Genomic DNA, 243,793 nt, shown 5'->3' with positions numbered 1-243,793 from the left:
GGAGCCAAAAAAAAGGCTAAAATGTGTCTGTTAATGTGGTGAGACAATCTGCTGGGGTCCCTGAAACGAAGATGAGTGACAGCTCTCGTGTGGAAAGACAGTTGAGATTTTCTCCTCCTGCAGAGGAAAAATTGCTGGAGTTATGTGAGACCTGCCCCCCACTCCATCAGCACTTCGAGTTTTTACAAACTTATAAAAGCTGTTAACACCTCCTGCCATTTCAGACTTCCATAGGGGGAAAGAAAAATAGGATGAAGTCGTTCAACTTCCTCACGCTCCTGCTTGGTGCTCCTGAAATTTAAAATGCTTTCCTTTTCAGGGAGAGATACCCAGAGGAGACACAATCTGCTACCTGAGCTGCAAAGGTTTGCCTGGAGGCAGGACAGTGTAACACTGCAGGGTGAGGATCCTGAGGCTGGATGAAGAACTCGGTCATTCTGTTACGGGATATCCTCAGCCTTACTGCAAGGCTGAGGCTAAGCAGAAACTTAGAACAAGGCCTATAGTGATATGGGTATGGCACAGCATCCCTGCTGTGAGCCCTGTCAGAGCTCCCTCCTGTAAAAATCCCTGCAACAAAATGCTCACTGGAGATATTTAAGTTTGGATTTTGTTGTTTTGTTTTTTTGGTTTTGGGTTTTTTTTTTCTATGTGGCTTTTAGATTAGATTCTGTTTTGTGCTAGTGTGTATTTCTACAGCTGAATGGTGGTAAATCCCTACCCTCAAAAATCTATCTTTCCCCTTAGAAAAACACCCCAAAAAAATCTTTCCTTCTAATATATTTATTCCCTTATATTTACTTATAAATGGAAATTAATAGCATCACATAGCCAAGGTGCAACTTTTCCATCAGAAGCAGGAGCATCAGTAGTAGGTCCTGTGCATTTATAATGATTAAATATCAGTGGTGTCTGTCACACATGAATGAAGCTGTACCAGGAGCTGACTGTCTTTTACAGAAAGAACTTGGCTGACAATTTTTTCTGTGTTTTTTTTAAACCTGTTACCTATCCTCAAGCTATCCTCTGGTTTATACCAAGGTATCACTATTGTCCATGAGACGTACTTGCTTCAGTTTCTAATATGATGCATAGTCAGCAAGCCTGTATGAAATTTATACCTTCATCAGAACTATCAAGGAATTATTTTCAATAGGACAACTGAGAGCAATCACACTACTTAATATCATAATGTCAAATGACAGATTATTGTAATATTGCCAAAATATTTATCAAATAAAGTAGGGAGAGGATATTTTCAGTTCAGCTGTGGAATGACCACATCTGAACAACTGGGATCCTGTGAGTATTTTTGACCTGAATGACCTTCAGGCTGTGATGACTCTGCATATGATATGTGCATGTAAAGAAGGGTGTTACTTCTCCTGCTGCTGCTTCAAAGAGCATCATGTGGAGGAAGGAAACATATTTAAATGCAGAATTACAATTGGGTCATCTGAAATAGTTCTCTGTGCTTTGCAGTTGCTTTCTTGAAAATATCAAGTACCAGACTCTTTTTGCAAATTTTTCTTCAACAGTTTTTTTGATTTAAAGTATCCTGTTTACTTTGAAGTGTCGATTTAGCTGTGTCATGCTATGTATTATCATCAAGGCAAGCTGCTTTAGTTAACCCAGGAAATTATTTTTTTCTGGGAATACAAACACTAATAAAGCTATTGGTGCAATAAATTATTTTCTTTTGTATGGAGATCAAGTAATTCAGTGCTTACTTCAGGAAAGACAATACAACATATATAGTGAGTCCATTAACAGCAACAACAAATCTTTTCTGGCTCTAGAGGAAGAATTAATTATTTATAAGTTTCTCATTAACTTTTTACCTACTGTTAACAGTAGGTTTTTAAAAGAATTCCTTTCTGTCTGTGATCAAAGTTTTCAACGAGCCCATTTACAAGCAGCATATTTAGCCATTTTTAATTATTTGCAGTCTGTCACAAAATGACATTAGCAATTTGTAAGCACTGCTGAAATGCTGCAGGTTTTCCAGAAATTCCTGACAAGTCTTTTTGAGAGGCCAATGTTTTCATTCGCTGCCCTTGGATCTTGTCTTCACCTTACAAAATGATAGCAAATCTCCTGAGAGACCTGAAGATGACTATTCACTCAGTCATGGATCTGGTGGCCATGAACTTCCCTGGAGTTGTATCTCTGCCTTAACACACCTTGGTAGCACTACTATTGGGATCTAGGCCAACAGAAAATGGGTTCATATTGCTATTTTAGGGGGGAAAAAAAATCACAATATTTTTTCCAGCTAAACCTGGACTCAGTTTTGGTAGGACAGTCTCAGAAAACTTGATATAAAATGGTCTTCATATTTTGTCTGAAGATCTTATAGAATCAGTAAAATTCTCAATAATTTCAACAGGAATATGTTAAAAACTGGATTATCTTCTGGTAACACTTTGACTAAACGAGATCTTAAAACACAGAGAAAGTCAGAACTTATCCAAAGATATTTCTATTTATTCTTTGACTGACTGAACTACTTAGACTTTATGTCTCTGTGAGCTTGTGAAACCAAGTTTTTACTAATTTATTGACCTTCCAAGCAATTTAAATAAATTTAAAAAAACCCAAACAAGCAAGCAAACAAACAAAAACCACCCCAAAAAACAATAGAGAAGGTCAATATAATGGGAATTAGATTCTCAGATTTCTTGATTCACACTACAAAATGGACCATGCTTTCCCAAACTGGCTGTTGAGATACCTTTGCATCACTGATGTGCCTTATTCCCCATTTGCTCATCCCCAGCACCTGGCACCTGGCTCTCTAGGGCCACGATCCTCAGTCAGGGGCAGTAATGTGGGGTTTTATCCAAAGGCTGAAAATGTGGCTCATGCAGCAGTTCCTGCACCATGAAACAGTTGATTTCTGCTCTGTGACCCACTCTGAACTTGAGAGACGGATTTGTGATGTGACAAGCCAGGCTGTTCATTTCATCAGGCATTGCCCAGCACCAGCTGCTTCTGAGGAAAGTTCAGCAAACTTGATAATGAGCACTGGGGGAATAACAGAAGTTTCATCTTCAGCTGAACAGTAGCTGGCTCACATCTTAAATATTTCATGTCCATTTTACATTCAAAAACGCCGTAAGAGGTTTGTGTAAGCCCTTGGTTTTCAGATTGGTATTTAGCCTGCATTAAACACACATAGCAAATTCAACGCTGTGTAATGTTATTGAATATCACAGATTTAAGATTTATTACCAAAGGAAATTACACTGAAAGAATTTATTGGAAACAAAACAAAACCCGTGACTTGGTGATGGATGACTTTGTTCTCCAGTCTTAGACCAATTATTTAACAAAGCATTTGGTACATTTGACTTTAGGCCAAACAACGATGTAAGTTTGACATTTTCTAGAATATTTTAAAAAATGGACAATTTGCAATACATAAGTGAGCCTACGAAAGAGCAAAACACATTTAGACAGAGTTATAAAATCAGATACCTTGATAACTTAGCCAGTGGTATTTAGTCATAATTTAACCATTGGTATTGAGTCAGTTCTACTAAGTGTATAACAAAATACTGTAACAAAATGAATCATAAATTCCATGTCCCTTAATGCTACTTATTGAGTTAACTCTTCAGCGAGATGCCATTACCTGCAGTGATTACATACTCAGAGCATGGAAGTCAGAAGCAAATCTGGCAGGTGCAAACATCTGCTTCTTTATTTATAGCTGCAGAGAAAAAGTGTCCAGTAACGCAGCGTGCTTCAACTTGGACCAGAATTTTATAAAGCTCTGGGCATGTGGGGGGAAAAAAGCTTCCCTTCTTCCTGTGCCATTTTCTGAGAACTTATTGAACTTCATCCAGATTTTCTACCTGGCTAGATAAAGGGTTTGGCCAAGTTTTTGAAAGCATTGTGAATGCTGAAAAGAGATTTGCAGACCATCATTTTAGGTTATTAAATAATATTAGTCTAATAGTATGTGCTAATAGAAAACACTGGTCTGAGTGTTTTATTGTGGGTAACATACACAGAGCAGGTCTGTCTTATTGGCATTGTGAGATAATTCTGAAAATGTGCTTTGTGCTGTTCTGGCACCAAACTTGAACTGAAAGGGTCTGGGCAGCCCCATCAGACCACTCAGACAAAGATGAGGGGAAGAGTTAGTAGGGATAAACCAACAAATATCACCTTTTCCACATGGCTATTAGAGAAATAGCTGCTTTAATGGGCTTTCAACCATTAAAAGGTAGAATTAGAAGCTGAATTAGACTATTCAATTAACAGGCAGTCAGCTGTGTAAAACCTATCATGTGACACTGATGCTCTGAAATCCAAACAGGTAAATGTTATTAAAGTCCCTAATAATAGAGTAAAAATGTTTTTTTCTTGGGTTTATATAAATAAATAACATAACACTTTTTGCTGTAATAGACCACTAATTTCATGCACCTGCACTGTAGTGGTTTGAGCCACAATAAAAATTAAACTATAACCAGAAATGCTATCTCTGCAGCATTTGTATTATTTTCATGAACTTTCAGAAGCAGCAACTGCAGAATTTTTTGGCGGTTAATAGCAAATCTCATGTTACCAGTAAAACTGAAAGGGTAAAAAAGCAACTGGAGAAGAGAACAGTGGGAATAACTGGCTGTAGGCAAGATCTGAATTTTATGAATATTAGAAGCTCAGGGCCATTGTACTGAAGGTGAAATGACCCTTAAAAAGGTGGTTATAAACAGCTAATCCAGAATGAGGTCATAAAAATGTCAAAATGGACAACAACAGAAAAGTTGGGCAAAAATAAAGGAATAATTCAAAATATTGCTTGAGGGAGGTCTGTGTATAGTGTGAGACAGCAGCACAATTATTTAAGAGCAGCCCATTATCTACTGCCCAGAAAGTCACAGGGGTTTGTTGTAATGTAGAGTTATGATTCCAATTTATGTGACATTTGGAATGATTACTTACCTTGGTGAAAAAAACCCTCATGAAATAAAATCTATTCTAGAACCTTCATTCCCTCTAAATTGTTACTGGTCTATAACAATAAATATTATTCCATTAATTTTACATTACTATGGTTTCCAAGACAGTGGAATTAGATGAGATCTCTTCACAAGAGATGAATTTAAGAGACAACTGTTATTTATAAGAGCTGAAATAATGTGTTTGGAGTGCTTCTGTTTTTATTTAACACCTGCTTTTCCCTCCACACAATTTTCTTCAGAAAAATTCAGTAATGAATTGATTTTTACCCATTTCAAAAGATGAAAACCTGGAATTTGCAGGATGTGTGGTTGAGAATACTGAACAGAGGAAACTCGGTGGAAAATAAATTATTGGGCTGGCTATAAATTGACCCTTAGCTCCCATGAGGCCTTTCTGAGCTCTGTTGGAAACTTGCTTTTCCTGTGGGGAGATGTGTATAAATCAGATTAACTTCACTGAGAGCAATGGAGTAAACATATCTGAGGGAACACAGCACTGTACTATCAACATTTCTCTAGTTTCTGGTATTTTCAAGATGGCCACTTAGAGGTTTATGACAGTATTAGCAGTAAAAAAGCAGAGATTCTGAAAATGGTATCTGTAAGAGGTGGAGGAGAGTCTTCCATCCATGGCTGGATTATGCTGCTTATGACCTGTATTTCAGCAGCTCCTGTTCTACCTTCCAAGGCAACACTAACCACCAACTCATATATTCCCCACACATCTTTTCTAATATGAAGAGTTTATAATTGTTGGTGAATATAGGAAATGAAAGCTTATGAGACATACCACTGCCCTTTTCTTCTTAAAATTAATATATTCTGTAAAATCCCTAAAGGAGCTTTAGAAAAAAGCAAAAGAGAAAAGCAGGGAGTAGCATGTCCCTGTGGATGATACTTGAGGTGCCTTGACTGATTTATAGGCCTGGAAAATATTTGCAATGCCCATATTATACTAGTTCTGGGGATAAAGAGAGGATTTAATTCACTAGTGCTATCAATCTGTTACCTTTCAACGCAGTAAATTCACTAAATTCAGTAAAAAAAGCAATTCAGCTTCATGTAGTTGTTGTTATAATATATCATTTATCATTTACTGTATGTAAGTACCAATAGCACAAACATTTAAAATCATCAAAAGAACTATAAAGAGATGAAAGAAAAATGTTTCAGAATAAATCTGTCTTTCCCAAAGCAATCTACTCTCTGATAAGGTTATAGACTGAAATGTATGTCGCTGTGAGCTTGACATAAAATTCTTATTTGTAATTGCAAATGTTTTAACAAAATTGTTAAACCCCATTTCCTATTTGTGTATGACACAAGCAGGAAGATAAGGGGGAATCTTAAAACTACATTTATATGCCCTGGTCTCCGCTACAGTGATGCAGTAAGGTTTCTCCAGGAGATTTCTCAGAGATCCCAAGGTTATATATTATGGTGAGCATCCTGTGGAGGAATCTAACTGTCCTAAATGTGCTTAGATGTCTGTCTCTTAAAGTGAGCTAATCTGATAGTGATGAATATTCCCATTTGTACTTAGATTAACCTGTCATCTCTGAAAAGAAATACTATTTGCAATATTTTTCTTTCTTGAATGAATGTAGAAAGGTAATTGAATCAAATTAAGGGAATGATCTACATTGTAATAATCACATTTTGCTGCCACTTATTTTCATACACACACTAGTTACCCATATATCTTTAATATTTTTATACCATTTATATCGTATGTTCAGTACAGCTCTGATACTTTTATTTACCCCTAGCACCCCTTGCCTGTTCAGCAGTCTAAAAGCCTTGAAGGGGCAACATCTGTGTTGAAGAAGTAGAGGCAAATACCAGGTCTGCTTGAGAGGAGCCCTGCCAAGGCCACTTGCAGAAATCAAGCTCTCTTTGAACACAACATCTGCTTTCACAGACTCCCTTACCAGATCAAATTGTAACGGCCAAGATGGAAAAGGAGGATGAAAGAAGAGATGACAGATATGTGCATAATCATTTTTAATGCTGGTTGTAGGCTGGTTTTAATCCAAGCCAAATTCACACCTTTTGTTTACTAAACCTCGTGGTTCTGCTCTGATTCTCATTATTACTCCTGGCTGGGACATCTAGGAGGGGATTGACACTTCTGGATTCCCTTTATGGTTTTGATTTCTTCAAAAAGAAAGGCTTCTGGAAAAGGCTGAGTGAAATGGTTCAAGGTAGGAGCAACACCTTTCCACTTCATGCCTTTCCACTGCTAATACTGATGAAAAACTCCTGTGGAATGCCTTTCTGCTGCCATTTCAAAGGAAACTCTTTCCTAAATGGAAAATTCACTCAATGAGAAAATTCAGTCTGCAAATTTCCTGAGTAATAGCGATTTTTTGTATTGCTGTTATTTGTCCATTATCAAGGCTATGAGTAGCCATTTCTCTTACTATACATTTTTAGTATTGAGCCAAGATAAGTCAAGACTTAGGGAGAAGAGACAAAGAAGTGTTTAAAAAATACTTCCATAGTTATTAATATTAATTTTGCAGAAGAACAATCAAAATGTAGTTTGTTTGTTTAATTGTGTATCCATTTCACTTAAGTTGCACAATAAATGACATTTGAAGAGGATGAAGCAATTCTTTGTAGAAGGAACTCAGGCAATCAGAGCAGCTCACAAAAGTGAAATAAATACTGAGCTGATCTAGGAACACACATTAAAAAAAAATAAAGAAAGATTTCTAAAATATGTATCTTTTACTGATTTTGTGGAAACCATACAATTTTCTGCAAATGGATTCTGATGAGAACTCCCCAGTCAGTTCCAATATTCACAGTTTATACATGGGTGTCCTCTTTTTATGAATATTTGGTAATTGCAAATCTCTTCGCATAGAATAATCATTTTTGGTTTTGAGCTGTTGAGCAACAACCATTCACTTAGATTTGTCTTGGAGCACTCTGGAGCAGAGGTGAATTGCAATGTGATTTACTTCAACATCTCCGCAATAATTTGGTGCTTTCCAGTAAATAAGGAACTCATATGAAGAATTCACACATCTCACATGACTGTGCCCTCGCACACACGAGTTCACAGGGTGCTTGGCTCACATATAACTCACCTGCCCTGGCAGAAGATTCCATCCAAGAAGGGCACTGATGGTGCACGATGCACATTTAATAAGGGAATGTTGTGCCCAGTTAAAGGTCAGGTGGTCAGAGCAGCATTCACGGCAAAACAGTGAAGAAACAAAACAGAGGTTCATGGCCCTGCACACCCAGAGCTGTGGGTGCACCATGTCAGGTCAGGGGTCACATCCAGCCTTGATCCATGCCAAGGGGCAGTGTGGTTACAGAGAGCTTATTTAATGCCTTTAATAGGTTCACTTATGCTGTGTTAGAGTCCAAGCACTAGTGCTCTTGCTAGCCTTAAAAAACGGTGATGATCATTAGGTTTCGTCATTTTATCTCTGGTTTAGAGTTTGAAATCCCATAGTTTGGCTCACTGGGTAATGAGGAATAACGCTCTGAAAGCCATCAGAGTTCTCCCTTCCACAAAGGAGTTAGAAACTAAAAGATCAACACACCAAATGAACTAATGTAGAAATCATTCTCTATACTCCCCAAGCTCTGAAAAGGGGATATATTTATGAGTAATGAATTATTACTCTAAAAACCATAACTAGTCCTCTCTTAAATGAAGAGCTTGGTCCAGTAAATTATATGTACAACTTGTCTTATTTTCTGAAGAGCCAGAAATGCTGTGTTCTGTACATGAGAACACAAAAGAGAGGAAACACAATTTCCAGTTGCTGCGTGACCACTGATTATTTCCCTAAAGTGGGCATAAGCTGAGATGAAGTTCTTTCTGTCCAATGTAACTCACCTGGGCAGTCTTGAAATAAGTAAAGACCAATTTTTTGGACTAACAGGGTGTGTGAATACCGTACTTTTGTTATGCCAAATGTGTTTGGCATCTCTCTAAAATATATTGACAGAGATGACAAAAAGAAATAAAAGCCAACAGTAGAGAGAGAGGACCCCAGACCTGAACCCCTTCTCATTCTTTTTGGGAAAACACTTTGGTGTGAGGAGTTCTTACTGGATGTTGCTGGGTCTCAGTTAAATCCAAGCAACTTTTCACTTGCTTGGCAGTTGCAGAAAGGATTGGAAGTCAGTGGACACAGCTAGTCCATACCAACAGAGAAGGGACTGCCCTAGGAGCACAGTGAGTTCATTTCTTGTCACTGGGCTTGGCAGGTATTTTCAGTCAGATAAAAAAAAGCAAACAAAAATAGATAGAGGAGGGATTTAGCATGTGAAAATATGTGAATTCAGACTTGTGAAAAAAAATAATTTATACTATTCAGTGAAGATATCTTTTCCCTCTGAAGGACTCTGTCCTATCAGGAAAGTGTATGTACAGGCAGGGTCATGCTCTCCCTGTCACCCATGAATAACAAATCTCTGCCTAGAAAGCCATCCCAGGGGACAGCCTCATACTAAGGGTATTCCTCATAGGAAGCAGAAGGAAATGCTGGCTCAAGTGCAAAAGCAAAGTGCCAGCCACACTCAATTTTTGAGAAGCAAAACATGGAATGCCCCTCTCCTTTCTTTCCTGGGGTGCTCAGGTAGACAGACACTTCCACATGACCTTCAGAAATACATGAGTGGTGGGATTCATCTTTCAAAATTCCACTATAACCCAGGCCTTCTGTGTGCAACTCTCCTACACTGACTTGGGAGCCTGAGAATTTTTCATGCTTGGAACAAAGTCCCATCTTTGGGGACCTTTAAGGTATTTGCAATTTTATCATTATGTTTTTATTCAGTCCCATCCTGAGGTTTAGTTCTGCATCTGAAGGAAAAAGCAAATATTATTGTTCTTAATACTCTTCCTACAGCCTTCCTCCTGCCTCTGCTTATCTCCCTGTGCTGCCCTGTCCCCTCCATCTGAGCCAGCCCAGCTCCTCCAGCCCATCCCCAGCACCAACTCTCCCAGTGGGATATTTCAGGCAAACTGTGTGTCTTTCTCATAAAGTGAAGACAACTGAATATCTACATGTGTATCCATCAGACAATTTATGGTCAAGCCTGAAATGCTGCTGCCAGCTTCCAGCTGTGACTTTTGGCTTGTTTTAACTCCCTGTCTCCATCCCTACCACTGAAAATTAATTTAATACTAGAAGGACTTGGTGCTGGGGCCTCAGTGCTGTGCTGGGTTTTTGTACAGACAGTAAAGGGAATCGTTTCAAGTGTTCACTCCCCACATTTGACTACACCCATTTTCTGAGGAGTTTCAGGTTCTCCTCTTCTTCGGGTTAATGGTGTGGAAATTGTGACAGTATTTTCCAATATTTTTATGCAGGTTCTCCATGAGTTTAGTTTCACACTATTTTTTAGAACGATGTTTGGGAGGAGGGAGAAGGTGGGGTTCACTATTTTTTCTGACTTCTGTGAGGGCTTTCCTTGGGGTGGGAGAATGGGAATTAGAGAGTTGTCTGACCTCATTGTCTGACCTGGCACTGTTTGTCTTCCCAAAATGAAAGGAGTCATATCCAACCGAGAGAAATTTCTTAGTTGAGACAATGGGAAGCTTCATTTCATCTTTAGCATGTCCAAAGGCTCTCCCTGATTAAAACCTGCTTAAGGAGAAAACAGGTAAGGGGATAAACAGTTCTACAAAACTGTCCCTTTTCTCCTTTTGCCCTGAATACCTACTATTTACATTTTTTTGCCTGAATACTTTTGCTTTCTATATACAAAAGACCCCCAAAGACTGAATTGTTTGTGGAAAGCTCTCTTTGCTGTAAATTGGTTTTGGCTGACAATATTTTGGCAAGGACAAATCTCAATCCTCAACAGATTTCAGAGCTATGCCTTTTAGGCGAAAATTTAGTGTCAAAAGAAGTTGGACCCCTATCACTGTGTAGAAACTACCACAAATACATTCAAGCATTAGCTGAGAAAGCCATAGAAAAATAGAAATTGGGTGCTGATAAAAACAAAATTATTTTTTTCATTGGATATGCTTGTACTCAAGAAATGGACAGGCATGTCTTATGAAAAAAAAGTCAGAAACATTGGATTCTTAATGATCTTGAGAGAATACAGTCTAAACATCAGTAAAATCAGTGGAAGGACTCACAGAGGCTCCCAAAGGGCTACAAGTCAGGCCTATGAGGTGGCTGATCCAATGAGACTGACTGATTACAGATTTTGCAACTCCAAAATCTATAATCAAAACTAAGAAAAAAGTTTTAGAAGTTTCTTCTTAAATAGCCTATATTTCCCTCAAGGAATCCAGTGGTAAAACTCCTCGAGGGATGTAGTTAAGCCAAATGAACAGCATTTTAAACTCCTTGGCTGTACTGCAAAATCATTTTAATGGCTTTGTGCATGCTTTTCCATGAAATGGCTCCTCACAGTGATTTGTGTGGAATGTTTACAGTCTTGGGTATTACTCTTATCAGATAATTCACAATATCCTCACTTAAACAAGCAGACACAATCAAACTTGACAAGTCAAAGAAAGGAGTGCTGGCAGATGTGGAAAACACTGAACAGTGGGTGGAGATGTAAAATTTTCTAAATAAAACACCATGAATATCAGAGTATAGGATGTGATTTGATAGCAGATTCCTCAGGTTGGGCATTAAGATGGTATTATGCATTGTCGTACAATAAACTGTTCACACTGACTGGAAGAAGCACAAAGGACCCATGTGGCAGTAACAGAGCATTTTGCAATGAGACCAAACTTTAGAAAAATGTGGTTGGGCAACACGAGTGATGGAATTCTTCCCCTGCATTTTGCTTTTGTGTTTTGTTCTGTTACTATCTCTGGTGAGACGACGCTCTGAAATGCACATCTCGTTTTTCGGGATCCTCGCACATAAACATGATGCCAGATATGACTGCAATAATCTGGAGTTAGTGCTGCCTGCTTTAAGATCCTGGCAAGCAAGCACGTTCTACAACCCTAATTTCTGCAGGATCCCCTCCCACCCCTGAGGTACAGGCTGTCCTCACCCCCCGTGTGTGCGGGTGTGTTACCGGGTGCGTAAATCCCGGCAGCTGCAGCCGGAGCAGCTGCAGGGACACATGGGCTCTGTTTGTGTGTGGGAGGGGGTGAGTGTGGTTTCTGTGTGGCTGGAGGGCTTCCCTCTTGGAAATTCTGGGATTAATGACACATTAAACCCTCTCCAAGAGAGTGGATTGAACAGAGCAAAAGAAAGAAAAAAAAAAAAAGAATTGAAACAGGCAGGCAGGCTGATGGGCTTTTCCTGCAAAGTTGAAAGTTAACTTACAAGCAACTGCAGATGCATGGATAAAACCTACCTTGGACACTATGCAGCAGCACTTTCCTTTCCATCAGCATCTCCAACTTGTTGCTTACCTCTGTTGGATTCCCTTGCTGGCCATTAGTGCTGAGTCAGCCACGTTAGGTAAGGATTTTGTACTTTTTAATTATTTGACAGTCATTCAAGTGATGAGCTCATGTGTATTTTAAACTGAGATGCTCTTACTTAGATTTATTTTTGAATGTGGTTTGGAGTGACAGAGGGCTATTATTAGAAAGAGTCTCCAAAATAGAATGGAAGTAAGGTTAAAATAAACAACCAAGGTAATGAAGAAGGTCACAGTGATAGCCAAGCATGCTTGCAGCACATGATGTATTTGGATCATTACAGGACTTTCACTTTACTTTTTTACTTCTTTTTTATTTTTAAAGAAATTAAAGACCTATGAAAATTCTTACTTACTATTAGAAAAAAAATCAAACTACTTAAAAAGTGTATAAAATATTTTCCCATAAATGGAGTATGTGAAATAAACCATAAAAGAAAAAACACTTTAAAATAACAATCTATTCCTCTGGGAAAGAATTATATATACCATATATCAGAGCAACATTACAGATTAGTTAATTACACATATAATAATACACAGCTATACGGCCTCTGGCAATAAAAAATTCATGAGTAATTTCTCTACTACTGTACACAACAAATGTGAGGCTTGTTACGCTCTAGCACAGAGTTCGAAGAGGACACAGATTTTACATATGTGGCTTGTTTATACAGCTTTATTAGTTACCTGTAGGAATACATTGAGAATCATGTTAGACATTAGTTAACTAGTGAAAACAGAGTTAATAAAAGAAACTGAGAAAATCAGTCAGACAAATGCGCAGTGCTGTGAGTGATTATGGATTCAGCTTTGGCAAACTCCAGGGAGGCACTCCCCCTTAATGGAAAAATGTTGCAATATTTTACAAAATTTAATTCTAACAGAGTTCCAACTAGTCTTAACACTGATTGTCAGCCAGCACTCATTAGCTCTATGAAGATAAAACAATTTAAAGCCCTCTTCACTTGGATATCAGAGGGTCACCCAGAAAGTTCTGCAGGACTAAACACAAAGCAAATGACCTTATCGCCTTTGTTTTCAAACAATGCCTTTAATTTCTGAAACCTTTTGAAGGGTTGCCAGTTTTATGGAGGGTAGCAGCTATTTATCTATAGAACAAGCTTTTCATCAAGGGGAAACGACCTTTTAACTCGTAACTAAGTAACTGTATTTGCTACTGTATTTTTGTAACTGAAGGTAATATGTATAGACATTCTTATGAAACTGGGAATACAAAACAAGAATTAAGGAGTGCTGTCTCTTAGGTGATGCAGAAGGATTCATAAGGCTTGTTGTTGTGGGGGTTTTTTTGTAGTGTGAACTTGAAATAAATGAACCTGCTCAAAAAGTTTACATTCTGACAGATTGTGTTGTGACGTTATGAGGATATTAACTGTTTACTTTATGCTGTTTACTTTTGTACTCTAACAAACCTATTAATCCCATAAGAATTGAGTGGTGAATAAGGAATATCTGACCAAAGAGGTTTTTGCAGGTGCCTTGTTAAGAGGGAGAAGATGAAAAAGTCCTTTAAAGACCAAGAAAGAGCTTTATCATCTTCTGCAGTCTTATTTTCGGTAATGAACCTCCCTGTGACTGAGGACATTCTGAATATTTGGGCTTTTTACATGATTTCCTATGACTGAGAAACATGTTACCAACAACAACATCCGTAGCTGCTCTCTGGTAGAAGATTAAATAAAGCATCAGGGACAAAAGCAACTCAGTGAATCATAGATGTGGGAGGGCTGACACAAAACAGAGCTTGTCAGACTTTTCTCAGATGAAATTCTGTAAATAAGTCAATCAAAAGAAAAAGACAATAGATTTTTACAGGGGTATTTTAAACAAAAACATTTATCTTAGAATAGATAGTTGCTTGTAGCATCACCAGTGAGATGGAATTGCTTCCCATCCCCTCTGGAACCTTTTCATAATGTACAATTGAAAAAGTTTTTAATTTAGATATGAGTTTCCTGCAAAGGCATCCTTGAAGCTCACAAAATCCACTGGAGCTGAACTACAAGATGAAGCTACTACTGTATGTAGTAAAATCAGATACAATTAATTGTTTCTAAGTTCAGTCCTATGTGTTTCCCTCAACTCTGAAACACACAAGAAAATATTCAAGCATATACAGAGGTGAAGAAAGAGAAGAGAGAACATGGTGTCAGGGGAAGGTGAAGTGCCTACAGCCAGCATGGAAAGATAGTGTGTTCTCCAATGATCTGAATAGTTTAATTTGATTTAAGTAAGTAAATGAGAATGGTCTAGCATGGCAAAAATCACTCAGTATGTCTTGCAATTTTATAAGCCCTGGTCTTGCTTTCCATAGAAGAATGAAACGAAAATCAGAGTGTGTAATTTGCTTTGTATGCTACCCACAATCAACCCATGATCTCACTGAGAGCTTCTGCTGTAAAACTTGAGTACCAGGGACTGTCCAGGCTGAAAGCTGGACCTAGGGAAACATTTCCTCATAAGTATTTCAAAAGGAATAATTCAAACTATTCAGGACTTCTTCCACCTGCTTCAAGATGACAAACTCTCCCATCCCTTGGTCATACCTCAAACATGTCACTCAGGTCCTCAGCAACCCCCAGAGCCCCAGGGCTTCTTCCACCCTCAGGGTCCCCGAGAACAGTAGGAATGTGAGCAATCACAGGGAATCCCCAGCATCTGGCCTGGAAACAGCTTGCAGGGATCAAGCCCTCATGTCATGAGTGGGTTTGGTCAGGGACATTCCCATGCCTTTGGAAATGACACTGGGATTGCTCTGGTTCTGTGTCTTCACTCTGTGGAAAGCACAACAGACATAAACAAACAAAGAATACTCGGCTGAATGCTTTCCTATGGAAGTAACCCCAAGACTCTGTGGCCATGGCAAACAACTCCTAAAGAGAGAGGAACAACCTTTACAGTTTGCCTTCCAACATTATTTTTAATTATAAAAACTTGTTTATAGGTTAATATTCTATTTTCTCTTCTTTAAATTGTGTCAATATCAAATACTCCAATGACCCCATTGTCTGGAATTGTCACAGAATCACAGAACAGTTTTGGTTGGAAGGGACCTTAAAGATCACCTAGTTCCAACACCTCTCCCATGGGCAGGGATGCCACCCACTAGATCAGGTAACTGGCCCAAATTAAGCTAGTTTTTATTTTTTAAACTAAGATTGAAATCTGAATTTATTTGATTTTTTGATCTCAAAGTGAAGCAGACATTTTACAATGACTTCTGTTTGCTGGTAACTTTTTTGTTCCACTCTTTTTTTCACACGAAAAAGCACAACAGGGTTGTGCTTAATGCAGGGACAGTTCATTCATAAAGAAGTAAAAAACAGGAGCCGTTGCAGTCTGGGGGTGAGGGAACATCTTTCACCTTACAGTGAATGTGTTTGTGACTCTCCTGAGCTGTATCAGTCCATCACTGTCGGATTTTAGGGCTTTGAAATTTGTCAGAGAAGCATTTTTTCAGTCAAGCATTTGCCTTTTAATTTCTGATGAAAATTAATGATAGTTTTCAAAGTTATACCTGCTTAAAAAATAAGATTGGTGAAAGAGGGCTGCCTTTCACCTGCCTCTCTCAGGGATTTGCCTATTTCCTATTGACCTGACAAACATGTAAGCTGTTTGAACTTAACAGCTATTTATTACTCTGTGCTGTGCTAAAATTGAGGATCAATTTGTTAGACACTGCTCATAAGAGTATAGGACATTCATGGCCAAAATGTTTCCTTCAGTGTTCCGGTTCCTCAAAGTTATTTTGTCTCCAAATGCCAAATCTCAAGAAGTATTGTGCACATCCAAGTTCCTTCGCAATCGATAGGAACTGCGAGCAGTCAAGACAAATCAGTGTTTGTTCCTAAGGTGACAAGACAGATTTCTGCAGAGAGGAAGCATCATCATTTTGTTTTACAGATGGGATGGGGACGTGAAGAGGCTCAAGGTCATCCACAAAATCCTTTGGTGAAGCTGAGATCTGTGCCGAGGCCTCGTTAGTCACAACCCAGTCCCATTAACTGCAGCACAACTCATAACTGGAACAAAAGCCAATATAGAAAATTGAGTGTAATAAAAATCCTCAACCTCTCTCCATCTTCCTCATAAACTCTGAAGTCAAATGGCTACACACAAACTCAAGGGGACACAAAGTGGTTTTGGTGGATTTTAGACTGCTTAACATGTGGCCAATACTTGAAATTCCCCCCAGCTCCCCTTTGATTTCAATGGGAAATGATCCATTCACTTTCCAAAATGCTATGTCTTTATCATACAAATACAGAAGAAGAAAAGAAGGAAAAGCCAATCCTGCACTAGTTTCATTAGAGACAGAATTTCTTTTCTGATTGTTCCTACTTCTTCCTCAACCACTTCTGTAGCCTAATAAATTAATTCTGGTTTTGGAAATATCTTTCCTCCATCTTCTTTTTTTGTGATCTGGGCTGGCTCCTCCAAAAGGCTGGGAATATTGTGGAAGTACCATTTTGTTGGTATTTCACTGTGTTTGTGCTGTACTTCTTTGAAAAGTTTGTTTGAAAAAGCTCACAAGGCAGTCAGATTACTGCCTTGTCTGATTTTGTCTACAAGTTTGTTCCCTTGGATGGTTTGTTCTGACTTTTTGGCTACTTTCTCCCTGGGTCAAGTGTCTTTCTTGTCACCTCAGAGGCTGAAGTTTAGTGTTGGACATTGCTGATGCCCAATCCACTGTAGAAATGGATTTTGTCTTTAACAGTGTTGGCAGCATGTGTTATTTGCTTAATGACTGTTAAGTTTTCTTCAGAGATTATATTTTACCTTCAGTTATGACCTTTATTAATGTCATTGTGGCAGCTACACTATGTGTTTTGCCTTAGGTAGAGATTATTTATGGTGAAATTTGAAAAACATGGATTAGATTGAAGAATATTTTTATCTGACTTTGAAACACCAATAAACCCATGTGTTAGTGCATTCAGTTGTTTGTACAGCTTCTCTGGGAAGAGTTTTGTGTGTTAAGCTCTTAGGAGATTTACTTAATGAGAGTATGTACTCATTTGCTTCTTTCTGACACATCTTATTTTGATTACTCTGACGTCTATTACTTTGATTGCTGTGTTCACACTGCATGGCATCCACGGGGAGCCGCAAGGGAATATTCTACATATTGAAAGGAAAAAAAAAATTGATTGCCTAATATAGCTGAGGGATTGTAGCAGTCTGCTCTGCTCCTTTTGCAGGTTTTATATTAATTCATCGATTGAAACAGAGTTTACTTATTCCCCTACTTTTTTCACAAAGCAGCTTCCATGAGCTGGGTAGCAATTTATCTGCATACCACAGTAATGTAATGCATCTCCTGTGGTAGCTGGAGCATTTTACAACTCAACTGTCTCTTGACAGCTTTGTGTGTTGACTGTTTCAGTAAAGGCCCCCTCATATGGTGTCTCACTAATGCCTCATCAGCTCAGTAGCTCTTGAATTTTCCATGAACTGGTGGATACCCCAAATTTCCTCCTCCCTATGCTATTAAGAAAAAGCATAACATTTCCCATCCTGGACTCACAGTTTTACTTTCTCTCGGTTTTTTAAATGGCTGATCAAGTTATGTTCAATTTGCCTCAGAAGGCAGAAGTCTTGCAGAAAAAAAATTTAGGGGATGATACGAAGACAATAGTGTTCTCAGAAGTTCCTGAATAGCTCTATAATGACTTTAATGGTGAATGTGGAAGACTATTTTGGATCAGAACTAGACAATTCCTTTACAGAGAGGAACATATTTTATGTCAACACCTGCTTCCTTCTGATCTCCATTTAAAATTGTATTTTGCTGATGTTTGACTGTCATGTAAAGTTTTCATGAAATTTTATCTCACTGATTTTCTACAGACCTGTATGAAAAGCAAGAGAAGATAAAATTCAGCCAGTAGCTTATTTAATAGCTAAGCTAATGTTTTGTTATTCATAACTTCGTAATTAAAAATCTATTTAGAATTAACATTATTAAACTTCATTCATCAGATGTGTTATTTGTTGATCTGGCCCAGCTACCAGAACAGAGAGATCCACAAACATCTTTCAGAGATTACTTTAATCACCTTCTCTGTCCCTTTCCTCCAATTATTTACTTTACAATCAACTATGGGCATGCTATAAAACTAGTTGACTGTGACTCAGCCTCCCTCAATAACAGAGCATAGATACTTTGATTCACTCAGGCTACCTTTTCATCAGCTCTCTTCTTTTCTTAATGGACTAGAGAAAAAATATATATAAAAATTCCCTGAGCCATTTGCTCTGTTCTTCTATTAGATGTTAAGATTAGAGCTAGCAACAAAGACATAAACAGGGTGAAATCTAATTAATTCCTAGTTTCTCTTTTGCAAGAAATACAAGGAAAATTAAGAGAAGGCTATTTCCTACCCCATTGTACTTACAACTCATTCTTCAAGTGCTAAAATATGTGGACATTCCATTTTCTGAATGTGTATAAAGCAGAATAAAAACAAAGATAAAAGAAATCTATCCTTTTCCCTCAGCTACCCCATAATGACCCCAGAAGTTTTTGGCTCCAACAGAGTCTTCTAAGTGCCAGTGGGACTCAGACATCCACACCCCACAATATTCCTGAAGTATTTGGGCTTCTTTTCTCCTATAATATCCTTTAAAAGTCTCACTCATAATTATTGGATATATCAAACCTCCCATTTCAAATGATTTTCAGTCTTTTGTCTAGTCTTGTTGTTTCAGTTGATTTTGTAAAAGATTATTGTGAACAGGTATACTGAGAAAGCTGAAGTAGCTCACAGCATTCTCAGACTGGAGCAAAGTTGCATTTTGTTCATCCTGCCCTCCTTGCATGGAAGTACCAGTCATGACCTGGGGGTCAAAATCTGCCCAAACAGCAGCAGACAGGACTCATTTGTGCCCACACCCCATGTATCTCCCTGCAGAGCACCAGGGGTGTCCTGCCTACTGCAACATACCTCAGAGGAAGGAAGGTTTGGTATACCCTTAATGTATAATTGGCAAAGACTGTGACCACGTGGAAGCTCTCAGGCTTGGATTTGGAGGGATGAGGTTTAATCCCTGTCCCTGGCATGTGCTTGTGTGAGGGTATTAGGATTAAAGATACTGGTGTGCTTCAGGACACTGGATCCAGGTTGCAGACTATGATCCCAGCACAAGCTATACATCTTCCAGAAGAATTTTATAACTATTTTCTCCTCTTGGCATGATTCTTACCTTGCAATACAAATAGTTTTGACATAAATCATAAATTTACTGCCCACCCCCAGTCCTTTGCTTCTGCTTCACATTTTCCCAATAACTGATACCTTAGCCAGGAAAATCACCCACAGTCGTTCCTGCTGCCTCCTAATGTTTGCTATCCACTAATATTCATTTTTCTGTTTGCTATTACCTGTACTCTGCATGGGTGTGGAGACACTTTCTCTCATTAAAATGCCTCTGACAATATTATTCATCTGCTGTTTCCAAACAACTTCATCTTCTGTCTTAGGTCTGAGCTTGCAGCTTGTCTCCCGAGAATACCAAGCATCCTCATTAGGTGCTGGAAGGATGTGAGGGGAGCTGTACTTGGTCAGCCCCATGCTGCTGCCAAGGACTCTGGCACAGAAACACTCACAAGGACAAAAAACCTCTGGAATGAGGAAAAAGCATCTTTACTGCTCAGAAAAACTGGTGGCAGAGACTCTAAATACTACTTGTATACACAATGATTAGCTGGAAAAGGAGCTGTCTCCCAAAGTTTGGGGTTTGTGCTGGCATCAGATTATTTTTTTTATGACCCTTAAACAGATAACTTCATGTTTCTTTCAATGTGGCTAAATGGAGTATAAAACTAAAACGTTGCAATCCTGTAAAGGGCAGCACAGGTGGCCACGTGTGTACGTAAGCACAGGAAGCATCACTTTGGCCACCACAGTTATCACTGCTTCATGTAATTATTCCTGCAATTAGTGCTGCAGAAAAGCTGTGAGAAAAATTAGGGTGGTACCAAAAAATTCACCACACAAATCCACCCAGTGCACTGGATTTTTGCCTCTGAATTCCATCACTGCTGTTACAACCCATCTCCTCACTCTGATTATCCACATAACAGTTTATAGATTATATGACTTCCCAAAGATATCCTACTCCACGTTGAGTAACTGCTGTTGATCCACACAGGAAGGTTTTCTTCTCTCTGATTGCTTTAACAATTGAAAACAATTAAAAATTTACTTTTCCACTGAGATATAACCAGAAAAAAACCCAAAGTGCTAACTGATATTCTGGTATTTTGTTAATCACTACTGACAGGAAAGATGTTGTGCTTTAGGACAGTGGAGCCAGATCAATCTCTTCTGTCACAGACAAGTGCCCTCAGAACTGGTCTATCGATTATGCCAGGTAGAATATCTTTAGATCTCTTATTTGAACTGTTTCACTTTCTATTAGCAATTAAATACATCTTGAAATGAGGGGTTCAGTGTCAGTGCCATGCATTCATCCCCTGTAAAGGTATAAATACCTGTGATGGACAGCAGCTTCATTCACTCTATGGCATAATGTATACATGTTATTTATAAAAAATAAAAATAAAGGAATTCCAGTACAGTTAGATGAGTAGATGATCATTCAATTGGTCAATACACATTATTTTGGTCAAAACCTTATGTTCCAGAGCACAAGCCTCCAAATTTCTCCCCTCCTAATACAAAACCTGCACCAACAAAGGAATACAGGTCTTCTCAAAACTTTCAAATTTCTGTGAAAAGTTTCATTTACAGCATATAAAATAATCAACACTCAAAATTCCTGACCAGCTCTAACCCCAGTATACATTTTTTAGAAGCACAAACAAGCTGAATAAAGGGGGCAGTAAATTCCAGTATCAGTAATGATGCTTGTTTATGAGTCCCCAACAATGTGTAAGGGAGTGATTTATGTTAATTTGTGCTTGGGAAACAATGTCCTAATACACTGATTTTCAAGTGTTCTTTTAATCAAAGATCCTTTTCTTTCAAAAGAAAGCCATGGAGTGTCCTGTATCCCTTATTGTTTTATTCTTAAGGGAGGCCATTAGGGATATTTTGCATAAAGAAAAGAGGATAAAGTGAAATTAGTTTTTTATTTACAAAAATCATCGTTTTACTAAAGGCAAGGGACTCCTTAATTTTTGAGATACTGATAAAGGCCCTGGAGCCTGGGTAGGAGGTAGCCATAGGCACACAGCCAAACAGGGCTATATGGTTATCATTGAGTAAATTCTGTGTGAAGAGCTGGATGCTCTTTGCTTCATGAACTGAAATCTGACATCTTAAGAGCCCTCACAAGTTAAATAATATTTCAGCCTCTAAGATATGCTTGAAAACACCCATTCTCTATTATCAGATGGTTTGAGCAAGGTACTGGCAATATATTCCCTACATACAGTGCAGGCAACTGGTGGTGAGAAAGGCTGTTCTGGATCTTACTCTGTACTCATATCCAATAACTTCCTCAAGGCCACGAGCTTATTTCTGCTCTTTAAAGCCACCTTCATTTCTTAAAGTGTTGCCTAGCACTAAAGTGCTCTGTTAAGCTGCTGCCATGTTTTTCCATTCTGGTAGAAATTATTGTTCTATATAGTTTGATTTTAAGAGTGCCTTTTGGCATCCATTTGGGGAAAAGGCACTACATAAAAGCAAAATCAATACGAGAGACAGTTATATTTCCTGGGTTTTTTCATTAGCTATAAAATATATACATTCAAGAAGGGAGGGGGGAAGAATATCAGTTCTACCCAAACTGAAAGAGGACAAGACAAAGCAAGACTATGCATAAATGTGCACTGGCAGGAGCATGGACTGTGCAGGTTGCTGGGCACAGGCAGGTCTCTGATCTCACTATGCACAAACAACCCCACAAGAAATTGGCCTGTGCCTGTGACAGGCATCAAGCAACTGCCAAAATGCAGAAATATATGTATTTTAGTAAGTGATGTGTTTCTTGACTTGTTCTCACTTTTTGTTAAAGCCAAACTGACTATTAGCTAAACACAGGAAAATTTGCCTTTGCTCAGTACTAAGAATGAATAAAAGAATAAAACAGTGCTGAGCCAAATTCTTCCTCAAATCCCCACTGAACTCCACCTATGCTACCTTTGCTCTTTTTTCCCAAAGTATACCAAAATATTCTTCTTTGTATCTGAGAAAACCATCCTTTCAAGCATCCTTGGATAAATTCCTCATCACCTCATGTGATATATTTTCTAGGATTTGCAAGCATAGAACTGGAACAAATTCTGAAAAAGCTGTAACTGATATCTCTACAATTATGAGCTTAAAGATATAGCACTAAATTTTTACCCAAACCAAGTTATTATACTGCTTTTTTTAAAGCCCAGCTGAAAAATTAAAATTCAGACTGCTATATTAGCTGGTATTCTGACACAGGTTACCAAACCAGAAAGGCAAGCACCTTATTTTAACTTGGAGTAAAATTTCAAATCACAGTGTCTATTCAGTATCAGCATGCAATTATGGGAGTGAGAAATTGCACATAAGCTTTTTTTTTTTTTTCTTTTTAACATGGGCCTTCTATAATGACATTTTCATTAGCAGGAAATACCTGTTGTCTGTAGAAAAATAATTTGTCCTGGTTTTTGAAAACTAAATTATCCCCTCTAAAAGATTAGCTGAAAAGCACTATATAAATTCATAAGCATTCCAGATTAAATAACAAAGTTTTGCTTCTTTCTGGTGACCCCTAGTGATGCATTTTGTGAGAGAGTTCAAGAGTAAACCCAACAACTTATTTATTTCTGAAACGCAGATAAGGCATCTGGAAGATTTTATCTATGTGATTTTTTTTTCCACTAGCCCATAATTCAGAGATCTGGGAAATAAAGGCCCAGAAAACTTATCAGCGTGCAGTTGTTGATTTGAAACCCAAGTGAAGCTGTGGAGAAAAACTTGCAAGCCAGCAGTGACAGTACCAAGTAGAAGAGCCTTTGTAGGACAGTCACTGCCTAAAATCAGCCTCTTGGGCTTAAGGTACCACTTACATGACGTGCTTACCATCCAGAAGCTTTACACACATCTCTTCACGTTTGCCCTTTTGCCTCATACTCTCAGTTTTGTTATTCACAGTAACTCCCTTCCTGTTTTGGCTTCTCTTTGGCCTCTCAGTGAGGTAAGACGGAGAAACAAACCAGAACTGGGAGTCAAAACGACAGAAAAAGCAGCCATTAAGAAGAATTTAATTTTTATCATCATGGTTGTGTGGCATACAGATCAAAACTCATTTCAAACTCGCTTCATGAAGGTGCATCAGAAGGGTGTCTCTCTCCCTGTCGGCCAGACCATTCTATCCTATGACTGTGAGGTGTAGCTTGTTGAACATGTTATCCCATCATGAGAGAGTGCTCCTTGCTGTTCACACCCTGCTGCATTACAGGAAAGGTTTGAATTAAAACAAACAAGCCTCCAGCTATCACTGCCCAGCCTCTGCCATCGCACACTACATCTCATACAAACAAGAGACATTTGTCTGCCTGATTCATTCCGCTTGAGTCAGGAATTGTAACAGGATGTTTTGGTGCTGTCGTGCCATCTATACCCATCCTAGGACCCTGCTTCCCTCTCACCCTGCCCGGAGCCCACCCCATCTCAACATCTGCTGTTCCCCATACCCAGCTCCTGATCAGTCTTTTCTGGGCATCGACTGGAGCTTGGATGTTTTGTCTTCCCCAGAACCCTTGTTCCAGAGGAAAAGGGTGGGAAAGCATTTCTTATTCATCTCTCTACTTGTTGTAGCATGGCAGAAGTTGATGATTTTATCAGTCCTTTTACATGCTTCAGTATTCTGCTCAAACAGTTGAGTTCATTTATACTAAATAAAATGGAAGAGTGTGTCTAATTTTTAACACAGGGATCTCATGTTATGAACATTGTTATACCATGTTAAATTCAAGACCCTTGGTCCTGTCCAGCTCCTCTGATTTTCACTGGGGATAGAACAGAGAGCAGCTTGGCTCATTTGTGCATTGTAACAGCTGTCCTCAAACCCATTTTCCTTAAAAAAACCCATTGTGACCAGCATTACATATCACAGACTCCCCTTTGCATACTTTTTCATTTTTTCCTCCTAAATTAAACTATTGAGAAAATAACATTCACCATCCTAATATTTGTATTACTAATGTGAGGATAGGCAAGAAAATTTCCCTTCTGTTTTTATAGCAGAAAGATTTATTGCAGGTTGCTAAACAGTGGAGTGATTAAGTCATATTAAAGACGTATTTAAGAAAAGTGATTTCTGTCTTCTGAAGTTTTAAACTTGGTTCAAGAACACATCTTGATTTTGAAAGCGACAATATTTCTTCACAGTAGTGCAAATATTTCTGTCCTTCATCAGTGGGTCACAATGAAGTCAATAAAATATGCACACAAGAAATGCAAGCAGCATTTGGCTCAATATAAAGATTGATAATGTAACCACCTAAAAAACCTGCTTTTTATTATCATAAGACTCTCCTCATTTTTTTATAGCTTTCATTGAGCAAAACAATCCATCATACTTGAACTTCATCCACGTTCCTGAAGCCAACAGTTTGCACGAGTCAATTTTTAATTATGATATTTTTATAAAACCTACAATTTATTTCCTGATTTTGTAAAACACTTTAAACAGCAAGTCATCGATATAAATTATGTAAATCTCAAGTGACCCCAAAGCCATTAATCTGACTGGATTTCACAGCAAAGCATAATACAGCATAACTTACTGGCTCTCCATCTGATACCCCAGAGCAGCAAAGATGGGGCCAGCAGTGAGGAACAGTGGGAAATCTCCATTTTGCTCTAGATTATGGTGATTTTTAACCTTTTAAATAAAATGCCTATTGTGCTTAGAATCCCTGTTGCACTCTCACATTTAGGGCCAAAGGAAAATGGGTCTTTTAACTCTGAAAAAGAGAATAAAAGGTTCTCATCCATGGTATTGTACAAAGAGCAGTGAACCCCTACTCCAAAATATTGAGCTTTACACTCAGCCTGATGGTGAACTTGTCCCTATCCCATTCCTACAGCAAATCACAGCAAATCCTATTAGCAACAGAAGGGAATCTGTCCAGGAGGGTTGAGAGCAGAAATGGCCCATTGGTAGCAGCTGGTTTCCAAAATGGCTTTCTGCTTTGAAGGGGAAAAAAAAAAATCCATTGTGCCAAACCCCTTCCTCGTGGCTTTTTAGTGCTACAGGCCAAAGGCTGCAGAGCTGCTAGAAAGGTGACTCCCCCAACCTGTGTGAAGCACAAACTCCCCCTTCTCCTTCCTATCTCCTGTTACTGCTCCTTTCCCAGGGTCCGCCCTTGCCGAGGGCTCCTGCAGCCTGCCAGGCAATCTCACCTCTCCAGACCCAACACCTGCTTCTCTCATTTAAGACAGTTTTTGTGTGTGCCTCCTTTTAAAACCTCTTTTTTGGTTTTCCAGCTGTTCTCCCTTTTGGTGGCCACCTCAGTCCTTTCCAGCTGCTATCTCTCTCGGCACAGCTGTGCTGGCTTCATCCTCCTCTGCTGGCAGCAGCCCCCTGCCTTCCCTTCCTTTGTGTTCATGGACATCACTTGCATCCTTGTGGACTTAATGCTATTAAAATAGCAGTGAAGTATGTAAAGGATAAGAACACAGCACAGGGATGAATGAGGATTACTTTTTGCTCATGCACAGGAGAGAGAAACACAGGATTTAGCCTGTATTTTTCAATTAACAGAGTATTTTTCTGTGTATCAATTTTTAGTTCTTTTAAAAGTAGGATGCAGTTATTGTCTCAGTCTACATGAACTAGCATCACCCAGGTTCCTGTAGACAAAGAGAAGAGGAACTATTGGAAGGCAAAGTATCCTGGCTGTTACACCTTTCCAGCTTCTCTTGCTTTCAGTGCCTTTCCTTTCACTTTATGAAAGTCTTTGCAGGAGACCAGCAGGTGAGAGGGAACAACTGCAGCACTTTAGGATGTTTGCTAAAATGTAGTGACAGAGTAGAGCACGATGGGTTAAGAAAAAAAAAGAAAAATCCAATGGCTTTTTTACTTTTCCTAGGGGACAATTCCCACACACTCCATTCTTTTTTCAACCACTTGAAATGGTTTCTCTTCCTATTTACAGAGTAAGATATACAGCCTGTACTTCAGTTCATATTTTTTGAAGTTCAGATGCTCTTCTCCATATTAAAACATCTCACTGGCAAATGCATATCCTTATTTATACTTCTTATATTAACCCAGTTACATGGTGGCTATAAAATTCCATAATAAGAAATAAGAGCTCTCATTGCACATTCACAAAACCCTCCAAAGAACAGAGGAAGAACAGGTCATAAGTCTCGTAAATCTAACTCAATTTATTCCCAGCAAGAGTCTACAAATCAAACATTTTTATAATCCAGGATATTTATGATAAAATGGTGAATGTATAAACCTCCCCCAATGGTAATTCAATAATTAATGAGAAAATAACAAAATAGATAACAAGTTTCAAAATTTTTGCATCAAAAAAGTGAAATATTATAAACAATAATGTGGCCTATAAGCATTCAATCAAATCTGCAGTGAGAGAGGGCAAGAATAATATTTCAAAACTTTCAGAGGTCTCTCATCCCCCGATCCAGAACATTCCAGTTTTGCTGCTGCAGCAGCTGCAGTAATATGCAGATATTTTCCTTTCATCAAATATTCCCAAGTAAGTTGGGGGGTAGATTCCAGGCATCATGTGCATTTTCGGTCTCTGGGAGGATTTTCAGGTATTATATCCACAAGAGAAAGGGGGTGGTATGACAGACCTCTCCGTTCCAGTCCGTCTGAGAAGATGGACTGGAAAGAGGATTTGGCAAATGCCACCATGCAGAGCTCTCTCAGTCACATGATAAAAGCCCCTCCTGTACAAATTGTACAATTGCTCTTGCTCATTCTAAGTTCCTTGCTACAGAGGCAGCTATCTAATCCATCTCGTAAAAAGAGCTATTTTGCTTTAATCACCTAGGTCTTTACCTTTCAAAAAGTAGAAATTCCCTATTTTCCACCCCAAATATGTTCGTAGATGTTGCTTTTAAGCAGATGTTATCACAACATTCTCCCTTAGCCTGGAGTTCCCTTCCCTGCTTTGTGCATATCAGCTACACAAAGTGCATCCTCATCTCCGTTTTGCTAGGCTAAGCAAATTAGTTTTAATCTGTACTTTAAAAGCAAACTCTTTACTCTCCTGATTATCCTAATAGTCATTCCTTCTGCTTGCTCAAATCAGAACACGTACACAGGGATCCAAAAGAGCTCTGTACAGTGGCACTAATTTATCGGCTGCTCTACTGTATTTTCAGCACTGAAAGCAGCTTTTCATATTGCAGTGGAAACAGTCACCTTGTGATCAGATAGTATATCCTTCTTTTATTGACCCAATTCTATTGTTAAATCTTGGGCTTGCTAATGTACTGCTCTGCCCTGGAAGTGCTCAAGTCTCATTTGTATGTGAACAGGACTTAAAAGGGTTTTTGGAGATAATTCTAGATAACAGTATATAAGACCTATGCATACTCAATTCAATGGTATTTGTGAGAAAAAGGAGGGAAACGAATGTGCAGCAACAAAGGAAATTCTGTGACTCAGCTAGAAAAGTAAAAAGCAGGAACCCAGTAAATATCAGTCTTTAGGGATAATAGCTTTCAGCATTCAGCTATTCTTCACCAGCTCCTTATCTAAAGCCTCTGTGACACAAGCTGAGGAGAGAGAATTCAACCCACCAGAGCCTCACAGGAGAAAGGGATGTACACTCTGCACCCACTTTTCAGCCATTTAGGAATAATACATGCTTTTTGTTGATAATTTAGATTAGAAATCAAGCTATCAGGACTTTCCTGCCTGGAAGGAAAGTTCTGGTTTACAGTATTTCTGCTCATGGAACCTCTTTCTCCTGTTTAAAATTGTTAAAGTGCATGTCAAGGTCAATTTTCTGTCAGTGGCCAACAATGCAAAATTTGTGCTTGCGTGACTTTGTGTGATTACAAAATCCTCTTGTTGGTCTCAGGAATTCCGACAGAAACGATTATTTCTGCCTTGCTCTTTCCCATTTAAGTTGTGAAACACTCCACAAAATGTAAATGTAAATGCAGATCCTCCTGCTTCCTGCCTGACAGCAACTGGTAAAACTGATGGGGAATCTCTTCACAGCTCTGCCTTTTTTTTTTTGTCTCAGGCATCCTGGTGAGTCTATCTTCCTCTAGGAAAGATAAGACATCCAGCCTGTCTTGTTAAAAATCAGCTTAGGGAGTAACACTCAGCAGTGCCAAAGCTCATGAGAATTTTCTGCCACAGCCTACCAGAAGAACATGCCATCTACACATCTAGAAGGGACAAATCCTACCTCATTCTTCACTATTCAGGAGGGATTTTATTAAAAAAGAAGGTGCTTCATGGGGCTTGAAGCAGCAGGACAGAAATCCCATAGCCTGGGTGGCCTTGGCGGCCACCGCAGCCCCCTACAATTTGCTGTGCATGAAATTGGACAAAACATAAACATGTTGGAATCAAACAGCCTTTTTCTAGAGTGAATTAGATAACAATTTTATTCAAGACTTGTAGGAGAAGATTACTTACTGCTGTCTGGTGTCTGCAGAGAGCCACAGTCTCATCTCAGACTAATGATGCTCTGGCATTCACGCTTTATTTCAGTCCTCAGCAAGCACTCACAATTAACATAAAAAGGGTACTACTTACGCATTAGTTTCTGTATTTGACTTGAAGATGCAGATGAATAATACTAAATAAACATTAACTGTTAGACTGTGGGACTTAATATGTTTTTGGAAACAGGCGATGGAAGTTTTAATTGCACACAGAAAGATTTCGAGATCATTGAGATCACTTCCATCTGACACTAATGACTATGGTTTCCCAAATCAAAGCCCAGAATTTACAGCCAGGCTCAGCACCCATTTTGCTTAGATCCTCTCTTACGAGCAGTAATGGCCGCTAATGAAACAGCCAAAAGCCCAGGTGGCTCTCCTGAAAATGTACATTTTAGAGCCTTGAGACCTGATCCCGCAGCTGCCAGCTTCACCCTGGGAAAGCCATTAGCATCTGGCTTCACGTCTAGAAAAAGAAAACGAAATATGTTGCATTTTCACAGCCATCAATCAGCAGATGCATTGCCAGGAAAGCTTCATAATGATGTAGATATTGCCAATTGACTTTGCAAAAAAACCGTACTTTTCAGGGGGAAAACATGTAGGCAAAGCCCAACAGAAGATCTCAGCATACACTTGTGTGCATGTGATAGACTTTTGTTTCTTATTCAGAGGGGAGGGGACTGATATGAGAAAGCACCTCCCTTGACAGAGGTTCCACCGTTCACCCTTGTCCCAAAGGGTGGCAGCAAGAGGGCACATTCCCTGCACCCCCCAGCACCACCTCCCAGGACCTGTGGCAGGGGGCTTGTCCCCAGCCTTACCTCATTAGATGAGCGGCTGTGCTTGCCCTGCTGAGCTTTCTGTTACTCTTTGGAGAAGAAAGTTGTAAGAGCAGAAGACCTTGAAATGAAAAAAAAAAAAACAAAAAAAAGTTGGAATCCTCAGAGTTACATAATGATGCAAGCAAATGTGGTGGAGAGAAATACAAAAGCACTAACGAACTAATGTTACTTTTGGGGTTTGGTTGGTTTCTTCCTTAATGTTCCGCAAAATGGCTGAAAATTATCAGCAGCATCACTGCTCTTAAATGTTGTATTTCCAAAGATTTTGCTGCTTTTAGACCTTTTTATTATCTTTACCGTCTTCCTGAGAGAGATACTGAAATGTCTGGCATGACTCACGCTGTGAGCAATCCCTCTGTGAGAACTGAATGAAAACAGGCTGATAACAAGGGTGATTTCATTAAAAGAGCCCAGCCAGGTGACTGGTTACATGGGACGTTATTGAAATTATGCATGCAGAACTCTAACACTGTCATATTGTTTTAGATCATGTTTTCCATGGTGCAGGAGAAAGTACCTTTGTCAGTTCAGTGGAGAAAGGTTGGAGATGATTGAAGTAAAACAGCAGGAGGAGGCTGATATGATTAAGTCACATAGCCAACTGCCCATGTATAACACAGTAATGGAGGTGAAAGTAGAGGGCAAACTAAAATTAAGTCAAAAGGACACAGGAGACAAAAGGCTACACATACAGGACATGGAGAAGATGTACAATGAGCTGACTTGTACAGCAGGCAGAGTGCAAAATTTTCATGCCCCAAATTCAGATAATTCCTGTTAATATTGATGTGAACACTGTACTAACCAGTGCTGGAATGGACAGTCTGTTTTATGAGCATGCATGAAGAAAAGCATGTTTAATTAATTTTACAGTAGTGGGCAGAAAGGTCAGATGACAGCCTGTGAGTCAAATCCCCAGCAGCCAGACTGGACAACAGAACAAAAAAAAAAAAAAGTATCTGGGACAAAACCAAGGTCAAACCTGGACTCACTATGGTGATTGTTCACACCTCTTCAGCAGAAAATAAGGTCTTAATTTTGCTGCAAGCCACAAGGTAAGTATACCCTTATTGAAGAAAATCTCAGTTGCTACAAAGACAACATAGCCTACTTTAATTTGTTGCCTCTGAGTAGAACAAGACACAAATCACAAAACAGATGGTCATATGAGCTATGGGGTAGCCAGGGTATCAGCACTGTAGTGCTCTCCAAGGAAGAAACAATCCATAAAGAGTCATTACAAACTTCTGCAGTTTGGTGCAGAGACTGCTGGGGTTCACATCACATCAGGGTGTCGTTTGGTCCCCAGCAAACTCAAGGAAATATGTTGAGTGAACAGAAAGCTGGCAAAGATGACTTGCTGGTCACCTTTATAAGGTGCCATTCAGAGTTTCATGGTGCTGTTTTGGCCTGAGGCCTGACTTCATTGCAGAATGAACTCCATTTACAATTCACATCGTTGCACATGCTCACAAAGAGTTGTGCAAGTCACATGTACCACTTCCAAATGTTCCCAGAAGACAGCAGGACTGCCTGGTACAATCATACAATCATCAGACACTACAGCAGTAGAAATTTCTATAAATGTATGTAATCACTAAGAGAGTATTGTTCTGTCCCCCTATGGATAAGGAACTGCAAAAGCAGAGAACAGTAACAGTGCAAGTTACAATCCCAGACAGAAGTGAAAGATCTAACTTCTTCCAAGGCAAGGAAGCATTCAGTGCCTTGAAGAACCTGACAGGACACTACCCAGCACTGGGGCCAGAGCAAATATTTCACTTTCCATCTATCAGCACACAAAGGTATGATGGGAAGCTCACTGATTTCCTCAAGGAGTGGTGCTTCCTTCAGTGCCCAGAATAGATGGCACTCCGTGACAGAGCAGTGAGCCACTATTTCATGTCATTCTTACTTGTGAGCGTGTGGCTTTAATGCATGTATTGCTCAAAGTAGCAAATCCCATCTTGGAAGTGCCATTTGTTTCCTGATAGGCTTTTTCCTTCTTTATTATACTAACTGGGTGCTTAATTTGCAGTCATTAATTTACTTTCACAGCCTTTGTGGGGTATAGGGCAAATAATATCAATGTTATCAAGGCAAAGGAAAGTAGAGCAGGTAAAATGACATAGGAATACAGATGCAGTTGCTTCTTTGTTGCTTCTTTCTTCTCAGAGACATTTCATTACAATCAGATATTTAGCACAGCTAATTTCAAAATGGTAATAGGAACACAAGGTACAAAAAAAGGAAAGAGCTAAAAATGGATATATCCAGGTTGTCAGTAACTGCTGAATCCACCTTGAGTAACAGGCAAGTCATTATTTGAATCATTAAAAGTTGCCTTCAAAAACTGAGGAAGAACCTCTGAGATCCAAAGGGCAAAAACAGAGGCAAAAATCTGGTGGTTAACAAAAAAAAAAAAAAAAAAAAAAGGATGTTAGGATGTTTTGAGAACCCACAAACCAACCAGACTGCCTTCCATGCAGGTTCCTAATGATCTGCAACTTGCAGAATTATTAGGAAAAATTAAGAATGAAATTTGTTACTGAGGGTAGTGCACATAAAGCACAGCAACTCATTAGACCTGTGCACATGGAACTGAGAGGCCACAGCTGGAGTACTGTGAATAATTTTGATCATCCTCCTGAAATAAAGCTGGATGAATTATAGGCAGTTCAGAAACGGAGCAGAAATGCTAACTAGGAGCTTGGAAACATGACCTAAAAGGAAAGTAAAAAAAGGTATAGGCTTACCTTAGAGAAGAGAGCATTGAAAGGGGATGTATTTAGTCTTCTATTATGGGGAGCAGAGAAGGCAGCAGTTGCCTATTCTCCATATCCACAGATAGTAGAGAAAGAAGAATTTAGCCATGAGTTAAGTGGTGAAACACCACTGGGGAAATCAGTGTCAACAAAACTCCCTTGACCTGGAGCTAGAAAGAGACAGGTAAACCCCCCAGGTGCATAGCTTAGCAAGATTAAATCCTATCTCAGAAAAGGTGAAAATTAGGTGATTGTAAAAAGCTAGTGTGGATTATTATGAGCCAATTGCACCACATGAGTCAATTTTCTTCTCTTACACCATTACTTGTCTAGCGAGTAAGAGGCAACTGTGAGGTTTGGTATATCCTGTCTTCAACAACATTTCCAGGACAACAAGTTAATGGTTGCAGAGACAGGGAAATGGGGCTGAAAGTGTCCCAGCTGCTGAGGTGTCTGAACTCTGAACCCAAAGCAGAGCCAGGCACGGAGCTGCTCTTCCCTTTCATGAAAAGTACAGAGAGTTTTTTTCCATTCTTTCATACTGCAATGAAACAAAATTCCTTTGAAATGTTTAGTAAAAGCACTTAGAAAAAGAGTGAAAGGAGAAAGATCCCCTTTTCCTTCCCCTCTCTCCCCACCCCAACCCCCTAATAGCTATCAGCCCAGGAGACAGTGACATTAATTTGGGAAATTTTGCTCGGGAAGACCCAGAGCAGAGCCCAAGCCTCTCATTTTGTGGTTTCTCATGTGCTTTGATTATTCCAAAGTGCAGAGTTTTCTCCCTTTTCTTTTCTCCCTTTCTTCCCTCCAGCAATTCTGCACTAAGAAATCACACAATGAAAACTTCAATGGAAAAATACACACTGTGAAAATCTCAGCTGTGGTGAGTCAACATTTTCCAACGGAGGAATTTTTCATCAGAAAGCTCACAGCCGGCTCCAACATCGAGATTTCAGGAGCAGCTGAGCTTTAAGTGCCTCATATTTCTGCATATCGGGGTCGTCAGTCAGGCACCCAGAAAACAAGGAGCATAGAAGTAATGATCACCTCTGACATGGCTGGAGTGACTTATCCAGCACGACACAGGCCCCTGTGGCAGCCGTATCAATCACCTCCTTGGGGCAGCGTTCTCAGAGAACTTTTTTTTCTCCAAAACATCAATACCAGCTAACATTTTTTAAACACTGTCATCCATTTCAGTCAATCTTTTTCTTCATAATTTCAGTTTTGCTCTGTTGGGAAATTGGAGTGTATTTCATTGTGTGAAGTGTCAGGAGAACAACTGTGTCAAGGAATGACATCCTTTCCTTTGCCACCTATATTTGTTTGCTGGAGAAATATGTGGAGTAGCAAAGTGTTCACATACATCCCAGCAAGAGATTAACTGTTCTGATGCACCACCACAGCCTAAGCATCTCTTAGACATACTAGATAGTTTAACATTCAAAATCTCTGCGTGACCAGAGATCAGATTTTTAGGTAGCTTCATCTTCCTATCCAGCCTTCTACTTCTTTTTCCTTTCTTCATAATATTGGATTATTTAGATAAAATCTTAATGGGTGAAGCTACTTCTTGGCTAACTTCTCCATGCAATTGCCTTAGCCCACTTATATGCAATAATCTTGCAAAGAGCTTGTACTTTTCACTTTTATCAGCCAAAAAGCATACTGGAATTAACATATGGTATCTCACTCTATTTGCTTTCTACTGAATCCAAATACTCAGGGGCAAGTTGTTAGCAGGGAGAGAGTAAAACAAGCATGTAAAATCCATGCCAAGCACTAAATAAACAAGGGTGTGAACAAGCCCCTCTTGTTAGCAACAGGGGACTGCCTGGAGCCCTCTCCTCAGAGGGACCTGCAGATATTCCCCCAGGGCAGCACCTGAGGCCCAGAGAAAATTAATTTGCAAAGTTTTTAGGGAATTTCTGGGAGCTGCTCAGAGAGATAAGTTCTGCTTCAAAGCAATGCACTCTGCTAAGAGTGCAGACCAAGCCACTGTAGCATCTCTAGAGTTCACAAATGTTATCCCATGTGTGACAAATAGGACTGTATAATCCATGGTGTGTGTTGTTGAATGCAGGTGTATTACATGACTTTCCCCAGTCTTTCCTGCTCTATTTGCTTTGACCTTCTGTTGCACTGCCCAAATGTCCTGTAGTTCCTTGCTGCTGGCTCAGGTTAGATCTCAGGACAGCAGGGACAGACAGTCTGTTTTCCCCAGTGTGTTTCTCTTTTTATCCTTCTAGCAAGGTTTTGCCTTGTAGACTGGGATTTTTTTCCACCTGTCAGTGTAAGAGGGGACAACTCAGCTATAGTGTCAACTTTACTTGGGCCAGAAGAAGTGATTAATTGGTTTGTTTATTCTCTTTAATCTTGACACTGATTGTTAACAGGTTCAAATCCTGCTTGATCTGGCAGAAAAACATCAACTTTTGTTTTAGTTATTATACATACATATAGAGCTATCTTATAAAAGGGCTGAAAAACAGACTCTTCCTTATATATTGTGTGCACAAACATATGATCACATCTCAATTTTTTACGTCCCACTCTCATGGAAAAGGACATTTAGCTTAAAGACTATTTGCAGAGCCTTTTTCAAAGAGTTGGACTGCCATTTTGCATAGAATCACAGTCAAAATAACCTGGTGTTGTAAGAAATCTTTGAAAGGATTTTGGTGATGTGAAAATACTGCAAATTACTATTGCAAATGAGATTCAATCTGTATAAAAATCTATGTCATTCTTGGCATATACCCATGAAGTCTATGGACTATCCTGAGAAAAACTTTGCCTTGAAAGAGAAAAGGTCATTTTTCCTGTCTTAGAAGAGGATTTTAAACAGTGGGACACATTCCAAGAATAGGTCTGAAAAGAAAATATGAAAGCTGTAATCCTATGATCAGAGTGATAATGTTTTTTGGTCCCTGATTAAAGAGAAATATTCAGCTTTGATGTACTCCCTGTAGTCAAGGAGTCATAATGAATAAGTAACAAATATCAAGAAATTAGTTTGAGAGAAATACAGAAATTGACTGGTTCAGATGGCCACCTTGAGTCAGACCTACCCTGTATTATCCATATCAGTGACTGAGACTCTAATGGCAGATCAGATTTGCTGGCAACATGCACAAATCTGCTTTGTGGAGAAGAAGAATTGTAGCCTAAAAGGGTGCAAAATTGTAGGAAGGGCAGTTGTCTCTCAGGATGGATGAAGACTATGTCTTGTTGAGGAAATACGGAAAAATATTGCAGGAGACATGGACACAGAGTGCTTTGGAAGAGTATCTAGGGGAGTCATTCATTTATGTGGCTGTACATTACAGTATGGGAGATAAATCAGAATTAGACATCCTTGCTTGAGGTAGAAGGCAGGGAAATACTTCTGTTGTAGGACTGTCAAGAGACTGAAGCAGTCTCCTCGCCTCATCTTCCCATGCAGATGCTGCAGGAAGAGTTTAGAGATAAGAAGGATTATCACAAAAAACAGTAGTCTGACCCTCTTTTCAGCACAACTCATGCCAGCATGCCTTTGTGCTCCTCACACTGGATAATCAGGGTTGGGATGAGTGCCATGCCAAGGCATACTTCATTCTTCTGTACATTTATACCGTGTGCAGACACCACTTCCCTGATGCCAGAGCAGTCACAGCTATGCAACTTCCACCTTGTAACGTGATGGGGGTCTTGCAGGAAACCTTTGTTTTGGATTTGGCTGTGCCAAGGTCAGAATAAAAAGAATAAAACCTAAGAGCTCATCATACAAAGCAGTGCATGTGAATTGAAGCCTGTGGAGGCAGGGAAAACCCAATGCAGTGAGCACCCTGGGGAGCATGTTTCAGGTTAACAGAGGGTTAAAATGGCATTGGCAACACTTTTCTCCACATCAGCAAGATCCACCATCATTTCATTTGGAATCCGACAAACTATTTAGCCTGGAGAAAAGGAGGCATATTTTTCTGAAAGCTGAAATTTTTCCTTTCGATGTCTTTGCAAATGAAATGGCTCGATGCCTCCTGTTTCCAAGATATTTAATTTTAGGTTGAAGAGGAGTTTAGTCTGAATGTCAATATTATCAATCATTCTTTGTGATTTTAAAGATTCTATTTCTCTGGAAAAAATGGGAAGATTTCATTTTAGACTGAAATGAGTCACTTTTCCTCACTGGACCATCAAATTGGAAATCATCTACTTACTAAATTTTCCATGTGCCGGTAACATCTGTTCAACAGTGGCCTTTTTCAAAATTTACAGCAGCACAGCATTATAGCCATGTCTTTTTGTCCCTCCTACATGCAATCGTTTCCTTTCTGCTTTGCTCTGGGTGCTGTCTGTACTTATATTATTGCAGTAGAAAAATGTAGAACATTAGCATCTGTTAATCCTTTTATACCTCAGGTCTTCACATGTTTGTCCAACTCTGCTTTTCATTGTGCCTGCATGTCTCTGGAATAACCTCAAAATTCCAGATACAGCAAAATAACCCAAAGTGTATCCTGGCCCTGTGGTGCTGCTGGAAGGCTATTTTAGAATTAAGATAATTCAGTGGTTTAAGTATGTTTGCTGGATCCCTAGGAGCAAACTTTTACCCCACTTTGCAGGGATTTAGCCATTCAGTTGTTATTAATATCGAGCCATGCTGCTGAATCTACATGTTCTATAAGGAATAACCTAGTTTTGAGTGTCTTCCTTTACACTAGACAACTTTAAGCAATTAATAGAAAGGATGAAAGGAGACTTGACTTTAGCCTACAATTTTACAGTGGCATGACAGAGGAGGAATGAGAAGCTAAAGAATAGCTAGCAAAGATCTTCACAGTAAATTTGGACTCTGGCTTTTCTTTCACACCATGTTTGAAAGTATATGTTGGCTAAAAAAAGAGTCCTAAAATATTCTGATTTGGAAGGGAACCCAAAGGATCATTGAGAGAATTGAGAGATCATTGTAGAGTAGCCAAAAGGGTAAGTTTGTTTAAATAACATGGGGTGAGAGTCCAGTAAGGACATTTACCCATAATGTAGTGCAGAATAAAGTACCTGGCCAATCTCTAAAACAAAAAAATGCCTTATCCAAAGCAGTTCAGGTTTTATAGCCCATGAGGAGCAATTTCCTTTGCTGCACATGAGGACCAGACAGGCAGGAGGGCAGCAGCACCACAACCAGGAGGATGAGCAGGGAGATGCCTGAATTCCCTCAGTGAGACTGAAGCAGGGACAGCAGGTAAACCTTGCCCTTCTGAAACTTTGAGTCTATCTCACCCACTTCAGAAATCTCATCTGTGAAACCCTCTCCCACAGCTAAGTGCTTCCAACAGAAATTTTAGAGCTGAGGAAAAAAAAATAAAAAGAAATATTTTCCATCTCATTGCAGCTAATAAACAGAGCTTGGGCAAAGAAACTGGTTTTAATATCTCATTCCCTGGTTTCTACCCCACAGGTGTATCATGAGGCAGCAGAACATTTTGCTATCGGATTTGTAGGTTTTCTTGATGAAATCATGCATTGTATAAAACAGAATTGAATATGCATCAGTGCAAAGAAAAATTAAAGGAAGGAAAACATAATTGGAAGATGTTAAAGTTAGCATATTCTTATTTATAGTGAATAGTTAACAAAAGTACAAAAAGAGTGGTTTCAGTGGGAGGGGATCTGCCATGGAATAGCCAAGTGCTCAGGCCATTGCCCCAGCACATGGCAGTCGTGGTTTCAAGTCAGGGAGAATCAGCCAGCTCCAAACCTGCCCAGGAGGCTCAACCCCAGCAGATGATGCCCTCTAGTCACCCCCCTCCTCTCACCTGTTTTTTTGCTTTTTGTTATTCTTTTTCTGGGTCTATTCTGTGGACTGTGCTCCAAAGACATCCAGCGCCTCTCTGAGCATATCCACTGCTTGCAAACAATATTTATACAACTCAATTCAACATCAAGACTAAAAAAGGTTAATGTGATCCTCATTTCCAAATGCAGAAAGATGAACATTATGGGGGATAAAAAAAGACAAAGTGCTCTTGAGGTCACTTATGAATAAATGTGAACAGGTGTGGCACAGCAGCTTGTGGCACCACCACTTCTCAGTCTATCACAGGCAAACATCTTTTTATTAATGGGCTGATAGACATGTTATCCAAACCACGGGGTTAAAAACATCATTTCATTTCTATACTATTCCACCCACACAGTGGGTACTCTAAAAGAGGCGACAGTCACCCTTGCACATGGGACCATAGTGACTCATGCTCTATTTGGAGATGTAGGTCCACAGGGTGTCTTTTAAAGTGGCATTTGAAGTTTTAGTGGTAACTAAACCTTCTCTGAACTGGGTTAACAGTGGGGAAAAAAAACAAACAAAAAAACCCCTAAAAAACAGAAATAGAGCTGCCAGGCTTCCATGCTAAATTTTAGCTATTAGTGTGCTTGGCAGATGCCAGACAGATCTACCTGTACAAATCCTCTGTTCTCTAAACAACTCCTAGAATAGAATCACAGAATCATTAAGATTGGAAAAGATGTCCAAAATCATCAAGTCCAAACTTTGACCAATCACCATCTTGTCAACTAGACCGCGGCACTGAGTACCACGTCCAGTCAATTGCTGGACACCTCCAGCTATGGTGACTCCACCACCTCCCTGGGCAGTCCATTCCAATGCTTAACAACCCTTTCAGTGAATGAATTTTTCCTATGTCCAACCTGAACCTCCCCTGGCACAGCTTGAGGTTATGTCCTTTTACCATAAAACAACTCATAAAACACACCACAGAAGTGACCAAAGCCTGACATTCACCAGGTTTCTCCTAATCAAATTTTACAAGTTTAAAAAGCAACTCAGCAATGACTGAAAATTGCTAAATAATAAAGTAGCAAATGATAAATTGATTGCCTGCTGTTTCTTTGTGCACTAATTTGTGTTATGGCTTTCCAATCTGAAATTGCTTGACTAGATTTTTGCCGATTGTTTTTTCTTAGCTCAAATTACAAATGAAATGACTGTTATAAACTGAACATATCAAGTCTAATGAAGAATTGATCAGTTGTCATATTGTAGGGTTTTTTTGAATACTGGTTTCTAGTCTATTTTCCTAAGATGAAAATTACCGTTGTTAGCCAATTACCAACTAAGAATGCAAAATTGAGTCTGGTTTTGATAACAGAAAGATGGAAGAAAGCCTGAAATAGTGCATGTCTGCCTATAATCACCTTGTTTTACCTATGAATGGGGATACACAGATAACATTTTCTATTGAATTATTCCCTAACAAAAGCATTAAGATCTGGTTGCTTCCTCCTTCAGTAATGTTATTTTTTAAACCATGTTTTTCATTAAATGGTAGAACTTTATTTTATAATCTAAAAGTATACTCTCACTGTTATCAGGTAAGAAGGAGTTGGAAAAGTAGAATTGAAAGCTCAGCATGGAAATGGCTCTATGGAAATAAAAAATTTCTAGGATTCATCTCATCTGGTGAGAGGAAACTATACTGAGCTACCAGCGTCTAAGGAGAGTGGTTCCCATTGAAAAATACTCCATCTGCAAATCTGATTTTCTTTTACTTTTTTTTCTAAAGAACTAGAAAGTGTCAGTGCTGTACCTCCTGTAAAAAGCACTGGCACCACGTCAACCGTGGTGGAGGAAATCCCCATCCCAACCCATTCCTGTATGGGAAGCCGTCCCACAGCCTGACTAGCCACTGAGGGACAGAGCTTATTTCTGGCTCAGAAGACCTTCTGAGCACACAGATCTCCCCAGCACATTTTTTAAGCAATCAGAAGCTTTAAAACATACAAACCTACACTGTGATTAAAGTTAATTCAGTGTAAATGAGAAAAAAATCAGTCAGTTTACCTTGTGCACGGCTGATCCTGATCAAAACACATCTGCCTATAATATGCACCATATGGGGCAACAATTGTCTCCTGTTTATTCCTGTGCCTTCCTAATCCCCTGTGTTCCCTGTGAACATGCATATCTGTACCTGCAGCTTTAGCTGGATGGTCACAGAAAGGCATTTTGCTTTACATATACATAATTATGGAGACTTTTTTTTCTTTTTACAGTAATTACATCCTAAAAGGTTGTGCAGATAGCAGCTGCAAATATGATGAAGACTTAGCTGATACCAGCTGAGCTGAATTTTGTTTTACATCAAAAAGCAGCTTATAACTGAAGGCCTTATAGGTTCCTGAAGCTTTGCTATTTTTATGGATGCTTCCACTACTACTGGTAAATAACCAGAGATCTGTGGAGCAAGCAAAGCAGAGACAACCCTAAACAAAAAGGAAAATAACTACCTGTTAGAACAGTGAGTTGGGAGCTGAATTCCACTAAATTAAAATAGCAAATGCATTTATCTGAAGGTTTTGTATACAGAAACTGAAAGCCTTGTTCTTACATGGCATGAATAGGCTTCAACAGATCTCTATCAGGTGCTAGACACACAACCAGATTCCCCTGGAATATTATCATGGCTGAGGGAAACTGCTGGCTGGAACTGGAACCATCCTGTTTCTATAGGAGAAAGATAATGACGTATTTTAAATTTGAAGATATTATGACTATGTGTACAGAAACCATGTCTTTCGAATTTTGAAGAAACAAACAGTGAGGATTGCTGATAAATTTGGATTTTAGAAATCTATTAGGCTTAATGTCGCACTTCCACGGTTGGGAGTACACAGCTTTATCTTATCACACTGGCCAGGCAGGCTGCCGGCTATTTCTAGCTCATGACCTTTTATTTCAATATTTTTTAAATCCATCCAAAGCGCTATAATGCATGAGAAGAGGTTTTTGCATCCACAGCAGGAGTTGTTATGAGCCTGAGCCTGTTTTGTATCAACTCTGTCCGAGTTTCAAAGGGTGCACAGTCTACGAGGGGATGAAGGACAGGGTCAAAGAAGACCTAAATTTTAGTAGGAAGGTGGCAAGATCCTTGCAGGTTTGTGCAGTAGCTGGGAAGTGGAGCATGTCCATGTGCATTACTGCAGAGCAGTAATGAATAAAGCCTTATTCCAAAGGCAAGAGCAAACCCAACCATTCATCCTAAATGTCAAACCCCTGACAGAAAAGCCCATTATAAACACGTGAAGAGTGTGCGGCTGCCGAAACCACTGTTGTGCCAGTGAATGGAATGAATAATAGCCATGAATAATAGCAAAACAATAGCAGGAAAAATTGCCTCGTCACCCTGAATACATTAGGAACTAAATCACACCCAGGACACACGCAAACGGATCTGGCATTTGGCAGCACTAAGCTGCTCACAGTCAGAGTCCCCTTAGCTGTTCTCCAGTCTCTGCTGCATCCTGGATGCACTGACAGCGAGTTAGTGGTGACACTTTCCCCAACATAATGTCATCCATACACAGAATTACATCGAAGAAGTGGAGGAAAATGTAGCCAAAATTCAGCATTAGCCATGGGAGCAGTCTGGAAAAATGTGTGGCTTGCAAATTGTAATTAGCCCGTGTCATGGTTGAGGTATAGAAACAGCTCCAGCTCTCAGAGGGGTAAGCCATGGAAATCAAATTTCCGTTTGAATAGAGTCCAGTGAGTTCTAAAATCAAAATATGTGAGAGGTTTTTTTGCTGCTGCTATTTAGTAAAGGTACATTTGTGACTGTATGCACAACTGAGATTAGAGAGGTAAGAAAGAACCTTTTCATTTGGTTTCACTTTTTCATTCTGAGGGATGAGAGCAAAACAGATCAATCAATAACAATAATTATAATTTTCTTTTTATTGATTGCTGAGAAGTCCTTAGAGGAATCATCATTAACTCAGAGATAACTTGAGGAAATTTATGAGTTTTTTAATTCTGTTCTGACACAGAAATAATAAGTGATTTCTATATTCAGATTCTCAGCCTGCTTGGCTGTGAGGCTGAGCCAGAATGAGCAAGGAGGAGACTTGGTAAAATGTAATAGAGCTATTGACACAATTTGGCTTTGTTGCTTTTTCTAAGCGGTACATTCAATAGATGAGTCTGTATTTCACAAAGCAGGGTATCTACCAAATTCACCTGTCCTGTACAGCTTTTTATCCATATGATGTGTGCCGTCCCTCTTGTGTCCACCACAGTATTCGTGAACAATTTTCACATTGATGAGATATACCAGATAGTGAATCCTGGAGACCGAAATATTTTAAAGGACAACAGTCCTGCTGGAAACTTCTTGGCTCATTCACATCAGTTGGCCACACAGGCCTTGTCCCTGAAAATAAACACTCAATGCCTTCATCCTTTCTATCTGTGGAGAACTGAAGAAAGTGCTTTCCATCCCATCTCCTGTGATAGTGTTCCAAACTCCACAGTAAGCTGCCTAGAAGTTCCTTAGACTTTGCTCACACTTCTCCCAGGGACCCCTTATTGTCACCTATTTTTTCAGCCCCTCTTGACACCTCTTCTGGCCCCATGCAAAATGCTTGTCTGCCTGTCTCTGCATCCTCTTGCATGAGCTATATGCAGCTTATTATTCTGCAAAGTATTCAGGGGATACAAAGACTAGAAGAAAAGTTTCACATAATCAATTCCTCATTTCTAAACCACAAGTTAAAAATAGAAATGCAAGCAAAGATAAGAGATACAAGTATGAATAAATATATGTTTGCTCTGGCACTGAATGTTGGCCTTTGATTTGTCAATAGTATATTCCTTTACTTCATAGAAGACCAGGATGATAAGTGACCTTGTTCCCAGACAAATGAAATTCAGATGCATCATAAAGGCAACACCTTCAGATTGTAGGAGGGTTTTTTTCAACTGTGCTTTCCATCAGGGAAAGTGTTGTTATCTTTGTGCAGAAGAACAGAATTCCCTAAGAATTAAGCAATAAACTAATTCTGCCTGATGGGAGAAAACTCTAGTAAGAGTTTCAGTTCTATATATCATAAGTATAAAATATCAAAGATGTAGCATAGAACATCCTTGGGTCTGAGGGAATAAGGAAAGGGATCTCTTCCCGTATCATTGCCACTGTCTTTGGTGCTTGGACCACACTCAGGCACTGCAGAAGGATGTATACAGGCTGTGTTTTGTTTCCAAACACAGCAGATCCCTAGAGCAGAACAGTCTAAGTGTGCTTGCTCTAAGACATACATGTTAGAGAGTCTTTAACTGCACGTTGAGATCCTTGGGTTCCAAGAAGAGGTTTATTTTTAAAAACTTCTAAGGGGAAGTCTTAAGCAGCAGAATCCTAGAAAACCATGTTCCTACTTGGCTTGGTTTTCCTTCTTCTCAATTCTGTCTGTTATTCAGTACAAATAACATGTCTCAAACATGTCTTATTCTTTTCAGCAGGTGCTAAAGCCTCTTCCTGGGTCAATTTTTCTATAATTACATTCATTTTGCACAATGGTTCATTTATCTCTATCAATTTTGCCTTATGAATGTTTTATGACTTGTTCAAGACCTGGCTATTATGAGTATGTGGCATTTATACAATGGGCTTTCTTATCATTTCAGTTCAGTAGGAGGTTTTCTGCTTCTGAATTCTCTGAAAATAGTTTTATTTATTAACTATCAAGGCCTTTTTATAAAATTATTATGTTTTATCTACCAGAGGAGCATGCATGGTTCAAGCATCTTAATTTAGTGATCACTGTCATATTCACAAAAAATTTCTGCTTCTAAATATTGCTAGGAATAAATTTTTTGTCATCAGCAGGCAGAATAATTGCATTAAAGTCTTAATAAGTATTGGTGAAATAAGGCAGCAACTTTTGTCTTTAATAAACTGTCAGGTATTCCTTAGCTACAAGTGCCTTGTCTATTAATAAATAATTGTTCAGCTGGAACTTGCATCCACCAAAAGGAATTTTTAAATGCTGTCAGATCATTGGCTTCTACTGTTCTTTTTAACATATCCGTTAAGACCTTGGAAAGAATTTCTCTTTCTCAACATCTGCTTTCCTTTTCTACCCAAACTCTACTTCAATGGATGGTGAATCATATTATGGAGAAGTGATGGCACTGACATGCTGAAAGCTTCAGGAGCTTTCATCTGAGCTCTGCTGCATCAGTGAAATGCAGCCCCTGGGCATGGAAGTGGCTGGAGATTAAAAGGTTTCCTTCTGTCTCTAAAGCAGAAAGAAAGTAAAGCAAACACATCCTTTGTCTGCAGTTAATTGGAGTTATGGTTTAACAGCCTCGGCATTTCGGACTGATTTTTCCAGATGAAAATCTTCCATAATTTTCCTGTGAAGAGACAGTCAAACACTCTGGAAAACATTTTGTTCCACTGTGGATTGTAAGAAACAAAAAGCGGAAATCTGAAAATCTGCCAGGGAGGGAGAGACTTCAAAAATTCACTGTATGTCATACAAATGTCAAAAATACGAGCACTCTTATACATCATTTGAAACATATATATATATTAATATACAGATATGCATACTGACATATACCTACATGTATATTGTCAAATGTCATACTTAAAATCTCCCCAGCACCTCCCTGCTCTGCCTTAGAGCAAAGCCATGTGAAAGCTGTTGGACAGCCCCACTTCCCAGTCCTCACTGTAGTTTTAGGGGAAACCTCCAGGTGGGTTCCCATGATATGGGAGATGATGGCAAGAAAGAAATCTGGATTTGGTAACCCAGCTTTCCTCATCAGAGAATAATTACATCCCATCTCCAAATGGTGCTGCTGGTTAGTTTACTATGTTTTCATTCACTCTCCACACAAAAATTATTTTTTGATCTGCCAGTTATTTCAAAAGGCTTTAGAATGCCCTTTAGATATATTGTGTGGCTGGCACCACTTTGCCCAAAGCAAACATGCACCTCAGGCTTGTGGACTATATTTCTTTCAGGGTTCTCTAGCTGCCATCACCTATTGATATTATTTGGTTTGCAGCTGCTATTCAAAGCAAACAAACAAAATCTCACAGCTTCTTAAACCTTCTTCCACGTAAGCCACTGATATTTACCGGGAGCAAAAGTGACAGGTAAAGCTCTATCACCTGCCTGTAGAAACAAAAGCAAAGGTTTAGCAAATTGTTTTCTTCCAGTTTTTCAGCCTGCCACTCCAATTTTCCTAGCTTTCTCCCTGATATTTCTGATGCTTCCTCCCATGGCCATGAGCATGAGCCAGGGTGGACAGACTTTCAGCAAATGCCTGGTGCTCCCACAGCGGCACCTTTTCCACGAACACCTCTGCCCAAGAATTGTACAGGTGGCTCAGCTGCTTCCAGACCATAGAGTTACCAACCTGCTTGAAATAAGCTGCAGCCAGCAGATGTTTAAGGTGTTAAATGTGTGGGTCTGTGCTGGGGGCATCCCAGAGCAATGCCCTAAAAACATCTTTCTGGATTCTTGTTTGGCTGGTCGCTGATGGAGCCTCAGTGCCATCTCATACAATATTGATCACCACACCAAGAGTGGGCTTCCAGGCTGCTGCTCCCAGAACCAGAACACATATATCCTCCTCCAGCTGTGGTCACATCAATGTTTCCTTTAGCTGAGAGCCAACCCCCATGCCCAGAGCAGTGTTTCAATGGGAAACAAGAGTTCAGACATTCACTTCCTGCTCATTTTCCTTTGGGTATTTCTGGATGCTTCCGCCTTCCTCAGGAGACTCTCCCCTTCACAGCAAGCCCATAGGCAGCCCCTCCTTTCCCACATATTAACTTTGTGTGAATCTCAACCTCCAGGCATTAACAGCAAGATTCCTTAGGGCTTCAATGAAGACAGGCTTTTCCCCACAGGACTTGCTTTATCATGTCACCAGAGTTACTCAGATGCCATTTTCACTTAGCAGCTACAATAGGTATTATTATTTGTTTGCTTTTTGTGTCAGAAAAGAGCTACTCAGTGTCTCTTTACCACAAGTTGCCACTGCAAAATTGTTATATTTTAAAAAGAAATAAGCTTTTAAGTCTAGTAAAGCAAAACATCCTTTTGCCTTAGCAACAGTTCCTTGCCTTTATAGAGGGTGGTGGTGGTTGAAGAAGCAGCTCTTAGCAGGAGACTAAAGCACCAGCTACCACCCAGCATTTAATTCCAACAGCTCTGGACTGAGAGCCACAGTTTAATTCCTTCCTGAAGGAAACATGGATGGTCATCATGACCAGGTCCCTGAAAAGCCATAATTTATTTCATAAGCCTTTTTAATACAATTATAGGAGCAGAGCTGGATTAAATTAAACTTCTAAGTTTCTCTTACATAAGGAAATAAATATTTCCTTTTAAAGACAACCTTGTCTGCATACCACAGAGTAGTGACTCCATACGAGACACGAATGTGGACTTTTATTCTTCCCCAAAACAGGGGGGATGATTGGGATACTGGGCACTTCATCATTGTACACAAGCTTGACATCTGTACCTGACTTTGCTGTGAATTAAAAATTAACAGGAAGGCTTCCTCTGATTAGTGAAGCTGCAGCCACCATAAGGCACAGGTGGGCATCTCTCAGGTGACCAACCAAAAGAGCTCAGCTGTGTCCTCTTGTTGTTTTTAAATAACATTTTTATAATGTAGTCTGATTACAGCAATTCATTTATTTCTGCAGGAAAGCCAGTGGTAATTAACTTGTACCATGGCCTGCAATTTGCATGTTAAAGTTTACAATCATTTTGTCATAGGGCCATAACAAGCACTGCTTAACAAGGAAAACTCAGTAACTGAGGGGTTGTTTTGCTCATGGCTTTCTGCAAAACCTGGGTGAGCTTTTGCAATGCCATCAGCTCCACGTGCTCTGGTCTGATCTGCATCAGGGAGGGAGCAAAATCCATCAGGCTGACTCCAAGGGAGCTGACATCAGATCAATTTGCCTTGCTACCTCCTGGATGACAGCCTCCAAGCATAACTAAACCCAGTCACAGGTATATAAACACACTCTGACAGCTAATAGAGGGTAAAATGGGCCTTTAGAGGTGGTGGCTGCTTGAGCCAGGGCTTCATATGTATATTCCTTAGGGAGTGAACACATGGCTCTAGTCTCAATTTCTGCTAAATGTAATGGGTGACCACCCCGCTCCTTTAGGGACCTTGCATGCCTGTCCTGTGTGCTCCTCCAAGTCCCTCCCTGCCCCTTGTCAGTCCTGTGTGTGGTGTTCAGTTAACATGAGAAACAGCGTTTTCTGAACAACTCCAAACAAAACTGTGCAAAGGATGAAAAATAATTATCTGTGTGTCAGAGTCTAATATATTTGCATTGTTTAGACAGAGTAGTTAATCACTGGTAAGACCACAACATGTGGTGTGAATTTGAATTATAACTAATATGTATTGAGCAGAAGGCTATTAATTAAAGGCACTATTTGATATTATTATTATTATTATTATTATTATTGAGAAAGTGAATGCAATTAATTATATTACAAAGTTTTTGCAGGATTCCTGTGGCAATACTGTATAAAGAGCTGTTTGCTTTCAGACTCCTTTGTCTTTTGTTCAGAAAGAAGCTAATTCAGGCAAGCAAAAGGCATCACAAGCCAAGATTCTGTTCCCATTAACACTCCCGACGCACTGAGTGATATTGAAGGGGTCAGCAAGGGTCTGCATTTTTTTAAGGGTTTTTAAATATGGGTAAACTTTTCATTTGTATAAAATTGTTGGTCTGCTGAAATGTCACTTCTTCCCTTGGGTTGGAATTAGCAAAGGACAGTCTCCATGTGGTCCCCAGAAAGGACTTCTGAGAAAGGGAATCAGATCCCAGATTTAATTAGAGGAGCAATATTTCCCAGTGTTCCCTCTCTAAAATGGCCCTTACCTGTAGAAAAGAAAAGCTTAGGGCGCTTCTTTTTTATTTAAAAAGGCAATTGTATTAATTCAGCTGAATTTTGCATTGAAATTGCAATGGCTTTGACAGTTTAGTTCCCTGAAAATTGCAATAAAGGCTCTGTTACGCTACATTTTGTCCCCATTTGTCTTGTATACCATTGCCTTGCCTTTGGCACAATCAAAATAATCTTTAAAAATAGTTCCATAAATGGATTGACTTTGACCTTCTGAGTATCTTGTCAATAAAATAAAAATGATAAATGTGTTTCAGAGTGCCACTGGCATAATATTAAAGCAGAGTCACAATCTGAAAAGTGACATTTGAAAAATTATGTTATGGGGAGGGGTCTTATTCTCTGTCAATGCTGTCACATAAATAAGCCCTTTTTACAACGAAAAGGGGATTTTGCTTGCTGCCAGGTTGTGCAATTCCTGCAATGTGGCCTCTGCCTCTTACATCATCATTAGCAATTAAAGATTACTGCAGCAAGAAATTAGCTGAGCCTTCTGTTGCTGATGCAGAGCAGCTCCACCTTGGTCTGCTCCTGTGACCCTCTATCACTGCTGACACAGTGAAAACAGACTTAGCCTCATCAAGAAATGCCTCAGATAACCAAGAAAAGACCCTTTTTTCTACACGATCAGCTCTTTGAACTTCTAAAAGAATCATTACAAGGCTTCTTTTTATTAGGTGATAAGTAAAGAACCAAATATTCTGTAAAAAAATCAAGAGTTGTATGAAAATAAACAGGGCAAATGAGTAAACAAACATATGCCAAAGGGCAGCAGGTTTGATTCGGACTTTGAGGTGCACACAGAGAAGCTCTGATGTGCTTGGCTTTATGCTTCAGGTGAGTCTTACCTGTAGCTTGAATATTTGCAGGTCTAACTTGAGCTGATTTCTAAAAAATCTGTACCATTGTTTTAACATCATTTATTTCCCCCCTTTTAGCATTTCTTGTTCTCATTCTTCTAAAAGCATATTTAAAAGTATGTGAAGTGCACCTTTATGCTTGACCATCAATTTATACCATGTTTAAAATGCTCATGCATATAGTAAACTAAATTAAAAATTAAATTAAAATTAAACTTGCATATATTTTCAAAAGTCACAGGTCTTTGGAACCTCAAAACATTACCTAATTTCTGAGTAGGAGTGACTCTGCTAATCACTAAAAGTAGGCTGAAATCATGTTAAAAGGATAAGGTTTCTGGTCTTGATTCAGGTATGATGAAAATCTAGACAACGAATATCTTTATGTTACCAACCTTACAATTCTACATATTTAATTCCAGATTTGATCTTTTCCTGGTGTTTGCCTCGAAAATTAGCCCAATCCTGAACTGCATCTAAACAGAAAAGGACATAGCCCTCTTTAAGCATCTACTAACAGTACCCAGTTGACTTAACTTGTTTAATCATTGCCCTGTCCAGCTCCCGAGTGCTCACCAGAAGGACACCGGATCCTCCGCAATCCCTACCGGAGCACCAGGTTCGACTCCCTGGAGCTGCAGAGAACAGCAATCGAGGACCTGGTGTGTGACCACTCCCTGCCACCAGCATGGTACCGCTTCCTGATCCACGGCAGGCCCGCGGAGATGCCAACCAGGTGCATCGAAGTCAGTAAAACTTGAGCACTAACCCTGGGGAACTTGAATAAACCCTTTGGTGTAGTTTTCCTCTCTATCCATCCCAGTAGACTGCAATGAGCGAGTGGTAGTGGGAAAACCACTCTAATAACGATAATGATGATAATAATGACAGTGATAACAGTGACAGCAACAACCACAACAATAAAATCAACAACAATAGTAGCACTGTCACATCCAAGTCAGAGATTAGGACCTCTGTGCAGTAGGAAATATTCAAATATAAAACCAGGTGTTTACCAGCTCTTAAGGGAGATATTTATTAATCCACATATGTCACTGGAAGTTGTTTTTTTTTCCAAGCAACTCTATTGCTTTAAGAATGGATTCTGCGACCTGGCTCTTTCCCCACATAATTTATTGTGAGTTAGGAATATGTTCTTACAAAATCAGAAGGGAAAAATCAGAAAAGGTGATTAGTTAAAGAGAGCTGTAGTGATACAGAAGGATAAGCTAAATTTGAGTCTCTTTCTGCTGTTACCATTTCTTGTATTCTTTATTCTCATAATGGCTAATGGCTTTCCAGAGCCAAAAACCCTCCACCACATAAGACTACTCTCTAAGAGACAAACCAATAAGATAATTATTGGTTTTATGCGTGTTTAATCTGTATGACAATAACATTTAACTTGCAATCGTTGTTTCCAGATCAACTTGAGCCCCCAACTACAGTCATTGCCACCTCAGATAGCTCAGCTGCAGGAGGTTAGAATAATTTCAACACATAGTTAAATAACATTATTCTGAAAATAATAAACTAATTACCCTAAATTACTTTAGAAATTAAATATTCAAACTAGAGTGCCAGGAGGTTTGGTATCAGGTAATGCTACCCAAGCTGGAGAAACCTCTCAAAATTATCAAAATATGATTTATATCCATTCAAAATGGACCTGTGAGCTCATCACAATAGAAGTATATCTTAATAATCTAACATTTAATGAAATGCTAAGAGAGAGCTGTTATTTCTGTGGGATTTCTAACTCGCTCCACACACAGACCATAAATCTAATTAACATGAATAAATTGGTAGGATTACTATTGAAATATTAATTTCATGGCAGGTCATCCTTGCATATACCAACCCATTATGAAGTATATTTTTACAAATTGCTCTATAAGTTTATATGTGCTCTATAATATTATTTAATTTGTCATTTTATTTCAGAAATTTTGAGCTTGTGGCAATGCTCAACTGTATCAGATTTCTTTTCAACAATACATGCTTTGTTTCTTTTAACCTCTTCTCTGGAGTTTTTTATTCAAGTTTGTGGAGCTATATTCATTAGTTTAGTTTCTTATCTTGTAACATAATGCTTGCCATTGGTTTCTTCATTATCCTCTGAATGACAGTAAATCTCTGCTTCGCCATGCTGATGAAGGATTACATCTGTTAGATGTCACAACTGGAAGAATACGCTTCTTTTAGATCTTCACCTTCTAAATCTGCCTCTACATTCTATCTCTTCCACTTAATTAAATCATTGTTTAATTTGGTTTTCCATTTAATTTGAGCAAAACCTCTGGAACAAAATAATTTAAATTAATAACTGCACAGCTTTCACTCCTTAATAAGCTGTTATTATTGGACATTCCAGTCTGGCTGGAGTGAGCTGATTTTAATTAAACAAGTCAAAGACAAAGCCCTGAACAGATAGGAGAGAAAAGAGACCACATAAAGCCTGACAATGTGGGTGGAGAATTAAAAAGTACATTACTCCAGCATCTTGTAAAATATATGCCTGGTGATACCCTGTTGATACCAGCCCGATACAATTAGCTGCTTATCAGTGGATAAGATTAACTTCTTAAGTCAAAGTGCTAGTAAGTAAAGGCTCTTGTCACCCAATTGAGCTTCGGGATTTAAATCCTAATGGAACTTTAGACGTCCTGCCCAGTGTGGCAGAGAGTTGCAGGAGGACAAGTGGCACCTCCTGGGGGTACACAAGGGAGGTGAGCACCCAGAACAGGCTGTGCGTCCTAGGCAGGGCTAGCTGACTCCTCCAGACAGGCTCTCAATGCCTGTGTTCTGAATCTTGCCGTAAAAAACCCTCCACAATAAAAATATGGCCCTGTCAGCATGTAGTTTCATAGGCATAGGAAGTATTATATTCAACAGAGAGGAGAACCAGGTCATATAAAGATGTGAGAGCCCCAGACTACAACCTTGTCACAGCTAAGAGCTACAGCAAACTTCACAATGAAAAACGAGTAACAGCTATTAAGGAGCTGCTTCTCATGTACTAATTTAATAAAAAGTGGAAAACAAAGGGGAAAAAGACAGAAGAAAAACCCAAAAGCTTCTGTGTCAAAGAAAGTGAAAACGTTAATTGTATTCCTGAACTCTCTACCCCTTGAATCCAACTGCTGTATGTAAACTCATTCCTCCGGTGGCAAAATGGTTTTGACTGAAACAGCTTTCCAACTTAGGCTTTGCCTGCTGAATTTCTCAGGGGGATGGAGGGGGTAACAAATGATCCTGACCTTCCTCCCTCTATTTCTTCCTCATCTTTCCTCCTGTTCTCCCAAAAGAGGCACAGCAACTACCAGATTCTGGGCATGCTCTCTTGGCCACAGCCACTTCCCCATCTAAAACCATATCCTAGCAGAAAAGCAACACAAAGTTGTAAATTTTGGATCCCCAGGTATTGAGGTTGCTGCCTACAGACCACAAACAACAGTTTGTTCTTCAAGAACTGCCCAATTCTCTGTGAAAGGCAGAAACATTAAAGGAAGAAAACATAGGGAAGCTTTTACTAAGATTAAGGCAGTGTTCTAAGAAGCAAGAAAGAATGCACAGGCATGGCCAGACCTAGTAGTAAAATGACCTTCAGAGGAAGAACAATAGTGATAGAAAAATTAGAGCTCAACAGAGAAACTATTAAAAATACAGAGGAGTATTTAACAGCCAATATGGGAAAAACATACAAACATACATCAATTACAGAAATTCCAGCTTCTGAATTAAAATTACACAGGTTATATGCATACATCTGTATACATGTACATATGGGCAAGCCCCATGAGAGGCATAAACACTAAAAGGAAGTGTGACAGAACATAACACACCACTGTTATTGAAGATCTGCTCCACAGTCAGTTAAAAGATCAATCTGTGGATTACAGCGGAGCAGTGCACGCTGCTGCCTGTAAAGCAAATGCCACACCACACTCACAACAAAGCCAGAAACAGGGCTGCAAATGCACTCCTTCCCCTCATTTACGTGGGGGTAAAAAAGCATGAGTCATACTCTGCAATTTTAAGGAAAAGTATCAATTAAGAACTTGATTATGCAAAGAGTAATTGATTCTGGAGCCAGCAATGATATTCCTGATACCACACACACGAGTTGGCTTCATTCGTTCTCAAACAAAGCTCATATTTTCAGCTTTGAGTAGTCAATTGCACACAGAAAATAATAAGCTAAAAAGAAAGGGATTAAAAACAGGATCACTACTGGAACAACTGCCATTATCAAAAACTTGTGCTCTGAAACAGAGGATTCCTGGTACCATGTTTCTTGAGAGGAGAGATTAATGCAAATGTTAAGTCACCGCTAACAAAAATCACTGCACACCCACTGCTGGGGTGGCAAAAACATTCAGGCACAGCACCAGGTCCTGTCAGCTCAAATTCAACCTCTCAGAGCAGCCATCGCTCTACTCTTGGTTTCGTCCCAGTCTTAAGGCAGCCCTTTGGTTCACTCCATTTCCTGCAGTCCTGTTGACAGGCATGGCAGAAGCCTTCAGTCACCTTCAGTCACCTCTTGCCTTACCATGGAGGTCCACTGGTCCCAGGTACTTGTCCTCACCAGCAGCTGAATGTGTTTTTCTAGAGGGAACTGTAGGAATGGGAGAATAATTTCACCTTTGCACATTAACAATCCCCAGCAACCCTTGGCTCAGGGGCTTCTGGATTCAGATATGGGTTGTATAACACTTCAAAGTAATTTCTCCCCCATGAGCCAGTCCTGTGGCTGTAATTTTTGGCATACACAGTTCTGTAACAAGCTTTCCTACAGGTTAGTTATGGCTACAACGCTCTGTTTGGGAAATGCCCAGTAATACCTGCCTGTGATGGTGTACCAATATTGCTTCCAATACCCTTCTTCAGAAATTTGATCCTCTAAATCAGCAAAACCATCTCCAAATCTTTATATGCTCTAAATACAGGTACCACTGTATAAGTGTAACCACAGGGACATGTTACGCAGTAAGGGCTGGCGTTTTCTCAACAGTTGCATTTTCAACAATACAAATTTACTTTTATATATATGTACTAGGCTCAAACATAGGTTTAAATGCTAATCCTTAGTGTATAAAACAAGGTCATGTTAAAGCTCTCCAGATCTAACCTGCCTATGATGCTTAATATTTCAGCCTATGGAGAAGGAGAAGGTTTATTTTTCCCATACTCAGTTTAATTCCCTCCTCTTTAACCTGCTGTAGCGTATTTTATACTCACAATAAAAACACAATATCTCAGCTGCATACCATTAATTTAGCATTTTGTTTCAATTTTTGCTTTGCTCTGGATCCAACCCTACTTTGCTTTGCAATTGTTCTACAAATTTAAAAGAAAGTGACACTTTCAAGGTATTATTTCATCCGAAATTCTCTTTCTCACACATATATGTGAATATTCCAAATCATAATGGTAGGTATGAAGAGGCTTTGTTTTCCTTGTTTGTTTTTCAGACATACAAAAAGCCACCTGTAGAAATTACAATTACAGCCTCTATTGTTCAGAGGCATGTGCTTAAAAGAAAACACGAGACAGGCACCAGTTTAATTGCTACTACATATATTCCTGACGTAAACTGTGGCGTTCGGGCTCAGATTGAAATAAAAAAAATTTTATTTACTTTAACTTGCTACAAAGAAATTAAAAAAAAAAAAAGGCAAAATAAAGTTTTGAGTGGATAACAGATGCAAAATCACAATGCTTTAACTGCCAACCAGCAGCACACCAAAAAGCCTTCCATCTCCATCCAACTAAAACAATGCATTTCTCACATATGGTGCTACTTATTTTTAACAGCATAATTTCAGCAATACCCAAGTGACGAGAACAATCAAGCTTGATTTCTTTGTGCAATTATGAAGAACTGTAGTGTTCAATCAATCAAACTTGTTGATACTCCCAACTCCAACCTAATGGAAGGAGACATCATTGGATTAAACAATAATGGTTTGTCTCCTTGTTTTGGCAGAGGGAACAAATTTTATTTATTTTTTTTTATTTAGGTTTGCTAAACTGGAGTATTTAAATGATTAGCTGGTGACTAATTATGAATCAAAAATACTTAATGAACGCCTACCTGCCACATAGAGGTGTTGTGAAGACTAATTAGGTAAGGTTTACAAAATGCTTTGAATATTAAAAACACCACTTAACAATAATTGGATAAAGTATGCAAGGATACTAAAGAAACTTGGCAACAGCCTAAAATCTCCCTTTTGTGTTAGAGAAGTTCTCCTTTGTGCAAGCTGTGTCACTGGATGCCTAAACTTGTGCAGTTTGCTCCTCTGTGAAGGCAGCTGTGTAATTCCTCTTCCTTTTGGAAATGCTGCTGAATTATGGTGTGAGATTCCCACAGCTTTACAACATCCTTAGAGCATCAGTAACTGTAGGTATTGCAGATAAATGCTCTATCCTAAATGCCAATCATTTGCTACCTCTATATTTAATTTTCTGGTTACTTTGCCCTATGACAGCTGCAAAATTTAATGCTAATTATACCACAGCTGGGACTCAAAAATTTTGGCTCTTTGAAACCTCTTCTCCTAGACTTTGTTTTTATAACTGTCTTCTAATTCACAGAGGTCTCATGCAGAAAATCCTTTCAGCTTGTGTGGGGCAACTTGCCTGACTCAGAGGGACAGCATGCAGCTTGCAGAAGAAAATAAATTCATGTATGTCACAGAGCTGCCAGGAAAATAGAAATACCCGATCTATAACAACATTCCTCCTTGGCCAGCCTGTAATACTGCATTATAGCTTGTTACAATAACTTTCTGTCTCACAGTCTGACTTTTCCTGGGCGCAAAATCTGTCAGAAGGGTTGGTTATTGCTTGTAATTTGTGCACATTACACAAGGAACTGTCTGGCTCATGTGATTTCAGTGCAGGATTTGCCAGGACAAATCCAGGGTGCCGGAGATGCCAGTGGGGGGTTATCAGGAAGCCTGCACAGTGCTGGGGCTGACGTCAGTGATGCTAATCCATACTTTCTCGAGCACTGAAATGGCTCACAGACTTGTGGCGAGGATAAATACAGAGGGAGAAAATCACCCTCCTCTTATTTCAGCATTTTATTTTTTTTCCTCTCTGCGTTAACAAGGGATACAGACCCACTTTTATGTTTGGAACGCTTTTTGTCTTTTTTCACAGCCAGAATGAACTCACATCTGTCTATTTATCTACATGGCCCACAGCACAGCAGATAGGTGGGTATCTCACTAAGGAATTATCTTCTCAGTACTGCTTCAAGGCAGGGAAGTGCTGTTACCATCTCAGCCACCTCCACCTCTGGCTGAGAGATAAGGAAGCCAGGTACACAGAGAGTAAGTGATTTATTTGCCCAAGGTCAGGCAGCAACCAGAGAAACTGAGGCACTGCCTGTGCCTGGCCAGAGGAAGCCCAACAGTCACATCCACAATGGATCAGCACTGACATGTTGGCTCCAGTGACATTGGTAAAGGCAGCATCAGATGGACACAATAGCTTATTTTCAGCAGCAAAAGGTCAGTTACAGAAAATCCTAAGAGTATTTTTTCGGTTTGCTGAGGCACAGGTGCGAATGTGTCTTGACACCACAGGTAGTTTCAGGAGATCGAGTCACCTCAAAATGATGAAAATCACTATTCAGCAGCCAAATATCAGTAGATGGTGGCAATAGCCTTTTGCAGGGATGTTAGGAGCACTGGGAATGCTTGCCATAGCAAGTGTGATGCCAGTATCCCTTCTCCTCCTCCTCAGACAGTGAGTTCCAGTGCAGCCGTGGGATCAGTGGGAGCAGAGGAATGCCGTGGGAGGAATGGGTGGGCTCTGCTGTGTCTCCTTTCCAGACCATTTCCTTCAAGGATCTGTGAGCTTGCACACACCTATTGAGCTCCAGCACTCCCTCCTCCCTGCTGTTCTGCTGCCACAACTCTTATTTTTCCTGTCTTGTGTGGTTCAAAACACCATCAGGGTGCACCAGCTAATACCTGCATTTTAGTGTAATTTCAAAAATAATGTTCCAATCCAGCAATCTTTACTCATACATGCAGAGACACTGCAGTTTGCAGTTTCCTTGTGTCAGAGGAAATTCCAGGTGTAAACATCTCATCAAGAAGAGCATTAAGCAGAGACCACTGAGCTCTCGTTCCCATCCTTCTGTCTGCTCCCATACATCTCCACTGGATATCGTTTTTTTCGTTCTCCTGGGTCCTTTCAGTACAAGTGTATGCTCATAAATGTGCTTTGGAAACATGCTACTTCACCAGATCTCACACTCTAGGTCAAAAGTTCATCAGTATGCAACAAATTCCTATCATCTGTATATTTCCCAGCTCAGAGAACACCTGTGTCCCTTAAAGCTGTAAATAAATAAATAGAACAAACCTCTTAAAAAGTTACACACAAAGTGACTTTTAAAGAAAGAAAGGGAAGGGATTGCCCTAAAATTCCACCTAAAAGCATTTTCATGTCGACCCCCTCTTCTCCTTTGTTAGCACAATGACAGCACGCTGCTCCTCCCCAGGGACCAGCTGCACTGTGTGAGCTCTGGTGCCTTCTGCAAGAGCACCAGGACACCAAACAGGAGGGCAGGCTCAGCCCCTCTGCTCGGCTGCTGCCACATTTCAGGGGGGGAAAAACTTTGGGCAATTTCAGTGGTGTCTCTCAGGAGTCCTTGGTTTTAGAAGCCTGAAAATAATTAGATCCAAATGGAAATCAGACCATGTCATGCCATAAGCTTGATCTTCTTCAAACACCCTTCATTTTCTGGGTATGCACCCCCAGTCCCCTGACCCTGCAGTCTGGCTCATGTGACTCTCAGATACAATTCAAACTGCAGGAGGGCACTGGTGCATGACTCAATAAATTTACCCTTTAACTTTCAGTGCTTCCTCTGCTGCCACAAACAACTTTGGATCTTAAAAGTGAAGCAGCAAACCTGGACCAACAGGAAAAAATGGTGGGGTTGTTTTGGGGTTTTTTTCAATGTGATTTATAGCCAAACATTCACACTGGGAGGAAGCTGTTCCCCAGTTCAGACTGGTAGAGATAGTTCACTATCTCTGGTTGAAGAAATGCAAAATGAATGCAGCAGTCACACTCTGCTGATGTCTGAGACTTAAATTATTGTCAGTATTTGGTAATAATTTTCGAACTTTAGCTCAAATACGTCTGTGCTTTGCATATCGGCAAATGCTAGGTAATGATGCAGAATAACGAGTCACCATTGTAATTGGCTTTGTATATTTAATAAGGCTCTGATTATACCTAATCTCCTCACTGAGGTACTTAAAGACAGCCTTGGAGAATCATGTTCCTTTAGTCAGTGGGAAGTGCAGGTACAGAGGGCAGCTGAGATTTGAGATGCCTGAACATCCCTCTGTAAGTTGGGAGAGGGAAATCAGTCTTAAACCACTTAGGACCAACTCCTTCTGCTTTGGGATTTCTTGCGTTCAGAGTATTCAGGGAATTTGGTAATAGATAAAAGCCTGAAAAACAAAAAAAGATAAATTATTGTCGTGCATATGCTGCACATGTGTTCTGTACATCCTGTATATTTGTCTCTCCTCAAGAATGAGTTAGAGGTTCAGGCCCCAAAGATGTGTCTAGTACCTGCTGGAGGGGTAGGGCAGGAGCTGCCAGGACCATGACAGCTGAAACTGTAGCTGTTTTGAAGCCAGGAGATGAGATGTGATGCTCTGAGCATCACCTGCTTCTTCAGGATGGTCCTAACACCTTCTTATCCCTCATGCTCTGTCAGCCTTTGCTTTCCTCTGCCACAGATGAAGCATGGATGTGTCCAGCCAGCTGATGTGACCCAAAGGTTCTGCCCAGGGAAGGGATCTGACCTGTTTATATGCTTTCATTTTTTTCATACAAACCAACCAAAACCAGAGGAAAATACTTTGAAATCCAGATATTGTGTTCTTTGAGAGTTTTATCTGTGTAAAGTCACCTCTCTAAACTGAGGAAGACATTTTCATCCCCACCTACACATCCTTTTCTCTGACCCTCCAGGTTCACCACACTCAGATTCTTGGGTTTTAGTGATTCTCCGCGGAGTCTTACGACACTTGCTCCAAATGGTTTCTTTTGTGTGCATCCTCAGATGAACAAATGTGGGACACAAGCTCCGGTGTGGCTGTCACTGAAGTCTGAATCCCTGCCAGTTCCTGGAGAGAGCAAGAGGCTCACGGCCTGTGCCACCTGGCAGGTCCTCTTTGGGGGCACCAGGGACTGCTGCTTGTTTCGGATACCTGTCGCCGTCAGGAACTGCGGGGAATTCTTTGTGTACCTCCTGCAGCCCACTCAAGGATGCATGGGCTACTGTGCAGAAGGTGAGGGCTGGTGAGGTATTTATCAATAAGATTACTTATGCCTCTCAGGCTGGGTGTTCAAAGGTCCTGGTGCTGCAGTGCATGTCTCGGTGACCTTGTGAGTCAAGCATCACTCCCGGTAAGACGCAGACCGTGTAGGAAATAAATCAGTGGCAGTCCAAGGTGTTCCTGAAGAATAGCTCTTATTACCAGTGCAAAATGTAATCTGGTGTGTATTACTGAAGCGCTCTTTGCTTGGTTACAGCTCACATGTAACCTTTCCTGCTGTCTTTGGCTCCACTTTGGCTTGAAGTTGCAAAGCTAGAGAGTGGAAACATCTCAGCTGTAGTGAAGCACTGTATCCAGGATACTGTCTCTAAGGTCTGTTCTTATCTTTAATAATCTAGTACCACCACCGCCCCCCCCCAAAAAAAAAAGATAATAGATAATTCTGAAACTCTGTAAGAAAAAAAAAAAAAAACCAACAAAAAAAACCCCAAAAAACCCCCAAAACCCCACAAACTGATAACATCTTTTTCAAGACATTTAAATAATTGTTCTCATCAGAAATAATTTTCAGCCTACTACAACAGATGCATCCCCTGTTTGGTAGCTAGGAAACAAAGGAAAAGCAGAAAGGAATTGCTCATTCAGTTAAACCTTCTGAACTTTAGAGCATGTTCAGGTGCATATAGATTTCATCAGAAAAGACACTTCTTTCTAAAAATGAAATAAATTACCTTTATACTTTCCTTTCAGTGTTTTGGACAGAGATATGACACATTGAGAAACTAGAGTTATCAGCTTTCAATCAGGCAAAATCCAAGCTTAAGTAAATTTTAAAGAGAAAGATAACTATTTTCTTATCTTTATAATATTTTAACATTCCCACATGAAGAAGAGGAAGGAAGAAAGGCTCAAAGAATATGAGATTAATTCACTATTTGAAATAAAAAAAATCCATTAAAATAAATGAAACTGATTCTTTCTCAGAAATTACTTTTTAACTGAATAGAGTCATTTTTCAGTTTAAGCTTGGCTTTTTTATAAACTATAAGATTTCCACAAGCCTTGTTCAAAGAACTTTTTTGCCAGTACCTTTTGGGTGGTTAATTTTGCCCTTTCTGTTGATTCATACCTGTTTGGTGATGCAAATCTGGCTGCATTTTTCATAAAAGAAAACTTATCCCTTCCCATCTATCCCAAACCACCGAATTCCTGCCTTTTCCTTACCACTGCTGTTGAAACTTTCACCTTTTTCCTCGACATTTCAGTGAGGGTCAGTCCTCCCGAGACTTTTCTTGTAATTAGAATGTTTTTCCAGTATTATGCATTGCATGGAAAGCACCCAAAATTTTTTGCTGGGGGGGGTTTTACCTCAGTGTCTTAAATTCAGCTGTAAACTTTGCACCACAGGAGCCCCACACAGCCCCAGAGCCGGGTCCAGCTGGCATCGTCACGGCTCCGTGCAGGGGTCAATTCCCCAGCCCCTTCTGCTGGAGGCTCGGGAGCAGGACACTGGTCAGCGCTCCTGACCTGCAAAACAAAATGAATTTAAAGCTTCACAACTTGTCAGAAAAGACACAGCTGGGAAAAGCAGCATTTGGGCTTGCAATTCCGCTCACATCCTCCCATGAGCTGATCACCTAAGTCTGTCCTTCTGGGATAATTTCCTGCAGAAAGTCATGGTGTGAGCCACAGCTTGAGGCAGCTTTTCTTAGAAACAAAATAGAAAAGGATATAAACAACAGGTCTTTACTCATATTTAAAGTAACTTCTTTCTTTTACTTTCTTCTTGTTATCTGCCCTGGACAGATGTTAACACATTGGTTCTCCATTCTGTTCATAACTTATTCTCTTGGGCTCCCATAATATTTTCTCCTCCAAAAAAGTTACTTAATTTGTCCTTTCAAGGTATCTGAACCAGCTTCGTGTTCTGTTTGAGTCCTTGTCTCCAGAGATGAAAGAACATCCCCTTATGCTATTATACATCTTTTTGTTTCTACTTTCTAGGTGAGTTTAACAGGAAGAAAGGTTTCAGACTTCATTACCTGTTGAAGCCTGCAGAAAGCAGGCTGTATTTTTAGAGCAGTGACATTATTCTGGGCAGAGGGAAACTAAACTGAGTAGACCTGGCCTAGATACATCCCAAAACAGCCTGGAAAGGATCTTCACAGCATGGCAATATGGGCTGGATGCTCTCTGAGAGTCAGTTTACCTCTGCAACATAACGATTTTTCATATCTCTTCTGTGCTTATTGCAAAACTTGGATCAAAAGTCTGTGCTTCAGGGAAATGCAAAGCTGATGGCCTTTGCCAGACTAATTAATTTGTATTAATCTGAGTGCTTCATTTCCATAAAATTTCTCTTACTGCAAAAAAAAACCTACAACACACACATAAAAAAAAACCCAGGTCAAATATTACAGCAACAGTGGGTAGTCAGTACACAATTAGCAATTTTTGCATTTCACATGAAACGCATTTTCTCTCTCGCATGGTTCATAAATCACAGGAATATAAAATGTAACATTTCTCCCACCTTTAGTTTTATTGACACCTTCTCGTGAGGTGAACAATTGTAACGTTAAAATAACATTTTGTGTTGCATCCTTCATTTGTTTCCCTCTTCCAGACAGACTCACAAACCTGTCTTTGCAACCAGTGATAAATCCCGAGCTCGTGCAAGGTCGTGCCCACCTGAAGTGCACCTACAGCCACCCTCCCTCCAAGCCCCCCCTGCAGTACGTGGTGCTCTGGTCACGCCTCTCCAGCCCTGGCAAGAGAGAGCAGATCCACCGGGAGACCACCCTGGAGTCGTTTTCCTACGTAGAGATGGACGGCACAAATCTCAGACTGGGAGACACGGTAATGCCACCCTGCCTTCAGCAAAAAGAGGTCAAACACCTGGGGGGGATCAGATCCCTTTCTTAAATCTTTCCTGTGTTTTTATTAATGCTGCTCCTCACTCCTCATACTTGTAATTGCTGCACTAGAAAGTACTGAAACTGTTCCATAACAGGATTATTAAATAGCATTAACCAGATTCAGGACCTGTAACGTTTCTTTGAATTGCAGTAAATTCATGGAAGGTATTTTAGTACTTTCCAAAGGCAACTTGAATATTTGCACTTACAGTACAGCTTTAATGCTATGAAGTTTGTATAAGTGATAGCTACATGTGCCTGAGCCAATTTTTGTTTGTTACTTTTCATATCTTGCAAGAGTGAGAATTTGCAGTAGAGGCAGGCTCAGCTATATGCACTCAGTAATTTTTATATCCATGGATCAAAGACACAATCACATCTTTTCACAGAAAAAAAGGATAGCACATTTTAAAATAGAGGGAGGTTTACTTTATGGTCTTTTTCATGGTGTTCTGCCTCTCTGATTCCAAATTCTTGGTTCAATAGCACACTGAAAGATAGAGTTCATTACAAAACAATCTTTAAGAAGTATATTTGATGGCTTACACAGCAACACAGATCTAGTTTCAACAACAACAACAAAACAGAAACCAATACAAGATGTGAAAAAAATTGACTTGTGTATGAATTCATGGCCTTTGATGCTACAGAAACAAGACTTTTAAAGTTAAATTAGGTTCATAACTTTTATAGGCAGAGGGCCATTAGTGATGCTACAACAAACTGAAGGAATAAACAGGGATAATGGTCTTGTGTTAAAAATAGGTTGGAAATAGTCTTGGCATTTTGCAGCTCTTCTTTGAGATCATGGAATCATAGAATACCAGGCTGAAAGAGACCTCAAGCTTTATCTGGTCCAAACTTTCTTGGTAAAAGCACAGTCTAGACAAGGTAAAAGCACTTCTCCTTGCTGAACTTCATGGGGGTCTTATTAGCCCTCTCTTCTAGCCTACCTGGGTCTTTCTGCATGTTGCTCTCCTTTTCAAAATGTCAATTTCCCCACTCACTTTGGTATCCTTGGCAAACTCTGTCAGGATATTCTTGATCCCACCTTCCAGACCACTTATGAACACATTAAACAGCACTGGGCCCAGTATCTCACTGCTCTGGTTGGCCTGGCTTATTCCCCAGTTGGTTTCAAGGGTGGGAGTGTTGCCACTTCAGACCCCATCCCTGAGTCCTTCAGTTCAATGTCCACCTCACTAAGTTGTCCAGACTGGTGCCAAAGATTCCCTTGCTTCTTCTAGACAGGTGGATCCCATCCTTCCCTAGATAGATGTTGAAGAAATTATTCTAAACTTTTTTCCAGTTCTTGAAAGGATAAGTCATTTATAACAGTAGCACAATCTAGATAGGATTGTTTTTGTCATTTCTCCACATAATTATGCCTCCTGAGTTCAGAATCTGACTGATGATGCCCTCACATATTATGAGACAGATAATTCTGCCAGTTTAAGACAAGTTTGTTTTATGAAGAGATATTTTCATCAAAATAATTTCACTTGCAATCACTTCAAATCTAGTTTTAACAATCCTGAGGGATTCAGAGAAAATATGGTTCTGTTAACTAGTAGCATTGCCAAATCTTTATAAGACCATTTTTATTATATTAAGTTTTCAGTAAGCCCTTCTTTGTCCTCTGCTGAAACTACGTGTTTAATTTAGTGGATTTAGTGAGACTAAAATGTTCTCTTCCTTGTTAGATTTCTTTAAAGGTCTTCATGGCCTATTTGACTAATTATAATTATTCATAAATCATCATGGGTAAAAACCAAGTGATGAAGCTTCAGCTGTAACTGAGAATTTGCTTTTACAGAATAAAGATTAAAAAAAAACATTTCACTCTGTTTTCCATCCTAGTCTGGATGTCTAATAGGAGTCACAAAGGAGACGACTCTCCCCTCCAGTGGTGTAAATCTGAAGAAATTTAGCACTGCTACGGCTACCCCAGAGGAAAGGTGATGGCACTAAAAGGAGAATCAAACCCTGAGTACCCAAACTCCACTGCAGAGAGGCAGCTGGCAGCTTCCACCTGCCCATGAAAGATGCAGGTGGAAGACTATTCTCTCAGGCAGCATGAAAGGGAGGTCAGATTCCCCTGATAGAAGCTATACAAGAGAGGAGACAATGAACTGGGGACACTTTCCAGTTCTGTTTCCCCTTCTCCATGCACAGCCCAGTGATATCATCCCCATGGCTGTGCACTCCCAGGGTGCACTGCAATCAGTGCAGAATTTGTTCGCCAGGACACAGAATTTGCCCCCAAGGATGCAGAATTTGTAGTGTTTGAAAACTGCTTCCTTTTTTTAACCTTTTTAGCTCTTCACCTCTACCTGCACGATAGCCTGCATTTGGTCTCAACTCATTCATGGCCTGAAATCGGCATCTTTTTTCATTTCTTGATAAAAAAAACTACAGCGAAGCACGAAGATTTTTTTTAATCACCTAAAAGGTGATTGATATCTATGCTATTTTTTATCTGTTAAAAATCTCCAGGTAATAGGTCAGTCCCATAATAGAATAGCTATTGATATATTTTAATACACAGTCAAACCCTCGAAAAGAGCTGAGATTTACCGGCCGACATTCCTGAACTTGTATTGACTAAACAGCCAGTTATTTTTTAATAGCCATCATGTGTCCTTTTTTTCCTCCCATCTTTGGGCTCCAATTTAGTTATTTCAGACAGTAATGTTGGCAACATAATGTTCACGAAACTATTGCAGCCTTAAATAAATCTATAACATGCCACTATTTCTATATAAACTGTGAAAGAAGCCTACTGCATCTGATATGAAAATCCAGGCACTCCTAAGCCTTATTTATGTGATAGTGACAGAGGTCATTTCATTCCTTGAGGCACAGCCATCTATAAATTATAGTGGTGCACTGTGAGTAATGAGTTATGGTAAGAAAGAAAGGTGTTTAGAAGACAACTGTGCAGATTTTGCTCAGCCCAGCAATCCAAAAGTTCACACAGTGAGGAGCAATTGTCACTGTACATAAACCATGATGCGCATTGTAAAATAAGAATGTTTAAGCAAAACCAGCCTTTCTGAGCTCTGTGATAGAAGTGGCTGCTTTGCATGGAACTCTGCATAACTGAAGATAATGCCCCAGACAAAAAAAACATTGTAAATTACTGCTTCAATCTATAAAATAACTATTTTTCCCCTCACAAGGGAAAGGGTGTGAAATTTCATAGAATGGTTTGGATTGGAAGAGACCGCAAAGATCTTCCAGTTCCAACTCCCCTGTCATGGGCAGAGACACCTTCCACTAGACCACACTGCTACAAGCCCCATCCAAAGTGGCCTTGAACACCTCCAGTCATGGGGAAAGAGATCCTACTATCCTATTGTTCTTGGTGCTAAAGCCAGATCTTGCAGAGCACTTACTCTTCATGTCTCAGGGAAGTAGGATCTTTGTCTCATTACCAGCACTTCTAATAGAAGAGGTCCCAGTTCAGCTCATGAGAGAGAAGCTGCTGATCTCCTGCAGAAGCCCATACCAGATGAGGGATCCAGTACATTTATTGCACTTAGCTTAGATGGAGAATCCCTGGCATATGGGCTCATAAATGTTAAAACATATTAAGTCTATATCTATGTATATCCTCAAGCGCTTAGAAGGCCATATTTAGGATTTGCCCCTTCTCCTTTCCCAAAAATAATAAAGTCCAAGCTTACAAACCCCCAGCCAGCACCAACACCCAGCATCTCTCCTCTTCAATTACTTCATGCTCTTGGCACAGCTCTCAAACTGACTCAGACTTTTCCACTTCACAGCTCATTCTGCACTGGCATCTGAACTGCTAAGTGCCAAAGTGGCATTTCCCCCCACTTAAATGCTAATCCCCTCCCAGCCACTGGACTTGTCAAAATCAACAGCAGAAGTAGGAAGACCTGCTTGTTTGTAGGTCACACCTGAGTTTACAATTTCTTTCTCAGCCTTCAGGTAGAAAATGAGGAGCCTCCCCACAGAAACAGAACTCTGGGTGAACTTTGACAGAGCTTTTAAAGCAGAAAGGGTCAGAGAGTTGATGAGCAAAACTCTGCAGATGATAAAACACCTTACTACTACCCTGGGAAAATTTCCTTCCTTAGCAGAATAATGACCTACAGTCAGCTTCCACACACTGTTTGGCCATTTGACAACTGGGAAGAGCTGCCTTCTTTATATACAGTGAGTAACAGAGTGAGCAGAGCTGGACTCCCTGCAGTGTCAGGTCACGCTGCTGCACCAGCTCCCTCCCTTCTGCAGCCAACAGCCCCTCACAGGGAGCAATTTGTGTTCTAAAGCTTTAAGGTCTAGTTCATTAATTAAATCAAAGTCAGATTCTCCCTACTTTCCCCTTCCTGCTAACCCTTCTGGAAAGCCTTTCCAGAAACTTTGTTCCTACACCTTTCTGCAAATACCTACAGCCAGATCATTTCCTCAAGCTAATGAGAACTATTTTTCTTTTCCTCTGGCTTCCCTAGAAATGTCATCCTTCAGTTCTGCTCATCCCTTCTCTTTTCATCAAGGCTGTAAACCACAGCTCCCTCCCACATACACCCCCAGCTCCCAGCAGACTGGAGACTCCAGGTTTTTCTAACCCCAGCCCATTAGTGTTTAATGGAGCAGGCAATGGCAGCGCCTGTGCCTTGACAGCCATCGGGAGACACCTTTCACCCGGTGTGATGATTCTCTGCCCAACCCTCCAGCTGCAAGCCATGAGTGCTACTGAGTGACTCTCACCCCTGCAGCCCCAGCCTGCCTTCTGATATGGGTGATGTAGCTATAGGAGGGTAGATCCAATCCTGGAGTTAATAATCACCCCAGTTTGGGCATCTACATCTTCCCAGCAGCATCCAGACTTTCCTTCCCAGTGAACAGGAAGAAGTAGGTAACCCTAAATGGTACCTGGTGTTGAGAAAGGAGCTTCCCACAAGTGGAGGACATAAATTACTAACTGGGTCAGCATCCCTGAATTCCCACACCTCTAAGGAGATTGTATGTCCTGATTAGGAAAGTGCCTCCATCTACCTCTTCATCCAGACTTTCCACTCCTACTGAGGTGTACCTGGCTTTGTATCACACTGAGGTTTGTGGGCTTTGAATGACCACTACCAGTAAAAGCAAATATTTCAGCTTTGTTGCTGTTGTCACTGTCTGGCCTCTGTCATCACAATGTAGCTCAAGCACTTGTTGGGGGGATGATAAATGGGTATCTGGCCCACCTGGCTATGAGCTGCACATGTCCTGCCCTTCCCAAGGGAGTGTCCCACCCCCAGGACACAGGTTGCACTAGGAGAGGAAGCAGGGACTGCAGCCAGGGACTGGCACTTGCATTTGCTTGTTTTCTCTGGTGGCTGTTTAGGTAAAACTTTCAAGCCATCATGACAGGCAGATACAAACTTCCATCTGCCAGCTCTTCCCATTTTGGGGACAAGTGGCATTGCCCTTGAGACAACTGTGGAGATGGGTGGTGGCACCATTTCTGCCAGTGCTTTGAGAAACATGTGCCTGAGCTTGGCATCTTTCTGAGAGATCCTGACATTATTTTTGGCAAATCCAGGAGCCTTCACAGGTACTGATGAGCAGGGATGGGTTTTGAGCACACAAGCAACTCCTCTTTGGCCTTTAGGAACCCAACCCCTTGGATGAGCACAGCAGGAGAGGCTGATGAAAGAGGAGCCATGGTAATGTTGGATGTGCTGGCAAACATCCCCCTCTGTGCCCCAGCCTGCACTCCCCACAGTAGATTCAGAATTAATTAGGGGCACAGGAAAAGGTGAAATTCGAGGCATTTTTTATGGTCAAAATAAGTATAAATAACTGATTTTGATGAGTTTTGAACTCTGAAAGCTATGGGGGAAAACACCCATGTTTTAACATGCAGGTTTTGCTAGGGAGAAATTTGCTGGAGGCGGTGACAAGTCCTAGGATTAAAATATTCTCCCAAATTGCTTCTCAGAGCTACCTGACCCTCTTCAAATTAATAACTGAATTATTCTGCTTTTGGCTAAATAAACTGCTCATCGGGTTCATGTCAAAATGGGAGGGAATCTGTTTGAGTCCATGGAAAGGGGGAAATCTGCTCCAACATACAGGAAAGGAGACACTTCTTAGATAAAAAGGGCCTTTTTAATCAGAATTTTCTGCCTAGAAATAGTTTTCTGCCCTATGGAAAGTTCTGCCAGCACAAGGGGAAAAGGGAGTAGCCCATGTTGAGAAGAAATCCAGCCATCCTGTCTGAGAGTACACTTACATTTCTGTCCCTTTAAAAGGGATGATGAAAAATAATAATTTGATTTTTTTAAGAGATCCTGTGAGTTTGTGGAAAAATACTGCCTAACTTGTCATGGCCATCAGCATACTGATATCAGCGATGCTTTTATCTCTATATTTTAAAAAGGCTGCATCCTGAGATGGGTGGAGGGCGGGGAGGGGGAGAAAAAGAGAAAGAAAAAGTTGATTACTGAACTGGAGAAAAAAGAGCTAGTATTTAGCTGAAGGCAAAAAAAAAAAAAAAAACAACCCTCCTTAGAATGACTATCATCATAATTATATGACAAACTGTCAACCTGTAGCTTGGTAGCCAACGAACATATCTGCTGCTTGTGAAGCATGCACCTAACAAGGTAAAGGTACTACAAGGGGAGGAATGATATAAAAGACAGAAATAAAATGTAACTTGTGACAGCTGTCAATACATATCGAATTTGCAAAGTTTGTGCTAATCTCCAAAAGCACTGAAGATCTCTAAGGGTGCTGAAGACAGAGCTGGGATGGACTGATAGTCTAAGAGTATTTCGGTGTATCATCACAAAGTAAATTTTTCTTTGAGTGCTTTATCAATAAAATATATCTCTAAAATATATATGAGAGGAAATACAACAGAGCTGGGTTCTGATATGCCCCAGAATGTCACTTTGGGGAAGATCACCAGGCCGATGTCTTCATCAGTGCTGGGCATCCTTGTGCGTGTCTCTGGTGCCTGTCATTACAGCTTCCTGCCTGGCACGAGTGCTCCACATGGAATGCTCAGAGGGAAGCTTTAGTGTGAACATTTTTGGTTAAAAGCACTGAAGCCAAAAGTGCAAAGAGCTCAGTGAGACCAAATATAGTGTCTGCAATGCAGATGCATATAATCTGCTCGATGAGCTCTGCAAGGGGATCAGTATTAGTTATTTTTTGGTAGGGGGAGTATACGCTATCTGATCTCTTTCTCTGTTGTCACCACCTTGTCAGAGCCTGATTTTGCAGCCTCTCCCTGTGGCAGCTGCAGCAGAAGCTGCATGAGGATGATCAACACTTGCTGTTTGCCTTCCCAGCAGAAGAACTGTTTTGAAAAGTCTGTAAGCTGAACACGAGCCTTTAGGGAATGACTGGAGATAATAAATATCTAATGATAACAGAGGCTTATTACCTTGAGGAGACAACAACTTGCTCTACTTTGGAGGCAAACCGACTATGAAATATCTGAGGAATTTTAACTGTAAAGTACCTCTGTGAGGTGAGGTCTGACTGTGTTTTTCCCCAGTATACCCAGTGTGACCTCAAGGCTTCCATCTCGTTAATGTAACAAATGACACCATTTTCACTGGGCCAAACTGGCTGGAGCTGTCTGCAAGAGAGTGAGAAAAATGGTGAAGGTAAAAATATTCCCAAAGGGCACATAAGCCTGGGACTGACCTGGACTGGAAATAATCCACTTGAACAGCCCAGAAAACACTTGTCTTTCCCCACAGCCCTGCAAACGACTCTGTATTGCTGGTGGGCAATTTTTGTTGTGCATAAATGAGTGTGGGAAGGTTCTTCAGTTTGATGGTAATGAAGAGGGATTTTTAGGGTGGTAAAAGAACTATTCCAGGCTGCTGTGCAACTCATGCCCATATGATCACAGGACTCAGCGAATATCCTGGATTTGAGCCTGTTTTGTAGCTGGTGATCATGAGGGTCATGCCTGAGCCAGCATGTGAGAGCTACCAAGATCAACATGGTCAGTGAATGATGATGGAAAATCCATCCAAAGGAGTTTAGCACAATGGAGAAAAAAAGTGGATCGGTCCAGTTCTTCCTCATGGGTTACTTGAGGACTGAAAAAGGCAGTAGCTATAAATATGTCTTCTGACTATTTGTAATTTGATTTCATATGTCACAATCTGTTAGTCCATTTCCAAGAACAGGCCCAAAAAAATATTTAGAACTACAGTCTCAGAGTCTATTGTCATATGCTTTAAGGAAAATTTCTGTATTTTAATCTTATGATCCTCGAAATGATTTTAGCAATTTGGTTTCTCTGAAACCAATGAAACATTAAGATGGCAGATGGTGTGCGGGCTCAACAGAGATAAAGGTTGTGTGACTGTGCTAGGAATAAAACATAAGTGTCCTGGTACATTGTGTTTGGGGGAGTTTTTTGTTTGGGGGAATTTTCTTTTTCCTTTTTTTTCTTTCATGATATAAACCTTTTAGGCACATCTGCATCATATTTATAATGCAATAAGGGGAAAAAAAGGAACTTCTTATGTTGCTAACACAATTTCTGAGACTGGATAACTGTCAAAACAATTTAAATTTTAAAATAAACTGCTTACAAACAAGGTACAGAGAGAGGATATTTGATTCAGTGGACAGACTGAAGTCTGGAATCCCAAGGGAAAGTGTCTTAATCCTGACAGTAACATCTGTGAACAATGTAATTCTCCCTAAGTAAAATGAGTTAAAATCACAAACCAAGGTACTTGAAGAACTGCAGAAGAAAACCCATTGTAAACATTCAGTGTTATTAATTGTTGAGACAAAATCTATGTTTCTTCCCTTATTAAGCGAATCAAAAGATCTTCCAAATCTCAAAATTTATGCATAAACATTCCTAAAGCCTAAATCCCCGAAACATATTTCAACAGTAGAAAGAAATCTTAACAACTCTGAGTGACAGAGAGAGGCATAATTACACGAATGTTATTCAAGAAATGCTACATAGTGTGTGCTGTTTATTTATTTATTACAGGTCTTTTGCACTGTCACAGCTTTTACAAGGGACACTCCTGAGCAGCAGTCATTGCCTGAGGACAGCAAAGGTTTCTATGCTGGGATTAAGGTAATGCTGATGGCCCTGATTTAGTGACTAGGGAACATTTGTGCAGCCTCTGAAAATCAGGATGCAGAAATGTAAGTCTGATCATCATAACCAGTGCTGCTTTTATGTTCACTTTGAGAAAATGACTTTTAGTTTGTTGGTAAAACATCCTAAAACACCCATCAGCACCATGTGCACATTAATGTATCCCAAAGATGAGCAAAATTACACGTTATAGTGAGTGTGCCCCAAAGTTCTCTGATGGTTTAATGGGAAGACACACCTACAAACCTGCAAGGATGCAGAATTTTTTTGTAACTAAACCAGAACAAACGAAGAAAAAAAATTATATTCTATCCATCATCTTCTTATGGTCGCATTACAAAATAGAAACTGCTGAAGATAAATTCGTACTGAGTGCAAGAACCAGGTCTAATCCCATTCAAGGATTAGGCTGTCAGCCTGGCAGTCCAGGAGGTTTGGAGATCTGAGTATCTAACCTTCATGCCTCCGTGAATGGCGTTTGAAAAATCTGACTGCCCATTCTGTGTGATATTTGAAGAACAGTTTCTGAAGGGTTTTTTTTGAAATGTCAGAATTTCCCAGGGAAATTCCCATTTCTGACTAGCCCTGAGTGCTGTTTCTGCTCTTTCTCTGGGAGAACAAACAGATAGACATGACAAAACCTGAGCTCTCTCACTGGCACACAGGTCCCTGAATCTGTAATATATTACATGTGGAGAAATCCCTCTGCCTGCCATAGTAAGGAAAGGGAGTGGTCAAAGATTGCACTTTTTTTGCACCTCTTGCAGATTACGAAGATAGAGTCCATGACCATGAGGTTATGCCATACTTTATACCATGGTATTTCTCCCAGTAAATTGGAATAGAAGGTCCTTTAAACCATGGATATTAAAAATTAATTAAATTCTACAGTATCATGATATTTTCAAGCTAATAAAAGCCTGGTTTGAGATTTGGAGATGAGAAGCAGTTACACTATATATGGAAACTGCAAACATTTTCTTAATTGCCAAGAATTTTAAAGTATATTAACAACAAGTTTACCTTAGAATGTTGAAGATCATTACTACAAAATTATTATTATTATTAAGAGGATTATGATAAAGATTATTATTATTTTGCAAGCAATTATACATCTTCGTAATTGATTAAAACCACTTAAAATTTCATAGATATCAAGTGTTGTCTAATTAATCTGTCATCTGTCTTGCCTGTCAAAATTATCTTAAAATTGTTTACTTCTTTCCAGTTTTTACCAGAATCACTACAAATTGCAGAGGATGGCAAAGAGCATATTTTGACTGTTCTGAGCACAGTACCCATTGCCTGTCCTGGGCAGGATGAGTCCTGTAAAATTACTTTGCAGCTAAGTACTGAGGATTTGGGTAAGAGTTTTACATATTGGCATCAAATCAATGGGATTACTTTTTCCAGAATTAAATTACAATGGATTCTAATAGAAAACATGATATGTAAATAATAACAGAGGGCAGAAGCCATAAAATCAACACACTGGGACATATATTTATCTGCAAAATAAAACAGCTGATAATATCAGACAGGTTTTTGAGGAAAAAAACCTCAAAAACATAAATCTGACTAGCAATAACGTGAACAGTAGTCTGTAGAGATTTATGGATGAAATAACTGTGACTAGAAGAACTTATTTTAAATTCTAGGAGTGTAAAATTCCATTTTTAAGTTTTTTGCAGCAGCAATGTTCTTAGGTAGAACAATTTCATTAATTATCAATAAAAAGCTCCTGTGCTGATTTATTATTCACTAAATGTATACTGAAGCCTTTTTCTGGCTTGCAGTTTTTTCTAACTTAATACAGAATGAAAAAAAAAATTCTTATGCTTATATATTTTTTGCTTTCTAAACTTTTTTTTTTTTTTTAATTGAAAACCTTGACAAAGTCACTTAGAAAACTCTTGCCCTTTTATTCAGTAAATGATTTCTTCAGGTCAGTCTGGTGGAATACCATTGCTATTTACTTTCCATTTGCACTAAATAAAATATGCACGCCTTTTTCTAACAAGGCACTTATTTCTCTTCCATAAGTGACTCAATGAGAGAAACGTTCAGAGATAGGATTACAGCTGCAGTTTCTCTACCCACAAAAACCCAGCTCTAAAAAATGTTGGCAAAACCCAGATAGTTCCTGATATTTTTCTCTGTTTAAATCCCTCTCCTAACTCTCCTCCTCATCAGCCAAGTGCTTAGACAGAAGGAAAAAAAAGTCATTCAAATGGTATCATAACACAATGATCTTAAACTGAGCAGCACCTTATGGTTCCAGCAGCTGTGTTGGCTCTGGTACATGGAGTGCTTTGCATTTCTCCATGGCTCTGTTCTGCATATTGCTCTTGGCTTAGAGTCTGTGCTGGCCCATCAGGAAAACATCCACTGAGCTCATGGGAACAGATTTTCTTAGATATTGAGGCAGCAAAGATCCTCCTCGTATTGAGGGATTGAGGATGCCAAAGCTGGTGGGTGGTGCAACGTCCCCACAGAGTCCAAGTAACTTAGGCACTGACTGCTAGGAGAATCAAATAAGAATTAGTCCAAGTCAAGGTCATTGCTTTTAACTCACAGTTTCTTAGGCATCAATAAAGCCTTTTAAAATCTCACTGACACTGAAAGCAGGGTCCAGGAGCTCTCAAATGGGAGAGGCTGAGCTTGATAGATTGGACTGAGCCCGACCTCTTGCCACGGGCTCCTCCAATCCCACAGTGTGCACTGGACTGGAAGAAAGAGAGGATACAAGACTTGCAGAAGCAGCTCTATTTTCAAGCTGTCAATGGGCTTGATGTGTCGGTGCCAAGAGGTGTCAGGATGGAGGCACAACTCATCCAATTAACTAATCTTTGAAGGAAGTTGTTGCTGAAGTGGAAAATTTCTGTTAGTTTCAATTAACTCATTTCTGCAGCTTAAACTAAACCCAGCTTTAGCCCCTGGTTGCTCCGTCCTGAGGCTGTTTCCTTGGATGACACTCGGGCTGTTTATGATCAGTTGAGCTATCTATATACACTTAAGATTGAGTATCTGCTACTGGGTGTTTGCATAACCACATGTTTGTTTTGAGCCTTTATTGTCTTTAGGGTCCATTAGTTTATCTGAAGGAACACCGCGGGCTTCTGAAAAATATGTCGGCCACAGTGCTGTAAATTAAAAATAAACCTCATTTTAGTTAAGCTTCATTTATACCAAATAAAATAACTGACAAGCTCCTTTTCTGACTGAATCCATATAACAACACAGTTGTGTTAATTATGTAGGAATAAGTGATAAGAAAGCTAATTACAAGCACAGAAATATCTCTCCGTGTTCAGACAATATCATAATGAATGCCAAGGCATAGCAGAGCCACAGGAGTTTGGCTTCTCTTAACTTTATCATTACTATTTTGACAAGATGATTTTCTTTGATTTTAAGCTTTCGCTCTGGATTGTGAGCACAGCTCATGGGGCTGTAATGGCAATAACTATTCCTCACGGAAACCTCCAATTTAATTGAATCAAGAGCCTTGAATATGAGCCATGACTTTTCTATAAAATGTGAGGTGAGGTAGCCTTTAAGGATTTGATATGAGAGATAATATGTTATTAATATCTGTAGGTTTTAGTTCAGTTCCTATAGTACTCTACATGGTTAATTTAAATTATATTTCATAAGACTTTTCCATAAGGAATAAAACATTGATTATTTGAATGTGTTAGAAATGTCATCTTAAAATACCTTAATGCCACCTCTATAAATTATTTAGCAATTCTACAAATGGGAGAAATTATACGAAAATCACTTTTTTTAATATCAGAAAATCACTTATTTTCATCTCAGTTTAATTGCATTGCCACCATTTCTAGAACCTTATCAGATGATAATTAATGGTCTGAGACAGCAAACTAAATATTCCTCAAAAAATGCTGTAAGTCCTGAAATCAGCAGTGAGATTCTGACTGGCTTCAATAGGAATCATAATTTCATTTTTGTCAACCAAAGGATTAATGAAAGGTTGGGTAGTTTCTTATATGCAGTGCAGACCAGGTGGCTTAGAACTAAATGCTATCATAATTTAGTGTTTGTAAGGAAAAACACATCTGTGGAAATAAAAAGTTCAGGTTTGCCCTTACCTGAGACCTCATCAGGGTCAGCACCCATGAGAGGTGGACATTATCATTCTTGCTGCTTGTAGAGATCCCTTTAGGAAAGACATGATGTGCAGAGGTAGAGCTGCATGAGTGACTTGGGCTGCCATTGTCATACTGATTTTGCCACCACCCATCATTTTCCTACCCATCACAGACACTTATATAGCCAATACCTCCATAGCTTCTTATTTTTCCTCATTCTTTTAGTGAATCTATCCTCACAATACCTCTGTGAAGGATACAAAACTATCATCATTTTACAGACTGGAAAGTAAAATGCTGCAACCTAACTAAGCCAAAAATACAAATACAGATCTGCTGCACTTGCCTTTCTGTTGTGGATCCATAGTTCACTAAAAACTAACTCAAGAATTCTCCCCTTCCACACAAAAAAATCTGTTTATTTTAAAATAAATAACTCCCAGTATATACCTCCTTATCCTCAAGTTACTGAACGAAAAATGTGTTTCAGAAATACAGACTCATCTCTTGCTTTGTCATGAGAACGACTTGTCTTCATTCACTGGGCATGGACCCGTAAAGATAACACTGTCAGTCCAGAAATATCATCTGTGCAAAAATAGGCACCGTGGAGTTGTAGTAAACTTTGTAACACATGGGGGAAAAAACCCCAGCACAGCAGTGTGTGCAGAGGGATGCCAGATTCAGTCAGTCACAACTGTCTTCATGCAAACCCCATCTGGTTTCAAGGCATGTGTGTCCTGGAACGTGAGGCATTTCTGTTGAATGGTAAACAGGGTATGGTTAACTGTTTGGAGAACTCTTGTCAGACGCTGTGTTTGTGTTCCTTTTAGACAGCCGCTTACCAGGGCCCCCAAACATCGCCCTTTCAGCGTGCCAGGTGGATCTGCTGCAGGCTCCCTGCTCGGAAAGCAGCTGTGCAGCAGCCACGGTGACAGTGACAGCCGTGACAGACTTCGCTCAGGACGGGAACCGCGTCAGCCACGTCAGAGCTGAGCCAGTCGGACGGAGGGATTTGCTTTGGAGGGCTCACACGCCCAAAGATGTGAAGGTCAGGTCCTAAAATAAGCTGGAAAATGTGTCAAATTTAAATGAGAGGCTTTTTTTTTTTTCCTCCCTCAAAGAAAGTGCGATGCTGATAACCCTTAACCACATAACATGTTTGGGATGGCATCAAAAAATCACAGAATGGTCTCCATTGGAAGGGAACTTAAAGATCATCTCATTCCAACCCCACTGCCCTGGCCAGGGACACCTTCCACTAGACCAGGTTGCTCCAAGCCCCGTCCATCCTGGCCTTGAACACTTCCAGGGATGGGGCAGCCACAGCCTCTTTGGAAAATCTCTGCCAGTGTCTCACCACCCTCGCAGTGAAGAATTTCTTCCCAATATCTAATCTAACCCTGCCCTCTGTCAGCAGAGTAAACCAAAACAGTTTCTTTATACACCAAGAAAATTAACTGGTGCTTTAGCAGATTTAGGTTTGATTATTAGCCAACACATCAGTAAGGCAAAGAGCTGGAACATAGATGTAAGCAGGCGTGTTTCTGTACGCTGGAAGAGGAGAGAGGGGCAGTGTGGGTTAGGGAATTAGCACCTTTTCAAGAAGGAAGGAGGGGGGAAAATGAGGGTTTGGAGGAAATTTTCTGAAAAAGTAGAGGAAATACAGTGCCTCAGAAATGAGAGAGGAGAAAAGGGCTCGGCAGTGCCATGTTCAGTGTGTCCCTCTGCTAGGAATCACTGTGACACCTTCGACAACGCATGTGGCTGCTCCATCTTTTCATTTATCCCTGTGCAAAATGGGCAAAATAAAAATAATAAGAAGCAATCAGGGAGGCAAGCCACATTTTCCCTGCAGAAAGCCTGGCTAAAGAAACATGGTGAGCAGGGACCAGCCCCTTGTCTGTGAAGCTGTTTCAGGGCCTCAGCTGGGTGGTTTGAGAGCTGTAATCCCACCACCCCAGAGGAATAACCAGAGCACAGATTTGACTAAGCTAAATTTCTCAGAGCAGCGGCACATCCAAGTTGGCACATTTTAAGTAACTGAAAACAAACCCCAAGTGAAATCCACAATTTCCCTGCCCTAATTTTTGTGGATTTGCTCAGGAGAGAATGACATTAAACTGGACCAAAAGAATTTTTGTCTTTAAAGGTAAAATGTCAAGTGTGGGACTATAACCTTTCCTCTCCAGCACAGGCTTCTTTTGAACATTTTAAGATTCTTAAATCAGAAACTGCAGCTAATTCAGTGTAATGCACTCAAATACCCATACTTTTTTCTTGAAGTTACAAATTCTTTCATTAAAATATGAAAATGTAGCAAGTGTGAAATTGAATTAACCAATTTTAATAATAAATTCCATTTATCTCAGTTAAAACTTGATTTATGGAAACATAATAGACATTACCTTCCCTCCCCCCCATTTTCCTGTTGCTGTTTTGCAGTTAATTAGAGGCCTTAATGTAACACAGTTCCTGCAACAAAGCAAGAAAAAACCCATGTATTAAAAGTCACATAATCTTTAGTCCTTCTGGCTTGTTCAAATATTTTTGATTTATCTGAAAATTGAATGGAAATGGTGGGCAGAACATCCTGACACATCCAGGCACCCAGTAAAGAGGATTTCCTCAGCAAACTACAGCTGCCTACAACCAGGACTTGCATCTTCTGCTGATATCATGCATGAAAGAGCAGAGTAGAATGGACCACATGGATTTCTTTGTGCTAAAGTTTTGCTTAGGAAGTGTGAGGCCATGGAGAAAATGGGAAAATTCTCAGACACTTCTTCACTGTAGATCTGATACAAATTACCTCAGATCAAAAAGCTGTTCAAAGAGGTGTTCAGTTTTTCTTTTCTCAAGACCATCACTCTAATAGTTTGGTGTGCCAGACGCTGAGGGGGTGTCTAAGAAGTGTTTCTGTGCCAAGGTTAAGGGGTATTTTGAAACACAGATGATGTATTGCACAGGTGAGGAATGTTGTCAGAAACCATCGTTCTATCTTCACCCTCTTATTCATGTATTTAATTTCACCTCTGTTCCCAAAAGTTAAGTTCTGCTTTGTCACTGAAAGACTGCACAGGGATAGAGCAGCCATTCCTCTTCTCCGCTCTGTGGATCCTGGTAGAACTAACTGAAGTTCACCTCTGGACTTCTCACGGACAAAGAGAGAGCAAAGAATTAACAGCCCTGCCCAAAAAATCAGCCTGACAGGATGGATAAGGGAAAACCATAGCACTTCATCACTCCCACCAGTAATGACTGGGGGCTCTTCATATTACAAATCACTACACAACCCAAAATTACATTTCTGAGAAATGGACAGCTGAGCATTCAGCCATGGGAAAACACCTCCTTGAGCAGATGTGACAATGTGGGTCCAGCACTGCCTGAGAGTCAGGTATTACAGCTTCAAAGTCCTGTTTCTGACTTTTGCAGGCTACCTGCAGAGTACCAAGACTCTCATACCTCATCTGTGACCCAGCTAGTGCCCAAGGAACCAAGAGCTGATGCAGATGATCTCTGTTGCTATAGTAGATCCTTTCCTCTCTTTTTACATGTGCCTAATGCAGGCAGCTCCAACAGCCTGATGTGGGGCCTCATCACCAGTTTCTGATCAACAACCACATCAAATATATAACTCATCCAATCAGACACTGTAACTGGAAATCTAAGGTCAAATTAGAGACAGGTAGCTACGACTAAAACATGCTAATGCTACTTAATTACAGCACACCTTTTACCATACTTCAGGCATTAAAAGTTGTACAATTTAATGAGCACTCTCCTGATAATTTCAGTGAATGATCTACTTCTTAGCAAAAAGTTTTAGTAAAAAACCTTCACATTGTACCAGAAAAAGAAAGACATTACATCAGGTGAATAGGAGCACTTTGAACTCCCTTTATTGCATGTGATTAAACTCCGCTGCTTGAAAGTGAAGCCTATTTTGTACCCATCCACAATCATGTTTGAGAAGTCAGACTGTAGTTTGTACCTAACCCATGAATCCTGTCCCTTATGTTTTGTGAGAAACAGTAATGAAGAAAAACTGCTGTGTAGACTGTATTCATTACACATTTCATTTTAACTAGGTCACAGTTCGAGACCTCCCAACAGGGAACTGCTACTCTTTCACTGATCCACACATTATCACATTTGATGGATGGTGAGTATTCGACTTTGAAATAATTTGGCTCAATTACTGCAGTTACCAGTTTCTGGATGTGACATGCATTTGGTTTTACATGCATTAGAATATCAAAAGAGCATTGTACTAGTTTGCTTACAGTGAGGAATGTCGTGCTTCAATAACATACATGGTTTCCTTCCAGCTGTTTTTACTCCTTTTAAGAAAAGGATTAAAAATGGATCAATCTTGGAGAAGTAATGGGTTTGAGTCTGAATAATTTTTACAAGACAAAAGTCAGATTCCAAAATGTTCTTCAAACAGAACCACCACTAATGACTTTGAGAAGGTGCCTACACCACATGCTACCATGTTAGTGACACCCCAGTGCCACACAAGTGAGCCATTGCATCCCTGGAGCAGCACAGCACAGAGGGACAGCCTGGTCCTTCCCATCACTTTACTAACAACAGACGTAAAGTCACTCATCACCAGGATGTTCTTGATTTCTTCTATTTCTACAGCTGGTTTATGCACAGCTGGAGTTGACAGTCACAAACCTAACCAAAAAAACATACAGATGGCCACACTGTCTTGGCTGAAAGATGCCCAGAAATGATAAATGACAAATATCAAGGGAAGAGTGCAAAAATAAAAGTTGTACATCCTGCTGTAGTGTCCAAATGTCCTTCTATATTATCCAGCAATAAGCTACTTAAAGACTTACAAAGTGGTACTTTTGTATTTGACAGCCTGAACTGTACAGAACTTTTCCTTGTTGAACTTCCCTAATCATTCATGGATCTATTTATCCCAGCTAATTGACAACATAGAAAGTTTTTTAAAGTTTGCATCTGGCAGGTTTGATCCAAAGTTGGTAATATTTCAGATCACATTCCAGGTTTGTCATTCCACTGTTAACCTCCTAATGGCACATATAATGACTTTTAAATGCACAGGGTCCACAGGGGCTCAGCAGGCTTGATATTTTAATCCTGATATCCTAATGTCCCAATTTCAGTCCAGCAGGCTCTGGAGGTGCATCTGAAGAAGTCTGTTGATGAAACATGAGCAAGAAAGGCAGTGATCCCATTAAAAATCATACATCTGCCTCAAATAAAGATTTCACTTAAACTGGGTAGTCTGAGCTCAGAGATTATCTCCGCACATCTACGGCTTCCCAGTTTCCCTCCTGCTTTGCTGAACAGAATTTATAATGTGGTCAAGAACTTGTTTCATGCAAGTTTAGTTGCTTGAAATGTAGAAGCTGCAGAAGAATTATAAGAGATTCAAAGACATTCCCATGCCTCATGTATCTGCAATTATTTCAACTCTGGGATATTAAATTAGGTTGGAATATTATTTCAAATCTCTCTATACATTTATATTGTAAAATATTCCCTTTTGATTTAGGGCTAAGAATGGACAGTGATCTGCCAGATTGTTGTGTTTAGGGAGTAATAAATTACTGAAAAGTGCTTCTTGGAATGGAGACGCCCTCTCAGCCATATAGTACATTTTTATATCACTTCCATGGGAAAAAAAGGTCTAAAGTGAAATAAAGTAATTTTACTTGAATAACTCATTTTTTAATCTTGTTATTGATAGCATACAAAAATGCTTCTAAGCAATTTATATTCTCTTTGAGCACTGGGAGTTTGGAAAAGCCCGTCCCTTTGTGTCATCCTGACTCAGTCACACAAGCTTGAAAGAGAAAAATCCCAGGATTAACTTGACCCCTTGATAACTGCAGGTCTCTTCCTTGTGGGTAGACCTTCATTACTGCTCTGTCCAGTGCAGCTTTAAATGTGCCAAGCTGATGGGGCTTCTGCCATCTCAATAACTAGGTTATTTCACTAAGATATATTACATCTTGATATTCAGCCAAGTTTCTTACCCATCATTTCACAGTTCCATTACTCCTACTTATATTCCCATTTATTATTGTAAATAATTTCTCTTTCAATTATTATAATGATTATGCTACCTTATTACACATCAGTTAAGCAACTTCTCTGTCTGCCTATCCAAAAAAAATGTTAACACATTAGAAATGATTTTATAGCTCTCTATTTAAGGAGTAGGGAATGCTGTTCCTGCTTCTGTCCTGGTATAAAACCATAACCTGAAGGCAAAGGCTGACACAGAGGTCTGGAACTGAAGCATTTCCCTTTGGTCATGAAAGGGAATGTGGTGGGAAAATGTGTTTGAAACTTTGTGTGCGTTAGGCGTTGCGAATGGAAGAATTGCAGAAAAAGCTTGTGGGCTCAAGTAAGAAGCTATGTGAGTGTTCCTCAGGAATAAAAAAAATTATTAGAAAGAGACTGATCTGCAGGATGTAAATGGTGAAGGAAGAGAAGAGAAATAGGTAAAAGAAATTTTAGGGACAAAGAAGCATTAGGCTGAGAGGATGAGTGGAGCATCAGCTCTTGGGCATCTGGAACTATGTCAACTATGAGTGATATTTAGACAGGCTCGGGTGAGAGTGTTACACAGGAAAGAAAAGAAACATTCAAAATTAGTCAAAGGGAAGGGAAGGAAATAACAGCCTTTACCCACCCCTGTATGAATACAAAGTTGTAAGCAAACAAAGCTTGATAAGCTATCAAAACTGCTTCTGAGATCCATAGCAGAACACCCATCATATAAAATCCAAGGAAATCCATTTGTCTGATCCCAAAGCCTGTGGAGGAGGCAGCAGACTCTAAGATCACAGTGTAGTAGCAGAATTGCTGTGGGTGTGTGGTGATCAGTTGTCTCTCTGGCACCCTTGCCACCCACTCGAGCCCTGGGGATGGGTTCCTGCCACAGGAAAAGCAAGGGAAAGCCTGAAGATGGGGAACATTGCCAAGAGAAAAAAGTAGGAGTGTTTTCTATGCAAACAGGCATTTATATAAACATTGTCCTGCCTTCCACAGTAAGAGTTCCTTCTCTTCTTTGACTTTCCCATTAGCAGTGGTGAAGAGAAGGGAAAATGCACAATGGGGAAATGTAAGGATGAAAGAAAAACTATGAAAATAGAAAACTGAAAACTTTACTTTTTCAAAGTTTAAATTTAAAGCATTAAAAACTAAAATTTTAACTTATTTAAAAATATTTTTTCGAATATTTTCTTTATCAGGTTTGTTGGAAAATTGATAAAATTGAAAAATCAAAAGGCTGCTCTTTTTGGTAGTAAAATTTTCCTGCTGAGATAGTCACTTCCACTGTATTTTGTAACTTCTATAGTGATGTTTTCAATGGCTCACATTACATCTGAGGCAGTTAGCTACTCATTAGACAACTGAAATACCTAACTCCCACTTCTTAATGACAACACTCCCCTTTGGTATTCCTCCTGCTAATATATGTCTGTAGAAATATTTATCTTGTAATCTTTTCATTCTTTTCACCAAAGGCAGTGACTGAAAATCAAAGAAGAATGTGTCATATTTTACAGCATAAGCACAATCAATTTGTGTATATTGGAGCGTAGATGTGAAATAGCGTTAATTATACAGGCTAAAATCCAGAGAGAGCACTTCCTTTTATAGCAAAGTACCTTCTAAATTAAACAAATGTGAAAGCCTGGTAAAGCAAAAGTATAGCCCTCATTACTAGTTATGGCACATTATAAATATAAAAGCTTTTCATGCCATAAATTGCAGATTCTTAAATATGAAGTACTAGCTTAAAACTAAACATGCAAAAAATCCTTTTAAGGCAAAGTAAAAAGGGAAATATGTCTTGATTGGTGAACTATATACATCATCCAGGTTATCTTGCATTTTACCCTTAAAAAAAAAAAAAAGGTAAGAAGATTTCTCAGATTTCTCAAGCATTTGCACTAATCCATCCATCAATATTATCTTTGGGGTAACGGTGCCATTTCCTGCACTATGGAAAAATTTCTCAGCTTAGTGCTGATTGGCTTTAGTGGCTTTCGTCATACTAGCCCACAACTAAGTCCTGGCAGGTGCTGGGGTTTTTGATAGTCTGTAGAAGTTTAGATGTCCCCAAGCATCCAGTGACTACTCAAAGTAATCCAACAGCTTTGCTCCCTGAGAACAACGTGATGAGTGCTCTGAAACCAGAGAACATCCTTCACCATTACCCAGACCTTCACAGGGTTAGAACCTGAATCAAAGGCGGCTGAAAGGTTTAATTTAGACACAGAGCAGGTTCCTCATGTGCTGTGCAATCTATGCCATGGCCTAATTGAAGAGACTTCCAGGAGGGTTGGATTGGGTCCACTGTCAGTGCTTAGCAAGCAGAGAACAGCTCCCATAATGCAATGGCATATATATGCATATGCAAATACAGTCTTATTTACCAGATGGAGATGATTAATCTGGGTGCAGCCATTGTGGTGCCTTATTTTCCATCGGTCTCCCTAAACACCTTTCCTTCTAAGCTGATCCCATAGGAGGAAACTCTAGAAAGTGCTCTCATAAAATGCCCTCTCCGTTCTCACTCTCCTCTGAAGATGTCCAAATGTAATAAATAAATGATGTTAAAAGAGAGTATCTATTTTTTTTATGTTGTCCTTGGTTCTGATCAATCTTAGCAGCAACATCTCTGCCATGTGCTTAGGATTTCTGAACCTGATTAGAAAATAAGATGAGACAGAACCATTCAAAATCTTATCTCTTTATGGTGAACTTGACTAAGTTTTTCAAGATGAAAGATAAAATCAGATGTCTTTTCTAGCATAGAAAAGCCATTGAAGTTTAAATTCTTACTGTGTTTCAAGTTACATAGTTTTCTATGTCTTTTATTCTGAAGAGAAATAAAATATAGAAATATGCATGCTAAAAAAATCCCTGTTCTCAAGCTGTTTTTTCCTCTGTATATGAAACAATGATGGCCTGGAAAATATTGATGTTCATATGGCAGTGCTTAAAAATAATCCTGTTATTTAGGAGGGATATTTTATACATTCCTTTTTACATCTTTTTTATTCCAGAAAGGAATAATGCTTATTATTATAAGCTTATAGCTCAGTTTCCATATTACTTAATTTCATAAAAATCGTGTTTAAAACTAATTACAGTGCCTTTAAGGAAAGGAGATTAATCCATTGTTTTTAAGATGGAAGTTGTTGGCTTGTAGAGAGAAAACTCCAGACACATATATAAAGTATATGGCTACTGTTTTCTTTTGTACAACATATTAGAATAAAATAGAGTAAGAATAAGACAAGTTTATGCAGTGAGAGCACAAACAGAAGAGGATCCTCTCCCATCTCCTGTTGTGAAAATCCCAGGGACTGAAGGTGGTTCATACAAAGGGGAAGCACTTGCAAAATTGTTAAGTTATTCTGTTCCTGGCCCTACTCAGATGGAACAAGGATGTTCCTTGCAAAAAAGAATGAAAGTCCTATATTGTTCACCATGTTGCCTTGTGCTGATTGTCAGTGCATTTAGTGGGAAAGTTGTGCTTACAAGGAAGCTGTTGAGGGGGAGATATCAACTTCATTTTAGCAGGTTTTCAGTAGAATCCCAGATTTTCACAGGAAGCCTTTACCTAGCCACAGCCAGACTTGTAAAAATTGGTGATTGGTCACAGAAGAGGTTATTTCAGCACTGATTTCCCTTTCTTTGAGGAAGATCGTGCTCTAAAGCATCTGGTTAGAACCAAAACATATTTATTAAGACCTGGAGGCAGGGACTTCTTCCCATTTGCTTTATATCAAATGTTTATCCTTTTTATCCATGCCCATTGCCATGGCAGCAGCTGGGAGACAGCTCCCACTTTTCACGGGAATTCTCATGCACTTCCAGCTAATAACTGCGGCGGTGTTTCCCTTGGATACAGCGCTGGAGAAACGCTTCCCAGCGTGTGTGGATTTTTCCCTCCTCCAAGGCCAGCCACCACCAACAAATAATCAATGCAGGTGGATGCTCAGGGTCTCCAAATCCTCCTTGTTTCTGTTTCTTTGTGGCTGTTTAGGCGTTATGACAACTACAAAATCGGGACCTTCCTTCTGTGCCAGAGTGTGTCGCGGGTGTTTGAGGTGCACGTCCGGCAATGGGATTGTGGAGGTCACCGCTCTGCCACCGCCTGCAACTGTGGCATAGCTGCCCAGGAAGGGGGTGACACCGTGGTTCTGGACACTTGCAATGGCCACTTTCGGGAGAGCAGACCCCAGCTGACCATCAAAAGCACCGAGGCACCACCGCGCGTCAAAATCCTAAAGTCCTACGGAGGCAGAAAAATAACAGTACGTGGATGGTTGGGCACTCTTGTAAAAATAACACTACATGGATTGCTGAGCACTCTTGTTATTGCCGTGCTTTGAAAACACAGGTTAAATATTTCTGAATTATTAATAAATTTGCTGCAAAAACATCTACCTGACGCCATAAGAGCGCCCGCAGCAAAATGCACCGCGAAACAAGGTGCAGGGAAGTAGCTGGTTAAAGTGTTAGTTTAACAAACTGTAAAACAAAACAAAACAAGCATCTCTGGAAATTTCTTAGAGACATAGCAGAGCACTAATATTGTTGCTTACTCTCTGTAGCGCTGCAGCCAGCTCCCTGTTTGTTTATGCCAGGCACTACCCAACCACATCACATAAAGCAAATTTCTTTGCAGAGCTCACAATATAAATATTCAAGGAAACATCACAGGTAGCAGAATAATGGAGTTTTAGAGTGGAGCAGTAAGGCACTATTAGTCAGATCCAGATAGCCCCCAAAAGCTATGAAAATGAGCTGCAAATGTGCAGCATTTGGTGTAATGTAAAGCATTTGCCTAAAAAATATATGGCCGCAACATACTTTGCATAAGTATCGCTTGTCCACACTAATCCAGTGAAATCACCGGAAGAATAAGAGCAGGCTGCACCAGGGGGTTGGTGAGGAGAAGAGCCACAAATTATGGCCAAGAAGATAATTTTGTCCTAGAGTTGTATCATCAAGATTTATTGCCATGAAATGTTTTGGATGAAGACTGGTCCACATTAGAGCCAGAATGATGCAGGAAGCGCCTGTGCTTGGCTCTCCTTGTGATCTCGCTTGGAATAGATCTCAGGAAGGTAGCAATTGAGAGGATGTTAATTATAGAATAGAGAAAAAGCAGGAATCAAGCTGTCATTTCATTTTGCAACTCAATGCAATATAATAACTGTTTTATTACTAGAATATTCTTAGCAAGGAAACCCGATTCTCATTTACACCTGAGGTAAATCTCAGGGAAACAAATCAGGACACAAATATGAATCCTGCTCTTATCTTAGCAGGAATCTATAGGAACTGTGCAGCAGTGATCCCTGATCACACCCCAGAGCATCCTGGTTTGCTCAGCAGTTGCCCATCATCAGCCTCGTGCAGCACAGGAGCCGGCTCTCCCCTGGGTCCCACAACATTCAAGGAGGCTTAGAGTGGGGTTAAGTCATGTTTTTCTGTGCAAGGTGACAGCTTTCAGGAGCCAGTCACTATATATCTCTCAAAAAAGCTTCTTTGAAGCCTCAATCAGCCGCGTTAAATCCAGGTGGGATATGTTGCCTGGGGCAGCAGGAAAGGAAAGAGTTACAGCCCTTCAAACTGCTGAAATAAATCCACACCTGGAAATATTAATCCAGACAGCATGGAAGACTGAACAGCTCATGCAATTCTGACTGCAAGGATTTTACACACAGCCTTGTAGGAAATACTCCTTCCTGCAGTAAAGCATGTAATTAGAAGACACATGTTTATGTGAAGAAGGAAATCAAATCCTACCCAGCACTGTGTCAGCTGCAGTTCTCCCCCTCTACCTATTAAACCACCGGAAAAAAAAGTTAAACCCATCAGGCCATTTGAGTTTTATGTTGGGGGATTACTGGGATTTTATTTATACTTACCTTGGGAAGTGAAACATAGGTACAGCCAAAGTGGAGGGACAGCCAAGAACATCTGAGGTGTTCAAAGCACTGGTTTTATATGAAGCCTTACATTATTCCCCAAGGCAAATATTTTTTGAAGAAAAGGAGGCTTTAAATGCTCTGATCAAAACACAGAGAGGTTGAATTCAAAACTGTGTCCCAAGCTGCCATTGCGCTCGGTGGCACTTTGCTGCTCTGCTCATGGGGAGCTCCTCAAAAAAGTATTTGCATGCCTGAAATGATGGCTGGGAAGCTAAAAGGGGCAGCATTATTATTTAGTGGAGCTAATATGTAAACTCTAGATTCCAGCACAGGAATAAAAATATAAGCTTGTTGTTCCTTCACAGATATGAATAGATTTGGTGGGGAGGAACTTAGAAGGGACCCAAAAATCCCCACAAAGACAGAAAAGCAAAGGATATTATTTGCCTGAATAAATTATATTTAGGCAGAGGCCTCTTAAAAAAGGTAAATAATTATTTTGAAATTATTATAATGAGATGTTTACAAGTCTTTAATGTATTTTTTAAGATTAACTGAAAACTTTTAATTTTGGATAAAAAGAAAATACTAAGGCTACTTATCAGGATAGTATACTCCTGCTCCTGGCCCAGATAATTTTCAAATAATTTTCTTTTTACCAGTAAAAATAAAGCAAACAAACAAGAATACATTTCAGTTGAGAGGATATTTTCTTTTTGCTTTTTTTCCTTTTATTTCTTGGTTAGTAAACCAATCTGAAAAATCCATTATCCACACACTTACTTCTGGTTTTGAACCTTGCCATTTTTTTTCTTTTAAAGGTCAGTGTAAGCCTACCACTAGTTCTTTAATGAGAAAATTGTTTTATCTACTTTAAAACACAATCATTTGCTGGGTAATCCGGCCTTGGAAAATGAAAAAATTTTTCAGAGGAAAGAAAGCTGTTTTTCAAACTTGGCAGTTTATCTAAAAGAAATTATTTCCCAGGCAAAGACACAAGGGTGACCTTATTGTCATGGAAGTCACTTCAAAAATTAGCCGGTAACTTACCAGTGGGAAAACTTCAATGGGTGCAATTATTAATTTAAAAAGAAAGTACTTGTGCAGTTTCATATTTATGTAATGCTATCAGATATTAATACCATGGAATCTGAAAGCAAGATAAATAATAGTACAAATAAATATTTATAGTGTGTCTAAGTGATCTTAAATTACCTCCGCCGTCTCTAACGTCCTGCTTCGATATTTTCATTTATGGAAAGAGACATTTCTTATTGCATAAAAAGCTTGGCAAGAGCTTCAATTCACTGGGGGGTTTTTTTCTGCCTCTTCAGATCCTGTTTCCATCGGGAGCGTTTGTTCGAGCCGACCTGAGCGAGTGGGGAATGGGTGTGACAGTGAGGACACCAGGCAGGGACTTCAACAGCACCAGGGGTTTGTGTGGCCTCTTTGACGGGGTCAGCCACAACGACCTGAGCAATGTTCCTGAGGAAGACTTCATAGAGGAGTGGAGGTACAAAGCCAGAGAGGATCCTACCCGTGAGACACTCTGAGCCGTGTTACAAATGGTCTTGATAGGTTTATTTCATTACCCACTCCCCTAACGACCCGACAGAGAGATCTGCTTAACCTAGAGGGGAAGCCCGGAGATCCATTTTCATCCCAACAGCACAGGGGCTTAATTTTCAGTCAGCACAATACACATCAGCACTTACTGAGAGAGAAGTTACATTCACAAGTGATTTCATGTTAACAGCTGTGTTAAGATCCCTCTTAGCTGTTTAAAAAAAAAAAAAAAAGGCAGTTCTCACCCGCACTTGAAAATGTAGATAACTGACAATAGGGATTAATTAAGGGTTTGGTATTTCCTGTGTTCATTACTGAACACTAATTACAATATGTGAGTATAGATTAAATGTTACATTTTGACAAAGTGTGGTAGTATATGTTCCATGTTAAAACTTAATATCTCCTCGACTAACGATGATAGGGAGCTCTGAAAACTTGCACTTTCTGAGACAGATGGTCTGGAACCAGAACCAGGAATCTGGCTTTCTGACATATCCTTGTCATTGTCCCTTTCCCTGTCCGTAACCATATCCCTATCCCACATTTTTATTCCTGTTGCTGAACTTTAAACATACCTAATAGGTGTTCCTAAAACCCAAATGGGTTTGATTGTGTAGTCTTAAAGTATGTTTTGAAAATAAGGAAAAATAAGGCAAAACACTGTAACATACTATTTACTCTGTACATGGAAACTCAGCACAATCCTAGATGAACAATGAATTTTTAGAACTGTTGTATTTCAGAAAATAATCACTTCTACCATATTCTAGTTCTCTTCAATGGGCCTAAGCAGTGGCTATCTAATGTCTGTTTTGACCTGCCATTGCAAATCGTAATATTTAGAATTCAACAGCCATCATTAATATCCTAATAACGTGACAATCAGTCAGAGCTTTCTCCTCGGAAGGCAGATGGGCAAATAGCTTGGTGCAAGAACCAACCAACCTCCTTAGGAGGACCTATTCTAATCAAGTTTGTTGGAAGATCTGAAGCCAAAGCACAATATAAAGGAATATACCTGTAAAGCACTGAGGAATTTTCTAGGGCTCAGTACATATGATGGAGATACTTCAGGGAAAGCAGGAGAAACTCCTGCTAAGTGAGAAGGGCAAGTGGGTGATGAGTTTCATCTTGCAGTCCTCCCAAGGATGGATTCTCAAGTACCCTTCAGAACTTGGTTAAAAAAACAAGCCAATGGAGAAACTAAGGTCATCTCCTGAAGAGACTGGATCGTTCTCTGATCCACCCACAGAGAAATGATGCAGAAAAACCCAAAAGCTAGAGGGTGATTTTTCTGCTGCTGTTTTTAATTTCATTTTAAATAACCCTGAAAGTGTGTTAGGCTTTCTCCAGCACCTGAAGCTACTCTGAGTGCTCACCATCTGGTGGTTTCCCTGGCTCCCACCTCTCTCAAGCAGCTGCAGGGCTCTGAATGACACAGATCTGGTTTACACATCAGCTTTCCAACACAAGTTTTAAAAAATAAAACAACATTAGAGCTTCCCAGCCCTTAAATTTTGATCAGGCAAAGAAGAACTGAGTTTTAAAGCATGTGTTTTAAGCAGATTAAATAATTTTTCAAACCATTTTTAAAATATACCAAGAAAGAAGCAGAAACACTAATAATTTTGGACTTTATAATATTATCCAGCTCAGTTTGAAAAACTTATCTTTAGTTTTTCCTTGATTGTAGTGGGAAGCTCAGAGGAATGAGAGTGTGGTCATCTTATGCAGGGCACAGAAGGCCTATCCCAGCTCACTGAGGTGTTGTTGGTTACGTTCATGACTGTGAGGAATGATGGGGTTTCCAGTGGCTCCATCCTTTCCACACCTTCCATTCCATCCTGTTGACCAGGGTTGACCAAAAGAAGGCAGTTAGTTTCACAGAGGTTTAAGAAAGGATTTTATCTCAACAGAATCTCAAGGCAAAATTGTACTGAAATTTTCATTTCTGTGTTAAGTTTCTGCCCTGATTCTGGAACAGTTATTTTTTTATTTAATTATTTGATTATTTATTAAGTAAATTATATTTACCCCAGCCTTTAGTTTATGCAGTATTATACCAAAGGAAGAGCTAATTCTGCTGCCTTGGTTTAGGTTTGCCATTAAGAAGCTGCAGGTAACCCCTCTATTTTAGAGCCGGAGGAATGGTGTGTGTAGGACATCCACTCAGACACTAAAATGTGTTGTCCAAACACATTTTTTAATTTTCTGCATTTTCTGCACAGGGCTAATACCACCTCAATATCTAATATGTTTTATTTTCCTCCATTGATTTAAAGTGCAAAATAGCTTGTGCATTTCCATGAGCCTGAAAACCAACCCATTCTGCTGTGCCCAAACACTGGGATAAAGGGTTTCATAAATGTTTGTGCTCATGTTTCAGGAGGAGAAATTGGTTCATTTTGCCAGTGTCACCGAGAGGTTTTATTTAAAAGTTAGGGTTATGTCAATGACTAAAATAGTAATATTACATATGCCATCTTCAATATATTTTGGAAAAATTGGATAAAGGAAATTACAGTTTCCAAAAACAATATCCAGCGTCTGGCTCCAATATGTTGACAACTGCTTTCACTTTCCTGAAACCTCAACATTCTGGCTGCAAGACAAAATTAATGCCAAAATAATTTAAATTTTTGGTGCTATTTCAAATTTTTCTGGAAAGGATGCACTGCCAACTACTGGGGCAGGAAACACATCCTTTTCTATGAAGCTCTAGGATTCCTCTTGTGCTGCACAAATAAGATCAATAAGAGATATGAAATTTCTGAAGAATCTTTAATCATGGCTGTTTATTCAAGTTGAACTCTCTAGAAGTTCATCCATCATTAAAGAGGGACTAAATTAAAAAGGGGGGGGAATATCACCTCACCTTATATGACAGCCTAGCCCTATGATCAATAGAAAATTGCTTTGTGTTGAAAGAAAAACTCAAAGAAAAATCCATTAGAAGACAAGAATGAAATTGAGTATGCAGAAAATTAAAAAATAAAGAAAAACAAAACATTTAAAAGAAAAAAGTGATCCACATGTTAGAGGACACACGTGGTAAGCAAAGCACAGGTAGATAAAGGTGGTTTTCGTTATACAGCATTTGAAACAAATATGACTTTTTTGTGATTCTCCAAGAGTTATCTGGGTCACACCAGGGACAAATCTAAGGCCTTATTTCAGGTGTAATACACAAAGGGTAACCTGCACCTCAAAGAAAATTCTGCAAAGAGAAGTCAAGCAGTTAGGCAGTGCTCCAGAAAAACACCTAAGCATCTGTTATTAAAAAGTCCCCATGTAGTGCTAAAAAACATACAGGAGAAGTCAGGAAGGGCAGTGCAAAAGTGACTAAAGAAAACAGAGATCAAACTTAAGTATTTTCTTAAGTATTTTGTAGATTGGGAATTTGTACATACCCCAGCCTCAGGGAAAGAAAGTTTACTTGGTATTATAGACCAATTTGTTGAAAGTTTTCTCCCTCTAATCTCTTTCTATTTTTAAATTAGAATACCTCCAGGGAAGAGTTTATTTGACAGGACTCCAGCACCTTCTGAGGGGAAGCAAAGGAGAAATTACTGCAGATGTCAGAAGGGGAGCACTAAGTCTGTGCCTGTGGCAAACACTCTGAATGCCTTTCAGACTCCTTTCCCTCAGTCCTCTGGTTGCCATTATGATCATGTGGATTACACCTCTGCAATCCCGTGTCTGGATGTTACATCTGAGTTTGTCACTCGCTCAGAAACAGAGTCTGCTTTAAGAAAAGGTGAGAAACCATTGACCAAGCGTTTTGAGCAAAGATATCTGCCTAAATCAGTCCAAAAGAGAGGTAGCCCCAAGGTCCAATTAAAGCCCCTCACAAACGTTTCCATGAATAACAACAGTTCCACTAACTCTACCAAACCAACAGGAGACCTAAGGAAAGTGAGAAGGCAAGATGACTATTATGAACACTCATCCTTTCACCCATTGCATGGCCCAACCCAGAGGGACTCGGAGAGATTTGCCTATTTTTTCCCTGAGGATTACTTTGAAGGGGTTCGGATGAAATTTCCACTGACATGGCCCACTCCCAGTGGCCTGACTGCCGCCAGAGCTCGGGACATTTGCCACCAGATTCTTGCAAATTCCACCATTGGCTTGGCCTGTAAAGACCTCCTCGGAAAACAGCTGGATGAGGCAATTGAAATATGCCTTTTGGACCTGCAGCTCAAAGATGACGTGGCTTGGGTGAGGGCACTGATAGCCCTTTTGGAAAATGAATGTGAAAGGAGAGTGCTTGGAAGCAGAAACACAGTGTTTCGTGTTGGGAACCAACCATCTGTTCCCCCGAAGGAAATCCTCGCCGCCCTCCGGTGTCCTGCTCTCTGTAACAGCAAGGGCCGCTGCACGGAACTGGGCTGCCAGTGTTTTGAAGGCCACAGCTCCTACGACTGTAGCATTGCCAAAAGTAAGTAAAAAATTCTTTCCATGATACTGGAATTATTAGGTAGAACATCTGCACAGAGTTGTTTGCTCTTCAAACAGTGCTACCAGTAAGGTATTTGATGAATTAGTAATCACGTTCTGACCTTGAAGAGCCAATCAAAATGTCTGGTTGGCTGGTCCTTCACTTTTTTTGCCTCAGTAACTTTTTAAAAATGGATTTTACAGGCCCCTTAGCAAATTGGTTTTGCAGAAGTGATTTTCTTTACATCTGATCTATCACCAGCGTGCTGACAAGCAAGCTTCTGACAAAAAAAAGTGTCCTGCTCATCTTGTGGTCAATATTCATGCTAACAGTGCATAGATACTTTTTTTTCCTGATCAACAGGGAATAAAGTTTGAACATTAGTTTCAAACACTGTACTAGTATCAAAATAAAATTAAAAGTGGCAAGATGAGCAGGTAACCCTGCCTAAGCCATAAAATAGCTACAGGACATACTCAAACCTGCAGACCTGATTCTGCAAATATTTATGAATTACACAGGAGACTATCCCACTGGGTTTGTTTCTTCCTTATAGCTCAGATTCTCAATGGATAAATGCAAGTCCAATGTGAGTACTGACAGTGCTTTAAACTAAGCACAGGCATAAATGTGAGCCTTGATTTCAAAATGTGAACCCTGCCTCAGCAAACCACACAAGCTTATGCTTGAAGTTACAAAGAGGTGCTTAAGGCTCAACCATACAGCTTAGTTCCTGCAGCTTAAGGAGTCACAGTACTTCAGCTAAACTGAGATGACAAGGTGTGCTTTTTTAACCCATCCCAAATGTGGGGGAAACGTTTTTTTCTACACTGTTCTGTATTTAAGGCAAGTAAAGCTCGTATCTGGTGTCAGTCACTTAGCTGAGACATCCAAGTATCCATCCAGTCCCAGGAGCTCAGTGGCACATTTGATACCCCAATGCATTTATTAGCTGGGATGGGATTACCCACTTACTTCACAGTAAACATGTCTTCAGTGTTGAGGTTTTAAAGTAGCCAAAATATATCTTAATATTTGGGTTTTGTTAATGGCAGGCTAAAATTTTGCAGAATAATTTCCTAAATATGGAGGAATTCATTGTCTTTCACACAGAGAACAATTGACACCAGGGACTGAAAAGCAAACTAAGCAATTTTGAAGTAATTTTCCAACACACAATTCAATGTTTAACTTCATTTCTCTGTGATATGGACAGGTTAGGGGGCTTGCTTGGGCCAGATTTTGAAATTTTATTTTCCTATGGCTGAAATCTCTCAGATTAGAGGAAAATAGCTTCAATATAACCTTTCAAGTAAAAGCTAATGGCACCTTGTCTTCTTGTTGTGACATCAAATATAAATCAGGACAGAATACAGAGCACGGCCTGGGATTGCACAGGGAGGTGAGAACTGAAAAACAAACACACATCAACTCTGGTAAACACCCTGTAAGCCATTACTATCCCCTGTTCTGACTGCTTTATCCTTCTCTTGCTGTCTCAGCATTGCACACTTTTAAGATTCAGCAGGAGAGGGTGCTGGGCCATGTTGTCCAGACCATGCTTTTTCCAGGAGAGGTTGGGGCAGATGGTCCTTGGGATGCCTTCCAACCTGGTACAGCATGATCCTATGATTCACTTTTCTCCAGTTGAGGTAAATGTGGTAGTTGGTCTTTGCTTCAAATCACTTCTCTTTTTTAAGTTTGGCTTATTAGAGCTCCCAGTACATCAACTTATTCCTTCTGGTTTTCCAGTAACTAACATCCTACCTCTCCCTGGCAGTCTACTGATCCCTCCAGAGCCACTGACCTGGAAATTTGCTCCAGTGCTCCTGCACTCCCACAGGGTCTCCACTGGGTGAGAGCTGCTCAGAGGGGCTGAGTTTTTTAGCACAAGCATCTTCTTACTTAGTCTGGCCCCTGGGGAAAGGAAGCTTGGTGTTGGACCTGCAAAGGAGATGCACTGCTGCAATTAGGAAAGGATAAATTCCCCTTGCTGTTTGTGTTGCTCCGTTTGCTGGGGGTGAGTGTGTTAGTGTCATGGCAAAACTAACATGGAACAGTTCCAGCAGTTTTCCAGTACAAACTTACACTAGACTGGTGAAAGACCAGTCTGGGGGGGTAATAGTTCAGACAGCCACACTGAGTGGCTCCATACCAAATCCCAGCAGAGAGCAGGACCTGGCCACCAAGGACATCCTTGTAACACTGTCACGGAGACAACAGGATGGAAAAGCACCTGAAGTTCAAGCTGACTCTGAGCAAAATTGAGAACAAAAAACCAGAAAAGTTAAAACAAATCCAAGGTAACTCTTGTCATGCTTAATTTTCAGGATATTCTCCCTTGTCTTCAGTATAAATGCAGGTAAATTAAGATAACAGATATATATAAATGCAGATAACTTATTCACATAATAAGTTTGTTTCAGCATTAACTATGGAGAGGGAAAAGTACTGCCACAGTCTAAAGTGAATTGATATGATGAACTGCAATGAGCTCCATGTATTACAGACTACTTATTAATTCATTTATGAGTTATTTTGAATATTTTTTCTCTATATACAAAAACCCAGAAGCTGTATATATATAAAGTTACCCGATCTTGTAAGTGCAATGTAAAGTAGACCTATACATCCAGCCACAGGTCAGACTCCCTACAAGGAGAAATAACATCTTAGTTCTGGCACGCCAATCTCTCTGACATTATAATACTTAGAAAAGGTCATCTAGATAATTTGGTCCAGACGAGCAAGATAAGCATTAGTGTGATCTTCACCTTGATTTTTGAATTTTGTTCACATTATATCTAAAGATATTTGCTTGTTTTCACATTTCGTAGGCAGAAATGTTCTACACAGACAGCCCAGAACAATATAATCATTCAGTTTGGGAAAGACCTGGGAGACAAAATCGAGTCCAACCACTAATACAGCCCTGCCTTCTTCACCACTAAACCAAATCCCCAAGTGCCACATTTAGATGGTTTTGAACACTTACAGGGATGGTGACTCAGTCACTTCCCTGAACAGCCTGTGCCAGGTCTTGACCACACTTTTGGAGAAGAAATTTTTCCTAACATCCAATTTAAACCTCTCGTGGCGCCACCAGAGGCTGTTTCTTCTCGTCCTATTGCTTGTTACTTGGGAGAAGAGACCAGTCTCCACCTAGTTACAATCTCCTTTCAGGTAGTTTTAGAGAGGGATAAACAGGGGCTAAACACCCCCAGAGCTGTTTACATACCTACCGCAAGGTGTGTGTGGGATGTGACACCTCTTTTCAGGGAAATGTGGAGCAGTATCACACAGCAACAATGCACCTCCTAAATGGCAGTTCAAAAGATTGGAAGCCCTCAGAACTGAAATCCTGTTGACGTCACTAAAACCAGGATTTCACACCAGAAAAGGCTGTTAGAGATGAAGAATTAAGATCAATCTCAGAAATAAAGCTGCATGTTCCAGCCAGAACAGCTTGAGCCCCCCTCCCTGGCAGCTCAGGCGTCCTGACCTGGCTGGCAGCACCAGGCAATCAGCACTGTGCAAGCACAGGAGGGATAAACCTTTGGGCTTTGTGACTAATAAGCAGGGAAGGGAAGAAAATGAGGAGAAATTAAGAATTGAATTAGGTTTCCATAGGACATAGAAAACTGCTGCCTCTTCACTTTCTTTTAAAAAGGCAGGACCAAAGAAACAGAGGAATATACGTTGATTTTGGAAATGCTGAAAGTTTTAAGTGCCATTGTTAGGAAAAAGTTATTTTCCAGGAGAAGTTACATGAGTAATGAAGGAGAAGGCAACTCCTTTTGCTGGCTATATATTTTCCCATCAGTTCCAAAACAAATCTCCGTCTAATTTTCTCAGGTTGGAATTATAGATGTGAATTAAAACTCCCACAAGATCGAGGAGGCCATCAACATAATTCAAATACCTTTCCCAAGGTCACCCAATCTCAGCTATGCTGCCAATGCATAACAATATATTCTGCCACTGGTTTTGACCAGCAAAAACACACACAAAAAGATGGCCATGCAGTGTTATTAGCGGTTGGAATACAAGCCATAACATATTTGGAATAATTGAAAATGAAAACATGCATAAATAGAGAAGATACAGAGTGTGGTTTGCAGACAGGCTTTCTCTTCTGCTCTGCCTGACTCCAACAGGAGCAGTCCAGGTGGCCAGAGCTATAATTACCCTCACATGAAAATCGCAATTTGGAGTTGAAAGGCACCTCTGAAATTTGGCAATGCTCCAGAAGCTTAGACTTTCTTAATGTTGCTTAACATTTCATAACCCCCACCTCCCCAACACCTGTATAAGGTGCTTAAAATGTCATTACCACCTGTAATTAAAAGCAGAATCCAATTACACCAGATAGCAAATCAGGTTGGTGCTTACCATTTGTATATATTGACCATGTTGCTTATAAAAAAATAAATCAGGACTAGTAAAACACATAGAGCAATGTAATATGCAGATTGTATGAAGCTCTAAAGAGCAGTTACAAGATAAAAGGTAATGAGGAATAATAGGGACAAATTAGTTTCAGTGAAGTAATGACACTTGAAGTTTAAATTTCTGCACAGAAAGTTCTGGGGGGAAAAAATAGCCAGCACAGAAATTAAAGTGAGCAAAAATGACAGCGAGAAGGTGAGAAGTTAACACTTACCTACCTCACTTATGGATATCCCATTTTGGTATCAATACATTTCAGTAACATTATTAAGGAGTCCTGTGAACCCAACTGCATTTTCAGAGCTGTGAACCACAACCACACAGGTCCCTCAGATCCATCTGCCACAGCAGTTATATTGACTACACCCTGGTATTTTTAGTTATTACATAGACCTGCCTGAATTCATCAGACTTCTTTGGGTTGAGTCTTGTTCATGTGTTCTAATTACATAACATATATTAAAGCACTAAATATTTAAAAAAAAAAATATAATGAGCAAAAGTACGGGGTCAGCTATCACAGTTCCTCAGGTGGGGTCTTCTGATGGAAAATGTCTCTCCCTCATGGAGGAATAAGCTTAATGCTTTAATCAGACCAGGAATGAAGGTGAGGATAAAGTACATATTATTAAAATCTCACCATTTATATAATTGCTTTATTTTTAAGCATAATTCCCATTCTCAAGGAAAACAACATGAGGAAAACATTTAAAGAAAAGACTTGTTTTGAGATCTTCAGGTGAAAGAGGACAGAGCATTTCAGTCGGTTCTCTATGTCAAACTCCAATCTGCTTTGCAGACTTTGTATGGGAACACATAGATTGAACTAAACACTTTTCTCCCACTTCTATCAATTTGTTGATCTTTAAATTCCAGATCATAGTGATTATTTAAGGGCTGTTAGTCTGGCAAGTAAATGTATGCTTTTTGGCCTTTGCAATATGTGTTTTAATGACATGATGCATCACAGTGCTGCAGACAGAGCCATCAGGGTATATTGGGTCAATAGATGCCCTCCACAAATAAATTAGACTATACAAAGTAAAAGAGTGCATATTAGACTTTTCAAAGAAAAATCAGTTCATTTCCTAAATCGCCAGGATATCTAAAATGAAACATAACTACTCACTGTGTGTAATGCTGGTGGCCTCTGTCTCTGGGACCAGGCTGTGGTGATGCTGTGACCAAAACTTCAAGGGAGAATCGCATTTTATAGCACCACAAGGGCCCTAGAAATAGAGTTACCTGAAAATGTGGAATTTCTGCCTGACCCTCTCCACAGGAATTGATCCTTTTTTTTAAAAGTTTCTTAAATTAGTAAACAAAGAAAAAACAGCCGAGCTTTTCATTAATATGGCAAAAGACGTTATATGGCAGTGAGGATGAAATACACTTTAGCAATTCTATTGATTTTTCAAAATTGGATTTCAAAGGAAGAGTCAAACATGCTTGTGAGAACAGCAAACACCATGCTTACTTGCTCTTAAACTTTTCTGGCCAAACAGAGTGCAATTGCTATTAAAAAAAAAATCACTAAAAAAACCAACAAAAAACCCCCAACCCCCTTTATTAAATGACATTATTCTTTAAGAAGCTTTTTTGTTTTCAATTAGTGAGACATTGGGCTGAATTCTCCTTCTCATTATAACAATTCCATTGACTTTGGCCGATGTGGCATTAACAAAGTCACAGTTACTATTACTGTGATGAAGTTACACCATCAAGAAAAAAATCAAGCCTCTATTTACAAATATTAATTTATTTTTCCTTTTTTCTCATACTAATATTGCCTTTCCCGCTCCACAATGTTGACTTTTCCTATCTACCCAGCTGAGGGTGGTTTGAAAGTTTCCAGTACCTGTCCCCACCACATTCCCTCGAGTGTGTGTGTGAGGCAGTGTTCTTCTATTGAAGTTTACAAGCTAATGTATCTGTTTCTATCAAATACATTTTTCTTCAGCAAATAATTTTATAAAGCAGGGAACACTTCAAGCAGATCTCCATGTACTGCTGCAACATAAACCACACATTAATACACAGCTTCCCTCCCACTGGGATTGCGTTCTTGACACAGAACTTAAAGATAGTAAGAATATATTCTTATTTCCTTTAAGCTGACATTAAAGAAGTTTCACTAAGATATCAATACTCTGTAAAAGAGGTTCTATATAACTTGAAAATGAAAACTTTTCTTTTGAGACCTGTTATCTCCACTTAATATCAATTTTTTTCCTCAGCTTACTGAAAAGTATTGGAAAATAGATAAAGAATAAATATGAAGATACATGTTATGCAATTCGACATTTTATTGGGTTTGGTTATTCAGCCTTTTCCTAGTTAAAACAATTTATGACTAAATACTGAAAACAACCGGGGGGGGGGGAATCTTTTAAATGTTTATATACAAAGTACACTTTCTTTCTCTCAGACACCTAAAAGTGAATGTTTCTCATCATCAGTGATGCACTGGCAGAGGTTGCCCAGAAAATCTCTGGATGTCCCATTCCTGGAAGTATCAGGGCCAGGTTGGATGGGGCTTGGAGCATCCTGTATGAAGAAATTATTCTACAGAGTGCTCAGGTCTGGGCCATAAAAATTTACACAATTGCATTCTTTTCAGGCTAAAAACAGAGTTGGTATCAGCAGTCATAATTACAAAGGCTATAATGAGTAAATATCAAGTTTTGAGATTACTTGTTAGAACATAAATTTTTCAACATAGGACTTATCCACTTTTGTGCTTTTAGAAGGAATGCACACCTCCAACCACAAAAATTTTGGTAAGAACTACAAAATTTACAAAAGAAAAACAGTTTAGAATTAAAAGAGAAAAAACCCATGAACTTTACCTACCACTGATGCGTCTTGACTGACACCCTGGTATTCTGCTTTATATTGATGGAGACTCATTTTTCTCGGTCACATAAAATATGTTTGTGGGCAATTCTCGGGGACTGACAAAGTTCATGCTAGTTTTGAAGCTTCTCTTCTTTTCATAGCGATTTTACTTTACTTTCTGATGGCACAGATGTAATAAACAAGCATCTGAAAAGGCAAACATCAATATCAGCCTTAATCTACTGGTTTAACTCCCAGTCCTTTCCATTCGAAGAGCAGACATGGCTGAGCAGGAAGAGGGCTATTAGCTTTATAGTTACAAAGTCAATAGAAACCGAATTTTAAAAGGATATCAAATCCTCATGATAAGGGACATGGAAGGTTGCATGCTCAGTGATCCATACTATTCCCTGCAAACTAGATCAGGGAGATTAGTCTTTCCTGGTGATTAGTTTATTTGCTTTAATGCAAAGCAGTGAAAGCAGTGCAATGAAACATGTAGCTAAACAAAACCATTTTCAGAAGTATATGGAATTAAATTGCTAGAAAAGTTTACAAAATTATAAGTCTGATTTAAACTGACCAAAGCCAGACACTCCAGAAGCATGCCTATAACTTCTTTACATCAGGCTGTTTACAGGCACCACAGGAAATTTCAACCTTAAATCTTGTTAAATCCAGAAGAAAACAAAAAGCCCTGAACAAACAACCTCCTTCCCCAAATACTCATACCCACGCACACAAAATAAATAACAAATTCACAATGGTTTTTGAGCTACAGAATTAAAACCTGCAAACCACTCTAAGGTGTGTTTTAAACTGGCCAAAGCCTAAAATTCAGAGCAAACTTGTAATGCCTTTATATCATGCTTTATGTTGTGTAAAGAGCCCACAATCTACCAGTAGAAAATGTTCAACCAATCATGAACAAAAACCTAAGTGTAATAACCATATTTTATTCTAATTTGGTAACTGTGAAGATGGGAAAATTACTAAAAACAACCAACTGGACACTACTGTTAACATAAGGATCAAGATGACACCCACAATGACCCAAATCCCTTTGAGTGGTATCAATGTAGTCATTCATAGGAAGCCTCAACGTGTTGCCAAGGGTTCTGCCCTGAAGTGCCTTTGAGGGACAAAAACTGAGAGCTGCTTTGGTGTGTGAGCCATGAAAGCACAACCAGAATCTTATATTATGTCACCTCTCAAGGCCATCTAGGAAAGAGGCAAATATTCTGTAGTCAACAGCACACTCCCTTTCTATTGCTGAAGTAAATTGCCAGCAAGCCTTTTAAAAATAGAAGGATTAAGTAAACCTAAAATGTCACAGTGAGATTTCTAAAGCAAAAAATAATCTACCATATTGTTGCAGCACATGGATGCTTTCAGTGTGAAATTGAGCCAGGCCATTTCTCACATGCAGGGAGTTCTTGCAAAATGCTTTTTCTCACACTCTCCCAGGTCTGGCTTATGCAATCCATACTGGATACCAGAGACCCTCAAAGAAGAAAACTAGATTCACTCCATGTCAAGAATGATCATAGGTCTACAGTTTGGTACTATGGAAACAGAGACTCATTTACATCGGAAAAGATCCCTAAGGTCATTGAATCCAACTGTTAACCCAACACTACCAGTTTCACCACTAAACCGTGTCTCCAGGTGCCACATCTACAGGTCTTTTAAATAACTCAAGGGATGGTGACACCATGGCTTCCCTGGCCAGACTGTTCCAATGCTTGATCACCCTTTTGGTGCAGAAATTTTTCATAATATTCAATCTAAACTTCCCCTGGTGCAACTCGAGCCTGTTGTCCTGTCACTTGATACTTGGAAGAAGAAACTGACCCACACCTCGCCACAACCTCCTTTCAGGTATTTGTAGAGAGTGATAAGTCTCTCCTGAGCCTCCTTTTCTCCAGGCTGAGCCCTCCCCAGCTCCTTCAGCTGCTCTGGTTCTCTGAGACCTGCTTTTGGAAGCAGGAAAAACCACAGTTTTTATTTAGAAGCCAGGGAGGTCACTGATGTGCAAAACTCCTGGCAAACAGCGTATGGCTGCTGGTACTCTTTTGTTTGGGAGGATTATCAAATGAGCTTTGGGTCATGGATAGCATGAGTTCCAGGATAATGCAATCAGTGATTGTGTCTACGATTGCTGTAATAACCCTACATACAAAAGGAACAAATACAATATCTGTGTAAGCACTTGGATAGAGGTAGATTCAGACTTACTCTGTCCAAGCTGTGAGCTAACTAAGCATCAGGCTGCTCTGATACAGAACCCTCATAGCTACAGTAGCTGGATCTTCACATCCACATCAGCAAGCTCTGGCATGGCAGCTTGTTCAATCAGCTGCATGATTTCAAGGATAAGGCAACTGGACACTATGGGCCATTTGCTTTTGCAACTCAGCAAAACTTTGACCAAACCCAGCCCTTATCATCTGGTTCTTGATTTGCTCTTCATGACTTGGATTGCTTATTTACCATCCTCTTCAAGAAAAACAGGGCAGTTCAGTTCCTTCTCTTTATTCAAACAAAATTTTTGCTGGTTTCAATTCCAGGTCTGCTGCTCCAGCCCAAAGCCACATGTGTAGCTTTCAATGTTTATTTCCACCGGGATACTTTTCTAATCAAAAGTGTAAATCCAACATGAACCATATCTATCCATCAGTAAGACTTCAACAAGTGTAGTTTTGCAAGATGCTTGATTTTGTGTTGACTGTCTCCACTTTTACATCTGTGCATATTATTTACATAATTCACTGCAAGAGAAACCTATAAAACCAACTATGTATTTGGGGGGGGGGAGGGGGGTGTTGAGGGAGGTTCAGTCTATTATATAGCCTCTGCTTCTTGTCAGGTTTGATTCATGTAAATGCTTACAGAATGAAACTGCAGTGTCAGCAGCTCTGAATTTACTGTTCTTTCCTGAAAATTCCTACCGCGGGTAAAGCAGAAGGAGGGGAAGGGTCCCTGTCTCTCAAGGAAGGCACAACACAAGTCTTGCAAATGAAACAGGGCAGATGCCTTATTTCCATCTGACCATCTGAGGTCTGGAGGCCTTTGAGATTTCCACCTTCAGAGTCCTCTCCCTTTTTTGTCTTGAGACAGTTTCATTAAAACCCAAGATTTTTTACTGTTTTCCACAATATTTCCTGCTGTTCATCAGTGTCCCACTGCGATGCTTTGCCAGGTGACAGATGCATCTTGTCTACTTACTATGTGTGCAGACCAGGCATTAGAAATGCAATGGGATGCCCATGCCTGAGCCAGAGAATGTGAACACACAGCTTCTAATTCCTCCACCATAACACAACAGTACCCTGTCACCGGTTCGAGCCTCGGGTGCCAGCAGCCTGAGCTTCAGTTTTTAATCTACTTGTAAAAGTCAAAGTACATTTTTGGCCTACAAGCCATATAGAGAAAAGAAGGAGAATGTTCAGTCCTGGATTTTGTTGTATTTTGACATTCAGACTCCCTAAACATAAATCATTAATGTTCAAATAGATCATACTTTTCCCTAACTTGTTCCCTGAACTACCCGGTTTCCTACAGATTTCTCTCCTGCCTCTAACTTGCTTTTCTACAGACATCAGACATCCATCCCAAGTCTCCATAACCTCTGGATATCTGCACTTTTGCCCTCACTCTCACCTTTATGACATTTCACAGCTCTTTTTATTGCTCCTGTCTTTCTCCCCTCCAGTCTTCTGCTGAACTACTTGCAGCAATTTTGCTGAGATTTTTCAGGCTCTCCAATATTTCCTTCTAATGTCTTCACCCCTCTGGCCTTCGAGTGTGTGCTGTGCACAGGCTTATTAACTACCCATCCACTAACACATGGAATGATGGACAACTGAGCCTTGATTCCATTACCCCCAGCAAGAGCAGGATCTGTGTGTTTGAGTGCCCAGCTACCGACCATCAGGAGACTTTTCCAAAGACAACATCATGGAGAATCGACCGGGTTGGAAAAGACCTCCGAGATCACCAAGTCCAACACTTGATCCAACACTGCTGTAGTTACCAGACCATGGCACTGATGCCACATCCAGTCTCATCTTAAAAACCTCCAGGGACAGTGAATCCACCACCTCCCTGGGCAGCCTATTCCAATATCTGATTATTTTCTCTGTAAAAATATTTTTTCCTAATATCCAACCTAAACCTCCCCTGGAACAGCTTAAGACCATGCCCTCTTGTCCTACTGCTGGTTGCCTGGGAGAAAAGACCGACATGTGATATCTCCTTTTAAAAAACAGACAAAAATAACAACCGTTGTCAATATTTAGGTGCTGCCTATACTGAGGTCTCAGGTCTGAACTAGAGTATCCATTTCTTTAAAAAAGGAGACATTATAATTTTATTTTCCATCAGAGTTAATGTTGATAAGACACTGATCTTTTTAGTTGTTGCCAAGCAGTGTTTATATTAAGTTAAGGACTTTTCATCCTCTCGTGCTGTGACAGTGAGTAGTTTGTGGGTGCACACAGAGTTGAGAGGGAACATAGCCAGGACAGCTGACCCCCACTGACCAAAGGGATACCCCATACCATGTGGCATCACTCTCAGTATGTAAACTGGGGGGAAAAGCTGGCCAGGGGCTGCTGCTCAGGTGCTGGCTGGGCATCTATTGGCAAGTAGTGAGCAAATACATTGTACATCACTTTTATATTCCAAATATTTTGTCATGATTATTATCAGTATTGTTATTTTCTTCCTTTTCTATGCCATCAAACTGTCTTTATCTCAACTCATGCATCTTCTCACACTTACCCTTTACCTCCCTGACCCTGCTGGAGGGGCAGTGAGTGAGAGGCTGTGCGGTGCTTAGTTTCTGACTGGGGTTAAGCCCTGACAAGTGTGCACAGAGAGGTTTGAGAGAAATAAATATGAAATTCTGTGCTCATACTGTAAGTCATCAAAAAAAAGATTACCCACCAAGGCTGGGTAATGTTGTCCTGACCTTGACCCAGCTGTGTGCTCACAAAGATGTCAGGAAACCCTTGGAGAAGTGCATGGGTCTCATCAACAGGCAACTGACCTGAGAGTGCTTTCGTGGAACAGGAAAGGCTGCAGGAGTACATTTCTGTGCCTCAATCCTTCCCAGGCTCTGAGATTCTACTTCAACCACAGAAGGCTGAAAATCTGCAGTGATAATGAAAACGTTAATGCAATGTGAGCTACCTCAGTACTAGTGGGGCTAACTATTAAAATCTCATGAAAAACATAATGAAGCATTTTTTTTTTTTAATTTTTATGCACTAACCACAGAAGAAGGCAATTTATCAAAACCAGCCACCACATCTGACTAATAGTTTTGTGCATTACAGGAATCCACGACTAACTGATGAAAGCTGATAAGCTGTAAATGGTTTCTCTTCTTGTAAATATTGCAAAGTGTCCAGCAGTTTTGGTAATACTGCCACAATAAAATAAATTAAAAAAAGTGAAAGAAAGGATAAAAGTATTTCAGAAGAACAGAGGGAAGAAGTATTTTCATTATTTTTCATGGTTTTGTTGCTTTCCTTCCTTCCTTTCTCTGGAAAAATGCGAGTCATACAGCTCTGTTGTTAAGGGCTGCAGTCTGGTGGGATCTCAGTGTTTAAACCACATTCTTGTAGTTACAGCCTAAATGGCAGAACCCTAAAGAACAGCAGGGTACTGGGGAAGGTTATCAACTCAGCTCAGGGTATTTTGCCCCGCAAATCAGAGCTGAACTAACGTACCACTAAAATACCAGGTGACACAAAACTTCTCTTGTTTTAGCTAAGCTGCAGCTCAGAGAAAATTGATGGGCAATATTGTTTTGCCAGAGCAGTGGTGATGGGGCAGGGAAGAGGAAGCTCAGCAGCCTCTCCCTGCCACGTAGCAGGGATAATAACCTGAACTACACCCTGCTGGTGTGCGACATCCCTCCAAGGACTCCTGGTCATTCCCCTGCCCTTAAGTGTTGTTCAGGAAACAAGAAACAAATGTTCTGCTTTGTGTTATTTGTCAACATAGTGGCTTCTCCTGACCATTAGAACTTCAAATTTTATCAACAAAAATATGAAACCATGATCCTGACTGACTGCTGTTATTGACCGAGGATATAGGAGACTTTCTGAGTGTTGTGCTACCTTAGATATCTACTAAATTATATTTTTTCTAAATTAAAGATTTTAATACTGCCATCCAGTGGGCTTGCATTTTTCCTCTGTGAAAATAACCCCAATATGAAAGCAATGAGTAATTTTAAATAGTGAATACCTAAGGTACAACAGAACCCAAATGAAACTCTCCCAGAGAATCATAAAATATTTTAAAAACAAAATGGGTGAAAGTCAGCCTTGTAAGGGGACCAGTACAGGCTGTACATCACTTAAGCCCTACTTAAGGTCTCAGAGTAGGATTTAAGTGAAACTTAACTGGTGCAAGACCTGTGTCTGACACAGTGAAGAGCTGAGAGATATCCATTAATGTTTTAAGCCTTTTATTGACTCCATAGCTTTGGAAAAAAAAGGACTCTCTTTTACACTGCTGTTTCACACCACGAGGAGCCTGGTGCCGTGGTCATCTTCAGATATTTCCACATCTTGTTCCCCTGCTTCTCTGTGTTATGGCATGAGGCCTTGTCGTCTCAGCTATGCTCCCATCAGAGGAGAAGTATTACTACTGGATACTTAAGTCAACAGATGTATTACCACTGGAGACCTTTTGGCATGAATCCACAGCTTCAGTCAATTGAATCCATGAGCCAAAAACTGCTGTTCCTCTATTCAAGAGAAACCCACACACAGGCAAGGACGACCCTAAGGAAAAGTATTAAACCAGAGCAACCAGGAACAACAACAACATCTCTGATAAAGCAGAACAGAACAGCATGTAAGTGCTACTCTCTAAAGCTTTGTATCTATCTCACCCTTTCAGAGCAAGCTCTGGAAATCACAGGCTTAGAGAACGGGGGTCTCTGCGATGTCCGTGCCTCCGACTGCACCAGGATCCGGGTGTTTGGCCTCGGCTTCGAAGACTCGCCCAACCTGCACTGTGAGGTCACCAGGTTAATTGTAAGCAGCTCCTAAAATATTGATGATACAGTCAAACTTTGGCATGTTTATATAAAACTCTTTTACTCTGAACTGTCACCACTATCTGCTACAGGTGGCTACAAATACCTTCCAACTCCATTGCCAATGTGTTTGCCATGATCGAGGGGAGCTGAAGAGGCTCAGCCTTTTCATGGGCTGGCTCCTTGGAAATGCACAGCTGGGAGTTCTTGCTTGTTTTCTCTGAGGGGTTTTGTTTAACTCTTGTCTGGTTCAGCTGCGCTGTTGTCCACTGAAGCCTGAAATCACAATATTATTTCTCATTCTGTACATCTGGAATTAGCATGCTTGGTTGTTTTCCTAAACACATTTAAATGCCAAGTTTTGTGGTTGAGCATGAGGTTTCTTCAACATAGTTACAGAGGCTGTTATTTGAATTTTCTTAGTCATAGTTCAATACCAAATCAGAAGTTTTAATGAGTATTAAACCTATCTTTTACGTTACCACTATAATTTTATCATAAACAACTATACACATGAAACGCTAGGACTGAGTTTGGTGGATCAGCACACACAGATATGAAATGTTTGATTAAACTCATAAATCCACCTCAGAAAAGACATTCAGCCTGATTCCCAGTCAGTGTTCATGAGGCACAGCTGAGATTTGCCTGCCATGCCCACTTTTGGCCACGTAGGCACTTAGCAAGTCATGATGTCTCATGCAGCTGATCTAGAGAAGTAGCTGACATCACCTTCAAGGAACAAGGAGTTGGCTGCTGAGCTCCAGGGGCAAACACAAAGTTGCTCCATCATATTACCCTTTCTCATCCCAAGTGCAGACCACCACAGCACTTCCTAAATCAATAGAGCACCTGCACACACAGACAAGCATCACTTCCCCTTTCCTGTGCCTGTAGTAACAGCATCGTTTCTTTTAAATAAACCATCTGGGAATGTCTTACATTATTAATTAGAAATAGAAACATATGTTGACAACTAGAATTCTTTTATATGAGCCTTCAGTTTCTGCACTTTCCTTCTGTTTTACTGTAGCATCTCGATGGTGAATGGATATCAAGAGAAAAAGAAACCACAAAAGCAGATTTTCTCAGCTCTCAGGCTGTTGACTGCCAGATCCCTGTCCTGAACATTACAGAGGTTGTGCACTTTGTGGCCTGGGACGAGCCGTTCGCAAGATGGCAAGTGAAAGTAGGAGTTTCTTTTGTTTCTAAGAAATGTTTTAGGAGGAGAAAATCAGTTGTCATGGTAAATTAAAATGCAAAGCACAATTTTCTCCCTTTCAGAAACGAAAATGCCGCTAGAAATACTCACGTTAATGTCATGTAGGGAAAAAAAAAACACCCCACCAACCAAAACAATATGAGCTGAACCCAGGTGTTTCTGTAGGCAACCCAAAAGTGCAAATGACAACCACTTCTCCAGGTAATCACCTGAGATTGATTCAGATATACTAATTAATTGTTAATCATTAGTATTCCATCTCTGGAAACCTCAGCTCACACTCCTGATTAGGCAAACAGTGTGAGAGAGCTTTGACTCCCTGGTTGCAGGACTGATGCTTGTGCAGCGCAGGAGGTCACTGGGTGTCTCCTGGGCAGCAGGTGAGGGCTGGCAGGGCTTGAGCTGGGATGTCATGGTCACAGTCAAGGTCTGAATGACTGCAGGAAAAAGTGTGGGCTGTGCCAGCTCATGCTGGGTTCTCTGCTGTGGTTTTAGCCCCTTTTGTTCGCAAAATGATACCAATTTTCTAAATATTTCCAGGAAATCAGTGCCTTCCTGACCCTGCACACCTGCTACCCTTGGTCTCATTCTCAGTCTGGATGGTTATTTTCTGCAGATTTGTTGTTCTTTATAAGACTGAGATCTTTTAAAGGCTCTGTGGCTGAGAAGAATATATTGCCATTGCAGGGAGACTGCAGATGTTCTTTGAAAATTGCAGCATGCAAATTGAAACACGTAAAACACTCATTTCAGCATGGTGCTACTCTCTGTCCTGCACCCCACAGCTGCTTGTACCCCCAGCTGGGGACACGTGCTGCCCTGTGGCCTGGGGGGAACAGAAAGATGCTTGGCAATGTAAATTTTCTAGTCAACCATTTGTTTTAAGTGGGTAGGGATTTGAGGGTTAAGTCATAAGGGTAAGTTCTCTGTGGGAGCAGAGCCCAACAGTTTGCTGCTGAGGTGGACCTTGGACCTTCCTTCTGGAAGAGGTGCTGTCAGAGTGAGCACACACCAAGGTGGAACCAGGAGGGAAGTTCCTCTGCTTAAGGCTCCAAAACTTCTCAAAAAAGAGATTGAACTCTGCCAATTGTGAGACAAAATGCTGCCTCGTGGTGAAAGGATCTGAGAGGGAGGCACCCTCGACTTTCCTGGCCCAGGAGGACATCCTTGTATATGCACAGGAATGTTCCCCTTGTGTTACCAGGACAGATTCCTCAAAATTCAGTTCTAGTACAATCCAGATTGTGTTCCAGTACAGCCTTTCACCCCTGCGTAGGTCTGTACAATTTTTCTCATTTTTTCCCCCTCAAAATCGGATACAGAATGCCTCTTTCCATGCATTTAAGTTCAAAAAAACCTCTGTACCTGCAGGCCTTCTGCTCTTTCCCTCTCCTTCAAACCCTGCAGAAGAGCCAGGTTGATGGCTACACAGAGAATGCACAATTAAATCATCTCAGCCTGCACACAAATCCTAGTTCTCCTGTGGATCTTTTTGATGATCAAATTGGGAAGGCAGAGCCCAGTGCTCAGTTTCAAAGGCAGCTGGCCTTACATGGCAGCACAGAGAACAAAACTGTGGAGCTTTTCAAGATAAAAAATGATTTTCAATTAATTCCACAGATGTTCTAAAATTTGTGCCCTGGAAAATCCCTGATAAGATCTAATGCAACATTGATGATCTGGGTTATGTATCTATTGGCAGTTTTCAAAATGTAGCTAAAAGATTTTTTCAGAACTAAAGATCAAAATAATTCTTTCTAGAAATATCACTGTTCAATATTTTCAGAATCTCTCCCCTTTCCCAAATCAAATTTGAAAGGAATCAGCAGAATTTCACAAAAGCTTTTTTCACTACCAGCATTTGGGGAACTGAGGTTTGACAAGCTCTTCTCAGTGTTCTTTCATTTTATCTGTTCTTGTATTCATGTTTCAGATTTTGCTCATTGTTTCCATGACATGCTGCTGAACATAGATAAGAAAGTACACAAGGCTACACCAGAGTGTTTGGTATAATTAATTGAGATATCAAAATACAAACCCCTACTTGGACAGCAGATGACTTGACCTGTCCATATAGATGCCTGGGTGAAGAGGTGAGAGAACTTGGCAGGCACTTATCTAGTTTGGGAAGCAGTCTCTTCCTTTTTGTCAAGTCTTTATAGTTGCCTGTATTTGTCAGGAACAGAAAAAGTATTTGCTAAAAAGTTAGTGAGGCAGAAACTGAATTTGAATTCAGCACAGTTTTATAGCTTTCATTATTCATTTGGAAACATTCATACAAATTCTATGTAGAGTGATGCCAATAGCCAAGATCATTTCATGATGGATGAAATACTTGAGGCAGAAGTGACAGAATTCCTGATTGTCCTTACCATTTATCCAGAATTGGCTCTTTCTTTGCAGATGATATTTATGCTCAAGCAAACAAGGCCCAGCTCTAAGTGGGGTTTTGCCTTTTAAGGGCCAACCAAATTAAAGGAAATGTTTGCTCAGCATAGGTCTCATTGAAGTATTTGTTCCACATCACTAAGGTGACTAATGGAAAAGCAATTAAAATAGCTATAAACCAACCCAATTCTAAAAAGACACCAAAATGGATGTTTATAATAGAGTGTAGAAAAAAAAACATTAAAAAAAATAATCAAATTGCAAGAGTTACATCTCACTTACAATGCTCACTTCAGACAGAACACTTAGTGCAACTTTATAGCTTTTTATATTTTTCCCTGTCTACCCATTTCTTCACCCATTATTAGTGCACCGGTATTGAGACAGCATTGGACACTCTGCTAAAAGAATGAAATTAAATGAAATGTAAATTGCATTGGGAATAATATATTCTTAATGGAAACCTTGCTGCCACTGTCTTTCAGTGAAGAGCAGGTCTGGAGGGGAGTTATCTGTTTTATTTTTTTCTCTTCTCAAACTGCAGAAAAGTTCTTTACTTCTTGTAAAAGAGTTTTTACCTTTAGTACAACACACTATAGCTAATATCTCAATTATGTTTTTCCTTAAAGCTATGCTGATGAATTTTACTGGAACAATGTATTTTAGTGAAGTTCTGGACAAATTTATATTAATCCAAAGAAGTTGTTTCCCTTCCACAATTTCAAATTGCAAATATCCATCAATATTGCCTGCTTCTCTCCTTGTGGTGGTTTCTGTAGACACAAACACGCTTAGCTCACAGTGTATTTTGAGCTGACAACTATCCCTGTGATATTGTGGGAGAATCTGCTCTATTATCTTTCACAAGCTTTCAGATCATTCTTAGTGAACTTATGATAATTGGTGCTTTTTATGAAACTTATTGAGTAATTTTTGCTCTCTGTACTTCCATTTATCTTTGTTCAATTTAACATACATTCTTTCTGTGAACTGAAAGAGTTTGTTGATTGATCAAAAACCTTTATACCCTTGATCTTGTAAACCTTCCTTTTAAAGGGAATGAGGATGTTTCAGCTTTGGGGTCACAGGAGAGATGGAGGAGGGCTGGGGGATTGTTTTCATAACAAGAAGACTCAGGGGTACCTGACAGATCCAAAGCAAAGGCCTTGTTAGATCTGCTAAACAGCTGCTTTATTTTGACTGTGAGAAGACAAAACCTGAAAAATACCTGACATAAGGGCTTTGCTTTCCTGTTGGTGTTCAACCGAGTCTACAGCATGGCTTTCCATGGGGTTTTTGTTTGCTCTTTAAGGTTCACACCTCTCAAGAGGTGTCACAATGCTTTCCCAAAAGCTAATCCCTTCCACACTTGTCTGGTATCTTTTCATTGTTATTGTTGAAAAATTAAAATATAAATTTATTTAACTTTTTTATCTTGCCTTATATAAGTTTCTTATATAAAAAATGCCATGCTCAAGGTTTCCTGAAATATCCAAATGTATGGGAAATCGTGATCTTGGACAGGAGGTGGCTGCTCTAATGTACCTTCCTATGGAAATGAGACTGTTGCTTTCTCATATTGTCCACCCTAGAACATTTTTTAAGGTTAATTTAAAATCACCTATATAATACACATTTTCTTATTTCTTTTTTTTTTACCTCAAGGATTTTACTTATTTAGTTGTCATTACTAAGAAAGTGCTCTTGAATTTCAGCCGAAAACCTTAATTTTGTATACCTCTTGTATTCAGAAAAGCTGAATGCCAGCTGAGCCAAAAGATCTTTTGGTTACTAATGAAGAGTTTCCAGTTTGGAGTATTAAGCAATTTGTTAGCTTGCAGCAGAGCCACTCACAAGTGGTTTAATTTATCTTGCTGGCAGACATCCAGTTCAAGGGGGCAACAATATACGCTCCAAAATGAGCAGACAGTCTCCATATGGAACATTATTAGTTATAAAGATGATTTTTGTATCATTTAGATCACTAACGATGGCTTCCAGTACAGTAATTCCAGAGTGCTGACCCTGTTCGACGCTGTCTGCCAGGTCTGCCAATTCCACCCAACCGGACTTTGTAAATTAAAGGTAATTTAAGGATCATAAAGGTTTAATATGGATCGTTCATCTCTTCCTTAGTCCTCTCCCTCCCTTTGATGTACTGTGTGTAATAACCGCTCTAGAAGAGGAAAATCTATTTCCCAGGTCAGCTGCACAGCCTAACACTTTTCTCTTTCACAATCTCAGGTCTGTGATATTTTATTTCTTTTTCATATTTACGTGGGGTATGAACACCTGGCAGAGCCTGCTTTATGATGGACCACTCTCACAGACACTTCTAGAAAGACCATGGTTGACAATATTTATACTTTGCAGCTGTTAGTGGAAGTAAATAAGAGTGAGGAGCGTCCCCTGAAAGGCTTAACTTCACTTTTGAAGCGTTTCTGCTATTTTCCCTCTCCCAGCCTGCTTGGTGAGGGCCCTGTAGCTGAAAGGTATATCATTTCTATACCCATTTTCTGCCTTAGCAAGAGGTATACAAAGATGCATGTTATGCGGTTTTTGTCGTGTGAGAACACCCTTGAGAGAAAATAAAACATTCTTGCTTACATTAAAAACTGCTAAGTACAAACATATAGAATTCTGACAGTTTCAAAACCGCAATCAAAAGTCTAGAGCTACATTTTAAACTGCCAACATGTTAGAAGCTGTCTGCAGAGCACTATTATCCTCTTTTTTCTTGTGGACTTATTTGTGTAACATCCCCCAAAACTTAAAAAGAGCTTCCCTGCTCTTATTTTCTAGAGACCCACATTAAGAAAATTGTCTGTTATTCAGTGGGGCTTCAAAAGTAACTTTTGAAAGGGATTAGGTGGGATATTTAAGTGTGCTGATCCTGCTTTCCTACCCTGAGGTAAGTATGAATTAATAGGAGACCACCAGTAAGTGTTTTTATAAAATGAAGATTAATCAGGTACATGTTAACTCATTTTCCTCACTGTTCTCATTAACACTAATGGGAAAATACAGTTTTAAAACCTTGCACTGATTGAAAGCACATACCAGTTATCAAAATAAAAAAGTTCACATTTTTTTCAAGTAAATCAGTTAATAGAAATTACTTTATAGGCCCCTTCACAGGGAGTTTGACCCTGACTGGATGTCAGGTGCTCACCAAAGCCGCTGTCACTGCCCTCCTCAGCTGGGCAGGGGAGAGAAAATGTGATGGGAGGGGAGAGATAAGGACAGGGAGAGATCACTCACCAGTTACTCTCATGGGCAAAACAGACTTGATTCGGAGAAATTAATTTATCACCAATCAAGACAGAGTAGGATAACAAAAAATTAAAGCAAATCTTAAAACACCCCCACCCCTCCCTTCTTCCCATCTCATCTTCACTCCCAGTTTTCTCTCCCTCTTCCCCTGCAGCGGTACAGGGGGATGGGGAATGGGGGCTGCACCAGTTCATCACACCTTCTCTCTGCTGCTCCCTCCTCCTCAGGGGTTGGACTCCTCACACTCTTTCCCCGTTCCACCGTGGGGTCCCTTCCACAGGAGACAGTTCTCCACCAGCTTCTCCAATGTGAGTCCTTCCCAAGGGCTGCAGTTCTTCATGAACTGCTCCAGTGTGGGTCCCTCGTGGGGTCACAAGTCCTGCCAGCAACCTGCTCCAACTTCCACTTCCAGCAGGTTCTCCCAGAAGGCACCCCTGTAGCTCCTCAGCTACCACACCCTTGCCACACAAACCCAGTACAGCCCAAATGAGGGCAAACCCACTTAAATTTCAGATTAAAATAATTGTGTCAGAACCGTTTCAATTAAAGATAGGGTGAGGTTTTCTTTTGTCAAAGGCTCTCCTTATTCATACATTTTTGAAACTCAGAAATATATATGGTCTCTCAATATGCTGGTGTTCTCTAGGGATTATAGTAATTTCTATCTTAAAATGCTTCAAGGGACTATTTGAACAAGGCTTCCAATTGCAGCAGACCATATTCTAATTATCCCTCCTTTAACATTACTCTGCAATACCTAAATTGCTTTCAGAAAAGGTGTTTCAATTAGGGGACATTTTATATCTGGCCATTTCACATTCTGTGTTCCTCTTTTATGGAGCCCATTCTGTACTACACTTTCACATCAGAAAAAAAAAAGCATCTTTTTTTTCATCAGAGCATCAAGGCTTTGAAAACAACAATGTAATAAAATCTAAGTAATATCCAAGTTTTAATGTTGAAGATCTATCATGTTCTATCGTGTAGGGGTGATCATGAGAGTTCTTTTTTTGTTTCTCTACTCTTAAAATATTATTTAAAATATTGACTAATACAGTTTGCAGAAGAATTTTGAGACACAAATAAAGCAGCAGAGAGAAAACACAAGGCCAGTAATGAAACACATATCAGTCCCAAAAAAACAATGTGTATTGAAAGGAAGGAAAAGGAAAAATGTCTTTAGTCCTGGTAGCTACTCCCTCCTGCTGTCCCACTGTGGCAGGGACATCCCCCTGTTCCCAACAGCACACCATGGTTTGCTGAGAGTCTGCAAGGTCAGATAAAGTCCCATCTGCCTGTGTACCCAACACAGGCTACAAGCAAAAGGCATAACTCTGCCTTAGGACCGTCCTGCGGTGTAGATGTTTAATTAGGTCTGTTAATTACATCCCTGTATTCACTTCTCAGACAACCCAACTCTCTTCACCCCATGTGGAAGTCACAGGGGCTCGCTGGCCCTGGTGGGCACCCTAACTAGGAAAGGACCAAGTCAGCCTGAAAGGCTGCTCTACTCACAGTTCATGAACTTCTTTTGGGATGTTCTGGCCTGTCTTGGCACCATGGATGTCTTCAGCTGTTATGTACAACTATCTCATGGGAGCCTAAACTCTAACACGCTTCTTTATTCTGCTTTTATAGCATTGATTTTTCATATATTTATGAAGAACCTCCAGAAATAACTTACTAGAACAGGATTCTGTTCAAATGGAACTTTTATCTAGTTTTTGTGAGTCTCATGGAGCTCACCTTTGAGTGATACCTAATATTCATTATACTACCAGTCACAGCTGGAAATAATGATCACAAACACTACATGAATGTGGAAATGGGAAAAGAGTCACATTCTTTGCATTCATCTATGACAAAGCAACACCACATGTTGCCTAGGCTAAAACATTCAAAGCTACAAAGATCTCAGATTGAAACTGGAAAACTTACAGGGCTTGATTTTTTTTTCCCTGTCAGTAGAAAGCAGCAACATTTAAATTGCTACTCTTTTATTGTTTTTAAATTGCTACTCTTTTATTGTTTCAAGAGACAAGTGAATTTCTGCTTGTCTCCAGAAATTATTAATTGCTAATTTCTTATCTTTCTTATTTCTTTTTTTCATTGCTTCCACCTCCCACCCATTTTTATTTCCTTTTTTTGGCAGGAAGATACTTGCAATATAGATGGACTTTGCTATGGTGAAGGAGAGTCAAGCCCTACCAGTCCTTGTCTTCTCTGTGAACCTCACATTTCTAAGTTCACCTGGTCTGTTAATGAAAGTAAGACAGTTTTTTTCTCTAACTAATAATTTAGAAATGCTTACCTGGGAATTTATGACTGAGTCAATGAAATACTTCATTCCTTCTTTTGGCTAACACAAATGTATCCTGTGTAATGAACATGGATGGTTTGCAGTGGGAATAATTGGGTGCACCAGAAATGCAGACTCCACTTTGTGAATTATTCATCTGGGTATGCATCTTGTTCCGTCTGAAACCTAACAAATCTCAAATTAATAAACCAAAATAAAAATTAAATTTGATACCCCAGTGCTCCATGAAGTGCCCAAGTCTGTCAGCTAAAGGGGATGGGCTCCTTTACTTGCGTCATCTTGCAAGTACAAATCTTTAAGGGTACTATTTGGGGAAAACACTGGTTTTAAAACACTAGTATGTGTTTTTGGTACCTGGAAGAATTGCTTCCTTTTCCTGAGCCAAATCCTAAGAAATGCCACACAATAGACCTTGGCTTGGCAGGGAGTCTAAGTGATAGGGATCAGTCACTCATTACCTTTGCTGCCACGGAACCTAAAGGCTCATTCTGCAGCCCCTCCAGGCAGGGGTCATGGAGAAGGCTGCCTTTTGAAGCACCTCCTGAAGGCTGAAGACTTAATCATAGTGTTTTCATGGCCACATGTCCAGTTCAAACAACAACCACTGCTTGCTGAACATTTTACAGAGAATCTGTGTTTCCAGCAGCATTACCCTCACAACCTATCTCCCCTCTTACTTGAACACATTTATATCTGGCCAATATAAAGATTATATTACTATTTTTATGTAGATCCATGTGTTGACCCTAGAAAGATTTTCTCTGCACTTTTGTGTTCTGTAAACACAAGGAAATTACAGGAAGGTGTGTGAACGACAGGACCAGTTTGCTTTGTTTGTTTGCAGTTTTATATTCCTTCAGAGTGACTAGATCAGCAGGACCTTTCTGGAGGGAGAGGAAGATTGCTCTTGTCCTTGGGGAGTAAGTAGCCAAGGATGCTCAGAGACAAAGGCTCCTAGAGAGTGCGAGGTCTGGCAGCAGAAACGGCAAGAGCTGTATCAGAGTGGTTGGAGTTCCCAGCTCCAGCTTGGGGGACATTGTTAAGGAGAGTAGTGAGGACACACACTCTGCTGAGACATAACAGAAAGGCCCCTGAGAAAGTTCAGAAAGGATCCAACAGTTTCCAGCAACACAAGAAGTCCGAAGTTTTCTGAAATAAAGTTTGGAAGCAAGAACACAGTGGGAAGGGAGAGAGTTGTTCACGAGCCCTTTTAATTCCTGTTCCAGGGTAGCCCCTTTGAATTTTCTCTATTTAAAATCATACTCCTCTAGTTTATGTCCTAAAAGTTCCAGATTTTGAAATTTAAAACTCTCTACCTGGAAAAGGTGCAGGCAGATCCATCCCAAATGTTGGCCAACTAAAAATCCCTTTGGACATCACTTGGACGAGTAGTTAAAAAGCCCAAGGGTAAGTCAGACCTGAAGAAGAGCCTGTACACTTGAAAGCTGTGTGTTTTCCCCCAGAAAAATATTTAAGTCTAATGAGAGATATTATCTCTGACTCAAAAACCTTACCTCCTTCCTGTCATAGAATCATAGAATCACAGAAAGGTTTGGGTGGGAAGGGACCTTAAAGATCACCTCATCCCAATCCCCTGCCATAGGCAGGGACACCTTCCGCTAAACCAGGTTACTCCAAGCCCCATCCAGCCCAGCCTTCCACTGTGTTGGCCAAAGCAGTAGCACCTCTAGGGATGAGCTGATGCTGATTGTCATATAGACAGTCTCACTATTAATACCAAGACAGTTCAATTTTAAAATTCAGGAAATGGTATAAAAGGGAAAAACTCTATTTGTTTTGAAATTTATAAAGCTAGAAGCGATTTGGGAAATCTGAAGCAGATCATCGTTCCCTTTTCAATGATTTCAAAACTTAAAAATATTTTTAAAAAAAGGGTTTGTCAGACTTGTTTGAAAAATATGAAAACCTTTTTAAAAGTTCTACAATAATAGGGAGTGCATATATATATATATATTCACTGGATGGCAAGGAGATCTCTGTAGAATTAGAAACACTCTTTCACAGACTCTTTTCAGAACATCTGATTTTATTTTATTTTGTGCCTATCACTTCTTCTTACCATCCATCCAGTAACACTCTTGTGTTTATCTGTAAATGCATACCCAGCATCAATATTTCATCGATTACCTCGGGCACAAATTTTATGGGCTCCATGGCTTTAGTGTTTGGGAAATAAAAGGTTTAATGAATAGATGGAAGCTTTCAACAGTTATGCCAGGACAGTCTGCTGGACAAGCATTTTAGAAAGCTTTCATAGCACAGCAGCAATAAAGGAGACACATAGTTAAATAATTGCATAATATAAGGCGGGCTATGGAAAGCAAAGTTTGATAAAAGGATATGTACCACAAAAAAACCCCTAACGATGACTTCCCATGAGCATAATGCAAGGAGTCCTTATGAGAACACATATACAGTTCACAGTTTTAGAGTGTGACTTGAAATTAATCCTTGGTATTAGAAATGTACTTTAAGTTAAAGATAACTATGGTCAAATTGCATTGTGAGAAGATTCCTTCAAATAGCAATACATGTCAATTTGTACTGCTGGTTAAAGAGGAAAGATGCCTTGAGACTGAGCAGGCTTAGGACACGGAGATGAAATTCCCGGCCCTGCAAAGAGCTGCTGTCACCTCAGGGTACTCATCTGATCTTACTTTTCCTGAGTTTCTAATTATAAAATGTAGTAATTTTCTCTACCTTGTCCTCCTTACCTATGCATATTGAAAGTATCTTCAGGTCGTGTCTGTCTTCTGTTATAAAATAACCTTGTACAATTAGACTTTTATCTCCACTAAGAAATTACTGAATGTAAACAGCAACAGCAGAAATAACAGTGCCAATAGTGACATGATGCACACTACTGTCACTGGGGATAGAGAATCTCAGCATCACTATTGTATCTCTGCTGGCACTGAAAAGACCTTTATTCCTGATGAAATGTCCAATTGAATTAATTTAAACTGCTTGGGCTTAATTACTCCTCCCGGGTAAAGCCAAAAGAGTCTACTCAATGGGAGAGTTACAATTTATTTTTCCCCCTGAGTTGCTCACCCAATTCATTTGTTGTTCGAGATTTGGTTTCCTTATATTTCAGTGGATGGATGGATAGACAGAATTGTAGATAGATCAAATATATATGTAGGTATAAGAAATATAATTAAATGAAGTTTTAGTGAGAATTGAGACTAGTGGGAGGTTATAGAAGTCATGTATTACCTCTTCCCATCTATCAGATAGCACATCAAAATAAATCAAAGTGCAGAATGGGGAAAAAATTCAGTGTTGGGCATGAGAAAAAGAGGAGGAAAAAGCTGTTCTTTTTGGTAAAACCATTTGCTGCCCCTAACACCCAAATCACTTCCTCCATCAGCCTCTGGGTATGTTGTGTACCTTTTCTTTGAGAGCACTCCTTCTAAGACCCACTCTGCGAATCTTTACATGGGAGAAACTGGAATTTATGTAATCGTGGTTTCATTTTTGCTGTTTAGACAACCTGCCTCCTGTGTTCCAGGCCCCCTCCAGCCAGCTGCTGACATTTATTGGTGAGAATTTTGTTTACCAGCTAATAGCAGTGGATCCAGAAGGGTCAGCTGTGCTATTCATCTTGGAGGCTGGGCCACGGGATGCCAGGCTCTCTCCTGCTGGTCTTCTTGTCTGGAAAGTTGATTCAGAAGAAATGCAGACCCTTGAATTCACTGTGTCAGATGAATGCAATGCACAGAGCAGATACGCTATTGAGGTAAGGAAATGAACACTTTAAAGGAAAAGACAAAACAAACCTGTTTATCGTGTCATTGCTTTGGTGCAATTGTCATTATAGCTAATAATTTGTTACTGTCTTGAAAAAACAAGGTTTCAGCTATTTCCTCATAAATGTATATTATCCTGCACAGCAATAATGATCAATTAATGGAATAAATATCTCAGAGAACATAGAAACTATATATACAGGGAACAAGAGAGAGTGCTATTGATTGCTGTTTGAAAGAACGCTCTTGCAGAGCCTTTTAATGGTTCATTAATCTGCTTTAAAATTCACATTCTGCATTTGGATTGCACAAAAAAGCATATAACATAAAAGATCAAGTTTTAGCTATAAAAGGGAGATTATAATTCATTCTCAATGATATTTTTAGAAAATGTCTTGCTCTTATGTCATTACTTCACACTCTAAGTCTCTTGGCAGAGTTGTGCATTGCTTTGTCTTTATTGTATAGGCTAACATTAATCCTGTGATGGGATGAGCTAATAAAGCAGGAAGCGGACTCCTGATATAAGAGCAGCTTTGTGAAGAAAAGATTTTTATTCCTAAAGATTCCTATTTTTACTCATTCAAACCACAAAATACCAATCTGCTGAGCCCCCACAGCAAAGGGGAAACTGAAGCCTAGGTGTGGTTTTAATGGAAACATTTCAAACCAGACCCTCTGAGATAATACAGAGCTTTGAATCTGTTGAAATGCAGTTCTTGTACATACATAAAATACAACTATGGATCTCCCTTCCCTGAAGAGAGAGACCAGCTAAGGAATGCCACAGTCATGTTCCTGCCTGGGAACCATTTGTAAAGTGAAAGAACAAGGAGGGCAGGCAAGGAAAGAAAAAAGATTTTTCATTTCTTTGAAGAATAAGGAACAAATTCTACCCTCAGACAACATGTGAAAACTGCTGTTATAGCAAATAAGGCAGGGGTTTTTTAGTTCTTATAAGACGCTAAAATGTGCCCCTAAATGTTGAAAAAAGAAATCCCTTTGAAGTTGAGCTATCGGTCAAATAAATAAGAATGCTGAGTATAAGACCATCTATCTAGACAAAGGAAATTGGTTAGAAATAAGTTTTCATAATACCAGATAACATGTTTGCAGAGCAAATCTCTCCCTTCCTAGAGGGTAACAATATACCTCCCAGCTCTGATTTTTGAGAGGAATCTTACCACAACTCCCTTTTGCCTTCCTCAGATTGGAGTGAAGCCCTGCAGCTGCCTCAATGGTGGAACGTGTGTTACTAATATCAAACATCCTCCAGGCCTTGGTGAATACCTGTGCTTGTGTCCAAATGGATTTGATGGAGAATTTTGCCAGGAGGACATTAAGGACTGCAAATCAAACCCCTGTGGCAGTGGAACCTGTGTGGACAGCGTGGAGAACTACTTCTGTAAATGTCCCCCTGGTTTGGGAGGTAACACTTCACTGTTTCCATCTCTGATTTAACTACAGACATATTGTGCTCCAGGATTTTTTGAGTGCAACATGACCACAAACATCTATCAAATGGACCACATACAGAAGCCTCCCCTTCTGCTCCTGTGGCTTAGCTTTGGACACATAGAAAATGTGCAAAAGTAGCTGTCTAATCATAACGAAAAATGACCTAAAGCTCTCTGGTCCTGAAGTGATCACTCAGGGAGCCTGTGAACCCCGCTGATCTCAGTTGATTCCTGCTTATTTCCCATGGATTTGTCCATCCATGAGATGAGGTAGGAGAACACTGAGTGGAAGAGATAAAAGTCAAAGATCCAGGACCCTTTTGCACTCCACAGGATCTGACTTAATTAAGCGGAGGAAAGAATTAGGAATGAGTGATTTTTCTGGGCCTAGGAAGGAGAAGTAGATATGGAAAACATGAAAAAATAAATTGTCCTTAGTCCCACTTGAAGCTTCATTAAATTTAAACATTAGAAAATCGTTAAGTCCATTTGGTTGTCAGACATGATAAAACAAAATCTAACCTTTCAAGTTCTTCAGGGCTCCTGCACCAGTTTCAGAACTCTATCCCAGCTGAAACTAGAAAAGCTGTCCATAGTATGATTTTAAGGGATGAAAGGAAGAGGGATGATCTCTTAACAAAAATGAAACAAAACAAAACAAAACAAACAGCAAAAAAAAAAAAAAGAAACCCAAACCAACCAACCAAACAAAAAAAACCCACAACCCCTCCAACCAAACCGAACTAAAACACAAAGAAGCAAACAAAAACAAAAACCCCGATTCTTTTCTAAAAAAAAGACTGAAAGCCACCAAGAGGAGAAATTGGAGAACAAAATACAGTGAGGCCAAAGAGGTGGATACAAGACACACAGTGCAAACAGGAATGGAGTAAAGATTTGAGGAGTGAGGAGAAAGAGAGTCATTTGATAGATAACATGGATAAGGAGAGAACATGTCTGTACCTATCATGCAGTTTATAGACACAGCCTCACTGCACTCAGGACATCTGAGAATGGTTCACAGAGATGAAAAAGCACTTGTGACAGCACACGGACAAGGACTTCCCTGTGCTCTGCAGACTGGAATTAAACCAGCCTTTGGACTCTTCATTGTAATAATCTTCTAGAACTGGGCTGAGCTGAGTCACTTCTGGGTCTCAGAGCACCCACCACCTCCTTAAGCTGGGACCATCACTCCACCTGCTCCTCACATCCCTCCCTTCCAGCACAGCTGATTTTCACATTGTCCTGAATGTGCTTCTCCTCGAGTTTCATGGAATATTTTGTCTTTTTCTTTTCAAGTTTAGTTCTTCAGGGAGTACAAGGCAAATCTGAACATACTGGACTTAAACATGGTTTCTAAATCTGGCTTAGTTTTGGAAAAGGCCAGTTATTAAACACCCACACACTCAGGTGGCTGTGCAGTCATGGAAAAGTACAGACACTATGCTATCATCCATTCTTGTCAGAGTCAAATTAGTATCTCACAAGCAAAAGAAGCCAACTGAAACTGTGTTAGAACATCTCTTGGATCAGAACCATTTCAAAAACAGAGTAAGAAAATAACACCTTAAGTTGAGCTCAGATTTCAGTCCTTGAACCAGTCAAACACCCTGCTCTGTTCACATTCATGAGACCCATAATGTTGGCTGCTGTCAGTTGTATGGGTTTGAAAAATCAAGTAGAGGTAACATCAAATGCTCATAGTTATTACTGCCTATATTGCATATATACAGAAGAAACTCAATTTTTAAAAAAAGTAGTGGACAGATTTTACCAAATGGAAGAGGTACCTTTTCTGCCTTTCAGCACTTCATGAAACCTTCTTTGTTTCGGTCATGTAGGACTGCAAGCCCAGTTTTCATTACTATAAAATTCCAGCAGAAATGAAAAATACAAGTCATTCCTAAGTGGAAGTCTAGAAAAACGGCCTAAAAGATCTGTGACACCCAGTCAGTATTGGCTCCAGGTAATGCTACAAAGCAGCCAAAGCCTGTTGTTTTCAAAAGTCTTTATGCCACCAGAGACTCCACTGATGCAAGAACACACAAGCCTAAACATGTAGAATTAAGTTATAAAATGGAAATTTGATCAAAATATTAAAATCCCTAAAAGAACCAAACACATGTAGAATGTTTTGAATTCCCATGGAGATACCATTCCTGTGAAGAAAGGGAAATTTGGGAACTTTCTATGGTTAAACGCTGGATATAAGAGTTAGATTAAATGAATAAAGAGCAATGTAATCCCATGAGTTAATAACTTCAGTGGACCTGGTGTCTTAAGAGACAAGGGCACAGGACACCTTGAGGGTCAGAGAAACATAAGATTTTCCTTCACTCTTAATTCTTGCCAGTAAAATGGTTTTGCTGTTCTTCTCTGTTCTTCCCAAAATGCTACAACACAAGCGGTAACAGGAAAAAAAAAAAAAAAGAAAAGGAAAAATATATGATTGAGTGAAAAAGGAATACATCTTAAAGTTTTAATAGCAGGTGAAAAATTATAAGCAAGTGGAGCTGAGAGCCATCTGGGAAGCAGAGGATTTTACTTCAGGGCAGGTTCTGTGACAACAATAAAAACTCATCCTTGATGCTGTGTTTATGCCTCAATTCCCCAGAAAACCATCAATAATCTAATGAGAAGGCAATGCTATACAGCTCAAGTGACAGCACCACTTCACCATCAAATCCTTAGAAATGAGAGGGAACAGATAGTAGAAACAAGAAGTTAACTCCTGTGAGATCTTCCCAAACACCCTGGCAAGGGAAGAAGCGATGCAGGAGCATTGGTGTATCTCAGGCAGTGTAAGGGTAGAAGAGGGAATGGGAACAAGGCAGGGAGAAAAGGCCTTTGTGACCCTAGAATCTTTGCTGCTTTAATTTTCTGTATCTCCGAGTGTTCAAAGCTCATTCATTTTTCATCTACATTGTTACCAAGATAACAAGAATTCCTATTGTCTATTCCTTTGGCCACAGAAAGGAAGAACATCACGCACCTGAGAACAGAACTCATCCTTGAAAACCATCTCAATAACATGATCATTCTTTCTTTCCTCAGTGATTAGTATAAAGTTGGGTGTGGGGTGGGGAGAAAGATGGAACAATAATTTCATTTTTCTTTTCAGGAAACTAAAGAAAACCCCAGGATTTTTTCATGGTTTCTGATAACCATAGAGCCCCTAAACAAGATTTTCTGTTCCTTTAGACTCAACTAAATGTGAATACAGTCCAAAAGTCTTTCTTTGCATCTGTAGGTGGTCAGCTCCTCTCTCAAGGAGTGAAAGGACTTTATCTTCTCAGACAATTTCCCATGTAGGGAGGGAGAAATAAAGCTGGCACACAATCAAATGTGTAAACCTTGCACTCTGAAGAACTTCTATTCTATTATTTTTATTTGTACTGTAACACTGCCAAAAGAATTGAGATTCTCCTGTGATATGACTGGAGGTCGTGCAAAGAGGATAATTGACACTTCTCAGTGCAGACAGTTTTCTGTCCGTTTCTGCTGCTTCTTCAGCAACATTCAGCTGAGTTTCAGAGTTTGCAAACATTTGCCATTGGACTCACCTGGATTATCATTACAGCCAAATTGATCAGACAGTCTTTAAAATAAAATCTCTCTGAGTGCAAAGGAGTGCTTGCATAGTTTCACCTTTACATCAGAAAAATCAGTCAAGTGGCTGAATTTTTAAAATTATCTTTTTACTTAAGGTGTTCCTTTGCTTTTCTGTAATTCTCTCATCTTTGAGATTTGAAGGACACCTTTTTGCAGGAAAGATACAGAATGTAGGAGGGAGGAGAAGGGACTGAGGGAGAAGTGATGGCTGTTACTGAAACTGGGAACTTCTTTCCTATTCTCATTTTTTATAGTATCATGTTTAGTCTTTATATGATATTCAGAGAAAGAAAATAATTACTAATGTAATCAGAGGGTGACTCACTCAATATTTTCCATAATGTGATGTCTAATAATTTCCCAATGCATCATCAGAAATCAGTATCAGAGAAAAGCAACCTGATGACACGAGTGTGCTAATTAATTAATAAAGTATGAATAGTCATACAAAATGTAATATGGGAGGAAAAAATGTCAGTCAAGCCCTACAACACTACACAATGTCCAGCTTCAGTGAAAGAAGCAAGAAGCATGAGAAAAAATTTAGCTTGAGACAACACAGGAAAGGGGATGTGACTTTAGTGCTGCTGTTCTTTTTTTTTCCCTCAAGACAATACCAGCATGGGAAGGTGATGTCACTGGTTTTTCTAGGCAGCTCAATCAATAAAGAGACATCAATTTGAGTTTTCTACATGGAAAGGCTATTTTAAACTGAAAGGAGTAGCGGAAGCTGTCTGAAATGCTGAAGCAATGAGCGATTATGTTGTAGGAGATGAATAACAATGTTCTGTTTTTATCATCCGATAATTCATTGCACTGTGACAAATGTCTTTTTGGAAGAAAAGAAAAAAGCAATTATTTTTTCCTTAGACCCTTCTTCATGATAAAGCTGGATATCTTATATGGAACAAAACTTTCTGTACCTAGTAGTATGTCTTGAAGCAGGTACCTGGACTCTCCTGAAGTTGTCCCAATGTCCTTGTATATTCCTTCAGGGACAAAGGACATGCCTTAATAGAAGTGATCTGGGCTAGTTTATGACCTGCTATCAGGGCTGCATGTCCTGTAACCAGTAATAGCCAAGAAAGTTTGCTCAAGTGCACAGAGACAGCAGCACGCACACGCCAAGCCTGAGGGAATTTTTATGTGATTACTCTGCATCATTTGCTGTTCAGATAGTAATTTTAACTTTTGGGTCACCTTCCCCTACAGGTATTCACTAAATCATCCAAAGTTGTGAATTTTAATATCAGTTTCTTTGAGGAATTTTTAAAACCCTATTTCCAAAATCAGCAATAGTCAAGAGATATTGTTTTGGGTTCGGGTCCTTATGGTGGTTTATCTTCTGAACACCAGTACTGTGGCTCAGTGACATTTTCAAAATGTTTGTTCAGATTTTAATTTTAAATAGAAAAACTTGGGTTTTCATTAAAAAATCCCATCATGTTTAAGGTTTACCCTCAGCCAGACTCTAGTTCACAATAATCTATTAGTTATGTGGGATTCACATAGAAATGGAAAGCTCAGTACGTCAGTACGTGGCTCTTCATATCTTAAAGCCAAAATGGTGACACTCATTGGCTTCTTTAGTATATGACAAACAAGACAACAAAAGCAGCAGAAAAGATGTGAAATGAAGGGGAAATATTAATTTTATTTATGTGCATTTTTATTTAACATGCACAGCTTTCTATGAGCAGCAGACTCCAGCTCAGCACTTCTGGTGCCAGTAACGACAGTAATAAACAGTGTGATAAAAGCAGGTTTAAGTGAGACAGTGGGGAATTTGGCTGGAACATGAGTGACATGCCCTGTAATGAGTTTACAGCTGAGAAGTGAGCCTTCATCTGCTTCAACATTTGAGCTGAAGTATAAACAGGGAATCTTTCCTGATTATTAACTTCCCCTTTGTTTTGCCACAGGGCTTACTTGTCAGGAAGACAGGAACGAGTGTGAAGAGAGTCTTTGTTTTCCTGGAGTGTCTTGTATGAATACCTTTGGATCTTATGCATGTGGAATTTGCCCCAGTGGGATGGAGGGAAATGGTAAAACTTGCAAATGTAAGTGTTTTACATGATTTATTTTAATAGACGGGGGGAAATGGGTTCAATTCTACTACTATTATCCTTAATAAAGTACTTTGCTACTCATTTCAAGTACAAACCTTCAAATATACAAAACAGACTATTGTCATGTTATATTGATATGGATAGTTGCAAATTGGAGTCTGTTACTTTCATTTTGGTTAGAATGAACCCCATAGTACACAAAAAAGCATTTTCCAGATGCCAGCTAGTTAATTTGCCAAGGACATTCCAGATGTTCTCCACTATTTCACTACTAAATATATGATTCACTAACAAGTATTTGGGGAGCACCTCTGGGATTGGTTTTGCTTTGGGTGACTTTTGGATGGAAGGTAAGAGAAAGAAGGTCCATGTGCCAGTCCTTCCCATCTTTTCACCTCTGTTTCCATGGTGTGCTTTCACTAGAGGACACAGCCCACAGATGCTTGGCATGAAGTCATTCCATAGATCCCAAGTAGTGAAGAAAATGGCCAGGAACAATTTTAGGCATGCTCCATATTTGCTTTTAGAGCAACAGACTCTGTGCTTTGTGCACAGTGACTTTGTGTTTCCCAGTGCACTTGATGTGATTTACACACTCACTGCTTATTTCAGTCATAGAGACACAAGTCTTCTCCAAAATGTAATATTTTTTTGGCCAGAAGGAGAGAAAATCACACTTGAAGTCTTTTGTATTTGTTTGTTTGTTGGTATTTCCAAAGAAATCCAAGAAGCAAGAGATAAAGATATTTACTATGGAGATATTAGCATTTCCTCAAATTGACTAAGGAAATGAAAATAAAAATATCTGTTATAAAGAGACTGATTTGTAACTACAGGACCCTGGCACCAGCAGGACTGCCTTTCCCTAATTTACCAAATTTCTCTTCAGTCACATTGCCAAACACCTGTATAGAATATTTCCTTTGGCTACATTTGTTATTTCAAAGTGATTTTGCATCTGTTTCACTAATGCATATTTTTGTGGGTAATTTGACCAGTGCAAGAAGGACACACAAAATAATGTGCTTTTGATAAATATAAAAAAAATAATAATTTCTTACTTTGTATTTTTTAATTGCAGAAATAAATTTCTTTTTCTGAAATGCACATTTATCAGAAGGAATAAACCTAAGGGCTTCCTTGTCTGCCCAAGATAGGACAGAAATTATTATTTGTAGTTCTGATACACACATTTAACATTCCTGCTCACACTTCCCTTGCCTAAGCAAATATAAAGGCTTCTGGGAGGAAGGAAGAGAAAACTGAAATAATTTTATAGCTCTTAGAGTGAGCAGCAGCTCATTGCATTGTTTAATATATGTAAAGAGTCAGAGTCTCAGGCTTTACTAAGAGTAGAGAATATTCAAGAGACCCGGGGCAATTCAACTTGCAACACTATCCGTGAAGGCTTTATCCTTAATTTATTCAAGAAATTACCTTAAGATTATGCAAAAAATAACATATTTGAGAGTCTCCACCAATCATTTTTCTCATCCCATCCACATATACTTTGTACAGGTATTTTGACACTTACAAAGTTTGCAGCTGAGCTAACTGAAGCCAACAAACACACACAATATGATTTCAGACAGAAGCTTTCAAGGAGAGGCAGGAGCCAGTCAGAGCCCAGGTCCCAGTGTGCACTGTAGCATCCTCATCCAAGCAACAGTGCTGTCAAATACTGGTTGACCTGAAGCTTTCTAAGTACCCTGAGCTCAATAAAAGATCACTGTGCATATTAAGTCTCCCAGATCAGCAAAGTTCAGTGAGCTTGGGCATAATAATTTTTCCCATATTTGTGTTGAAGCTTTGCTGTGCGTCAGCAGCTGACTCACCTGATTTACCTTTATTTGCTTGATGGTTGGCTTCTAGAGTAAACTTATGCCAGGTTACCTGATTTGCTGTTGCTTTTTATCATCAATCACAGCTAAGCCCTAACACCTTGTTTCCTTGTCTCCTTGATGTCTTTTCACAGCTGTGCTTGCTGCTGATGCTACAAAACCTTTAAGCAATGGCAAAGGTGAATTGAACAGGACTGAGGTTAAGCAGCCACTGCAATCCTTAGAGGCGAAGGATTCTCCTGTAATTAAGAATTTTAACATAAGTGATAGACGTGGTAGGTAAACAAGGATATGAAAGCAGTTTCTGTATTCAGAAATCATACATTTTGCCATCTTAACAGCAGATACAAACTAGCTGTTTATAATACAACATGGAAAATTGGAGCTAAAAATAAAAACCCTCCTACTACACCAGATTGAGGATAGCTGCTAAACAATTTTTACATGGAAGAGAGGCATTACAGCAATAACAATCAGAATGGTCAGGCTTAATTAGAAATCACATCACTTCTAAGGTAGAACAAAACCACTCCAAATTTTACTGGTCAATGGGAAGCAAGATGATAAGAGTGACAGCTTATGCCAGCTTGCCATAGCCAAGTGATGCTGATATTTCAGTATTTAGTGAGCACTTACTGAATTAATAATTTTGAGCATAAGTGAAGGTAGACTTGATGTATGAACTTGACTGTGGCAATAGCTTTTCCCGGAGGGGGAGCACTACAACACTCCCTAAATACAGGTGTGCACCTGCACAATGTTTATGTTGGCCCTGTTCTAATGAGTGTTGCAGGTTTAATTGATTTTCTAGTGAAAGCAGGCAGCAAAAAAATTGAAACTGGGTATATCTGTTGTGTAGAGGCATATGTAAAATTAAAGATTTTTTTTCTTACCTTCTTTTTTTTTTGTTTTTAATATCTGTACCAGGCCAGTCAACACCTAACCAGACCTTGCCTCTTACAGGTATCCTATATCATAGTGCTGCAGGTAAGGTGCAAGAATAATGCAGAAAATACCTGAGAATCATGATGGAGACCTCACTGGAGGCAATTAAAAAAGATCTACAACCATCATTAAGATTATATTCATCATCTGTTCTATGTCTTGTCACTGTTAAATACCTCACAGTCAGTTCATATACACTTGCTATTCAGTGGCATCTTAAGTGATAAAATATTATATATACTACCAGAGTGTTAAATTTTGCACATAGTTCTAAGATAAAGCAGTTTCCTGTAATACAAGGTTTGATGCATGAGGGATGATTTCTAGATCAGAAACATATGTACTTGACAGTGTAATTTTAAAAGTAGGGTGTAGGTGCTGTAAAGTTTGATAATTACCTTCCAATTATAGAAGACCAAAAAGATGTCAAATAATACAGATTCTCACTCAGTTAATCTTTCACTTATGCTGAAAATTACACTTTCTATATTGTACATGATAAATGCCAAACAACTTTGAGTAATAAACTTGAAAACATGTAATTAGAGGACTAATAAATCTTGCTTTAATGAGAAACAGCTGTTCCAATACACTGTGCCCACAGGACATTCTCATGTTTGGCTCAAGGTTTGGGAACATTTTGCATTAATTAGACTTTAAAAGAATAAAAACAGTTGTAAAAGCTTTAGCTGGGCTCAGGCATCCAGTGTTAAATTTTATATATGTGTTTCATTTGAGAAATTATTAAACATGCTTGAACCCACTTTTTTTTTTCCTTTTTGGGCCGTGCAGCACCACTGTCACACGTTACCACCTGTGCCAACAGGCCATGTTTTCCTGGAGTGCTGTGCTTTGATAGGAAACCCCCTTACATTGGATACGTCTGCGGCCGATGTCCAGCAGGGTTTTTTGGGAATGGTCGAGTCTGCACCAAAGTTCCCAGACCAGGTACTTTCGTTTTTTCAGAATTTTAAAAATGTTATGCATACAAGGGCTGTAAGGAAGTATGAACTAGTATGGCATTACAACAACACTGTACTCTGTAATCCAACACTGATGGCTGTGTTCTTTCACTCTTACCTGATGAGCAGCTGGCAGGTCTTATTTCAGGAATACCTGGCTCTATGAGTTGATATTCAATAGATTAACCACCTCATTTGCTACTAGGGGGAATTCTTCACAACAGGACTTGCTCAGTGGTATGAATCACCACATCTGTATTTCTGCCACAGTGCTGGCAGAGGACTTCAGAACACGTTTCCTCCTCAGTAAGATCAGAACATGACACATGCCAGTATCACTACTCTTTCCATTTTTTCCTAATTCTTTTGCTGCAAGGCATCTGTTCTGCAAGGTGACCTGTGAAGACGATGATAAACAAAGTGTTATGCGAGAACAACTATACCAACAACTGAAGGCAACAGATAATTAAAGCATTTCAATAGTATTGTTCATAGCCTGAGCAATAATCTTCCTTGGGGAGCTCTGAAACTCAGCTGGTCCCATTAATCTCTGAGGACTGATCATTAGAGGAGGTCTTCTGCTTTGGTAAAAGAAAAGCTTGATCTCAGGCAGAAAGTGACAATGGCATAGCAACCACTCATCAGTCATCTGATCCTGCTCCCTCTCAATGATATTCTCATAATTCAATGTATGGTTCTCCTGGGACAGACTGGATGGCTGTTCTCTTTTTACTGCACAGAGTGATCTGCCAGGAGAACTCATGTTTATTCGTTAATAGCAGTAGTTGCTGGATCAGATTCCTTGGTTTACTTCTAAATCTTTTTCTTAAGTATTCAAGACAGACTGACTTGAAACCTGTCAAGTTGCTCCCTGACCTCCTACACTTGACCAACCCACCTCATTCCCCATTCTGTGTCCGAATCAATGAGCGTTACCTTGATGTTGTATTTTAGCACACTCTATCAAAGTGGAAGCAATTTTACTGCTTAATGTAAGTATCATCCAATCTCTTTGAACTCTAAATTGATTTTAGCCAGTTCTCCGAATCTAAAGGTCACAAAAATAAACTCAACATTTTTCTTTCTCTAGCAGTGCGTATGTACAAAGTATTACTTAGTCTGCCAGCACCACTAAGTCAGCTATTGACTCTTCTATAACTTGGGGAAGCTGTAAAAGTGGTTGAGGAAAAAGAAAATCATTGTGCATATAAATAACTTTTCTGTTATTGCCCAAAGCTGCACCTTGTCATTAATGGGATAATGGGATACACGTCGTACACCCCAAAGGTCTTTAAATGCTGTTGAGTAGAACAGATATTTTGCAGCTGTAGGTATTGGTACAGTAAATCAGGCACACTTACATCATGCTTATATAAACATTTACCAATAAATTTGTCTGTGTTCTAAAAAGGGAAATGCAGACAGTAGCTGCCATTTATTGTGATTCATACAGGTCATATACAACTCCAGGCAAGATTTCAGAAACATCCTAAGTATGAGGATCTGAAACTAGTCAATGCTTCTTTCAAAAGTGAGCTGTATATCAGAGGCTGGGGGATGTTTCACATTTTTCTCTCAAATAGGCAAACTGAGTCAGAACTTCATGATGACATGTGGCCATTCAACCAGCTTGAGCACCTTGGGAAGGGAATGAAGAGAAATTACTTTTTGTTCCATCAGAAGCTTATACTCACTCCTGTGAATTATACCACAATATAAACAATGAGAATTTTGTGCCTCAAGGTTAAATGAGAGTAGTCATTTGGTTTAATACTTAGAAATGAAAGCAATTGCTGCAGCTGTATGAGTGTCCTAATTTATGGCCAAAATGATCAGTTTAACTTTCCTTCCCATGTGCTTTGCTAGTTGAAGCAGAAGTACTGTATAGCACTGATGATTAAAAGATATCAGACAAAAACAAGAATTAGTTTTCAATTAAATTTACATACAGTTGCGGATTATGATTATTTTTAAATCCTCCCTGTTAGAATAATAGCTTCTCTCCCTTGTAACTTATGGTATCAGTCTTCAAATGAAACAGAATAAATCCTCTTCAGCTTGCTACAGTGCTTGTGAAGGTACTGAGATTATGTGCCACTTCTTTCCAACTCTAGTAATTTTAATCTAAAAATACTCCTGCTAATCCCTATTTTGTACTTTTATTGGCTGCTTTTGATGTGAAATTATACTCAATTGCAGTGATTTAAGGATTAAAGGATAAGTATTTCTTCATACTAAAACCACAAAAATTACCCAACTGCCTTTGTAGGCTACTGAGGAGAAAAATATGCCAGAAGAAAATTGTTTCCTAAGTCAGTATTTGATGAGCTGCACCCAAAAAATCAGTCAATTTTGATTTATAATCAAAAAAGTACCATTTCCGCAGCATTGATATGTGATGGGCATTCATCTTTGGAAGTAGTTGACTTACTGCAAACTATGTAACTTCACAAATAAGTTCCTGAGCTGTATTTACCTTCTCTGTCAACAATGCAGAGCCTCATTCTGTTCTCTCTTACATATTTTACCTGGCTTATATCAGTAGTTGGTACCACTTTAAATTGACCAAACTTGGTTGCAATTTTTCTTGAAGAACATCAGAATAGTCTTAAGGAAAAGACAGTATGGAATTTCATATGTAAAGAGAAATTATTATTTTTTTAAAACAGATTCTCCTATCAGAGACAAAAAGCTATTTCTCTCCCTTCAAAATCCATCAAGCAGGTATCCTACATTTATTTAAAAGTTTACTAGGAGGATCAAAAATCCCTTAAGTCTGCTGGCATTGCAATAAAAAGGAAAGTCTAAGGAATTTAAATCTGTCCAGGCTTCCCCGAGCACATTTCACGTTTGTATAAAATATCTGTTATGTTTTTGCTGGAAGAGGTAGATCTATTAAATCAAATCATGCAGTGTCATTGGTCGTACTCTTGGCACAAAGAAAATGGATATATCCTAAAGGGGGGGTTTGGTGATGTTCCTGCGTGTCGCAATATTAGTTCTCATCACACGCTGCGAGTATTTTTCTGGACTAGTTTCATCACTCACAGTCACAGAGATACCCATCTGTTTGCACTTTCTTTAGCAGGTTAGAGAGGTTGATGTCATCACAAAGGATTTATTTTTTTCCTATTAGTAAATCAGCAATTTTACTTGACAAAGCAGTGCCACATCCATCACCGATAAAAGATTGTTTGTTCAGAGCCAGCTCTTTCTGCCTCTCCTGGTTTAGGCAGCTCAAGATCAAGGGAGAGGATGATTTTATGATCTCTGTAATCGAGTTCTGCTTTACCATTCTGAACACTACTGCAAGATCTCCTGTCATAGCAGTTAATTTGCAGTATTGTAGACATTTGGCACTTGCTATACTTTGTATGTGGCAGCTATTTTTTATGTTTATGTGCTCTATGCTTTACATTCCAGTGTCTGCCTGAATTCACTTTGATTTTACATCAGAGAGACCTCTGTCACCTTCTCATTTGCACCACTCCCAGATCAACATCAAGGTGTGGATTTAAAAGAAGAATAAAACGTTTTGAAGTAAAAGAACGTGTGTGTGTTTAAACCCCTGGTGCTCAGTCAAACACCAGAGGAACATAAGTTTTACATTCTTAAATTTTAACTGCGAAATAACCCCTCTCATTATTAGCACTCATCACTAATCACTCTCCATGAAAAATAAATAACTCCAGTAACAGCTTTGGTCACCAAACCAAAGTTTCATGTCTGGAGTTAAGTGCAGGAGTAGGGACCTCTTTCTGCCTGGAACCAATCAAATGATTTTGCTTCAAGACATGACTGAAGAACACAATGGACTCCTTTCATCTCTTATCTAACAGAATTGATGAGTTTGCATTAAAAAGATCAAGGCCCAGGTTCCAGTCTCACTTATACCAGTGTAAATCATAAGAGACTCCATTATCCTAGTGGACTGAGCTGAGCAGTGTTCCTGGGAGACACCACTTAAAACCTGTTAAGGTAGGCATATCCCACACAGAACTTTTAAATATGGAATCTGATAAAATGCACACACTGTTCAGCAGTCAGAGGGTGCTTTGCAATGAGTAACTAGCCCGTCTTGACATGGTTTATGCAATGAGTTGCAAGGCTTGCTTGAAGGTGGGGATATTTTGATGCTGCAGCCATTAGCTGTGAGGTTGCCTGAGCTTCTTGCAAAGAAGGCATAAGAGAAATACCAAATAAATAGTAAATGATACTGTGATTTGCCTGTGTGGCAATAGTTCTCAGGTCTCCTTGCAGGCTCCAAAACCAGGAAGTATTGCATCTCGATGGCTTCCAGCTCTTAGCTCTGACTCAGGGCATGGAAACTCTGCCCACAGCTCATCTTTGGAATGCATGCTGAAAGTGTCCAATCCCTTTCATAAGCTGTGTTTCTAGTTTGTGTATATCATGACAAAATGTACATTTTTTTTCTTTTTTTTTTTGACCAGTTAGGATGTAATGATGTGTCCTTCAAGGGGTATGTTATGAAATGGCAACTGAAGTGGGGTTAGAAATGCCACACAAAGACATTCCACATAAATTTGGTGCCATGAAAGACACAGTTTTGCAAATGGTATACCAGTAATATTCACATGAGGCCAGGATCAGCCTGACATTTTGGACATAAGCTCTGACCCTTTCCTACCCTTTGAGTCTGTAATTGCCACTGAAAATCCACTCCTGTACTTGTCAAGACAGAAAGGAGATCGGAGAGTCTTTCTGATGGCTTTCTCCTCCTGAGGGATACCTAATAAAATATTAAGCATTTTCAGAAAAATATCAACAGAGGCCTGTAAGGTATATGCTATGACCCAAACATAACAACCAAAATAGGCACAGTGGGAAGAATATGTTTAGATAATTTAAAAGATAAACGGTTTCCAGCATCACTGATCCATACACTCTGTCAATCCAGAACTCGTTAAGTGCTTCCAATACTGATGATATATTTAGGAAACGATGTAGCTCAGCAATAGAAGACCAATGAAGCCCAAGCCATAAAACCACTAGGGAAGAGGTCTCAGCTACATGCCATGAATAATATTTACATTCAATCAGAACATCAAGTACAGATTACATTTCTCTCCTACCAAGAATGTGCCACCTTTTGCTTAAGCAATCACTGTGCCATCATGACTTTTAAGTGATAATAACAACTCAGTCTTCAACAAATAATCTGCGTAGGATACAGGTCCAGTAGTTTTTTACATTGGCAGAGCAGAGAGCAGATTATCCTCTCTTAGAATTTCCAGGCTCATTTAATCATCCAGCTATAACAGCACACAGCTTTTAAAGAGAGACAACCCTGTTAGCACAAATTTGACAAGACTGCTGTTTTGTTAAAGGCACTTAGAAGCACTTTAAGACTGTAAGTAACTCATACTGGACCAATATCCTGGCCCCATTAAAGCAACACAAGAGCTTTGCTACTAACAGATAAAGCAAAGTAGGAACTGAAGAAAAAGGATTCGTAAGCAATGTAAAGCACAGTCCAGTGTAGGGGGTAAAAATAGGTGTGAAATACATAGACTTACCCCTGCTAAGGGCAAATTTAGGGCTAGTTCCTTAATATCTTGCTGTTGTTTATGAACAGGTACCTATAGATGCAGTGGCACCCACTTCACGGGACTTTCTTGCAGAATCAGGTAACGTTCACAGCCAAATCACGTGAATGTTGCCCCCAATATTACACGTCACACAAACAGAGCTAGTTTATTTCTGAAGGAATACAGCGACAGCCTAAAGCTAAGACAAGGCAACTGATCCTCTGGGATGCAGGAGGAAATGATCTCTCACGCTGATAATATATTAGATTTAGAATTTCATAGAATAGCAATGTTGGGAGGGACCTCAAAAGGTCATTCTGGTCCAAGCTTTATTTTCTCAGAGAACTAGCTAAGAACTACTGTGACATGTCATCTGAAAACTTATTATTGAAATGCCTTGCTTTTTGTTTTCTAAATTACGAAGAAACTATAGATAGTTCTTAACCTAATCAGTTGAAGTTGTGGAGAATTCCACTAAAGCATGATTTCACTGAGAGTATTTATATGTGCTTATATGATATTAAAATAGATTCATTACTGATTCCCAGTAAGATATAGTTTGGTTTGTTTCTTGGCTTTCATATGTAAAATAATTCATTTTTATGTGTTTACAACCCAAAACAACATAATTATAGTTTTAGACCATTTATTTCTTGAATTGAATAAAAGGAGAATTTCAGTAAAATATTCAAATTTAAGCTATATTTTTCTTTGAAGAAATATTATGGCTCTTCTTTTGAAGAAATGTTATGAACTTACTTTATAATCTATTATTACTGTTCTAAAGGATTCTACATAGATATTTCAGGGAATTAGACAGGGATGCTTCAGAGACAATCTGCCTTGATTTAGTCTACTTTGTATATATCTATCAACCTGTTCTAGCCATGAGCGAGTCTGGAGGCCCATGAGGAATCATCAGATAAGAACACAGTTTCTATTAATTTTTCCATCTATCTCAGTGCCGACAAGTAAAATATACTGTCAATTCCTGAATAGAAAATATAATTTACTTTTATGAACTCTATCTTAATACCATCTCTGTAGCTGCTGAAATAATACAGTTTCAGGCTCAAATAATTGGAGAAGGTAGAACACAAAGAGGAGAGGTAAAAGTTCAGACCTGCAGGATGGACAAGGGATAATGAAAGAAAGGATGATAAAACAGTTATGAGGGGATTAAGCGGGTGATCCATGGTGTTTTGAAACACAACCATGCTTCTCCTTCACTTCCTGTTTTATTGACTGGATGTTCAGAGAACAGCACAGGAAGAGCACTTCTGAAAACAGCAGCAGAGAAGGGATTAGACCCGAGGAATGTAAAGAGCACCAAAGGAGATCTAACATCAGAGGAGTAATGGGAGCACGGCTCCTGTGCAAGGGGTGAGAGCAGTTCAGACATTTTGAGTTTTTCCAACCCCCAGGAGAGAACTTTTCAATTAAATCTGGAAATAAACTAGAAGGTAGGAGAGGTGTTTGAGAAAACATTGTTTGTAAAAACATAGCAGGTTTATAAATCTCCATATGCAATCCAAAAAAAGATACTGATAAAGGAAATTGTTGATAGAGAAGGAAAAAAGATCCCTCTTTGGGGAGTCTGCCCATATCTTTGCAATCACTAATTCTTTCAGTATTTCTGAAAACACTGTCTCTGGTGACCCTGATGCTAAAATTTCTATTGAAAACTTACAGAAAAGATCACAAAAGAAGTAAAGAAAAACACCCAACAAACACAGTCTGCAAACAAAGTGCACAAAACCCATTCTTTTCCTCAAAGACCCATTTTTCTGTATAGCTGTCATTGTGTTCATCGCCTTCTTGCATTGTTTCTTCACTTTGCCTGTATATGATGCCCAAGAATCTTACTAACCAAGAGCAGATGGATACCTCCCTGGAAAGCAAAACCACATATAATAGGTGAAAATGTGATGGGTTAGGATGAATTTCATATTTAAAACTGCTCTATTAGTTTCAGACTTAGTGTCATTCTAGGACTTCAGCTCACAACCTGATACTACTATTATCTACTTAGGACCCTTAAAAAGTAGCCAATCATTCACCTAGCTGAAGTGAATATAAATTCAGGCACTGTTAGTGCCCCCTCTTTTCTCCTCCTAGTCTTTTCTTTCACTTAATCTTCACAACCAATCTTCAATTAATATTCTCCGTCTCTTAACCTTCACAAAAGGTTTTTGTTTCTTAAACTCCAAATCATAATTCTTTATATTCCCTATAAAAAATGAACTGTACCTAAGAAAATCTTTCTAAGGCACTGTTTTTCTACCTGTTCAGTATGAAAGGGGTTGTCTTTATGTGTTCCTTTACATATCTTAGATAAGACCAAAAATGTTCTCTGGTGTGTAGTCAGTTATGTAATTTTTATGTTTGTGAATTGTTTGTCTCCTGACCAACCACCTCAGAATCCCCGTTTTCTTTAAGTACATCAGCTAATGAATTGAGATGTCAATTATATTTGGAAAACCTTGAGGCAAACAAACTGTGCAGTGATGCAAAAAAATACAAAAGACTTTTAATGGGACATAAGCAAACACAATATCTCATACTGAGGTAATATTTTCTTTTATTCCTACATAGGATTTCAGCATCCCAGAACTGGAGAAGGACCTCCTTGATGGCAGAGTCTAGATCCCATTTGTGGAAATCATTTACTCTGAACACAGAGATACTCTTAAACAAGGTTTAGGGGGTGAGCTAACTGGAGATCCCAGGTTTTCTCCTCCACAAAAGTATTGTGTTACACCAGAATGTATTTCATAGACACAAAACAAATTTCCTTTGCAAATTATGAATGGTGTAACAAAATTGTGCATGTGCAGCTGCAGCCACATTGACAAACAAGAGCCTGAAGCAGAGGAATAGTTTTAATCAGAAGCGGCTGAGTGATGCAGACTCCATAGACTATTCCCCATTGCTCATGATTTTGCTAGGTTAAGGGGAAGAAAATTGCTCACCAGATAGCAACACCAGCAACACAATCTCATTTTCTATCAGGCTGAAACAGCTCAGGGACAATGAACTAGACGTTCACCTTTTAATTTCATCATTAGAGCATCAAGTGAGTAAATTTACCCATCACAGAAGTGGTGGTTTAAGAGCACAGATTTTACAAAGACTGAATACACATGTGCACATGGATACAGAGTCAGTGCTGACCTGTCTGGACGTGAGGCATGGCAGATGCCTGGCTCTTGGAACCCAGCACGAGCTAAATAGCCTGACTGGCTCCTTCTGTGTGCCTGTGCACAGCCAATGGCTTTCACGCAGCTCCACACTGTTTTCTGCTCTCTGAATCGCAGATTTGGGCATCTCTTACATAAATGTGATTGCTCATATTCTCTATTTCCACATCTTTCAAAGTGGGGCTTAATTTTTCCTGTGCCTACTTCCAGCGTGTTTTGTGTTCACACACACAAAAAATTGAAAATATCACTTTTCAATTTTTTACATAAAAAATAGGTAAAGGATCATTAGGTCTGAACTTAAGCTCCTTTCTAAATTTATACTAATATCCCGGTCACAAGGAGTCTTTGAAATGCTTTTGTTTCTGCAAATATAATCCTGGAAGTATACCCTTTGTAAAAGTTGGGAAGTCAAAACTGTACCTCACTTACAGAAGAACTGAGGAATTTAGTCTGAGAGTTGCTGCTTGTGATTGTAAGAGAAGATATGGTGACTGGGAAGCCCAACCAGCACCTAATGGGGGCAACTTCTGGATGCTTAAGAGGAAGGAAGGGAGTATCAAAGCTGTATTGCTGCATGTTTGGGGGAGGGAAGACATTAGGGTATGTTTGGTTAGCTAAACAGAAGATTTAGGAATTAAATATGCTCTGACTAGAGAAGAAAGCAATCCCAGAATTTAATGATATTAAAGAGCAGATTAGGAATTGAGGTAAAAACATAATTTCCCTGAAGCTCCTATTGACAGCTGCTCCGTCTCCCCTTTGTTACCGAGTAAATGCAGAAAAACACATTAACATGGAAACATACAGAAAGAAATGGAAAGGTCCTTAATACTCTGGTAGCAAGACTTCTTAGATCAGTGCAATTTTCTGTTCTCTCTTGACATTTTAAATAAGATTTATGTGCTGGTAGATGTTTCAAATTTTAAATGATGACCCACACTGTGTAATATGTCAAAAGAGCCTTTCTCTTTCGACACACTTCTGAATGAGAAATGTGCTGGACAGCAGGTACTACTAAATGTTAATAGCTCTAAAACTACACAAATTGTAAATTTATAGAATTGTGTTAATAATGAATTCTTAAACTATTCACAGAATTCTGAAGCAGTTGTATCTTGAGCAGAATTAAAGGTGCCCATAATCCTCTGAAGTGACAGGCAGAAGTGGCCACAGCCAGAGGAGCTTGCTAAGGAGAAGGAGCCAGTCTCCACCTGAAGGGTACTGGTTTGAGGCATTTTATTCGATTAAAAGAGACACAAGCACTTGAGATTACATTGCAGTGTTTATAGAGTCTCAGCCATGTCATTGCATAAAAAAAATTACACTTGCTTTTAAGAACCAAAAGGCAAGTTTCTGACTCTAAGCCGTGAAGAGAAGCATGGCAATGAAAAGGCAATAAATACTGATGTCTGCAGAAAGTTTAAAGCAAGTGTTTGAGGTGTCAGCTGCTAGTTTGGGTCAGGATGGGGCTGTGCCCAAGGCACATGGCTTGTGAAGAGAGGTGTGAAGGTGTGTAAGTCTAAGGCCAACAAAGACTCCGGTGAACAACAGCAAGGAACATGGCAACCAAACTGATGCACCCTGTCCTAGGCAGAGCATGAAATGTGTGCTGTTTCTCTGGGAACAGAAATAGCTGGGGTCAGGAGGGAATGTGATTTCCTCTAATTCAGGTCTGGATCTCACCTTTTTCTGAAAGGTGGTAAATGCAAATAAAAAAACCCAATCAAGCAAAAAAAAAAGAAACTCAGAAGAGAAAAAAATATATTGTGTTTGCTCTCTGTATTTCAGAATGTTGATATCTCACCCTGTGTTTGAGAGATGTCAAGTGCCTTCCCTGTTTGTGAATGACTGTTTTCAGCAGGTTAAGTAGTAATTTCATTCCCTTTGCAATGAACATGATCCTCTTCATGTTCTTTAGTAGTTCCCTATAAAATGCAATTCAAGGGAGAGAAGAAGTCAGAATTTGCTGCCTTAGCAACACCATGATGACATTGGCAAGCACGAACCAGAGACCATGGTTGTGACAGTTCTGATTTGTGAGCTTGGTGTGAGTGGCACAAAATATCTGAAACACTGGGCAAACCAGGGCAAACCAAAGCCTGGAGGGTCACGTGGATGGGAAGTGTCCCAGTGGCGAGTTGGATGAGGGATGTTAAACCTGTGTCTCAGAAATCTGCCCTCTGTCACTCTTGTTCTAATTTTCCCCAGCTAGGAGATGACAGAGGAATCTGTCCTGGGGCCTCAACCATCCCAGCATTACTCTGTGCTCCATCAATATGAGTAGAGGTCCTGCCATGCACAGCAGGGGCAAAGCAGCAGGTTCTTGGTCAGGTTTTTGGTCTCATCTACCTCTGTGAAAAATAAACTCCGTTATTCCACTGCTGCACATTTCCCTGTTACTATAAGAAGAAACACTGACAGGTAGTGAAAATGTGTTTTTGTTTAGTCATATAACCTTGAGCACTTTGCCTTGTCATTTTTTCTGTTATTTTCATCCAACCCAATATGTTGGCATCACAGGGGAAAACAGATTCACACACTCTGCATTGAAAATGGGTTATACATTTGAAGATATTGATCAACATCAGGGAAAGTAAATTGAAGTAACACAAGATTTGAGAAAGCTGCTGACTACAGACAACTGATTGTGCAATCTTTTGGTTTACTTTCTTTGTTTTAGCTTATTTAGTTATCTGGAAGACTGCAGAAAGAAATTTTCAGGTATTCCAGAAAAAAATCTATCGTATTCCAATCCAAACTAAATTACACAGTACAAATATCTGAAATAATGAAAGCTGAGAGGGCAATCTAGTTGCCACATTTGAATGGTGCCAACATCTTATGAGATTCAGTGGCCTCTACAAAGCGGATGAGGGACCCTTATCAGCATATGTCATAATGAACAACCAACCAAAATGTATCATTACTCTTCACTGGTAGTGTTATTTGAGATGTAAAAATTACATTATCACAGAAACACTCCAACAGTGTGCTCTCCCTTGCCTTGCAGGGAAAGATGAATCTCATTTGTGGGATGGGTATATCACCTATATCATCTGCTAAAGAAATAAAAGATTTCCCTTTCTCAGGTAGTCAGTCTGATCTCCTTAGTAGTTACTCAAATTTAATTAGGAGGAAGACCCATTTAATTATGACACAGTGGAAGGAGCTCAAAGCTATAATCAGGGCTCATTTTGGAAATTTATCAGAGAGGTCATTCAGCCCTTCACTGTCATTCCTGTTGATTTCTGGTCCCTGAGTCAAATTTTCCAGGGGTAGTAATGATCATCTATTACCAATAATTTTCTATGGAGATATTTCTTTCATCTTCCATTCATTTTTTAAAATCCTTTGGCTTCTCCTATCCTTTCATGCTCTTCTTGCTGACATCCTCCCTGCTTCATCATCTCTTTTCTCCCATTCTGTGCACCTTATCTTTTATCAGGCTTACTTTGGACAGTGAAATCCTTCTATTTGCCTACTGCTCTACTAAATACCATGTATTTACTTACTGATGGCCATAGCTCTATCCAGTACCATTGTAAGACTCCAAAACATTATTCTTCAGGGCAATGGAGACTCGTCAGCTGCCAGCAAAATGACACTGTTTATCAGCCAAAAAACCACAACTTTGGCTGCCAAGATTTGCTTAGTCAATGCTCTAACTTTCATTTGACTCTTGCCAAGCATCTGAATCTCTTTCCTTGTTAACTATGGCGAAGTTCCACATCAATGGGAGTTTTTAGAAAGTGATTAATATTCATATTTAAAATAAAGAGGTACATCCTGCATGGAGTTAACCCTAGAACCAAGTGAGGTTTTCTGTCCAGGATCCAATATATTCTATATCCTACGGAATGAGTATGCCAGAACCGGTTAAAAATAGCCTCTTCCATTCATTAGTGTCACCAGATGGCCATTAATCTTCCTGAAAGTATTGATTCAAACTACTCGTCTCCACTTTCCAGGCCCTTCACAGACTCCCTTCTGCCCATCCATCATCCCTCCTTACACAGCTGAAGAGGTGGCTGGCTCTGGAACAAGTGGGTGACAGTAACAAACCAGCAACTCCCTTACATGCTGCCCCTCACATCTGCAGGGAGCTGTACACAGCATCAACAAAGCTTTGCCATTTGTCTCCTTTAAATGCTTTGCTAAAGCTTCCCTTTGCCATAAGGACTACAGAAGCGTTACACAGTCATACACTGGACTAGAGTCTCTCTAGGACACAATCTTGCCAAGGACCATCTTAGCATTGTGTGCTTCTCCATCTCCAATATCTCTCTGTCACAAACTGCAATGTCTTGTCTCCTTGGCTTCAAGTTCATGATCTACCACCCTGTAAGATTCAGCATTGCAGTTCCCTGTGCAGCAGCGTTGCTGTCACCCATATCAGATAAACCCATGTCATTCCTATGTCAGTCAGCATAAATGTACCCTGGCATCATGATAATTAACTCCTTTACGTCTAGAATTGATGTTCTGTTTTTTGTTCCTAAGCTAAGTGTTCACTGTGGTTCCTTTAAACTCCAGACCACCAAATTTAGCTAATATAGATCTTCCTTCTGTCCTAGTTTCAAGATCTTCCCAAAGCCACGTGGATTTTCCTGGAAGAAATATTGAAGATGCAAGAGGTTCTCACCAGGAAGATGTATTAAAGATGTCAAGAAATGTATTCTCCCTTCTTTCCCAAACCCAAATTCCAAGACAAGATATTACATACTTTTTGGAAAGAAACCCCACAGTCATTCACACTCCATCCATTGCAGTGAAAAGGACGACTTCCCAGGCTCAGACATTGCCAGCAAAAAAACCTGATGTGGAGTTCACACCACCCAAGAAACAATCTTTTCTTGAAAAAAGAAGTGATACACATACACCCCTTCTGCACGAGGAGCCAGACCCCAGAGCCCCAGCTGTCAGTGTGACACTCCAAACCCCTCTCCATTTCAAACAACACAAACCAGCTACAACACAGACTGTTCCTTCTCATCGCAACACAAGCGCAAGTTCATTCTTTGCAAGACCACCTCCTGTTCAGCAAACTCGCTCCAAGTATGGCTATTCTCCCAGGAAATGGCCTGGTAGAGTTGCAGTCTTGAGGACTAAAGCATCCCAAGATTTCCCAACAATGCAGCCGAGAGCATCACCTTTGGCAAAATATCTCCCCTCTCCTTCCCACTTAATCAGTTCTTCTGTTGATACAGCTTCTCGGAGTGATCCAGCAGGGTCTTCTCCCAGAGTAAGGCTTCCAATACAGACCACAGCAGCCAGAAAGTTGTTCAGCAAAGCAATGGATCACGTGGAACTGCCCAAAACCAGCGGTGGGATGCATCACAAAGTCATGTGTGCTGATATGCTGTGCTTTCCTGATGTGCTGTGCGAGCCAGCTGAAGATGGAGGATTTAAGTGTGGCCCTTGTCCCTCTGGATACAGGGGTGATGGAATTACATGTGAAGGTAAGGGGGGAAAATCCTCTCTAAGATTCTTTTATAACTTCAGGTCTAACAATTCTCCAAAGTAAAAATTAATTTTTATTATAAATTCAGAGATTTTTGTAGCTGGGATCATTCTGTTTTCAAAATCAATTATATTTCAAAATAAGAAACTAAGTCTGTAATTTTGAAAAAGCTCTTTCTGCTTACAAAAATGACATGTTTATTTGATAATATCTAATCTATTAAAACCAGGGACAGATTGTCATCTCACTTACCCTTGCGTTAAGGCCAGGTTCATTCTACTGAAGTCATCACATTTGAAAACATATCAAACTTCTGTAGGAAAGAGTAAAATTGACTCCATTTCTCTATACAACACATATTCTATGAAAAGTGTTCTACTACCTTACGAATTACTTGTAAATATTTATCTAATATCTTAAATACAAAACTGAGCTTGCCCTCTGAAATGTATAACACCAGAAGGGTTTTCACAATATATTGAGTTATTCATGAGACAGCTGAGAATACCTCTGTAAAACAATAGTATTGTGCACATTGTTGAAGTAATGAATTCCTTGACTTAGCTATCATTAATCACACCTTTTGTTGACATGCTTCTGATAAGTTCATCTTGTAACTGGCCTTTCACTGCACAAAGCAAAAGCATTTGCATTATCTGTTTCACTTTCTTTCACAACTGGTCTCTCATGTTCCATGCCCAGAGCAGACAGGAGTAGGGGGGTCTCAGCTGTGATGTGCTGCAGAGGACCTTTCAGGGATTCCTTGCTGTAAACAAGGCTTTGTGGGGGTGCAAAGCCCCCACCATTGCTGCAGCCCTCTGAGCTCAGAGAACTGTTGGAGACCATTTACAAAATGTACAAGAAAAGGTTACTATTATCTTGGGCGCTATAACTTTTTGCCTGTTTGCACATTTCTGAAATGCCCTTTCTAAACGATTTAAGGTTACTCAGCACAAAAGATCCTGTCTTTGACCTCTGTTTTATACCTGGAGATGGAAAAGCACCAACTAGCTACTAGTACTGGGAAGCCCAAAGCAAGTCTGACCCCTCAAAGACCAGACCCAGGTACAAATGAATATTTACAGATATGAATACACAGCTGCTGTGTCTATGTTTAGTATGCCCATCAGTATAAGCTTTAAAAGATAAATCTACCTTAAAATATAAATCTCCCTCTGTCTTTTACTATCTTGCAAGATGAGATGTTTTTTTCAATTACTGGTATTACCGAAAATCTCTCCAGAGAGTCCTTAGGATGAAATACTTTATTACCAACATCATTCTGTGTCTCGGGGCTTGATGACATGATACACAAACATCCTTTATTTGTCTCTTGTCACTGACTGTGACGCCTGACTCAATAATTAGCCAGTCTGCTCCCTCATCTGCTTCATCCTGAGCTCCTCTGCCCACCTGTGGGCAGCACCTTGGAGCGTGGCCAGTAGTGTGAAGAGCACCCATTGTACCTCCAGCCATGGATGTCTCTTCCCATGTCAGAGGCAGCTGATCCATCATGACAGATGAGGCTGAAAAATGAGGATAATTTCTTGGATTAAGGCCTGTCATAACCTCATCTATCATCACCTTACAATGCGGACACAATTGTACTGAATCCTTTCAAAACAGTGGCCCCCTCTAAGAACAGCAGGCAGGAAAATTGGGCAAGGGATCAAAGCTTAGATGAGACCAACATTTGCAAAATCTTCAGGCTTCAACACAACATCCTTGCCAAGTGAGCAAAAATGTCTACGGACTCAGACACTGTTGATAGTTGTCACCTTCCCATTTGATATCCAAATTCACTGAGATAAAAGAAACAGCCCACTGGTAGCAAGTTTTAACACCTGTGGTGCTTGAGGCGATGTGACCTTTGTTTAATAAGAATGTCTGGAAATATTCTAAGATAATAAATACTTTTCTGAGTGGTATTTATCTTGCGAGAGAATGTAATATTTTTTTTCCAGTTGTGCAGATTCAAAATCAGGCTCAGAGGACTTGCAGGGGGAAAAAACCCCAACATCCTGAAAATTAATTTCTCTTCTAATGTAAATCATAACACATTCTATATCTGTGATATTCTTATCCCTTTGGACAAGCCCCTCAGTCTCCCTGTTATGATTTAATTGGAAGTCCTTTCCCTCTACTCTGACATTGGAATCACAGGCTCACAGGACCACAGGCTGGAGACTGTCAGGCACAACCTCTTACCTTCTTTTAGAAGAACTTAGCTAGATATCAGTGTGTTTTGCTTGCATTCAGGCATCTAAACTGAGATATGTTCAGATCCTGTTAGCAATTTCCATTTAGATCACCCTATTGACATCTATGTTGTCTGTAAGAAGTAGAACCCTGTTTTTCCTCATCTTGCTTTGGTGCAATAAGGATTACAGATTCTTAATTCTTTTACTTCTGACAGCAACTACATACTCTGCAGATGAGATGAGATGAAGTAGTTCCTCAAGGCTCTACTCATCATTCCCCTGGCTCTTCTTACAGGTTCACCAGCTTCTGAGTTCTTAAAACTCTTTCACCTTCCTCCACAAAGGCAATATGGCCATTTGTTAGTGGCCTAAGGTCAAGACTAGTCTGCCAAACAGACCAGCTTTAAAAGCTCCATTTCAGAACAGTGTTTTGGAGATACAGTTTTGGAGATAGCTGGCATCACCTATACAAAAATAAAAATATAAACAGGGAGGATCAGGCCTGCTGTAGTCCCCTGGATTGTCCCACATTTCCTCTTGGAGAAAATGCTCTCTGTCTTTTGTGGAGGAAACTTAGCCAAGAGTTCCTCTGATGATGAAGGAGGTTGCTAAACAACTAATATTCACTCGGAGTGCCATTTCCAAGGATATATGCCATAAAACCGCATGCGTTACTGCAGTATACTTCCAGCAGTTTTTCAGGACAGCACATATCACCTGCCAACATGCACTGCAGGAGCCTCAGAACGCTTACAGAGCTTTGCCCATTTCAGCTCAGCGTGCCAATGGAATGAAAACCTAGTGCTGTAATAATGCAAAACAATTCCAATTCAGGATTGTTTTCAGAACATTTCCGACATTTTGTCTGGTTTATTACAAGTGGCACACGTAACACAGCACTTTGTAACTTTTAAGGGTAATGCTCTGGAATATTTGTTAATGTTGTTAGTCACCCTACAGAGCAATTACTTGTTGTCCTGCCCATGTTCTCCACTCTACTACAGGGACACAGGCCTGAACTTTCAAAGATGCTGCACCCGCTGGACAAGGAAAAGGAAACAAATGCTGTTGTTTCCCTGGTTCCTTCGCCAGGGTCTGTGCATATGGCCCTGCCCAAGAGAAGCTGTTGTAGTCCTTAAGCTCCACAGGGTGCCCTAAGGTGGAACACATCCTTTCCATTTGATAACAGGGTTGAATTTAATCAGTAACTCTTCTTTGGGCATAGTTTTTGGGCTTCTTTTTGAGACATCTAGACCTGAAGACTGAAGAAAGATAAGAATTTAAACAAAATTTCTGGTCATCCTTTTATTTGTGTTTCCATATTTCCAAAACCCTTTGATAGGTGTGTCCACCCAATCCTTTGATAGGGAGTGTCTGGTCACTGAAACTATACATTTAAAAAGTCAAAGTCCCTATTCAGTAGAATGCAGATAATTATTTTGAACTATTTTGGATTAGGTTGATATTTAATAACTAGCATCTTTCTGGTTTTTTAGTAGTCATAAAAGAACTGCAGCATTCCTACGGAAGATAAAGTCATGCTACTTTAGAAATATTTTCTTAAAAATGTGAAGTCAGTAAAACTCTGGGATATTTTATAGGCTTTGCACTGTATTTTCTAAGGGAAAGTGTAGCCCAGAATAGTAGGAGTCATGCTTTCTGCTCAAGAGTTAAAAACATAGCACTGCTTTGACATTAAAAAACCACTGTTCGAAGTAAATAATTTTTAAAATAACAGGAAAGATGGAGTAGCTGGGATAGCATTATGACCTCAGGATGAACAACTGGATGAAACAAGGTAGGAAAAAATCAGGCAGCTGACATTCGTCTGTTTTGACATTTTACACATAAAAAGATCTACCACATCAGACCAAAAGTCCTTCTCCTATCTCCAACAGCTACCAACAGCATTTGTCTGGTAGTATATGGGAAAGATATTGGGATGCTGTCCAGAATAGTCTCTCAGCAAGGTATGGATCATGTGCTTAAAAACATCAAGGCAATGCCTTTGAACATTACCCTGTTCACCCCTTCTGGGCCATGTCAGACTCACAGTTTTCTATCCTAATCACCTAGTCATGTCCTTCCCAAGGACCTAATATATTCACTTGTTCTTTGTACAAAAGCTCTTCCATAACTTTGGTTATTCTTGTCACCATTTTCTGCATTTTTCCCACTTTTACTGTATCTTTTCTGAGCTGGGGGATCAGACCTGCACACAGTATTTCAGATGCAGCTCACCATGGACACAGACCATAATAAAGTCTGACATTTTGTGCTTTGCTCATTTCTTAGCAATTCCTAAGACTTTATTTGCTTTTTTTTGACTGCAGATGAGCACTCAGCTGACATTTCACAAAATCCATTAGTACCACCTAAGCAGAACCAGTGCCTGCATTTGTATTCCCAACTTATTCAGTCAAGTTATTCTGGTTAATATTTTAGTTGCATGATGGGCATTTCTCTCACAAATGGGCTCCAGACTACTGGACTATTTAAATATGCATATGAGTTATTTTAATTACACTAATACATGCTTTAACCCTATGCTTTCTTTCCTTTGTCTGAGTATCTTGCATGCAAAAGAAATGCTTCAGCCCACAATTTTCAAAAGGAAAACCAATAACCTGTTAACTTTCTTTTCCCTTTTTTTACCCACCTTATGCTGCACGTATTAAAACTTCATCCATTTAGGAAATTAGATTGATGCATCTTTGAAAGAAAATAAATAATGTACAATGCAACAATGTACAACAGTGTAGATTCCTTCCCGTGAAGTCTGTCCTGATCTGACTAGTGTTCAAAATTTTAAGCAGGTAATGCTTTCACACTTCCAAGCCTGGCTTTAGTGGTGCAGACCCAGCAATTCCTGTGCTGGATGGCACAGGGAGTTCTCACTTGAGATGCCCAGCAATAACTCTGTCCTGGAAGACATTTGCTGATAAGGATACTGAAAATGGAGAAAACAACACAGCATCTAGTACTCCTGAGTGCCCCCAGAGTTATTGTAGAGAAACTTATATAAAGGGTATGATCTCATTTTAATAGAAAAAAAAGAAGTTTTGGGATATTTCCCAAAAAGCCTTTTCAAAGAAAACAATAATACACTTCTCCATTTTCATCTCCAGATTTTAAATTATAAACATAAACATACATACATTTGACAGCAAGATTGACCATTTGCAGCAATGTTTTCCTCTTTGTTGTTATTTTATCCCATCCAAAACTACTTGGTATAAAACCACTGCAATACCTTTCTACAATTTAGCAAATGCTTATGGAAAAAAAATATTCATTCCAGAAGATGAAAGACAGAAGTTTGGGAAAAAAAATCTGACACAAACAATATATTTCTATTACAGAGGGAAATGTCTTTTAGGTGAATATTGCTCTTGCTCTCACATAGCAGCCAGTGCTCAGTTTTTATCTTTTGCTATTCCCCAGTAATAGAACAGTTTTAAACATTTTACTATTAAATGTCACCATAAGAGCTAAATGTTTTAATATCCAAAATACCATGTTCTTTTCTGACAGTTCAGATGCATCTTGGAATGTGTAAAGGCCAGATGGAAAGTATTCTATTCAAACGGACACATTTGCTCTAAGTGCTACATACAAACCACACTGAAATAAAGCATAATATGTTTGAATGTCACTGTGCTTGGCATAGCATTTAGGCACCTGGAGGCTTTATACAACCATCATCCTACAGGAAAGGCAATCATATTCCACGTACTTTAAAAAGAGTGGTACGTTTTTCCAAGGTTTTGTACTCCCCTATTGCCACACAGATAATATTAACCATTTCTACCCCCACTTAGTTTCTAATTGCAAAGAAATCCCTTTATAAACAATCCCTGTGCTTACCCAAGCCCAGGGAAATGGGAAGGGTTCAGATGGATGTGTGTGCAGCAGCATCCTCCTTTCAGAGCCCTACACTTGCCCTTCACTTCAGTGAGATCCAGTGCAAGCCCTCAAACACAAGTGACAGATTATAATCATGGCCCTGAAATTTTAAAGGAATAACAAATTTTTGTAAAGCCAGCTTCAATTTCTTCCCCTTTTGTTGACTTTCCATTTCATCATGGGCTGTTACCTCCAGTTTGCCCTAATGGCACGAGTCCCCCAGGTGCCTGAGCTTCTGACTTGCTTCAGCGGCTGCTACTGGTGGCTGAATTAGAAACACTTTGGGAAAGGTTAATGTTAGCTGCTTAAATGGGTCTAAATCAAATAATAGAATGACAGAATGGTTTGGGATGGAAGGGACCTGAAAGATCATCTCGTTCCATCCCCCTTGCTGTGGGCAGGGACACCTACCACTAGCCCAGTTTATTCCAAGCCCCACCCAACCTAATCCTCAACACTTCCAGGGATGTGGCAGACACAGCTTCTTTGGGCAACCTGTGTCAGTGCCTCACCACCCTCACAGTATAGAATTTCTTCCTAGATCTAATCTAAACTTATCTAAATCTATTTAGATTTCCAGACAATTATAATTTTTTATCCTTTTTTTTCTCATAGATGTACACTTCGAATTTCAGCTAAACACATGTTGATTTGCAAATGTCTAAACCTCATAGCCCATCAAATCAAAACTAAATTTATCTTAATGACATTCTCAGCATGTATAGTATGGATCTAAAATACATCTAGTAAGTTTTCTGTTCTCAAGCATATCAAATCCTAAAGTTATATAATGCAGCATTGAAAATTTCACAGTTAAAACTGTATGGTAGCAGGAAATGTAAATACCAAAATACCTGAAGAGCAGATCTAATACCAAATATATTTCTTCAATGTTATTTTTGTCAAAATGTTTGATTTCTTGGAGCTTGTCTTTTTAACTAGAATTGGCCAATGTGTGTGGGCTTTTATTACTTTTTGGGATGGCAAAATTCGTATTCCACGGCTTTACATGAAGGCACTGTGACAATTACAAGAGGTGAGGAGGTCTTCAACACAATAACTGCATGGAAATTATGGGTGGCCCAAGAATTTGTCCTTCATTTAGCTTTCCATTTACACAATCCATTTTCCAGTTTTAAGAACAAAATGTGGTGCATTTACGCTCTTTTCCTTTGTAACAATACTCAAAATGAAAAGTGTTTTGTTTCAGATCTTTTTAGCTTAATTTTGCGTTTTTCTTGGAATAACCTTACTTAGCCTCATATTCATTAGAAAAGACAAAACTCTACCAGTAAAGTGTGCCAAAGCACAACATTTTTTCTGCGTATTCACTTCCCAAGCACAAGGAAAGATGTTTTTCATTCTGGTATGTGAGGTGTTTTGGGGTTTTTTTTTTCCAGAGGCATGAGAGTCAGCTGACACCTATGTCTTGCTCTGTTCCTGCACACAGCACTTCTTTTTTGAGTGTCAGTGATCATCTTGTCCCTTCAGTGGTATTCCTCTTCCTCTTGAGTTTACCATACAAAATTACCTCTTATTAGAGGGCTACAAATGGCAGTGTTCATGATGTCTAGTGTCAGGTACCTACCTTAGATCTCAGGTTTAAGAGGTGAAACCTTCCAGGCTCCCTCTACAATAAAACCATTAGATTAATAATGATCAACATCTAAAAAGCAGGTGAGTCTCTTCAGCAAATATCCTAGTTCAAGAGCTGCTGTCCATTCCAGCTTTACACCATACAACTGCTCATCCTCTTTCTTCAACAGAATGACACTGCATATTGTAATAAGTAAAGAAATCATTATTTGATTTGCTGCTTTGACTACAGAGCTCATATTACTCACTAAATACTAAAATTTTTGCTTAAATGTTTGCCATTTGGCTGGTAAATCCCCATACAACACTTTTCTCTACAGAAGAAACACTTCATCTCTGCCCTAATGTAACTTCTGTCACATGTTAAAGCTTACTGACCATCCACCAGGCAAATCTTGTACTTGGTCCATCCTTAGACTTCAAAAATATGTACTTAAAAATGTGCATACTCAGAAGTTAAATATGATTATGCAAAAATCATTCCCTTGCAGACATTACATAGCTGCTCATTAGTGCTGTATTACTAATGTGATACCCACTGCTATCCTGCAGTGTTTTCCTCAGCCAAATTACTTGTTGGATTAATAAAATGGTATGGGGAGAGAAGAAACCTGTGCTGTGCTCAGAGCCACACAGAATGTAATATTTGAACTGCATTTTTTTTTGTCTCCTGTTCTATTCTTGCAGCACAGTGTGATCCACCATGTGAGCATGGAGGAACTTGTCTACCTCAAAACACTTGTTCTTGTGCTTATGGATTTGTAGGTCCTCGATGTGAAACAAGTATGTATGAACTCACTCAGGCTTTTATCATTACATGTTTGAATTAGCAGAAAATTACAAGATAAAAAATGACTTTTTATTTTTTTTATATTTCGCCTTAAAATTATTAATAAATACAGGAAGAAAAACAAAATATAACATGTTGAAGCAATACAGTAGCGAAACTATTTCAGAGCATATATTTACCAGCAGTGTAGTTGCATTATGTAGAAATATGCACATCTATATCAATATTTTCTACATAAAAATGTTTCTGGAAAAACAAAGAAGTAAAAACGTGCATGTTATTTATAGCAACATTTATGAAATTCAAGGTTGTGAGTGAAGGTAGAAATGCTAATTTTGAGAACACAAAATACTAGCCATAACTATTAGGAGCCATGTTACTCTGCAATGCAAGTTAAAAAAGAGATTCAATACAGAGAACGTCTGGGGGGAAAAAAAACAGCCTTCAAACCCTTCTGTATTAACTGAATGGCAGAACATGTACAGTTCCATCATTACAGTGCTGCTTATTTAAATATCAGGATGCCCTTGACAGGAACATAATTTTCTGACTGAACCAGAGTAGCTGGAATACTTTAAAACCAAAGAATTTTAGATGTAAGGTTTCTAATAGAGAAAGAAAACCAAGGAAAAGAACCGATTCAACCCTCAGTTTGCCTCTTGCATCAATACTATTAGTTATTTGCTGTGATAGAGCAACTTTAGGATCTGCATTGGTGTCAGTGATAAGACATGTCAGTCTTTTCTGTGTCTTCCAGTGGTGTGTAACAGGCACTGTCACAACGGTGGGATCTGTGTGTCACCAGATGAGTGCAAATGCAGAAGTGGGTGGAGCAGCCCTTCTTGTGAAACAGGTAAAGGGTTAGAAATGGCTGGTCTCTCAAGCCTTTTGATGCCCAAAATCCCTGTGGTTCCTGTAATTCAGTGTTCAGATTCGTAACTGCTGCTTAAAGAGTTAAAGCATAAGAACAAAGAATAATAAAGGGCAAAAGCTCGGAAGGCTTTGAGTTTATGTAAGTATTCCTAAGCTTACATGTTTATGTAAGTGTTCATAAGTTTAGACGTTTATGTAAGTGTTTCTAAGTTTAGATGTTTATCTAAATATCAGGGTTACGGAGAGGAAACCCACAAACAAAACCTTTTCACAGCCTTTTAAACTTGTGTGATTCTGGAGTTATTTCTTAGAATGCACTGCTGCCAGAATTCACACTGCTCCTCCTGTCTGCATCTCGTACTTGCACAGCACCTATGAAGGCATCCACAGAATGTGGGAGCTCAGGGAAAAGCCACCTCCACCAGTCAGTACAAAGTGACAAGGTGAGGATTGGAACTAGGTACCTATTTCTAGACAGTGCTCACAGTTCTGAGCCCTGTTTTGAATAGACACAGCTCAGATCTCCCTCTCAGGATCGAAGTGCTAAAAGCTGGAGGACATATTTTTCCTCCAAAGGCACAGCAACTGCAGCACTCACCTGGGACCAGGCATGCAAAATAGTGAAATATTAAAAGGAGCAAGACCGAGGACCACCTTAATCAGTGCCAAACCTCAAGGCTACAGAGGCAGTCTGCTCTGCCACAGTGAATGCTAAATGACTAAGACACCTTCAGCCTACATTACCTTTCCGGGAAGGTGAGAGATGTCATTTTAACCTCCATCTCCCAGAGATTGCTCTTCCTGTAAGTGTTAAAATGACAGACCTAACGAGGACACATAAATTAGCCTAGCTAAGATCCGCAGAAAATGACTGGGATTGTCACTACCTATTCTGGTTCCCACTATCTCCTCTTTTTCTTTTCATTGAGTTCTGCAATTTTCTTTTGGCGTGGCTTTAACAGGATTATTCCAAGAGAACATGCAAGAAGCAACAGCAACAGTAATTTCCAACCCAGAATCACAGTGGCAGGATTTTTTTTGTCTGCTGACACCTTAGGGGAAAGACTATCAGGCTCACCTCTCTGGCACTGTTTTGTGTGCACTACACTGAGTATTTTCTGGATACTGCTGGGGTTTCCCACCTGAAGTGATATCATAGGAATTTTTGAAAGAAGACAGATACAGAAATGAAAAAAAAAAAAAAAAAGGACTTAGGGGGTTGTACCAATGGAAGTATAAACACTGACAGACTGACAGAGTGTGGACATCTGTGAAGTAGCCAGGATAATGAGGCAACTAATCCAGATTCTCCATTAGCAATGAATGAAGTCCATTTTGACTTCATAAGTGTTTTTTTTCTTAGTCAAAAAAGCCTCTCATCTAGACTACAATTTCACTTATTTTCTCTTTCCAAATTGACATTTTATTTCTTCTTTAGTTCATCTGAAATATTTTAGTGACCCTTAATTTATTTAAACTTAAATGCATTTAATTTATTTAATGGGCTATTCTACAAGATATTGAAAGACAAACGGAATAGAAGGAAAAAGCCTGGTTTAAATTGTCACTCTGCTGTACAATAAAAACTTTATCAGATTCTTTATTCTTCACACACTGACTTCCCAGCTAAATCAATTTGCAATTCTAATGGTCTTTTTTTTTTAACAGTCTGGTACTTGCCACATACAAATATGCAAGATAGCTTTTAATTCCTAATGCTTGTTATATCATCTACAGTAATAACAGTTGCATAGAGAGGCAAAGGAAGCTCAGCCAGTAGCTTTGCTGGTGATGATGATGCAATGTGTTGTAGGAAGTGGCATTTAAATGAGGCAGAACAAACAGGTTTTGGGGTGCACACCTATTCGACTTCATGAAAATGCCAGAATGCTCTGCTGAACGCAGCCAAAGCAGCAAATGGTTAATATCTCAACTCCAGGTTTCCCAGGGACCAAATAATGAGACTACAGTTACTACCTCGGGATTGTGTTTGGTGAGGACACTGGAATGGAAGCAAATGAACTGTGTGAACTAGAGGAATACATCAGAAATAAATTAAATCATTACATTAAATTATACTCCATTTCATCCCCCAAGCTATGTTAAAACACCACTGAAATGCTCCCACTGTGTCAACCACAAATAAATGCCGCAGCACAACTGACCAGCAAGGACTGCATGAAACTTATCACAGTATTACTAGAAATATTTACTCTAATGGCCTGTAAAAGAGTCAGCAGTAAAAGAGTGGCTACTCTAAAAAGTTCAACGTGATCAGAGATCCACAGAGTTGTCTAATATTCCCATACAGCTGTATGCAACCCTGTGTGCCTGAATGGAGGAATCTGCGTACGGCCAAATATGTGTTCATGTCCTTATGGTTTCTATGGACCACAGTGCCAGAGAGGTAAGAAAGTTCTATTTATCATCTTGATAAAGGATCCAGGCTTAAAATACAAACAGCACTTATATTTTTACCTGCCCCCACATAAAGTATATCCAGAGACTCTCTTTGTCATAATTCTCTGCTCTCCTTTGGTGTTATAGTCTGTCATAAATCCACATTATATTGTTCTTAATGGTACTGCGAAGGAGTAAGCACTTATTTGTTATGGCATTAATGATAACTAAATAATTAATCTAAAGCTATCTGAGTCAGTGATATCACTACTTAGCAACTATTCAATTAAACGTTCAAGCATGGCTCTACTTTGTTCATTTTGCATACCCTGTGACAGGTACTGTCAGAGCCAGATGATAATTCATCTTCAGATGGGGCTCACAATATCACCTACTTGACTACCCTAAAGTGCCATGGGTGGGAGACTTGAACAGGACTCCTGCTCTTTGTCGGTCAGAGCAATACTTGATCGGATCTTTGAGCAGGGACCTGATTTTGAATCCCTGTTCTAGACTGAGCTCTAAACTGAGGCAAACCATATCTTAGGTTTCTTGCTCACTTTGTGCTTGAGAAGTCAAGTTAATGACCCATTATCTGAGGTAGAACATGCAGGAGAGAGGAACTTCTGTTATGGGCTCAAGTAGCTGGGAGGTACCTGTGCTTACACCACTCATTTTTCATTTCTTTTTGAGCATAGCTCTAGTAACCCTCTAATCTCGGAATATAAATACATTCTTATTACCAATTCTGAACTATTTTGATATTAAATGTTCTTCATTCTTACCCTCTTTCTTTTGTTTCCCTGGAGTTCCTAGATGAATGCAGTCCCAATGCATATTTTTGCAAGTGAATGATTCGCACACAAAAATCTAGTTGCAAATGAAACTTGCTGGAAGCTCTTTACTTTTATGATATTGGGGGTGAATGAGAGAACAAAAATGATACCAAAATGATACAGACTGTAACTTGATGATTTTTCTCTTTTGAGGTTCAACATGGACGGTGATTTCCAACGCCTAGGTGATTTGGAATTTTTGCCTTTAAGTGTTATGGTTTAGATAAAGCTCAAACTTGAAAATAAATATCTACTTGTGTGGGATATGGAACTGATATAGGGGTATAGTGGATGGATGCTGAAGAACAGCAAAACCCTTCCTCCTGCTTCTTTGAGAAAGGGGGAAGAAACAGCAACAAAGTCAAGTTAGCAAATGTCAAACACTGATGTTTATTTCAAAGGCAGAAGCCTTGAGGAGGATCTTTAGCTGGAGATTTAAAAACCCAAGAGATTCTCAGGAATATCCCGACCTCTTAACTGCAGGTATCTGAGACTCTTAGATACCAGGAGTTATGTCCCACATTCTTTCCATGAACAAGACAGAATCAGGCTCTCCATCGGGGCATCTGCCCAAATCACCCTCTGGGGAGACACCTTCCCTACCCCAGCTAAAAAAAAAACCCTCTGCAGGCTCATCTCCCAACAGAGGCCCCTAAATAAGGTACCTGTACTTAGGCAGTGTTGATCCCCTGTGTGAATTTGGTGCACAAAACTTCTCCTTTCCTTTCACTAGCTGTGTGCATTCCCCCTTGTAAGAACGGCGGTCACTGCGTTCGAACCAACGTGTGCTCCTGCACCGAGGGCTACACCGGGAGAAGGTGCCAGAAAAGTGAGTTACAGATTTCCCTTTGTTTTCCAATGTTCTCTGACTCCCAAACAGTTTTTTTTTCCTTTCTGTACATGCTCCACAGAATATTCAGCCTGTATTTATGCTGTGAACTCCTATATTTCTATCAGAGCTCATATAGCATTACATTATACATAAAATCTACTTTTTAATTAGAATAGCATTAAGTCAAGTCAGTGCCAGGAGTAGAACATTTTGATAGAATCCTCTCTAAATATTTCACTCAAAATGAGTAACACTCAAATCTGGAGAGGAATTAATTATTTTGCGTTAAAGTTTTTTGGGGGAAAAAATTTAAAGCCAAAGGCCAAGCAGCTGAATGAGGTCCTTAAAAATATTAGTACATCATACTTATAGCTTAATTAAGACATCTAATAACACTTGAGCTTTGAATTTATTCTTGTCACTGAAAAGTCTCTTTTTACATTACCATCAGTATAAATATTTGATTCTTCTATTCTTCTGGGCAAATAGGTTATTTTGGTACTTTTACAGACTCTATTGCTGAGCAATACCTGTCAGCCAGGGAGTTTAGGATATGTATGTGGAAACTTTTTTTTTATTATTATTTCTTAATCAGTTTGAAATTGGCTAAAGGGGAGCTGTGAAAACAACCATTCTTGGCAGGAAGAATCTGTACATTTCCAGAGCACTTTATGTCTCTCACACACAGAGAAAAAAGCTAGTAAAAAATTCCCTCCAGCAACAAAAGCCCTCTCATTCCTCGTACTACAGCTCTCCCCTCCTTCAGCAGGGAGAGTCCTGATGCACAGTACACAATTGAATAGTCTGTTCTGGCAGGAATGAGCTGGAGGGAGAAAAAAGGAGGAAAAAACCTTATGTTCAGCATCTTGTTTTTGAGGTTAGAGAACATTAGAAAAGTACTGTTTCCAGCTTTAAACATCCTGCCACGTCTCCAGACAGATCAAAGGAAAACGCGGTGATGATGATTGCAGCCTAGCAAAGCACTCCCTGAATTCCTCCAACCAATACCAACACATAGGGTGTTTCTTTTCACTTTCCAAAAGTTTATGAGGCTTTGTTGACCATCTTGATGTAAGCTTTTGCAAAAAGGCTTTTTGAGATGATGGAAATATTTATGTTCTGTCTGATCCAAGCCTCCATTCTACTTCCACAACCGCTACAGAGTCTGTTTTATTAATCGTGGTGTTATAAAAACTTAAATAAAGGACCTATGAATGTGATGAATGAAGAGAAACGTGACTAAGTAGAAGGAAAATGCTACTATTTGCTGACTCTTACTGACCACTGACTGTTAACTGGTGGAAAATGTTGAGGTTTTTTTTTTTTTTTAAAAATCAACAGCACATGGGACAAGTATCATAACCCATCAGAAGTAGTTTTTTCACGAGCTTTTCATGACAAGCAGTTACTGTTAGAGTTGTATGTCTTCTCACTGTTGTCATATGAAATACGTTCTCTCTCCTCTGCCAGAGGTTCCAGATTTTTATGCTCCTCTGGAGCAAAGGACTGAATGGCACACAGCAGAAGTCAGTCAGTTGACCTCTGCAAACCTTCCTCCACAGTCCAATCAGTGCTTTTATCACTTACCCTTCGGATATGTTGATATTGTTTCCATTGCTTTTAGGTATTTCTCTTTCCTTCTTAATAAGTCTCCTGCATGGACAGAGAAACAAAAGCTTCTGTTTGGTTTTGGCAGCTTCAGGTTCTCAGCTGAAGGAGAGAATTAAAACTAAAAGCCACATAGCCCATCAAAGACAGGTCATTTTTAAACTGAACCCAAATAGGCTATTGGTTTATTATAAATATACACAATAGGTTGTAGGATTTTCACTTTCATCCCTGTACAGTTTGGAATTCCTACTGCTCTCTGCATGACAGCCAAAAATGTGCAGGATAGAGTGGTGGCACCACAGCTTTGCTGTTCGGACTCACTCCTCTTTGCCTCCTCAGTGTACGGAGAAAGGCATTCAGCCGGAAAGTTTGTGTTTGATATCTAAATAAACATCACCTCAACACAAAAAAAAAAAAAAGTGCAAATCATCGAGGTCTGATTGGCTGCCAGCTGAAATATAAGGCTTTGTCTGGTGTGTTTCCTGATAAATAACTGCCTGGTGATTATGCAAACCAGACACCCACAGCCCGGACGAGTGGGTGGCAGCGCTGACAGTGAAATGTGTGGTTATGCCTCACCAATCCTACAACCTTGTATCCTCACTTGCTATGTGTTGTTTTCTGTATAATCAGTCTTTTTGAGAGGGAAGAGGCAAATGCTGGCAGCACCTCAAAAGAAAATATATTTCTGGATCAACTTTGCATCAAACAAACATACTCAGCGCTAACGCTAAAGAAGAACTATTTGCACAGAGGTCTGGATTCCCTTTTGAAAAATGCACAGCTGTAACAATCCTGGGATGTCACTGCTGTTCACGAGGCTCTAAAGCAGGGTTCTCACTGATTTCTACTGCATCCTTACTAAAATTACAAAGACAGCACCCTAGGTTTCATTTATTTACTACCTGTATTTGCATAGGACAGCTTTGCAGAAAAACTCTTACAAATAAAAGCTCATAAACCTGAGTTTTCTTTATGAATGTTTGGAGCAAAGAGAAGGGGAGAAAAGGAGGGATTCACGGTACCACGCATGTATCCTGCACTGCTATCTGCTTCTTGTGAGTGCATCTCTGAGCAAAAAGGCGAGCCACAGCTCCCTCTGGAGCTCATCAGCAAGCAGAGGTCACGGGAGAACAGTGACGAGCATCCTCCTTCTCCCTTCTCTAGCGCACCCGCAGCCTGACCTCGGTTCCTGTGTCGGCACCGTGCACGCTGGACCCGCGTTCCGCAGCACAGCCGGCAAGCTGGGCTTTACTCACCGTTTAAAACCGAGACCATGTTCCTGCACACATCTATTTCATTGTGTCAGGCTGAATCCTGACGACTTTGTATCACATAAATCATCACACTGACATTGGGACTTTGCAGATTGGATCTCAAACTTAGAAGACAACTATTTCTCCATTTCAGTAATTCCTGCAGGCAGGATTTATAGCCAATACACAGTGCACAATATAACTCACACTCATTTCTCCAGCTCTGCTTGCTCCTCTTCCCTCCCCCTTCCTTTTTTCTTCCCGGTAGCATGAGGACTTTACTTGCATGAGAGCTAGAGGCAAACTAATTGGAAATGTGAACACTGGGTTTCACAGGCAGTTTTTTGCTAAGCAATGTCATATTGTGAAAGTCACCGGTTTCCCATATTCCAGCCTTCCCATGTAATATTTCTGTACATTACTGCCTCTCCAGCTGCATAAGCAGGAAGTTTTACTGCTCAACAAATCAGACTCCTACCGAGCTGTCATTTTGACACTGTGTGATATATTCTCTGGAATGCCTTCACTGAGTAGCCAGATTGACTTAAGCTGTCTAAAATCAGCCAGTTTGCAAAACAGAGGTCCAGGTTACCCTCCCACACAAACCAAGCAGGGAACAAACCATGTACCTCCTCTAAACGGATGGAGGAATCATTTGCATTAGACTTGCTTTTCATATGTCAAGGATGTGCTTAAAAGCAACAGATATTTCTCTAAGATTTCTGGATGGCAAATATCCTTGAGCAGTGGGCGTTTGGAAGAAAATGAACAGCTGCTTATAGCAGAGAGACTTGTAACTTACTGCTCAAACCATTAGTTTTGCAACAGAAGTACAAAGATTTGCAGGCTGGCTTGGGGACTGGTTGGTGCCCAGGCTGGAGATATGGGAAAGGAAACATTGGTCTCAGTCCTTACCTAATTTTCCAGTTGATGTAACAGAATAGGGTCATATTAGATGTCATCTTCCGTCCTTGGGCAGGAAACACAACAGAAGATGAAGGAAGAAAAATCAGGGCTACTACTGTCTTTCCCATTCAGCTGAACACAACATGATCCGTGTGTGTTGCCTGGGGAGAACAGGGAGAGCTGTGAGTTCCCGGAGGAAGGGATAGGGCCAAACAGGAGAGAGTGACTCAAGGTAGCACCTGGTTTTTGGTCTGCTCTCAGAGCAGTGCTCCTCTGCTCACTCTTAGTAAGGATTTGTCACAAAACCATTACTTGGCCATTCTTAAAAACTACATTTTGTTCATATATATGTAGCTGATGCATTTATTTTAATAAGGGTTTTGAGCACATGCAGCTGTCAAAATTTATTCTTCAGGAAGAGAACAAGAATACATCTGGGTAAGAATTGAATATATATCCTAAATAAGCCCAAAAGCCTTATTAAATTTTTTATTCATTCCATAAGCAAAACATTCCCAGACTACAGCATGAATTTTACTGAAGCAGAAAATCTAAATTCTGATACAGTATTTCTTTCCCCGTATCTTTAAGGCACTGAAGAAATGTGCTAGAGCTGCTGCTGTATGTAAAAGCATCTTTAAAGTAAAAGAGCAGGGGTTCCTCAATTACTGCATCTCTCTTTGCAGTGGGCCTCTGTGTTAGGATAAGTGCTTTTCCTCACTAATTGATTTAAGAAACAGTACTTTAGGGGGTCTATATTTAACTAAAATATTTTTTAAATGTCTCCTAAAAAAGGAGCAATGGATCTACCACTTGAAAAGCCCGGAGGACACACGGTTATGGAGATTAATGTTGTCTGTTTATATACAAAAAGACACTGGTAAGACGATCCTCTCCAGAACTGCTTTCCAAGTAAGTTTAAGCTTACTTTCTAAGAGAGATAATAACAGGGTGATGAAGAGACTAGTGCAGTGCCAATGCAGACAGAGGTCCTATTCCAAACCTTCTGACTGGACTCCCACCTTAGGTCCTCACTTCTTGGCTGGGTTATCAGCCAGACCACAGTGGCCTGTGGCTGGTTTTACTGGCTTGAGACTTCATCTCCTGGGCCACTGCAGTTCTCCTTGGTTATTCTGCCTGAATCTCCCTTTTCCTTTGTACAGGTGAAAATAAACCAACTTTCACCAGGCCCAGGCAGTGACTTCACCAACTCAGCACAACAAGAACGTGCCTAAATGTCAGGTCATATTGCAAGCCCAGAGCTGCAGAAACAGTCAACAGAGGAAAACTGTGTGTATGAGAATCTTCTTTCTCTTCTTATTCAGTCATGACAAGAAAGCTCAACAGAATGATTTATGCACATGCTGGAATGGTTCACTGACCTAATAAAACGCAGAGCTTTCCTCAATGAAGAGAAAATGTTACCAAATGCAAGCCATGAACAAGATGGGAATATGAGCTGTGCTGAGAGTATACTTTGCAATTCCCCACATTAATTATATATTAACAGTTGCAAAGATGAGAATAAAGTAGGGCTGTAGCCTCTTTCAAATTAATAGAGTTGCAATCAGACTAAAACCAGTCAGTAAATGAGAAAAAGGGTTTGCTAATGATCTCAGAATCTAATGGTTCCTAGCAGAATATTCCCCAAACATACAAATGTGCACCTACATGTGCATATTTTATTTATAGTGGCTTTCATTCTGAAAGATGCTGAAGTATTTTGCAGCTATCTCAACATCATACCATTGCATGTCAAGAAAGAGTTTCACCTGACGATAAACATAAGGTAAAATGAAGATCACGAAACCAAGGGGGAGAGACATTTCAGTCCGAGGAGAGTGGAGAGTCCCCCGCCTGTGACAATCCCCCACTGGTTTCCACAGCTTCCTGAGGTATAAGACTCTTACCCACCACACACTACCAGGGGATCTTTTGGTGGTACAGTCAGAGAGATCGGAATCCTCTTTAGCTGATAGAAACGTTATCATCTGATGAGAGGGACATGACAGCAAACAGGTATGCAACGCACTACACACTGACTCAGAGCTCAGTCTGGCATCTCAGTAGTTTTCCCTTTTAGTAGTAATTATTTTTCTCATTTTTCCTGAACTAATAACTAACTTAGATTTATTTTCTGCTTTAATATCTCTAAAAGGCCCCATAAGCATATCAGATTACACATCAGAATGAAAACCAGACATAATTAGGCAAAGCACTGGCATTGCTCTGCTGTCTATATGGTTTACAACTTTTCAGACCATTTTTTCTTCTGAAATGTGTGCTAGGTCATGCAAACTAACTCTTATTGCTAAAACTGTGTGGTAAAGTGAATATATTAGAAACGCAAACTGTCACCACACCCATCACAATTACATTTACAGCTCCCTCTGTGTCTTGTAGTAATTTGTTCTCATGCACTGCATCCCTCAGAGGTTTCTACCAGATTATTTTTTACTATTCAGAAAGGTAATTTATTGAAGAGGTGCTTTGCATCTCTGTCAGAGGTACGTGAAGCGAGAAATAGGGAGGAGCAAACCTCGAAATGATTGGTAGCTTGATAGGGAAAAGGATCCGAATTTTAGAACATTGCACTAAAATTTCAATCTTGTTACATGACAAGTATTACTTCTTAAAATTTAATCTGTGGCTATAATTACTGATATTCAGTGGATCGCACGTCTGAGGTTACTCTGATAGAACTTGGAGAGGAAGTTATTCCTTTATTTACAAATCCAAATCAACACAGATGAGGAATTTCAGATAAAATCAAGCTCTGAAACAACATATGTGCCTAAAACTCAGCATGAGCAAAACTAGTTCCTCACTGCCCTTGGAAGTAGAAAAAAGGGGACTAGAAATTGCTGGTGTCCCGAATCCATAACATGTTTTTCAGAGCTGTGTGCATTTGGGACCTTCACAGCAGCAGATATATTGGTACATCCATCTTGCTAATGATCTGTTGAGCATCAGTTATACCCTCTAAGGGGGAATGACATTGTTTACCTCCACAGATTTCTGCCAGTACAATCCAAACAATGGTGCCCATTGTTAGAAACATCCTATATGGCCAGACCACACCCTTTTTGTGTTTTCAGGGTTTTTTTCCAAAGGATTGAAGATCATTCAGCAAGATCAAACCTTTATTTGGAGCCTAGAAGCATCCAACCAATTGTTTCTTTACTACAGTTAGGGCAATGTTTTATCTGAGCAGGGCTCATAATGCATCCAGAGAGATGGGAAACCTTCTTCCAGTGGATAAATTGAACTGTGCTGTTTTGTGAAACTGCTGATCTGACCTTCCAGTTCTTGTCCTATGAAAAAGATCAGCAACATGCCTACATTTTAAGTCTTCAGTCCCACAATTGTGCCATTCCTGGCACAGAGCTTCTCCACGTTTTTGTTTTGCTAATAGGTGATATATTTTATCTATAAACATCAGAAAAGGGCTAGAAGTGCCAGTTTTAATACAAAATCCACTGCTTTCACATCTACTGGTTTCAGGTTTGCTCACAGCTTGAGTTCTGTCAGCTGTATTTTCCTGACAAAACCAGTTGGTGTTATTTTTAAATGTCTCCCATTCTTTGTGTCCGTACTGTGTCATATCTCCCCAGCTACAGTTCATTCTTTTGGAGAATGTCGCACCAAATCAAGATAACCACTAAGCAGAAAGGAGTAAACAAACCTTAAAACAACATGTACACGCAGAAAAAAACAAAACTGAGAATGATCCAGCTTCCTGCTCCTCAAAAGAGCAAAAGAGCAAGTTGAAATACGCACTAGGGCCACAGAGAAGTCATCAGTTCAAAACCAACACTGGCCAGAAATAAAAGCAGTGCCTGTGAATCACCTAGAAATGTCAGCACAGGGATGGTGACTTGAAGGATACATTGAAGTATGTATGTGCCAGTAGGTGTTCTTTTGGCTGCAATTCTCTGTTCTTTGTCAGCAAGCTCCAGCCTGATGCATTGCCTTAGCTGGCCCACACAGATGTTACTGCTTGAGGCTATTTTCTCTCTTCCATCCAAAGGCAGGATGCATTCAGGTCAGTTTTCTCAGCTTCTACAGGGCATCTAAAAAAAAAAAAAAAAAAAAAAAAGAAAAGAAAAAGAAAAGCTATCTTGAAAACTACATCTAATTATCACTGCAGTGTGACACGCTGTCTCCTCATCAGCAGTCTGGCTCAGGATACGTGATGACAGGTAATTTTTGATTCAGAAAGAAATAGTCTGTGCAATCTCATGGTCAGGAAAGGACATGGATGTTTCGGTTCCTGAAACATTGCAGAGGATCCCTCTCTACCAAGATTTTAGGAGCCTGGTTTAATATTCCCTCTATTTTAAGAGGGTAGTGGTGAAGACTGTCTTATTTCAACAAAATTACAAGCCTTTCGCTAATTGTCATGATCTCCTTCAGTGAGAAAAGGTGTAATGAAGCACTTACATCAAAAGGTGGCTTAGGGTCAACTAGAAAAGTTTTTGTCTGGTAATCTGCAGAAGCAGTGGTAGTCTGAAGGAAATGTCTGACTTCTAATCACCGTAAACTAGTCAGCAGATACTGCAGGCTAATAGTGTGACTGTTAGAGTCACTTCTAGTATCTGCAGTCCAGCAAAGCATGCCCAGTGCTTAACTTTGCCCCAAGTCACTTTTGGCTTTGCATAACAGGGATATTTTGCTTAATACTGCGTATATTTTAGGGAGACTGTTAGTGTAGATCCAAGGGAACAAGAGCAGGCAACAGAAGACACTGAAACTGTGGGTGTCCATCACCGGTACTACTTACACAAGGAGGACAGACTTCACTTTATGCACAACATTGCAGGTGTTGGTTGGTTTTAGTAATCTCTGGAAATATTTATTTTGCAGGCAAATTCTTCCCTTTGTTTAACAAAGCAGAAGGACTGACTACCTTAAAGATGTTAGGGCTGAAGAGCTGAACTGTGGAGCTTCATGGAGGTTGATAAAAAGAGTTGCAAGAAGCACTTCACTGGGTCAAGTGAGCCTGGAGGGGATAAGCCATGAAAAGGGTCACAGGAAATTTTAAGTGATTGCAAGGTCAAAATGCATTAAAGCCATCAAAGAGAAATGGCTGCTGCATAAAACAGAAAGCTCAGCAACTTGTGAATGCCTTTCATCACACAGAAAGACGGCACATGTTTTTTATGATGTCCTGTGCAACACCTATGTTTTATCTTAACACCTGCAGCTGCTTGTTACCTTATCAAAATCACCCCTTACATGAAATACAGTATGTAACCATGCTTTTTCTTTAACCTGCATTATCACCTTCAACATAGGCTTACCTTATCTAACACACCAGTTTTTGAAAACACAAGATCATGGAAGTCTTGTCTAGTTTTAAAAAGTGGCCTTAAAGGATCGTGGTGCTTTAGAGAATTGAGTCACTATTGCATATGAAATTCTGTGTGGAAATGTCAATGTTGACTGTAAGGGGAATGGGACTAAGGCTTTAGTGACACTTAATGACTTGCAGCAAGCTTCCACTCAGTATGTGTGGGTAGTACAGGACTCTCCCTATCCCCAGTGATACACCCTACCGAAGTGCATCAAAGGGAAGAGACAAATGTGTTTATATCCATGTCATTAGGGCCAGATCCCAAGGCAGATGGAAAACTTATCAAACCACTGTTGTCTCTGGGTCAAGATGACAGGCTTTTTTTAAGGGAAGGGCAAAAAAAGAAATGTCTTTTCAAAGTCATGCCAGTGCCTGGGAGGATTGCAATAATTCGTTTTGCTCTCCTAGTGTCTGATAATTTATTTAGTTTTCCTGGGAGATGCTGTAACATTTTTGTTTGCTATTTTGAAATTGGAACTCCTCCACAGAGGCCAAGGAGTGGGACTAAAGAGGATCCAAACTAGTTATCATTAACAAATGTTGAAGTCTGCCTGATGGGTATTGAGATGGAATTGTATTTAAGAAAGTTAAAGCAAGGGAGAACAAGGTGGAGATGTCAGGCAGGAAAAGGGGTGAGATAGCACTGCATTCATTCACATAAAGGTGCTGTGAATTCCTTGGCAAGAAGAGAAAATACATACCCCGGAGGGCAGGCAGGCAGAGGTGTTCCTCCAGTTCAGAACTTACTTGAACCCTTAGTTCCCTTTGAATTGAACTCCTTTGGATTTATCACTGAACTCAGAGATGCCATAAGTAATAAAGGCAGTTCATGCTATATTTTCACAGCTACCTGGTCATTTGTAAGGCAGCTGAACAAAGAAAGAGAGAAATGGATCCCAAGTTGAAAGTTAGTTTGAACTTGTGTTTTATTCAGATCAAGACTGGACCTCACCTGTTGATTAAAGTTTTGCCAAATTACAGTGAAAATTGAGCTGGAACAAGTGCAGTTATACACATAGTGAGAAATAGAAGTTAATGAAAAAGCACAGTAATTTGTCTCCCTGTAACTGAAGAAAGATTCTGTTGTACAATTTAAAATTTCTGCTATCGGCACAAAACAACCAAGAATGTGATTGTCTGTGTAAGGTTGAAAATATACAGAAAATGTAAGAGACAAAAGAAAAAAGAAAAAAAAAAGGAGAAATATCCATTTGAACAAATGCTATTGTCCTTGGTTACTTTTTCTTGACTTTACTTTTTAAGAGGTGGATGAAAGACATTGTACAAGTTTCATATGATCTCAAAACCAAATCTATAATTTTTAGGACAGCAGGTTAGCATTTGGAACACTATGGTCCATCAATATCACAAAGCATAAGGTCATTTGCAATCTAGAACCAAACCTTATGGTTTGGGATCATCTTTTCTAAATTCTGAATGTCCAAGCTGCTTTATAATTGAAATGCCAAGTCAAATACAACACAACAGAAAATTGTGGGTCAGAAGTCTATTATTGGAGATGTGAGATCAAAAGGGAGAGAAAAAGGAAGAGGCAAAATAAGAGATTAAATGATTTCAGAGTTATGGATGCCATGACATTTTGAACTCATCCTAGGTTTGAACTAGTGGTTGCAGCATTTTTTGATAGCTCAGCAAGAACTGTGGATCCCTGTTAGCCTTAGTAAGCAGAGGCCAAGATTACAGCATGGATCAGGAGAGACGGAGAAAGAAGGAAATAGAGGATGACAGTTTAAGGGCTGGGATCCAAACAGCTCCTATAAGCGTGGGCAAGTCTACCCTGCTTAAGGGCAGGTCACTATGCTGAGGGATCCAGGAGTCTTGGCACAGAACAAAATGTAAATGTGGCAGCCAAGCAAGAGCAGCAATATAGTGCTAAAAGCTGCCAGTGCAGCAGCATCTGGACCAAAGGGATAGACCAGGACACAGAGTGCCACAAAAGCAATATTTCAGTACACTAAAGGAATAATTAGGGAACCTAAATTTACCAACCTGAAAATGCCTGATCGACCCTGAGAGGGGAACAGAAGGTTATTCTCCCGTCAAATAACAGTTGCTGTATTTTTGCATGTTATTTTTTAGTAATCATTCCTATTTTGAAGCTCCTTTCAGGATTCCACCTTCTACAGTAAAGGTCTGAGGGAGGGTTGTGGTAGTTCAGAGTCCTGTACGTAGTGATGACTTGAAAATCAGAATTGCTGCAGCATTAGCATTCAAGTTCTGTTCTTACTGCTGATGTGCTAAAAGACATCACAGCCTCAAGGCTAATGAAGGCACTGTAATACTGTGCTTTAGCTGTCAGCCCCTCGGTGCCTGCAGAAGCAGGAAGCTGCTCCCTGCTGAGGAGGAGCTGGGTGCTCCACAGCCACCCATCTCTGCAAGCAGGGAGGGCTGGCACTGGTCACCACTGTTAACGAGTCACTGGCAGATCCTCTGTACGGGTAAAGCTTCAAACATGGCAGGAGCCATTCCACACAAATGTATTCTCACACCTTCACTGCCAGACTCCTCCTGACTTGGCTCTCATACCCCAGTCCAGACACTTGCTGTGTAACATGGCCTTTTGTACTCCACTCACTTATCAAATGCCTTCTTCCATGTGAAATGCAAATCATTCCCAGTCCCATCATACCAGCACTGCCATGTTTCTGAATTATCCTGCCTCTGATGGGTCCTTCCTACACATACCCTAACAGGCAAGAAGAAATAGGAGAAGAAGAATTTGGGTATCTACCTATATCAAAGCAGGTTGGGATTGCAGATGTTTGACTTACCAGAACAGTGAGATTTTAATGATGGATGTTCTAAGACAATACTGATAAATACAGCTTAACGTGAGACAAAAAAGTTAGAGCTTAGATTCCTAATGAAATCAACAAAAAAATCTCTGGTTTCCTGTGGTTGAAAGAAAAGCTTTTGATTTTATTTGTATGAAAGAATAAAGTAAAAAGGTAAGTAACTTAACAAATAATGGTACAAAAAGACAGTGGAGGAATAGATCTGTTTAGTCTTTATGCTTGGTTGAAAGCAAAAACATACCCAAAATTGTGTGAAAGCAATCTATCCTCTTCAAGTCTTTTCTTATCCAAATGAACATCTGAGAACATGAATGAGGAATTTTCCAACGAGGAAGTGAAAGCTCTAACAAGCATTTGGCCTGCCCACTTGCTTTTCTGAGAATCTTTTTAATCAGTGCCTCTCCACTTTTTCTGGTGAGGCAGCTCTTACCAGAGCTTCCCCCAAAGAGTTTCCACACAAGGCACAGCATTTTCTGGAAGGATTTATGGGAGTTATCAAGTTTTTGTGTTTCAGATTCTCAAATCCAAATTACTTTCCAGTTTTTTAATTACAAGCAGACGAACCTGCTGCAGGGAAGCAAGTAAGTCTCTCCTAAAGCCTTCCCTCATTTCCCAGCTACCACATTCTTCCCTTGATATGTTCCTGCAGGTATCTGTGATCCCACGTGCATGAATGGAGGGAAATGTGTCCACCCAAATGTCTGTGACTGCCCAGCTGGTTGGAGGGGAAACCACTGCAACAAACGTAAGCTCCTCTACAGCCCATCAAACAGATTATTATTACTTGGGCCAGTCAACACCAGTTGTAATCTTCTTTTAATACTAAAAAACAATATAGTGAATAAAATCTGTTTTGCTACTTCAGCAGTTTGAAGAAAGCTGTTTTTAAGTACAGGTAATGTAAAATCTAAACAGTTGATGCTTGCAAAGGAGAAAAAGCTGTGTAGGGGAACCCTGGTTCTGCTCCATGCAGTTCTGCTACACATCTTGTTATGGAAATTCATTTTTATAGTATTAAACTTGAAGCACTGATTTTATGTTTAAACAGCTTCACATATTTTGTTATATTTTGCAGAGAAATGTCATATATTTCAAAATACAGAACTATTTAAAGCCTGCTATAAAGCCTTCCAGACTGATGTACTCTCAAGGTCATCAGTGCATAATTTGGAGAATGACGTGTTCTTACTCCGTAACTCTACCAGATCTGACTACAGTTACATAAAAATGTAATTAAAAAAAACCCTCTCACCCTGCAATATTTTCAAGGAACATTTTTCTTTACATGGATATTCATTACCGTGAAGCTGACAGATAAACTGAATAAATTTATAATCAAGGTGACATCCTGTATGTAAACCAGATTAAAATATTGGCTTTTTACCCTTTGGGTCCTGATAGTAAATATGATTTCAGAACCAGTGGTTTGAATTTATAATATTAATAATTTATTCAGAAATACTTATTCAGAAGAAAGGAAGTGTCTCTCACATATATACACCAAATCATGCACTCTTTCAGGATCTCTGAGCAAACAACATATGCAACAAACATATCAAACTTTACTACGAAAATATTTATTTTTGACATGGAACACATAATAGGCATATGACACATATGAATATGTCATATGGAGATTATTCTCAGCTGATGGTGAGCTGAGCATTAGACATTACAAGTCTCCCAGTAGACAGTCATCAAAGATAAATTTCTCAAGAAGAAAATATCAAGGAATCCTGAATACTGATTATGTGATGAACAGAACACATTCACTTCTCTGGAAGTTAGCCATATGGAACAAAGCCTAACAGGTCACCTTTCAGACAGACCTTGAGCACACAGATACATCACGTACATCTTCTCACTTGTTTCATGTCAACCTGTTCAGCTGTCTGCCTGCAGAAATGTCTGAACGGTGGAGAATGTGTCGGTCCAAACATCTGCGAGTGCTCCAGAGGATGGGTGGGAATGCTGTGCCAGACCCGTAAGTGATCCTTCATTTACCACAGCTCTGTAACCATGCACATAGCACCGGAGATTTTTATGCATTAAATTCTCTCCTATGTGTATATTGTGTTAGGTCTATGGTGGAACTCGATCATCTTAAGTGTCTTTTCCAACCTAAATTATTCTATGATTCCATTATGTGTAAAAGTCAACCATAACATGATTAGCACCTAAATTCTGCCTTTTATTTGTCAGAACTGTCCTATGCTGCCAGTAAAACTACTACTTTCAAAGGCATTTCCGGACTCAACCTCAGCATGAGAAAGAGGCCTGACTCATCTTTTTATTATGTGGATCATGAGCTCAACCTGTCAGATAAAATAAATAGTTTTTAAATTCAATAATTTGAAATATAAGGTAAAAAAGAAAGATTCAAGGAGAAAAGGAAATACCTAGGTGGCATTAAGCACAGAAAGAAATCCTGTGTATCTGCCAACCTTAGAGCCAGACCCTGTAAATCCTCCGTGTTCAGACTGCCCACCAAGATGGCTGGAATTATTTGCATTTGAAGGGATTGGAAGACTAGAAATAGGAAGAGACCTGTTATTGCCAGTTACAAAGAGGGTCACTTCAGTTTGTGTCTGCTATTAGCTTTACAGCATAAGGAGATGAAGAAAATATCAAGGCATTATCCCCTTTAAAGGGCAATCTTCCTTTCCTCTCACACTCGCAGAGCATAATTACTTATGAAAATCTTTTGTCAGTGAAATCCCAATGGCTGTGTAATTGTTTCTTTGTGCCAGCTGTCTTCTAGATCAAACATGGGGATGTTTAAAGTTATTTATTCATTGGTGACATACTCTTGACTCAGTTTATTAAATAAATAAACAAATGGTGCTTGCTCCTGTGAAAGACAAGTAAGGCTTACTGTCATTAACAATTTCTGCTGTCCTATGCAGGCACACAAGCCCAGGTAACTTTTTATAGATCTACCTAACCTTTGAAACTTTGCTTCAAATCCCTTTGCTTGCTAATCACTTGGGTTTTACTATTTCTTCCCATGTTTTCACTGTACTGGGAGGTTAAATAATTATTTACTTTTTTTTTTGTCCAAAAGGATCTGGCTGAAAATCCCAGGCCCCACAGCAAACCCAAATAATCACTAAGTGGTTGGAATTTCTGGGTTTTTAAGGGAAAAGAGAGCAGATGGTGAGGTCTTATAATGTTGCTCCAGGGTATTTACAGTAAGGCAGGGGTGAAACAGGGGAACAGGAAACTCTTCATCCTCACAGATGTTAGGCAGAAAATTTTGCATAGAAGTGCAATCCCTGAAAGCAAGTCGGGTTTTATGTTTTAATGAGAGGTTATTCCCTCAAATCCAGAACTCGATGAAAAATGTATTTACCTGCCTAAATATAAAAAGCCTCCTGAGTGCTTCCCTTTCTCACCTTCCCCTCAGCTCTGGCACTGCCATGCAAGCTGCTGACTGTAACCAACCTCTGGTTGCCTCTTTCTGTTGTCCTTGTTTTGCTTTGGCCCTTTTCCCATCTCCCAGCAGCACAGGGATAGTGGGCCAAATCCACACACTCTGCCAGAGCCAGTGTGTTTCTGGAAGGAGGTGTTTGATTCATCTCACTGCTCCCCTGTGCAAAACTGCTTTGTCACATTTAAGCTCCTGAGGTTTCCCTGTGCTCAGCATCCCCTTCTTGCTTGGATGTGTGTGCCCAAATTCTGGGTTTCACTAAAGTATTAACAAGGCTGAAGATGGCCTTGATTTGCACACTTTTACTACAGACTTTTGCTGTTAAACTCAATAACAGAGCAAAATGTTCACATTTTAAGCTAAGAAAGTAGTAGCAACATATTATTCATTATATTCAAATATTAAGATATTTATTATTTATACTTACTTATTCTATAACATTGTATTGAAACAATAACTATTGTTGATTATACTATATGTGAATCTAATACTATATATTATCTATTAATTCTATATTTTCATATGATTAATCTCAAATACTTTCATTTTATTAATCTCACTTGTTTTCACTTCACAATGTAAATATTTCACCTCACTCTACAAGTAACAAACCAGAGGATAACTTTTCTCAGCAATCACTGTACCTTCTCCACTACCCAGAATCCATTATGTCTGGATTGCTTCTCTGGGTTTTTTTTCTAGGGTAGGAAAAGATTAATTAACCCAAGCTTCATTCTTTGTTTGCAGCCTGTGGAGTCACTCAGCTGCCCTTATTGAGATGGCAGAGATGGAAATGTAGATACAGGTTTCATCTACACCTTGAACCTCATTTTTTCCTAACACACATCCAACAGGGTGACTAAACCAAAGGATTTATAGAGACCTACACTACTGTTTTCTGGACACTTTTCAGATGGAATAAATTGTTTCAGTCCTCTCTACTGAGATAGACTAGGTCTATCCAGCCAGAGTAGGTCATTAAGCCAACAAAAGAGAAAATGGACCAATACTAAAAATTTATATTGGACATCTACTTCTCATTTATCTGTAAAAAGTCACAGATCACCTTCATCAGTGCAGTTTCTAAGCCTACGTGGACAGTTCAAGAAGATATTTGGAGGCAGCAGTAGATACAGCTGCCACAATAAATATTCTCTAAATCTTTTCTCTTCAGCCTTCTGTAAAACCAGAAAAAGCAAAACATGACATTCTCTACTTTTAGGTCTCTAATAACTAAATTAAATATTTACAACTGAAAATATCAATGTCTCAGATTTTCTCTCACCTTTCACCAGGAAAAAAAGACATAGATCTTTTTTACAAGTGATAGCCCAAAATGCTTCAGCCTTCCATCAGACAAATCCAGTGGCTGTATCCTAGAACAAATTTTCCATTCTCCTGTAATGACGATTGGCAAAGTCTAAGTAGGGACAATTTTATGTCTAAAATATTTTGAAAATGCCTCAGAGAGACCTCTGTAATATCAGAAGTCTTCACCACACATTAAGGGGCTTATATCTGATCTGGAACAGGCCTGATGCATTTTAGGGATGAAATCACACAAGCAAAAACTCTGCCTCTTTTGCAATGATGCACAATGAAATTGCATGTCCGTGTAATGTAGTGAATTATGATTTCTTAATGCTACAATCAGCCAAACTCACAATGGCATTCCAGAGGCATCTGTGCAGGGTTGTTTATTTGCAGTTTCACCCATCTCTGGTTACAGCTAAACTAAAGAATTTGGCAAGATTAAAAGAAGAGACTTCTAGGAGGCACTGGTAATGGATAAAACACAGTAGTAGTCTTCCTTTATCAGACTGTAAATAAAGAGGTCAGTCAAAAGAATAGTTTTCTTCCCCACTCATCTGTAACTGAACAGAATGGCTTCTGAAAGAGAATCGATAAAATAGGTCATTTGTCCCAACAAATAAGGTGTATGGTGGAATACACACATTATCCTTGATAAATACCTATGACTTTGAGGAGCACAGTTTAAGGAATAATGGTCAAGTTTCAGACTGTACCGCAAATGTAGGGAAATAGACTTTTGGAAGGACAGGTTAAAAAAAGTAATTGGAAATATTCAAAATGTCTCAACTGCAGAAAGCAGAAGCTTTATAGATTAGGCTTCTTCTATTAGAAGCTTTTTTTTTTTTCTGGTTTGACTCTTGTTTTTAGCTTTCATGACAGCAGCAAAAACATTCAAAAACTTCCTTCTGTGAAAAGAAAGAAACGATATCCAAGGGTCACCTTGTGTTCCCATTAGAGATTTCCTTTCCATTCCATATTAGATATCCAGTCTAAAGCTCCAGCCTATGAGCTGGAGGGAGGCAAGGCTTTCCCTTGCCTCCCATGGTGGTAACTCATATCTCTATTTTCATGAGATAGGAAAGAAACATTAGACCAAATAAGTCAACACCTGGCAGTACAATCTCATTATCCCAACAAATATAGCCAAAACACAACCCAGTACATTCAGAAGGCTTCCAGCCAGGAGTATAAATCTGTTTTTTAAGGCCCTGAATGCAGGATCAAGGTATAATTCTGATAATTAATTATAAAGCATAAGAAGGTTATAGTTGTGAAGGATCTTCATCATTAAAATTCATGCTGCTATCTTCTGTTCTAATATTATTGAACCCATACCGGCTCCTCATTGCCCTTCAGAATATCTTCTCTTTATTTGCATGTTATAAGTGTCAAGCTTATGGCCTTATAATTTCCTCAATATTCTCCCCCGTTCTCTCTCTGCCTTGAACAACATCTCAGGCAGGCTTTCTTCCAGCCTTCCTGTGTAACCCTTTCAAACCCTAAAAAAACCAGAAAATTCTTTTGAAAAGAATGTTGTTCACATGCAAATTATAGCTCTGTTCTTTTAACACGCAGGGATAAATCTCTTTCTGTAATTGGCATTTATTGATTATAATTTTAACATAAGCTTAGCTTGTTAAATGACTTTGCTGAATCTGTACAGGATAATGCATACATAGCCAGTGTCATTTTTAGTGTTTAGAGGCTTAGCATCCCTTGTAAATACATTTATGAAATATTCATTTGAACTTCAGCTATGTTATTATCCCCTGTGATGTCAATTCCAATTTTCCTCCAAAATGTTTTTAACTTTTCTCCTGACTGAGCTCCTGTTTTTCTGAGCACTACAGGAAGAAGCAGGAGGTGGACATAGAGAGACAGGCAGGTAGCAAAGGATGAAAAAAAGAGGGAATAATTTCCCTCTCTTTATTTTATTTGCACCAGAAAAACCACAGGTAGAAAAACAAACAAAAAAAAAAGCCTGGTACCTTATCTAATGCCTCTTCTTCTGCCCATGTCTACCAGAACACCCCCAGATGATATAGGGGTCTATAGAAAAATCTTTGCATTACCTGTTATTTGATCCACTACCAAGCTGAAAGGAGAATCAGGTTCCATTTTTCCCCAGCCCAAGTTCATCTGAAATGAAAAATAGAAATCTATACAGTTGTCTCATTAATAAGAGTATCATACTGAGTTCTTTCTCTTCCTACTTATCATGCAGAGGAACAAAACTAGAGTGGGCACAAGAAGACCCTTCTGATGACAATGCTAACATGTTTTTGTTCCAGTGAATGAAACTTTTTCCAATTATAAATCTGAGCCCTTCCAAGGTTCATGAAGGAGCTGGAGAAGCAGTCAGCAGCTGATGAGCTCACTATTCTAGCTCGAGTGTCATTCCATCCCTCCTCTGCCCCATCCACATCCAGAATTCAAACTTGGCCTTCACCTCCCAGAAGAAGGAGAAATTCAGAAGTTTGTAATTGCCCGTTCTGGATCTTAAGGAATGTTTTGCAACAGACACCTAAAAAACCCATGTTTTCTTCTTAAAATCTTGTTTCAAGAAAACAGCACTTTTACCTTTTCGAAGCATCAGAAATACATCAACTAGCTCATACACTAGGAAGGCAAGTTCCCAGCTCCAGGTCACTGGAGTCCTACAGCAAATCACCACTGACACAGCTGACTTTTCAAACAGGAGCACCTGAAGGTCAGCAGCACATGCAGGTCTCTGTGTGTTCTTGTTCTGGACACGTTATAGGTCATTGGTTCTGACACAACATGAACACTCAGTACCTGACTCTACTCGTAAGGGTAAGAGCAGTTTGTAAAGCTGTTTACAGCCTCTCCTCTTTAAGATGTGTATAGTGGCAGTAAATCTGGTTCTTCCCTCCTCTGCCCCGTAGCTAGCAGGTCTGAAGTTTGCTGTAGATATTTAGATTTTAATGTTCCCTGGCAAAATCTCAGCCTCCTCACTGAATGTTAGCTGCCATGGTAATCTGATAGAACAAAACCAATACAAATTCCAGGTGTTGTTCAACATCTTGCCATTGGCCTCCCAAGGTCATTATAACAATTATTATAACTCTGAGAATCACATTTGGAAAGCTTAGGATCTCACAGTGTTTCCTAAAGAAACTTCACTACCCTGGTCTATCTCTGAGACTACTGATCTCAACACAAAGTATTTGCATGAACTCAAATCTGTGTCAAAATCAGAACCTAAGTCCAACAAACTGACAGTTTGGAAGCTGATCCTTAAGCTCCAGAATATCTTAAAGTTAATTTTCTGTAAAAAAATTCCTTATGGGGATACAGCAAATTCATTCAAAACCAATGGAACATCGTTGTCTATAATGAAGGAGATGGTGTAGGATCATAGACATGGGTCTACTTTATTTTCAGCTCTGTCTTAATGGTGCATGGTTGGCAGCTTCCTATATGCCTCTGCCACACAAGAAAATATAAAAAGCCACTTGTTGATTCACTTCTGACCAGTTTTGAAGGCATTTAATTTGGCTGCCTGTAACTAGGATACAATATTCTGGCAATATTTATATGGAAGGTTTAACTCAAGAGATCTAATTAAAATACTGTGACATGTGTGTTCTTCTTGAATTGGTGCCCTATGAATTGGCTGTTCTCTTTCCTCTGTGCCAAAACAATGTCATAACAATAGAAACTGCTAATGACGATAAAAAAACTAGCTGAAATTTGATTAATTATTTTTTCTCTCTTAAAAAAAACCAAACCACTGATTCTTTTATTAACAGAATATCTTCACATTAATGGGCCTCTATGAATATTAGACTATGGCACTCTAGATAAGATAAAAAAAAATTCTGATTCCTTTTTCCTTGGGATAAGTAGCTTGTTACTGATTCTGTGTGCCCATGAAATCACATGTTCTTATACCCTGGTTTCCAGAAGTGCAAAGTGTACAGTTCATCAAATTCTCCCATTTATTTATTTATGGTGTTAACATCACCTTTGGAAGTACATCTTTAACATATTTTTTTTATCTCAACTCAAGATCCCATCTTTTAACAGCTCTTATTGATTTCGATTGGAACGAAAGAAAATCAATTTTGGCACAAATCTTACCCAAACATCAATGCCCAGAATGTATCCTGGCTTTCAAAATCAGGCCTTGAACTGATCCATTTCCAGCTGAGCCGAAGTTATTGCTTTGCTACAGTCTTCCCTTTCCCCATTATTGGGAAAAAAGAAAAAAAGTAAAGAAAATGGTAAACATAAGAGACACACAAGCATAAAAAGCCTGTGAAAAACCATCTTTAATTTTCAAGAGTATCTAAATATTCAGTTCCTAATGAAAAGACTTAGAATAAGTGTATTTCTAAAGAACTTTGTCTTTCATTTTTAGCACTTTGTGAGCAAAAATGTCTATTTGGAAGCAGATGCATAAGACCAAATGTCTGTGCTTGCAGAAGTGGTTACACTGGTTCAGCATGTGAAAAAAAGGTAAGGTCCATACCCACTGACTCTTATGGTAAGGACAAAAATATTCAAATGTAATTGACATTGTTTATGGGTAAAGGGATTAAAGTTTTGTTAACCTTATGAAAGATGTAAATAAGGTTATAGAATATTTTAAAGGGAGTTTAATGGCTGCTCAGCTGCAAACTAACCCTGTATCCAAGTTCTAGATAATATTTTCTCTTATGGAACAGTTTAATATTTCAAACATAGAACCCTGAAAAGCTGTGTCTATTCTGGTAGTTGGGGTCATCCTCAATACAGTGTTCCAGTCCAAACCCACTAATCAGCTACAGAGAAAAACCTGGAGAAAAACATCCAGTTGCAGTCCAGGCAAGTCTGGAACCTTTTTGAATTGCAAGGACAACCTGCTCCTCCCCGCTAGACACCCCTCACTTGTTTTTCATCTCCCTGCCTTCCTAACTTTGCCTCCTGCTCACAACATGAAATCTCAGGTCTTGCACCCAGGAGGTCTGTGAGCAAAAATTACTCTTGTTCCCTCCTTCTTCACTCCAGTTTCCAAAGTCCACAGATAAGTCACTTCTTCATGCTGAGCTTGACCTCAAACTCTGCATCAAATATCACTACAGACCTACCCAAAGGCAAAACACCAAAGCATTCTCATGATCAGAGGGAGATCTTTGTTACTTCTCCAAGTAACTTTGTTAGAGGCTCTTTTCCAAGATCAGTCCAGTTCATGCAAATATGTTTTGTATGAATTTGAGAAGCATTGAGTTGAGAAATAAGATATGTCCAGCAACCAGAATGGTTTGCAAGGTTATGGAATATCTGACAGCTGGGTTTGACCTGACCGTCACATCAATTTATGTCCTCAAGTCCAGTTTATGCCCTGCATCACCACTAAGACAAAACTGTCTGGGTTTTTTTAAGCCACAGTCATTTCCTGTAACTCAAACACTATTCCACTATTCCACTTGACTGGCCCAATTTCCACATCTGCAAACAGGAGGGTTGCCCTTTCATTTACCTACACTGAAAGGCTGGGGGCAAAAATCAACGTATTTTCCTTTCAATTACACAGAGCATTAAGAGAAACCATGAAAATCTGTTCAGATAGTCACTTAATTCTGTTAATGATAATTAGATTTTAATATCACAATTAAAGTTCTGTATAGATTTTCCTAACAGGTACATTCTCATACTAAACTACAGCTCCTACACCAATACGGAAATGCAGCTGATGTAGATAAGATGAGTAAATGTTGTAATTTTCCATATATAAAAAAATCCATTAAACAGGTTGGCTGTGGCCTAGGAAAGTGAGGTGCACATTTTCTCAAATAATTAACAGAAGAAGTCTAAATGGAAGCAGCAATAAGACAAGATAAACTGGAATTATTCTCTGCAGGTGCTTATATCCAGGAGAATTCCCTTTCAAGGGTCAAGATTTGCCCATTTGGATCCATCAGAGTGAGATTCCCAGTATTGCTTTAAAACATTATTCTAGTTGTGGATGTGCAAAGTAAGATATTTGTCATTTCAGAAACAAAGTGGAACTCTGTTGCACTTAAGAGAAAATACTAAAACAAACAATCAGCCCTCCTTTGCCACATGAATAAACTATTACATACTAAATCAGTCCCAAAAGAAAAATAAAGCAGAAAAAAAGAAAACTTTGCAAATAATGTATGTTCGAAATGCCAAGTCATCAGTGGCACATGCAAACACACGTGTCTCTCTAGCAGTGATTCATCTCACATTTTTTAAGACTGTCTGAAGCACTCTTCATTTTCAGGGCTTATTCTGCAGAAATACTGATTGGCCATGCTGATATGGACGTGCATTGCTTTGATGTGAAGAAGGAAATGTTCTGAATAAAAGAGACTTAACAGGTTTCCTTCAATCCATGAGCCTTACTGAAAGCTAGAATCAAAGCTAGTAATTAAAATTATGGATTTCATGGTGTCTAATTTAAATTACACGGCTTATGTTATATGAAAGCAAATGAGCTACCCCTGCAAAAAATCAAAATTATGAGACATCAAAATACAAAGATCATTTACTAGCATGGATTATAGTAAATTGTGCACATACCCATATTTCTGTAAAAAAGTTGGGACAATAGGCCTCCCAAGAGTTTCTTTATCAGACTGGATGGGGTTTAAGCAAACAGTCCGAGTAGGCTTTAATCAACTCCTCCAAACCTGTCAGTCATGGCGATCTCACAATTTATGTAAGCAATTGTTTAATTATTTGACTACATTATTTGAGCACAGCTTTGCTTTTCCTGACACTAAACATAAACCAAATCTGTTGCAAGCAAAACTGATACTTCTTTTCCCTTGATGGGAAAACAAAAACAAAAGTTGTTCCCTTGATGGGAACAATTTTTCCCTTGATGGGAAAAGTTGGCTCAGTTCTTTCAGTGACAACATTTACATGTCTGAAGAAAATTAGAGTCTCTGCTGCCTGATTTCATCCCATTTTCCAAAGCTAAACCAATCAAGTTGCAAACCTTGTTCTCTGTTACTTGTTTAAACTCCAGTTTCTCCATGTCCTTCCTGATGTGCTGTAGCCCAGCAGATGCCTCCCTGTGTGGTTCTCCTCTCTCTGATTAATAAATTTACAGTAAGAGATTTACATTTTGCTGTGACAGCCTTACAACCAGTTCAGTCTTTTCCACAGTCCTGACACCTTATCACTTATTTCCTGTTTGGCATTTGTGCAGTTGACTTTTCCTCTGAAGGCACCATCTTTATTGTCTTTACTTAATTTTCTCTTATGGATTTCAAGCTGTTTCACCCATTTATCAAAAAGATTTTTAATTCTAAGCCTGCTTGCACAGCATCCAAGTGCAACATTGTTCAAAAATGTGACATCTCATTGTCTAAGACATTAATGAAAGTGGAGAACAGTAGAAAAATCAGGACCTACAGACTTGATAAAATTATTCCTTGATAATGCTTTCTCAAACAGACCTTACTCCTTATTTATTTGTTATGAATCATACTTACTGGCATGACTGTCTGACTCTCTAAAGTGAAAAACATCTTTTCTTTGTGGACAGAGTGGCTGCTTCCCTCACTAAGCTTGAGGAGCTTATAAATTGACTGTTTAATAATTTATGGTAATATCTCTCCAGATACCAACTTGGTCTGAATCTTTGCTGTCATTCTCTTACTTTTCCTTCTTTTTCCTCATTTAAAGAGATGTACTATGCTTATTGGGACTATTTATATCCTTTGGGAGTTCTCAGAGCAAATCACTGCTGCTTTAGAAACCACTTCCTTAAATATGCTGGGGTAACTGTGAGGATCTCTTGACCTGGAAAAGCTGCTTCATGTAAAGACCCTTTTATTTGCTAAGATGTTCCATATGGGGATTTAATACACAGTAGATAGTATCACATAAATTCAAATCCCATTTTATTGCTCAGCCATTTAACCTTGTAAACAGACCTTAAATCTGACTTTTCTGAATTTAAATACTCAGTTCCTTACCTATTCTCCCTTGCATTCCTGGTCCCTTGTTAAATCTGATCATGTCAAACCTTTTGTCACATTTAACCTTTCTGAGAAGACTGAAGAAAAGGCACTGAGCACATTAGCCTTGCCTGTGTCATCTACAACCTTCTCTCCTCCCTGCTGGATTCACCACTATCTTTTGCTGTGGGAATTAAAACTCATGCTTTGCTCTGTTTCTGTTATGAATCTTCAAATAATGGGAACAATATAGTAGCAGCGACACACAAAGTTGTCAAAAAAGCCTGGATTAAATTGGAGAGGAACAGCCTTTTCCCTTCCCTCAGCAGCAGCTGACAGGGATGTTCTAGGTGACTGCGCCTAAAGCTAAGTGAATCCTGCCATCCTCCTTTTCCCAGGGAAGGAGATGAAAGGTAATTGCCTCTTTTAGGCAGTTGGGAGAGTTAGTGAAATCGGTTAAGGAGACTGATTTCTTCCTTTAAACTTAATTTTTGTTTCTTCAATTTATTCTCACAAAATTTGAGGGAAAAATTCATTTTCAGCAGATTCTTTTTTTCACAGTGTAGACTGAAACCACTAAGGAGACAGATGCAGGCAACTGGAAAAAAAAAGACCTCACTGCAGAACTTTTTTCCTACCATCTAAATAGTGCCTGAAGTCTGGTTTTGCCAGTGCATTTGGAAAAGCTGGATGGCCCATATTTGCCTAAACAAGTCAATTCCCCTCTCCCTGCTGTAATCTTCAGTATTGTTCCCCCTTGTGCATATAAGATTCCTGGAGGAACAATATACATATCCCTAAATTATTCATCATCTACATCCTATTCCTCACATTTATATTGCCAATTGATTTGCAATTCATTTTCTGACATTTTTGGTTTACTTTGTTTTGGGCTCCTGCTAAACAAAGCCTGCCAACAGCATTCCTCGGCAGGCTAATGAACTTGCTAGAATAGCAATCACTCTCTTAGAAACCTTCTGCGTACTTTTAATTTGTATTGACTCTCTGAGAGATCCAGATAATTTAGCAAGTTTCGTGGCAGACATGAAGACAAATGCTCCTGCTGACTTTCACATTCAGGGCAGCCATTAGAGCACATTTATTCGGGGCTGCAAGGGGTGACCCAAACAAAACAGACTAAACAAACCTCGTTTCCAGTGGAACTACAGTTAAAAACTTTGGCATTAGTCCCAAAAGAGACCAAGGCAGTCACTGCATCATTTTGTACAACTGGGAGTTTTTCCTAAAGCTGAAATTGATATTGTATCTGTTGTCCTGACTGATACCATCACGCTTTCCTTGTTGTTTTTGCCTTCTTAAATGGATTAAAGTAATGGCATTAATTAAGTCGACAGAATTAATTTGTTAAACAATGTTATCTAGTTAGATATAAATGGTACATAATATTACACTACAAGCTATCGTGACGGTGTATTTTCCCAATAAGGGTTTAAATATTAATGTGCTAAACTTGTCTGTCTGTTGAATATTTATTCTAAGGCATAAAGGTACTGAGAAATGTGGCCTGTTACAGAAAATAATAATTAAGAACTGGCATATCTTGTAGCAGATATTTTTAACAGTGGAATTTAGCAGTGAACTGAACAGCAACAGGACACTCATTGCCTAGGAATGAACCCCGTGACTACCTCCCAAAGATTAAACATCCTATTGATTTCAGTACAGCCTGAAAATACATGATGTTTTTAATAAAAAATTTCTCATATTAGGCAAGCCTTTGCTGCAGCTAGTGACCTTCACATCACTATTACTTTCTTCATTTATACATTGAGAGACATTAAACCACAAATCAGGGTGCTCAAGTTATATAAGCTGTATTCAGCATCAGTCAATACACAAGTTAGTCATCTGTGGAGTTTTATGAAAAAATGGCTTGACTCTTTGTAAGTTATTTGACAAGTAAATGGAAGTAATATGAGGTTAGCAAGGCAAAGTCAAATGCAGTATCGAGCTACACACGTATGTTGGTCCAACTATTTGCACATTACAAAGGAATCTAAGGGTATTTAATGCAATTCAAGCAAGAAAAAAGACTCCGACTTCCTCATCATATCACTGAACACCTTCAACACATATCCTTGTTCATGTATTCAGGTTGAATTCAGAGGCATCATGGTACACCGTAATTAATCTCGACCTGGAGGCACCCAAATGCCCAAATAATTCCACACAGAGATGTGCCCCACCAGGTGAACCTGCCTGCTCAGGTCCCTGCTAACCCAGGGGTGGGTCTCCATGTATGCTCCATCCTATTGGTGACAGAAGCTTGTCTGGTTCTTAAAGGATTTAAAGACCTGTGGTAATGTTCAGTGTGAATACTTAAATTCCCTTTTAGTTTCAGAGAATCTTAGAGAAAACTTCAGAAAACTTATAGAAGTGTTCCTTTTGGACTTCTGCTCCTTTCCTGCAATAAAAGGATGCACCCTATATATTCTCCTTAAGACAGAAAAGTATGTCTGATTTGGAAATCACAGTGTCTTTCTTTAGTTCTCATTAGCTTTTCATGAATACAGGAAAGTTTTCCCTTAAGTGCTTTGGCTTGAATTGACACATGCCTTCAGAATGCAGTCCTGGGGTGGTTGCAGACAGGTCTGTGTAACATGAAAACTTAGAAGTCTCTGCCCTATTTGGTACTCAATATGTGTTCCAACCTTCTTCACACATGATTCTACTGAAAGAAAACAGGACTGGGCCTTTGCAGCACATTAAATTTCATGATATGTCCTACTTTGTATATAAACATAAAGAAATATATATGTCCAAAGAAGGGTAAGGGAGCTGAGGACGGGTCTGGAGCACAACTCTTAAAATATGCAGCTGAGGGAGCTGGAGGGGCTTAGCTTGGAGAAAAAGAACCCCAGATGGGGACCTTCTCACTCTCTACAACTACCTCAAAGGAGGCTGTAGCCAGGGAGGGGTTGGTTTCTTCTCCCAAATAACAAGTGACAGGACAAGAGAAAATGGACCCAGTTTGAACCAGGGGAGGTTTAGGTTGGATATTAGGGGAAAATTCTTCAAAGAAAGAGTGATCAAGCAATGTCACAGGTTGCTCAGGGAAGTGGTGGAGTTGCCATCCATGGAAGTATTTAAAAGACATGGAGATGGGGCACTCAGGGGCATAGTTTAGTGGTGGATTGGCAGTTCTGGGTTAACAGTCAGATTTAGAGGTTTTTCCCAACCCAAATGGTTCTGTGATTCTATGATTATATGTACCTATATAAATTTACGCATACAAATATGCATATCTAAAATCCAGACAGATATTTCTGCATAAATGTGTATACAGATATATGGAAATATGTAATATGGCAGAGACATGCCCATATATTTATATTTGACCTCAATAAATATATATACTCTTCTAGATATTACACACCTTTTGTTCATGTAAACTCAAATCCTTGTTCTAACTAAAACTGTTTAAGTTGCAGCAAGCACTTGTAGGAGTCCTTTCATATAAAATAAACATGCCATGTACTACTCACAAATAAACAACTGCTGCCTGGATATATCACTACCAGAAACTAAGGTAGGGTATTTTAGAGTCAAACTGGAAAATAAAATTTGGATACATTATGCTAATATCAAGGTTAACCTGTCATATCAAAAACAGATATATCAAGACTAAGGAGCACCTTTCTTCTTGTCCTGAATAGTAAATTAATATCAACCTCTTTATGTGCTTTATAATATAGATTTCTATAAAAATGCCCTTCAAAATGGGTTCTTAAATCTATGTGTTAGCATAAAATAAAGCTTTTCATATCATCTCTTATCTTGTTTTGGGATAAAGAAAATTTGCTCATGTATTTAAACAAGGGTGATATTCTTGGACAACTTCTGCTGCATGAAAATGGGATAAGTGCACTGAAACACTTTCAGGCAAGAAGCCAACAATCTCCATGCGTTATACAGAAGTGGCAGAGTGATTTTTTTTAAGGCACACCTGCTTTAGATGAAAGAAATTGAATTCCAACTCCATAACTGTCAAGCACCACCGCAAATAATAGAGCCTAAGCCTAATCATTTCAGCAATATAGCTATTTTCCTGTTGAAGCGATGGAGCAGAAATCAGCCATAGCTAGATGATATCACTTTATGTGCATGCTTTGGGAACAGTTCCATTCATCATTTCACTGCTTAATCCCTTTCAAAAACATGTTCTTCATTCCCTGGTTAATAAAAACTTTGGTTGCCTAAGTCAAAATTGTGAAAAAAAACCCAAAAGTGGACTGTGATTTTGCCATAATTACATAAATTCCAGAAAAATACAGCAACTACAATAAATCATTGGAGCACTTGCACGTAATATTTCTTACATGACTTGCATGAGGCTGTTTCTTCCGCAGTTCCATAAGGAGCTGAATCCTCATTTCTTTTTTACAGCTCCCAATAGGATGAAGATAACAACAGGACAATGAAGACAATCGTTTGGGTATCAGTAATCGGGAACTGAGCACGTTTTTCATTTGGGAAGATACAGTGTGAAGAAATTGCTAGTTCTCTCCCTTTTAGCCTTATATAATCTCACAGAGAAGAATAAAAAAAAAAAGCCAAACCCCTTCTCAGATGTCAATAAACCTACATTTATTTTCAAACCTGTCTGTGGCAAGACTCAAATTCATGAGCCATGGCTGCAGTGACACCAGCACCACTGCTCGTGACAGATTCACAACTTAATTTGAAAATTCTTATTTACAGAATTCTACCACTGGCTCACCTATGAGGGGTCATGTGTCTCATCACACGCAGGTAATGCTGTGAAAAAATTGGAAGGAAGAGGAGGAAGGAGTGCAAGGAAGGGAATAAGGACAAAAGCTATAAGTTCACTTGGGAAGAAAGAGTCCTAAATTGTCACCTTGGACAACTCAGGTTCAGTAAGGTAAACCCTAAATGATGCTCTGGGCATCCACCCTCTCCTTTTGTTTGTCTTACTAGAAGATTTGGAGCAAATACAGAGGGAAATCTTGGTGCCTTGGTGGAGGAATGCTGAAGTTATGACATTCCCTCACTCTTCCGGAGGCAACTTAGGGGAACAATGATAAAAGCAAGGATTTTTTGATTGAACCTTCAGGGCTGCAGCAGTAACTAGATGTAAGATTTGATCTGACTCTTGCTGTCAATTTATAAGAATTACAAAAACCTGATTGTGAGACCTCTGAATTCTGCAAATTAAGGGTTTAAAAAAACTTGGAGAAACTGTTGCTACTATAATTCACTGAAACATTTCTCATCCCTTTCGACCAGCTCCTGATAGCAACTTCTTCTCCATGTGTAACTAATGTAGCAAAATGCTTTTAAATGTATCTAGTCTGTTCTTCAATAAATTGTTCTCTATTCTTCATTTTTGAAATTTCTTATTATGTTATCAACTGCTCCAGTGGAAGTAGGATCCCAAATGCCAAAGATTAAAGAAGAAATTACACTCACCACTTCTTGTAAGTTACCTATAAACACTTAGACAAAGGAACAGACTTCAGAAATCCTTCTATATTTTACTACTACATACTGATCTAGATCACAGTCAGCAATGTTAATATGTTTTTAGTGTTCACTTTAACAGTTCCAGGAAGACATTAATACTAAACCAGAACATTGGCACCCGATGAGTATCTACGAGATTAAATTTAGGGTGGCAATTACACCTTTCTTGAAGTACTGCCTCAATCAATAAAAAAGATTTCTATTGTTTTTCTTCCATGTCTGCAAGAGACAATGCTAATGATCAAAACTCCTTGCCAGGATTGGATTTGAAAACCTGAAACATCTTTCCACGCCTTGCAGCTTCTCACTGTATTTCTAGAAGTGACTATTTGAGACAACATTCATCGCCATCTATTTAAAGACAATTAGGAAGTTGCTTTGCATCACTGAGGAATGTTCATGTGTGGTTATGAAACAGATATAATTGTTAATAAATAGCAAAGCTCATGTTTCAATATCTGATATCAAACTATAGATAAGCTACAGTTCATGTCAATGTAAATCTTCTTTCAGAAGCATGAATTTGTCACTCTTGCCTTTATCCACTTCACCACTTAACTGAATTTCTTCCCTTGATTGTTCAATACACTTTGCTAAAAAATCACTAGATATGGCAATTACTATATTCCCAGATTGTATTTTAAACAAGGTATTGAATAATGTAAGTAAAAAATTATTCCTTAGTACTTTATATTTGTATTATACCTTGTTGAAAACTACCCAGTTGGGACATTTCCTTGCAAATACAGGGTCTTATTTTTTTAAACCTTTTCTTATAAGCCACTTCTAACTGTTATATGTCAAAAAATATAGCAAGGAGCTTAAGGCAGGAATCTTAGTAATTGCACTCTACCAAAAAAATGTACCAGCTCCATACAGTTACTTGAATTTATAAGTTACTTAGTTCTAACTTCTAATTGTCATTATGACTTCCAATATTCATTGTTTGCTGAAGACTTATTTCAAAATCCTATTAAACCCAAAATAAATAGGGTACAATAAATCATAATCTCTTGTTATGGGAATAGCAAACAGAACCATTAGGCAGAAGCGGGAGCTTGGGGGGGTTTTGCTTAATATAAACCCTTTTAAGAGCACAAAAATTGACAGATTTAACTCATCCATGGTTTATAATATTCAATTATGTGGATGTTCAAACATTAAGTCACTGCCTTTATTCTTTTAGGATTTTCGTAGGGTTTGTGTCGTTTTCAAGACAAAAGATGTCGCCTACACTTTTTCTGCCCAGAAAGCAGGAGACTGCAAAAAGTAGAAATTACTTAGTTCTTGTACCTACTCTGCCACTATTAAGCTTCATTGGACATATGTATATATGCACATATATGTGTATTGCCAAAGTACATCAGCTCAAAACTTCATAGAAATTGCTTTAAAGCAAAGAAAATATTTTTAATGGAAAAATAACCATGCTATTCAGTATTCCATAAGGAAAAGTACAATTTAATTTTAAAAGGATTTTTTCTCTCATGTTAAAAAGTACAATTTAGGTCGAAAGAAGCTTGTTTACTCCCCGCAGAGTAGATATTTAGATGCAACGTCTTAACTCCTTTCAGAATGCGCAGTTTTGCACCAGAAATGCACCTCTTTTGGGGGCCTGCAGATGTCATTCCATGATTTATCCATAAATAAAGACAGCAGCAGAAGCCACTACTTCTGACCTAGGGAGATCACCCATAAGGGAGAGAAGGATGATCTGGTCTCCATGTGCATTTAATGTTCAGCCTTCCTGACTGAAAATCCTGTTTCACACGGATCACTGAGACAACAGCCAGTGATGGATTGGAATGAGTAGAGTTTGGGGCTCATTTCAGGCTGATGACACAGTGAGAGGATCTGCCAACTCATATATCACATCCCAAAGGAGAAAGATTTTGCAATGCTCAGTATACATAAAGAAACACACAGAAATATGCATAAAATTATTTTCACTTTAAATTATTTAACTACAAAAGCTGCAGTTAATGATATTCTCTGTGGGCCTAATGCTACATCTTTATGCTCAATTAATTTTTTTAACATTAATATCAGTTGAGGAAGGAGCAGGACATACCGGTGTGCATAACATGGTGTGCATAACAATATGTACCTCTAAGATTACTATTTATACTTCAGCAAACTAATTCATGCTCAGGAGCTCTGGGTAGGAGCTGCCACATCCAAAATTAATGATCATTATTCAGAACAAGTTTTCACTGTGCTTGAGAACAGGAGCTCAGGGTCAATCCCTGGGCATCTGCAAGGCGGGTTCAGAAAAGAAGAAGGTCTCTGCCTTACAGGACAAAGACATTTCTCTTTCTTCTATATCGCTTCCTATCTGCATCAGCTGAGATTTGGGAGATTTGATGGTAGCCAGTTTCCCCTAAGGAGAGAAGCTTATGGATGCACTGTGTGTTTTTTCTATAAGAGCCCTGCCCTGTGAACAGAGATGGGTGAGCAGAGGTGCAGGAGTTCCAACTGCAGAGGTGAAGACCAGCTCCTGTGCCACAGCCCATGCTTGCCTTCCTTTTCTGAGGATATTTTCCTCTTGTTTGTCCCTCTGTGCTCCTAAACTAAGACAAAAATTGTCCCAAGGTGCCTTCGTTTTCTGTCTCTGCCTGGATCACAGGCAACTCAATTCCAAATTAGTTGACCTCCTCAGATTTCAAAGAATTACCATCCTTCTGTCTCTTCCCTGTGCCACAGTCAGTTCTGTTATGACTTTCCCATTTGACAGATAACTTCACACCTCCCCAGACTGTGCAGCTAACCCGGCTTGGAGAAGCCTCTCTATTAAAAGTGATCAAAAAAATGGAAAGTGACTCTGAGGTAAAACCCCAGCTCAACAAATTCTCAGCCTGAACCAGAAAGAACTTTTATCCTAATGATCATAATTTTGTCAAATTTTTTTTTGTACTAACTTTGCTCTTGAAATTTTACTCTTCTGTCATGATAGTGTTCCTGATGGGATCAGCCAATTTCCCAGCTGATTCCTCTGACACCTGGATAAGGCTTTTTTTCCCCCTTGTTTAGAAATAATTTCAATCTAGACATGTAACTTGCTGGCATTTGTACTGCATCAGGAAAATGAGAATATCTTGCAATAAGTTTACTGAGACAATACAGAAACTTTTAATCAGGTTACCTTACAGCCACGGAAGAAATAAACCTACTCCTGGTTTGTTCTCAAGTCTCCCCCTTTCTCCTTTCTTTTTTTTTTCCCTGAAGCAGCTTTCAGCATGCATTACCCATGACTGATTTATTAGATTGTTAGTGCTGTTAAAGTCCATGTCAGGTATAAGACAGATTTGTCATAAGGGTGCAGCAAGCCTAGATTACCCTGTTAAAAAGCTGCATGCCTTCCCTACACTCCATGCCAAGCCTCTGAGAGTCAACAAAGAGTTTGTCACTAACGTGGATGTCTCAGAGAATGAAGATCCAAGCCTTTGTGATTATCAAGCCTGTTTATTTCCCATTTTAACTAAGTCTGTGGTACTGAAAAAGAATTTCAATGTGCACAAGATGAAGCAGCCGATCTGCTTAATACCACAAGCCACTATCAACCTCATACGTTCATTTGCCCTTTTATACGGAGACCATTTCAAAATCTTTCTCCTGCTATTAAAACACTTTTAAAAGCTTATGCCCTTATAAACCAAGCACTCATTTTCCCCTCGACAGCTACGACCTGCCATCACTTTACAAGACCAAATTACTGAAGAAGATTGGAGGTTCATGAAGGCAAGAGGCAGAGTTTTCTTGCAGAAGATAAAAATGACCACACAAAACTACTCACACACAAAATGAAATTCCAACCTGGCTCTATTTGCTATTTCTTCATACAGAACTAAAACTGTTTCTCTGCAACTTCTACCTGGAAACATCTGAGAATAAAGACACAAGTCAAGTCACAGGCAATGAGCTAAACAAAATTGTTTTAAAGACTGTAGCTGGAAAGACCAAGAAGCAAAACCATCAATTTTTGAAATCATGCAAGGTTCAGGTCATTATAAAATAAAACAGTGAAATAAGTAGGGTGCTCTGTGAATAAAGCAAAAGCACAAAGATAACTATGTCATAAGGGCACACAGATACTACAAAGTCAGCCCAGAACAATGATTTACCTTTCCCAAAAAAAACCAGAAGAGATGGAGAGGAATGCATGCAAAATAAACAAAGGAAAACCAGGCTCAGTCTCAAAGTAACAGAAGTTGAGGGTGACTTTTTGCATTATATGGTCTGAAAAAAACAAAATAAAACAAAAACAAAAAACAAAAACAAACAAACAAACAAACAACAACAAAAAACCAAAAACAAACAGAAAAGAAACTGGTTAACATTAGGAAGGAACTGAGGGAGAAGAGCAGATAGGATCTGAATTAGAAACTGTTACACTAGAGACTACCTGGATTTAAAAAGAAAGTTTAAGAACTTTTATATAAAATGATAGTAAACTATTCTAGGATCACAGTCTAAACAAGAAAACATTTACATGTGAAGAGTGTTTAAAGGGTGGCTACAAAGAAGATAGGGACATTTATTTCATGAGGAGTCATGTGGAAAAGATAAGGGCTGAGAGGTAGAAGTTACTCCTGGGAGATTCTAATTAGACATGAGGAAAATTTTTCACAATTAAAATAATCAGACACTTGAATAATCTCCCCAGGGAAGTGGCAGATTCCCTATGGTTGGATATTTTTAAGATGCAGGCAGACAGGGTGGTGGGCCATCTTGTCTACACCATGTTTTTGCCCAGAAAGGTTGGTCCTTGAGGTCACTTCCAACCTCATATTCTATGATTCTATGAAATCTCTTTAAAATATTAAAACATGGATCATGAAGGAGCTGCATATATGCTGATTTTGAACTGAGGGAATCTCTCCATGGAAATGCTTATAAAATCATCTGTTGTGTTTTTAAATAATTGAGAGAATCAGACTCCCAGACCAATGCTCTTACAATGATGATATTTTTCCTTTCTAAAGAACTTACTTTAGTTCAGTCTTACCATATTAAAAAACAAAAAATAAGAAGAACAACAAAAAAAGAGCCAGTTATATCAAATAAATCATGCACTACTTAAAAGTCATAACTCTTTCAAAGACTACATGACTGGTTTACAATCATAGGGCACCATGAGGTCAAGCTAAAACTCAGAGAAACTAAAATCAAGGCAAATGTTTCCAAGGCCATGCTGCCACTGTTTAGTCCACAGTTCAGCTGAAAGAAACTTTTAAAAGTGAAGTTCAAGCTGTTTTAAACACATTTTAATGCCTAAGTTATAGTATGAACCTAAATGCACTTGTACACTCATCCCAGTTAATTAGCAATCTGAAAACTAATAAATATTCCATAGAGGGGGAGAAACTGTCCCTGTGCTGAAAGAGAAAAGTTTTGCGCCAGGAGCCTGGGACAAGCTGCTTCTGATGTTTGAGTGGTGTTCTGTGTCCATGAAAAGAAATCTTAATCTGCAATTTTAATATTGTACTGACAACTATAGTACTGCAATCTGTTACTGTCTGAGAGTGCTGGAGAGTGTTTTGACTAGATGCTCTAGGCTAAGTCCTGTCCTTGGGTGCAAGGGCACAGCAAAATACATCTGTATACTTGAGGGCTAAATTTAGATGAAGGAGAAAAGGCCACATGAGAAAGAGTTTCACTTTGGATCATTTCATGCTTGGATTTGTAGTCAGTAGCTTTAAATGTTCCTAGTTGAAAGAGAGGGCATCTGCAATACTCTCAATTTTATGCAAGTTAGGGGTGCTCCCAGATTTGTAGTACACTGCTGAAGTAGCTCCTACCTTAGCAAAGTTTGTACAAACTTAATAAGAGAAATGGGGGGGAGGACTTAAAGCAACAGCAAAACAAATTAGGCAGGAGTTTGGAAAGTTTTCTGGCTAATTTTGAGGCCAAGCTTTCTCAAGATCAAACAGTCTCACAGCCCTTATACACACAAAGGAAGATGCCTGAAGGAGAGCAGAATCCCCTCTGACTCCACAGCTGTCCAGAGAAATGTGTGCTTTGCCTGCCCGACTGAAGCCAGGCCAAAAGTATTTCCAGCTCCTCTCTTTCCTGCAGCTCCCCATAGCCCCTCCACATGCTTTTCAACACCACTTTATCCGTGCTGGATTTCCAGTTACAGGCGCTCTTGCTCATATATCCTGCAGCCAAGGTGGACCTGGTGAAGCAAACATTCAGTGTGCATCCACTGACCTACCTAAAAACCATCTGCATTTCCTCCTTGGGCTTCCTCAAGAGCCAGAACAGGGAACAGGAGCTATTCAAGGGCTGCAGTGAACTAACAAGCAAGCCAACCCTCACAAAAGAGAGAATTTCTTTGATTTCAAAAACTTATATATAAGGAATTCAAAAGCCACAGAACCGAAGTATGAAAAGAAGAGCTTGTAGCTGAGTTCTAGGCTGTGGATTTATCAGTCTGTAGTAGCAAAAGAAAAACTTGAATTATTTGTAAATTAGAAAGATGACTACTAGGCACAGGGATTTGAAGCCAGCCCTCAGTGTATTTTTATTGAAAAGCATATTGTCATTGTTCAATATGCCCTAAAAACTAATCAGAGATTATGTTAACAAAATTACAGCAAGAGTTATAGAAGACAAAAGCTAAAGCATTATTAAATAATACACTTCCATTAAAAATTATAAAATGATTGTTTACTTCTCTTTGATAGAAGTAACTACTGGAGAACATAAATCCAAGTGGACATTTATTGAGCACAATGCACTTACTTTTTAATTAGTAGTTTATAGGTAAAATAATGTATAACTCAAAGAGACAGAATTAGATCAACTTTAGCTGTCAGATTTTCTAAACATTAATTTAATATTACTGTGTCTTATCATTATTTTATAAAATTACTACCAAGACAATGAAAATATTTACATTTTATCTCTCTAGTCATGTAAACAATTTCTATCAAGAAAATATATCAGCTCAAAACACCAAGACTTGTAATTGACTTGGATCAAAATGTATAATGAAAAGGGGGGAAAAAAATTACAAAATCCATCTTCAAAATGAGGGAAAATAAATTAATTTTTCCAGCCAATATGAGATCGCGAAATGTAAATTCTTGTGTAATATGTGGATAAAATGATTCATTTCCTATTTTTGCAATATTTTTATTATCACTAAATGCACTTCAACTGCTATCTCCTCCCTTTTACAAACTCTAAGCAGAGAATAGCTGAAAGCCTACATTTGAACTGAAGGAGGGATTAACAGTTAAAACCAGAGTTTACCAGCTCTTCATAACCAAGTGATGCATTATTAGCAGAAAAGTCTTTTGCCTTGCATCAATATTTCTTGGTCTTTTTAGGATCTATCACCTCTTCTTCAGGCTCAGTGTCTCCCAGTCTTTACTCTCTGCTCTAATTTTCACCTTCAGATCATTCTCACTGCTCTCCTCTGCACTTCTGTAATGCGTAAGACTTTTTCTGAGGTCCAATTTCCGTGTCGAGTGCAGGGAAAAAGCTGAGGCCTTTTGGTGTCAGGCAACATTAATACTAATGCAAGACATTTCCTTATATATCCCTAAATGCTTATTGACTTCTCCTCCGTAGCAGGACACTACTGGCTCATATTTTGTCACCATAATCCTCTCTGTGCTTTTTTACAACAATGCCACCTACCCATGTGGTAGACACTCAGGCTGCGAATTACTCCTGCTGCTCTTTCCATGGTGGAACAGCAGACTGCTTTTTCCAGGCAAATTTTCCAATTTATAAACCTGACCTTGAATCCTAACCCTGCCTTCCAGCTCATGTGCAGCTGTGTGTTACCTGCATGTTTTATAAGCAGGATTTCTGCCCTACCGCCCCAGCCAGGAACATGAACAGGCTGCAACCAGACACAGGGCAAGACCCCATGGAGCCTCACCAGCAAAATGTGCCCACACAGATACTGTGAACCACCAGCAGCTCGTCAGATTTGCTCCCTCCTCTCCCCAAACCAAATGTACCTGGACCAGGTTTCCTCAGCTGACTTGTGAAAAGAATTCTGACACCGTTGCAGAAGACAATGAAGTTCAGGCACACACAGCTTTCCAGAGAAAAGGATTGGTTTGACACGACATTTTCTTAATAAATTCATGTTGACTGTTATTTATTTTCTTGTTAGTGTGTCCTCTATACATATTGAAACAAAAACCTCATCATCAATCTGCTCCTCTTTTTTCCCTTCCTTTCTTTAAACAGATCCCATTGTAAAGCAAAGCCCTAGAGCTGGATGATGTTCCTTGTTCCCTATCTTTGATTTCAAAATGGAAGTATGATGGATATTCTGACAGAAATGAGAACAGACACATTAGGCCATAATAATCCTGTTCTCAAATAACTTAAGGCACTAGTTCAGCTTCATTCATTCAGCAACACAAAATATTATTTATTGGTTGTTGAAGAAAAATACGGCTGTTCTCCATGTCAAATTCATCTTTGTTTTTAAACATGTGTTATCAGTGCTCAGAAGGGAACTGTAAGCATAGGTTTTAAAAATAGTCTAGAAAAGACACTACCTCTGAAAAATTGAAAGCAAAACTGATGGAATGCAGTTTCATATCATACTGTTGATGGTCACATAGTCATAGAATCACAGCATTTTGCAATGGTTTGGGTTGGAAAAGATCTTAAAGCTCATTTCGTCCCACCCCATTGCCATGGGCAGGGACACCTTCCACTTAATCAGGTTGCTCCAAGCCCTGTCCAGTCTGGCCTTAAACACTTCCAAGGATAGGGCAGCCACAGCTTCTTTGGGCAACCTGTGCCAGGGCCTCACCACCATCAGAGTTAGCTCACAGTAGAGAATTTCCTTGTAATATCTGATCCAAACCTACCCTTTTTCTGTTTAAAGCCATTTTCTCTTGTCTTTTCATTCTACATCCTTGTAAAAAGTCCCTCCCCATCTCTTTTGTAACCTCCTTTAGGTTCTGGAAGGTGTTCTAAGGTCTCCCTGGGGCTTCCTATCCTCCAGACTGAACAACCCCAACTTTCTCAGCCTGTCGCAACTGCAGAGGTGCTCCCACCTTCTGAGCACCTTTGTGGCCTCCTCTGGACTCACTCCAACATGTCCATGTCCTACCTGTGTTTGGGGCCCCAGAGCTGGATGCAGAAATCTGACAACTGAAAGCACAGAAAAGTGCTGTGCTCACAACCCTGATCCTGGAGGAAAGGCAGCTCTCACTCAGGTTGACTTCCTTCCGAGCATCCCCTGCCACAGGCTCGAACTGCAAACACACAGCACACGACTGAGGCATGTGGGACAGCACAGAAATTGGAGCATTTTTAATCCTCTAGACACTGTAATAGAGGTCAAATACCATTTACAGTGTTTAATAATTTATTTTTAGGAAGACTGATGACATTATAGCTCATTGGATATTTATGAAGAGACTTAGTAATCTCATTTTCATGGGTACCAAGCGCCGTGGACAGAAACATTCACACAAAACCCAGCTGTTGATGAGCTGCACTGGGAATTTTTGCTATCCTACCCCAAACTGACATTCTTAGAAGTGTCAAGCCCTTTCTTGAGCAAAGCAGTCTGTTTCACTGGTGATTTCATACAGCAAGAAGGCATTCCGAGAAAACAGAAATGGGTAGGGAGCATTCAGTAACACAGGTTCGTTAAGTCACTGCAGCACAACTTAATTTTGGCTGTAGGACATTATTTTCTATGGAAACTCTGGTTTGTGCTAATACAACTCTATAAGAGCTCTAATGGGAACAGTCTGAAGCACTTTGTGGGAGCAGGGGGAGGACGGTCTTGCTGTGCCCTGTGAGCCCTCAGCTGCCAGGACCACAGGAATGTGCTTAGGTTTGTCTCCAGCTTCCCAAAGTGCTGGAACACCTCACGGGTTCTGGGACACAGTTGCAGGAGTTACAAGGGCAAACTGTGCCTGTCAAATGTTGGGATGTGGAATGACCACAGCATCTTTCTTCACGGCAGGAATAGTCTGACAAGAGTAATCTTGTCCCAGGCTTTTCCAGACTGGCCAAAGCTGTGTTTTCAAGGCCACTTTGTGTGCCAGGGAAGAGCTCTGCAGGCAGCAGGTCCCACAAGCCCTTTCTCCCTGCCACGGGCACCAACACCATGGGACTGCCACCTAATGTCACTGCTGCTGGGATGGCGACAGGAGAATCAGGATTGCAAGTGCAACAGTCTGGAACATCTTCTGAGACTATGCTCAGTTTGTTTTTCTCCTAAAAGTGAGTCATTTATCTTTTAAAAGTTTCTATGTCAGGCTGCCAGTGTCAGATAACACCAGACCGATACTTATCCTTTAAACCTTGACAAAACCCTCACGAATGGAGTGATATGGGCTTTAATTGCAAGGACACAGTTTTCCATAGGATCCTGCTTCAGCTGGTGCACTGTATGGACACAGGAAGGGGTCAGACTCAGACAGCAATAGTGTCACAAATCTGGCATTTTTTACCTATAAACACAGTGCAGATTTTCTTTTCTATACTCAGGCACCTTCCTGATTAAATTCTGATAGCTAAACAAAATGGTACTAACTCTATCAGCAAGATGAGAAAAGATTGTGGAAATAACCTCTGCTGGAGATATTAGGGGATGAGAGAGAGATGTAGATAAAGTAAATAAGGAAGAGGTGAGGAACATAACAAACTTCATTGCCTGCAGGTTTCATTTAGAAATATATAAATAAAATGTAGAGTTATGATAATCAGGCCAGAGCAATAAAGAATTATCTGCTAATCTTCTGAATTTCAAGTGCAGCTGTCGGCTCCACACAAGCAGCACTTGTTACCTTTTAATGTCCCTTAGAGACCTTCAGCTGTCTTGGCTGCTTTCTATCACATTATAGCACAAGTACAGTTTTCCAATTAGCTGGGATATTTGATAGAAGTTTTTCCCCTTAGAACAAGTCAATTTTGCAAGCAAGAAAAGCTTTAAAGTGAGGTGGCATTTTACCAGATTAGTACATCATTTTCATTAACTGAACTTCATCTGTTGTGTAAAAGAAAACAGTTAAACACAGATAGTCAGATAGAAAACTTATTGAATTTAATTTCTAGAGCTATGCTACATAAAATCTGATTATTTTCTAGTTGTTGGACAAGCTTATAATTTTAAAAGTAAAAGATTTTATTGAAGGTAAATACTACTGTCAGTGTTACTATGGTAGAATAGCATTCAGTATTCATCTCACATGATATGCATGTCACAATAATGAATAATTGTTCAATTACTGATTATATTCACATTAAAATACTTCCTTTTATTTCTAAATTATTTACTACAGGCTATACAACCTATTTTACCATTTTTATCATTAATAAATGCAAAGTTGACCTGTAAAAAACTGCTGCTTTCAAATTTAAAAGCAAGAATTTAATTTTAAGGAGAGAGGTGTACATAAGTGATATTTCAGATCATAGCTTATCAAAAAGTATTATTGTTTTTTCTCATAATCCTATTTTGCTTGAGTGGAAAAAATAGTTGTGCCATTTTTAATTTTACTTTAGAGGCATTTACAAAATAATGAGTTAATACCTCTTTTAACTTCTTAAAGTGGTTTGCACACTTGCTTTCTACATGAACTGAAGAAAAGAATTATCACTAAACCTTGAGCTCATTGCAGTTTAGTGTGGTTTTATGTGTAACAAAAACTATTAACAGAATGAGAATATACTACTGTGGTGTAAAATTCACTAATCCCTCAGAATTTTTTCACCTGGAAGTTGGTATCCAGCATCAATCAGAAAAAGCAGTATAATGCAGCTGTAGTCTGAAATATTGCAAAATCCATGTCATAAAGCTTACAGTTAGCTCAAAGTATTAGAGAATTTTAACCTCTAAGACATAAAAAAAAAGGCATAGGTTTATTTCCCTAAAATTTCTCATCTTTGTGAGTACTGGCTTAGCTCCACTGGTTTGTAGCAAATTGAAGTCTGCAACTTCACAAAGCTCCAATAAAATGCATAATGTTCAATTTCTCCCTTTCTCAAACTCTCTGTCCATTACCATAATGGACTTAAATATCTATCACTCAGTTCTCAAACTCTGTGTTGAACACACAGAGCAGACATGTATTAAACACAGGCACAGGCTTATGACAAACAATTCAGGTAAAAATGTGCTAAAAGCATTCTGAAATCTGCTGGCACTTCCATTATTAACATATATCACATCTATAATATGCTTGCCTACTTATATTTAATATAAATGTTCTGATCTCGGATAAATAGATAAACAAAGTAACTAAACTTTACTAATGTTGTTTTATTTTATTATGAATCCTAAGGCTTCTTTAACGAAAGACCACAAAAATACACTATAACTACTGCACTTTAAAAAAATATAGGTTATAACACATTCTCTAACCATTCTGGGGAAAGCAGTAAAAACTATGAACAAGCCCGTTAAGATTACAAACACATTTTCCATAAACTACATCTCTTTCCACCTATTATATGAATTTCCTTCTTACTGCCTTCACTAACTTTACCCATAATATCTTTCCAGCTTTCTTATGCAAGAAGCTAAGTAATATTCCATGTAACTGTATATTTATTTATTTTTGAGAGGCCAAACTCAAGGTTCAGCGGAAGGAAGATACTCTTGGAAAATACTCTTTTAAGTGTGATACATTCTCCTACTTGGCCTTCTATAACAGACTTCTATGCAATAATAATCTTCTGACAAGATCTTGTTTGCACCAAGGGACAGAAAGTGGTCAGTCTGTTTACATTTAACTTGTTCTCCTCCAGGTTTATTTGCTTTTTTTAAGATTAGTGCCCATTCTGATTTATTCCATTTCCCAATATACATGGTTAGGTCTTGTTTACTGTGGAAGAGAGTAGAACATATTGTAGGAATGAGTTAACAGTACACACTTCTTGGAAGACCCTACTAGATAAGATTGAGTCAGAAAAACTCTGTTAGGTTTGTGTGAGACTCAATTTAGGATTACAGGGGGAGAAAAAAACATCAGTTTTAGTCCCAAATCTGCCAGAAATTTACCATAGACCTTCAACAAAGGCACTAAAATGTTCTATACTTCAATAACTTCCATTATTAAGATGTAAAAAGAGCTTCCTTTGTTTTGAAAATCTTCCCTTTAAAAGGATGACCTCATGGAAAGTATTAATGGAGAACAAATCCCTTATGATCCACCAATCCTTGAGGTATGTCTCACCATCACCTACTGCAACTGTCCCTCCAGATGCACCACACACGTGAGGATTGGCAGGGAATCAGGCCAGTTACGAACTCATCTGCCTCCCTGTGTTCCTCTACTTTTTTCCACACTCTTCCCCATCACAGTTTTTGAATCCTCCATGTCTCAGTGATGCATCAAACCTCACCAGAGAAAAACCTGTGAACACCTGTGCCTTTAGACCACATATGTAGCAGAGTCTTGGTTTTGATCTGAATTTGAGTTATGCCATGAGTAGAAACTCATTCTTGGCACATGATAATCCAGTCTGGCAACAGTTCTTTTCCCTGCTATTTTTGGTAGTCTTCCAGCCAAACAACTAACATCTGTAGCCTGCAATAATTTTATTGAGATTGTCCAAATTATTGCTTACCAGTACGTGAGCTACCATGAGGTAACAGGCAATCAAATGCTCTGGCATGGATATAATGTGTGCAAGAACCCAGAGATGAAGAGGTCCCTCCTTATTGCCTCAGACCATCTCCCCATCATTTGCAGTGGTAAGGATGAAGGAGGTGGATATACAAAACCAGAGGTCTGGGAATGGAAGGGAAGGGAAGAGGCTGAGCAAGGAAAGTGGCAAGGACAAGGTGATTCTGGTCCTGGAGTCACCATCCCTGGAGGTGTTCAAGAAATCCCTGGATGTGGCACTTAGTGCTTTGATCTAGTTGACAAGGTGGTGATTGGTCAAAAGTTGGACTAAATAACCTTAGAGGTCTTTTCCAGCCTAAATCATTCTGTGATTCCGGTGATGACAGGACGGAGAGGAAAGAAGGGAAAAACAAGAAAAAACCATGATTGCAAAGATCCCCCAAGAGAGGTGAAACTATTTCTATTTAGTTGCAGCTTCTCTCCTCTTATAAGCTGAGTCCTTGAATGAGCTTCCTCAAAAGCTCACATTGGATCGATACACATCAAATTAACACATAATTTCCATGCCCTTTTTAGGGATACTAGCTCAATACAACTAAAATTCATGTGTGACTGAGACTAAATTCATGCTGAATTTTTACTCATTTCAAACAACTGGCACCCATCGAAGATGCCTCCTTAGTTTCTGGGAGATTGGCTGTGATCTGGGCCTTGCTGCACTTTTCCCTGAGCTGATGTGAATTGTGGTGACTATTTCCACAGCACGTGCCAAGCCTGAGAGGAGACTGAGCTTCAAGGGAGAAAGAAGGAAAGTTAATTAAAAGCAAACTAAAATCATTGCACTGAATCTTTTGAGAGATTTAGTTCCCTCTTTTTAAATGCTGCTGTAGCAGGACACTGCAAGCAAAGGGACTATAGAACTCTTTGGAAACTTCTTTTGTATGGAATTCTGACATAATGTTTCACAGCCAATAACAGACAAAATGCATCACACAGGAGAATATCAGGCAGGAGTCAAGCCACTTTCCAAGATCAAGTTCAAAAAACCAATAAATTTGATATGGCTAAGTTGTCGGGGAGAAGAATTTAACTGGGCTTCATAAAGGTCAAAAAAAATTAGGAAGTAAAGTTAAAACAAAACAATTTTCTTTCTGCTGTTTTTATAGATTCTGTAAAAGATGTGGGATAAGACAGGCTGCCACCTTTCAAAAATAACTGGTCCTTATTGTGCAAGAATTCTCCAGTTGCTATTTTAGACTTTTGCCCAGGATGCTGCAAGAAATCCCACCAGACAAAAGTGGTCTAAAGCCTGAGGCTAAAACCCTATTAACTGATTGAAGAGCCCTTTTTCTTCTCTGTCCAGATAACTGAGCCAGTGCCTGGCCATATATATTCCATTGTGCAGTGAAGTCTTATAAACTCTTGTGCCTGGGAAGGCAAGTGGTGAGGGAACAGGACTGACCATTCACTGGCCCAAGGAACTGCAGTTTCCCTTCTATGTGGTCCTGCCTCAGCTTGGTATTGATTTCTCTGTGTCCTGATCAGTCAGAGAACCACTTAAGTCATTATAAACATGTTTTTCATTCTACTGGGACAGATGTTCCTCCACTGCAGTGTGTAGTTGTAAACTCTTTTTAATACATTAAACTTCCAAGCTAAATTGCATTGGTAATTTTATCTCCTTTCTTTCTTGACCTTCATAGGTTTAAAAATCAGGTACTTAACCTTGCATTAATGGCAGGGGTTTTATTGCACAAGATTACACATTTAAAGCCATTATTATAACCTCTGCTCCCAGGTATAAAAGCCTGAGAGACATCTAAATATATGCCAGGAAAATGACTGGTGAGGAAGAATAGGAAACCCTTCTGGCACCATCTTTCTCTTCCTTTTTTAACACTGCTATTAAACACAGGTCTCCCAGTTACTACACTGAAAGCTCTCAGCCATAACAAAGTTGTATGAATATTTCTAATATTTTAAAGAGTGACCGGTACAATGTAAATTTTGAGATTGTGATTCGGGAGTTAGGCCTTCTTTTCACATGGGAAACATCTGGCATTTGTGAGCATGTGGACAGGTGAAGGGGAGTTGGAATGAGACGATGTTTAAGGTTCCCTCCAACACAAACCATTCTGTGATTAAACGTACGGAGGTGCTCGTGACGACCCACCCTTGCCATGGAGGTACAGTTTGTGGGCCAGGCCTGACAGTCAAATATTGATCCTATTTGTGCATAAACAGCCCCCGAATTGTTTGGCTTATCTCAAATAAGCACTTGGGTTGCCGAATTCCAATTTCCAGGTCTTTGGAGCAGAGTGGGCAGGTCCTAACTGGGAAGGCTGCGTGCCCAGTGATGTTATTGTTCTGTTGCACTAACAACCACTTGTGATTCAGCGTTGCCCATCAAGTCTGCGAGTTTGCATTCAGGAGGAACAACCCAGCAGTTACCAGACCTTATCAATACACAATAAAATGTGGCAGCTCTTGTTCATGCTATCCCTGGGAATGCCAGATGGCCTTTTCTGGCTCAGGACCCAAGTAGATTGCTGGTTATGTTGTTAGTTTACTTCAAAACTCTATTTGCTTTAATTGCCACAATGCTATATTTTCTAATGATATTTCTTGAAAAAAGCATCAATTTATTCATTTCACTAGCCATTTCTCTCTTGAAATAGGATATTAAATATAAACTAAGATTATATTGGCAGGATGGAAGTTAGATTTTTTTTTTAAAAAAAAAAAAAAGAATAAAACCAACAAACTTGTAAAAACAAAAACTTTAAGTTTCATTGTATCTGTAGGCCTTTATGGTTCACCTTAGATTTAGTAGTATCCTGTGGAGACCTTTTAAATGCAGTAAAATGTCTGCCCCAGGTAAAATTGCCAGCACTTTAGAACAAAGGTTTTTTAAGTGGTGGTTTATAATGCGTGTGGGATTTGAAAAGTACATTTTTTCTTGTCTTGAAGATAAGTCTTATTAAGATGGCATACCACCTTGGAGGCAATAATGGGTTTTTTCCATACTTCAAGTTTGCAATAATACTATTTCTTGTAAGAAAGGCATAAAGTGGGGTTTTTATCCTAGATGAAGTTGATGCTTTCTGACCCAATATTGTTACAGTAAGATACAGATTTAAAGGAACTCTTGAACTTCCAAACACAGAAATCACCACTGCCAATATAAATCAACTATATTCAATCTATGGCTGGGCTGAAATCTTCTGGTTTTCAGCCTGTGTTTCCTCCACATCCTCACAAGTAAAGCTACTTGGTGTGTATAGTGCAATTTTAAAATAAAATATATTCTAGAGATGGCAGAAATCTATTATGTCGGCAAATCTGAATCCAGATTTTTAGTGTACTTCTAATTACACTTCTAAGCTGGTATATTTTCAAAATGCTTTCAGGGATCAAATGTAGGGGCTCACCTTGCACCTCTGAACCTCACCAGTATGTCCAGGCCACAGCTGTGCTATCACCCCACCAGCAATCTGGGCTCCAGAGCTGTGTTTGACAGACATCTGGCTTTGGAAGCACATGCTCTGCCACTCTGTTAGCCTGTATTTAGCTGACTCGCCAAACAGAACTGCAGCATTTTAAATATGCAGGTTGTTCTGAAATGTTCTCTTGTATGACACTGGGTATTAAAGTAAATCTCGCTGAATGCATGCAAGGGCAGGTGAATCACTTTAAACAGCATAATAGGTAGCACACTTCAATTATTCTGGTGTTTCACCTGTATTATTTCAAGCAAACCGGATTTAACAGAACATTGGCTCTATAGTAGCATCAATTTGTCAACTAAACCAGAACAATAAATACAAAAAAAATAATGCAATAGACTTGCATTTTTTAATCTGGTGAAAACAATACAGAAAACAATTACCAACACAAAATCTCTCATAAATGGCTTCTGATGACAATGCAGAGGTCGTATGGCTCTTCCATGTCCAGATGGAGACTTAGGTTCCTCGTAGGATCATCTCTCTTAGCTGCAAGTTTTCTATGGAGTCCCCCAAACCTCTGTTGGGCTACAATATGTGCAATTTTTGACCACAACCTTCTTCTCAACTCCACTCAGAAATCCTCCTTATATATAATTAATCCATCGGATTGCTCTCTCTCTCTCCCTACTCACACTGTCTCTGATCACTCTCCTTGAGCTGAGGCCCAGCTCAGATCCTCAGGCCATTGCAAAAATCACAGGAAAACTCAGGCTAGAGGCCACCCAGTCCAGCCTCCTGGTGGAAGCAGGGCCAGCTTCCCAGTGAGGTCAGGGTGCCCAGAGAGGTGACTGGTCGGGTGTAGAAAACCTCCACAGCCTCTCCAGGCTCCTGCCCTGCAGTTTAACCATGCTCACTGTGCCATTTTTTCTCTGTGTGTCCAATTTGAATCTCCCTTGTTGCAATGTATGTTTTTTACCTTTTTGTCCTTCCTCTGTGCCTCTCTGAGAAGAGCTGGGGCAGATCGTTATTAGGTTCGGTCCACCCCGTTCCGCCCTTCTCCAGTCTAGGAAAAGTGACACTCCAGTCTCTGCTGGTGAGGAGGAAGTGCTCCCATCCACTTTAGCAGCCTCCACAGAGAGCTCTCCTTCTAGTGTGCATCTCCTAAAATGAGACATGGTTTTATGGATGCAGCTTCCCCAGTGCCATCCCCAGCAGGGGGATCGATATCCCCAGGTGATGGACTTCACACTGGCCTTTGCTGGGCTCTGTGATTTTCCCAATGGCCAGTCTTTCCAGTCTGCTAAGATTCCTCTGAGGTTCACCCTTCTCCTAAGCCACCCAGCTAGTCCCTGCTGCTCCAGTTTGGCTGTTGGGATGTGGTGGGGTTTCCCTGGATGACTGTGCTGACATTGAGCAGAACAGCACTCATGGCTGACACTCCTCTGGTGCCTTATGTCTCTTTTCTTGCATTTTTTAATTATTTCAGAGGCACAAAGTGCCATTAAAATCTAGTATTTTTCTAGTCTTATCCTATTATCCTGAAATTCCCTTCTCATTTTTCTTTCCAGAAACCCCTATTGCATTAGAGCTTAAGGGAAAGTTTAATAAGCAAAAAGACAACAACTTTACTGCATATTATTTCATTAGTTCCAGAACCAACCTCACTAATTCCTGTGCCCCTTCTATTTACATTCTGTATTTGCAGGCAACTACTGTGTCCTTTGCTTTAATAGTTGTTAAGCCATGCCATGCATATTTAACTCTTAATCATTTCTCATTAGTTCATCTTTCCAATTCCTGGCTTACTTTTGTGAATATTAATTAGTTTGTTAAGAGCTTAGTGCATCTATGGGCCTCAGTCCTGCCTTTATGGAAACTGAGAGAAAATTCCAATTCAAGGGACTAGGCAGCTCCTAAACCAACCATGACAACTCTGGATAGGAAGGAGAATAATATCATCCCTTCTTGTTTTTGCTCAGGGTATTTCTGTAACTTCTCTGGGCCCCAGCTGCTATCAACTCCCCAAGGATCTTCAGTTGTGGGGGTTGACTTTTATTACTGAAGAAATAAAGTAACTTATTCTCTCAATAAAATGGAGATGTAAAGGAGCAATTTATAGAGAGAAAAAAAGAAATATTTTGGTTCAGTATTGGAACAGACAGGTTGTTATAAAACTGCTTGGTTAATAGCATAAATATTGATCAATAGCACAGAGTCATATTAAAATAAATGTTCTTTCTCATAGAGAGGTAAAGCTATGCAAAGAAATTTACACCAAAATTTTAAAGGAAAAAAAAATGTTGACAGATAACATGGAATTAAGTAGAAGAAAAAGAATTCAAGAAATGGGAGAAATACACAAGCTTCTTACCTTTTAAATAGGATCTCTTGATTCTGTTCTCTTTTTAAATTATTCCTTTCATACTTCCTTTACTGAGCTGTTCTTTAATAGAGTGGAAACATAAGCATCTTTTTTGACTGAAAAAATTATTTTAACAGTTTTTGATTTGGGAAAGCACTTGCTTTCATTCTCAGATTTTAAAAGTCAAATGAAGATATCCATTTTTATGCAAGTTCAATATCATTTTCCCACCAAGCAAATGAGTAAAAAATATTTGATAGCTAAAAGACAGCCCATTAAGATGCTCAATTATCTATTACCTTTTAAATGCATATGCTTTGAATACTATGAAGTCCCTAAATCATGAGAGGAAATGTCATCTAGAACAAATAAAACCTAGGGAGAAATGCTTTCAGCTTAAAAAAGTTTTTGCCAGTTATAACTGTAGGTCACCTTCAACTTCTGTATTACAGAAAGCACTTATTTTTATGCAGAGTCCTATCTGACAGAGGGGTTTGTATTTTCCTTTAGGATAAAAAACAAATGGTACTGAAACTCCTGCAAGTCCCTAAGCTCATTCATTATGTTGAGAGAACTAGAATATTAGTGCAGGAAACAAAGCATCTGAAGAAGAAAATGGAGGTGGTTATGGCAGAAAAATATTATTAGTGTATCCCTCATCCTCCCAGTGCTCCCCACACAGGAGGGGGACATGGATCCTTGAGCAGAATGCTAGGGCTGCTGCTCTCTCATGGATTAAATCTTTCTTTTTTTTTTTTTGGAAAAATGAAGAAAATATGAGAAATGCTGATCTTGTGTTGCAAATAAATTAATCAGCATGCTGACACCTTTCACGGTGTTGTAACATTTAAAACAGTGGCATCAGCCTGAGGTTTATTTAAAATAATTTGTATAGTTCTATATGAATGGCTTCAAAAAAGAAACAGAGGGAGGGAGAAAACAGGGATGACTTCAGGAGATATTTTTCAAATCCAGCTGTAGGACATACGTATTGTCATATCTTAAAAATTCATTTTCCACTGGTAATAAGAAATATGTTGTCTCAAATCTTTAAGGCTGCCTTAGATTTCCAGAGGAGTGAACCCTAAAGAGGGGATTTACATCTGACCAGTTGTCCTTGGAACCATCATCATCTTCAGAGAAGACAAGGGACTTCCAAAGAGATGAATAACATTTGCAATCACTGAAAAACACATTCTTTTTAAGTCATTGTTTTAATATGCTTTAGAATATAAACATTTTTTATCTTGTGATATATACAAATACATGCCCTTTGGATTACTTTGAGGTTCAGAAAAGCACAAGAAAATATAACTGATGCAAGTTGAAGAAACTCCCCTGCAAATGGAGAAACTTTTCCGAAGGTACCAGTATATCATCTTAAGAGGGCACAAAGAATTTAGTTCACCTTGTTTAATTGCTCAGAAACTCACACGATCAGTTGGTAACACAACAGGCAATAGTGGTTTGCAACACTCCATTCCTGTCTCAAGATTTGGAGAAAGCTGCTGTCAGCTGGAAAAAAAAATTCTTTGGTTCTGCTGGATTTGTGCATTCTTCAATAATAGATGTTCCAACTCAAAGAATCACAGAATGGAAGGGACCTTAAAGATCATCTGGGGACATTCTGTTCTAGCAGGGAGACTTTCCCCTAGACCAGGTTGCTCCAAGCCCCGTCCAACCTGGCCTTGAACACTTCCAGGCATGGGGCAGCCACAGCTTCTCTGGGCAACCTGTGCCAGGGCCTCACCACCCCCATGGTGAAGAGTTTCTTTCTGATATCCAATCTAACCCTGTCCCTTGTCAGTTTGAAGCCATTCTCCCATGTCCTGTCACTCCAGGTTCTTGTACAAAGCCCTTCTCCAGCTTTCTTGTAGCCCCTTTAGGCACTGGAAGGTGCTCTGAAGTCTTTCCAGGCTGAACAACCCCAACTCTCTCAGCCTGTCTCCACAGCAGAGGTGCACCAAACCCTGGATCATCTCTGTGGCCTTTGTCCATTGCCATCCCTGCATCCAGCACATCATTCTCAAAGTACACCTCATATATTACAGGAATAGCTGTGCAAGAGCCACAAAACAGTCTCCTGTGAAAACCATTGTTACTGAGATGTTCCACAATCTGTATCTCAACACTCTTCACCTCCCAAGGAAGCAATAAAAAATACCCTGGTGTATTTCTGTCCATTTCCAAGATTTAATGGTTTCTGATAATTTGCATAAAGAAACTAAACCTTATGATCCACAATCCACTGCGATATCCATTGCGAAAAGGTTATTTTTCATAGTAAACCAACATTCAAAACCCACCAATAACTGTCCCTGGTTTAGGTGGTGTAAACAATTGTGCTGTCATGGACCCCTTGGGCTGTGTGAGTGAGCTGTAGCCTGGCTGTAGCTGTGCTGGCTAACAAGTCATCATCATTCATGCAGTGACAAACTTGCTAAAACAATTAACAGGATGTATTTCCATTCACCCCTCATGGCAGGCCTGAGCTGATTACTCATTGCAACTGCATTTTTCAAAAATAGCCACTTAATATAATCAGTTATTGGTACAACCCCACTTGCTGAGGGATGTAATGCAGGCAATGTGCAGGTAATAAAATGTTGCTCTGCAAACAAGAAGACCCTGCATTCAGCAATGAATGAAGTTTCCACATTGTATTTAATTACTTCTACTTTAAAATATTATCCTTCCTCGTAGAATAAAGCTTCTATTTGTGTAAATCACCATGTCAGGGAACATGCATCATAATCATTCAACTTTCAGCAGAATAATTGAACATGGAGGTTTTCATCATTCTCATGCAAGAGATACAGAAGATATTTCTCAACAGCAGTTGAGTAACTCCAGGGAGTGCAGTTATCATGATTATCATCAGGCAATTACAGTCTAGTACTGAAGGATAAGAGACCTTGGGTTGTATTTCTTGCATCATAACACTGCCATTAAAGGTTCAATTATCACATAATACCTTGCTTGTTTTTCCTGCTTTACTATTTAACTTTCTAGTGTGCATAAGGGGAGAAAAGCAACGATAAACACACACAAAGGGCAAAAAGCACTATAAGAACATGCACAGAGAGAATGCATAATCATCAGGAGGTTTTAAAAAATTGGAATAAGAAAAAAATAATAAACCTATAGAGAAGACTATCCAAAGCTCTTTTTGGAGAGCTTCTGCAACATTTTCTCTGGATTCTAACTTAATAAAACACAAAGAGCTGCTTGTAATCAGACAACTAATCCCACCTTGAATCCGTGAGGCCTTGATCAAGCAAAGTGTTGTTCATTTTGACTCACTCCAACGAAACACTTAAGTCCTGCTTAGTTTTTAGCACTTGAGAATCCCTCTTTGACCTCAGTAAGATTTAATTCTGATTAAAACAAAGCGTGTCTTTAACCTGCCATGGGATTTGGGGCTCGAGCAACAAGGAAGTTAATTTTATAGTTTGCATAAGAAGAAGAAAAAATAATATTTCTGTAAAATATAATAGTGGTAAAATATTCTAAAATATTCTGAGGAAGCTAAAATCCTCTAAGAAACATGTCACTCCATGCCTGTATTGCCATGTACTGTCAATTAAACACACATTTGGTACTACACAAAGTGTATTGTCTATGCTTATTGCCACATGCTTATGGACTTCTTTTTTCCAAAGTTTTTATCTGTAATTGCATTTTAGACTGCTGTGAACAGGAAAAATATTGACATGATTTGAGACTCCAGTACTTTGGATCATTGGGGCTCTAGCTTTTTTTCCCAGGATTCTCACCAATTAATTTTATGGTGTTCTATTCAGCTTCAACGGAGGGGTTTACTTAGAAAAAAAAAAGGATTTTTGTTGTTGGCAGCAAAATAGATTGTTACAGTTCAGAGGAAGCACAGCTTCATACAAACATGAAATTATGGGCAATTTATTATATTAACTGACTTTTTAAGAAACAAGGTGAGGGTTTTGCTATCTTTCTCACTTTTTTTTTTTCCCATAGAAATGAAAAGAAATGACCAAATATAAGAGGGAAGGCATATGTCTTAGGCAAAGGTATATCCAGTATAGGATATGTGTGAGAATATTTAACCTCACAAATTCCAATTTCATAGTGTTAATGGAGTCTTTTGTTGTCTTGCAGTGTTACATGTCATCCAGCATTTCAGATGTGTGTGTAACTGTATATTAATAGCAATTGGTATTTATACAATCATAATTGAGTTTAATACAATGCTCTAAGTCTAAAAGGTGTCATCTCAAGAAAATCTCTTTTGTGATGGTTAACTTCACCACAATAAAGATGTGGGACAATAAAGAAGAAGTGGGGTTGAAAGAGAAAAAACATTTGTGAGGTAAATGTGGAAGCAAGGAAGATAGGAAAGTAAAGAGTCAGAACACTGAAAGCCCTGCTATTTCTCTTCCCTTGGTCCTTGTGGAAGCCATGTGGATATGGCAGGTTCCTATTGCTAATCCAACTGGCACATGAGGTTCAAAGGATTCATGGAGGGTTTTTTTCAAAGCCAGCTAATTTGCTGTGGACTGTACTTCATTCCGAGCAGACATACAACGGTGCTCCCTGGGCTGATAGGTTGCAGCAGGCTAGGGAGAGGTTTACATGGCTTTTAAAACTAAAAGACAGCCTTGCCACATTCCATGACCTCCAAAGCGAGTAGAATTGCAAATGGCAAGGACTGAATTTAATTCAGTACCCAGCATGCCACTAATGTTTTACATGCATGAGCAATGAGCAGAGCTGGGATGAGAAAAGTGCTGAATATTCAGGGCAATGAAATTCGCTAACCCTAATTTCAAAGATAAAATACCATTTTCACTTTGACAAGACTGTTTTGGGTGCTTTCCAGGAATATTGATGCACAAAAAGCTCATTAGACACTTTAAACCGAATGAACAACCACTGCCCTTTGTCAGGCCTGGAATTACTCAGGGTCTAATTGGTTATGTTCATACGACTTACTGGTTGTGGTAACACAATGAGCTATCCATGCCAAATCATCCTGAAGAGCTTCCTCATTGTGATTGTAACCTTCACACTTCCTCTCCCACCCCTGCAGTTTGTTGCTGCCGTTTGAGGTTCTCAGATGTGCTTTAGACTTAACCTGTTTTGTCTGATTCAGTCCTCTGGAAACAGACCTTTGCAGTTTGGGTTCTACAGAGGCACAAAGGCATCATGCACACCTTTACAGAGCTGTAGGAATGCTTCAAATATAGACTGTACACTGTCTCCAGAAGGGATCATTACAATCAGGCAATTAGATGGACCCTGCATATGATGCCACCCATCTGAGTTATGGCAGGGAAGATGAATTTCAGTTCTTCTTCTACGTATCTTCACCAGCAATCCATCACATCCTCACTTCAGGCTTCTGGCCCTTAAGACAAGAGCTATAGAGCAGGTGATAAAAAGAGATGTCATAACCTGTGAAATTCATATCACTCTCAGTCCTAAAACCAGCATGAGATCTCGGTGGCCTGTACTCAGTTTCAGTGTCAGTATTGACCTATCAAATCTACTTACAGCATATCCATAAATTCAAACCATACTTAACCTGAGATCAAACTTCTAAGCTTCCACAGAGAAGGCCAAAAACTTAAGAGACTGAAGTGCAGTCCAGAAAGAAGATCCTTTTTCAATAATCACGAACAATTCACTCAGGACAATCATTGATTCAGATTGACCAAATCAGGAGAAAGATGTTGCACTCCACCATGGAGTGCATGACATGACATCCCTGCTGGCATTGGGGCACATCTTGTGCTATTTCTTTGACTAAACTGTTACTTTGAGCTAAATCCCTGTAAGAAATCTTACATTAGTTTAATTTTCCATCTATTTTTATACAATTTTTCATTGCCCTAAATTTATAGTAGAGATTTTTCTAGAGGATTATCTAGCTGAAGTCAGGGTTGGGTTGTTGGATTTTTTTCCAACAGTTTCAATTTTCCTTTAAAAATCCGTATTTAAATTCCAATTTTATTAGTACAATTCCATTGAATGCTAACAAGTGCGTTGGCAGTTGTAGGCATGTAGCTTTCTAATAATACCTGGCAAGGAAAATGCACTTTTTCTCTTGAGATAAAAGCCTTTTTCCTATTGACATGATTCTTTTTCTACATAGCAATATCCTGCAACACAGAAGAAGATGCAACACATGCTGTTTTCTCAGAGATCTGTTGCCACGACTACATGCTAATAAAAGCTTTCTGGGACAGCTTTCCCTCCTTTAAAAGTATCACACTGCAAATGTAGAGGGTTAAGCTCTTAGCTGGAAAGATGGAAGCACATCTATCTTCCATCTATGTAGAAAGGAGATTAGTGAAATTATGAGCAAAACCACAGGTTCTGATGACTCACATTTTGGACAGATAAAGGTGCTGTATTTTTACTCCGTCACCTGCTTGAGCAGAATTTTAGGGTTTTTTCTGTTCTCATTGTGCACTTTCTTCAGCCCACACACTTTCCCTTTAGCTCAAATAAAGGAATTTACAGTATTTTAATTATGAACAGAGGAAATATGAAATTAATTTATTGGAATTCATGGTATTTTCGCACATGCCAGGCAGTGCAACAATTATGAACCGAACTCAAGGTATCATTACGATAATATTGGAACTGGAAAATACTTGTTTATTTTGAAAATTGCGTCCTACAAAGAGAAACAGCAATTTAGACCACAAAGACAGGTAGTCAGTTAATCCAAAGCATAACTGGAGAACTAGGAGAGGTTCCTCAGCAAAAGCCAAACCAGACCTGGAGACATTCAGATGTTTGTGAGCAGTGACAAAAGTTTGGTTGCCAAGTACTAGAACAGCAGAATCATGATGGGACAAGAAGTTCTGTGAGCTTTTACCCTAAGAACTAAAGCTCCCCACTGCTGAGAAGCAGCACCTCTGAAACCTGCTCTGATGCACTCCAGTATTGTTGCAGGGAATCAGGTACATCTGGGATATGCAATGAGGATTATACTTGCACATACACAGCCATGTCCTGGAAAACTCAGATCCCAAATGAGATCCAATAGCCACCGGTCTGAATTCATTCCTCGATACCCATCTGTTTTTAAGCACAAATTGCAATATATGTGACAAGATCCATATCTGGCTCACATTAATGTCTGTGCTAGAGTGCTGGTCATGGAGTTCCTAAGCCCTATCCTCATGCAAGGTGTTGTATCTTATTCAAGATATATCCATGCTTTAAACATTCAGGTTTATTTTCTGGTTTTGATCATAATACTAAAATCCAGTTGTTCAGATGTTTGCAGGATTTAAAATTCCAAGAGGGGGAAGTATTGCCAAAGTGAATTCATCAGCAAGTTCAAGATGGCCTTCAAGGAAAAAAGATCACTTACATTCACCCAGCTATTCCTCTAATGATTTTTAATGCCTTCTGAATTTCTAATTAGAAAGACATATCTGATAGTTAAATATTGCAGGAGGTTATATATGAATTACTGTCTCCTAGTATTTTGCCAAAAGTATAATTGGAAGTACATTATCTGGGAGAAAAGCTAGTTTTTCAGCTATTTATGCCTGTGGATATATTTACCTTATGTCTCTGATGAAATTTATAAACACAAGTGTGGTGTGATTATCAAGGACATTTTAAATAATTCACATAGACATGCAGACAGGTAGAAATGTAGTTTTCCTCTTTGTTCTTACTTTATTTCTCCCTGCCCTGAACGAAAATGCTACATATTTGTTTTGTGTCTTTGGTGTGGCTGGAGAACAAGAGGCAGCAAAAAATCTGAGCTGTCCTTTCCCTCTCTGTGCACGGAGATCCTCAAGACAGTGAGTAATGTGAACAGGGTTGTGGCTAAATTGCTCTGGAGATGACTATTCAGCAAAGAGGATTATCTAGAGGCAGGCAACCAGCAAAGATAAAGTTCACCACATCAATAAACTGGCTTTTTGTCTAATTAACACGTGCTTATCATGTCCCTGGGTTGATTTACAGTTCCATCCCTGGGGGTTTAGGCAGGAGCCCAGGTTACACAAGGCCCAGCTCTGGCATTGCAAGGCCAGTGGCTCTGCTGCAATCCCAGCCTCCCCGTGCAGACACAACAATGCACTTCTGCTGTATTTTTTAAGTTGTTATTCTTAAATTTTATGCAAGTTCATCATTAAAACATTTCTCACTGAAATAGGAGTTGAACACACGCTTGTTGCCTTTAAGCAAGATTGTATTTTATATAAGGATTTTAAGGCATGATTTCCTTTAATCCTGATGACAGCTGCAGGTTGGGTATCTGTCCTGATTCCTGTGCAACATTTCAAGCCACATGGTATTTAAAATCATATATATTTGCTGAGCTGTTTGTTGTTTTTTTTTTTTAATTTTAGTATTGTGCAAGAAAATAAAGTATTTAAAAGATTTAACCCCCTTCCTTTGATATACATAAAGCTGAGGGCCCACAGTAGCATGACCTGGCTTTGCTCCAGCTGAGGAACAAGAAAAATGGAATAAAAAATAGGTAAGATCCCTTTTTGCTACCGTTATATAAGTACTTGTATAAATTTCAAGTTCACGACACCTGATAGCAATGAAAATGAAAAAAAAGCAATAAAGATCATGTGATTATTATCATGTGATTATTATCACATGCACCATTAGGATTAAGATGAGTAGTAGACATGCCAAAAAGCAGAAAGTGTAGGAATTTCTGGAGGGACAGATTACATACAGCACAAACACGTGATACCTCCCACAGTCACAGTTCAGTCCTCACTGCAGCTCAAAGGTAGAGTTACACATTCACATCTGATGATGATTTGAGATGATTTTTCATAAGTGTTGGAGAGAAAAGACTCAGACAAACTTTAAATTGTGACGTGAAAAAGAACTTTGAATGGAGGAGCAAGGGTTTCTCACCACGGCCTGTTGATCTATGCAAGTGAAAATGGGAGAGCAAGAACCAGAGGGCAGATTCGCCTCTGGCCAATGAACATCAAGAGGGATATAATTACTAAAAGGTGTTTTTATGCAGAAAGGGTGAAGAATCTTAAGGAAGCTGGCTCATACAGGGGACACAATCATAGAAATAAAGAACAAAATATGATTTGAAGAAATATTTGGGTCCTTGAAAGGTATGGCATTTTATCAGAGTTCTGTGTTTAAAAGATGATGCATGAATTCTAAGGCCTCTGTCAAAATAAATATGTGGACAAAGTTCAGCACTTAAAATAATCTTCACTAGGGTAGTTATCTCCGCAGGAACGATTCTAGGAAAAAAGCTTTGCCTAGTAATCTATACTTAAATAAATTATTATTCTCTGATGGACTAAGATGACCTGACACATTGTGTCACATTGTCACAACCAGAAAAAAAAATAGTTGGAAAAAACACGTTATTTGCATTCAGGGAGAACAGAAGAGGAAGAAGGTTCAAAAAGAGGAAAAATTAAAAAAAAAGGAGGGGGAAGGGGATTGGGAGGAAAAAAGAAGCAAGGAGAAAAGGGAAAAAGATGAAGAATCTTGTTTGTTGATCCTCTCAGATCCCAGAGCAGCAGTTTTAGGGACTCTAGATGAACAAATCCTTTCATGTCTGAAAAAAATGAAAAAAATGCTTCTAGTGAAAACCTTGCTTAAGATTTTGAAAATAAGAAAAGGTCAAAATATATACATGGGGATGAAGATGAGAGAAACACACTGCGTGCAAATTAGTGTGGCCTGGGCCGGAAAAGAGAAAGTGGTAAGTGCAGATATAGCCCCAGTGACATTTCTTTCAGTCATGGATATACTAAACCAAAAATTTGGTTGTCCCCAGAAGCCAAGTACTGGGCTGCTGGTACTCAAAAGCAGAGGGAGCGATGCAGCGCTGGTAAATATTGGTTTTGCAAAACACTTGTCAGTGACTGAGCAAGGAACTGCAGCACAAGAGGGGCTGGAGTCCTGCCTGTGAGAATAAGATGCTGTCCCTTATGCCAAAGGCACGTGGGATTTGGGGTGCAATGGTTTCTAACACCCAAAGCCAAACATGCTCCTGCTGCAGATTCACCAGTGACAGCAGAATTCCACTGTGGATCAATTTGAAACACCGTCTTTCCAGAAATTCCCTGGAGGAAGGAAGCAATCCTGTTGCCGCAGACAGGCTGAAGCTTGTTGCTCAGTTCAGTTAATGTATGCACTGAAATTCAAAAGTTTCACTTAGTAGGATATGAGATGAAAAATTAATATTAAATTAAATTTTTCAAATAAAAAATAGGAAAAGTTTTGTCAACTAGTTTCCAACATTACAAAATACTTTCGCAGGACAATATTCAAAATGGGTCTGAGCACAAAAGTATTCCTGTGGAGAAGCAGCACTCCATTCCTAGTGGATTTCTCCAGCAATATCTTTTCCACCTGGCAGGTTTCTTTTTTAATACAGAAACTATTCACACTATGGGATTTAAAACTAATCAGTTTGCAAGCTGTTCTTAAACATCTACAGCACTATGAGCCTAAAAATAATGTTCAACCATACATTCTCTATATTATATGTCTCTAATTACATTTCACCACAAGGGCATAAAGAAGGAAGACATCCTCCTTTAACACTGTAAAGGTGGACAAAACTCTGTCATCTCAGTATTTAGAATCACTTTGTGTTAAAGTTTCTTCTGTACCAACATTTATTTTTAATTGCATGGGCCTCCACACCAGCATGTGGACAATTCCTCCACACTTCGTTCCAGAAGTATTCTACCAATTACTTGATCTTCTTCCTCTCCCATGTGGTGACTTAATATGAAACTTATCCAAATAAAACTGTAACAGATCTCTGTCTCTGGATTTTTCCAATTAAAAAAAAAAGTATCTGAAAAAAAATCCATTTACTAAAAATAAAGAATCAAACAAGCAAGGGATGAAACACTTCATCTAACTGTAACTATTATGGCTGTCTTAAAAAAATTCCAGCTTTATGTAAAAATAAGACAAATTAAACCCTACATTTTCTATTGTAAAGAATTAAAACCATCTCCTAATAGAAGACATTCATCCTTCCCTTTCCCAGGAAAGGCAGGATACAAACAGAGCAATAATATGAAATGACCACTGCTTTGACTGGCTGCACTGCTTGCTTTGAGCTTGTGCCCGCTGTTAGCTGGCTCACACAGAATCAGATGTTGATTAAGGATGTAAATCAGTGTACAGTCCTCTCCTGGTACCACTCACCCAAAACAGTCCAAGTTTGAGCAACAGGATTGTGAGGTTGATCTCACTCAAGCTCTCTGTCCTTTCCAATCCAAGGGGCCTGAATGTTAGATGTCCCCCCCCAGCTCCAAAACAAAGTGGTTCTGAGGGAACTACAGCCGAGGGGTCACCTGAACTGTGGTCATTCAGTATTTCTGCAAAGATTTCAGCTGGCAAAGAGCTGATAAATAGCACTGCAAATAAAGCAGCTGAGGGGAGAGCCATCAGCAGGAAAACAGTGATTTATCAATAAATGTACAGTCACATTTTAAACTTAAAATACTTCAGTGAGGTATCTAAATAGTCAGCATCTATTCATTATTTACAGACAATATGTTGTTTAATATCTTCATAAGTGATACGGAAGATGGGACCAAGTGTACCCTGACAGAGTTTGCCAATGATGGCAAACTGAATGAAGAAGGGAGAGCCACCCTGCAGGAAGACCTGAATGGGCTGGAAGATAAATGTTGTGCAAGCAGTAATCATTAAAAAGGATTTATTTTATGATCGGGTCACACTATTTAAAAGTTGAAAGTGAAATATGTAGGTGAAATCAGTGCATGTATCTGTTCCACAGAGTATTGTGGCTCACCCCCAAATCATGGATAGGCTCCGTTACAATCCTTCTCACTATGATCATAATTTTTTATTCTCTGGTCAGAACACACATAATTAGACAGATGATTCATTCACACTAAGCAACTTTTGCCAAGGGAGCCCAGCCCTTCCTCTCTGTATATAACAACTGAAAATATTGATAAAAAAATTGTTTCTACATATCTTAACAGAAAAAAACCAGCAGTCTAATGCAGGAAGAACATAGCTTTCCTTTACAGATACAAGACAATTCAGTAACATTTTCCAGAGAAGTTTCTGGGCTTTACAATCATTTAAACCTCATGGGGGAAAAAAAAGACCTATCACGTAGCTCTGACTGAAAGAACTGGCTCACATTCTTCAAGCTGCTGCCTTTCCTTGCCCCTGTTCTTCCACTGGTTTTGAGAGGATGGATTTGTGATCAGAGGCACTTCTTTGCCCATGGCCTTGATCAGAGTCTAAGTGTGAGGAAAAGTGTGCTAAAAGACCTCACAGCCCAGCAAAAAATGGACCCCATTGACACTATGTAAACCTACATTGATCTTGTTTATAAGGAACTCAAGAATTATTTTCAACACAGGCTGTTACATTTATCAAAGCTTTTACAAGTTCCTTCACTATATTCCACTACCAGCTTTAATTCCCTACATGCACCGAGACTTCCAGAAATGAAAAACAGTATTAATTCTCTTATGATTAAAGTACACAAGTTGTCAAATAAAAACAGTATTCTCACATTTTTCGCTGAGTTTTAAATATGTGGTTTTAGATTCCTATATTTCAAAACATAATTTCCTAGAAGATGGTTATTATTTTTTTCCCCTGGCTAAGCACAAAGCAATATTAGCATCCCTAGCAGAAAGCCTCGGTAATTGGTTTGACAATTAAAAACACAAATATCAAACCACCAAGGGAAGATTACGCAGGACCAGTAATTTGCAGTTTTGTTTAGCAGGACAGGAAGCTTGAGGGCATTCAACAAAGAGCATAAAATGTACTATATAATGGCAGTGACATTTTCAGTTATCATTACTGTAAAAGGCTACAAAATGCATATTGTCAGCTAACATACCTGTGACAGGCTGTGACCTCAGAGGATTCATTCAAAGAGGACATATTTAGAATTGTCCCAGATATTTGGGGAACAAGTTCCTTTACTCGAGAAAATTCAAAACCACACAGGAATCCTGACTTTCTGGAAGACAACTCTTTGTCCTGTTTTGATCATGATAATACTCTAAAATAAGCAAATGGCAACTCCAGGAGATGAAGACCCATAGTCTATGCTACCACCTCCAGCTTCTCAACACCAAAACATATGAGTGCCTGTTGCTCCTTCAGCAGCACCCCCAGCCACACACCCACAAAAAACAGCCCAAAGCAGGTGTTTCTCCTTCCTTGGGTTTCTAATTATTGAGCATTTCAGTACCTGCAATATCTTTACAACCGTTTAATCTCTAGGAGAAAGTCATTCAAATTGATACAAAGCAAAAATGTGAGATGCAAATAGTTAATCTACAAAGGCAGACTAATCAACTGCTCTATTACATTTTCCTCGGGAAGAAATAATTTTCAAAAGGCAGGAGGAGAAGAGGAAAAGTTTCACAGGAAAAAAATCCAAGGAATTCAGCTAAGAATTTTGCATATAAATGAAAGATATCTTCTTTGTTTCCACCATTTTGGCAGAACTGGACAGTGCCCGACAGAAACAAGCACTCAGATCAGTCTCAAAAGAACGTAAAACAGGTCAAGATTCCCAGTTTACATCTCTATCCAATCCAAAAAGGAACAGAAAAAAGATATTGTTTGTCTTTCATATGTGCTACCAGACAATTTGCTGTAATTATTGTCAGTGATCAAAAATGCTTTTTCATTTACTCTTTTGGGTGCAGAACTTCATTTTTTGACTCAGTCATTCTTTTCTCTGGTATATAATTGACAATCTTCTTGCTGCATTTTTACTCTGTTACTCACTAATCTTACATAGGCCTCATAAGCTTGATTTTCAGTGTGGTGGAAGGGGCTTTTATATTCTTTGCTAGTGTTCTCTCTTTAAATAATAAAAACCTAGCATTGCTAGTTGCCTGGAAAGATAACAGCCAAAATTGAACAGAGACTGCCATGGTCCACATTCACTGCTGCAGTGAATCAGTGCCACTGCCCTCCCACTCATCAGAGCAGCATTTGGGATACCTCCACCTAAGGATCTGGTCCTCAGTTCATCTCTGATATAAAGTAAGTCTCACTGCTGAGATCTTCCTGGGCTAATGAAAACAATCTCATTTGGTTTGTGGTGTGAGACTGAGTTTCTTAAACATCAACTCGGCTCAAGGACAGAGTGTTGGGGAGGGGGAATACGGAGCATCCCCTGCACAATCCATTGATCTGTGCTACAGCCTCCTGTGCCTCACAGCTCCAGGCAGGACACGGTGCCAGCCTCATGCACCAGGGCTGATTAAGGATCCTGACTGCTGGCCTTATGGGAAACACTTAGGGAAGAAATTGGGCAAAAGATGTCAGAAGCTTGAAGAGGGAAAAAAAAAGGAATGAAAGAATAGAAAATGAAGTGTGAAAATAGCACAAAGATATAAAGGGAATAAAACAATGATGAGTCAGGTGAGCTTGGAGAATGAAAATTACTTTGAAAAGAATTAAAGGGCATGAGAGATTGGGAAAGGAGCACATTTTAAAGATTGCACTCTTGTTTGGAAGAGTCTTGTTTTGAAGAGAGAGAAAGAGATTAAGAGCAAGAAGAGGTAAATAATGAGTCCACATCCAATTTACTAATAAATTAAAGTCAATCACAAGCCCAACTAAACAACTTCTAATTCAGTTGGGATCCTCTATAAGGCTACTGTAAAATGAAAAAGGGGCATTCAGGACTTGTATTTCAGTTACCAAATTCTTAATTATCCTTGCCTTGGCTCTCCATCTACGCAGCAGACCCCTTTGGTAGGAGCATATATACTCTCTCCACCTTGGAGGCTCTACAGGAGCAGACACTAAGGCCAGCAGAATACCCCCTTTTCTGCATTGCATGTAGTCCATATGCATTTCACCCACCACTAATAGTGAGGTCTTCAGACATCAACAAGGTGGTTAATGATTTGAGGTCTGTTCATCAAAATAGATGTAAAGACCAGATTGCAAAGATCATTTTCTTTTTGAATGTGAGGTACTGCAACCATAGCAGTGCCAAACATAATTGAAGGGTGGTTAATAATAATTACAATAACTTGGTGATAAGTATGCAAGGCACAGGTAAAATTGTGCCTTTATAACTAACCCTTTACCTCCAGCTCATACTCTCAAAATAAGAGTACTCTGCTCCCTAAGAGTACTGAAATTGTCCTAGAATGACAACCAAAACCTGCCAGCCATACAGACCAGATGCTAAAAGTGAGAAAAAAATAAAGGAATGGTAATGGAGTACAGACAGGAGATGATAGGAATTCTCCAAGAGACCTATTACCCCACTGATGGCTGGCCTGCAAGGACTCTTGCTCTGCTGACACATCCAAGGGCAGCCAAGTAATGTCAAGTCCAGCAGCTCCTGCCAGCTCTCCTCCTTCCTCAGCTGATGCACCAGGCTGCCCAGGAAACACCGAGCCATCACTTTCCTGCAGGTATCATGCAACACCCTTGCCAGGCACCTCTGGCACTTCTCCCACAAATAAAACACACATTGGTTTTTAGGGCATCTGTACCACAAGTGTCCTTCATAAATATGCATCTGCTCAACTCATTTGTAAATCAGACAGTTCTTTTTATTTTTAAGAAGCGGCTCTGAGGCACAAGTTTAATAGGAAGTTTGTAGAGGCAGGGTTTGAAGAGGGATTCCTCCAGGCCCTGATGGGGTTTAAACCATAGTAACACTCTTGCTCAAAGGTAATAAACTCTCTAAAACAGGCATTCTGTCTTCCTGCATTAAGGATAATATTCTGAACATCCTAGGGATTATCTAGTACTAAGAAAACAGTTATTAAAAACCTACATTGAACCATTCAGATCTTAATTTTTTTTCCATTTGGTAAGGAAAATTGCATTTCTGAATGAAAATTAAAAGTATTTTAGCCTACCCAGACCAAGGTTTCAGTTGGAATCTCCATCATAAAAAACATTTAGAAGTGAGAAGCCTTTGTTTTTCAGTAAGGCCAAATGAGGTGTTGGCCTGAAAGCAGCCATTAGGGTCACCAGCAAAATCCCAGACTCTGGTGCTGGAAACCCAAAGAAAGAGTAACTCTATCTTTTGCATTTGAATGTTTGCATTCATGATGTCCAAAGAACAGAGGTATTGGTTTTGGTTATTTATAATTTTTTTTTCCTCTTTATTTGCAAAAGGTACAGACTTTTAAAGCTTTTTAAAGGCTTTTCAACTTTTTTAACTCCGAGTGTTTGTGAACATTCCCCTGAGCATATGTCCCTGATTTTCATGGTCAAGAGAAATAACAGGAGGGCTGGAATTCTCTAACTTCTTCAAGAATGAAGATGTTTCCTACTAACTGCAAAGGAGGACAAGAAACTGTCCTACCACTAAACCTTTCGCACACTGAAAGTAGAGTTGAAGAACATCTGCAAAAGGTTTATTTGTTATTGCAATTCGTTGCAAGATTGTTTGCTTGGTGAGTCACATCGAAACACACATGCAAATTTAACAAGGAAAACTACAGGATCTGCTACAAAGCACAACTAAAACAGGTAGCAGGCCTTATTAAGGATTCACCTAAAGTGGTTTCTTCTGTCTTTCCTCTCAGATTGAAGGGACAGAAAGGATTTTTAAAAAAAAAAAAAAAAAAACAACAAAAAAAACCCAAAAAAAAAAAAAAAAAACAAACAAACAAACAAACAAAAAAAAAAAACCCAACATATAAGTGCAGATAGGTATTTCTTTTTGTTCTCTTCCCAAAACTCTGAAATCACGTCTGGTGAAGTGCAATCTCCAGCAGGTCAAATCCCTACTGAAAGTGTCTTCTGCTGCCTTGTTGCCTTGTTTGTTTGTACTTCACCTTGTTCCTTTCCTATAATTTATGTGCTTACATCCTGAAGCCTGCAGAGCGCTCGTCCTCTTTCCTGAACCCTGGTGCAATGTGACATTTCCAGCTCTGAAGGCAGCCTCCAGATCCTTCTGCTTCTGAAACTGATACATTTTTAGCAGTCACATTTCCTTTCCTCCCCTCCTGATTTATTTTTCCCCTTGATTCCATTCCTCCACCCACTTCTATATGACCTGCTTTTATATGGATGACATCTGCAGATACAAGAAATCCTCAATCTTGGGCTGGGAAACAGTCACCTATTTGTCAGGAACACAAGCCATCTCTTCCATTAAAAGTACAAACTTACATTTCAGTCAAACAAAGTCTTCTCTCCCCTCAAGGCAGGTAGAAGATGCATCATGTCTCATAGGGCCACAAAAACTGATCATTCTTTCTCCCTTCTTATCATTGACACAAAAAAATGGACTTACTGGAACTTGAACTCCCAATAGAAATATTCCCATTAACTACTCAATACTTATTACTCAAATATTTGTTGTTGCAGCATTTAAACCTGTTCAGTCTCTTCTTTCAGCAACTCAGCAAACAATAAAGTAAAACTCAAATATTAGATCAAGGTTCCATATCTCAAAAAAAGCTTTCGCAGATCAAAGTTGAACTCCTACATTAGGTCATAGGATACCTGCTACCTTATGACACAAAGCAAAACCCATCTCCAAAACAAAAGGTCAACATTTCAACCTGCAAAAGTCATATCATTGCCATTAAGTGTTGGGAATTTGGACTTTATGCATGCTTCTTTGAAAAATTCATCGCTGATTTTATAATTAAAATTGTTTTTATCAAGGCTAGAATATGCTCTAAGAACCATTTGCAATGACTCAGATCAGAAAGTCAATGACTTTATGCAAAAATTGTATGTGAGAATTAAAAAAAATATTACAGATAAACCTCAAAGACAATTCAGAGAGACAGAATGTCACCACACCAGGTGGAACTTGAGTTGAATAAACCAAATATGACACCTCCTCTGTTGTAAAAATAATTTTTAAAATTATTCTGTCCTCTTAGTTCAACACTGTTAACTTGCACAATGGCCATGTAACTTGCTAATCTCTATCAATTAAAATCTGCTTTAGACCACAGCAACTTTGAGCCATGCAATTATCATTTTACCTCCTCATTACTGAAATGTGCTACCTGTACCTTCATTTATTATTCACATAGATACTCTGAAATCTTACTTATTCTCTCTGGAAATCATTGCCTTCACTGAGATAAACTCATGCCTGATAGATAACAGCTCTGTTAGCATTTAGTAACCTAGATCAGATTATTAGATTAGGACTGAACGTGCATTAGTATAATAAAATAGAAATCTATTCCAAACAGAGTGCAAACAAGCCTTACTTTAGAAAATAAATGAAGGCAACTCATCTTTGAGTAGGCCATTCAGGAGAAAACAAAGATGATCTGCTGAGAAAGCCTGGAGGAGAATGTGATTTGTGGAATGGGCAGAGGTCCAGAAGGCATTACATCTTGCTTGCCCTTTCCTCCTCTTTGTAATAAGATCATCCCTAAAAGCCAACATGCACATATGCAATAATTATAAATAAAAATAAGCCACCTGAATTTTTGCTATCATCCTGTAAAAAGATCCTAACTCTGCTTTGAACACTGTATAGTAACTCTTGTCCAAATTTTTCAGTTTTCTTGAGTCTTTCTTTCATAAATTTATGCAACAAAAAGGCATGAATCTCACTCTAAGCCTTTCCCCCATAACTGTTTCTAGGGGTTTTTGCTTTGGGATCTTCCTCTTCCATTCTATAATCTCTTCTGCCCCAAGGGGACTCTTCAACTCTTTATCCTCGCTCAAGTTAACAGGGCTCAGAGGATTTAGCAGAATAATTCTTCATCTCCAAGAAGAGCTCAATAGTTCCAAAATGTGATGACTTAACAATACACCCTTATCCACTGACGAATTTCTTGCTTTTCTCCCTCTTCTACACTAAAATACAAAATTCAGCTCAATCCATTTTAACTCCTAGACCCATTTTTCAGTTTTACAAACTACCAAGAGAGACTTGTGACCTTCAGTTTCTGGTTGAGATGTATGACAGGGAATTCAACCTTCTCCTCAACCCACCTTTACAGCTCATCATTGGGGTTGGAGGTCTCCTCTTCCTGTATCTTGGTTTCTCTGGGCAGGACAGCCAGGAGGACACTGGAGGAGAGGTATGGAATGGTCTTGCATCCTTCAAGCAGAAGAGCTCAACTGTGAAATGTCTGCCCTGTGGTCTAAGTATATATTTTATATATATATATATAATATCTTGATTTGATGATAGATGCAGACCGAAGACAGAAAGAGAAATGGAAATTTTACTCTGAGTTTCTGCTATGTGTCACTTCTCCCAGTTGAAATTTAGGGAACTGGTCTGTAGGTACCCATTGTTTGAACAGCTTCCCTTCAGGCAACCATTTGGGCTGAAGAGATCAGACCTGCCTTCATGAGCCATCGACAATGCAAAAGTGGGTGTCAGCATTCAGACTGAAGTGTTTCCTCATTCTCCTGCACCTTCTCTCTGTATGTCACTGTGCTGACCTGGGATAGAGATCTGATGGGAATTGGAAGAGTTTGAGCAACTTAGATTTTGGTCAGACAGCTGTTTGACCACTGAGAAAGGGTTTACATAAAAGAGGCTGATGGCAGCTCTACCTTGCAGCCACGGCACACAAACCAGGTTTCATCTGGATGGGTGGGAAACCTTTGCTGGCTACTCCAGGAGAAAGGAGCTCAGTGCAGACTGTAAAATCCACAAAAGAGCAAGACAAACTGGCCTGCAAGAAGCTGCATTTTCCCTTGAACCTGTCAATTAGACCTTGCTAGGACTTCCAGGCTGCCCCTCCTGGTGAGCTTCCACAGTTCAAGCTCATCTGTATATTTACCCTGCACTGAAAACAGGAGGCTGGCAGAGCTGATGTGACTTCGGTGCATTCTTAACTTTATATCACTCAAATATAATTTAAAAATAATTCAAATATAACTTAAAAATAATTTAAATATAATATAAATATAAGTTAATATAATTTGAATTCTTAATACTCTTAATTTTCTTGGAATCCCTGCTAGTCAACAGTATTGCTTTTCTAATTTTAAAGCATTTCATTAAAACTCTCTGTGTTTTGCAGCTTCATTCAGGTGGATCACAATCTTCTACTCTTCTGTTTGCAATTCTGCTGGAATCTTACAAGGAAACCGAAACCAGACTTGAAAAAAATATTTCAACGGCCAATTAAACGTTGTGAAAAAATAGGTTCATCTCAACGGGCCTCAAAGTTGACAAAGTCATTGTTTAATGTGTTTAGATATAAAGCTAAAAGAAATTTGATAACAGCAATAAGGCACTTCCAAGAATATCGTTACCATGAAATAATTACGTCCCAATAGGATTAGAGGTAATCAGCCACACTGTGCCTCAGTGCACCTCAGGGGGTGATTATCTTACCATAACAACACCACCCATTGTGCTTCATTGCTTAAATGTGTTCTGATAAAATAACATACTTTTAAAGTTTGTGCAGTTGTTTGTGTCAGCAGAGGAGCAAGCAAATTATAGCCATCGTATATTTTCTTTTCCCCAGTAAATTTGTATTTGAAAAAATTGAAGTCCCACTGGAAATTTACAAACATATTCATTACAAAAATATGTTCAGCATTTAGACTGCAACGTAAATAATCAAAATTAGGACATTCAAATTTGTCTTGACAGCCTGTACTTTTTTTTTACGCTGCTATGGCTTTAATTTGTGTCACCATTTTAATGTTATTTAAATATGGAATTGTACTTAATGCATTTATGAACTGCTAGAACAAAAGAAAATAAAGAAATGATTCATAGAAGATTATGAGCCACACAGAATATTATTTATTTACCTAAATGACCAAAAAATAAAGTAATAAATCTTAGTCTCTCAAGCAAATGAATCTTTTATGCCTGATTGAATGTATTTATTTATACTAATAAAAAATAATACCTCCACAGGTATTACTTGGCTGTAATTTGTTATGTGTTGTCAGATATAAAATTTAAAAAAAAAAAAAGAGTATGGCATAAAAAAGAGTTCCACAGCATTATTCTATACAGTATAGAATTATGGCACCATATAGATTCTGCTGATTTCTTAAGTCTCTGCATGACAATCAACAACACAGGTCAGCTTTGATAGTGAAATATTACAGGCATCATTGCTACAATCATGTGGAGGTGATACTTATTGACCATTACAGACAGATCTAGCAGTGACAGTTTATTTGTTCTGCAAGTATTCAAGCGATTTGTGAGATCAAAACAGCTTGTCCCAATTCCATTATTCCTTGGGTGTACCGCTGGCACTCAGGTTTACAATCTCAACTTAAGAAAATGCAACTTATCCTGAGTACATGAGAAGCCTTGGCATTGTAGATGCACACCCAGTGCAAAAAATAAATTACAAATGAAAAGAGATTTATCAAGAGCAGCAACTACTCAGAGAAAGATCATGTTTTGGTCTTCTTGACCTTTCTGAAGACTGACTTCCTGGCTTATTACCAAGAACTCTAAAGACTATTATAAATAGTTGACTCAGCTATTCTAGAAATGAATTATACAGACTACAGAGGGAACGTAGCTGACCTCACATAGTACCATCTTTTGAATTACTATTTTGCTTTAAATTAAAAGTCAAAGGGAAATTAGGATGGTTCTCTTTATGTCTGCATTAAGGAATCTTAAATGCATAACTAAGAAATAAAGATACAAAAATGTGCATTTTTATAGCATGTTACTCAAGAATCTCAAAAAATGGTTAATGTATGGGATTCTCCATTTTACTGATAAGAAAACTGAAACAAGGAGGCAGTAAAGAACAAGTCCAGCCAGAAGACTCGTTGCCTTTTACCAACAGAACCTTCTTTCACTAATGCATCCCAAGACTATGTTCCATTAGCAATTACTATACCATGTCATTTTTATACCAATTTCCACTAGAAAAACTTGTCTTTCAAGAACAGTAGCACTTCAATGTTCAGGAAGCCAAACTTAGAATAAATAATGAAAACATTCTTCTCCCATATGGCACTGTCTTCTTTCATAGGACCCCTCCGAATTCATCTATTTTCTGTTCATACTGAGAACATCTAAATGAAGGTGCTAATGCTGCACGTTTGAAGAGAACGAAAGCTGAAATCAAAGAGTAAAATATCTTACTATGAAGGCACCTTTCAATTTGTTCTGTGCCATTTTTCAGACAAAATAAAAGCCTCTGCACCATCAATAGGGCTTTGTTTAAACTCACAGAGATTGTAAATCTACTGTCATAACTGCTCCAAAATTTCTCCTATATATAGTCAGCCAAAATCAATGATTATATTAGAGATTTCCAAAGGATTTTATTTATTTACTTATTTTATTCTGAAAACTATTTATTTTGAGGGTCAATCACTGCTGTTTAAATCTGACAGTGAAACTAGAACATACACATGAAATGAAGAAAAAACGTTACTTTACCTGTTTGTTTTTTTTAATACCTGGAACTGCAAGAGCATCTGAAATCAACAGCTATTTTGGGCATTGTGTGCTTTTCATCAAATTGCAGTCAGCAGAAATACTCTCCCTAGTGATCTTCAAAACTCTGATATATGTGCCATAAAAATCTATTCACAATTCAATATCCACATTAGCACTGGTGCCAGTTGGGAATACATCATTTCGACGAGGACTCAAAACACTTACGTAAGGATGACTGGATGAGAAAGATTTCCTTTCTAGTTAGGCACAACAGGGCAGGTCTTTGCTTCATGTCTCCTAACAAGAGGCTCAATGCCAAAAAAAATCCCGAATCAAGCAAACAAAATAAAAGAAAAAGAAAGAAAGCCAGTGTAATTAGCTACTTGGAGATCGCTCACAAGGACTGGAGATACTGGGTGCCCAGAGGGAAAACGTGGGGCTGGGAGGGCTCTGAGCCACTTCTGGGTTCCACAATGAAGAGTCACATCACCAGCTCAGAAATTGAGGATGAACTAAAGAAAATATGAGAGGGTCAAATCCTACCCTCTGCTGGTATAGGTAACCGTGATGCATAAGGTTCTTCATGAATCTACCAGCCTCTGTCTCATTCTGTGGTCTGTTCTTTTACTGCTCCTGCTGGGGTGTTCTACCATTGTTATCACTCTATATTCAGTGTATTACACTGACCTTTCTTTCTTAGACAACACTTCTCACCTTTGGGCCTCCCTATCAAGTAAACAAGTCCCTTAGCAGACAGAAGAAACTGGGAGAAGGAGGGATTCTTACTGTTGGCACCATATTTCACTTTGCAGAGCCAGGCTGAAGCCTCTTCTTTTGCCATGTCAGAGACACTTAAGTTTCTTCTCTTGTAACTCATCTTAAGTTTTTCTGTTACTCTTCTCTTCTAATCTCTTTGCCTATCCCACCCTCTGATCTTCCTCACACTGTCTGCATTTCCTTAATTATTCTTTTCCTCAAGCCATTGCTCCACAGCAGTCGTGTCCCCCTGTACAAACCCGTGAGAGTTACAGTTTCACTAGTCCCCTTACTTCTCAGCTGATTGTTTTTCTGAGTTTGTTGAACTTCTTGCCTACAACAGCTGATCAGAGTTGGCCTTTTAAAGTCTCAACTAGACCCAGCTCGATCTAGCTTTTAGCTACCACTAACATAGCCTTAATGTAGTCTCTAAAACCTTGAATTAGCCTCCATTCTTCATTTGTGAATGTCTCCCTCCTGCAACCAGCCTTTCACCCGAATTCTTGTCTTTGATTCTCTTGTGACCCTGTTACCTCCCAGTTTTCATTCCTTCTCCTTCTTTACTTTTTTAATGAACCTTTCTACCCTTCTTCAAACTTCCTAGGTCATTCCACAGAGTTGCATCCCCTGTCACCATTTTTGCTCCTATCTCACTATATATTTGGATAATGTCATCAAAACCACGAACTCTGCAATTGCCTTCAGGCTACTGTTTCACAAAACTGCTACTCACCTTAGATAGAACTACCCAGGTGTTGTCTCTCTGGCATCCTCTGCACGCCAGGGGTCATCCAAAGGCCAGGAAGTTTTCAGTTCAGTCCCAGAAGATTCTTACTTCCAACACAGATACAGGCAGCATTCTCACATGCCCAGCACATGTGCATTTGGCTCAAACCTTATTCTGGCTTCTCACATCCAGGCTGATTCCAGGAGGTCCTTTCTCTTGTCTGAAGGCTTTCTTGTGCATCCGCATGATCAGGCTTTCATCTTGGATCCCAGTGCTGAACAAAGTAAGATGGTGCTCTGGACCAGCACAACTATCATTGCCTGAAGATGAGAAGCATCAACTTCAGGCAGTATCTTAGTGGAGGAGAGATACACTGTCCTTTAAGGTATATATTTTGTTTGTATATAATGCAACTTGTCAGATTAGCAGATGCCCCAGACACCCCAACGTTCTCTCTGCTGAGATATTTGAAAGCTGCTGCTTGCTTGCTACCAGAACTTTATTTTAGTGTTGTGTCTCTTGCTAGAAATTTCTTCATATGATGTGAAAAAAGCTTTAGTCTCCCTAAACTCAAAAGCTTCCCAAAAGATTCCACAACTGCAAACAACAATCGTGGCTACATTTTTTTCTCCTCGTTTCATCTAGCATGAGTCTCTTTCCAATGCTCACTGCCTGTATTTTTCTTCTCAAAGTGAAAAAAAAACCAAACAAACAAAACTTGTTTTGGAAGAAAGAAACACTTAGAACTACTGTTAACATTTCTTCAGTATTCTAATGAACTTCATAAGCTTCCAGGATGCTTCTTACAATGTAAAGAAACCTTCAAAAATATTATAGTGACTTTGTTTACTCCAGTAATAAGGAGCATTCCAGGTGACTTGGGTGATACATCAATATTACACATGTTCTTTAATGGTGGAAAGGAGCTCACAAGAGGAAACAATTATTCACTTTGAAGCTTTTTAATATTTCTGAATGTGACTCAATTACAATATTCTGCCCGTACGCATATTTTTTGTTTCACTTGAAATATCACTTCATTTATGATGAAGCCATTTTTTCTCAACCAGTTCTAATTTCTTTTATATCTCACTTACAGGTTCTTTATAATTCAGTGGAAGTTGCAGCTTGACACTGTTCCTCTGACACCTAAACTAACTTTAGGAGTTAACAAAGTCCCCTGACTTTGCCAAGAGTTTTGATGTAAAGAACTCTTATTTTAACTTATTTTTCCAACAAGGGATGTGTCTACACCTCAAAAATATTTTAAAATTTTAAAAAATTAAAATCAAATTACATAAATTATTAAAGTAAAAGCTTAAATACCCTCATATCCTATTTTCAAGAAATATCCTTTATAACCCATGTGATATATACAATTTCATAATGCAAGAGTAATTCTTAAATACTCATTACATATATAACATTACATACTATGTATGTATTATATTCATTACATGTAATTGTCTGAAGTATTCCTAGCATTGCGTAAGTAATTATTTGAGGTAAGACTTCAGCTGAAATGAGTTTTTGTCACTATTAGAGTGGCACCTCACTCCTGCAATCCTCACTTTCCCATCTATAAACAGGAGACATGTTGCAGCCCTTCCTGTAAGGCATTTTGAAACCCAATCATTTTGCAAGTGAATTTTTTTCACATATCAATCTCACAATTAATTGAATGTTTGAACTCTAAGGGTAACTGAATTTGCATAAATAGCTGTTTATTGAATATAGCTGAATCACAATTAAGCACTTAGATACAGTTCTAAATAACTTTTAGGGAGGTAAATTATTTTAGGGCTGAATTTTTGGGGTGAGAAAATAGATAATGTTGCTAATATGAATTACTATAAAGTGCCTGATTCCCTCAAATTATGCAGAAATGATAAAAGAAATTAAAAGTTGCAATAAGCACATTAGCAGTAACAAGAGACTTCAATTTACAAACTAATTGAGATGGAGGAAAAAATAAAAAACATCAAAAGAAATAGTTTGTAAACTGAGTTCTTGCTAACAAGGAATCCTAAATGAAGCTGTAACATGGGACAGCTAAAAGAAAAGGGCACCTGTAAAATGGTCACACACACCTCAATTCCACGGGGTAATTCCTGGACCCCCAACACTGGTTGTGAGCAAAGGGCCTGATTACATGGAGCAGGTTACAGCTTGCTGTGGTTTTGCTCATGATTGGATTTAATGCAAGAAACAGTTCATTTGACTGGCTCAAGACTCTACAAGGCTTCTGAAAATCATCACAGAAACTCCTGATCCTCAGGGATTGGGCCACCAGCAGGGCTATCCTTACTTTTGTCAGTCCCAACCATCAGTGAAACACAAGGAATCACCATTATCCTCTCCACACCCGATTTGCTCTTCTGTGTTATGTCATAGCATTGCAGCACCTTCTTTTCAGACCCCCCCCCCCAACATATAAAATTACTAGATTTAATAAAACTTCAGGAACAATTAGTCAGTTGGGAAATGTCTTGTGTCTCACATGCTACAGCTACAGGAATTCACCAGCTGTGGTGCAATCACACCAGATGGATCTTATTCTGGCTTTCCACAGAGACTGAGGTTCCCCCACTATGATCTTCTGTACTGGAAAATAATAATATTAACCTGGAAAAATAAATATGATTAGTTAATATTTGGTGATGATTTTACTGATAGCTCAACTGTAAGGATAATTGCTTACATTTGCACTGAGATAGCATTGCTACTCCTGTACAACATATATATTGGACAAATAACCTGTCACAGCAGATTTTAGTCTGAAACCTTAAAATTCCACCAGACTGCTCTTTACAGTATTAAAAATAAAAAGAAGATTTGAAAAATAAGAAAATGAGCAGGAGGAGGTAGAGAAGAAATCAAGCTGGAGGACCAAGAGCACTGACTCAGTCAAATTCTCATTCATGCTGTCCATTGACACAGAAATATCACAACAGAAAAGGGCCTGCCTTGCTATCTCATCAGTATCATGTGATAGGAAAAGAGAAACTTTGGGAAGTAGAAGTCCATTTTAAAAATATATATTCGGATCTTCTTTTGCTAAACTAGGTCTATCCCTGTAAAGTGTTTCTTCTGAAATTAGCTAAAATGTCAGTCCTTTCTAACTGCAGAATTTGACTTTTTTTTTCTGTGCTTCAACATCATAATCTTCTCAAACTTTTAAAGAAGAGGTTATAGATCATCATGCAAACAAAGCCAGAATGTTTTTATTTTTCCATCTGCTTCTACCACACTCTCATTTTATGGAAAATCATTTTCAACGCTTCTTCTTTCTTTAATTTTACTGTCTATTTACTTCTCCAAAACAAACTGGGAAAAAAAAACACCAAAACCTATATATTCTACAAAGTTCTTATTTAAGAAAAGTGCCTGAAGCACCAAAGAACCACACTTGGGAACTCACAGGGAGGATGAGCAAGCATTCAAGTCACTGAAACTGCAGCTGGGGAGATGCAGAGGCAGCTCCAGTTTCCCTCTTGACCTTGGGCAAGTCACTCACTTGTCTGAATGCTTCAGTTCCTCCCATTCATAAAAACAGGATGAAAATATTCCATTAAACAAATATCCTTATAATCTCGGGGAATTTGCACCCTAAAATGGCTAATTCTTGGTATAGGGTTTCAAAGCATCCAGCACAGGGCACGGCTCTGTGGTTGTCTGCACTGCAACATTTCTTAAGAAGCAACAGGTTTGTTGTGCCTCATAATAATATAATGGAAAGAAGTGCTCAGGAACAGAAGGATCATCTTTCATGACCCTACAAAAATACACGTCACGCTCATACAGGCACACACAGGCCCCACACGTTCTGTAACATGATCTGCCCAGAAATTCAAGCAAAGCAAACAAGGAATTTTAACTGTCATTACCCAACCACCAGGATACCTTGAGGGAGCGGAAACAAGTCAGGTATTAGTCAATGACCAGCAACAGCTAATATGGAACCTTGAAAAAAAAGATCAGAGAAAATTCTACACTAAAATCCCTTTAGTTCCAGGGAACACACGCTAAAAGCACAAATCCCAGCATTACTTCATTAAGAATATAGAGATATTTTTTAAAATGTGAAAGAAAAATTTCAGGTTATGTCATATAATTTACCTTTTTAAATGAATTTTAGCAGAAGAGTATTTTTTCATGTTGACAAACCTGAACTGCCTCATTTTTATACAAATGATGCACAGAAATAAAGGCATAACACAGGGAAAACAAGTTATTCAGTGAATTGAGCAGATTAGTGATTTAGTAGAGATATCAGGCTGAGGTTCTTTAAGAAGAAATAAAGAATCAAAATCTTTGAGGCATAAAGATGTTCTAAAGGAAGGCGAGAAAGAAAATATTACAAGGGACATGTGACTTTCTATGACACATATAACAAATGACCAAAAAATTGGACTAAGAAAGACCAAGGCAGTTAGGGATTTAAGGCAGAACATCATTGTTTTCCAGCAAGACTATAAAAATTTAAGCTAAAAAAAAGATGAAATTGCTTGCAATGTGAAAAAGTAGTAAACATTATGAATTTTTAAAATGTATTTGAAGGATGAGACTCCTGCCTGAGAACAGAGACAGGAGAATGGCTAATTAAAACTACCAAGCCCATGCAGTCTCTCTCAGCTGTTTCCCCAGCTCTTTTTCAGACACTCCATGTTCCTGTGTCTAGTACAGCAGGCAGGTTGGTTGGCATGAGTCAAAGTGTTCTTTATTTTGGTGACACAGAGTGCATTTATATCAGACTTGGGGGTTGCACACTGCAGTATCCCACTACAAATCAGCTGAAAAGCACCATCCAGTTATGCTACACATACCAGCAGCATTCCCTCAAATCTCTGCAACACATGCAGTAGCTTTCCATGAGGTACTGAAGTTTCATTTTCTCTTTGTTGCCAAACACCAATCATGTAGTTTTAAAAAAATCTTCCCATTGAATTTTTCTGTGAACTAATTATTTTGTACTAAGTGAAAGTAGAAACAGCCAGTAGGGATAAGTTTGCAGAAATATTTTCCAATGAAGTGAGAAAATTTTTCATTCACAAGTAATTTTTTAAAAATCCATCAAAATTGTAAAAAATTTCCATTATTTCCACTAAGGGAAAAATGTTTATAATTTTGATTACCATTTACCAATTTGAAGGTTAAAAAAAAGTAGGAATAAAATTTAAAATCCCAGCTCTACTGTTTCCTTATTTTTCTAAAGGAAGGAAATCAACTATGTAGCTGGCACACTATTCAGCTGGCATGAATATCGTAAATATACTTGTAATATTCATGTAAGTTCATAATTTTAATGTCCCAACTATTTGAATTTTGGGGACTGAATACTTGTGCTTCTGAAGTCAACTGGGAAAATCATGAAAGAATTCAATTAGGAAAAAAGGAACTGTAATTGTTGCTTCTGGCATTCACTCTGGATTTAGTTCCCTGCATTCACTAGACCGCAAATGACTATCTAAAATTGCCTAAGTTTGATCATAACAAAAAAAAATAATCTTTCTTTTCTGGTTCCACTAAGCAATCTCAATTTTGCAGGATGTAACAGCAAAGTTTGCACATTAAGTTCCTAGAAGCTCAATTTTCTTTTTGATGGTGGTGGAAAAAAAGAGGGGAAACGTAGTTTTAACTTGGAAAAGAAATAACCAAATGACAGTGCCCCGTACAAATGTGTGTTAGAAAATGCAATTTTGGGGAGGCTTGAGTACAGGAAGAAGGGAGGTCAAAGATTTCATTAAAGAAAAAAAGGATCTATCTTAGGCCATTTAAATAATAATGTGTGATTGCTTCATGTGGTGTATTTCCTACAGGCTAATTCCTAAGAATTTGAAGGAATGAGACTTTTCACAGTTATCTTTTGAAGAATATTCTGTAATACAATGACTGAATCCAGAGCTGCGTCAAGGTCCTGCAAGTGTTATACAGCCCCCTAAACAAAAGAGAGGAAACACCAAAAGAGTGACACATAGAGGGAGAATGCAAAGACAATTAATTAATTAATGTTAATTTGTATTTTTCTCTGGAGATGTAAGTATGCCACAAATTATCCTAAGCACCACTTACAAAGGAAGAAGATTTTGATTGGCTGGGGAAGATTTGTGAGAGATCAGAGTAAAAAAGGCAAAGAAAAGGTCATGTTTCAACACATCCACGTCTACTAAATGTTTGAAAAAGCTAAAGTGGAAAATGGTGGCCTGACCAGCCTGAGGCCAGCAGAATTCAGAACATGGTGTTGGAAGTCCAGCATGCCAGTAAGAACTCCAGGCTTTCTTCTGGCATGATTCATTGCTGTGCTGCAAAGCTTTAATCCGAGCTAAATTCAAGAGGAAATGGAATCTCTCAGAAGCCTTACAAGGCAGATAAGTGGATGTCTTTTATTTGCTGAAAAAAAGTAGGAGGAAATCTGGCACATTTGCAATTTTTGCATGTTACTGGAGTATTCAAATATGACCTAAAAATTTCTATCTGACCCAGAGGAAAGTCTTTGCATTGGCTTCACAGTTATTGAAGGTTGTAGTTAAGCATTTAGGATTTTCTATGCAAGGTCCAGCTTTTCCTTGCAAATAAATCTCTCTCAGAGTAAGAACTGAAAATTTCCAAATGGGACATTTAGTTTTGCATCTTGGTTGACTTTTTTCCTGTCTTGAGAAAAGCAGTTGAGCTGCTTCATTGGAAGAAGGTCTGGTGAAAATGTGCTTTGTGCATGTTAACATTTGGGACAGTCTTATCTAATACTTTCATGCTTGGAAGCAGAGACCTGAATTTTTAGCAGAGGGACAAATCTCACAGAAGGAAAATCCTTTTGTCACCACATTAAACTATTCAAATCTGGCCACGTTTTCAGTCTCTGAAAACATTTGCTCGGTTAGAAACCCACTAGAATTTCATAGCTAATTTCTCAGCTCAGTGCCTTAAATCCTCTCAGCTACTTCAGTCTGAGTGGACTTTGCATGCAGAGGCTCCTGCCCACGCTTGTTCAAGCCCTGAACCAACCCCACACAGTAGGAACTCGATGTGTTCTTCCATGCAGCTGTTCCTTTGAGAAGACAAATACTCCTGTCAGTAATCATGACACAGTTGGATGGAAAGCAGTCAGTTCACCTCTTCTCTACAATTAGTGTTTCCTCCCTGTCCAAGGGGAAAAGAGTCACAGCCAATCTGGGCTGGAATGTAGGGGAGAAGAGTTGTATACATATGTGTATATATATGTGTGTGTGTGTGTATGTATACATATATAAATGTTTTATATGTATTATACATATAATTTGTAACATATGCATTTTATATATACTATACAGACATATGTAAATATATATATATATACATATATATATAAAAATACCTCTGAGAGTTCTGTTACAAGACACTGTGTCAAAAGAAATTATTAGGGCTGTAAAAATCAAGTTCTCAAAAAATAAAAATGGCAAAGTAAGAGCTGCACTTGGACACTTCTCTAGCTGCCTTTAACATACAGCTTCTGATACAACTTCCATGTACATGACAGTATTAATTTTTAAAGTCAAGAGTTCCACCTCATGCAGAAGATAAGGTTGTGAATTCAAGCACAGACACCAGGAATTTGATTTGCAGACAAGCAAACACTCACATCTGCAACTGAGACCAACAGAAAATGCAGTTTGAACACTTAACATGCTACAGAAGACCCATTATTATGCACAACCTAAATATTAGTCATTTCAAACTGGATTTACAACATTAGCATTCACTTCTAATCTATGCTTGAGGTCATATTCACACAGGGGCCAACACTGCCTCACCTTGCAGGGGTGCCATGCTAATTAATTCACAAAAAATTGCCAATCAGCAAGATACAACACTGAAAGCACAATGCAAAAGCACTAGAAAACTCTTTATTTAATTTGTTGATGCAAGGTTCCAGTAGCACTCAGTAAATAACCAAAGAACAATGAATAGAGGAAATAGTGACCTACTACTTATTCAGTAGGAACTCTATGCTGAACAAAGCAAAGGTTATCTGGAACTAGGAGAGGGGTGATTTAGAGTTTCATAGGTGACTTTGATCCTCTGACTTCTAATTGCTTGACTTGCTTGACTTTGTAGTCTTAGCTTTTTTTTTCCCCCCCTTAATATTGGTATAGGTTTGGGCAAGGTCAGTTGTATGTAAATTGGACTAATTTAATGATACTGGGTGGAATTCAGATTGGAATGTAGAAAACCCCCTACAACACAGATGAAATTTAAAGGGTTCCTTGTTGTAATTAAAGGTATGCTAAATTGATATGGAAGAAAATCTGTCTGGAGGGAGCATAATGACTGCCCTTGTAATGAGTCACTCCAGGCAGAGAAATGCTCAGATCCCTAAAGTCACCTGCTCACAAAGGCAAAAAACTAAGAAAGGCATCAACATACATGGATTTACCATTGCTATTTTCTTGGTTATCTCTGTTCTGGCAGCTAACAGTGGTCTAAACATCATTATCACTCAGAAATAATCAGAACTGTTATTACTCCTTCCAAAAACAGAGTAAAAAATACAGAATCTCTCTTTTAGGATGAAAGCTTTGTCCAAAAGGTGGTGGGTAATATTTGTCTGAGCATCTCCTACCATGCACAAAGGAAGTTTGCAGACTATGTCCAGCTGAAGAATACACAGCAGCTGCCACTCAAAGCACAGAACCCAAACGGCTTTAGACATCTTGAAGGGTTTGCTCAGACAGTATCTGAGCATGGAATTTCTTGAAGAAAAGCTTCCAGCTCTCCCTACATCCCATCTTATGTGCCCACATCATCTTTCTGGGCTCAGTGTATTCAGGATAATTCAGACTAATCACATTACAGGTGAATCTTCCCCGTTCTGCTCAGTACCAACAGGAGGAAAAGGAAATTCCTGTTTTTGTAGTAGCAGGTGCCTGCCCCTTCTCAGACTCTCAGAGAGTCCCTTGGCTGCATCTCTCTCAGCCACCTGCCTGTTTGACATAAGATCCCAGGACCTCTCTGATATAGGTCTCTAAATCATATCCCCTTGGCTGGTAATTGCTGCTGCAGCCTGCTAGACTTCCCTCCAACAGAGTTTTTTTTCTTGTGGAAGACAAAAAGCTCTACTAAAAAGCTGTGATGCAGAAAAGAAATTCTTCGCAACAAAGTATGATTTATTTTGTCAAAAGGTACACAGCACTCAGACAAATGGATTTAAAATAGCAGAGTCCAAGGCAATAATGTTACCGCTTGGCATCACCTGCAGCCTCCAGGGAGATGTGATTTAACCTTGATGTCCACTGCTCCCTCGGGTACCTTGTCACAGCTGCCCTGGCCCTTGGCTCTCAATCACCTCTAGCAGCCTGTGGCAGCTGCCTGCTCCTCTCTCCTCCAGGTTACAATACTCCAGACTTGTACAAGACCAGGGTCTTCTTGCCTCCTGCTTTCTCAGCAAGACAGCCCTGCTGCTACTATTAAGACTCTGCAGCTGCAACTCATGGATATAAATACAACCACTCGGTTTAAGAATTTCTGAAGTGCCCTTTTTTTAGCCCCTTATTTTACTTTTCTTGCCTGCTTTTTAATTATTCTCTGTTCCCCTATCTTCCTCCTACATATTTTACTCCACATGGTGGAACTCACTCCAAAGAGTCAGACAGACACTATAATCATGCAAAATAGTCCCGAGATAGAGGAATGGATGGGCAGAAGAAGACCTTGAATTTATACCTGCTCCCAGGAAAGGGTTAAAAGGAAATTCCAGTAACTACAGTCCCTGCATTCAATCCAGGGCTACTTCCATCCCTCCTGCCCCCCCTAGCTGGAAGCTGTGAACTTTATTACCCACTCCAAGTTCTCTTCTTCTCCCTCTTCCTCCAGGATATAGAATTCCACTCAGAAACTAGATTTAAATGTATCTTTTAAGAGAAGACATCAATCTTATCCTTCCTCTGTGGTGTTCACCCTATTGCAGCTTTCCTTAGGAACTCTATGGAAGTGCCATTTTCTCTACCACAGAAACCTGTAACTGTGTTTTAAATGTTCAACATGGAGGAGGAAAAGGAAAGCAATGTAAGCCCAAGACACACAGGAGTGTTCAAGAGCTATTGGTCATGAAATGACATGCCTAAAGATCATGAAACGAATTACTTTAATGTCTACACCTTGTCTACACTTGGATTTTCAGATTCAGCATTTAGTGATATTTATACCTATGTCAGCCAAGTCTTTTCTTACAAAGTAATTTTCACTTTCTCACAACCCAGGGGAGTGGAGTTAACACAGACTAAATGAAATGCCATGGCATTTTTCCGTCTTTCTCAAATGATGGGGGTGTGAAAGTCCAGAGAACGAGCCATAAACAGCAAATCGTACACAGTAGGTGAGAAAAAGTGGGGAGGAGGGAGTGACTGGATGAACCCTCCATCTCTGATTGAACAGGGCAGCACATTTAGATGAAATTAAATATCAGTGTTTAAATTATGTTGCAGCAGTGACGATCAGAAGGAAATATTCATAGCGATAAAACGAAATTCTAAAGAAAGTGGCACTACATCAGAAGACAGCACGTTGACACTATTTATGTTAATTTCTCCAGGTTTCATCCCCATCTGCATTAATGTTGACACCTCATGTAACCAAGCAAATAACTCTCAAAGAGCCAGGGAGTGAAAGTAAATGATTGCAGCTGCCATTAGGCTCCCATGTACTGTAGTAAGCAAACGTACCAACTCATTACGACCTTGATCTAACAACCCCAGGAGGTGGCTCAGAGGCTCATCAAGCACTACATTTTTAAATGTTATTTCATTGGAGAATGTTTATAGAAAGTTACATTTCTCTTACCTGTTTTCAATTATGACAAGCAAAAGACTGTCAGAGGAGAGTGGGAAAATAAAAACGAGAACACAGAAGGAAATCAGAGGGAGGAGAATCAAAAGCAATAAGAAAACCTCTTTCTATAGCCAGGCATGTCTTCAAAA

General features: G+C 39.2%; 1 protein-coding gene and 1 long non-coding RNA gene across 2 annotated transcripts; one reads left to right on the top strand and one right to left on the bottom strand.

The window, feature by feature from the left end:
- Positions 1 to 12,303: 12,303 nt before the first annotated feature.
- On the top strand, positions 12,304 to 188,632 carry LOC116789376 (von Willebrand factor D and EGF domain-containing protein-like). Its single transcript, XM_032693164.1, has 29 exons — positions 12,304 to 12,400; positions 49,775 to 49,959; positions 59,322 to 59,550; positions 62,165 to 62,397; positions 71,458 to 71,547; positions 72,800 to 72,935; positions 76,520 to 76,737; positions 79,781 to 79,854; positions 85,747 to 86,017; positions 88,978 to 89,156; positions 92,713 to 93,653; positions 107,862 to 107,998; positions 109,034 to 109,189; positions 113,591 to 113,695; positions 117,036 to 117,150; positions 120,716 to 120,966; positions 122,186 to 122,405; positions 127,971 to 128,108; positions 130,093 to 130,233; positions 131,696 to 131,851; positions 145,192 to 146,076; positions 154,469 to 154,564; positions 155,329 to 155,424; positions 157,756 to 157,851; positions 159,414 to 159,509; positions 172,107 to 172,202; positions 173,346 to 173,441; positions 180,586 to 180,683; positions 188,549 to 188,632. Exons 1-29 carry the CDS (start codon positions 12,304 to 12,306, stop codon positions 188,561 to 188,563), a joined length of 5,646 nt encoding a protein of 1,881 aa, XP_032549055.1. The 3' UTR covers positions 188,564 to 188,632.
- LOC116789377 lies at positions 58,517 to 98,434 on the bottom strand. The gene is made up of 5 exons (XR_004358004.1): positions 98,321 to 98,434; positions 96,248 to 96,305; positions 95,461 to 95,597; positions 60,907 to 61,065; positions 58,517 to 58,701 (listed from the first exon to the last, which is right to left on the bottom strand). It is a non-coding gene; the product is annotated as an uncharacterized LOC116789377 (long non-coding RNA).
- Positions 188,633 to 243,793: the final 55,161 nt, after the last annotated feature.

The sequence above is a fragment of the Chiroxiphia lanceolata genome, chromosome 7, assembly GCF_009829145.1.
Source record: "Chiroxiphia lanceolata isolate bChiLan1 chromosome 7, bChiLan1.pri, whole genome shotgun sequence".
Classification (NCBI taxonomy): domain Eukaryota; kingdom Metazoa; phylum Chordata; class Aves; order Passeriformes; family Pipridae; genus Chiroxiphia; species Chiroxiphia lanceolata.
This window is presented reverse-complemented; position numbering and strand designations above follow the sequence as displayed.

What these genes read in the sequence shown, in the direction of transcription:
- LOC116789376 (XM_032693164.1), top strand. Translation starts at nt 12,304, where the DNA reads ATGCAGCAGCACTTTCCTTTCCATCAGCATCTCCAACTTGTTGCTTAC. An exon ending in TGCCAACCAGGTGCATCGAA is followed by an intron (nt 49,960 to 59,321) that starts GTCAGTAAAACT and finishes GTGCATCCTCAG; the next exon opens with ATGAACAAATGTGGGACACA. An exon ending in TAACATAAGTGATAGACGTG is followed by an intron (nt 130,234 to 131,695) that starts GTAGGTAAACAA and finishes TGGGCCGTGCAG; the next exon opens with CACCACTGTCACACGTTACC.